The 288,358-nt window shown below is 44.0% G+C and overlaps 2 protein-coding genes across 2 annotated transcripts; both read left to right on the top strand.

Annotated features, from left to right (window-relative positions):
- The first annotated feature begins 61,747 nt into the window (after window positions 1–61,747).
- LAMA4 (laminin subunit alpha 4) lies at window positions 61,748–217,879 on the top strand. Its single transcript, XM_066607137.1, has 40 exons — window positions 61,748–62,341; window positions 91,742–91,843; window positions 104,619–104,746; window positions 106,120–106,200; window positions 112,954–113,168; window positions 118,879–118,979; window positions 122,234–122,414; window positions 126,021–126,113; window positions 127,760–127,911; window positions 128,696–128,806; window positions 130,136–130,247; window positions 133,412–133,579; window positions 134,100–134,296; window positions 135,987–136,103; window positions 138,426–138,574; window positions 155,930–156,071; window positions 156,398–156,494; window positions 156,878–156,982; window positions 159,281–159,466; window positions 160,983–161,122; window positions 161,840–161,995; window positions 162,460–162,605; window positions 164,675–164,837; window positions 165,134–165,267; window positions 169,076–169,247; window positions 169,330–169,461; window positions 169,782–169,921; window positions 170,967–171,102; window positions 173,477–173,614; window positions 191,663–191,796; window positions 201,386–201,544; window positions 210,529–210,682; window positions 212,094–212,287; window positions 212,589–212,778; window positions 213,269–213,424; window positions 214,782–214,941; window positions 216,331–216,461; window positions 216,567–216,660; window positions 217,480–217,599; window positions 217,701–217,879. Exons 1-40 carry the CDS (start codon window positions 62,138–62,140, stop codon window positions 217,844–217,846), a joined length of 5,736 nt encoding a protein of 1,911 aa, XP_066463234.1. The 5' UTR covers window positions 61,748–62,137; the 3' UTR covers window positions 217,847–217,879.
- Window positions 217,880–228,458: 10,579 nt separating this feature from the next.
- TUBE1 (tubulin epsilon 1) lies at window positions 228,459–255,458 on the top strand. The gene is made up of 12 exons (XM_066607124.1): window positions 228,459–228,540; window positions 231,959–232,032; window positions 235,571–235,623; window positions 237,588–237,645; window positions 239,406–239,521; window positions 245,221–245,342; window positions 247,431–247,618; window positions 250,499–250,668; window positions 251,616–251,756; window positions 252,236–252,376; window positions 254,745–254,919; window positions 255,057–255,458. Exons 1-12 carry the CDS (start codon window positions 228,516–228,518, stop codon window positions 255,213–255,215), a joined length of 1,422 nt encoding a protein of 473 aa, XP_066463221.1. The 5' UTR covers window positions 228,459–228,515; the 3' UTR covers window positions 255,216–255,458.
- The last annotated feature ends 32,900 nt before the right edge of the window (window positions 255,459–288,358 follow it).

The raw sequence follows: 288,358 nt of genomic DNA, 5'->3' as shown, positions 1-288,358 counted from the left end.
TTAGCAGTGTTGCATTTTTTTTTTTTTTTTAAATCGGCTGTGCAGAGCATTGCGCCCTGCAGTAATACTACAGGGACAGAATTGTGTAGGCAGGGCCAGAAGACATATATTATTGATTGAATATACGCAGTGGGCCTTTTCTTTAAAAAAAAGGGAAACATTCTATTTGGGCTGCCTCTGACAGTCCTCAGCGTTCTGGGTACGTGTGTGGTGGGTGGAGAACGTAAAGAAATCATACGCAGCCAGCTACGTTTAACAGCAGGCTTGCGCCAATTTATTTCCTGCCTGGGAAAAATCACCACTCTGCTGTAGTTAATAACTCTGCAACCCTGCAGTTCTGTGACACATTTGCAGGGCCAGAAGACATATTTATTATTGATTGAATATACGCAGTGGGCCTTTTCTTTAAAAAAAAAGGGAAACATTCTATTTGGCCTGCCTCTGACAGTCCTCAGCGTTCTGGGTACGTGTGTGGTGGGTGGAGAACGTAAAGAAATCATACGCAGCCAGCTACGTTTAACAGCAGGCTTGCGCCAATTTCTTTCCTGCCTGGGAAAAATCACCGCTCTGCTGTAGTTAATAACTCTGCAACCCTGCAGTTCTGTGACACATTTGCAGGGCCAGAAGACATATATTATTGATTGAATATAGTCAGTGGGCCTTTTCTTTAAAAAAAAAGGGAAACATTCTATTTGGCCTGCCTCTGACAGTCCTCAGCGTTCTGGGTACGTGTGTGGTGGGTGGAGAACGTAAAGAAATCATACGCAGCCAGCTACGTTTAACAGCAGGCTTGCGCCAATTTCTTTCCTGCCTGGGAAAAATCACCGCTCTGCTGTAGTTAATAACTCTGCAACCCTGCAGTTCTGTGACACATTTGCAGGGCCAGAAGACATATTTATTATTGATTGAATATACGCAGTGGGCCTTTTCTTTAAAAAAAAAGGGAAACATTCTATTTGGCCTGCCTCTGACAGTCCTCAGCGTTCTGGGTACGTGTGTGGTGGGTGGAGAACGTAAATAAATCATACGCAGCCAGCTACGTTTAACAGCAGGCTTGCGCCAATTTATTTCCTGCCTGGGAAATCAAATCACTGGTAATACAGCATGCTGAGGGGTAGGGGTAGGCCTAGAGGACGTGGACGCGGCCGAGGACGCGGAGGGCCAAGTGAGGGTGTGGGCACAGGCCGAACTCCTGATCCAGGTGTATCGCAGCCGACTGCTGCGCGATTACGAGAGAGGCACGTTTCTGGCGTCCCCACATTCATCGCACAATTAATGGGTCCACGCGGGAGACCTTTATTAGAAAATGAGCAGTGTGAGCAGGTCCTGTCGTGGATGGCAGAAAGTGCTTCGAGCAACCTATCGTCCACCCACAGTTCTGCGCCGTCCACTGCTGCAAATCCGAATCCTCTGTCTGCTGCTCCTCCTTCCTCCCAGCCTCCTCACTCCACTACAATGACACATGCTCAGGAGCGGGAACACTCCCAGGAACTGTTCTCGGGCCCCTGCTTAGATTGGGCAGCAGTGGTTCCTCTCCCACCAGAGGAGTTTATCGTCACTGATGCCCAACCATTGGAAAGTTGACGGGGTCCGGGGGATGAGGCTGGGGACTTCCGGCAACTGTCTCAAGACCTTTCAGTGGGTGAGGAGGACGATGACGATGAGACACAGTTGTCTATCGGTGAGGTAGTAGTAAGGGCAGTAAGTCCGAGGGAGGAGCGCACAGAGGATTCGGAGGAAGAGCAGCAGGACGATGAGGTGACTGACCCCACCTGGTTTGCAACGCCTACTCAGGACAGGTCTTCAGAGGGGGAGGCAAGGGCAGCAGCAGGGCAGGTTGCAAGAGGCAGTGCGGTGGCCAGGGGTAGAGGCAGGGCCAGACCGAATAATCCACCAAGTGTTTCCCAAAGCGCACCCTCGCGCCATGCCACCCTGCAGAGGCCAAGGTGCTCTAAGGTCTGGCAGTTTTTCACAGAGACGCCTGACGACCGACGAACAGTGGTGTGCAACCTTTGTCGCGCCAAGATCAGCCGGGGAGCCACCACCAACAGCCTCACCACCACCAGCATGCGCAGACAAATGATGGCCAAGCACCCCACAGGGTGGGACGAAGGCCGTTCACCGCCTCCGGTTTGCACCGCTGCCTCTCCCCCTGTGCCCCAACCTACCACTGAGATCCAACCCCGCTCTGAGGACACAGGCACTACCGTCTCCTGGCCTGCACCCACACCCTCACCTCCGCTGTCCTCGGCCCAATCCAGCAATGTCTCGCACCGCACCGTCCAGCCGTCGCTAGCGCAAGTGTTTGAGCGCAAGCGCAAGTACCCCGCCACGCACCCGCACGCTCAAGCGTTAACCGTCCACATAGCCAAATTTATCAGCCTTGAGGTGCTGCCGTATAGGGTTCTGGAAACAGAGTCATTCAAAAGTATGATGGCGGCGGCGGCCCCGCGCTACTCAGTTCCCAGTCGCCACTACTTTTCCCGATGTGCCGTCCCAGCCCTGCACGACATCTCCCTGACGGCACATTGGGTGAATTTAGTGGAGGCTGGGACAGAGTCAGAGCCTGGGACCGCTCACGTCCTACCCACCCCCAGAATTGCGGGCCCCAGCTCGGTGGTGGTATCTGCGGCGGTGTATGCTTCCTCCACTAAACCACCCTCCTCCTCCTCCTCCAACGCAACCTCTGTCTCGCAATCAAGATGTGTCAGCAGCAGCGCGTCGCCAGCAGTCGGTGTCGCGCGTCGTGGCAGCACAGCGGTGGGCAAGCGTCAGCAGGCCGTGCTGAAACTACTCAGCTTAGGAGATAAGAGGCACACGGCCCATGAACTGCTGCAGGGTCTGACAGAGCAGACCGACCGCTGGCTTGCGCCGCTGAGCCTCCAACCGGGCATGGTCGTGTGTGACAACGGCCGTAACCTGGTGGCGGCTCTGCAGCTCGGCAGCCTCACGCACGTGCCATGCCTGGCCCATGTCTTTAATTTGGTGGTTCAGCGCTTTCTGAAAAGCTACCCACGCTTGTCAGACCTGCTCAGAAAGGTGCGCCGGCTCTGCGCACATTTCCGCAAGTCCCACACGGACGCTGCCACCCTGCGGACCCTGCAACATCGGTTTAATCTGCCAGTGCACCGACTGCTGTGCGACGTGCCCACACGGTGGAACTCTACGCTCCACATGTTGGCCAGGCTCTATGAGCAGCATAGAGCTATAGTGGAATACCAACTCCAACATGGGCGGCGCCGTGGGAGTCAGCCTTCTCAATTATTTTCAGAAGAGTGGGCCTGGTTGGCAGACATCTGCCAGGTCCTTCGAAACTTTGAGCAGTCTACCCAGGTGGTGAGCGGCGATGCTGCAATCATTAGCGTCACCATTCCTCTGCTATGCATCTTGAGAAGTTCCCTGTAAAGCATAAAGGCAGACGCTTTGCGCTCGGAAACAGAGCCGGGGGAAGACAGTATGTCGCTGGATAGTCAGAGCACCCTCCTGTCTATATCTCAGCGCGTTCAGGAGGAGGAGGAGGAGCATGAGGAGGATGAGGAGGAGGGGGAAGAGACAGCTTGGCCCACTGCTGACGGTACCCATGCTGCTTGCCTGTCATCCTTTCAGCGTGTATGGCCAGAGGAGGAGGAGGAGGAGGAGGAGGAGGATCCTGAAAGTGATCTTCCTAGTGAAGACAGCCATGTGTTGGGTACAGGTACCCTGGCACACATGGCTGACTTCATGTTAGGATGCCTTTCTCGTGACCCTCGCGTTGCACGCATTCTGGCCACTAGGGATTACTGGGTGTACACACTGCTCGACCCACGGTATAAGGAGAACCTTTCCACTCTCATTCCCGAAGAGGAAAGGGGTTCGAGAGTGTTGCTATACCACAGGACCCTGGCGGACAAGCTGATGGTAAAATTCCCATCCGACAGCGCTAGTGGCAGAAGGCGCACTTCCGAGGGCCAGGTAGCAGGGGAGGTGCGGAGATCGAGCAGCATGTACAGCACAGGCAATACAACAGTCTTTAAGGCCCTGGACAGCTTTATGGCTCCCCAGCAAGACTGTGTCACCGCTCCCCAGTCAAGGCTGAGTCGGCGGGAGCACTGTAAAAGGATGGTGAGGGAGTACGTAGCCGATCGCACGACCGTCCTCCCTGACGCCTCTGCCACCTACAACTACTGGGTGTCGAAGCTGGACACGTGGCCTGAACTCGCGCTGTATGCCCTGGAGGTGCTTGCTTGTCCTGCGGCTAGCGTCCTGTCAGAGAGGGTGTTTAGTGCGGCTGGGGGAATCATCACAGATAAGCGTACCCGCCTGTCAACCGACAGTGCCGACAGGCTTACTCTCATCAAGATGAACAAAGCCTGGATTTCCCCAGACTTCTCTTCTCCACCAGCGGACAGCAGCGATACCTAAGCAATACGTAGGCTGCACCCGCGGATAGAAGCATCGTTCTCTCTCACCATCCAAAACGGGGACATTTCTGCTTCATCAATCTGTGTATAATATTCCTCCTCCTCCTCCTCCTGCTCCTCCTCCTGAAACCTCACGTAATTACGCCGAACGGGCAATTTTTCTTAGGGCCACAAGGCTCACTCATATAATTTTTCTTAAAAATTTTTATACGTTTCAATGCTCTTAAAAGCGTTGAAACTTTAACTTGAACCAATTTTTCGTTAAACTGGGCTGCCTCCAGGCCTAGTTACCACTTAAGCCACATTAACCAAAGCGATTAATGGGTTTCACCTGCCCTCTTGGTTGGCCATGGCCAATTTTTCTGATGTACATTAGTACTGTTGATACAGCAATTTTTGTGGGCCCTCGCCTACAGTGTAATCAAATGAATTTTTAGCCCACCTGCATTACAGCTGACGTTACATCCGCTGTGTTGGGCAATGCAATGGGATATTTTTATGTACCGCCGGTGGCTTCCTGGCACCCACCCATGCTGTGGGTCCACAGAGAATTATAAATGCATCTGTTTCCACTTCTAAAGTACCCCAGTCAGACTGGGGCATGCAGTGTGGGCCGAAGCCCACCTGCATTAAGCACAACATTACTACCTCAGCTGTGTTGGGCAATGCAATGGGATATTTTTATGTACCGCCGGTGGCTTCCTGGCACCCACCCATGCTGTGGGTCCACAGAGAATTATAAATGCATCTGTTTCCACTTCTAAAGAACCCCAGTCAGACTGGGGCATGCAGTGTGGGCCGAAGCCCTCCTGCATTAAGCACAACATTACTATATCAGCTGTGTTGGGTAATGCAATGGGATATTTTTATGTACCGCCGGTGGGTTCCAGGGAGCCACCCATGCTGTTGGTCCACAGGGACTTCACAATAGGGAGTTGTACCTGCCTGTGTCTATGAATTAAAAACCGCGGTCTGACTGGGGCATGCAGACACCTTGACAGAATGAATAGTGTGTGGCACATAGGTTCCCCATTGCTATGCCCACGTGTGCAGCTCCTGATGGCGGTGGCACAGGATTATATTTCTCATTGCTTCTGTACAGCATTGTGGGCTATCGCCCCGCCCCTTTTAAAGAGGGTCGCTGCCTAGCCGTGCCAACCCTCTGCAGTGTGTGCCTGCGGTTCCTCGTCATGGCAGACGCACTTATAAATAGACATGAGGGTGGTGTGGCATGAGGGCAGCTGAAGGCTGCGCAGGGACACTTTTGTGTGCGCTGTGGACACTGGGTCGTGCGGGGGGTTGGGCAGCATGTAACCCAGGAGAAGTGGCAGCGGAGTGTCATGCAGGCAGTGATTGTGCTTTGTTGGAGGTAGTGTGGTGCTTAGCTAAGGTATGCATTGCTAATGAGGGCTTTTCAGAAGTAAAAGTTTTTGGGAGGGGGGGGGCCCACTCTTGCCGCTATTGTGGCTTAATGGTGGGACCTGTGAACTTGAGATGCAGCCCAACATGTAGCCCCTCGCCTGCCCTATCCGTTGCTGTGTCGTTCCCATCACTTTCTTGAATTGCCCAGATTTTCACACATGAAAACCTTAGCGAGCATCGGCGAAATACAAAAATGCTCGGGTCGCCCATTGACTTCAATGGGGTTCGTTACTCGAAACAAACCCTCGAGCATCGCGATAATTTCGTCCCGAGTAACGAGCACCCGAGCATTTTGGTGCTCGCTCATCTCTAATTGCGACCCTTTGCCGAGACCACATGTGAGAGAGGCCTTAGACATTTTATAAATCATACTCAGAATGAACTTTTTCGTTCTCATATGAGAAATAAATGAATATATAACATTTACTAGTATAAAGTCTAATATAAGTCACTGATTCTGTGTGACATATGTGTTCTATAAAAGGACAGTAAGGTATTTGCCATTCAGAGAAATTCCATCATTTCATTTTATCCAGAAATAAGAACAGTTATGAATTCTTGCTTCTTATCATTTATACTGTATATTTGATTTAAATCATTTCATTTCAGTGTAATATGAAGATAAATCATGAATCTTCAGGATGGAATATTATTATCTGCAATATCACATCATCACACTGTGGATATGGCCACAGTGGATTTCCAGCATACTTCCACTGCACTTAGCCTGCAGTAAATACCCCCTGTGTAAAGGTACTCTGATGCTAACTTCACACAGGTAAATGTAATGGGGCCGTGAATCTCGCCCCCATATCGTGCTCCCCACCATGTGAACTCTCCGCAGATGCAAGGCATTTTTATGTCAAAGCAGCCTCACACCATGTCGGGGATGGTTTTCAATGGGAGATTTTGCATCACGTGCACCTAGCTCGTGGAGAAATGCTGCCGCCGCCACCTTTGAGAGCAGTGAGGACAGTGATGCGAGAGCATGCAGAAAGATAGAACTTGCCGCAATTTGTTTCCCGCATAGCATTGCGGTGCCATGCAGGGAAACATCACTCATGTATATGACCCCATTCAAAAGAATATATTTGTACTAGATTTGTGCATATCACAACGCACAAATCTCACACGATTTTCTTGCCCCCGTGGAGGCAGCCTAATAGCCCTGCCTTTTAGCAGATGAAGCAGTAGAGTTGTCTATCAAATAAGATTGGATCTGCTATATTATATTATGATGATCTGCTGATATCACTTATGTAGTATTCTGTTATCTTTAGTCTCTCATCTGTTTAGAGAATATGAAATATTATGAATTAAAAGGTATCAAAATAGCAACAGTAACAAAATATATTTGATTCAATGGAAATTCAAAATGGACGCTCTTACCTTTTCCATGATAAAGCCGTCCTCCCGTAGATTCCAGAAGAACTAGAAAGAGAACATATATTTTATAATCCAAGATTTTATTTACTTGAACTTTGATTTTGTTCTGTATTCAGACATGTGCAGATGAATAATATTTTAATGTTCATATTTTATTTTCTGTAAAAGGAAATTATGTTTTTAGACTGCTCACATTAGATATGTTGTAAAGATTTGTATGTTAGTAAATACGAATGTACAAGCTGATATACTGCATAAACTAAACAATTCTATTATTATCTATGGGTGATGAAATTGAAGTAGTATGTAATCTATGTGACCATAGCTATAGTGAAGACAGAGACTTATTTATTAGTTCTGCAGAAATCTTAACGGCCTTCATTCTTTTATCAGTATTCAGGTGTAGCAGTTATTGCCCATTCACACCTGCATTTACGGATTCAGTCACACTTTAGTTTCTCTATTCAGGTTGAAGAGTACAAAAATGGAATTCAAACAGAAATAAACAGAAGAAAACTGAATTGTGACTAATGCCCAAACGCAGGTGTGGTTAGGCCCTTACATAGAGTTAGGCCTCTGGTGCTTGGGCTTTTGAAAACTTTTACTAGTGCTGTATGTGATTAGTATGTAGGGAGCATTCTACAGATGTGCTGTGTGATATGATTACCTTATAGTATCAATTTGTAATTCAGATCATCATTATTGATGTTATGATTATGATTAGAGATGAGCGAACACCAAAATGTTCGGGTGTTCGTTATTCGTAACGAACTTCCCGTGATGCTCGAGGGTTCGTTTCGAACAACGAACCCCATTGAAGTCAATGGGCGACCAGAACATTTTTGTATTTCGCCGATGCTCGCTAAGGTTTTCATGTGTGAAAATCTGGGCAATTCAGGAAAGTGATGGGAATGACACAGTGACGGATAGGGCAGGCGAGGGGCTACATGTTGGGCTGCATCTCAAGTTCACAGGTCCCACTATTAAGCCACAATACCGGCAAGAGTGGCCCCCCCCCCCCTCCCAACAACTTTTACTTCTGAAAAGCCCTCATTAGCATGGCATACCTTTGCTAAGCACCACACTACCTCCAACAAAGCACAATCACTGCCTGCATGACACTCCACTGACACTTCTCCTGGGTTACATGCTGACCAACCGCCCCCCCTCCCCCCCACAGCGCACACCAAAGTGTCCCTGGGCAGCCTTCAGCTGCCCTCATGCCACACCACGCTCATGTCTATTTAGAAGTGCGTCTGCCATGACGAGGGACCGCAGGCACACACTGCAGAGGTTGGCACGGCTAGGCAGCGACCCTCTTTAAAAGTGGCGGAGCGATAGCCCACAATGCTGTACAGAAGCAATGAGAAATAGAATCCTGTGCCACCGCCATCAGGAGCTGCACACGTGGGCATAGCAATGGGGAACCTATGTGCCACACACTATTCATTCTGACAAGGTGTCTGCATGCCCCAGTCAGACCGGGCTTTTTAATTCATAGACACAGGCAGGTACAACTCCCTATTGTGAAGTCCCTGTCGACCCACAGCATGGGTGGCTCCCTGGAACCCACCGGCGGTACACAGAAATATCCCATTGCATTGCCCAACACAGCTGAGGTAGTAATGTCGTGCTTAATGCAGGTGGGCTTCGGCCCACACTGCATGCCCCAGTCTGACTGGGGTTCTTTATAAGTGTACAGATGTAGTAAAAACTCCGTGTGCACCTACAGCATGGGTGGGTGCCAGGAAGCCACCGGCGGTACATAGAAATATCCCATTGCATTGCCCAACACAGCTGAGGTAGTAATGTTGTGCTTAACCCTTTCCAATCCAATTTGTATATGGTTTTCCTAGGGGGCTTACTCTTTTTCTGCCGTTATACAACGGCGCTATATGCTGGCTAAAGCCAGTACTGCATGAGCTGACACGTAGGATAGGCTCCGACACCAGAGAGGCTGGCAATATACAGTAAGAGAACCCCGACGGACGTCTACCAACAACGGAGCTGTACAGCCTTAAACCCTAATGTCTTCACAGGTCACACAGTGGACTGGAAAGGGTTAATGCAGGTGGGTTTCGGCCCACACTGCATGCCCCAGTCAGACTGGGTTTCTTTATAAGTGGAAACAGATGCATTTATAATTCCCTGTGGACCCACTGCCTGGGTGGGTGCCAGGAAGCCACCGGCGGTACATAGAAATATCCCATTGCATTGCCCAACACAGCTGAGGTAGTAATGTCGTGCGTAATACAGGTGGGCTTCGGCCCACACTGCATGCCCCAGTCAGACTGGGGTTCTTTAGAAGTGTACAGATGTATTAAAAACTCCGTGTGCACCTACAGCATGGGTGGCTCCCTGGAACCCACCGGCGGTACATAAAAATATCCCATTGCATTGCCCAACACAGCTGAGGTTACGTCAGCTGTAATGCAGGTGGGCTAAAAATTAATTTGATTACACTGTAGGCGAGGGCCCACAAAAATTGCTGTATCAACAGTACTAATGTACATCCCAAAAATTGGCCATGGCCAGTCAAGAGGGCAGGTGAAACCCATTAATCGCTTTGGTTAATGTGGCTTAAGTGGTAACTAGGCCTGGAGGCAGCCCAGTGTAACGAAAAATTGGTTCAAGTTAAAGTTCCAACGCTTTTAAGCGCATTGAAACTTATAAAAATTGTTCTGAAAAATTATTTGAGTGAGCCTTGTGGCCCTAAGAAAAATTGCCCGTTCAGCGTGATTACGTGAGGTTTCAGGAGGAGGAGCAGGAGGAGGAGGAGGAGGAATATTAGACACAGATTGATGAAGCAGAAATGTCCCCGTTTTGGATGGTGAGAGAGAACGTAGCTTCCATCCGCGGGTGCAGCCTACGTATTGCTTACGTATCGCTGCTGTCCGCTGGTGGAGAACAGAAGTCTGGGGAAATCCAGCCTTTGTTCATCTTGATGAGTGTTAGCCTGTCGGCACTGTCGGTTGACAAGCGGCTACGCTTATCTGTGATGATTCCCCCAGCCGCACTAAACACCCTCTCCGACAAGACGCTAGCCGCAGGACAAGCAAGCACCTCCAGGGCATACAGCGCTAGTTCAGGCCACGTGTCCAGCTTCGACACCCAGTAGTTGTAGGGGGCAGAGGCGTCACCAAGGATGGTCGTGCGATCCGCTACGTACTCCCTCACCATCCTTTTACAGTGCTCCCGCCGACTCAGCCGTGACTGGGGAGCGGTGACACAGTCTTGGTGGGGAGCCATAAAGCTGGCCAGGCCCTTAAAGACTGTTGCACTGCCTGGGATGTACATGCTGCTCGATCTCCGCACCTCCCCTGCTACCTTGCCCTCGGTACTGCGCCTTCTGCCACTAGCGCTGTCGGATGGGAATTTTACCATCAGCTTGTCCGCAAGGGTCCTGTGGTATAGCAACACTCTCGAACCCCTTTCCTCTTCGGGAATCAGAGTGGGCAGGTTCTCCTTATACCGTGGATCGAGCAGTGTGTACACCCAGTAATCCGTCGTGGCCAGAATGCGTGCAACGCGAGGGTCACGAGAAAGGCATCCTAACATGAAGTCAGCCATGTGTGCCAGGGTACCAGTACGCAACACATGGCTGTCCTCACTAGGAAGATCACTCTCAGGATCCTCCTCCTCCTCCTCCTCCTCCTCCTCAGGCCATACACGCTGAAAGGATGACAGGCAATCAGACGCTGTACCGTCAGCAGCGGCCCAAGCTGTCTCTTCCCCCTCCTCCTCATCCTCCTCATGCTCCTCCTCCTCCTCCTGTACGCGCTGAGAAATAGACAGGAGGGTGCCCTGACTATCCAGCGGCATACTGTCTTCCCCCGCCCCCGTTTCCGAGCGCAAAGCAGCTGCCTTTATGGTTTGCAGGGAATTTCTCAAGATGCATAGCAGAGGAATGGTGACGCTAAAGATTGTAGCATCGCCGCTCACCACCTGGGTAGACTCCTCAAAATTACCAAGGACATGGCAGATGTCTGCCAACCAGGCCCACTCTTCTGAAAGGAATTGAGGAGGCTGACTCCCACTGCGCCGCCCATGTTGGAGTTGGTATTCGACTATAGCTCTCCGTTGTTCATAGAGCCTGGCCAACATGTGGAGCGTAGAGTTCCACCGTGTGGGCACGTCGCACAGCAGTCGGTGCACTGGCAGCTTAAAGTGATGTTGCAGGGTGCGCAGGGTGGCAGCGTCCGTGTGGGACTTGCGGAAATGTGCGCAGAGCCGGCGCGCCTTTACGAGCAGGTCTGACAAGCGTGGGTAGCTTTTCAGAAAGCGCTGAACCACCAAATTAAAGACGTGGGCCAGGCATGGCACGTGCGTGAGGCTGCCGAGCTGCAGAGCCGCCACCAGGTTACGGCCGTTGTCACACACGACCATGCCCGGTTGGAGGCTCAGCGGCGCAAGCCAGCGGTCGGTCTGCTGTGTCAGACCCTGCAGCAGTTCGTGGGCCGTGTGCCTCTTATCGCCTAAGCTGAGTAGTTTCAGCACGGCCTGCTGACGCTTGCCCACCGCTGTGCTGCCACACCGCGCGACACCGACTGCTGGCGACATGCTGCTGCTAACACATCTTGATTGCGAGACAGAGGAGGAGGAGGAGGAGGAGGGTGCTTTAGTGGAGGAAGCATACACCTCCGCAGATACCAGCACCGAGCTGGGGCCCGCAATTCTGGGGGTGGGTAGGACGTGAGCGGTCCCAGGCTCTGACTCTGTCCCAGCCTCCACTAAATTCACCCAATGTGCCGTCAGGGAGATGTAGTGGCCCTGCCCGCCTGTGCTTGTCCACGTGTCCGTAGTTAAGTGGACCGTGGCAGTAACCGCGTTGGTGAGGGCGCGTACAATGTTGCGGGAGACGTGGTCGTGCAGGGCTGGGACGGCACATCGGGAAAAGTAGTGGCGACTGGGAACTGAGTAGCGCGGGGCCGCCGCCTCCATGATACTTTTGAAGGACTCCGTTTCCACAACCCTATACGGCAGCATCTCAAGGCTGATGAATTTTGCGATGCGGACGGTTAACGTTTAAGGAAACGTTTCCCAATTAAGGAAAGCAAATGGCGAAGCCAGCAGTAAAGCGTAGCTGGGTGCGTATGATTTAGCACTGTTCTTCACGCAGCTCACACGTCTCCACCGCCCGTAAGGACGGACAGAGGCTGGACAAATAGATTTGTTTTCAGTTTTTTCCCACCAAAAGGCAGCACTGCGTATATTCAATGACAATGAACATGAGAAGTTTAATAACTGTGCTGTGTCCCTGCTAATGTGTCACTGAACGTGAGGGTAGCAGAGTTATTATAACTCTGGCAGAGCAGGTATTTTTTTTCCCAATTAAGGAAAGCAAATGGCGAAGCCAGCAGTAAAGCGTAGCTGGGTGCGTATGATTTAGCAATGTATTTCACGCAGCTCACACGTGTCCACAGGCGTTAGGACGGACAGAGGCTGGACAAATAGATTTGTTTTCAGTTTTTTCCCACCAAAAGGCAGCACTGCGTATATTCAATGAACATGAGAAGTTTAATAACTGTGCTGTGTCCCTGCTAATATGTCACTGAACGTGAGGGTAGCAGAGTTATTATAACTCTGGCAGAGCAGGTATTTTTTTTCCCAATTAAGGAAAGCAAATGGCGAAGCCAGCAGTAAAGCGTAGCTGGGTGCGTATGATTTAGCACTGTTCTTCACGCAGCTCACACGTCTCCACCGCCCGTAAGGACGGACAGAGGCTGGACAAATAGATTTGTTTTCAGTTTTTTCCCACCAAAAGGCAGCACTGCGTATATTCAATGAACATGAGAAGTTTAATAACTGTGCTGTGTCCCTGCTAATGTGTCACTGAACGTGAGGGTAGCAGAGTTATTATAACTCTGGCAGAGCAGGTATTTTTTTTCCCAATTAAGGAAAGCAAATGGCGAAGCCAGCAGTAAAGCGTAGCTGGGTGCGTATGATTTAGCAATGTATTTCACGCAGCTCACACGTGTCCACAGGCGTTAGGACGGACAGAGGCTGGACAAATAGATTTGTTTTCAGTTTTTTACCACCAAAAGGCAGCACTGCGTATATTCAATGAACATGAGAAGTTTAATAACTGTGCTGTGTCCCTGCTAATGTGTCACAGAACGTGAGGGTAGCAGAGTTATTATAACTCTGGCAGAGCAGGTATTTTTTTTCCCAATTAAGGAAAGCAAATGGCGAAGCCAGCAGTAAAGCGTAGCTGGGTGCGTATGATTTAGCAATGTTTTTCACGCAGCTCACACGTGTCCACAGCCCTTAGGACGGACAGAGGCTGGACAAATAGATTTGTTTTCAGTTTTTTCCCACCAAAAGGCAGCACTGCGTATATTCTATGAATAATAACTGTGTTGTGGCCCTGCCTATACAATTCTTTCCCTGCAGTATCAATGGAGGGTGGAATGCTCTGCAGAGGCGATTTTGAGAAGCCCAAAAAAAATGCAGCACAGCCAACAGCAGCCTGGACAGTACTGCACACGGATAAATATGGCCCTAGAAAGGACCGTTGAGGTTCTTGAAGGCTACACTCACTCCTAACACTCTCCCTGCCTATGCAGCACTTCTGTCCCTAATGCCAGGTGCAACGGTCTGCAGAGGCGATTTTGAGAAAAAAAAAAATCCCACTGCTAACAGCAGCCAACACACAGCTATCAGTGGCCCTAATAAGGACCTTTGGGGGGTCTTGAAGCCTACACTAACTACCAATTCTTTCCCTACAGCAGCTCCGGTATAAACAGCACTGTCCCTCATCTAACTCACACCGCATCTGAGGCGAGCCGCGGGAGGGGCCGACTTTTATATTAGGCGAACACCTGATCTCGCCAGCCACTCACAGCAGGGGGGTGGTATAGGGCTTAAACGTTGCAGGGGGAAGTTGTAATGCCTTCCCTGTCTTTCAATTGGCCAGAAAAGCGCGCTAACGTCTCAGGGAAGGAAGTGAAAGTAACCAGAACACCGCATGGTGTTCGTTACGAATAACGAACATCCCGAACACCCTAATATTCGCACGAATATCAAGCTCGGACGAACGCGTTCGCTCATCTCTAATTATGATACAATTACCCATTAGTTTCTAGACATTTATACATACATAATCATAATATACATACTATGTTTAAATATATCTCACCATCCCCAACAAAAACTACTCAAACACATACAAAAACATTAAAGACTAAATCTTCTCCACCTACTTATCTCTCCCCTTCACCTTCTCTAAATCTCTACAACTTTTGTACTATACCTCAATGCAACAAGCACTCAATATTAACTATTCATTATACATATCAGACCATCATGCCCAAATTTCCTCAAAAATAGTCAAACAGACTCTTTTTTGATGTGTCCCCCTTTCCAAGGATATAACCTCTCTTATCTTTGCAACAAAGTGTCCTTCTGTTGGGGAAGGGGGAAAACAGGGCAATAATCAGCTTCTGCGCCTGATATAGAGTTCTCTGAATTCCCAAAAGAGTGTGCTTATCAAGCCAACAATAATATCCAATATAGAAATTCTGGGATTAAGACCAATATCAACAAGATATATTTTTTTGATTATCTCTAGTTGCTGTTGGCTTTTTAGTTTTTTATGACCCTCGGTTAACCTTAAAGCGAGCTCCTTAAATGTTTTTTGGTTTTGCACTGCTTCTTTCAGTTGTGTGATATCCATGCCAGTATCAGCTTTGACAGTTTCAACTTATCATGTTCCTTGGCAGCCAGGTCTTCTTTTGCCACTGATCTGTCCGAGCATTATAGGTTTTTCTAGCAACTCTGCTCGCATTACATAGCCAAAATACGTAGTACTCTAGTACCCCGTTCTAATATTCACATAATTTTACACACTCCCAAACCATATGCATATTACATTTTTGGACAGTCTGAGTTTGATCTAATACCCATATTTAAAAAACTTCAATGGAGTACACTAAACTCTATGCGCTAAATAGAATTATGATACCCGTTGAGTTTCAAATAGGAATATCATTGGAATCATAGGCAACATTGCAGCCCATTTGTCATTGCTAATTTGGCTTAAATCTATTTCCAATTTTTCTTTTACCTTTATTAGGAATTGTTGTAAGTAATAGGAAAGCATCTGTCTATATAAATAAGATGTTACACTTTTCGTAGACCCAGAGCACCCAACAAAATTCACCAAAGGGTGTAGGACTGTATAAACACATAGACACCACGCCTGAACAACAAATGCAGCAGTAGTTGAAGGAACTGAAAGAAGCAACCATGAAGAACATCATAAAGCTATCTAAATTTTTCAAAGCTACAAGAAAAGCCCCCAGAATGTACCTGTTCCAAAAACATTACCCCTCTTTTCTCCCACGGTGAAAACCGCTTGAACCTAAAAAAAAACTCTTGACAATTTAGGGTTTCTTCAGAGTAGAGTGTTTACAGTAAATTCATCTAGTTGTAAAATCCGCTTAAATTCATTCCATAGTTTAATCATTAAATGGATTGTCAAATATACCGTATATACCGGCGTATAAGACGACTTTTGAACCCCGAAAAATCTGCTCTGAAGTCGGGGGTCGTCTTATGCGCCGGTAATACAAAAAAAAAAAGTGTAAAAAAAAAAAAATCATTACTCACCTCCCCCGGCGTTCTGTCGCGCTCCGGCAGGATGTCGCTTACTCCTCGTCCCCGACACAGCATTGCTTTCTGAATGCGGGGCTTGAAATCCCCGCCTCCAGAAAGCTAATACACACGCCGTCAGCCAGTTACAGCCATTCAATGACATAATTGAATGGCTGTGATTGGCTGAAGGCGCACGTGTGTTAGCAATCACACCCATTCAATGATGTCATTGAATAGTGTGATTGGCTGAAGCCACGTGTGTTTTAGCCAATCACAGCCATTCAATGATGTCATTGAATGGCTGTAACTGGCTGACGGCGTGTGTATTAGCTTTCTGGAGGCGGGGATTTCAAGCCCCGCATTCAGAAAGCAATGCTGTGTCGGGGACGAGGAGTGAGCGACATCCTGCCGGAGCGCGACAGAACGCCGGGGGAGGTGAGTACTGATTTTTTTTTTCTCCACTGTATTACCGGCGTATAAGGGGAAAGTTGGGGGGTCGTCTTATACGCCCCGTCGCCTTATACGCCGGTATATACGGTAATCCCTTTTTCCTCCTTCATTCTTCTCTCATATATCAATCCTGGGGGGGCTAGAACTTTTCATTTTAAGAACTAATCTGCCAATTAACTCCACCCCATTTCTTCCTCTCAACCCCTCTTTATCTGCTGCAATTGAGAATCGAAAAAATGTATCCAAACATTTGGAACTGCCAACCCTCCAGATCATTTATTCGTTTGAAGGCTCTCCAATTTAATTCCACCAGATTTCTTATTCCACAATAAGGTCTTAAATATCGTATGAACTAAAAAAGTATCATGATGAAATCAAAACCAGAGGATTTTTAAGTATATAAAGCTATGGCATCAAAACTATTTAAATTAGATTTACTGCCAATTTAATAAGATTTACTGCCCCTTGCCAATAATCAACAAGGCAAGGCGATTCCAGACCTTAACCTTATCTTCCAACTTTTGGATCAATGGAAGCAAATTGGCAGAAATAAAGTCTCAGGGTTTAGTAGATACCACAACTCCCAAATATTTGAATTCCTTCACTATTTGTAATTGCGTATGTTCCAATAAAATGTGGCCCCAACATATGCAAACACATATATGAAGACCTTTGAAGATACTATTGTTTATGTTTCCCCATATTGGTGGGAGATCAGGGTATCCCAGCTTGTCTTCTGCATCAAGCTGCTCCCCGCTCGGAGTTATACAGCCGAGTACTCCGAGCGGAGGATGCAGAAGATAAGTGAGGTGTCTCCGCTTGTCCTCTGCATCCAGCTGTCCTCTGCTCGGAGTTATACAGCCGGGCGCTCCAAGTGGGGTATGGAAAATAGAGCTGGACCGCTCTGTTCTTCAAACCCATCCTGTCATCAGGGAGCAGGATACAGCTGAAACAATAGTATCAGCTGTATCCTGCTGTGAATCCCTGATAAGGCTCATCGTCGTCTTTCAGCATACTGAAAGACAACGATGAGCGACGGCTTAACGAAAACTGCACGATGTCAGTGCAATTACACACAACCAATATCGCTCAAAAGACGACTTTTGAGCAATAATCGTTGTGTCTAAATGGGCCTTTACATGGTCCTCGCGACCCTCAGGATGTGCTCTGTGATAAAAAGAGGTGGAAGCTACAATAAAGAAAGTTATACGTATTTTATGTATACTGCAGTGTGAAATAAAGAGATAAAAGACAGTGACCGTATAGGTGGTGTAGGACAGCAGTGCAGAAGCCATCATTGTTGACACGTCATACACTTTGGTGTCTTCAGGCTAGAACTCCTTGTCTAATTCCCACATGGTTGGCTACTGAACACAGGCATAGTTTCTTGAGATATTTAAACAGAGAGAAATATATAGTAGGGATTTATCAAATATTTTTGGCATACAAAAGGTAAAACTTTTGGAACAAGCTGTGCAAAACATTTTCAGCTTTTTGACATTTATGCCACTCAATGTCACTTTTTAGAGTAAAGGAGTATGGCCACTCCAGCCCAACAAATATACGCATTGTTTACACCAGAAACTAGCTTAACCCATTAGAGACAACAATATGCCTTTTTACTGACCTCAGTAATGGGCTTTAAACCTGCACATATTTTTTTAAGGCAGTGCCTTGGCTGACTTCTGTCAGCCAGGCTTCTGCTCTAACAACCAGTGGTTGTTTAACCTTTTACATTTAATCCTGGTAGTTTAACCCGTTATATTCCACAATCAATAGCAATTGCAGCATGTAAGCAAGTGACAGGCGTTAGGGTCTCTTTCTCTCACTGATTACAACTCTGCAATGCGATCACAAAGTACCAAGAGTACCCATAGTAGCCAGAAGGCTAACAAAGGGCTTCGTGTCTGCCATGTAAGACCTCCTGCACACAGGCCAGAATTCCACCTCCAGATTCTGCAGCAAATCCAGTCCATAGCATGCTATGATAAAATGCAATTTCCTGCCCACAAGCAGAAATCCATTGCGATTTTCCACTCTCAGGGGAGAAATCGCAGCATGCGATTTTGTGCGCGCTACGCACAGCCAGCTTCCATTGAAGTCAATGGAAGCCATCAGTGCCGCAACCATTCTGCAATCATCATTGCAGAATGGCTGCAGGAGCCGTGTCACCGCCATAGCAACGACACAGCGTCCTCTCAACTGCGCTTCGGGCTGGCATATTCTCAGCAGAGGAGGCAGCGTCATGGCCATAGCGACAACGTGATGTCCTCTGTACTGGGCATGTGCTGGCCGCCACATTTGCAGCAGAGGAGAAGACCAGCGGAGCAGTAAGCTGGGGTCACCGGCCAGGCAATGGGTTGAACTCCGCTGTGGGAATCCCGCATACGGGGTCCCACCCACCCATGCAGGCAGCCTAACTTAGCGTATTATGCTCTACTTCCTGTAGTGTCAAATACTCTGCTGTCATATGATTAGTAGAATGGACTATATAAGTAATGCAGTGTACTAATTTTGCTACCAAAGAAAAGCAAAACACATCTTCAAGTCCGTTTCAGGGACTAAAAAGTAACATTAAAAAATTCAAAGAAGTAAAGCAAAAAAAAACACTGTTTAAAAAAAATGCATTTTTCCACGAAAAAAAAAAAAAAACACATTTTAAAATACCCCCATTCTTTTTTATTTGAACACATAATGGGTCTTACTGCATTTATAATGACACAGACACAGAAAATATTTTATTTATCTCGCTTGGTGAACATCATAAAAATTGTTTTAAAAAGTAATTGTGGAGGTTTTTTTTTCGCTTGCCTCCTAAAAAATATAATAAACGTCAATTGAAAAGTCACATATACCTCAAACAGGTACCAATAAAAACTACAACTCTTCCTGAAAAACAAGACCTCAGATAGTTCTGTTACAGGAAAAATAAAAAAAAGGCCATGGGTCTTGAGACTTATTCTGACATGCATATATCGACTGGGTTTTCACGCCAACTTGATATTTTTTCAATGCCTCCTGAAAGGGCTGTCCTGATTGGCTAAGCGCTCAGCCAATTACAGACAGCCAATTAGCTATTCATTAATGAATAGCAGGTATGAAGGCAACTCACAGCTGTCACAGCTGTGGCAGAAGTCCTCGGTATACTCCCTATGCTTTCAATGGGGCTAGCGCTGCTCCCGCTGGCCCCATTGGCAACACTGAACGATATCGCAGATTTTTTTCTCTGCGATGCGCAACTCTGCTGAAACATCACAAATGAGTATGAAACCATTGAAAATCATTGGTTTCATAATCATTGCTGTCGCATCACAGGGAAAAGAAAAAAAAACGCAGGTGGGTGTCCAACCTAAGGCACTAAATAGGCTGATCTCTAAGGGGATAAATTATATCAGAAATTATTCCAGCTCATGGCAAACACAAATTTCTATATAGGCGCATGGAAGTGCCGAGATGCGCCTAATATATGAAGGGATAAATAGGAAGAGTACAAGACATAGGGGCACACTTATCTGAGACCAGCGTTTTATATACCATTCTTAGATAAATAACACTGCAGTAAAAGGTTCCCCATTATTACATTTGGTGCATCTTAGGGCGGCTATGCACCACTTCCTGAAATCTATAGCAGGGAAAACTTGCTATAGATTTCCGCTACAATTTACATCCATTTCTGGAGTAAATTATAGTGAATTTGACGGAGCGGGTGGCTTGGCTTCCCTTCACTAAGCCCCACTCACTTTATACAAAATGGTGAGGGTGATGCAAAAATTTGGGCCATTTTAACACCAGAATTCTTTTATAAACTTTTGTGAATTCCCTCCTGTGTGTTGTAGTGTTACTGAGCAGATCCTTGTCTGCTATACAGATTGTTACGCAACAAAAATACGATCACTTGGACTCCATGTTGAGATTCCATTTATTTGCTGGTAATCTTGTTGATAATGAATAGTCTCTAAATTTCAGTTCTACAGATAACAAACAGCATGAATGGTGGTACTACTCTAAATCCAACTGTTATACAATCTGCCTCTGTGAACCATACAATCTATAGTTCGTTATCATTTTTATCAATTTTTGCCTGTAAATCACATTGTAGACATCCACAATTCAAAGTGCCCATCTGGAAGCATTGGCATCCGCAACTGAATTTAAGCAAGCAGATTTGATTTGCGGACCGTTTGGTGCAGAAAAAAAATTGCAGCATGCTCCATTTCAGTGCAGATTCCGTGCAGACGGGCTCACAGAAATCAATAGGTGTGGACGATCCACAGTGCAGTGCATACAAATCTGACCCCGTCCACAAAGCTGGCCATGCCTTAGAACACTACTTTACCCTGAACACCGTTCAAAAACCAATTTCGGAAGCTTGATAACAGGTGTGACCGTTACAATGGGTAAGGATTTGTTTCCAGGTAGCCAAATAAACCCATAATGACCAGGTGATAGAAATGCAATGAAATCGGTGCCTCACCGCCTTGTTGCCAAGGACAAGTGGTGCAAGAAAATACTCCCAGAAGCATAACCCAGCAAGCAAAAATGAAATAAACGCAACAACGTTTGCAATTGTTGCAGCGTGACCTCATGAACAGATTAAAAACCAACAATTAGCTCAAGCAAATTGTCCAACTTATCCTGGGGAAAGACAGGCAACAATCAATACCGTATTGATCTCATTACCAAGGAAAGACACAGGGTCCACCGTCTTCACCGTGAACAATGGTACACCAAAACAGGACATGATAAAACAAAAAAGAACCCAAAAGACACTGACAAACAGGGGGAGACACTGGGACAATGGAAAGAAAATTGCCCAGGTAGTGTATTACGGAACTAACACCAGTCTCAGAACACAGAGACCACTTCAAAAAGGAACTAAAAATGTCAAAATAATGGCATGATTGCAGTGCATCCTACCGTTGCTGAATAATAAGAAACAATTTCCATGACACTCAAAGTCAGATGATCAAAAATCAACAGCTGTAGATGGCATCAGCTCATCAGAAAACCAAAAAGAAGAAAATGTCACAGACTAATTGAAACCAGCATAGATATTCTTTATTACAGTCATAAATATTGTTTTATTTAGTTTTTTTAAAAACTGATACTGCTTTAACCCCTTTCCCCTGCAGCATGCTTTGGCTAGGTGACCAAGTCCAATTTTTCAAACATACCGTATCTTCCGGCGCCTAAGACGTCCTTTTAACCCCAAAAAAGCTGCTCTGTAGTCGGGGGTCGTCTTATACGCCGGGTATACAGGTCCAGAAAAAAAAAATGAATACTCACCTCCCGGGGTGCTGCTGCAGGTAGTCTTTCCCCCGTGCACGCCGACAGAGCATTGCTTTCTGCAAGTGGGGCTTGAATGCCCCGCCTCCAGAAAGCTAATGTTCTGATTGGCTAACTTAGTCTGGCGTTAGCCAATCACAGCCATTCATGACGTCATTGAATGGCTGTGATTGGCTAACGCCAGACTAAGTTAGGCAATCAGATCATTAGCTTTCTGGAGGCGGGGCATTCAAGCCCCACTTGCAGAAAGCAATGCTCTGCCAGTGTGCACGGGGGAGCGAGAGCCTGCAGCAGCGCCGCCAGTGAGCATTTTCTTTTTCACACTGTATTCCCGGCATATAAGACGAAAGGTCAGGGGGTCTTCTTATATGCCCTGTCGTCTTATATGACGGAAAATACGGTAAATAGAAAGGTGAAAAAACAAAAATAGCGGTGGAGCTAACTGAATGGGCGAGTGATTTTGAAAAATTATGGGTAGAGGAACATGCAGAAGATGTGATTCTTCACTCTTGTTAAGATGGTGGGTCATAGAAAAGACCTAGTTGTTCGGGTGCAGTCAACCCAATGCTAGTCACACTGGCAGGTACAATATAAGCAGTAAGCTCGGCTTCTCTGTTTTATTTTAAACCAGCATAAGAAGAAGCGTTTCAGGGCAGCACCCCTTCCTCAGTTATAGCTGAGGATACACCTTATGTTGGCTGTTATTATCATTCATCATTAATTTCATGTTTCAAAACTTCCTTGCAGAGATAAATAAGGAATGCCTGGACATTGATAGTATATGGGAGGTTCTGAAGTGGTTAAAAACAACACAAGTATGCCCCTCTCAGAGATCGAAAGCAATCACAATGAAGATAGATATAAATGCACCAAATGAGTTAAGCAGCATATGTAGGTAAAAGTCAATTGAGAAGCTGAACTTGGAACACTTGAGTTCAATGAAACAATGTCCACCCCTCCCGCTGTTCTGATGTGCGTGGCTGTTTTGATAGAACGATGCCTACTTCTTACCTGGTTTGAATATCAGCAGAGCCAAGCAACTGGCATTCAGAGGCACTATTACACTTACACATGCTTACACATTTGCAGAAGGGACAAAACCGGCGCATACACTTAATCTAGAGACAAGGGGATAGGGCTTGTATACACACCCAAATTTGTTTACCTCCATGTGCAGTCCATGTTTGCAATGTGCTACACAAGGACAAGAACAATATGTGGCACAGTGTGTTAAAGCAGCAGCTCTCATGCAGCGTCCTGTAGGGTGACCCTGGACGCATGGCATACGCTGAGGAGCTGGGAGGGCAAGATGTTGGCTTGTCACTGCGGCACTAACGATGCTCCCTCTCAGAGGCACGCAGCCAAGGCCAGGATAGCGCTGGGCCTCTTCCGGACACGCCCGGCATGGGGATGCCCAATAAACAGGAGAACAGGTGATGAGGTTGTCATGGGTAACGCCCCCGTTCTGGCACCCACTGGCATGAACTTTGGCGGAGAAATAATTGAGCCACAGATAGTAGTACAGTACCTCAGGTCCCTGGGAATAGTCAGGGCCTGGAATAACTTTACTGGGTAACAACTCCAACAATACAAGGCACAAATAGACAATATTCCAAGTGCAGGTAGAATTATAAATAAATATATATATATATATATAGACAGACTTGAAGATAAGTACCTCCACACAGCGATCTTAGACTTCAGGATGCCTGTGCGTGTGACAATTGTTGACGCGTACCTCCACTCAGCAGTCCCAGACTTCAAGACGTTCGGGCATGAACAATTGAAAACAGAAAGAGTAACTCTGCACTGGGCCTTATGTTAGAAGAATTAGGACTGGCTCACACTTTCTCTCTCTCTCTGGGGCTCACTTATTAATCATAGAAGCAGGCACTGCGGGAAATCTCTCCTCCTTTTCCATCTTCAACACATGAGAGCTGAAGGTGCCCCCATGTGCCTCTGTGCTTTCTCTCTCAGACCACAATGGAAGAACCCAAACTCCTTTCTCGCTCTCAAGCACTCACATTTATACTTTCTCTCCTACTACGTGACACGATAGAAATTGATACATTCACAGACAGTCAGCTCACACTTTGCAGACATTAACATCTCATTTGCTGCAGCTGTGCATACCAGAGCATCTACATAAGACATTACATGTATGACATTAAGGAAGGGGGCAGAAAAGCATGTACTGAGCCACTACACTCACTCAAGACCTAAATGTTGCAGGTTCAGCCTCTCAAGGTCAGTAGAATGAGTACCCAGCTTGCTGGGTGGAAAAGAATGATTGGGCAAAAACAGTCTGCCAAGAAAATATCATGATGTGAGGTCACCCGAGGATGCCTGTGTGCAATCAATTTCACATATGGACAGCACATGTGATTGTCCCATTATGCAACACTGACAGAGCTCAGTAACCAAGTTGGCTGCAAATGTCTATAACATCCCATAAACAGGCTGCTGCTACATCACAGGGGAGATGTTGATTGGCACAGCAGGGAGCTGGGAAAGGTATGTATATCATGCTTGCTAATTTGCGGCATGTGGAGCATGGTTAAAAAATATATCTAGGACACCTCCTTTAGGCCCCCTGTCCACAGACGTTGCGGAATATCGCCAGCGATATTCCGCTGTGGGGGAGAAGGGGGGCCACTGTTAGTTCCCTGTGGTGAGCCTATCGGCTCATCGCGGAGAATCGCGGCATGCGGAGAATCGCGGCATGCCGCGATTTAGATTCCACAAGCGGAGAATCGCTATGGTTCTCCGTTCGTGGACGCCGCGGCTGCACTTTTGATAGCAATGCTATGAAAAGCGTTCATTGCGTTATCCGCTGCCGGATTATCGCAGCTGGTAACGCAATGAACAATCGCCCATGGACAGGCAGCCTTAAGGCTTATTCTCATCTTACCTCAATGTATGCCGTAACATTATGTCTATCACTATCCTGAAAGCAAAGGAACAGAGATCCCTACGACTACTATTCTGTGTAATGACCCACATTTTTGTTGAACTTGAAGAAACCACATGTTATATTAGTTGTGTTGAGCTATTTAAATTGTTTTTGTTTGATGTTTTTACAATTGGCAAATAAACCTAATTTGCAATGGTGAGAGGGGAATAATTTGGATTGCAACTGCAAATAAAATGTCACTCTTGTAACCTTATTAACCAGTTGTAGACTTAATGGTATCTTTCATTTACACATTATAACTTTGTGCACACTTCTATTTAGCATTTGTGAGGGACACTGGGATACTCAAAAGGCCTTTTTGATGTGCGAATCAGTAAAAATGATGAACAGTTTGCATACTGATGAGGTATAATGCATTCACACACGCATCTAACTCATAACACTCCAGCTTTAATCCACATACATGAAATACCCTATACTATAACTATATATATATATATATATATATATATATATATATATATATATATATATATATATATATATATATATATATATACAGATACACACACGCACTAAGTGTCTTATGTCTGGCACTGCCATTAGGAATGGAGTGATAAAAAGGAAATTGACTAGATCCGTTCAAGTTCCAGTACAAAAATTCAGATTCAACATTCTGGCCGCTTTTGTTCAATATGGCCAAGCCTCAAAGGCAACACAAGTTCGCCAATAAGTCAAGTTATGGGGGAACTCCATGTTTCCCTATATATGTAACCATCACAAGAATTCAGACCATGCAGGAATTCCAGCAATTATCACATGACTTTTCTCAGGGCGACATTAAGAACGTTTGTGAGTCACAATAATAGTGCAGTTTTGTCCCAACTTGTGGGCAACTCTATGTAACTGCAGAGCCGTAGCCTATTGCTGTAAAAATATTATTAAGAAGCTTAAGAACCAGATGTAGAAAGGCTCCAAAATTTAAAGTTGGCGATAAAATCCCATAAAAATATATTTATATAGGGTACAAAGTAAAATCTGCAGAACCTCCATTCTAGTGTCAAGCAATTAGACAAGGATAGCGATGTGTCTGACTGTAGGCTTAATTTAGCAATATTCTAGAATTTCAGGGATTTCTTTGTTGAATATGTCTAAATGATCTGGAAAATGTAGCTAAGGGTAATTCCCAGGCCAGTTTTGAAGAGAAGGCACATTGTCCTTGCAATCCCAAGGCATTATGTCAGTTGAAAAGTATTCACAGTTCAATTAAAACAGCAGATGTAGTTGAGGCATTACTAAATATCCTTAAACCTTTTCTTCACAGTACATTCCAGCCAGTCTCTGATAGTACCACTAGGCTGCACATAACTACACTCCTACAGCATGGGCCAGTACATACATGATTACCTAGATTTCATAGTGGACATGTTCCAGCTGTGGATACTGCCCTAACTCTGAATGACATGGGAAGATTTTTCTAGGAAGCAAAAGAATGTTCCAAATTATTTTTTTCCACTTGAAAATGTTTGGAGACAAGTGTGCTATTTACTGCTCACAAATGCCGTCAATGACATGAGATACAGTTTATAAAAGCAAATAAGTTCTGGTCTGTAGAAGTTTATATACACCATTATAGCACTGAAGTACTACTTGCCTTCTCCAGCTGGTTTTCATTATGGTTTTGGAATGCTATAATAATACAACATTTCCTGTATCAAACACCTACATACATTTAGTGCACTTTTAAATCAGTCTCCTGTAATTACATTTATACAATTCATTCTTTACTAGAAAAGTCTAGGCTTCCCTCAACCACTCAATGCATTGCATACTTCAGGTATATACCAATTAGTACATTTAAAAACATTGTCTCAAAATACAAGACACAATCATATGCTCTACTATGGGAGTCATACAAGGACTTCCTTCTTAGCCAGAAACAAGAGAGCCCTGAGAAACAGCAGCTGCTACAATGTTAGATTCAGTCCTGATGCGTATTACATGGTTGCTCTTTCATTTCAATAGTGCTATGTAATAGTGCATTTCCCCAACAGTGGCCGCTGCCAGGAAAATGTATGGTAGGGGACATCCTTTCTGGCAATTACCAGGGGTAAAGCACTTCCTTCTCCCCTGTCCTCCTGCACATACAGGACCTTTGACACATCCAATACACCTTTGGAATCGTGTCACCCCCAGGCATCCTGCTGTCCTATCCAGCCGAACTGACGAAGGGGTTCATCCCTGAAACACGTATTCTATTGCTGGTTTTTAATTTGTGAAAAAATAAAAAAGAAGTGCCTTCACCATCACACATTGGACCTTGATCTACATCTTCTAGTAGCTTATAGGGTTGCGCCTCCATACCAGTTTTTTTCACTTCCTTTTCGCTAAACTCACGCCCACACTGGTGGAGCGTCATCTGGTTGGCAGCACCTCCACCATTCGAAATACTCCATCATTGGAAACACTTTATACTCCATAAATATTCCACCACCCTCACTGGGTCTTGCTCCACCCTCCTTTTTCATTTCTTTTACTCATATCTTCTACTAGGGTAAATGACCACAGACCTAACAGAGACTGACAACAACTAGGACACTCACCAAGTATCCCTGCATGCATAAGCAGATGGAATTGCTATAATAGCTATTGGCTTCATATATTGGCCAAGATACTTAAGCCTGCAAGCCACTTCAAGGCTCCTCGTTGTCTTGCGGGTTCCTACACTACCAAGACAACTAAAGCCAGACTTGCACACATATGATACAACAAGACATCAATCACACCGAACTTGTAAGTAACATGTTAGCAGCGAATCCACAACTCGGCAGCCGAGTGTCGCTCAAAATTCATTTGCTACATTTTGATCTGGATTTTTTGGGTGATTTGAGGGATGAAGATGGGGAAAGATTCCACCAGGATATTGTCACGATGGAAATAAGATATGAAGGCCACGTCAACCGCAACATGATGGCAACTACTGCTCGTTTCTGCAGCGGTCAACAACAGACACTCACAAGCACAAAAACGAGTGCCTAAAGCACTTTTGAACACTGTATGTACATTGCGAAAAGACTCAAATGAAATTTTTATTTACACATTTGCTAATGTGAACAAGTTTTTGTAATCTCTCAGATCTGAAGTACAATATAGTTATGTACAGTGGCTGTATAATGAACATAAAATCAGTTTCTTGTGTCTGTAAGAATAGCCAATGATATGTGTATAACTTCTGAACCAGATGTCCTAGGCAAAATCCCACTACAGATTTGGACTCTGCACACTTGTTTTAGTATAGGATGCATGAAATACCCCAAGTAGCAGACAATTTTTTTCTATTCCTGTGATCCAGTGTAATCAATGGGGTCCCAGCCTGTAGGAACCCACACAATCTTATATTTATCACCTAGCCTATAGATATGTTTATAAATGTTTATTGTGGTTGAACCACTTTAAAGTATTCACAGTGTTTTGTACTGACAAGAGCAGACTACAGGGATGTCAGCTGAGGACACAACTATTTGTTTGTATAGCTGCATTCACATAGGTCAGTACACATGTCGGTTCCACCCGAGTGCTACATACAAGGATAAGAGTAATATAACAGCCATGTCCTCAGTGGCCTCAGCCACTCAGACTTCCCGTAGGAGACCAGATTTTTAAAACATACTATGAGAAATCTTAAACACATTCAAAATGTCATTAGTATTAAAATAGAATTTCTCATATAAATCCCAAAAAGTTTCAGGATTAGTTCACCATGCAAGTGATAACGTGTAAGGGCGCCCACCCACTGGCGATTTGCGTTTCTCTGCGTTTTGCGTTTTTTCTCAAGTGCAATTAGAATTGAATGTACTCCCACCCACTGGCGTTTTGCGTTGCGTTGCGTGGCGTTTTTTAACATAGGAACTGTCAGTTGCATATGTGTCCTTACTTTTCTCCTAATGCACCCATGAAAGCCAATGGAAATTAATGGAAACGCGGCGAAAACGCGGCGAAAACGCGGCAAAAAACGCCGCGAAAAACGCGGGAGAAACGCGGGAAAAACGCCGCGAAAAAGCGGCGTTTTTCACGCACGGAAATCGCAAACGCCAGTGGATGGGCGCCCTAAGGCCAAAGAACATGTTAACCAATGCAGGAATTATCTTCAGTAAACTAACCTTATAGCTGGTTGATTAGATGATTTCTTGTTGGATTATAACTAGAGATGAGCGAGCACCAAAATGCTCGGGTGCTTGTTACTCGAGACGAAATTTTCGCGATGCTCGAGGGTTCGTTTCGAGTAACGAACCCTATTGAAGTCAATGGGCGACTCGAGCATTTTTGTATATCACCGATGCTCGCTAAGGTTTTCATTTGTGAAAATCTGGGCAATTCAAGAAAATGATGGGAACGACACAGCAACGGATAGGGCAGGCGAGGGGCTACATGTTGGGCTGCATCTCAAGTTCCCAGGTCCCACTATTAAGCCACAATAGCGGCAAGAGTGCCCCCCCACTTCCAATAATTTTTACTTCTGAAAAACCCTCATTAGCAATGCATACCTTAGCTAAGCACCACACTACCTCCAACAAAGCACAATCACTTCCTGCATGACACTCCACTGCCACTTCTCCTGGGCTACATGCTGCCCAACCCCCCCCCCCCCCCCCGCACAACCCAGTGTCCACAGCGCACACCAAAGTGTCCCTGCGCAGCCTTCAGCTGCCCTCATGCCACACGCTGGCCTCATAGCCACACCACCCTCATGTCTATTTATAAGTGCGTCTGCCATGAGGAGGAACCGGAGGCACACACTGCAGAGGGTTGGCAGGGCCAGGCAGCGACCCTCTTTAAAAGGGGCGGGGCGATAGCCCACAATGCTGTACAGAAGCAATGAGAAATCCAATCCTGTGCCACCTCCATCAGGAGCTGCAAACGTGGGCATAGCAATGGGGAACCCATGTGCCACACACTATTCATTCTGTCAAGGTGTCTGCATGCCCCAGTCAGACCTGGGTTTTTTATAAATAGTCACAGGCAGGTACAACTCCGCAATGGGAATTCTGTGTGCACCCACAGCATGGGTAGCTCCCTGGAACCCACCGGCTGTACATAAATGTATCCCATTGCAGTGCCCAGCATAGCTGAGGTAACATCAGGTTTAATGCAGGTGGTCTTCGGCCCATACTGCATGCCCCAGTCAGACTGGGGTTCTTTAGAAGTGGACACATGGAGTTACAACTCCGTGTGGACCGACAGCATGGGTGGGTCCCAGGAAGCCACCGGCGGTACATAAATATATCCCATTGCATTGCCCATCACAGCTGAGGTAACGTCCGATTAAATGCAGGTGGTCTTCGGCCCACACTGCATGCCCCAGTCTGACCGGGGTTTTTAATACATAGACACTGGCAGGTACAAATCCCTAATGTGAATTCCCTCTGGACCCACAGCATGGGTGGCTCCCTGGAACCCACCGGCGGTACATAAATATATCCCATTGCAGTGCCCATCACAGCTGAGGTAACGTCAGGTTTAATGCAGGTGGTCTTCGGCCCACACTGCATGCCCCAGTCAGACTGGGGTTCTTTAGAAGTGGACACATGGAGTTACAACTCCGTGTGGACCGACAGCATGGGTGGCTCCCTGGAACCCACCGGCGGTACATAAATATATCCCATTGCAGTGCCCAGCACAGCTGAGGTAACGTCAGCTTTAATGCAGGTGGGCTAAAAATTACTAGGATTACAATGTAGGCGAGGGCCCAAAAAAATTGGTGTACCAACAGTACAAATGTACTTCAGAAAAATTGCCCATGCCCAACCAAGAGGGCAGGTGAAACCCATTAATCGCTTTGGTTAATGTGGCTTAATTTGTAACTAGGCCTGTAGGCAGCCCAGTTAAAATAAAAATTGGTTGAGGTGCAAGTTTCAACGCTTTATTGAATTGAGAATTGAAACGTATAAACATTGTTTACAAAAGTTATATGACTGAGCCTTGTGCGCCCAAGAAAAATTGCCCGTTTGGCGTGATTACGTGAGGTTTCAGGAGGAGGAGCAGGAGGAGGAGGATGAATATAATACACAGATTGATGAAGCTAAAAGGTCCCCGTTTTTTATGGTGATAGAGAACGATGCTTCCATCCGCGGGTGCAGCCTATGTATTGTTTAGGTATCGCTGCTGTCCGCTGGTGGAGAAGAGAAGTCTAGGGAAATCCAGGCTTTGTTCATCTTTATGATTGTAAGCCTGTCGGCACTGTCGGTTGACAGGCAGGTACGCTTATCCGTGATGATTCCCCCAGCCGCACTAAACACCCTCTCTGAAAAGACGCTAGCCGCAGGACAAGCAAGCACCTCCAGGGCATACAGTGCGAGTTCAGGCCACGTGTCCAGCTTCGACACCCAGTAGTTGTAGGGGGCAGAGGCGTCACAGAGGACGGTCGTGCGATTGGCTACGTACTCCCTCACCATCCTTTTACAGTGCTCCCGTCGACTCAGCCTTGACTGCGGAGCGGTGACACAGTCTTGCTGGGGAGCCAGAAAGCTGGCAAAGGCCTTGGATAGTGTTCCCCTGCCTGTGCTGTACATGCTGCCTGATCTCCGCGCCTCCCCTGCTACCTGGCCCTTGGAACTGTGCCTTCTGCCACTATCGCTGTCAGATGGGAATTTTACCATCGCTGCCCATTCTGGGCAGGGGCCCGAGAACAGTTCCTGGGAGTCTGCCTGCTCCTCAGAATGTGTCATTGTAATGGAGTGAGGAGGCTGGGAGGAAGGAGGAGCAGCAGCCAGAGGATTCAGAGTTGCAGCAGTGGATGGCGTAGAACTCTGGGTGGTCGATAGATTGCTGGATGCACTTTCTAACATCCACGACAGGACCTGCTCACACTGCTCATTTTCTAATAAAGGTCTACCGCATGGACCCATTAATTGTGAGATGAATCTGGGGATGCCAGAAACGTGCCTCTCTTCTAATCCCGCAGCAGTTGGCTGCGATACACCTGGATCAGGAGCTCGGCCTGTGCCCACACCCTGACTTGGGCCTCCGCGTCCTCGGCCGCGTCCACGTCCTCTAGGCCTACCCCTACCCCTCAGCATGGTGTATTACCAGTAGTGCAGAAACAGAATGCTGTAATTAAATGTGCCGCTTATTGGCCTGTGGTTGGAGGCTGACTTCGCTTACGGAACGCACAGCAGAGCCAGGAAAGAATTTTGCGCAAGCCTGTAGTGAGACCTAGGTGCGTATGACTGAGCTAGTGGAATTCACAGCGCAGAAGCAGTCAAGTGTCCAAAGGCCACTAGTAGGCCTTAAGTATTTTGCTTCTATTTTTTTAAAGGCTGAGCTGATACAGCAGACAGATGCTGTAGGCAGCGTATATATGTATACTGTTTCCCTCTGGACGGGATGATGGCAGTGATGTAACGGGCAACGCAGAGCCAGGAAACAATTTTGCGCAAGCCTGCTGTAACACTTAGCTGCGTAATAATTAGGACTACTACCCCCAGCAGAGACGCAGTACACTCAAGACGGTCACAGGCAGCCCAAAGATAGTATTTTTCCCAAATTTGTTTGAAAAAGCCCACTGCCTATATAGACAGTATATCTCTTTCACCTTCCCCACTGTCCGTGCCTCACCAGTACTGGCACTATACTATGTACAATGACTGCAGACTGAGGACGCAATGCTCTGCACGCCCGATATACAAAAATAAATAAATTGTGCAACACTGCTAAAAGCAGCCTCAACAGTACTGCACATGGTCAGATGTGGCCCTAAGAAGGACCGTTGGGGTTCTTCAAGCCTAAAATAACTCCTAACGCTCTCCCTATAGCAGCAGCAGCATCAGCAGCACTGTCCCTGATCTCTGTCAGAATGCATCTGTGGCGAGCTGCGGGCGGGGCAGATTTAAATACTCGGGTGACACCTGATCTCCCCAGCCACTCACTGCAGGGGGGTGGTATAGGGCTGGAACGTCACAGGAGGAAGTTGTAATGCCTTCCATGTCTTTCTATTGGCCAGAAAAGCGCACAAATGTCTCAGAGATGAAAGTGAAAGTAACTCGAACATCGCGTGGAGCTCGTCTCGAGTAACGAGCATCTCGAACACCCTAATACTCGAACGAGTATCAAGCTTGGACGAGTACGTTCGCTCATCTCTAATTATAACACTTCTCCAAATTCTTGAAACTACACCAAGTACATTTTTTATGTTATAGGAACACCCCTATTATTTAGTTTTAAACTCACGCTCACAACCTGAAGGTTGCAAGTTCAGTCCCCGCAAAGTTCAGGTAGCCGGCTCAAGGTTGACTCAACCTTCCATCCTTCCGAGGTCGGTAAAATGAGTACCCAGTTTGCTGGGGGGTAATAAATAAATTACCTGAAAGCTCTGCGGAATAAGTTGGCGAAATACAAATAACAAGTCCGTTCCCCTTCCCTTCTTTTGAACTATATCTCATTTCTCTTCTGTTCATATCATATTCTGCAAACTCCAATTGTATTAGGTTGGAGAAACCATTTTATTATAGACCAAGTTTCAGACTGTCACAGTCTTCTGTCAGTTAACAAGCTATCTGATAATCTGGAAAAACATGAAAAATAATCTTAGAATGTCCCCATTTTATGATCTTGCACTTTCTAATAAGGCAGTAACAATGGCCTATAACTTACTAATGTAATACTAAATGCTGAGGACATGAATATTGACAACTTTTTAATGTCCCTTTTCCCAGCAAGTACTATCTTGTTCTTGTCTGTAGAAAATGGTATTCAGATGTGGCTATGACCTTGACCTTTGATGTAGTAAATGATTTTTTATTTCACATCATGTCTCGGCACCCACATTTACTGCATGTCTACAGTATAACATATCATGTATGTTTGTAATCAAGAGAAATTCCCCACCTACCCATGTCTTCTGGAATTAAATTTAGCGTTACACATAATGATGGAATCCAAAACTTCCTGAGAAATCCTAGAAACCTGAATTTATAATATTCCTCCTAGACATTTCACTGAGACCTCACACATACTATGACTATGACCTCATTTACTGAAGGAGGGTGGGCTGTTTTTAAACTTTTAGTTGTTTTTTTTTCCTTTTGCGTGAGGAGAGGAGGGGTCACCATAAAATATTGTTTCAGGTTTCTATCAACGTCTACATATCATCCTAAAGATAAAGTGATGCTTAACAAAATGCCTGCAGCCTGATTGAAAGGTATTGTTACGTCTGACCCTTTCTCTAAATAATGACTGACTCCTGGATTCTAACACAAGAGGACAATCAGACTGGAGAACTTACCAACAGAAGGTGGTGACCAGATGAAGTAATTCTGACAGAGTGTACAGTAGGGTCACAACATGGGGGAAGAGGGATCTGACCCGATTTTGTCCCTCACTGATCCTGCCTAAAGCGGGGCTACAACCCTGAAAAGGGCTACCCCACTTATAGTACATCATTAGATTCCCTAGATGACCTTCGATAGTGACTGGACAATAAAGACATAGGATAAAAAAAAGTGGATGGGACTAATATGGGGGCGACAAGAAACAGAGGAAGTAGAGGATGCGTGAGAGAACAACAAAAACTGGACACAAAGATGGCAAACACAGAGGTACTGAACTGAAGGTCCAACAGGTGCACACTATAGATAGCCACAGCAATGCAGGACAACTAAACCAAAAACAAACAGGATACAGAGATTATAGAGACTGCCAAATAGATGTGCGGATACAATGCTCTTAGGCCTAATGCCCACGGCTGGGTCGGATTCTGACAGCGAAATCTTGCAGCGGAATCAGACCCGGCACCTCCTAGAGACCCATACTCACCTGTCCGGATCTGCCGCGAGAGCCTCAGCTTGTGACCCGGCGTGCATGCGCAGATGCATCACATGACATGGACATTGCTGCGGAATTCGGGGAGGGCGTCTGGCCGCAAATTCCACTGCGAAAATCCATTGTGGCCATTAGGCCTTATGGGAAATTTGGTATGAAAATGACAGATAGTATAATGCCTTTGCAGCGCAAATCTTTTGGAAGGCAGGTTCTCTATGCAGCGGAGTAAATTTAACTGCCTCCCTAAAAAAATTTCTCCACTGTTTGCATGCATATATTTTTGTATGTAATTTCCCAACACAGCATTGTGTGACATTTTGGGGAAAACAAAGACTAGCAGAAAGTGAAGTGTAATATTCAAGATGGTATACTGTAGCAGGGAAAGCTGGAGAGTTCTTCTACTAGAAAGGTCCAATGAGACTTTGAATCAATCTAAAAACAAGACTTTTTTTGTCAAATTAAGTCAAATAAATCTTGAGAGGCAAAAGGTGTTTCCTTGATTGGGTCATATAAGCCTTATCTCAAAAGACACACATTTAATATTTTTTTTCTTGGTCTAAGTAATACAAAAAGAAAATCACAAATAGAAAGACTTCTACGAAGCTAGAACTGAAGATTAGAGAATAACATTATGTTGTACAGGAACTTGCCAACCAGATATGAATAGTAAACTGAAGCTAGGAACATGGAAGTGTATATATCAGCAATAATTTCCAATACATGGGTCTGGGCAGTCTGGACATCAGCCACAGGAATGTGATAGAAAAGGCTCTAAGGTGGCAATTCTGGCAAGTGCGTAATTGAATGCTGAATATCAAAGCTGTGAACCAGATGATAGATGGAGCAGTGTGCAAATATCCAGGATTTTCAGTGAGCTGCCAACACATTCCATGGAGGTTGAAAATCATGGGTAGACTTAACCCTTTCCCAACCGAATAACATACATATATGTTAGGCCTCGTGCCCACGGCCGTGACGGACTCCGCCAGCGGAATATCGCAGCGGAGGCTGCCACGGCGCCCCCCGAAACCCCCATACTCACCACTCCGGATCCGCTGTAAGCATCCTTCCTAGCGGGCCGGCGAGCTTGCGCAGTACAGCGAGTGACGCGCCGGCAGTGCTGGATGACGTGGCCGGCGGTGGACGCGAACGCGTTCTCACGAGATACTTGCGCTGTGCTACAGCTGAATTATAGCGTGCCAGATTTTATTGACTACAATGGAAGCCGACCGCTCATATTCCCACAGCAAATAGAGCATGCCGCATTTTCCTTCATGCAGCGGAATTTCACAGCGTGAACATTGAGCTATTAGGTTCAATAGAACCTAATAGCTTCGGGACAACGCAGCGGGTTTCCACTGCATAAAACGCGGCAGAAATCCAGCCGTGGGCATTAGCCCTTAATTGGGTGCAGAACATATGGAGTCCACTCAATATCTAGCATGTGTTACCTATTTCCAACAGCTGGCAGTGACCAGTAGTGGCTGCAATCAGAATTAACTCTGATTGTAAACTTAGTTAGACGCCGTGGTCAAAACTGACTGCAGCATCTAAGCATCTAAGCAGCTAGCTGGAGGAAGGAGACTCCCTCCAATACTCTATCCTCCCACCCTTCCTCCTGATAATTTGTTGACATGGCAGTCCAGAGCAAAATGTTTTGCAGTATATAGTACAACCAAGTAATTGCAAACTCAAGTGACCTTTTAGAGACCGAGTGCCCAAACTGCAACCCAAAACCCACTTAAATCTCGCACAGTGCCAACACATCAGAGGGTGGGGCTTATCATGAAGTATGATTTTTCCTCTATTGTTATAAAAAGGACAGGGCTGTTTCAAAATAGACAGGGTGCAGATTTCGACTATTTTTTGGTTTAGAAATGCTGTGCAATTTGCCAAGGAAATTTCCGCTGAGAACATCCTGCAGCATTTCCACCACATGTAAACATACCCCAGTAGTAATAGTGACCCCCACACTGGCCTCAGCAGCAATAGTGACCAACACAGTGGCTTCAGTAGTAATAGTGCCCCCCAAAGTGGCCTTAGTAGTAATAATGACCCCTATAGTGGCCTCAGCAGTAAGCACTGTGGAACATGTTGGCACTATATAAATAAAGATTATTATTATAGTGACCCCCACAGCGGTACCAGCAGTAATATCGTCCCCCACAGTGGCCCCAGCAGTAATACTGACCCCTAAAGCAGCCCCAGCAGTAATACTGACCTCCACAGGGGCCCCAGCAGTAATACTGACCTCCACAGTGGCCCCAGCAGTAATACTGACCCCATCAGTAGTCCCAGTAGTAAGTGTCCCCCACAGTGGTTTCAGTAATAATAATATCCCTCACAGCTGCCCCAGTAGTTATAGTGACCCTCACAGCAGCCTCAGCAGTAGTAGTGACCCCCATAGCAGCATCAGCAGTAAGCACTGTGGAACATGTTGGCACTATATAAATAAAGATTATTATTATAGTGACCCCCACAGCGGTACCAGCAGTAATATCATCCCCCACAGTGGCCCCAGCAGTAATACTGACCCCTAAAGCAGCCCCAGCAGTAATACTGACCTCCACAGTGGCCCCAGCAGTAATACTGACCCCATCAGTAGTCCCAGTAGTAAGTGTCCCCCACAGTGGCCCCAGTAGTAATACTGACCACCACAGTGGCCCCAGTAGTAAAAGTGACATCCACAGATGCCTCAGTAGTTATAGTGACCTCCACAGTTGCGCCAGTAGGTATATCGACCTCCACAGCAGCCTCAGCAGTAATAGTGACCCCCACAGTAGCCCGATCACTAATAGTGACCTGCACAGTGGCCCCAGTAGTAATAGGGACCCCTCCCTCCCACAGTAGCCCCAGTAGTAACAGTGATCCCCACAGTGGTCTCAGCAGTAACAGTGATCCCCACAGTGGACTCAGCAGTAAAAGTGACCCCCACTGTGGACTCAGCAGTAATAGTGACCCCCCCAGAGTAGCCCAGCAGTAATAGTGACCCCCACAGCAGCCTCAGCAGTAAGTGCTGTGGAATATATTGGCACTATATAAATAAAGATTATTATTGTGACCCCCACAGCAGCCTCAGCAGTAATACTGACCCCCACAGTGGCCACATCAGTAATAATGACCCCCATAGCGGCCCCAGCAGTAATACTGACCCCCACAGTTGCCCCAGCAGTAATACTGCCCGCTACAGTGGTCTCAGCAGTAATACTGACCCCATCAGTAGTCCTAGTAATAGTGTCCCCCACAGTGGCCCCAGTAGTAAAAGTGACATCCACAGTTGCCTCAGTAGTTATAGCGACCTCCATAGTTGCCCCAGTAGGTATATGGACCCCCACAGCAGCAATAGTGATCCCCACAGTAGCCGGATTACTAATAGTGACCCCCACAGCAGCCCCAGTAGTAATAGTGTTCCCCACAGTGGTCTCAGCAGTAATAGTGACCCCTGCAGTGGTCACAGCAGTAATAGTGACCCCCACAGTGGTCTCAGCAGTAATAGTGAACCCCACAGTTGTCTCAGCAGTAATAGTGAACCCCACAGTTATCTCAGCAATAATAGTGAACCCCAAAGTGGTCTCAGCAGTAATAGTGAACCCCACATTAGTCCCAGAAGTAATAGTGACGCCCCCAGCTGCCCCAGTAGTAATAGTGACGCCTCCCACAGTAGCCCCAGTAGTAACAGTGACCCCCACAGTGGTCTCAGCAGTAACAGTGGTCACCACACTGGCCTCAGCAGTAATAGTGACTGCCCAGATTAGCCCCAGCAGTAATAGTGACCCCCACAGCAGCCTCAGCAGTAAGGGCTGTGGAATATGTTGGCGCTATATAAATAATATTATTATAGTGACCCCCACAGTGGCCCCAGCAGTTTTACTGACCTCCACTGTGGGCCCAGCAGTAATACTGACCCACACAGAGGCACCAGCAGTAATATAGACCCCCATAGCAGCCCCAGTAGTAATAGTGTCCCCCACAGCAGCTTCAGCAGTAATACTGACGCACACAGCATCCCCAGCAGTAATAGTGACCCACACAGTGGTCTCAGCAGTAATGGTGACCCCCACAGCAGCCCCAGCAGTAATGGTGACCCCACAGTGGCCCCAGCAGCAGTAGTGACCCCCACGGCAATCCCAGTAGTAAAAGTGACCCCCCTATATTAGTTCCAGTAGTAATAGCACCCGACTGAGACCAATATACATACCTCCTCCTCCTCATCAAAGCGCCGCTGTTCCTCTGCTTGGCACTGCTGCTAGCACTGATCACTACCATGGTGAGTGACCACAAGCACCTGTGCCAGCAGGGAGGGCTCTGTGGGCTGCCTCTGGCACGCGTGCCATATGTTCGCCACCACTGCCCTAAAGGGAATAAAATAAATTTAGAAAGCACTGTAATGAATGCTATTAAAATATTGCATTATTAAAATACTGCATTATTTATCATGTACAATAAACTTCATAACATAAAATGACACAATTGCAGAATTGCGGTTTAGGTCATTCCATCTCTCCCCCAAAAATACTGAAAAATTGTGATAAAATAAGATGTATGTGTCTCTGGCCATGGAGACTGAGAGCTATCTTTTTTTAGTAGTTTTATTTTTTTAAAACATAAAAAACTACAGAAATTTGGTATTTAGTGCACCATAAGAATTAATCATTTCGTCCCACTTAAGGGTTCTTTCACATGGGATGGAATTGGTAACGGAACTTGCTGTTGTGTAGAAAATTCTGCAACAAAATCTGCATTGTTTAATGTGCAGATTTTGATGTGGAATTGAAAAAGGCTTAATCCTGTCTGCAATTCTGCATCAAACTCTGCATTTAGACATGCAGAATTTTGTAGCAGCAAATTTCACAGCATGTTGCGGATTTATACGAGTATAGGCGCAACTACGCTGCGTGCCGCCAAGGGGAATTTCTTCCTCTTTGCTGGCTTTTCAAACTCCATGCCAGAGCACACGAATAAAAAAATGCAAGAAGATATGTGCTGCCTAATCTTTCCAGCGCATATTATTCACTACATGCAGGAAAGATAGGGCAGCTCCTATTTTTCCTCACCCGCACAATTAATGGCTGAGAATTCTGATCGTAAAAACAAAACCACTGAAATCCTTTGATATCAGTGGTTTTGTTTTGCCCCATTATGCGGCTCGTGATTATTATGACCGCATAAGGGGCAAAAAACCTTATTCTGTCTTGTGTTTAACCCCTTAATGACGCGGCCCCATTTTCTTTTTCCATTTTCGTTTTTCCTCCCCCCTTCAAAGAAATCGTAACTCCTTTATTTATTCATCGATGTCGCTGTATGAGGGCTTGTTTTTTGCGGGACGAGCTGTATTTTTCAATGGTGCTATTTAAAGTACCATATAATGTACTGAAAAACTTTGCAATAACTTTTTTATTTTTCCGTCGACGTAGTTGAGCAAGGGCTCATTTTTTGCGGGACGTCCTGTAGTTTATGATAGTACCAATTTGGTATACATACAACTTTTTGATCGCTTTTTATTGCGTTTTTTTCTGCGAGACAGGGTATTAAAAGAGTGCATTTCTGGCGTTCTTTATTTTTTTTTCGGACGACGTTCACCGTGCAGAAAAAATAATGCACTACTTTGATAGATGGGACTTTTACGGACACAGTGATACCAAATACATATTTTTATTTGATGATCTAGATTTTTTAATAATAGATATGGCAAAAGGGGGGTGATTTAAACTTTTATAACTTTTTTTTTTTTTTACAATTAAAAAAGCTTTATTGATTTTTTTTTTTTTTACTTTACTTTAAAGCCCTCCTGGGGGACTTTAACATGCGATGCTTTGATCGCTCCTGCAGTATGATGCAATGCTATAGCATTACGTCATATTGCCATTTAACTGGCAGTATATCAAGCCACCCCACGGGGATGGCTTGATAGGCAGTCTGGTAAGGCAGCCCTGGGGCCTTTCAGAAGGCCCCTAGCTGCCATGTTACCTGCATGGCTCCTCCAATCTCACCATGGGGGGGGGTGATGCGGGACCCCTGAACATCGCTCGGGGGATTTAAATGCCGCTGCCAGTATTGTGACAGCGGCATTTAAATGGTTAATAGCAGATAGCGGTTATTGCCCGCGGGTGTCAGCTGTAATAAACAGCTGACGCCCGCGTTGTATGAAGAGAGGTTGCGGGGCAACCTCTCTTCATACATACCCCGCCGCTCCATGACGTACCTATATGTCATGGAGCGGGAAGGGGTTAAAAGACCTAAAACTTGTAAACGTTTTATTTGCAAAAAACAAGCCCTCAGATTGCTATTTCCACAGAAAATTAAGAAAAGTCATGGTTCTTGGAGGGTGGAGATGAAAAATACAAAATGTAAAAATAGGAAAATCTCTGATCTTGAAAGTGTTAAACTCTATAGCCAAACGTTCTGCAATGCATTCAAGAACTGCATTCACTACTTCATTAGCTACAATGAGCCCTAGCACACGTGCTGATTCCAGCCAATCAGGAGGCTGGAATCGGCACACGTGACGGGGCGGAGCTACATGATGATGCGTAGAAGGGGGCGGAGCCAGAACGCCGCTGCTGCCGGACAGACCCGAAGGCAGAGGACCCTTCTGCGCAAGCGCGTCTAATCGGGCGATTAGACGCTGAAGTTAGACGGAGCCATGGAGACGGGGACGCCAGCGCAGGGAAGGTAAGTGAATAACTTCTGTATGGCTCATATTTAATGCACGATGTATATTACAGAAGTGCTTAACCCCACTTGCTTTCGCGAGACAACCCGTTTAAGCAATATACCTATAGTTATTTATTGCTGGGTGTCAACATATATTTAGTGTAAGGATTCTGAATGTTAGTAATGTTCTTCTTTAAGCATAGGCTTGAAACCTGAATCCTTCCTGTACCAACTGAGGTTCAGTCAAAGGATGCTTTCATACATACCAAACTATTCCACAACACAGCAGAATATTCTGCTACATGGAAAAATCTGCAGGTTTGACATGGATTTGCAAATAGCAGTTTCCATGTAAGTAAACTCCAGGGTCCCATTGCAAACCTGTAATGGGGCCACCAAGCTATGCTTTATCAGTGATGGCATTCTCTTATAGAGCAGAGCAGCTCCTGGGCCCCCTCAGCCACCAGGGCTGTGGTGTGATGTCTACCTCTGCAGGATCAATGGGTGGCTGTAGTAATATGTCTGCTTGTTACATTTGCTATAAGTGTCCACAAGGTTAAATAAAAAATCTTGGTGAGACTAGAACAGAACTGGAACAGGTAAAATTATTATTTATTAATCATCATGCCAATTTGAGGAATCTGAAAATGAATGTCCACATCCAAGAATTCCAGTTTGGAACAAGATAGACTCTACGTGAAATGTAACCCTACAATAATTATAAACATCAACATTGGAGCCAGAGAGAACATGGGCAAAGAGGACAGAATAGTGTCCAGATCAAATATCGTATCATACTGTATATCAGAGGTACTCAACTACTCTTTGTAAAGCTCCACTTACCTGGGTCTGCCTTCAAGTGAAGGTCTGGCAAATCCAGGTAATGAGCGTTAAAATAAGGCAGATAATCAAAATTACATATAAATTACAGTATGATTATGGCAATACCAAACTTGTATAGGTTTTTTTTCATACCTTTGCACTATAGAACATTTGCGACATTCTCACAGCTATAACTTTATTTTCCCATCATCTGAGCTTTTTGGAGAATGAATTGGTTTTCCTTTATACCTTAGTGGGGTACATATGGCTTTTTGAGTGCTTATGAGCCATGATACCAGTTCTACACAGTGATAGTAATTATAGTGCAGTGTGATCACAGATGACATCTTTTCTGAATGGCGATATCCGTTGGCGTTTTGCTTCTATATCAGGGCCCAGTCCGCTATCACTAGTTATGAGTCATCTCTGCACACTCTTACCATTCTGCTGCTACCCCTGATGCACACTCAGTAACTCCCCCGTAGTGAAAAGTGTTCCTCTGTGGCTCCTGTTATTTACTGCCCTTTCTGTGGCCCTTCTTAGTTATGCTGACCCCCATAGCCCCTTTAATTATAGTGATCCCCCTCCACTACTCTTCCATTATCTAGTCCTATGTAAAAACCACAATCTCCCTTCCTTCATCTCCTCCATCATACAGTCCAATTCAAGGAAAAATCACTCACTTCCCTTCCATCCCAACATACAGTCTGTCACGAGTTTAGCGTGGGACTGATGTCTTGTGCTGTAGCCATTTACAGGAAGGAAGCGTGGTCCAGGAGTAGCCGGGGTTTGGTTCACAAGATGGCGGTGCAGTACAAAGGGCTAAAGCAATAATGTAGACAGGAGGTATAGCCGAGGTCTGGTACGCGAGATGGACGATCAGTTGTAGAGGAGCAGGTATGTGGGATAATTAGAGGAGCAGGGCACAATAACACGCAAGTAATGAGGCAACAGGGCCAGGTTTACATAGAGGGCTATTGGGGAAGGAACAAGACGGGGTGAACAAGACAAGGAAAACATGGAACCAGGAACAAGGTACGGGAGACTACTTCTCCTTTTACCATTCTGTAAGCCTCTGATCTATGCGTATACTTAGTTGAATAAAGTCTTCCAAATCACCCAGGGTCTCCACTCTGGCCAGCTCATCTTCAGCCCCTTTCAAGAGACCTCTTCGGAACTGACTCAGCTGCACAGAGGGATTCCATGTAGTTTCATAAGCCCAACAACAAAATTCTGCCATATACTCAGTGACCAAACACAAACCCTGTCGGAGATTATGCAATTTTCTTTCGACTGTTGCACATCAATTGGGGTCGGCGAACACTTGATCCATAGCTGCAATGAAGGTGGGAATGTTATTGAGAAGGGTGCTGTTATTTTCTAAATAAGGTGAGGCCCAAGCAAGCGCTTCACCTTCCAGCAGGTTAATAATAAACATCACCTTTTTCCGGTCATTGGTAAATGAAAAAAGATACAGCACTGGTTCAGGAACCCTCTATATTGGCGGTAGTCCCCACCAAATCTTGATGGCTGTGTCATGCAAAAATCGACCTCTGAATGGTGGGACTCACATACTTGTCGCTGAAGCATATCTACCTCCTTTTCTAGGGTTTAGACCTTCTAATACATGGCACAAAACTCTTGTATATCTGCCACTTGTTTCTGCAACATGGTTACAATGGACTCTATTTTTGGGCTTATTATTCTTTATGTCACGAGTCTAGCGTGTGACTGAAGTCTCATGCTGTAGCCACTTAAAGGAAGGTAGTGTGGTCCAGGGGTAGCCAGGGTCTACTAGCTCAATAGGTAGGGCTGTTGCTCGGATTGCAGGAGGTTGCAAGTCCTGACACAGTCCCATGTAAACACCATACTCTCTCTCCCATCATCTCCTTTTACAGACATGTAAAAAAACTCAATGCTCCCCCTAACTTCAGCCCCTCAACATACTCCTCCAATATCCAGTCCCATTTAAAACATAACTCTCCCTGTTTTCAGAAGATCTATTATACAGCCCCACAGAAAACTTGTCCTATCCTCTCTTGCACCATATAGCCCCCCCACCCACTTTTCTTTACCATTCACCAAAAGTGTCCTCCCTTCCAACAGTCCTAGGCCCAGTGGATTATCAATAGAGGTAATTTGGCCAGACACGGGTCCCCCTGGAGCCTCGGGCTACCGCCCCTATCGCCCATGTTATAATCCGCCATTGCTGAGAACAAAGATTCCCATTTGCATTCAAGTTAGTCTTCTTGTGGTAGTTGGTAAATGAGAACTTTAAAGACTGGTACAATTCTCGGCATAATTTTGCCCTCTTTTTTTTTACGATGATTGAAAAATTAGCTTTCTGATCACTAAAGAAAGTCCAAAAACTATAGCAAACCTCCAAAAATGCATCAAAATCACAACAAAATGTGTGAATACAGCCTAAGCAACAAAGAAAGCAGATACCTTTCTACATGTGTATTGGGGTCATATAGCATGTCATTCTATAATATAATTAGGATAATTTATATTGTAGTGAAATTATATATTATGTACGTATTCTTGTAGTGTACTTTTTTAACTTTTAGTAGTTGGAATACAGTATATAAAATCTTTAATTACTAATAACGTTTGCAGTTATTAAGTGACTACTTTTGTACAAATACACCCAGTTGTAAGAAAACACAAGCCATAAATGCATTGCATTGTTAACCTTTTGCACTGCCTAAAGGGAAATGGGGTATATCGTGGGGATGAGGCACATTTCCTTTAATTGTCTTATGGCTGAAATACAAACTGATATACAGATTGAATATACTGTAACAAAGTGCTTAAAATGAAGTCATTTCTGTAGCTACGTCTGCTTTCAAACCTTTATGGTAACAGAAATAAGATGCAGATACGACTATGTAAAGTACTTTTTGAGGGTTGTGGTAGTTTTTCACAGGGCCGCTCCTTGCATCATTTATGGAAAGAACAACATGTGTTCTGGGTTAATCTTTTTGTAAAGCCCTATATTTTTATGACCTATAGTTATTTCCTTTGTATCTGAAGAATGATTTCACAAAAGCCTTTGTGTGACGCCAACTCTTAAGGCCAATTTACACACAATGCTTATCATTCAAATTTTGTTTAAATGAGTGAAAGTGATCGATAATTGATACATGTAAATGCGCGGCCATCGTGCACTATTCATTCATTTGTCGTTTATCGCTGAGTTTCAGTCTGCATAAAAATTGTCGTTAGTCCATTTGCTTTTCGCTTCGTCTAAATGGCATTTGTTTGAAAGACTGAACAACTTGAGGGGAGGGGTAATTGTTTACTGTACTAAACACAGTGACTACATGTTTACTTATGCTGACAGAAGACAATGGCTTTTCTTCACACTAATTAAAATCCTGCTGGCCAGAGTTTCCCTTGAATAAACACACGCCTACCTGAGCAAACAGCATATACTGAGTTTACATAGCTAGCTAGGGAAATGGAAGGTTTTCAAATGATTATCTGTACGTTTAAATGCTCAGTATTTCTATACAAAGTTGTTAATTTGTTCAGTTGTTCATTCATTCACATCATAATCGTTGTGTGTAAATGGAGCTTAAGGGCTCATTCACATAAGCAGTTTTGCCGTGCACTAAGTGCGCGGGTCTTGCATGCGTAATATTCCGTAACAAACTTCACTTTCAATTGTGCCTTTCACAGATAGAGCACAGCATTTGCACACAAAAAAGATTGCAGTATGCAATATCTTGGCACATATTTTACACACGCATACATGCCAAAATAGTGAATAGGGATTGTTGGCATGCAGCAAATGCGCAGCACACAGGAAAAAAAACGCTCATGTGAGAGAGAGAATTCAGCAGTCTGTCAATAAAAATGGTTCCTTTTTTATATGTTTACATTTAGGATATTGAAGTATGTAGTATGTGTCACATTCATCCTGGACTACCAACATGAACAGCGTACAGGGGGCAGCCAAGATGGACGCTGGTACAGGTGGCTAGATGCAGAACGGACAGAGAGCATCTCTGCAGGAGGGTAAAGGCCTGTATATCTCGACCGTGCAACGTAAATGCAGAATACACTAAGGGAAATCCTTTCTCTGCAAACCCCTTCCCAGGGAGGGAGCCCTGCCTAATCATCGGGCCGATCGCTTCCGACAGGTGCGGATCCACACTCGTACCTAGGCCACTACAAAGCCCTGCCAGGGAGCCCTGAACACATGGGGTGAAGTGCAGACAAACAAATGACACAAACAGGGAACAAACCAAAGTACCGGAGCCAGACACACAGCAGTTCTGAGCAGGCAGACTGCTCAGGGATCACTGGAAATTAATCGGCAACTCACAATCAGCAAGAGTTGGATCTTATAGGGAGGAGGGAAAAGCCGATTGGTTGACAGACAGGTCAATCACCAGCCACACCTCTCAGACACTAGCAGGACTAATTAACCTATACTAAAATGCACAGGAGCTGTTAACCCTTGCTAGTCTGAATAGAACCTACAGAAACTAGGTGTGCTGGCAAACAATTACCCATGTGCTAACTGAAACGTGACAGTATGCTCATCTATGTGAAATGATGATATATAGTATAGGATGTTAGTGTGATCTAGCTAACAGAACCTGATGATGTAGCAGAGCTTCTCTCCTCCCCAGCTCTGAACTCAAAGTGATCTTGAGAATAGGAGGCCAGAGGGTGGGGTGGGATGGGAGGGGAGAGCAAAGCTACATTGTGACTCATAACATCACCTCTAGCTAGATCTGGGATTGACTAGTTAGCTTTGCCTTAGCTCAGGATTGGTAGGAAGTATAAAAAGGTGGGGGATTTGTGGGGAGTAGAGATGAGCGAGCATACTCGCTAAGGGCAATTACTCGAGCGAGCATTGTCCTTAGCGAGTACATGCCCGCTCGGAAGAAAAGATTCGGGTGCCGGCGGGGGGGCAGGGAGCGGCAGGGAAGAGCGGGGAGGAACGGGGGAAGGGAGGGGGAGATCTCTCTCTCCCTCTTTCCCCCCTGCTCCCCCTGCTCACTCCCATAACTTACCGCTCACCCGAGCCGGCACCCAAATCTTTTCTTCTGAGCGGGCAGGTACTCGCTAAGGACAATGCTCGCTCGAGTAATTGCCCTTAGTGAGTATGCTCGCTCATCTCTACTGGGAGTATAAAAAGTAGAAAGAGGGCGTACAGTGAGCAGAAATCGGCAGGGGTCATTCAAGTGGGTGCACCACCTCTGGCTAGATCACGGTGGTGGCTACTCTGCCTAAAATGTAGCTTGTGCAGCAGGTGGGATTGCCAAAGGGTTTCTTGGGAAAGCAAGTAGTAGATAGTATAGATTCGTTGTGACACCAGTGCCTTTAACTGAATGCGTGGTGGTAATGAAATGAAGAGACAAGTGCATAGACGTATCAGTAAAACCAAAGGCATACAGTTTACTTAAGTTTGTAGACTGAGTACAATGTTCACACTTGTCTGGGTAACTTCCCCAGCAACCTCTTGAGCATATGCAATAACATACGTTTATCCCTTGACCCTCTCTTAACAAAGGGAATGCATTTGCCAGGCTGAGCAAAGGGATTGCTGAACTATGGGATTATTTGTGGAGGAATGAAGGGAACAGTGCAGGCTCTCCAGGCGACACACCAGTCTTGGACTGTGTAGGGACCAGTTATACTCACAGTTGCGGTGGTTGATCTCCTTCCACTGTCTTAGTCCCACTTAGGTAAATACTCACAATTTGTACCATTCATCACCTCCAAACTCAGAGTTCTTCTGTCCAATATTCTGAATACTGTCCTCTTTCTCTTTTTCTTCCCCATCTTTTCATTCTCCCACATTCACTTCAGGACACCTAAGCTAGGCTAGGCTCCAGGGCTAGACTAAGCTCTCCCCTCCCCATTCACTCTTTGTCTTTTATACCCTCCCTATTAACCAATCCTGAGCTAAGGGGAATCTCTCTAACTAATCCCAGTACTAGCTAGGGGTGACTTACAGGCGTAAGAGCAGGTTAGGGTGTATAGTGCTGGATCATTTAGTGTTAGGTGGTAGAAACATCAGACATTAACTCTTTAGTGACCTTTTAATACACACATTATTTCCACATTTACACGAGGTAGCTATAAACGTGCTGTGGGACCCCAACTCTGGGATACTACAGGCGGGGTTAGGGAGTCCAGTCCTGGAGTTCATGGGGAGAAGACAGCCAAAGATAGAGACCAGGGAGTTACAAGGTGACCATCTTCACAAAGTCTTCCAGGAGAGAGTCTAGATCAGGGGATCCTGAGATAGAGACTGGGGAGGAACACAGAGAAGATCTTACCACTCATCAGAAGTAGTCTAGCCACCTCAGAAGAGTTAGTGCGGTGTGAAGCTAGAACATCTAAGTGTGCGTACGAAGACAAGTTATGTTGGAGAATCAGCAGCAGAAAGACAGATAGTGGGAGAGAAGAGAAACAGAAGGGCAATGGTAGAAGAAGCAAGTCAGTAATTTGTTTGCCAAGCATTAGTCAAAGCCTGGGATGAGAGCTGGAAGTTTTTTACTGCAATGGGTTGCCTCAGCCCCCCTGTCAAAATGTCTCAATGCAATGTCTACTAATGTAATTCCAAGTCATCAACTACTTCAACTCAATGTGATTCAATAGTTACTGCAAGTAAATGTGAATTGTATTTATCTACTGCAAGTTTCACAGTTCGATCTCTACCTGCAATAAAACATTAAAAGTTGTTTTCACAATCTAAAGTCTGCTTCCTGGAGTGCCTCCCACCACCTATAACAGCCGCACTGAGGTCTCTGCCGACACTACAGAAGTGCAAGGACTACTGCCCCCATTTTTGTTTAGTTCTCCACTTTTTGTATTTATTATTGTTGTCTGGAATAGGTCCCTACTCATATATGGACTGGCGTCACGACAAAGTAACATCTTACCCTATCCGACTCCGTGGGTACCAGGCCATAACAGCTGTCTATATTATTTATTTTTAGAATTTTATTTTAGTTGTTTTTACCACTTTGCATGTGGCCAGCGGTTCCCCATGTTGGAGGGGAGCAGCAGAGCCACCATTGACAACTGTTTTATTCCCCGCTGCTTTACCATTGTCGTTGGTCTGACCTCGGTCTGGCTCACTGCACATGCATACTCATGGCAGAATAGTCACAGATTTCTCCTGCAATTCACCAGGTAAATTCAGTGCAGAAATTACCATGGCAGAATCCACCATGTGAACATAGCCCTATGGTGCATTCACACATAATGGATTTTGGTATGGTTCTGCTCTAAAAACTACGTCAAAATCTGCAATATTGGTGCAAATGTTGATGTGGATCCACATCAGTTTTCACCAGACATCTGGGGCCCAAGTTGTGTGAACATCCCTGGGCCTTTGGCCCCTTAATATGCCACTAGTTCTTAGGCATAGAAACCATGTACACTGTAGTTTGATCAGAAAGTACACATAATTAGTAGCAGTGTACACTGCAAGGTGAGAGTATAATTATTTGCTAATCTATATGACAAAGGCTAGGTGCACACTAGTTATAATGCAAATTCCACTAGAGAGATTTGGGTGCAACTCACATGAGACAGCACAATATACATGCACACTGGCATGTCTTATTTCTCAACTGTGAAACGGACAAGAAAAAGACTTACCATATGTTTTGTTTACGCAGACCATGGATCCATGTGAAAAAAATCCATGTGCCTAGCCTCATAGACCTGTAATAAAGCTGTGTGCTGTATGTGCTGTGATACTGTTAGATTGTCACCCATCCTGGTGTGTCAATCTGCCACCTTTCTGGTTGGGGAAACATTGAGTGGAGTTAGGTAAATTGGTAGGTGCATTTCCTGCCAAGCAGAGCTCATTGATATTCATTCAACTACCTTTCACACCTGTAACAGAGGGGCCTTTCATCGCATTTGCTTTTTTAGGGACCTTTTGTTTTAGGGCTCATGTCCACGGGCAAAATGTGATTTAAAATCCGCAGCGGATCTCCCGCGCGCGGATCCGCACCCCATAGGGATGCATTGACCACCCGCGGGTAGATAAATACCCGCGGATCGTCAATAAAAGGCATTTAAAAAAAAATGGAGCATGAAAAAATCTGGACCATGCTCCATTTTCGTGCGGGTCTCCCGCGGGGACGGCTCCCGCGGGCTTCTATTGAAGCCTATGGAAGCCGTCCGGATCCGCGGGAGACCAAAAATAGGAATTTAAAAGAATTACTCACCCGGAGCGGGCGCTGAAGGTCTTCTCTTCCTCACGGCCGCATCTCCCTTGCTTCGGCTCGGCGGATGTGCCCGGCGCATGCGCGCGGCACGTCGACGACGTGCCGGCGACGTGCCGCTGGCGTAAGGAATTCATCCGCCGGCCGAAAGAGAAGATCCGGCCGCGAGGAAGAGCAGAGCTTCGCCGCCCGCTACGGATAGGTAAATTCTTTTAAATTCTTATTTTCAGCGCTCATGTCCGCGGGGCAGGAGGGACCCGCTGCAGATTCTCCATGTAGAATCCGTAGCGGGCCCGATTTTCCCCGTGGACATGAGGCCTTAGTGATAACAAAATTAGTCATTTGCAGAAGATCCCATTAATGGGACAAACAAAAATTAGTAACGGTGATTATGGGTCATTTGAAAGTCCCAACTAAACAGCAATTATATTTTCAAAACAATAAGCTTACTACGGATGCAGTGTATTCATTTCTATCACTGTGTGACCCATGGAAGCCACAGAATCACATACCTACGAAACTAATCATCTGTCGCATATTAGGTTGGGTATCCACGAGTGGGTAAATTCATGATATGAAACATGGCGGCCATATTTCCCTATTGGAATGCCTCCTAGAGCAACATGGCCAAAGTGTTAAATTGGGTTTCCATCCGGAAGATCTGCGCAACTACTTAGCCAGCCTTCCATGATGTCATTAGAAAGACAGTGCAGGTCAGACCCAGATGGACTTTAAAAAAAGCAATCTTGTCAGACCCAGGACTTACATCTAAATGTAGGATTGTCCATCTTTCCATGTGTTCCAGGACTATTTGAAACAACTTTATAGTCTGTTATTTTCTATTATTTTATTACTTTTTATTTTTATACTGTTTTGCATGTATTTTTATGCTCCTTACCCCTTTGTAAATGTCTCCTTACTCCTTTTTAGAATAAAGATTTAAATTTTATTTATTCAGTTTCCTTGATGCTTTAAGTGATCCATAACCCCGAAATGTGTTGTGTATCGGCTGGTATAATCCGAGGTAGCTGTCCTACCTGGTCAGTGGTGACAGCAAAGTATGTTGGGGTGTGCTAGGCCATGCAGGGTGCTATTTGGTCTTCATCTTGAATAAGTGCAGGATCCAAGGAGCTGGAAATAAGCTGACCCTGCGGTCTGCCCCAGGGTGCCATATGTCACAGATCGGTGACCATCTCACTCGGAAACCCCATTACCGTGACATGAGGATTAACGTGGACAGCACATGGCTCTAAATACGCAAGTCTGCTGGAGGCCTGAACTAGACTAATCCCTAAGATCCAAGCCTATTCCGGCTTTAACAACCTCTGGAATTATGTTTGTATTGTCGCATTCAGAAACTCACAGCTTTCACGTGTTTTCCAGCAATATTGTATTGTTTAGTGGCACCATTTTGGAGTAGATATAATTTAATTTATTGACTCTTGCACATTACCAGCAGTAGGATGAGGGCAGGGGTGCAACAGCTTTCCCATAGTGATGCCTCTGCTGTGATGATAGTAGGATATTGTTTCAAGTGACTGCATACCGGAGATGGTGATCGCTGAAACATGATGAGGGCAATCAGTTTAAGAAAACCAATGAGAGTACCCATGAATGACTGACTAATACATCAGGTGGGATGTCAGTAGGGTTTTCATATAGTTATACACATCTTTTTACATGCCAAGTAATCTGGATGGCAATATCTATGTGACAGAGTTTCACATTTCACAGCACATTTTGCTTCTACAGTTTTTTGATTGCAACTCCTGATGAACCAACAGGGGAGCATGCTGGAGTGCTATACATTAATGTACAATCACTTGTGTACTAGAATAAAGTCATTGGTTTGTGAGGACGCTCTTTTTGAGGCAAGCACACTGCGGATAGGTTGAGTAGAGTAAAAATAGAGACAGAGTCAGCTAATTGTGACCTGCCTTAACCCTTTCCAATCCACTGTCTGACGTCTAGAGACATTATGATTTAAGGCTGTACAGCTCCAACGTTGGAAGACGCCCGTCGGGGGTTCTCTTACTGTATATTGCTAGCCTCTCTGCTGTCGGAGCCTATCCAACCTGTCACCTCATGCAGTACTGGCTTTAGCCAGCATATAGCGCTGTTCTATAACAACAGAAAAAGAGTAAGCCCCATAGGAAAACCAGGATACAAATTGGATTGGAAAGGGTTAAAGGGATTGTCTATACTCAATAGTAGATCGGTGTGCGACTGCTGTCTGGGGACCCCCGTTAATCAGCTGTTCACCAGATTGATGCATTTATGCACTAAACTGATTTCTACGGAAAACAGAAAGCTCCATTCCTATTGCAGTGGCCCGGCTTAATATAACAGGCAAAGTTCCCTTTCCAATCAATGGGAACTTTGTCTCTTACAGCAAGCCAGGCTACTGCATGGAATCTTACGCTCTCCTTAACTTACCTTTGCTACAACATCCTCACCAACTTAACCCTTTAATAATAGATAAATAAAACACGGACAACCAGGTTGGAATAAAAAGGCCGCGGTCTTTATTGATGGGATTTTATTAACACTTGGGGATCAAATGAAACAAAACCATTAATAATAAATACCGTCTTTAAGACGCGCTAAAACCAACCACAATCCCCAAGTCCCCTTGCCCACCCACCTAATGTGGGCTACAAATCCCCATCAATCAACCGCGACAGCCTACAGGGAGGGAGGGAAGCTGCTTTACAGCCAAAGATGCCCAGGACCTCTTTGCTGATTACTTAAATGCCCTCTGTTCACAGCCCCCTCCACTCCCGTTATCCAATCACATAGGCTTCCACCACACCACTCCTGCCCAGCAACGGGCAGAGCTTCCCGCTCTTTTAGGCCACCAATCAATGCCCGCTGCCAGCTTTACCTCAAAACAGCCTGGCAACGACACCCCGGCCAATCACAGCAGGAGACCATCACCAACTATTACCTGACAGAATGACCTGAGAGCCAAGTTCATTAATAGAGATGAGCGAACGTACTCGGATAGGCACTACTCGTCCGAGTAATGTGCCTTATCCGAGTACCGCTCTACTCGTGCTGAAAGATTCGGGGCGCTCCGCTGCTGACAGGTGAGTTGCGGCGGGGAGCGGGGCAGAGCGGGCGGGAGAGAAGGAGAGAAAGATCTCCCCTCCGTTCCTCCCCGCTCTCCCCTGCAGCTCCCCGCTCCGCAGCGCGTCCCGAATCTTTCAGCACGAGCGGGGAGGTACTCGGATAAGGCACATTACTCGGACGAGTAGTGCCTATCCGAGTACGTTCGCTCATCTCTATTCATTAACCTTTTAATCACCATAGCCGTATACATTATGATCCCACATAAACCTACTGTATAACACCAGAACGCTCCCAGATCCCATGCGGATCTCCCTCCTGAGCGTCACTCGATCCGTACAATGGGAACGGAGCTATCTGCTTAGGGCAGGAAATCAGCTTAGGGCAGGAGCACACTGGCTCACTGAACAGTTAATCATCAGGAGTTTTCCCTATTGATGGCCTAACCTAAGAAATAACAGGAATGGAAACGTGCTCAGAGACCATAGCTTGGAACATTGGTTTCTGTTTTAGTAATGAAAGTCTATAGTTCCATCTGGAAGCTGTTTTCGACAATCCATACAAACTGATTGTGGACCAAGCTTAACTTATGCATTTGTTTTTTTTTCCCATCCCTCTGTATGCTAATTCAAAATGCATACTTTCTTACTGTTTGCTGAGTGTGCCTGCACTCATGGGTGTGATTTAACCGTTTCCAATCCACTATCTGACGTCTTCCTACATTCTGATTGAAGCTTGTACAGCTCCAAGGTCAGAAGACGTCTGACAGGGTATTCTTACAGTCTATTGCCAGCAACTCCACTGTCGGAGCCTCTCTGGTGCGCACACACTGGCTTTAGCCAGCAGATGGCACCGTTGTATAACAGCGAACAGAGAAAGCCTTTTAGGAAACCCTGAATCCAAAATTGGATTGGAAAGAATTAAGACCTAAGCTCTGAGCCAGACGTCTCACTCTTGTGTTTCCCTCTCTTCTAACAGCATGAAATCGCACAGAGAAATGCAGCTGTACCCGCCTCTTCCTTGTCTACTATTACTCTTGATGAAGTTTACTCTAATACTGTACATTATTAATATTATGTGTTACCCCTTATGGATTTGTTGGGTTATGGAGGATGTTTGTGAATATTTGATATCCTTCTACATGGCTCTACCTGATCAGTGTAACAGGTGCCGATCACCGAGATTGGAGCTTTGTTTTCTGGCCTTCATACAGGTCAATTCAGAATCCAGGGGAGACAAGAAATCATACATGTTATTGTTATTTTTCATACTGTTTCATCACTGTCGGCAGCATTTTCTCCCCTTCCTATTTACATGGACTGATGTGCTGTCGGCAACGATGATTTTTTGGTGCTGTATGAAAGATGCCATTATGCCACCAACAAAGGTTTGCCATGTAAAAAGCCCTTGATAGAGAACCTACAGATAGGAAACTATAGGCTGCTGGGAAGTGAGGAGGAAGTCTCTTTTTTCTGATAACATATATTACGAAGCTTCCTTTAGGTAGACTTCACTTATGTCAAAGTCACAAAGCGCCATTTGTAATGTCTTTTTCTGTGAATACAAAAAAAAAAGAAGAGGCAATGTACTATAAAGTCTGCACCATTATAGCCTGTGTGTCTCTGACCTTAAAAAGGGGTTGTCCCACAAACTGAAGTCATCCCCAGCCACAGGATAGAGGATAACTATCTGATTGGGGTCAAACTGCTGGGATCCCCAGCAATCACAAGAACAGGGTGGTCCATAGATCCCCGAATGAATGGAAGTTTGTTCACCTAAGTGCACGACCACTCAATTCATTTGAGGGGGACTGTTTGAGATAGCCAAATTCAAGTGCTTGGCTATCTCTAGCAGTCCCATTTAAATTAATGAAGTGGTAGTGCACATGCATGACAACTGTTCCTTCAGCCCCCACATCCAATCTCTGGCCTGAAGATGCCACCTGCACCTCAGGAATATTGCTAAAATCCGTCCGTTCCTTACCATGGACACGCTAAAGACACCTCATACATTCCCGACTCAACTACTGCAACTCACTGCTCATTGGCCTTCCCCGCACCAGACTCTCCCCTCTTCATTCCATACTAAATGCGGCAGCTAGACTCATCTTTCTATCCAGATGCTTCTCAGATGCCTCTGCTGTCATGGATCTGGGGTCCAGGTACGAGAGTCCCTGAAAACAACCCACTACCCCTGTCCCTACCTACTTGCCCCCCTGGGCTAAGCCCCAGGGCGACAACTGGGCGACGGACCCTACACTTACTAAGGAAGCGGGGCACAGGCACCGATACGGACAAACACTGGAAACAAACTAAGATAGAGGAGAGTCAGACAGTCCAAGTCGGCAACAGGAGGGTATGTGGTACAAAGGGCTCAGGCAAAGCAAGGTCAGGTCCGAAGTCCGAGGGTCAAGAGCCGGAAGCGCAATCCAAATATGCGGTTGTAGCCTGGAGACAAACATACAATGGCAATGCTGGAAGGAAACAGGCACGTTTAAATGCTGTCAGAGCTTCTGCCCCAGCAGCTGATTGGGGCGGGGGCCTGCCAGCAGCCAGACCCAGACATAAGGCAGCAAGTGCAGAGACCCAGACATCCAGCAGCAAGTGCAGAACATGCTAATCAGGATGTCATGGCAATGGGAACGGCATCCGCCGCATCCCCAGCACCTCGATTACCCAGGCGCTGCCCCCTGAGCACAGGAGCATGCGCCCGGAGACAGTGTCTGGGACCCTGACGGCCAGGGGAGGTCACCAAGACCGGGGCTCCCCTGCGCTGCACCCGATCAGCTCCGGTGATAGGACCGGCACGGAGAGCCCAAGAGCCGCCGGTCCTAACATCTGCACTATGCCAGTCACTGCACTGGCTGCCCATACACTACAGAACTCAATTCAAACTCCTCACCCACATAGCTCTACATGGCGCCGCACCACCGTACTTCGCTTCACTCCTGTCCTGTCAACAGCAGAATATAGGCTGCAAGTTATATTATTCCTATGGAGCAGCAGAAACCAAGGCTCATATAACAATATTGCCACTAGAACATGTTGAGATCTAATAATAATATACAATTTTAGGGATGTCTGCAATATACAGTACAACTTCAAATGTCATATGACACAGAATCTTTGCTTTTAGTAATTGTTATATATGCAATTAACTGTTTTTAAACTTTATTTTAACAGCTACCGATTTCTAAGAAAGAGTTCACAGCTTCTATAAGTGCTGCTGGTATACAAACCTTCCTGTGCTTTAAAAGCGAACATTTAGCTCTTTAAGCGTCTGTGGAAGCACACTTTTCCAAAGTCCTTTGGAAAAAAAAGTACTATAAAGGTTACATTCCATGTACTGTATGAGCCTACAGTAAGAAGAAGTGGTCAGCCTTGGGCAATGTAGTCTGGTTCATACAGTACCAGCCTTGTTCCTGATGCCTCACAAAGCTTTTCTTTAAGGAGAAAACAGAAACAGTCTTTGTAAATAGAGGTTCACATTTCTGAAATGATGAAGTAACATTTAGGCACTGGCTTGTTTACAGGATAATACATGCCAAAAAGCACAGGCTTGGCAAAGTTAATATGTTACATTAAAGCTGTGTATCAGTTAGTAGTAATATAGCAGGCAATGTTATAATAAACATTATGTAACCAAAATCTATTTATGAATTATATCACATCGGTTACTACATGTATGTGCTGTTAACAGTGCAATATTCTCTTACCTTGATGTTTGCCAATGTTGACCTATGATAAAAGGGAGGAGCTTTAAATATACTGGTCTTGGGGAAAGAATGATCAAAGTCCACTTTTACTGCAAACTAATTATTTTAATTTGCATGTTTCACAACTTGTCAGGCCAAAAGTATACAATGTAATGGAACTCTGCATACTGTAACACATGCAGGGAACATTTGTGAGCTGAAAACATGGCTGAAAGTTATATAATAGAAGAAAACATTTTATCTTTCGCTTCTGGAACATTGCCCGATAGTGGTGAATTGGCATAGTAATCATGGTATTTTTGTTGGCACAAACTGTTTTAGTGCCTGCAAGTTATTGTATTTGTCCACATGTAATGGCAGAAGGGTAGAGTGCAGATTATTCAAAGTTCCAACATCTAAGGAATAATGTTTTGAGATAGTCCAAGGTTGACTGTACGTACTGTGATGCTGCGCAGTATGGGATGCTACATATGGCATTTTCCATTCCTTTGATTTTGAATGCCAAAAGGACACTGGCGCAGGTACAGTGGGCATAAAATGCATTGAAATGTTTGAGTATGTCCTGTTTGTATTGTTCTTCCAGTAACAAGGTTTTCTTTGCATGGCTTTGGAATGGACTATAATCTTTTTTTTTTCATTTTTCTTCATGCACCAAAGCATTCTTCAACATTATTCTACAAAATGGCAGGTCCAGTTTAAAAACGCAAAAATGTGGATTTTCATTGTTCTTTCTCCGAGTTTTTCATATGCTCTCAACTGTAATAGGAATGGCCTTTACGTAATGACAGGGCTTAGTCAGACGGGCGTTTTTTGCCGCGATTTGCGGATCGCATGACGGATGCGCATCCGCAAATCGCGTGACCGGTGCGCGCAAGTCGCCCGCAAATCGCCCGAAAATCTGCTCCTAGCCGCGTTTCATTAGAAACGGGCCGGAGCTGTCCAGCGCATTGCATTCAATGGAGACGGCAATACAGCCGTCTCCATTGAAAGCAATGCGCTGCGGGCGAGCCAGGGATGAATTGTCGGTAAGGGCTTAAATATATAAGCCCTTACCTGCAATTCATCCTAAAATGTGTTAAAATAAAAAAAAATTGCATACTCACCTTCTGCCGGCAGCTCCGAGCGACCGTCCTGCAGTGGGTGTGAAGGGGGTGTGAGTCAGACCTGCCCCCTGATTGGCTCAGCGCTGAGCCAATCAGAGGCATGCCTCACTCACACCCATTCATGAATTCATGAATGGGTGTGTGAGTGAATCCGGCCTCTGATTGGTCAGGCTGTGACCAATCAGAGGCAGATCATTCAGCAGGCGGGGATTTTAAAGCCCTGCCGGCTGAATAGTGCCGAGAAGCAGTTCAGGAGAACTGACAGCGGCCGCAGCTGGACTCCGGCTGCAGCGGAAAGGTGAGTATACAATTTTTTTTTATTTTAACACATTTTAGGATGAATTGCAGGGAAGGGTTTATATATTTAACCCCTTCCCGACAATTCACCCCGCGCATGCCGGCAGCCCATTGCTTTCAATGGAGCGGCTGTATTGCCGCTCCATTGAATTCAATGGGCAAACATCGTTCTTCTCTGCCACAGCTGTTACAGCTGTGGCAGAGAAGAATGATTTGTCTTCTATATGTTCTCAATGGGGTCGGCGCTGCTGCCGCCGGCCTCATTGAGCGCATATACAGAAGCGAACAGGAATCGCAGATCGCAGATAGGTGCGATCTGCGATTTTTTGTTCTATAATTTATCGGACGAGCGCATAAAAAGCGCTCATGTGTCCAATACCATTGCAAAGCAATGGTTTTAAAAAATCGCCGGACGCATGCGCATGCGCAAATCGCGGCAAAAAACGCCCGTCTGACTAAGCCCTAATAATGTAGCATCAATCATTATAATTTTGCAAAAAATGTTTAATCATTTCAATAACGAGTACATGAAAATAGCCATAGTGACATATATCTAATCATTATAAGATCTGCTCTACAATTTTTGCAGTCCAACCATCATTATTGAAACAATCTCATGTATTCAGTGGTCAGAATGGAAAACCCACGGCTTTATAATGAAAAGAAAAATGGGGCAGTATGGCTTTATATAATTTGCACCATATTCCTTAATGCTGTGAATGCTAAAAGCTCGTGTCCATGGGCGGGTTGGATTCCGCACGCGGGAGCCTGCAGCAGAATCTGATCCTGCCCGCTGCTGGGCACCTTGCTAACCCGTCCGGGTCTTCTTTCTTTCTTTGTTGCGGATGTGTGCGGACGGGCTGGCTGGAGTGCCGCAGTGGAGTTTTTTTTAAAACTCCTGCTTTCCCGCCGAATCTGCGGCCCATCCACAATTGAATAGCGAACAGGCTGCGGATCGGAAAGCTTCCATTGATTTCAACAGAAGCCGTCCGTGTTGGATCCGCACTGAAACGGAGCATACTGCAATTTGTTTTCTGGACCAAAAGGTTCGCAAATCAAATGCGCATGCTTTATTTCATTTGCGGACCTTCATATATCCCTGGCGACCCATGCAGATTCCACAAATCAAACTCTCCCATGGACATTGGGCCTAAATGAGTAAAAGGCAGAGTTAGGGATTAAACAGATGGGCCTGAGAACTACCATGATCACCACTACAGAGCATAGTTACGCCTGAATGAGGACAAAATCTCTTTTTTTTACCTTCCAAACTCCACACTATTCTGCGCAAGTTTGAGGGGGGGAAAATTGGGAAGATAGGCCCTACCCTATCTTTCTCGCATATAGTATTAACTATGTGAGGGAAAGATTGGGCAAGTCCTATCTTTTCTCGCCTGTACTATTAACGGGTGAGAATACTACTAGTAAGAGCAAAATCACACACATCTGTTTAAGCCCTTAGGGTATTTTCAGGAAAATATGATATTCAATGCTCACTGCTCCTTAATAATTAACCAGTAACCAGCCAGAGTCCTTGCAAAGCAAGTGCCAGCTGCGAGTTTAGCAGTAAAGGTATTCTGCAAACATGAGTTTCAGTAGTGTTCTGCTATACACTTACTAACAGAAATAAGGGTGGTTACACACCTGTGTTGGAACTTATGACCGTCGCAGATCCAGCATACAACAGCAGAAAAAAGCGCTGCATGTAGCGCTTTTTCTTCCAGCAAGAAGTCAGACAGAAAGCGGATACACCACATTTATAGTCAACGGGGTCCATTCAGCGATGTTCAGAGCTGTTCAACCAGGGGATTCCCCTTTGCTGCTCCCCAAATAGAGCAGAAAACCAGAACCGCTGATGCAGATGTGAATCCACCCTAACACCTTGTTGCTAATGAAAGTGTGATGTGCTTGTGCAGCATGCTGTGATCAAGAAACCATAGAGCTTTGAAACATGTATGCTGTGTAAATATAATGTTATGTGCATATACATTTGATCATGTTCTAATAAATATATAAATACTGGAAAAGATTCTTTTAGAAGTTGGCCAGTATTTTTCATCTCTGGTATATTCACACTGGTGTTTGCAAATTCAGCCCCCAAAAAATTGGTCCGATTTTGCTTACAATTTTTTTGCAATTTTCATGCCCTTTTGTCATTTTTTTTACAGAATTTCTATGTTTTGTGAAATAAAAAAAGCACAGAAAAAACGTATTCTTTATGCTGCGCTGCACCATCAGCCCTTAAGTCTAAATAGGGAAAAAGCTTCTAAAACCGTGGTAAATAGCAAGCTAAATTTATTGTATCAAGCTTGATAAAGACGTCAGGAGACGTTGAAACGCGTTGCTTTTAAATATTTATGTGTATTTTCTTGGGGGAACAATAAATTAAGCTTGCTATTTACCACGGTTTTAGAAGCTTTTTCCCTATTTAGACTTAAGGGCTGATGGTGCAGCGCAGCATAAAGAATACGTTTTTTCTGTGCTTTTTTTATTTCATTTTCCTCATTTTTCCCTCTGATCTATGGGGCACTTTTCTAGCTGCTGCTCTCCAGTATAACTTAGCCGAATCAACAGATTCTTTATTACAAGTTATTCTGGATTAAGCCATAGACCCTCTGGCAAAGAAACCTTGAAAGGTGAACGTGGACTTTCGGTGCTGGCGGAACACAAGAAATCTTTTTTGTTGCTCCGCCTGGCACCTGGTAAGTAGAACCCGTATAGTGGTTTATTTTTCATCATTTTCCCCTGGGCTATGGCGCTCTCCCTAATTCTTGTTTCTATGTTTTGTGAATGCATTTTTTAAGTGCATGTAAAAAAGCTAACTATTTATCTTATTTTTTAATTATGGGTGCCATGGTTACATTTAAACGGGATCGTTCTCATATCATGCAAATAAAACACTCCCATAAACTTTAATGGGTGATTTTCTTATGAAAATAGGACATGCTATGTTTTTTTACTTGGACTGTTCATCCAAGTAAAGAAGAAACCCATGTGAATATTCATATTGAATATGTTTTATTTCCATCCAATTTTGAACTGATTTTTTTTGGTTTGTATATCGGATGGAAAAGTTGCCCATGTGAATATACCCTTACAGTGCTATACCAGGTCATTCCTGCTCTAATTCACAGTTTCCTGTAAGGACAAGTGGCACAGTAGTATGCAGTGCAGAGTACGACTGGCAAGTCACCTCCATTTTTTCCAAAAAGGCTAAAATTCATATATGTCAGCTGGGGGTTTGATAGGCTGAATGCCTTTTTTTAAGTGGCGTAAATATGCCTGAATGTTTTTTGCTCCCATCCTAGGAAAATATCATTGTCTGTAAATGTAGACCAGCATCCCACTAACTCATTATCTGGATGTCAGAAACAATCTGAGCTTGTCTACCCTTCCTTACATGGTTGGAATGTGCTTCTCATGGTGTGTAAGTGTAAATGACAGCTTGACAAGCTACAGTATCTATCACTTTGTTACCAGTGCAGCAGTCAGGGATATGGATAAAAAGAACAAGACTTAATTTCTGTTCCAGTCAAATCATATCCAGTGACAGCAAGTTGTGGGCTGCCAGGCAGAGCTTCCAGAGGGAGGGTCTAACACTGAAGGTAAACTTCACTGCAGTGAGGGAAGGCAGAGAGTGAAATACAACTGTCCAGTGTGTATCCTGTACCCTGACACACAGAAGATAAGGTGGCTCAGGGGCTACTGCTGCACTGCATCCTGCTGGAAGAGCTCTCATATCTCTCTGTCCTCATACGCATTATTCCATTCTAGTCTCCAGAGGATAGAAGTCCGGCTGCTAAAAGCGAAGAATGAGAATGTTTCCTTGTGTGTGAGTGAGAACAGCCAGTGGAGATCCTTCTATGCTGCACATCTGGAAAGTACAACCAGAACACAAGTCTAAATGTTGGAAGCTGTGCAGAAGTGAAGAGGGTGTGTTATGTATCTGAACTGATCCTGCATGTTGTAGAGAGAGAAATACTTCTAAACTCAAGAAAAGAATGGCTTCCTTTTCCCAAATGTGGCACGCTTGTATGCTGATCACTGTCTTTGGATACCTGTCGAATTGCAATGCATCATTTGAGGGCAGTGCCTTTCATTTGGAGGCTGAAGGGAGTTCATCTACCAGCAACAGCAGACAGGACTCCAATATTATAGATATCCAACAATCTTACATTCCTGCCAGCCTGATACCATTGTCACAGGTAACAATCCATCATGTTTATATCCCAGTGTTGCATTATCTTCTCATAACACATTTAAATGTATCTATTGAAATTCATAAACAACCAAAAATGTATCTTTTCATTTTATTAGAGCAGAATAATGACGACAAGAAACAGAATTACATTTGGTGAATCTATGAAAATAAAATGGCTTAAATGGCACCTCCATAAAATAGTCCTATCATAAGGACTGCTTTTGGCAATGGGGGTGTGTATTCACTGACTTGTAAATATGCCAAGAGATGAAAATTCCAGGTTATCAGAGACAGGGTATACATAGTTTTAATTCCTCACTATTTCAATATATTAGTTTGCTGGGACTGAATAAGAACATTACATTCGGGGCTGTAAAACTGTACATAGTGCTGTGCTCAGGTGTTAAATTGTATTAAGTCTAGGCAATGCTCTGTGAGCTCAACAGCCTCCAGACTGTTAGATTGTTGCAAACTATCTGTGAGATTTGTGCGGCTGCTGCTGATGTATTTAGCTCACATAGAGCATTGCCTGGATACAACTGTATCGACTTCTCAGTTGAGAGCAGGATTAGTTATTTACATTCACAGGCTCCAAACTGATATATAACAGTGGTGTTACAACTCTGAACCCAGGATATAGTAGCTACATTTCTATCAGTGACTGTTTGAACTGTTTCACTGTTATCATTATAAAGCAATATATATAAAAGGTCATATTCACAAGGTGTTTTTTTGCCATGGAATACATATCAAATCCATGGAAAAGCCACGCCACATTACTTTTAATGGAAATCCACACAATACTCTATAAGGCACAGATTTTTCGCAAACATGAATTTGAAATCCACATACAGTATATATAAAAAAAACAATGGCATGGCACTTCTCAACATGGATTCCATACTGAATCAGTGTCAGGAAACTCACACATGGATTTGCCAATTGAAAAGGGCTAAATTTGCATGCAGATCCACAGTCATACATGTGTATAGTTACAGATTTCTGCTGTTAGCTTTCAGGCTTAGTTCATACAGAAAAGTCCAATGCAGATTTTGTCTGTGTGAGCATAGCCTAGCACTGCATATTATTACTATTGGTACAGGCCAAGGTAAGTTCAGACAGGAATTCCACATTATGGCATCCACCTACTTTAGGCCTCCTGCACATGGCAGAGCTGGATTCCGTATGTGGAATTCCGCAGCAGAATGCAGCCCTGGGAGCGGCGGCATCCGCGCCTACCTGCTTACTTTCGTTTTCATCTGTACAGTGGATGGTCCGCGCAGCTCGTCGTCAGACATGTGCAGTTGTTTTGTTTTTAAACTACTGCTTTGCCCGCGTCATTGCCTAGCGAGTATGCGGAATCCTCAACCTTTCCGCAATATTATTTGCGGAAGTGCTGCTGATTGGACAGCTTCCACTGACTTCAATGAAAGCCGTCCATGCAGAATCTGTGCAAAAAAGGAGCATTCTGTGATTTTTCCACAATTGGTTTCCGCAAGTGTGGAGGAAGGATTGATTTCCTATAGCATGCTAAGGGCGGTATTTGCTGCGGATCTGTGGTGCGGATGCCTGCTGTGGATTCCGCAACAAATATCCACCCGTTAGCAGGAGGCCTTAAGTGTGAAGCAGCTTTAAAGGGGTCATGTTGCCTTAAACCAACTGTGCATGCTATAAAGGGAGTGTTTGCAGGTCAGCAGAAAAGTAGTCGCCATACTGAATGCATTGTAAGGGTTATTGATTAACTTAAACAGCTAACAGTAGACATAATATCCCGCCTAAAGCAAAATAATAGAAGTAGGAGGATGTACAATAATGAACTCTGATAAACTGGTTGATTAAGTAGTAGGTTGCTTCTGGATCTAAAGGGTAAGGACATAGGTCAGAGCAGCATACAGTTGGGATTTGGCCAGGACCCACAGCAGGTCCATTTTTCATTGTCTTCTACGGTAATTTTCATGTGCAGAAAAAATGAAACTCAGTTGATGTATTGATTTTGTCAGCTGTGGATTAAGCGTAGGATTCTCTCTGCCTGCCTACATGCGTTGTGAAGGAAGCACATGTTTCAGATTATGTACATGTAATCCAAATGTACCTGATTGTTAGGCTCGCTGATACATTAGACTAGACGCTAGTGCTATCAAGGTGGTCTTTAAATTCTTCCTGACCACATGTTGTGTTTTTACTCTGATAGAACACCAGTGGGATATATTTATAAAAACTCAAGAAAAGTAAAAATCCCTGTTTATAGCTGCATAGAATTATATTCTATGTGATTCTCTAGGTCAAATGTTTCTAGTTTAGAGAAGGAAACATGATTATTTTACATTGCTGAATTATGGTTTAGGCAAAAAAAGGCCTTAGTACTTCTACAATTTATGAATCACTGAAAAGGAAAGTGAATGTATTAAATCCTAACTTTAATTGGTAAATGTGTTTCAAATTGACTAATAAATACATGTTTTATTAAGTGTTTTTAATAGAATAGATGATTGCAAGAGCCCTTGTAAGCGCATAATTATAAAGATTTTATCTAGAAAGACTTTAAACATAAGGGAGGGCAGTGATATATTCTAATTGTAAGTTGAGGTCCCCAAATACTTGGAATACCAGGGATTCTTAACACACTCCCTAAACCAATTTGTAATGGATCTTGTGTGTTTCCAATATTACTTTTCATCAATGGTCCTTATAACATTGTATTGACTTTATGACATTGATTCATGTCTAACACAAACGTACACCTGCATCTGATAAGGGTGCCATGCAAATTTGGGGATGCCGAAATTCAATAGGTAGGTCTCCTCCCCCTTACTAGGATTGCTTTCACTGTAGTCAACCAAGTCCGCTGATGTCACTGATGACAAAGCATTGCTTCAATCACCTAGAGCAGATGGTGATGGTGAGAATGCTCTGAAGATGACAAAATGTAGGTTTCATTAGAAAATTAACTAATACGGCCAACTGAACAAGATTTGTGATGCAGCTAATCTATAAACTTGACCAACATCACTTAAAGAATATTAGATTAAACACGAAGAGTAAACAATAACTACTTCACCCTTGTGGTCTCACCGAGTGCTTCTTATATATTCACTGCCCTTTTTTTCTTAATGTTAGGTTCTTCCGTTCCCACCTCTTTTTGAGGGAGGGAGAGGGACAGTTGCCAGTCAGTTCTGCCATCGTGTCTTTCATGAATGTGTTTTAAGATAGGAATGTATCTACTATTTCCCACATCACAGACATGGTTTCTGACGTGTTGGCAAAGCTAGAAAATTGTCTTGCCACATAACTAAGTGGGCATCGTATTTTGCAGATGATGAAATCTTGAATTTTCAAAGTGCCTGCAGTCTATGTAAAGCTGTACATGGTACAGCTCCCACATCTGCAAGTGTCTTGTATTTTTTCTTTACAATCAGGTAGCCTTTCTAATTTGGGGGTTCTGATTACTATAGATTAATCTGTTCCAAATGATTTTGGCTCTCCTGTAAGTGACAGATGGAAAATTTGTGATGTGGCCTAAAATATCCTGGTCAAGTATCAGAATCCTCCACCTCCTGTGCAGAATCTCCATCACTTTTTTGTGATTGGCTTAAAAAATTCCAATCAAGTCTTATCATCTGTCTAGACTCCTCATTCAATCTTGGGACTGCAAACTGGCTCTTTCTGAACTTCTTGCCACATGATAAGCACTACTCAGTATGTTTTGAGGGCAACCACAGTGCCTTTTCCTTAGTTCCGGAAACTGGATTCCAAAGTCCTGCAGGGAACTGCCTATTTTGACATAAACAAAGATTTTGCCCCTTGAATATCTCCTCCCTACCCCTTGAGTATGGGTGGCAACTATTCTAAGGAAGGAAGTAGTTCTCGACAGTCGCATTTTTAATGAACCAGAGTCTTGAAGGATGCTTAGGATTTCAGTAAAGAAATTGAGTATTCTCAAATTACGGATGTGAACTTAAGACTCAGACCATTAATGATCACAGCTGCCACTAAGCAGCTGATGATGACGAGGTCCATAGTATTAAGATGTTGGCAATTTACCCAGGCTAAAGACCAACAGACAACATCCACCTGGAACGCTTATCTGAGAATACAACTGTGTCCTCTCAAGGTATAGCTTATCATAAACCCTGCATAGGGACTCCCCATAGCTGTACCCCATTGCTAGTAGAAAACCTGGTTCGTAGAAAGAAATTGTGTTCGAGCTCAAAATGCACCTGTGGTACTGTAGAATAAACTCATTGTGTGAAGCAAATTGATACCTTTGGTATTAAGGAAGCACTGACCTGTTTGGCATCCTTTATCGAGTGGTATTGAAGGCTATAATGATTCCACATCAAGACTTGCCAGCGGTGTGCCTGGTTCACTTAAATCAACCCCTTAGTTTCCGTAAGACATTACTGGTATCCCTTACATTTGAAAGTCACCCTGAGATAGTCTTCGTATACAATCAATATACAAGGTGACATTCTTCAAGATTGTCAATTCTATATACAAGAATTCTATTCTACCTCTAAGGGCTGGATACCCCTTATACACTTTTCTGGGACTATATTGAATATAGTTTATTCTTCATATCCTCCACCAAGATGTTTCTTGAGTTAAAGGGGTTTTCCAGTCAGCGCCCATTTGTCAGGATGTACCTGGTGGGAGTGAAAGCCGCTGTTCCGACCCCTATGTAGTGACTGATGATAGTAGTTGCAGGCGCAGCTCCCATTGTTTTCAATGAGATCTGTGCCTATAATTACAAGCACTGACCACTACATAGGGGTCGGGACAGCGGCTTACGCTTTGACCCCGGGTGTATCCCGGCATTGACAGCAGGCGCTGTTTGGAAAACCCTTTAAATCTGGTACATTCTTGTTAGATTATTCAGTACTATCAAATAGCAAGTATTGTCCAGTTATCTATTTTCACACATTTCCTTATAGTCATCCCAATTCGTAATGACAATGTTGCCACCTTTACCACATGGCTTTAGCACTATACTTGCATCACATTGGAGCCTGACCCATGCTTCTTATTCCAAATGCATCAGATGGTGTTGGTTACAAGCTGGAGTCGGCTCTGACAGTTCATCAGATTCAGTACAAGATCCACGAAGTAATTAAAAATTGTACATTTTCCTGTCAGAGGTGACCTTCTACTTCTCAGTTTGGGGGTTGTTAATGATCCCTGCTCTGGTTCTCTTCATGCACTCTCCTCCCACAGTCTCTCCAAAGCAAGCAATCCCTCAAGGTCTGACTTTTGGGCTGCATTCCCATTTGGCGGATTTTGCTATATTTATGAACTGCGGCAAGAAAACCTCAAAAAGTTGTATATGTGTTTCAAAAATGGCATGCATTGTTAAAATTCACATGCATTTTTTAGAAGCAACATGGAGTTTTTAACAGTGCATGCTTTTCTATGCTGGGGGGGTGCTGCAGTTCATAAATGCAGCAAAAACGTCAAGTGTGAGCGCGCAACCTTATACTTTCTTTTCAAGGCACCTTCTTCTGTTACAGTATCTTGGAATTGTAAGGGTACTTTTGCCCAAAGCATAATCACTGCAGGCATTCCTCAACGGAAAACCTGCAGCAAGTGTTGCAATCTGCAGCATAAGTAGACAAGCTGTGGATTTAGAATCTGCAACGATTTTCAAAAACACTGCAGAAAATTTTCACACCATATAAAGATTTTTGAAATCTGTTCCACATAGGTCGTGCTGTAAATGCTGCAGTATTTCCACAACAATTCCTGCAGAAATTCCACAGCACTTCAGCCATGTGTGGAGACAGTCTAAGGCCTTATTCACATGACAGTATAAACGCAGCACTTTAGCTGCATCCAAAAATCAGGCAAACATCGTGACCATCTGAACCATTGGATTCCAATGAATTCATTCAGATAATCGTTTTTTTTTTAAAACTGCGCCGGAAAAAATAGCACATGCGATTTTTCAGCACGTATCGTCGAACATTAAAACACATATGTTCATGTGAAAGAGCTCTGAGTATGCTTTTTTACATTCGGATGTACATGCTGAAAAATCACATGAATGAGTAGCTGTGATCAAGTCCCAATCTTCAGCTGCGTATTTTCTGCTATTCACATGGGCGGCTGCAGCGCATCGGTAAAAAAATACGCTGTAACGCGGAAATCCCTCGATTGGCAGAAATGCTCAGAATGACTACTAGTGCTTACATAGCTGTCTTTTTTTCCCAGTGTTGGACGCAGCTAAACTCCCACCTCCTCCCTTTTTTTCAGCTCCCATAGGAGTCTATGGGAGCTGCCAACATAATTGAACAAAGATGCTATTTTTGCCGATCGCCTGAAAAAGGCCTTAGGCTAGCTTCACACAGGTGAGCGCGATATGGGGCCATGAATCCTGCCCCCCATATTGTGCTCCCCACCATGTGAAATCCCGTGGATTCGAGGGATTTTCATGGGAAAACAGCCTCGCATCACTTCGGGAATGCAGGGATCCTCTGCTACAGCTGTCACAGCCGCAGCAAAAGTTTGCAGAGTTCTCCCATTGCTTTCAATGGGGCCGGCACTGCTGCCTCCAACCCCATTAAAATAATTGACCTGTGAAGCAAGATCATGCAGCCAGATAGCACATGCAGCGATTAGCTTACCGCATAGCATTGCGGTACCATGCAGGAAAACATCGCTCGTGTGTATGACCCCATTCAAATGAAGGGGCTTCATATGTGTACACCTCAAAACGTACAAATCTTGCGCAATTTTATCGCCTGTGTGAAGCTGCCCTAAGGCAAATGTCACACGGGTGATCGCTATATCAGGCCGTGAAACTCAACCCGATACAGCGCTCAGGAACGTGTGATGTCTATGTAAATGCGAGGCTTTTTTTGTCGAAAACGCCTCCCATCACTTCAGGGAAGTAGTGAATCCTACCCATTGTTTTCAGTGGGAAACCTTGCCTTGCATCACACTCGCGTGCACCTTACATGCTGTGCAATGTTTTCATTGAAAACAATGGGCGAGGCATTCCGAGGGAAAGCCCAAACATGGGATATGTCGCTCATGTATATAACCCCATTCAAAAGAATAGGGTTCCTGTTTATCAAACCCTGGGGTAGTACAGGCAATTTTGCAAGTTCCAACTACTAGTTAAATCCCAACTTACCACCTTGTCCCTACCATGCACACCCCACTCTAAACTTCTTTCTGACACTATTACTACTGGGGCCACCGTGGAGTCCCCTATTACTACTGCGGCTGATATAGGGGTCACTATTACATGGCTAGAGTAGCAGGCTACTAGCAAAGGGTACTTTTAGGCCTCTCTTACATGGACGGATATTTGCTGCGGAATCCGCAGTCAGCATCCGCACCATGAATCCGCAGCAAATACCACCCCGCCTCTTACTTCCTATGGAGATCTGCTGCTTCCTACACACAGAAGAAAAATCCCAGCATGCTTCATTTTCATTTGTGCTCTTCAAAATCTGACCCACGGCCTGGCCGCAATAGAGATTGCGGACAAGTTGTGGATTCCGCATCGTCGCAGATAAAAAAAAAAAAATTAAATCTGTACTACACATGTGTGATGGCGAGCTGCTGGGTCCATCCACAGTACAGAAAAGACGGCGACAAAGCAGGTACATGCAGATGCCACTGCTGTGTGCAGGTGGCCTTACATGGGCCAATTAATCATGGGAATGATTAAACAAGCTGTTTGCTCTCAAATAACATCCATGTATACGCGCAGATAATTGTTTACATTTTTTTCACCATAGCTCGTTCAGTCTATCGTTGATTTGTCAGAGGAATCTGGAAATAGTCTGCAAACAACTGAGCAATCCCTATACATAGAATGACTGGCAAATTTTTATACTTGCATAAAATGAACAGAAAACAATAAACGTACAAGTTATTATTTAGTACAAACATGACCTATGATTGGACGATGAAGGATTATTGTTAGTGTTCGCATGATGTTCAATGACTGCTTGAACAATAATCATTCCGTGTAAAAGGGCCGGCCCTGAGTACTGTGCCTTTATCAGAATTTAAGGCAATACATTTTAAAAGAAAGAAAATTCCAATATATCGAGTACGGCATATAGTAATACACTGTCATACTATGTCCAACTGTCCCAAGTCCCGATTTTAAACCAGTGTCCCAGATCCCCCTGTTAAGCCATGCCCCAGCGTGATGATGTCACTTGAGACTCAGCACTCAGAGTCTCTGCTCCTCTGGCGGCCCTTGGTTGTTCCTTTCCCTTTCCCCAATAGCTGCCTGCAGACAACCCCTTCTCCTCTGAGTCAGTGACCCATCTAAGACAGTCATGTTATCTGCTGTTCAGCAGAGCTGGCCTGTGAGCCTTCCTCCCGCCTGGCACATAGTGTTCAGCTGTGAGCATTCCTCCCAAGCATGACTTCAGATATTATTATCTGCAGGCTGCTCAGGTGCCATACTGTTCAAATTAAAATTTGTGTTTTGGGGGCTATTTGTTGTATTTATCCAAGTGTTTGTGTAGCAATTGGTCTTCAACAGTTGAACCATATGCCCCAGTATGCCATGAATCATGTTTTGTAGTTCTACAAAAATGCTTGTGTTTCATCTGTTGATATTTTGACAGTACTACAAATTTCCCCGTCATCTACTTAAAAAATAAGAATTTTGTTTTTAATTTGGTATCCCTGCAATTGCAAAAGTCCAGGTTATTAAAATATCACAATTTTCCTCTTAAATGAGGAAAATTGTCTTCTACCTCATTGAGGTTTTTTGCCTTCTTCTGGATCAACATTGGGGTAAAAGGCTGAATTGCATGGACATATGTCTTTTTCGGCCTTACATGCTATGTTTCTATGTCAAGACAGTTGCAGACTGTCAGGGCATACTTAGAGTTGTGGTTTTATCAAAGTCTGTGGAGACCATTATGTGTGTGCTGATCCATTACAAAGGCCTCCCAATAGTCCTGGATTCTGTGGAACAGTCCCAGATTTGAGACGCTGTGCCGCAGTCCCAGGTAACATGTTCTGTCCCCCCAGATCTGGCCAGTCACCCGTCTTTATAAAAGGGAAAAAAATGACATGTTAAAAAATATTTATATTGTACTCACCATTTCTGCTGCCTCTCTGCTCTGATCGCTGTCACTCCCGATCCCACTGATCTTCACTCATCACTCTGCAGCTGGTCACATGCTGCAGCACACTGCAGACAAGCCCTAGCCTCAGCATTAGTATGACTGCAGCCAGTGATTGGCTGCAGCGGTCATGTGCCATCAAGCATGTGACTGGCTGTTGGGATTTGGAGGGATGGCAAGCGCAGAAAAGAGGCAGTGGAAAAAGTGAGATCACTGAAACTTGTGCTTTTTTCTCTGCCATGTAAATATGGCCTAAGGGGGACATTTACTATTGGGCCACTGTATTTGCATCTTCACATTCAACGACCGATAACCTTTAAATTTTCCCACCAGCTGAACTGTGTAAAGTCTAGTTTACTACGGGACAAGTCACAGTTTTCATTGGTACCAGTTTAAGCTGCATGTAACTTTTGATCACTTTTCATAGCATTTTTGGGAGGTGGATGAAAAGCAATTCTGGCATGCAGTATAATAGCTTATTCAGATAAGCATATATCGGCCGTGTTTTCACGGCCGCCCGATATACGCTGTCCCTCCCACTCACCTGCTCTCTGCTTCTCTCCTCCCCTCCGAGCGGTTTGCAATGCGAGTGGGCCAGACGGAGGCGGAAGCTAAGCTCCGCCCCATCCCGTCTCTCCCATTGCAAATGCAGGACTGGAGGAGAGAGGCAGAGAGACTGTGAGGGGGAGGGAAGGGGGGACTGCATAGATGGGAGCGTATATCGGCCGGCCCTAAAAACTCTAGCCGTTATACACTCGTGGTAATAAGCCCTAACAGACATATTTTAGAGTACAGGTCTTAGTACAGGTCATATAGTACAGGTCTTTATGAACATGGCGATACATAATGTGCGTATTTTTTCATAAAAAAGGGAATTTTATAGGGAAGAATGTTTTGTTTTTTTTAATTTATCTTTTTTTATTTACCTTTTCTTCTTGTCCTTTAAGTGGACTTGACAATGCGATCATTTGATTGCTAGCTTACTAAACTGTTGTGTCCCAGCCATTGTGTTGTGTGGCTTAGCGTAAAAAGGGTGTGGCCTGTCATTAAAATTTGCCATGCACTCTAAAATGTTTACTTCAGCAAAGCATCATTTTGACGCTCTGATAGCGGGGCTAAAAAATTGTGGCTATCAGGACAGTAAATCGGTCCCGAAATCCTTCGGCTGGCAGAACAACTTTTAATGACATTTAAATGCCTCACTAGAGGTACTTGTCTTTATTTAGCAGCGCTCGTCGCTGCTAAACTCCCTCCCTTTGCCAGCCGGCTCCCACAGACTCACACAGGAGTCTATGGGAGTCTACTGCGTTGGACCATCAAAAGATAGGACATGTCCTATCTTTTGGCACGATAGAACTATCGGCATTGAAATAACACGCCTATGTTCTATCTTTTGCATGCAATTTTTTAGCATCAAAAAATCATTTGTCTGAAGGAACCCATAAGAAACCACGTGTTCCAATAGACACGATTTTTTGACGCGTCTACAAATGACGCCCATGTGAATAAGCCCTAAGTTCGTCCCTACATCTGTCCTATTTTTCATTCCAAAGTTGGAAGGTATGCTATGTACATAGCAGTAGGAATAATTCCTGTTATTTTGCTTTTGTCTAGATGTCACCGCAGCCCTAATAAGATGATACAAATAGAAATCAGATATGAACTGAAGGGGGAGGATGTCCGAGGATTGAGATATTTCCAGAAACTAAAATAGCTGCAGCCATTTGACATGCTGTACTAACACTCGCACATACTTGTCAAGCTGAAGTTAAATGTTACCCCTGTCTGGTCTGAAGAGTGTGAAATAGCATGGAGTACATCTGGAGATATTGAACATACTGCTAATACACCATTCAGAAATGTGAGGCAGCAGTGTGAAAACCAGATCTGTTGGTCATGGTTTCAATCATTAACACACACAGGATTATTTCCCACTGATTGCTAAAGGGGTTATTCTGCATCTGTTACCTCCATGAAATGTAGCTTTTCCTATTAACCTTTTCAGCTTCAGGGAGAGTTCCAATACTTAAAATACGAAATCCTTCTTTCACTCTTGTCCACTGTATTATGTATTGAAGTAAAATACATAAATGGAAACTCAGTGAGTCATTTGTGCAAGTTTTCTAACATATAAAAAAGTTGCAAACTTTGGCGCCCACCATTTTACAACTTTTTTCCATCAGTCTCGGCACATTTCAAAAAGTGAGCAAGTCTTAGCAAGAGGATTGTGCCTTCTGATTGTCAGACCGATTTACTATCATTTATGCCAGAAGCTGAAGTAAATGATAGAGCAAATCTGTGTCATCACCCCGCTGGCATAGATTTACTTTTCTGGTTCACAGATTGCCAAAAAATTTACCAAAGTCATAGAGAGTCATGCACCTCTTAATAATTTGGGGCATTTGGACCAGTGTCTGAAATGTCGGTCTGATTAAATTCCTACTAAAGTACTGTATATTAAAATTACAGAAAGTGTATTTGCTATTGAACAGCCTAGAAAACCTGGGTAACAATCTCTAGAGGTGCTTTAATGACAGCCAAACTAGTTGTCACCCATTGTATAGCCCTAACCTGTGACAATAATAGCCAAGATTTCGGTTTGGAGAAACAATGTTATATACTAAAAATATGAAATGATATAGCCTCATCAGGTTTATTGAACAATCTAAAATTTTTAGTGAGGTTAATCGAAAGAAAGAAAATGTAGCAACAAGTGTTTTATTAATAAACAAACACATTTGGATATATGTATCAAGGCTTGTATGGCACACTGGCATACAAAAGTCACCAATTATGGCATGCGACCATAATTTGTGAATTTTTACCTATTTACACTGGCCTACCCACTTTTATAAAAGTGGGTTGGATGAGCAAAAGAGGACATGCTCACATAGCCCTTCAGATTTACTATAATTTGCAGTAGAATCTGGCATTAATTATATCTGAAAGATAGACCACCTGTCGCACAGAGGGGTCACATGTTGCAACAAGTATATTAAGAGACTTGCACATCATAACACATGTGACACAGGAACGCTTGGGCCTGCTTTGCGTAGACCGGCATATTAAAGCCCAATCTAACTAAATGTGCTTCATTGTATTCACTTGTTACATTCCCCCACTGATCCAGCATTGATGCTCCAGTGGTCTCTATACAGTCTTTATTTACATCCCAGGAGCACTGACACATATAATGGCTGCACACAAGTATTGATCTCAACAGTCATGCTAATAAGTAGGACATGTGAGCACTGGGCCAGTCATTGGCTGCAATAGACATGTGCGGGTACAGCGTGTCATTCCTCCCAGAGTGTAAAAAACTAATGTGGGGAGACTATCACCACTGGAGTGGCCAGAAGATTTAATAGGATTTTACACAAGAGTTGAGCATACTGGGCTTTTTATCTCACTTTCTATAGTTGCCTATGGAGCCTGAATGCACTTGTGTATCGGAAACATTAGCTGTCTCTTAACTTTGCACCAGCTTTAGGGCAGCAGAAGGGGGCACATGACTTTGGACCATACTTTGATGTCACAGTGATCAGACCACCAAGGTTCAGACATTTTTATTGCCACAGGTGTTTCTTGGTGCCAGAAGTATTAGTCTGAAGATAACTAACAAGGCAGACAGAAAGCAGCTTTCTGATAGTAGGTAATCCCTAGCGTACAAACAACTGAACTGTAATGAATACACTTGTATACATTACAGTTGTACCATGTATATGTAGCTGAAGGACCTTCAAGAAGCTCACGTGGTATAATCAGTTAAAGCCCTCATACAGGGAGATGCCCCCCTGCAAATTGGCTAGAGACTGAGCATATAAAAAGAGGGCTCTCTTACTACACAGAGGTGGTGACGCAGCGTACTGAGAGAAGGTAATGTAAGAGACTGGTGACTGGGAGTGCTAGTGGCGCGTTTCGGCTGATGTGCTCCATCTTTTAGTGTCAGTGAGGTTTTCATCCACTCAGCTGAAGGACACGGCTGTTTAAAGGACACAGAGAGCAAGTTCTTGGACCCATCTGAGCTAAGAGGCTGCAGTACGGTAAAAGTAATTAGCTGAGGACGTATCTGGAAAACCAGGCTTTGGTGGTGCTTGTTCATCAGTACCATCACCTATTGTCACCCCCAGTATATTGGGCTGTTTGATCCAGTTAGGAGAGTGCTTGCTCAAGCACTGTGTTAACCAGTTATTTGGTGGCTATAGACTGCTGACGAGGAATATTGCTATTTTATGGACAGAGATTGCTTCTGATTTAATTTCCTATATTGGTGACCACACTGTCTATACATAGATGGCAGTTAGAGTATTTCCTATGTGGCTCATGAGTGCTTGGCTGTTATGGCAAGCACAGGTCTGCATGGATCTCTGGGACTATGATCTTCAAGTAAGCCTATAATCTCAGCAAATATTTAGCATCAATGCAGCGGTTACGAAACTTAATTCAAAAGAGGCAACCAAAACTTTTCATGAAAATATATCCCAAGGGAGAAAATAGAGGTCAAACCCCAAAACAGAATTTTCACTTTTTGCCAGGGTTCAGACAGGAGTGGACAAATATTTCTCTTAATGTTTATGAAACCAATACAAACAATTTATGTTTGAGGTTGTTGCTAAGTTAGTTTTCTTTACACATCTCGGTTTCTCAGTCAAAATGATCTAGTTTACCATATACTGCCCAGGACAATACCAGGTCGCAAGGGCAAGCATGTTTTATTTCCTATGTTGGGTAAGAGAGTCCTTCGAATTAGTCACACTATTTTCTTTGGTGGAAACGACTAATAAATTTAGGGAGAGATCCAAACCACACATGTTTCTCATTTAAGTATATCAGTTTCTCACGGAGATATTAATGAAAATCAGCTGTCGGAGTACAAGTAATCATCATGCACCCAATTAAAGGAAAGACTGCAAGCTTAGATTTTACAACCTGACATAACCGACTTCCATGAAGAAGGGGTCTCATTACATTTGTTCTTAATTTTCAATAACATCTGTTACCAAATGGATTCTGTTTATGTTGAAATAATACAGTAGAGACAATTGACAAAATTTTGCCTGCAGATCACAGGAGGAGCGCCGCTGATTTCCAGCCGGCACCTGGGCTCGTCAATTCAAACAATGTGATGAGTCCAGGTGCCTGGCGACAATCAGTGGAGTTTCATATGCGTTTTCAAGTGAAGAAATGCTGCATGTACTGCAACTCTAACATGTCTAGTTCTCCTTATGATTGACTTTATTTTCCTCTTGTAGCTGGGTCCAAGATTCCTTACGGAAAAATAATCACTGCCTTGGCACTTGTAAATATATATTAGATGTAGTACAGCCAGAAATGTTGCCTCTAAACCACATATTTTGGATCGTGTCCTTCTCTGCTGGTTTCTGTAAAAGCACATTTTCCCTTCCATGCCTCTTTCCATGTCTGCAGACAGTGCAAACTCTTCTCTGTGTAATGTAAGAGTTGGGACATCTGCTCCGTATCAATAAGATATATCCCGGCTGCTGCGCCACCTTCTTTGTCCCCCTCAAGATGTTTCACTGAAAGCTTCAGCTGCATCTCCCTCCTCCCCCCCCCCCCTCTGTCCATCATTTATTATGTAAGATACTTATCTTCAATGGCTGAGGAGGTTCTAGAATAGAGATGAGCGAACGTACTCGGTTCGGGTGTTTTTTGGACTCGAGCACCACTTTTTCCGAGTAACTGACTACTCGGACGAAAAGATTCGGGGGGCGCCGGGGGTGCAGAGGGGGGTTGCAGAGGGGAGTGGGAGCGGGGGGAGAGAGAGACCTCCTCCCTGTTCCCCACTGCTACCCCCCACTCCACCAAGCCGCCCCCTGCCCCCCGGCGCCCCCCGGATCTTTTCGTCCGAGTAGTCAGTTACTTGGAAAAAGCGGTGCTCGAGTCCAAAAACACCCAAACCGAGTACGTTCGCTCATCTCTATTCTAGAACATTAAGGCGATAGACATATGGGTACATCTTTACACGTATTCATGGTCTGTGTGAAAAAGATCACTGCATGTCCTGTTCAGGTCCATATTCATGGATGAGAATAGCACATGCAATGTGCACTGTTCATGGAGATCCGACAGTATACGGACAGGTGTACCTTGCATCACAGCGGTCTAAATGTGCCATAAAAGAGAGTCTGCAAAGTACTGAAAGTTATTTATACTTTTTGTATCATTTTGTTGTTGAACTATACTCCTTAAGATTCCCTCTCATTAAACTTACAAAAAAGTAAAAGTAAATAGTTTCTGACCACAGGATCTAAACTCTCTCCCCCGCTCAACGGAATTCAGGGCTGCGGCGTGTATATGTCACACCCGGCCCATCTCATGGGCGTTTAAACGGGAGATGCAGCCACGTGCGGCCGAAAATCACATTGCCTGTGTGAAGGAGCCCCAATACTGAAATGGGTGGTCCATTGCTAATTAACAGATAAGTAGGCAGTTAATTTTTACAGACTCGCTTATACAAGAGCCTGCACAAAATAAGCAATAACCCTAATAAAAGATGTAATGGCTGTCATTTTCTTTTGTTATATTAATCAATTTAGAGAGAAGATACAATTGTTACTGAAAATAAAATACTTAAAAAACATAAGGGAATGGTTATATTTACTTGTTGATTTTATGGAAATGTTCTTTGAAAATAGAACTGGCTATGGGGTTTAGTTATATTAGCAGATGTGGTTATGTAGTGTATGCCATCCAGAAGTGGCTTAATCTTGATTTGGACCTCAATAACAGAGTGTGGAGCCAGGTCCCATATTGTGTACTGCTTACTGTGAGAGCTGTCTTTATAGTGAACCTACTGTATCATCAGAAAATAATATCTCATTTAAATTGAGCTTTTATACATGATTTTAAAAAATATTTAGTTCAGTCATAATAGGCTTACACTTCCTGTTTTCTGCAGCTTATTAGCTATGCTGTATAAATTAGGATAGTCATCTCATTATCATTAGAGGACAAGGCAGTTAAATGGGTTACCCAACTTCTATCTGTTTTTCTGTAGGGAGCAGACAGCTGCGTACATTTCACAGTGGCCCAGGTAGGTACTGCAGGCTGAGTCCCTTTCAGTTCAATAGGACTTAGACTGCAGTTCCAACCCAGGACACTGTGCAATGTACGGAGCAGTCTGCTTTCTGCAGCAAAACAGTTATAAGTGGGACAATCTCTTTAAGAACAGCTCTTTTGGTGTTCTAGGTGGGGCAGCATAGTAACACTATACTGTATATTATATGCAGAAATAAGACTGTAGACAGCTCCCCTGTCAATCCCTTGTCTCTAAAGAACAGGGCTGTTCTCCAGGGCTTCCGGGAGACAGTAATGTAATCTGTGACATATATTTGTCAGTTTATTCACATTTATTGTACTCCTTGTAACTTTATTGTACTCCTTGCAACCTTGTACTCTTATCCTTCAGCACTGTCTTTACAGGAAGGAAGAATGTGTCTCCAACATGGCCACCAGAGGGAAGTTTTTAAAAATAAAAAATATGTATAATATTTTTAAAAAAGCAAAACATTATTTATCATCCACATACTTAAATCTAAGAATGAAAATAAACTTATATACACAAGTCATTCCCTTTCATAGCAGCTTCGGGGAAATAGTACTTCGGTAGCGGAATGCTCATGCTACGCAATTTGCTAAGATACTAGTCCTGCCTTCCCCAAGCTGAAAGTATCTTTCAAGCACACATACTTCTAGCAATTGCTTTATAGAAATCACGAAACAGATAAGAGATGCAGTCATGGTGGACCCGTCATGAGAATTCATTGCATATCTTTACTAAACCAGTAGATAATATAGTATCCGAATCACCTTATGCTTTAAACGTACCTAAGTGAATAACTAGCCATGTTTATCAGTGTGGGAAATTTTGTAAGTAATTATTTTATGTTGCTTGTAACAGATGTTTTACAACAGATAAATGAGTCCCTGGGTTCTACAAATCCCAATGCTGTCAGCGGATATAGAAACGTTGGGGAAAATTTGCATTAATTAATTGGTATAGCAAGGCATTTTAATTTTTCCTCATGTTTCCGAGAGTGTGATAAAAATGTAGTGCGCAAATAAAGGTAAAACAGTGCAATGGTTTATAGCATGAATGTTCTTAGGGTGATGGTAGAAAGATTTAGCGCAAATTCATTCGGCTATTTCCCTGACTTCATTAATGAAGTCAGTGCAAATCAGTTTATAATTCAATTATTATATCATATCCGACAAATCAAAATGCAGCTAAGCAAATCAGTGAACTGTTTCTCCCATTATATTCTATGGCCTTGTGGATCAGTGAATTGGTCAGGCTGATTCAACACATCTGTAATTGAACACAAATATTATCACGTGAAACTAGTTCAGACTGGCTTTTAGACAAAGTGTGGCCCTGGGCTCCCAAATGCTGAAATATTGTACCAACAACACAATCACACTCACTCAATTCAAAGGGTGTTGCACGGGGAACTGCAGCACTGATCTTTAGCAATCCCAGGGGTCTTACAGTATCAGGGGCACAACCCCTCTGCATATGTGCCCCTTACATGCACACAAGAAAATATTTACATAGGTATCAAATAATACCACTATACCTATACCAGTACAAAATATTGCCACTCTACAGTGATGGAACATGACGTCTGTACTGATATTGAACAAAGCATATTATTCAAAGATCAATGTTACCAGTAGGGATATCAAATAAAGCCACACCAAGACTACTGCCATTACCACTATGTAAAGACTAAGTGATATTACTATACTATTACTCAGTGTCGGATTGGAGTACCTAGGGCCCACCAGTAGAACTGACTCTGCGGGCCCTAATGTTACATGCAAATTATGCCTATTTAAACCTAATTCAGATGCACAATATGGTAGCTTAATTATACATTAGGGTAGCAGAGTTAGGCTTACTAGATAGATATGGTATCAGAACCAAGATTACTATATAGGGACTGTACCAGAACCTAGTTTACTATATAGATACTGTGGCAGAATTAGTTCATGATCGTCTTTGCTGGGCTCAAAGGACATGTCTCACATCAATCATGGAATCAGGACTATCAGGCACTAAAACACAAAGACTCCTGTCTATCAGCTCACTTTAGCAGCTGGATTTACAGAACACAAATTCAGCTCACACAAACCAGTTTATCTGTGTTCCCTAGACAAAGCAACTAGTCTTTCCTCAACTCTTCCTTAAATATCCAACTACTGATTGATTTAATTAATTAGCCAGCAGTTGGATACTCTCCCTCTTACTCCATTAGGCTTCTTTTACGGCCGGCCGATATGCGCTGTGATCTGATGCATTGGATTCCAATGCATCAGATCACATAGGCATATTTGCGAGACGTAAAAATGCCCGGCCGGCCATTATAGCGTCGGGCGTTTTTACGTCGAGCCCAAAACATAGTTCTGGAACTGTGTTTGGGCTGGAATATGTCGGGCTGCTGCATGGGCTCCTATGGGAGCCCATGGCAGCGGCCGTAGGTGGGAGGGAGTTTATCAGCGTGGCTGCTAAACTACCTCCCTCTGTACTCCTCACCTTCCCCATGCAGGCTTACCTCTCCTCTCTGCCCTGTCTCTACAATGGGAGGGGCAAGGCGGAGCTAAATGTCGATCCACCCCACCTCCTCCCATTGATGGCTATGGAAAGGGGGAGAGACGTGGGCGGAAGTGTCGACCTTGTACCCGCCCCTTGTTCATAGCCATCAATTGGAGGAGGTGGGACTGACTGGTGCTTAGCTCCGCCCCTGCCCAGCCCCCTCCCATGGCACAGACGGAGCGGGGAGGAAGATAGGTAAGCCTGCGATGGGGAGGGAGGGGAAATGGGCGATGGCCTGGTGAGGTCGGCGCATTAGCGCCAGTCTCACCAGGTCATATGAACGGGCGCACAAACGTTTGATTTGTGCGCCTGTTCACCAGTTTTTTCACCCCCAATGTAGCGTATATCGTCCGGCCGTGAAAACGGCTGGCCGATATGCGCTCGTGTGAAAGAAGCCTATATGTGAGAAATCTAGAGGAAATATACCTTCCCTCTACCTATTTGTCATAATACAGTACCAGAATCAAACTTACTACATAGATACAGTACCAGAACCAAGTCTACTGTATAGATCTAGTATCAGAACCAAGCCTACTACATAGATATAAAAACAGAATTGTGCTTACAATATAAATATGGTACCAAAACAGAGCTTAAAGCATACATATGCTCTTGGCTCCATTCTAGGTTTCTCCCCAGAGTTCCATCAGCATTGCTGAAAACAACATCAAGATTGAACCATGGACCAGACCATAGACTTTCATTACTAAATCAGAGACCAATGCTGCAAACATGCTTCCTATAGTCTCCTGCATGAACTGTGTAGTCAACTTCATTATTCTATCCAATACAAAGATGGAACAAACAAATACCTGCTCATTAGAGATGAGCGAGTATACTCGCTAAGGCACATTACTCGAGCGAGTAGTGCCTTAGCCGAGTATCTCCCCGCTCGTCTCTAAAGATTTGGGGGCCGGCGGGGGAGAGCAGGGAGGAACGGAGGGGAGATCTCTCTCCCTCTCTTCCCCCCGCTCCCCCCTGCTCCCTGCCGCAACTCACCTGTCACCGGCGCCGGCCCCCAAATTTTTAGAGACGAGCGGGGAGATACTCGGCTAAGGCACTACTCGCTCGAGTAATGTGCCTTAGCGAATATACTCGCTCATCTCTACTGCTCATATTTACTAGTGAAGCCTATGGTTCCATCCAGGGTTCAGTCAGGATGCCATTATCAGCAATCTAGGCAGAAACCTGGATGGAGCCTGAAACATGATGTTGAGGGCAGTGAGTAGCTGAGGAGACCCTATTCAGTTGATTTTCAGGAGGCAGGGACTGCTACACCATGCAATTTCAAGTAAATAGCACCAATGAGTTTGCACAACGCTCATGGAGGAGCATGCAAATGAACAGGGTGGTCCAAAACTGAGCCCAGAGGCCCACCTGGGGGTTCATCGGCTCCCCGCAGGCCAATCCGACCATGCTATTGCTGAATAAAAATCACTAAACAAAGACCAATATTATAACCATACAGTGTCCAAATAGTAATGTTCTGCAGACTGTATGTAATTACACTACAGGTAAGTCCAATGATTCACAGCTGATATAGAGATGAGAAGGAGTATCCATCTTCTCTTTTATTGTGTTTAAACCAGCAAAGCGTTTTGAGGCAAATAAGCCATTTCTCTGGTAATATTGGGAGAATGTACAGCTGAGAGCGAGAGGCTGTACTAGACTGTAGATTATGAGGACAAATAATTTCGACACCAGCTGGAGAGGTATCAGGCGTCCAGCTATGCAGAGTCGCATGGATAGATACCTACTCAATAAAGTAGAGGTTGAATATTCTTTTTAATTTCTAAACTTGTATCTTTGGAAAGTTGTGCCAAACATCAGTTTTTAAAGGGAACCCGTCACATGCCCACAGTGCCAAAAACCAAGTTATGGTGCTGTCTGGCGACTTGACAGGTCTATGGGACAGCATGTGCATGGCACTGAGAAAATAATTAGTTTATGGTGCTGTGAGAACATGTCAGGTTCCCTTTAAGCTACTCTACCTACTCACACCCCTCTCTATACAGGCATATCCTTTGTAAGACAGCACCTTCATATTGTTATACCACATCTTTGCACCTCACAGTTTATGTTGGCCATTAAGCATCCAGGGACCATGATGGGATTACTCCATTCACTTCGCACCAGTCTTTCTCTGATTGGAATCATTCACTTTTCCCATCACTTCTATCTGTAGAGTTTGCTCTCCAGACACCTTTGCCTCCTCACTTTTGCAGCACCTTAACTCTTCCTATGCAAACTCTCCATCCTACCCCCAATTCTATGCTTGCTTCTGCCCTATTTGCCCCTTGTACTGTATCAGATGTGTCACACATTACATCCAAGTACTGGCATCATAAATACTGTTACCACTCACTTCCTCCCAACATAGTGCCATACACTCCTGGCAACCGGAGTCCAGATAGAGTGTCTCCCCAAAAATAATAGTGCCAAAAAGTTCATCATACTGTGCTCCAGACGGATATGATGCCCCACAAATCAATAGTGCCACCTTTTGTGGCCCACACAGTAATAATTAGTGGCTTGATAATGGGGTGGGTAGGGGCAGGCCTGCCGCTCATGAATAGCAAATACTACTTTCTGTAGTTCCTTTAACAGAGGAAGTTCCAGTTCCTCTGTGTGCTGCTAGTAGTAAATTGAAAGTTTCTCCCAACTACTGCACAGATACATAAGACAGACACATCACTGCAATCAGCATGCTTGATACTACAGAATTTCTTCAATCCATTACAGGCAACTAAAATAGACCTTATAAGGGCGCCCACCCACTGGCGATTTTTTTTTCTTTGCGTTTTGCGTTTTTTCTCAAGAGCAATTAGAATTGAATGTACTCCTGTCCACTGGCGGTTTTTTTTGCGTTGCGTTGCGTTTTTTAACATAGGAACTGTCAGTTGCATATGTGTCCTTATTTTTCTCCTAATGCACCCATGAAAGTCAATGGAAATTAATGGAAAAGCCGCGAAAACGCCGCGAAAACGCGGCAGAAAACGCGCGGAAAACGTGGCGTTTTTCACGCACGAAAATCGCAAACGCCAGTGGGTGGGCGCCCTAAATGTGACAAAATGGTACATAGCCATTACTTCACATGGGCCATTGTGTATAACCTGTCCAATGAAGGTTAAATGAGGTTGATAATACTGCATACAAGCAAATAAGTATTTCCCCATACCAGTCAGCAAACGAGTCCTATCTAGAGATGAGCGAACGTACTCGTCCGAGCTTGATGCTCGGGCGAATATTAGGGTGTTCGGGATGTTCGTTATTCGTAACGAACACCACACGATGTTCGGATGTTCGTCTATATGCGCTCAATGGGGCCGGCGGCAGCAGCGCCAACCCCATTGAGAACATATAGAAGACAAATCCTTCTTCTCTGCCACAGCTGTAACAGCTGTGACAGAGAAGAACGATGTTTGCCCATTGAATTCAATGGAACCGGCAATACAGCCGACTCCACTGAATGCAATGGGCTGCCGGCGATCGCGGGATGAATTGTCGGAAAGGGGTTAAATATATAAGCCCTTTCCTGCAATTCATCCAGAAATGTGTAAAAATAAAAAATATATATATACTCACCTGGTGCCGACAGACGGAGTTCAGCGCGGCAGGCTGCAGTTCTCCTGAACTGCTCTGAACAGCTGTGAGTAGTATTCAGCAGCCGGGGATTTAAAATCCCCGCCTGCTGAATAAGATGCCTCTGAATGGTCACAGCCTGACCAATCAGAGGCCAGCCCTCACTCACACCCATTCATGAATTCATCGCTCTCCTGCCCCTGAGCCAATCAGAGGCAGCCCTCACTCACCCATTCATGAATTCATGAATGGGTGTGAGTGAGGGCTGGCCTCTGATTGGTCAGGCTGTGACCATTCAGAGGCATCTTATTCAGCAGGCGGGGATTTTAAATCCCCGGCTGCTGAATACTACTAACAGCTGTTCAGAGCAGTTCAGGAGAACTGCAGCCTGCCGCGCTGAACTCCGTCTGTCGGCACCAGGTGAGTATATATATTTTTTTTATTTTTACACATTTCTGGATGAATTGCAGGAAAGGGCTTATATAGTTAACCCCTTTCCGACAATTCATCCCGCGATCGCCGGCAGCCCATTGCATTCAGTGGAGTCGGCTGTATTGACGGCTCCATTGAATTCAATGGGCTAACATCGTTCTTCTCTGCCACAGCTGTTACAGCTGTGGCAGAGGAGAACTTGCTGTGTCGTTCCCATCATTTTCTTGAATTGCCAAGATTTTCACACATGAAAACCTTAGCGAGCATCGGCGAAATACAAAAATGTTCCGGTCGCCCATTGACTTCAATGGGGTTCGTTATTCGAAACGAACACCCGAACATCGCGGGAAGTTCGTTTCGAATAACGCGAACCCGAACATTTTGGTGTTCGCTCATCTTTAGTCCTATCCTTATATATTCTTATATGTAGGAAGATTTAAAAAAAAGATGTTTTAAAAAATATGAATTTTTGCTAAAGTGTGTATATCATGTATATCTTACATCGTTGGTGTAGCTCAGTACAGTAGGTTTACATTGGATAAATGTACTGAAGGAATTCATAATATTTTCCAACTCACTAGCTTGAATTGCAAGAAATGCCAACACCCTCTTAAAATCCTTTCAGTGTCCGATTCCAGGGATGTTTTGTAACTGACTTTGAACTCGCCCACATGATCTCTTACAATAATATTTTTGGATAGAAGAAATTCTCCTTCTCAGCCTCTGCTAAATAAGTAGAAACAGAAACAAAGATTGGGTCTTTTACTTTATGACTAAATATACTGTAGAATTCACTCATTATTATATTGGTGTCCCCGTGTGCTGTGTTTTATATGGTTTGTTATGAGTAGGACAATATAAATACAGTTTATATTGATTTTCAGCACAATATAAGACCTAATGCCCATGGAAGGATTATCGCTGCGGAATTTGCGGACAGATGCCCGCCGTGAATTCCACAGCAATGCCCATCATAGATATGCCATGTTAAACGATTCTTCCCTCCCCATAAGCAGAAATCAACTGCGTGGAGAATCGCAGCATGTTCTAATTTGTACGTAAAATCACACGGACGGCTTCCATTGCAGCCATGGGAAGCTGTCCATCTCGCGATATTTCTGCTGTGAGCACAGCAGAACTATTGCGGGAAATCGCGTCACCATCCAGCGCTGGCGCGTCGTGCACTGCACTGTGCATGTCTGCCAGCTCGGAGGCCGAGACACTCACTTCGGATCCGTATGAAGTGAGTATAGGATCTCTGGGGGACGCCAAATCTGCAAGATTTCGCAGTCGGAATTTGACCTGGCCGTAGGCATGAGGCCTAACTGCTGTAGATGCAGGACAATTGAGAACAACTGTATTAAACATAGTATCCTACGCAATTAGCATTGCATCACAAGAATTTAACATTACATCATCCTAAGGCCAGCTTTACAGACCAGGTCAGATCCTGCAGAGGATTCTGGCTATGAAGTCCTGCTTACCTATGGTTTCTGTATTGTTCATCGCCGCCGCGGCTCGCTTAGCGATGATGCAGATACCCGCGCCCCATATGCAATATTAATTGACCTCAATGGAAGTTGTCCGCGTGGATTCCGCAGCAAAGTAGAGCATGCTGCCATTTTTTCGGCAAATTGTATCTGCGAGTGTGAGAGAAAAAAACAAACTACATGTTACGGTATACTACCTGTGATACGCCAGCCCAGATGCCCTAGATCTCACCCACAACCCCTGTCCCTGCCTGCTTGCCTCCACTCCTGGATAACCCCAGGCGGGCAACTGGGCGGAGGTCCCTACTCTAAATAGGGACCGAAAAAGGGACGCTGGCATACCTGGATGGAAGGGTAGAATACCGACAGGAAAGGCAGATGTAAATAACCAACACGAACAATACTAAGCAGAACTGAGGCAGATAGAAAAACCTGGCGGATAATAGCAAGGGATAGCGGTTGTGCTATATCCATGACTCCCCTACTTAGAATCCTTACTGGAGTCACCCATACGATTGCCGGGTGCCCACATACTTCCTAAAGGAAAGAGAGCACACAATCTATATCCGCATCCTTGGAGAGTACAAGTCGATTAGGATTTAGCACAGGGGTGGCTATTCTTTGTGTGAAGATTTCTGTTTTGCTCGTCCTTGTAGCCTTCTCATTTTTAGAATATATGAAATAAATGTTACGTTTTAGGAGTCAGTGCGCTGAAGGCTCTGATTCCTCTGCTACAGTGAAATAGTCAATGAAAGTACATTGATTTTCATTGATCCATTCACACTTGCATATTTTCATTGCTTATAATAAGCGTGTAAAGAAGAACGCAAGCACGTAAAAAAACATGACAGCGTGAGTGGAATAAGCTGTTATGCACAGGCATACGCGATCACAAACGTGGTGATACACAGCTCTACTTGTCAGGAAAATGCTGCAATTTTTTAGGCATATGGTTGTGTGAGTTCGGCCTTAGGCCACTCTAACACAGTCGCTTTTAAAAACGCCATGATTTCACTTTCATCATTGTGATGGCTGATGAGGTGTGCTAAACATGGAAAAATAGAGCTGCTATACAGACTGTTTTAACACCTCCACCACAGTGTTGGGTAACAGCGGGGAGGGAAACTCCTTCTTCTTCCATATGCTGTGGGGTCCTCTTTTGCCCCAGTGATCTGGCTACTCTCCCATGTTCTATGGCTGCTTTTTGTCAGTCTCTCTTTCAGCTGGTGGCCCCCTTGCTGCTCCACAGTCGCTGCTGCTTGGAAATTGCCCCCACAACTTTAGTGTTTTGTCTGTGCTCTTTGCTTTCTATTGTCTGCCATTTTTCTGCTGCATCACAGTCTGGAAAGTCCTAAGACCTCCTTAATATAAGCTCCATCTCTCAGTCAATCAGCAAAGAGCTTAAAGGTCCATTTAGACACAACGATTATCGCTCAAAATTTGCTCAACAGCCATCTTTAGAGCGATAACCATTGTGTCTAAACGCGCTACCATCGTGCACTGTTCATGTACTGTTCGTTCATCGCTGATTTTTTGCAAACTAACAGTCAGCGATGACTCTCATCAGCGCTGCACAATGAGTTCTTAGCGGGATAACACTGATAGCATTCTTTCAGCTGGTATCCCGCTGGGAATTCTCAGCGGGATACCAGGTGAAAGCTCCAAGAACAAAGCAGCTGTTTGCATATACAAAGCAGCTGCTGTTCTTGGAGTTATTAGTGGTGTCCTGCTCCGCCTTCATTTAACTCTTAAGTAGCTAATTAGCTACTATTGTTTGAGCGATTTCTGAGCGATCATCTTTCAGTGTAAATGGGGCTTAAGGTTTTGACAGTACATCAGAGAGAGCCCAGTCAAATCACATGACCCTCTGGAAGGTCCTGCAGATACACATATACACTTTAGCTATTTAAAAACAGGTATAACAATAGGGTTAACCCCCTTACAATTCTTGCAATGGATGTGTGGCTTGTTGCACCATTTTGTTGAAAGTAAATCATTAATTTTTCATCTGTTGACTGATTCTTCAGCAATTTGTGAAAGCAGGATTTTGTCATACAATTACTTCACAATACCCAGTATAGCATACCAAGTCAAATGCAGTCAGGATATCATAGGTACAGTCCACTTTGTTCAGAGATGTGATGGTTCAATAGCCATAGAGGGGGATTTATGAAGCTGTCTGAGGGCGCCTTCACAATGGCGAGAAAATCGTGCAATGCGAGAATGAGTAAAAAAGCTGAATTATCAAACCAATGACTTTCAATGGTTTTCTTCACATTTGCAATGTTTTCACTCATGCAATGTTGCGAGAAGGAAAAATCACAGCATGTCCTATTTTTCTGAGTTTTACTATCTCCCATGTCTCCCTATGGAGCTTCCTTTTTATCGCATTGCAAAGCACAATGCATTTTTAACATTAGAAAGTCCTATTGATTTTCGCATTAAAAAATCACGACAAAATCGCATAAAAAATGCATGAGAAAATCGCAAGTAGCAGTGATGTTTTTGCAAGAAAAAGCAGTGCTGACACTCAAAAATTGAGGCAAAGAAAAAGTTGTAATTTTGCTGCGATTTTCTCGCAGCAATATTGCAATCTCCAGTGTGAAGGCGCCAGAAACTGCCTTTGTTGCCTACAGCAACCAATCACAGCACAGCTTTCGTTCCTCATAGTGCTTTTGAAACATGAAAGCTAATCGGATAGGTTGCTATGGGCAACAAAGGCCTTTTTTTCTTATACAGTTTTCGCAACTCTGCTTCATTATCTTCATCTTTTGCATTGTCAATTTTCATAGGAAACCATACAAAAACTAAGATGATATTGGGTTTTCTAGCAAGAGAATTATTCTGTTTTAAGGCCCATTTACATGGGACAAATGTCGGGCAAACGATGCCCGACACTCGTCCCTGCATACACTCGCTCCTGTGCTGTTGCATGGGAGCAAGTATCTCTGGCTCACTCACAGAGAGGCCAGCAGGGGGGGTGGGGCGGCTGCAGAAGATTTCTCTCCTCACTCTCCCCTGCCCCTCTCCTTTGACATAACACAGCGGCCGTTCACTACTGAACAGCTGCTATTTACACTGAACAATCAGCGATCAGCTCATCGCCCATCGTTTATGCAGCATAAATGATGGTCGATGATCGCTCAGTGTAAATAGCAGTCTTCAGTATTGAACGGCCACTATGTTAAGTCAATAGAAAGGGGTGGGGGAGCGAGGAGAGAAATCTCCTCCAGCCGCCCCCGCTGTGAGCCAGCAATACTAACTCCTGTGCAGCAGCACGAGAGCAAGAATGTGGGGGAATAAGTGTCAGGCATCGTTTCCCTGACATTCGTCCCGTCTAAATGGTCCTTTATACATTACTCATTATTAAATGTTAATTAGGATATCCCTTGAAGGACAATTACTTCAGAGGCGTAGCTGAGGGAAGGAGTGGCCAGCAGGGCATGTGCTCCAGGTGTAGTCAGGGCTGAGGAGAGCATGAGCCTACAAGTTTTATACATTAAATCAGTCATTTGTATAGCTGCAGCATCCACATATATCTTAAACCAGGAACAGATAGATGATGATAGCAGCCCTGCAGTATTCCCTGTATTATCAATGCAGTTTTTGTTCATGAATTGTTATTTTTTTAAATATGTTATCGGCAGTCAATTTGCTTATGATGCAATTAACCTCTTACTGGCCTGCCTATTTTGCACTTTAAGGGCTTAGTCACACGGGCGCACTTCAGGAAGAAGACGGCCGCACTTCAGTCGGTCACATGTTCTTTCTTCCGGTGCTGCAGAGAGACGTCTGTCCTGAAGTGCGGCCGTCTTCTTCCTGCAGTAACACGGGCGCCGATGTGCTCGTGTGATTAAGCCCTCATGACAAGGCAATCTTTTTTCCATGTTTACATCATTTTCCAAGAACCATAACCTTTTTATTTTTTTGTTCATATAACCTATGAGGCTTGTTTTTTCTTTTGCTGCTTATAAGCTCTGACAGCATTTTTTAAAAAGAGTCTAGCGTAAGAATGGAAAAAAGCTAAATTGTTTTCACAAAATAGCCATGTGCCAAAATGTACAACTTTTTTTACACCAAATATAGTCTCAGAAACAATGAGATTTCCCGTGTCTTCATTCTTACCCAGATGTCCTAATGTTGTGATTTGGTGCAGGGGACAATGATGTGAATACAAAACCAACCCCACATCTTTGATCCCTATAGCTCGGCGTGATAGGCGTTGTTTAGATAATGAATAACTTAGTCATCTCTTCCTCACGTATTGCTAATGTTCTTATTTATGACACTTCACATTCAAAGTTATGTCCACACGGCGGAATTACCCGTGAGAAAATGTAACATCAACTTCACCTCTAAAAGCCAAGTGAAAATCTGTGTCTTTTTACTGTGGATCCACATGCGGAATTTGCACTGTCACTTCTTGATGTGTAAATGAATAGAAAGGTAATATTCTTGTATCAGATTTCTACATGCGAATTTTGTCAATTAACAGGGCAAAAATATGTGGATTTTGAAATGGCTTTTAGAGGGGTAATTCATGTGGAATTTTTCCACAGTAAATTCCGCTGTCTGAATATCTATACATGTATTTGTAATATCATCCAATAGCTCCTGCAACTGTGTTCCTGATGCCATCCCATACCTCCATCCTTCCTTTACCTTAAATCCATAAATTGTGCCTCACAGTCAACGTACTGTCAATAGCTCTCTTCCCACCTCTGACTTGGAAGATAGATAGATAGATAGATAGATAGATAGATAGATAGATAGGATAGATATGAGATAGATAGATATTAGATAGATAGATAGATAGATAGATAGATAGATAGATAGGAGATAGATAGATATATGTAAGATAGATAGATATGAGATAGATAGATAGATAGATAGATAGATATAGATAAATAGATATGAGATAGATAGATATGAGATAGATAGATAGATATGAGACAGATAGATACATAAATAGATAGATAGATTAGATAGATAGATATGAGACAGATAGATAAATAGATAGATATGAGACAGATAGATAGATACATAGATAGATAATAGATAGATAGATATTAGATAGATAGATTTGACAAATTTTACTTAGCCATTACATTCTGGTTGTTGTTTTGCAGTCAAGTAAACGTTTGATAAAGTCATATATCAATGAAAACCTCTTTTTTTGCTTTTTGTAGAGATGTCAACCCGGATTTTTCTACTCAGTTTCTGGAGAATGTCTGCCATGTACATGCAATGGAAACTCAGCCAAATGCCTGGATGGCTCAGGGTCTTGTTTGGTAAGATTATTTTCACTATGATTTGCTGTTTGCTACAACAGGGCAAACATCTGTGTTTATGAATTTAAAGCTGGAAATTCAAGAGAATTCTAGCCGCTAAGTATTTGATGTCTATACATATGGTGACCAGAAATCCCATTGTGTAAGTTTCTCTCATACTCTTTTTTGTCTTTTGTTGGCATTTTACAATTACAAGCCCTGAATCTTCTTTGAAGAATTATATTTTTCTACAGTCTCTATACTAAAGCAAGTCAATAATTTTAAAGGGGTTGTCCCATTTAAACAACCTCTGTTTATATTAGGGCATCAGGTCATCATAGAGTGGGATTCCCTGCTTAGGATTCCCCCTCTATGATCCATTTGTGAACTAGCGTAAAGAAGCACAAAGAAGATTTTCTGGGTTATCCATCTAAATAGATGCCAGTTCCATTTCAGCATGCATTGGCAGGAAGTGTATAGCTGGTCACATCTTTCCTTGGCAAAATCAGCCTACCTGTTTATCAGGGGTTTTGGGGGTTGGAAAGCTGGCAATCAGCTAATTGCTGCATCAGCTCTCATATTAAATCAACTGTTAGCAACTAACTGTCAGGCAAGCTACAGAACAATGCATGTCAGTATGTGGGCAAACAATTGAGAGGTTATACTCAGAATTGTTATAGCCTTAGGCCTCATGTACAGTACAGTTAACAATTCTTTCAAATCAGAGTTGCAGACTGCTCTTGCAGCAACAACAATTGAAGGAGACAGGGTTTTCCTTAAAAAGAATGTGTCACCAGAAAATGACCTATTGTATAAAACAGGTTTTTATATTAAATATATTTTTAAGTATGTTTAGTGACTTTTTTTCTAATTTTCAATATCATGATCTATATTAAAAAAAAAATCTATCATCCTGCAGTTCTCACACTGGCCACTAAGGCCAACAATAGTCTGCCATATATATATGATTCTTTCCCTTTAAGGCCATATTCATACAGGGAATTTTCATACAGAAATCTGTAACATTTAGGTGACCTTCATTCGTGGTGCATTCGCCGCGCGCTTTCTGCAGTGGAAAGCCCACAGTAGAGATGCATCAAATCCACACGTAAACTGTCTAGATTTGGTCACATTTTTATTGGGAATCTGCTTCAGGGTTTAACCCTTACATTTCAAGGGCTGAATTCTGCAGCATCAATAGACATGAATCCACACCATTTTTCTAAGCACTGTGGATTCATTCAGTAAATCAGGGTTTCCTAGGGGGCTTTCTCTTTCTGCCATTTATACAATGACTCCATCTGCTGGCTAGAGTCAGTTATGTGGTATGTGACATGTTTGAAAGGCCCCCGACAACAGAGCGGCCAGTAATCTACAGTAAGAATACCCTGCCGGACGTCTTCTGACATCAGAGGGGTACAGCCTTCAATCAGAATGTCTTGGATTAGAAAGGATTAATGCTGGTGAATTTCTGCAGTGATTCTGCCCATCAGAAATTTAGCAGCATGTCTATCATGTGTGAAGACCACATTATAGTTCAAGCAAAGTGGATGAGATTTTTACAAACTGTCATACACAGGCTGCAGGCGAAAAACACTCGAAATCTGTGCAAAACTTGACATGCGATGCAGATTTTAAATATGCGATGTGAATTTATGCTGCAGATTTCTCCCTTTGCATTGATATGTAGCACATCCACAGCTTTTGCGCACCAAAATTATTTTAAGTTTCATTGTGGATTTTGTATGGATTTTCTGGTGCAGAAAATCCACAGTGGACCCAGAGCATACCAACATACCATACACGAGTTTACTCACTAGAAACATTTATCACCTATCTACAAGACAGGTGATGAATATATGATCGCTGGGGTCTCAGACTGCTGGGACACTCAGAGATCACAAGAATGTCAATTCCCAAGTCCCCCATGTGAATGAAGCAGAGTAGCGCATGCATGACAACCATTCCATTAACTATTTATGGGACATTACCAAGAGTAGTTCTGAGTTGTCTCCATCGGTCCCATAGAAGTGAATGGATTAGTGATCATGTGGAAAATAATTTGTTCCTTTTGGTTGTATTTATCACAACTAACTGTGCTCTTTAACCTAGATGTATACACACACATATAACCAGTTAGTTTGAACGTGTCACTAAAATATTATCAGGTTTTTGACCTATAAATTGAAAAATCCTTGACAACTAGAGTTGCATGAACCAAACAAGTAGAACCTTGTTTTGGGTCGAACTGTGCTAATTCTACACATCTACTGGATTGGTTCACTCAACACTAGTCCTGAACACTGGTGTATAACACTGTCTAAGAGCCATAAAAGCCTCTCAGAGTGTTAAATTGGGCTTTTATGACTCTTAGACATGAATTCCCTGGTAATCTATACAATATGTTATCTTGTTCATTATGCATTACGTTCTTCAAGCTAACAGACTTGCCTATGTTTTACAAAAATTAATCAGTAAATCGACAAGTAATTAGAGATGAGCGAGCATACTCATTAAGGGACAATACTCGAGCGAGTATCATCCTTTTCGAGTCTCTGCCTGCTCATCAGAAAAGATTCGGGGGGGGGGTGGCGGGGGAGAGCGAGGGGAAACGAGGGGGAGATCTCTCTCTCCCCTTCCCGCTCCCCCCTGCTCACTCCCGCAACCCACCTCTCACGCCCGCTGGCACACGAATCTTTTCTGATGAGCAGGCAGGTACTCGAAAATGACGATATTCGCTCGAGTATTGTCCCTCAACGAGTATGCTCGCTCATCTCTACTAGTAATGTGCACTTTTACCAGGTTAATTTCCTTGTAATTGTGGATTATATTCAGTAGCACTGTCTTGGGAACATCATTCTTCCATGGATAGATATTATACTATATCATCCATATATGAATGTGTTAGGAAACATAAGGACCACCTGGAAATCATCAGCTAAAACCACAGAATATAATGTACAAACTGAACTCTTGTCCAGTCAGGTTCACATAAAGGACTCTGACAGGTTTTCTGTAGTAAATATTCAAGTCCTACAACTTTCTAAACCATCTTGTTGCCACATAAATGAGATCATTTTGTCACCATAGATGAAAAAAGGCTTTCATGTCTTGGATTTCCGTTCTCAGACTGATCATGGATCATTATCACATGTAGAATAGTTAAGACAAGTGTTTGCCATGACTGTACTTCCTCTCAATGTTAGGTTACCATGTATTCCTGATTAAATCATTTTTGGAAGGAAGACAGGAAAAAAGAAGAGTATAACTGAGTAATTGTTTTGTGCTGTGCAGTGGGATATTCAGTGTTCTTGTCCGTAAGCGGTCAGTCATTGGTATACCACCGGAAGCTTGAAAAGTCTCATTTCACAAAACGAGAAAGGAAAAAATACTTTTACTTTTAAAGAAAAAATGCCAACAAAATTATCCAAACCCGAACGATCTTTATGCACTTTTATGGCTCAGGCAGGGGTGTACATGCCATACAGGCAGCCCATGAGGCCAAAGGAGATAGGAGGCCCAGCCAATAAAAAAGCAGAATCCCTTACTGGAGCAAGGATTTCATCTCCACAAGCCTTATGACATTAGGAAACAAGGTTGTGAAGAAATAACACAAGCATCATTAAAAGGGGAAGAGGGGCAAAGAAGTATCAAGTCCTCATACCCCATGTGATTGGAGTGTAATAGTTATAACAGAAGAACTATATATCCCATTTTCATTTTTGTTCTGGAGCCCCCTCACCTTCGGCCTCTCACTTGTCTGGGCCAAGCTGTTCCTTTCCTACCAAATGGCAAACAGAAATCTATCAGTTTCACTCCAGTAACATTACAATTAACAATTCTGCCCAAGCAATAGGATGACTTGTATTTTTTCGCATTTTTCATAACCATAACTCAGCATACAGGGCTAGATAGCTGCACATGCCATAAGTCTGTATCGCACAACTGCGTTTTTGGGGTCCTTTTGGTGGAATAATTGTTTTCAAATGGCATCTATTTACACGCTATGACAACTTGGGGCTCAGACCCACTGATTGCCATCTTATCTTCACAAGATAGCAGCACATTAGGAAATCCCATCTGAAACATTGACTTTTTCTAAAAAACTGGATTCGCCAGACTTTATTACTTTTCTTCAGCAAAATAGGCAGTAGTCACACTCTTTTCACAGGTTTCAAAGTGCACATGTAAAATAATACCTGGCCGTCCAGCCACTTACTAACACAAGATTTTAAATCCTAACTAACTGTAGGCATAACGCCTTAGCTTTACCTTATCAATGTTCATAGTCCATACCATACATGGTATCAGTTTAGGGGGTTTCCTTCCATGTCAGACTTGGCTCACAGTGTTCCTTTCTGTCAGATAGCAATGAGGACCAGCAATTGACTCCAAGGGACTAGAGATGAGCGAGCACCAAAATGCTCGGGTGCTTGTTACTCGAGTCGAACTTTCAGTGATGCTCGAGAGTTCGTTTCGAGTAACGAACCCCATTGAAGTCAATGGGTGACTCGAGCATTTTTGTATATCGCCGATGCTCGCTAAGGTTTTCATTTGTGAAAATCTGCAAAACACAAGAAAGTGATGGAAACGACACAGAAACGAATAGGGCAGGCGAGGAGCTACATTTTGGGCTGCATCTCAAGTTCCCAGGTCCCACTATTAAGCCACAATAGCGGCAAGAGTGAGACCCCCCCCCCCACTGTCAGCGTAAAGATCGTTCTCCTCTGCCACAGCTGTAACAGCTGTGGCAGAGAAGAACGATGTTAGCCCATTGAATTCAATGGAGCCAGCAATACAGCCGGCTCTATTGAAAGCAATGGGTTGCCGGCGTACGCGGGATGAATTGTCAGGAAGGGGTTAAATATATAAGCCCTTCCCTACAATTCATCCAGAAATGTGTAAAAATAAAAAATATATATATACTTACCTGGTCCCGGCAGAACGATGTTAGCCCATTGAATTCAATGGAGCCGGCAATACAGCCGACTCCATCGAAAGCAATGGGCTGCCGGCGATCGCGGGATGAATTGTCGGGAAGGGGTTAAATATATAAGCCCTTCCCTGCAATTCATCCAGAAATGTGTAAAAATAAAAAATATATATATACTCACCTGGTCCCGGCAGACGGAGTTCAGCGCGGCAGGCTGCAGTTCTCCTGAACTGCTCTGAACAGCTGTGAGTAGTATTCAGCAGTCGGGGATTTTAAATCCCCGCCTGCTGAATGAGATGCCTCTGATTGGTCACAGCCTGACCAATCAGAGGCATCCCTCACTCACACCCATTCATGAATTCATGAATGGGTGAGTGAGGGCTGCCTCTGATTGGCTCAGCGCAGGGACAGCTGAGAGCTGCCCCCGCTTCTGGCCACTCACATGACTGAACTTCTACAATGTTCACATAATCATTTACATTTTTTCGTAATTTTTTTCGTTCAGTCTGCAAGGTAGTTCATATTTGGTCTGCAGGGTAGTCTGGAAATGACTGGCAATGGTTTGCAAACAACCGAATGATCGCCTTTTACATGCAACAATGAGCAAATGAGTGATGATTTTTATGTATGCAAACAATGAGTGATGAACAATAAACTAATTATTGTTGACCATTGGCCATGCTTACACTGAACAATTATCCCGCACTTTTGCAAGATTCAACGATTTTTTGCACAATAATTGTTCTGTGTAAAAGGACCCGCAGATTCTGCATTTATTCAATGACTACCCAGTAAAAGCCAAATCAAAGGAAAGGTTTACTTACAATTGCTTAATACACAGAGGTCAAGTTTTTCCATTGATATTTATGTAAATAAATGCCATCTTTACAGAGGCAAGAGCGAGTTGTGCTTGAGAATTTTGGCGCAACTCAAATCATACAGCACATAGACACCCCGCCCGCGAGCTGTGCAATGTCCAGGACACAGCACAGGAAAATAGGACATGCTGCAATTTTTCAAACTTGCACTATTGGTGTAAATTAACCCATTGAAAATAATAGATTATTTTAACACATGAGTTCTGTGTGTATCGCAATCACATAGATCTCACACGTTATTATCGTTCGTGAAAATATCGCCTTGTATCAGTGTCCTGATGTCTGGATGTTTCCTCCCTCATTCTCAAAGAGGTTTTTCAGCAGCTGTTGTATGTATTGTACAGTATATGTCACAGCAGCTATAGCATGGACCTTGTAATACACAGCTCTGCAGCTTCAGACCCCCTCCACCTTATGTCAGTCAGTCAGTGATTAACATGAAGCACTCTATATGTATGTATGTGTGTGTGTGTGTGTGTGTGTGTGTATATATATATATATATATATATATATGTGTGTGTGTGTGTGTGTGTGTGTATATATATATATATATATATATGTGTGTGTGTGTGTATATATATATATATATGTGTGTGTGTGTGTGTGTATATATATATACATATATATATGTGTGTGTGTGTGTGTGTATATATATATATATATATATATATATATATATATGTGTGTGTGTGTGTGTGTGTGTGTGTGTGTATATGAAGCTTAGAGACTGCTCGGAGAGGGATACAAAATAGCACAGTACTTTCCGAGCATTGTTGCTACTTCATTGTAGCGATCGACAGGGTTAGAGTGACCAAGCCTCAGCAGATCATACATCGGAGAGAAGTGATGATGTCAACGTCTATCACTAAAATGACACTGAGTGTGCCCAGGCGTGTGGATCATGTAGGCCATGACTGAAACTGTGATGTCAGCCTGATCCCAATTCGACACAGGCGACAAGCCATTACACTTAGGGCTTTGACTGACAATCATGTTATGTAATACGCTTTCTGCTGCACATTTTTTTTACACATTGAACGACTCTATTTACCACCGCTCATTCACATGGGCGAGGGAATCACTCCGCCCTGATTTAAAAGACTAATTTGCCTAACGAGGTTCCAGTGATCACTACATTTAGCGCATACCCGCATGGGAAGTGTGTGTGTTTGCGCACCTCCCGTTGGCCTATATGGAGGTCTTTGGTGCGCAAAACACAGAAAGTTAAGCCAGGTCCTATTTTTTTTTTTTGCACCTGGGCGCAAAAAACAGTAAGTGCAAATGAAGCTATTGAAATCAATGGGTTCTATTCTCTGCGTTATACATGCCGCACATAAGCACTGCGTTTCATTTTCGTCTGTCGAAGCTCTGAGGCTGATTTGACACACAGCGATTTTATTAAAAGCACCACTTTTTTCATGGCAGTTTTCATAGCTCTTTTACTGAGGCCAGATGTTTCATTAAAGTCTATGAGTAAATCTGAAATGCACTCCAAACAATACTTGTTTTGGTTGATTTTTACGTTTTTTGGGTCAGCATCATTTTTTCAGAATACAGTATGCCTTGGGTATGGCATTTTTTCGGCCTTTCTCCAATAGGCTTCTTTTATAGGACTTTGTAAAAACACAATAAAATGCTTGAAATTCATGAGTTTTTTACAAGTAAAAAAATACCAATGCTGAAAAACTGTTTGTGAAGGAAGGGTATATTCATGCTATATAAATTGGGACCTCCCTGTTCAGTTATCACTTTTCCACCAGTTGTTTAAAAGCATTAACATTGTTATCCTATGCATTGCATATATAGATTACTGCGGAGAACATCCGACCCCTATGTTGGTTTTCTGAGCAAAAAAAAATCAATTTCCACATAATGGTCTAAAAATAAACAACTTTGTTGATGTTCTGCGGTTATATACAGTTTTTCACACCATGCTAGGAAATGGGGAGTTCTTTCTGTTGAATGACTATGAAGTGGTACACCCTGTGCAATAGTAAAGGTGGTTTCACACATGAAATTTTTTTAAGAAAAACGGTTGTTTTGGGGTGATAATTTTCCTGATGTTTTTTCATACATTCTTTTTTAAATATCTCTTTGGCGAATGTTCGCTGTAAAGACAGTAAAGAAATGTGAAAAGCAAATGCACTGCAAACTGTGTTTGTTTTTTTTTTGCTGTTTCCTTTTCTCACATTTAGGGCTTATTCACATGGGCATATATCGAGCGTGTTTTCACGCCCGGCCGATATAAGCTGCCCCTCTGATGCATTGGCTTACAATGCATCAGTGCACAGGGGCGTATTTCTGCACCATGAAAGCGACCAACCAATGCGCTTCTACGCCGGCGGCAGCTGCATAGATTTCTATGGGAGGTGGGAGGGAGTTTAGCAGTGTGACTGCTAACCTCCCTCCCCCTTCTCCTCTCCGCCCCCTGCTGCTGTTTGCTATTGGAGGGGTGGGGTGGAGCTAAGCTACCCCCTTCCCATTGCTGGCTGCAGACAAGGGGCAGGGAAGGGGGCAGGATCTTAGCTCCGCACCCGTCTTGCTCCTTCGCATTGCAAACGACGTGAGGGGTGGAGGGAAGGGGGAATATCTCCCCAGGCCCCACGGCATTGTGGCCTCAGCATATATGCGCCAGGCTCTCTGTCCAAGCATTTTTACAGCGCCGGCAGGCGCACGTAAAATGCCTATAGCTGGGTAAATAGCCCTGTAGTATGTTTTGGGGTCCATTACATCTTTTTCAAACTGCAGCAACCCTTTACTAATGAAAATGCTTGTAAAAAACACAAACATGAAGTTCATGGTGTTTTTTACAAGAGAGAAAAAAAATCACAAAATTGCGTGTGAAGGAAACCTCACAGTTGGAGACATTAGTGTTCTTTCATATCTGTCCTCTTGATTAAGTATGTTCAGATATTTCTGTCATGAGATAACACACTTTTTCCAAAAAACTGGTTTTGTGATATTCTGTCACAAAATGTCTATCCTATGTATATTTATTATGGGCACCCAGTGGTTGTCATGTGAATTGCAGAATTCAATGGATTTGTTAGTATATTGTAATATTGAATAAGGGTTCTTTTACACAGGCCAAATCTGCTGCAAAGGTGAACATTTCCATTAAACAATAGCTTTTTAATCTATAGTAAGTAGATAAATACTAATTTATATGGGGCACAAAGTACTGAACTAAGGGTTTTGCAGTTTTGAATTAAGCAATTACTTCTATGGTATAAATTATTTGCAAAAACTGTTTTTAATAACGTTTGTACCCAATACATCTGTTTTTTCATATGAGTTCAATCAATTTAAACTTTCTTCTGTGGAAGTGGTATTTAGTATTGAAATGAATAAAAGGAACAGAAAATATGTCATACAGACAAACTTTAATGTCATGTAGGTTTGTAAGGATGCTCTATAGCTATTGAAGTTTTTAAAGCCAAAGCGGTAAGTGGTTCAAAAAAGAGAAGAGGAATCCTTCCTATACACTTACCCTTCCTTTACAATCCACTCCTTACACACGATCGTATTGCTTGAAATATTGCATTAAAGTGACATGTTTAAAAGCACCTTAGAACAAATGCAACTCCTATTACTCTAGTAAATGATTAACATACAGTTGCAATGGAAAGTATGTGAACTCTTTGCAATAACCTGGATTCATGCACCGATTACTGATAAAATGTGGTCTGATTGTTATCGAAGTCTTAATTAAAGACAAATATAATCTAACAAAAATGATAACAAATAATAATTGTACCGTTCCTGTCTTTTATTGAGTACACTACATAAACATCCAAAGTGGATCTCTTCAGATTGAGGTCCTGGACTGCTGTTTTTACATTATCGTGTAAAATATTTTGATACAGGTTAGAATTCATTCTTCCTTCAATAATTTCAAGGCGTCCAGACCCTGACATAGCAAAGCAGCCCCAGCCCATGATGTTCCATCCACTTTGCTTCACCGTTGGGATGAGGTTTTGTTGTTGGTATATTTTTTTTTTTAAATCCAAAATTATTTAGAAAAATGTTTCACATAAACAATTATACAACAGGACATCTTTTGATGACACATTTCCTTTAATAGGACACTCACTCCTAGCAACAGTTCTGAGTTTTCTCCATTTCTAAATAATTTGTAATATGAAAAAAAGGGTTTAATACGGTGTTAGCTAGTAGACTAAAGTGCGATTGTTCTCAGTAAGAGAAACCAAGTAATCTTGTAGATATGATACCTTTTAATGGCTAACAAAAATATATGATGTTACAGCAAGCTTTCAGGATATCGACCCTTCATCAGGCTGAATGAGCTAAGTCATTAGCCTGACGAAGGGTTGAAATCCCAAAAGCTTGCTGTAACATTTTTGTTAGACATTAAAAGGTATCTTACGTGGTTTCTCTTACTAAGAACAATCACACTTTAAATAATTTGTCTAACAGTGGACTAATATACACCTGAATAGCAATGCTTTTATAACCTTCTACAAATTCAATCATGTCTATAACATACCTTCTGATGTTTTCTGGAAGTTATTTTCATTGAGATATGGTTCACACTGACTTATTTTTTTTTTAGAACAGACTTGTGAGAAACCAGGCTTTATATACCTTTGTTTAATGGACAAAGCACTTGTTAAAGCCATACTTTAAATCTCATCTCCTTAACATAAACAACTTTTGTCAATTAGCTTTTGAAGACGTTCTCTCCTAACATGTCTATTTAAGTATAAGCATTCTGTAACTCTGTGATTTCCTGTTCTTCTGTTATTTTTTGAGAAAAATATGAATAAACTAATAACTGGGCACTACCATTTCCCTTGTCAAAGGAGTATGTCCCTATGCAGTCGGATATTGTCAACACTGACTGGACTGTGGCAGACTGTGTAGGGACACACACCGCCAACTAGCAACACCCAGTTATTAATTTAATTAAAAATTTCCAGAAGTAATAAGTGAGGTGTCGCAGAAGGTGGTGTCATGGTGCAAGTTCAAGATATGATGCTGATGAAGGAGTTACAAAAATGAGTGATATATACAAACACAAGAATGAAAGAAAGTAAGTCAAGGTCCCATAACAGAAAAGCAAAGTAACTTTTAAGATAGAATTTAGTACCACTAACAACGGCTACCTAGACCTTAATTTGGTTAACACTTTAAGCAATAATAAAAACAACTATTAAAAGGCAACCATTGATACATTAACAGTTAGTCAATTGCATGGTGCTTTACTTGACGGGCTGCATTCTTTACTATTATCAGTACGTTGAAAACACATTGTCAAAATTCCAGTAATATACTTGCTGTAATTCTCTTACCAATCCTAACCAATAGTACAGTTATTTCCTGACGTGTTGCTCTAATGGTGTGCACACCTACAATGAGGATGAGGTCGGCCTCACTTATGCAAGTTATTTGGGAGTACCGACTTAATGAACTTGGGCTAATCCAAAGTCAAGAGCATTCCTCCACTGCAAGTTCTTGGGGTCCTGATGAAAGCATTGACACTTTTTCAAAGATGAATTTTGTTGTTTGGGATTCCTCTCCTCTAGCCGATTCCCTCTGGCTCTGGTTCCTCCTGCAGCCACTCTCTGTAGTGCAGTTCAATCCCTGGGGCTTCAGCTGTACATCCTCCTGGTCAGCGGCTGTTCTTTTACATCTCTGCACCCAGCAGCAAGTTGTTCTGGCACACACACAGGCTATGGTGCCCGTTCTTAGCAATACAGCCCTTCCAACTGTCCTTTCACAGTCACTGTACACTGCCGATCCTTCACCCTGATACCCCAGCAGCACCTCTTGGTCCTCTACAGTTCCTGCACTCACCTCCCTGTGGCGCATATCTATTTATATAGTCCCAGAATCTTCAGGACCTTTTTTTTCTGGGGATGAGGTCTGATTCCTTATCATCCCCTATGGTAGGGGTACAGTCTTTGGGTAGTGACACTCTAAGACGAATCACTGAGGCAGGAGGATCAATAAAGAAAATATATTCACTGGAATGATCCCTTAAAATTTAACTTTTATTTAATGAATTAAAATATGGTGCCCCATACACATAACGAGAAAGACAAGACAACATAAAGAAGGATATGGATTGCTGGTTATGTGCCTCTATGGATGTGCAGGCAACTTGATTTATCAATCAACCAGATCCAAATATCACTAAGAAAATACTGGCAGTTTAGAGAAGCCAGCTTCCAAACTTCTAAGGGTTAGGAAAAGTCCATTTACAAGTTTCGTATTTATAGAGATACAGGTTTACTAGCGAAATACTGGCAGTTTAGAAATGCCAGCTTATAGACTACTAAGGGTAAAACGAGTCTGTTAGTAAGTTTCGTATTCTAGAGATTCTGGTTCAAATTCACACTCTAGTTGTGTCACTTCCGCATCACAAGAGGGGAGGAGCCTCCTTGCAGTGCTTTCCAGCGCTTCTATATTGTATCCTTCCCTGCTGCTGACCTGGCAGGGAGCGCAGAACTATACACCAGTGCTTTGTTCGCCTCTAAATCCTCTCTACACCTCCAGCCCTGTTGGATTGGGAAAAGGACACAAAGCTAAGACCTAGCGGTTGTCCTGCTTAGCAGTGCAAGGGGCAGCAAGGAGACAGTGCTTCCCCCTTACAGAGGAATGGCACAATGTGGAATTATCATGCTCCAGAATTGTTAGTTCAATTACTTACTAAAGCATATGTGTCAGGACAGCTGACAGGTTCTCTTTAACATAAAGATTCACTTACTTTCTTTCCCTGCATTGTGGATATTTATTCAATGAGCTCAATAAAAAATAAGAACAATACAGCTGTTTTTGTGTTATTAGCTTAGTTAGATTGTATGTCCATAATTATGACATAGTTAACAAACAGACCACATATTGGTAACTAGGTAATTCCAACAGGCTAACATTTCTTGCAACTGTATTGCATAATGAAGACTATAAAAGAGCAGCTCTTATTGCTCATTCATCATGTTACCGCTTTACATTTTTCGTATAGGACTGTGAAAGAAATACAACCGGGAAGCATTGTGAAAGATGTCCAACAGGATACATGGCTGACGTGGTCGAAGGCGTTTTAAGATCTTGCCTTCAGTGCCCCTGTCCACTACATTTTAGCTCCAACAAGTAGGTGATTTCATAACATACTTTACAACAGTTATTTTTTATGTAAGCAATAAAAAGCTAACTGTCAATGTTTCTTTCAAGAGATAAACATCTATCAAATATATAGTGAATTGTGCCTTTCAGTAGCGAGAAAGATTATTGACCAAAAAAAAAAGCAGAATTATGGTCAAATTGCCCACAAATGGACACCTCAGATGTATTTTTATGGCACGCTTAAAACTGTGGATGCTGGGATTTAATTGATTGTTCGTGGTATCACATTCCAGAGAACTGGTGCAGCATGAGAAAACAATTGGAGACAAGAATGGAAGCTTTGGATTATGCATAAAGGTAGTTTTAGATTGTTAGCAGAATGGAGAGCACTAGTAGGGTAGCAGACCAAGATGAGGAAGGAGAGATGGACATGCGAACACACCATAGGGAATGCATTGGTTCTAATAGACGCATGCTTTTGTGTGCGCGTATGCACGCACAAAAACACACTCGTGTGAAGCCACCCTTTCCTTTATTTATAAGGAAATATATTGCCTTGAGTTTCATTCTTTGTCTCTATTGGCATTTGATTTGATTATTTTGCTGCTGCACTGTATTTGTGTAGGTTTTGTATTCTGTAACTTAAAATTAAGAAAAACAGATTTGCAAAAAAAAACTCATAGCAAATGTCGTTGTGGTCACAGGGGAAGGAATAATATTAATATATTTTGTGATTCATCTTTAATGAAATCTTTGTTAGTCTTTGATGTTTTCGTGGCTATAAAGAGTTATTGAGTATTCTCAAAAATGTTAAGATGTTTCCACTGTCAGGAGCTTGAGAGTTTATTTTTCCTCTAGGGGCAGAATTGGAGTGACAAAACACATGATCTCATAACAGCTCTGATGGGAACAGCAACCTTCCTGTATCGTTCCCATGAACTGGATTCTTATTAGCTTGTACTAGGATGAAGCAGATGTAGCAATGTCTATTCATTACAGCAGATGTCCCATCTATGCGCAAGTTCAACTATGAAATAGTTCTCAAAGTAGCGATGGCTGACTAGTAAAACAGTGAACATTTATAGTAGCTCCAGCCCTTACTCATCTTCGTACGAGGATAATTCCCTTGTGGCTGACAAATGAGCACAGGATGAATTATCTAATGTGTAGATATTAAAATGGCAGGAAATACAAACAGTTCAACAATGGGAAAAAAAGAAAATAGGAGGATATCCAGGTTCTTAAATAGTGTGGGATCCTTCCTTGTAAGTTGTTCAGTATGTGACATCATGTAACCTTTAGTTGTTTTGTTTTATCATAATTATTTAAACACATGAAATGTATCTAGAAACTACAATGTAACTATTGTGTTGTGTTCTTCTGCCTCTGTCATTATACAGCTTTGCTCTGACTTGTTCAATGAAGAAAAGTTCAGTACGCTGCATTTGTAAGGAAAATTTTGCTGGACCCAAATGTGAAAGGTAAGTCCTAAACATAGCTTTTCTATATGTTCATCTCTGAGCTAAATGTATCACTGAGATCTAGAAATAAAGGTAAGAGCAATGTAAAAACTAGAGATGAGCGAGCGTACTCGGAAAAGCACTACTCGCTCGAGTAATTTGCTTTATCCGAGTATCGCTGTGCTCGTCCCTGAAGATTCGGGTGCCGCTGCGGCTGACAGGTGAGTCACAGCGGGGAGCAGGGGAGAGCGGGCGGGAGAGAAGGAGAGAAAGATCTTACCTCCGTTCCTCCCCGCTCTCCCCTGCAGCTCCCCGCTCCGTGCCGGCACCCGAATCTTCAGGGACGAGCACAGCGATACTCGGATAAAGCAAATTACTCGAGCGAGTAGTGCTTTTCCGAGTACGCTCGCTCATCTCTAATCTTAAATAATTGTCACCTATATCTGGGCTGAAACAATCCCTTTATATCTTTTCTCCACTATAACTGAGATCTGCGCTCCTTCGAATGTACAACTGCAGAATTAACATTGTGGAAATATAAGGGTGAACTTCAAGTAAATGAAAACTGGTGACCAGCTTGCTGTGGTTTTACTCATATAACTGGTCAACTGTGTGTGAATGACATGAAATGGACTTCAAAGTGAATATCCACCCTTGAATTCCATTTTTTTATTTTCTTTATCCTAACAGGTTTGAAATTCTGTACTGATTTTTCTAGCTTCATAGAGTTTTGAGCTCGGCTTCTTGGGCATTTATAATATAACATTCCGGGTACTTGCAGCTACCACCATAGAGAGCTTAGAACTCAGTGATTTGCAGTAAGCTCCTAAGCTCCCACTACTCTCCCTAGTCAAACACAGCATCTTTTAGATATATATTCATGCAGGAGATTCGGTTCTCTGTATCAGAACAACAAAGTGCAACCACTGACAAGTTATAGGGGGAGATTAATTTGCACAAAATGTAGGACTTAAAAGTAATTATAAAAGTTGGAAATTCCAAGTGAACACATTTTAGGTGCATTAGTAAAGGTACTGTCATTATGTCGAATTTCCATAGTCAATAACTTGAGTTTACATAGTGTACTCCCCACTGCAGTTTGACCACAGCTGGGGGAGCTATTTGCCCCAGAAAATCTTACACCAGCTGTATGCAGCAAATATATTTATGAAACATATTAATCATATGCAGGAAGGCGTCAAAGAAATAATTCAGCTGCACAAAAATCTACTGTTTGACTTGGACCAAATTAATGGAAAGTCCCTTCCTTTTTGAAACTCACTGAATATACTAGAATTGTGTCAGAATCCAGATGTCTATAATCGCACATAAATAGATGGAAGAAGGAAATTCCACAGAGACTACATTCAAGCTGTTTCCATAGCAGTAAATATTGCATGTTGAGAATATATCAAATAATCATATTGCAAAAATATATCTTTTTGAATAGAAAAGACTGTAAAGACCTAATGTCTGACAATGATATTCTGCTTCCAGATTGTGAATGATGAAAATCAGTGGATCAGAGATTACTAAAGAGAACTGCCTAGTCTATACTATTGTCCTTCACACAGCCATAGAGTCTAGAAATACAATCCCTTCTGGCAATCAGCTGAACACCACATATCCTGAATGCTGAAACCACAGATATTTGCAGGGGTGCAGCAAAAAACTCATCAGCCCTGGTGCAAAAGTTCAGTTTGGGTTTATTCCCCAACTACCCCCTACCCACCCCCAACTTTGTCTGACGGTTGTGATTTTTCCAAAGGCATAAAAGGTTAGGGACACAAGCCTAAAGACATATGTCTGTTTGTCCATTCTCCTAGTTCAAGTCCCTGCACAAATTTACAATAAGAGTAAAAGAAATAAAAAAGTTTTAAAAAATGTGCAGGAAAAAAAAAAATCACTACACAAAAACACTATTACCCCCATACTATATAATGGTATGTATTAGCTCTACACAGGCGCTCTGTAGACCATATAAGTGATCACAGAACCATTATATCACAGGTGACAGACTCTCTGACTAGAGTTGTTCACTTTCTCTTATCTTCTCAATCCAGCTCACACCACCAGGATGACTTCTGCTGATCTCCACTTGTCTCTGTAGATCTCCACACAGTCATCTTTGGCTCATTGCTTTTCCAGCCACCTTTCTGTTTTCCACACCTTTTTACAATCTCCCCTTCTATAGTTCCCCAGATAGAATTTAGGAGCCACACAGTAAGTGGTACTTTTAGTACTGTAAAAGTGTCTTTATTCATACATCCACACAATAATGCCTCCTTATGCTCTCATCAGTAATAAATACCCCCTTCTGGCCTCCACCAGTAATAGATGCCTCACCAATATTAGATGTCCCTTTCTGCCCCCCATCAATAATAGATGCCCCCTTCTGCCCATCATCAGTAATAACCCTTTCTTATGTTGTAAAATAAAAATGCAATACTCACCTCTCTCTCTTCCTTTGCTAATCTGCTTCAAACTCAGTCCATCCTCCATTCCTGGTAGCGGGGTGTACATGCTAACACACAGACCACTACGGCCAATTCCTGTTTCAAAAGCTGAGGCCAGAGATTGGTCAAAATAGTTACATGCTGATCGCTGTACCTGGAAAGAGAAAGGAACAGAACAGATCAGTGGGGAAAATGAGAGAGCTGAGTATAACATTTTTTTATTTTTAAACTTTTATTCTCATGGTGCTTCCCTCATCCCTCCAATTAGTCACATTTACTGTAGAGCCGGGGGTCCAGTTGCAGCTGCAACCCTTGTGACCTCTACAACTATGCCACTGAATATTTGCTGAATGCCTAGGGAAAGCTGTGGGTAGTAACTAGTGTGGGTAGTACCTAGAAATAACAAGACTCCATAGCAAAAGTTTGAAAAGGCTTCTATGGTACCACAAGTAAAGACAGCAGTAGATGATCAGTTATTTTACCAATATAGCTGGTCACTAAAGCCTTCTTAACCTTTTTCACTTGAATGTAGTTACATGTCCATAAGATTCTTCCTCAGTACCATCATTTATTCAATTCTGCATCATTGCTTTATTTTACTTGAGCTAAACCATATATGAACTACAGTGTAAACCATCATTTTGTGCCCCTATGACGAACTCAAAACCTCTATCACATCACAAAACTGGTTTTGCCTTATTAACTTTTATCAGCAAAGGAAACCATGCATGTGCCTACTATCATAGTGTGATTGGAATTTGTGTTGCAAGTGATAAGAAGGTCCAAGTGCCTTCTAGTAAAAAGAATGCTGCACTATACATTGAATAGATCTATCACTAATGCATTGTTATTTCTGTCTGTAGAGCAGACAGCTGTGTGGTGTCATGTGAAGCGCAGGCCTTTATCTGCCCACTTACACACTGATCCCACTTTATTGGGACACAGCATATGGTCCTTTTCACATCTCTAAAACTATTGTAGAGATATTTATTTAGTATCTAAACCTTTGGTGTGATCTTTTGTTTAATTACAGGCACGCAATATTCCAGACTACTCTTCTAAGCCAAGTAGTGTAACCTGACCTACATCTCCAACTTAATGTAACTCTTCTCAGCCCATTGTTGATCCAAGACTATTTCTTTCACTGTGAAGACTGTTTTTGTCCCTAAACAACATGTATTCACAGACTGAGTTCAGAACTTAAATAGTTGATAAAAGAACCAAATAAAAGTCCATTAAACCTGCAATGTACTTTCTATACAAAAAAACTAAATCGTATACTTAAAAGGGGTATTCTGGAGATTTAGGCCGTATTTACTTGAGGCGAGTGCAATATAGCTCTGAGAAAATTGATCCCATATCGTATTCAGAAATTTGTTATTTTCAGGTTTCTACGATGTATTTCCACATTAAAAATGCGCAAGTCACTTTACAGTACTATGTGTTTTTCACGCACATTGAAAAGAAAATCACATTTCAAAACTGAAATGGGGGAAAAAAAAGCAGTGTGCTTGCATGCAAATTGCATGGCATGCGTGTGCAATACAATTTCTTCATATTCCCATTGGAAAGAATGAATGATTCTTGCAACAGAATTGCCCAAAAATAGGATATGATTCACTTTTTTGTGAACTTCGATCAAGAATAAGCAAGATATTAATCATATAAATTAACCCATTGAACATGATGGGTTATTTTCACTTACGAGTTCTGTGTGTCTTGCCCAGAACTCATATGTGAATTTCGCCCATGTAAATACAGCTTAAATGTTTCTTCAAGTTTTCACCCATCCACTAGATAAGTGAAAACTGATAGACCTGTAGAGGTCCGACCACTGGAACCCTCGCTGATCCCTAGAACAGGCGTCTGGTTGGTCCCCAATGGAATGGTGCACCACCGTTCCATTCATTTCAATGACAGCATCGAAGACTGCCGAGGTCAAGTGAGAGTGCCTGAACTTGGCTTGGATTGTCTTATGTGTATGACCAGTTTCAAATTTTCCCTTCATCATACTATATATTTAATTAGTAACTTCAAACATGAAAAGTTGTATTTGTATAATAGATATTATTCTCCCATATAAAACCATTATGATGGTAACAAAAATCTTATTGATTCAGTTTTTATGTAGTTTTACATGGAAAATTATAGGCTATGCAGTATGCAGCAATGACCAAGAACAGATTTAGATTGGCCTAGAACAAATTGATCTTCACAGATGCAAAGATTGTTGCTCTCAGTGTCATCATTGTGTCTCTGGTGGCCTTTGGATATTATAAGCGGATGTAAGATTTGCTGCATTTGTAGGTTTTAATAGAATCTTTTGTGAAGCTCATTTCTTCTCATCTGAGAACACAAAAGCTTGCATTTCTATTGCCTGCAGCACAACATGAACTATTACAGTTGCATGAAAATTTCTCTAAAACTTTCCCCTTCCTGTTTGTTTTTCCAAAAATTGGACTCCTGAATCAGCCCATCTTGGGGCAGATTTCTAATGTAATAGAGTAATTATATTGCACTGGCATTTGTTACATTTGCTACATGTATGAAGACTTCTTGACGCTATTACTGACATCTATGTCTGGGTTCGTAAGGCTATCACTACACGCTGACATTGATTATGTGATACAAGGATCACAATTAGAGATGAGCGAGCATACTCGTTAAGTGAAAATACTCGAGCGAGTATCATCCTTTTTGAGTACCTGCCTGCTCGTCAGAAAAGATTCGGGTGCCGGTGGGGGTGAGCGGTGGGTTGCGGGAGTAAGCAGGTGGGAGCAGGGGGAGAGAGAGATCTCCCCCCCCCCCCCCCCCCCCGTTTCCCCTCGCTCTCCCCCGCCGGCACGCGAATCTTTTCTGATGAGCAGGCAGGTATTCGAAAGGGACGATACTCGCTCGAGTATTGTCCCTTAACGAGTATACTCGCTCATCTCTAATCACTATATTTCATTGGACATCACATCTAATGATTGTCAATGTGGTCATGTTGCATTATGGAACATAATGCAACTACATCATGACTGCCCTCAAAAATTCAAACCTGCTGGTTTTTTGGTTGCCAGTTCCATATGATTTTGCCATCACGGACCACAATGTACGTTGTGAGCAGCTGTGACTTTCTTTCAACCAGTCTGCAATTTTTCTTTTTTTTAATTAAACAGCCAAATCAAAAATCTAAAGTAGTAATGTAGCAGCAAGTTGCAGACAAATCGCACACATTTTTTGATTGTACAACTTGATGTTATGTGACCAAGGTTTTCGGGCAACCCTAGCTTTAAAGGTGGGAAATTGATTTATCAAAAGTTTTCTCTACTACTTAGATTAACATTAAGCTGGAAACGCATGCAGTTTGGGGTAGTTTCTGATGTTTTTTTTTAGATAAAGACAGAATTATAAGACCCTTTTCAAATAGTGAAAAATTGATAGCGAATTTGATGCTGAGGGCTCAGTCAAACGGGCACATCGGCGCCCGTTTTACTGCAGGAAGGAGACGGCTGTAGCTCAAGACGGACGTCTCTCTGCAGCGCCCGGAGAAAGAACATGTGACCGGCTTCATTGCCGGTCATGTGTTCTATCTTCAGCGCTGCAGAGAGATGTCCGTCTTGAGGTACGGCCGTCTTCCTCCTGCAGTGAGGGCTCAGTCACACGGGCGCATTGGCACCTGTGTACGGGTGCCAATGCACCCGTGTGACTGAGCCCTGAGTCTGTGTTGAATCTGTGTCAAATCCATGTCCCATTGGTTTTAATGGGAATCTGTGGCATAGTATATACTGTGAAATCCGCGTGACATGTCACTTCTTGACTTGGATTCTGCACCGTCTCTGCATCAGAATTCCTAACCTGGATTTGCCTGTTGAAAAGGACTAAATCTATGTGCAGATCCGTGGCCATATATTTGCATAGTCACAGCAAAAAGTTACATCGGCTTCTGTAGTGTGAACATATACCAAGTCCTGCCTTTAAATTCTCTATGCCTTTTCAATCCACTTAAATCCAGTTTAAAGCATATTCAGCAACTAGCCTTATAAACTTCAGACAATTGGCTTTGTTTGCAAAAGGTCCTGAATGTAGGCTCCTTATATGTCCTTAAGATTATTTGCAAAGCCTTTGCAAATATCTTTAGTTACTTGCTATTTATAGGTTAGCACCCTTTAAAAACATATACCTAACTGTATAATATAAATACTGTTAACAAGACCTTTTCAAATGCCTTACCAAAATGCTAAATTGATCTTTGTGTTACATTTTACAATGTGATTTACAAGGTGACTTCATCTGAAGAGCACAGTTTGTTATGGATACTTGATTTGTATTTAAGGTGTGCCCCAGGCTATTATGGCAACCCTCTGCAGAGAGGCGGCACATGTAAAAAATGCGACTGCAGTGGAAACTCCGATCCTAACTTGATTTTTGAAGATTGCAATGAAGTAACGGGACAATGCAACAGTTGCTTGCACAACACCACTGGATTTCACTGTGAGCGATGCGCACCAGGATATTATGGAGATGCCAGAATAGCCAAGGACTGCACAGGTATTGATAGAGGCTGTTTTTAAAAGTACTTATTGAGTTTTCTGAGTAGGCATCTCATTATGTTAAAAGGACACTAAGTTTATTGACAACTTATGTTCATATTATAGCCTATGTTTGTCTCATCAATCTTGTAATATATTTTCATTAAAATACTTTTTTTGTTTCACCTCTGCAAAGCAAGGCTAAAGTTCAGCACCTCTGCAGTCCACTGCCTGTCATTAGGTTTTCAGCTTCTCTAGGACTTTTGGACATCTTCTTAGCTGTAAGGGAGGAACTGTCGTCACAAGTTCAGCTGCATGCACTCACACAGCTCTCAAATCTACATGCTATTTTTTGGATAGGAGGTCTTCACACCTACAGGCGAGCAGCAGCCACTTCATTTGGAATAAAAACAAGTGCACAGCAGGAGTGGGGAGGTTGTCTACTGAACTAGGCACATAATGTACTAGATAACGATGCTGTGTGATAGGTTAGGTAAATCAAACATCAGGAGAGGCAGAGATTGTGTGCACACTAAATGCAGATCTGAGACTAGTGTATATGCAGGGGAGCTGAGCCTGTAAAGATGGCCTTTCCCCATTCAAAAGTCTTAGTTGCTAAAGAAGCTGAATGCCTAACAACAAGCAGTGGATTGCAGAGGAGCTGCACTTCCAACTTAATTTACAAAAACAAATAAATTAAAGAGAGTATATTATAAAACATAGATGCATAGGCTGCTAGATGAGCATAAGTTGTCTGCAAAGTTAGCGCCTACTTTACTATTTGTTTGTACATTTACATTATAGAAAAAGTCCATCATCTAAAAAAAACTGAAGCTATGAGGGGAAAAAAGGCCTGAGAAAATATTGAAAGATGTTTATCTCTAAGATAGCCATGTATAATTTTAAATTATGTTGTAGGCCGTTATAAGAGGGACCAGTGGAGTCCCCAGCAATTTCTGCTGCCCTGTCTTAACATGTACTATAACTTACTAGAGATACCTCCATCAATATTATTGAGTTTTGTTCTCTGCAGTTGTCCTTTTTACATTGGAAATGACAACAAAACAGCTCTGTTATATACCTTATATCCATTCTAGTGAGGCCTTCATGCTTTATTGGACCTGCAACCCAGGTAGCCATTTGTTAGCAGGCAGCCTCTTTCTCTCTCACTTCTGGTTATCAAGAGCCAGGAAAAAGAGGAAATGACACCAATGTTTTCAAGAGTAGGATTCCCAGCGTTTATAGAGACTGTTATGATCGTGTGGACAAACTAAGCGAGGGGCCCACACGATCGAGACCAAAGGGGACTGGGTACGCACGCACACAGGTAGCACACTGTATTCACGGGGGTTTCAGGAAACTGACCCTGTGCTACTGGGAGCTTGACCTGGCCCTACCTAAGCGGGGACATTGCCCCAATAAGGGCAGCCCAGCGGTCTTCGGATCTGGGTCCTAGCTGATCCTAGGAGCCACACAACAGAACAGGACACATTCACATGCCACATCACAGGGACTGAACAACAGGACACACAGAGCCAGAAAACAGAGCATACAGCAGCCAAAATGAAACCACTAGTAACAGATAAGCTGAATATAAATACCAGGTATTAGCTGACATTTTGTACAAAACATGAAAGCTAGCAGACCACTTCACGGCTCCTGGTTATACTGCTAGTCCCTACACTAACCAGAAGTCCAGCAGAACTGGACAGAGTTCATACAGAACGCTGCAACAGGACAGGACACAGATAATAGGTCACACAGCAAGCTAACACAAAACTGACAGTTATGAGCGATATGGACATATTTTCTCATAGACCTAAGAATACAGAAGGCCCAATCCCAATGTGCCTGTTTGGCAAAATGTTTATAAGGCAAGTAACTTTGCACTATATCATGACTAAAGGCTTTTGAAGTCTAACATGCAGTTTAATGGAGTTATTTTCCAAACTATGGATATTCATGGTTGATAATCATGTGTTCAGTGCTTCATAACAGAATATTAGCCCTAGATCCTCTTTTAGTAAACCCATACATATATCAGAGAACATTGCATAAAGAATGTATCAAATATAGAGATGAGCGAGCACCAAAATGCTCGGGTGCTCGTTACTCGAGACGAACTTTTCGCGATGCTTGAGGGTTCGTTTCGAGTAACGAACCCCATTGAAGTCAATGGGCGACCCGAGCATTTTTGTATATCGCCGATGCTCACTAAGGTTTTCATTTGTGAAAATCTGCAAAACCCAAGAAAGTGCTGGAAACGACACAGAAATGGATAGGGCAGGCGTGGGGCTACATGTTGGGCTGCATTTCAGGTTCCCAGGTCCCATTATTAAGCCACAATAGCGGCAAGAGTGACCCCCCCCCCCCAACAATTTTTACTTCTGAAAAACCCTCATTAGCAAGGCATACCTTAGCTAAGCACCACACTACCTCCAACAAAGCACAATCACTGCCTGCATGACACTCCGCTGCCACTTCTCCTGGGTTACATGCTGCCCAACCCCCCTCGCACGACCCAGTGTCCACAGCGCACACCAAAGTGTCCCAGCGCAGCCTTCAGCTGCCCTCATGCCACACGCTGGCCTCATAGCCACACCACCCTCATGTCTATTTAGAAGTGCGTCTGCCATGAGGAGGAACCGGAGGCACACATTGCAGAGGGTTGGCAGGGCAAGGCAGCGACCCTCTTTAAAAGGTGCAGGGCGATAGCCCACAATGCTGTACAGAAGCAATGAGAAATCCAATCCTGTGCCACCTCCATCAAGAGCTGCACACGTGGGCAGAGCAATGGGGAACCCATGTGCCACACACTATTCATTCTGTCAAGGGGTCTGCATGCCCCAGTCAGACCACGGTTTTTTATAAATAGTCACAGGCAGGTACAACTCCGCAATGGGAATTCCGTGTGCACCCACAGCATGGGTGGCTCCCTGGAACCCACCGGCGGTACATAAACAAATCCGCTTGCAGTGCCCTGGACAGCAGAGCTAACGTCAGATTAAATGCAGGTGGGCTTCGGCCCACACTGCATGCCCCAGTCAGACTGGGGTTCTTGATAAGTAGACACATGCAGTTACAACTCCGTGTGGACCGACAGCATGGGTGGGTCCCAGGAAGCCACCGGCGGTACATAAATATATCCCATTGCATTGCCCATCACAGCTGAGGTAACGTCCGATTAAATGCAGGTGGTCTTCGGCGCACACTGCATGCCCCAGTCTGACCGGGGGTTTTAATACATAGACACTGGCAGGTACAAATCCCTAATGTGAAGTCCCTGTGGACCCACAGCATGGGTGGCTCCCTGGAACCCATCAGCGGTACATGAACGTATCCCATTGCAGTGCCCTGCTCAGCAGAGCTAATGTCACATGCAATACAGGTGTGCTTCGGCCCACAGTGCATGCCCCAGTCAGAGTGGTAATATGTACCTTAACAGTATCCGCGTTGGTGGGAATGTGGTGGCGACTGCGGACCTAGTAGCGTGGTTTTATTTAGTTGGTTTTCGGAATGTGGCCAGGATTAAGTGGGCCGTGGCGGGGGGGTGGTGGGTGGGCTCTTGTTGTGTCGGTAAGGGTGAAATTCTTGGACTGCCACCAGATGGACCAATGCAAAGGTATTTGGCAAGAATGTTTTCATTGTTGGAGGAGGAGGGGGATGTTTTTGAGTCCTCTCCACATGTCCGTGGTTATATGCACCTTAACAGTAACCGCGTTGGTGGGAAATGGCCTCGCCACCATCATGTCTTTGGGAAGCCTCCATTTCCACACCCCAGTGACATAGCATTAGCAGCGGTATAGGCAGAGCCCAGAATTAGTTACATTTCAGCGGTAGCATTAGGGACAGGCCCCAGTAACATATCACTAGCAGCATTATAGGGGGAGCACAGTATTAGTTCCATTTCAGTAGTAGTAGCAGTCCAGACAGGCCCCAGTAACAATTCCGAAGCAGCAGTATAGGGGAGCACAGTCTTAGTTCCATTTCAGTAGTAGTAGCAGTCAAGACAGGCCCCAGTAACAATTCCGAAGCAGCAGTATAGGGCGCTATGGCGCTATGACGGCGGTGATGTAACGGGCACAGCAGAGCCAGGAAACAATTTTGCGCACGCCTGTAGTGAGACGTAGGTGCGTAGGACTGAGCTAGTGGAATTCACAGCGCAGAAGCAATCAAGTAGCCAAAGGGCAGTGGTAGGCCTTAAGTATTTTGCTTCAATTTTTTTAAATGGTGAGCTGAAACACCAGACAGATACTGTATGCAGCGTATATATTGTATACTGTTTCCCTCTGGCGCTATGACGGCGGTGATGTAACGGGCACAGCAGAGCCAGGAAATAATTTTGCGCACGCCTGCAGTGAGACGTAGGTGCGTAGGACTGAGCTATTGGAATTCACAGTGCAGAAGCAGTCAAGTGGCCAAAGGGCAGTGGTACGCCTTAAGTATTTTGCTTCAATTTTTTTTAAATGGTGAGCTGAAACACCAGACAGATACTGTATGCAGCGTATCTATTGTATACTGTTTCCCTCTGGTGCTATGACGGCGGTGATGTAATGGGCACAGCAGAGCCAGGAAACAATTTTACGCAAGCCTGCTGTAACGCTTAGCTGCGTATTAATTAGGACTACTACCCCCAGCAGACACGCAGTACACTGAAGATGGTCACAGGCAGCCCAAAGATAGTATTTTTCCCCAATTTTTTTGAAAAAGCCCACTGCCTATATAGACAGTATATCTCTTTCACCTTTCCCTGCCTCACCAGTACTGCCCCTATACTCTGTACAATGACTGCAGACTGAGGACGCAATGGTCTGCACGCCCGATATACAAAAAAAAAAATTGTGCAACACTGCTAAAAGCAGCCTCAACAGTACTGCACACGGTCAGATGTGGCCCTAAGAAGGACCGTTGGGGTTCTTGAAGACGAATATAACACCTAACACTCTTCCTATAGCAGCTACAGCAAGACAGCACTTTCCCTGATCTCTGTCACCATGCATCTGTGGCGAGCCGCGGGAGGGGCAGATTTAAATACTCGGGTGTCATCTGATCTCACCAGCCACTCACTGCAGGGGGGTGGTATAGGGCTGGAACGTCACAGGAGGAAGTTGTAATGCCTTCCATGTCTTTCTATTGGCCAGAAAAGCGCGCAAATGTCTCAGAGATGAAAGTGAAAGTAACTCGAACATCGCGTGGTACTCGTCTCGAGTAACGAGTATCTCGAACACCCTAATACTCGAACGAGCATCAAGCTAGGACGAGTACGCTCGCTCATCTCTAATCAAATACAATAATTTTCTTTACTTGCAAGAAAAGTTCAAATCACAGCAAAAGAGTGTTAGCCAAAAAAAAAAAACTCTGTATGGGGAAGGGGGGTTCTGAAGTGACATTTTTAGTTCATTTCAATTGATAGTCTGCTTACTTTATATTATCACTTTTATGAGCAGGAAAAAATCCCCTGACAACTGCTTTAAACAGAATGAACGTTTATCTTTATCTTCTGACATGTAACTAAGAACTCTCAAGAAATAGCATCAGTGCAGGTTTATGAGCTAAGCCTCCCAATGATCACTAGAGGGGACCATGACTCTTATGGCTTAAAAGATGAATAAAGGTAGACATAAATAATGGGCCCATTTATAATAATAAAAGTCTAGAGTATATTAACATTTGAGTACATGATGTACTACAGACAAAATTATATTCATCAATCTATCTTGCCATTTCAGAATGCAAGTGTTCTAAGTGCGGTACCGAATTCTGCAATGACTTAACAGGGAAATGTCACTGCAAACCAGGTGTCACTGGAATTGACTGTGATCATTGTCAAGTGAGTACTGATTTACATTTTTCCTGGAGCAACCAAATATTAACCACTTCCCATCTCATGGCATAAATAAGGGAATCTGAAGTGTAAAATGCTGTACATATAGGACATGTAAATGGCACTTGTACACCTGGGCATCTCCTAATGGAATTCACCACAATCAAATCGATTAGATCTTGTTCCCACAAATGTGGAAAAGTTCAGTTCTAGGAGGGTTGATGGGCTGCTTTGGCCACCAGAGGCCTGATGCTTTCATCCAGTGGCCTCATGTGGCGCAGAGTGTTAAGGCAACAGTATGCAATCCTAAGTTCTCACTCACGACCTGAAGGTTGCGAGTTTAATGGTTCAGGTAGCTGGCTCAAGGTTGATTCAGCCTTCCGAGGTCAGTAAAATGAGTACCCAGCTTGCTGGGGTTTAATAGATAAATTACCTGAAAGCGCTGCGGAATATGTTGGCGCTATAAAAAATAACAAATTCCCCCTTCTCCTACACTGCAGTGCAAAAGTATTGCAGTGTATTTTCTGAGTGATCATAGGATCGCAGGTCGAAATGAAAGCAGTCAAAAAAACCATTTGACCACTTTTCCATTTCTTTCTTTTTGAAAAACAAAATTAATATAAACGTATGTTTGCTATCTCTGCATCTATAATGACTAGTACACTACATTGAAGACAGTATTTGCCCCAAACAGCAAACACTATAAAAAAAAAAATCAGAGCCAAAATGCTTTTCTGTTCATTTTGCCTCCCAAAAACGCAATAAAAGTTATTAAAAACATCTTATATATCCCAAAATGGATTGAATAAAAACTACAGCTTGCCACACAAAAAACAAGCTCTAACAGAGCTCTGTCTATGGAAAAATAAAAAGTTATTGGTCTTTGAATGAAGGGATGCAAAAAAAAAATTTAAATGAACAGGGGTTTTATTGTACAGAAGCGGAAAAAATTTAAAAAGTGTGTATATATATATATATATATATATATATATATATATATATATATATATATATATAGTTTTAGTATCTTCATAACTGTACTGACCCAGAGAAAAATTTTATCATTTCATTTCAGAATTGATCTCCCCAAAAAACTAATACTGAATAAGCCCTCATACAACAACTATGTCAATGGAAAAATTGAAAAGTTACAACTTTTGAAAAAGTGGAAATGAAAGTCCCCAAAAATCATTGCACCCTTAACTACCAAACTAGGCCTTAACCCTTTGCAATCCAATTTTGGATTCAGGGTTTCCTAGGGGTGTTTCTCTTTCTGTCACTATACACAGACGGCATCTGCTGGCTACAGCCAGTACTGCAGTATGTGACATGCCAGAGAGGCGCCCAACAACAGAGCGGCCAGTAATATACAGAAAGAATACCCTCTCGGATGTCTTCCAACATCAGAGCTGTACAGCCTTCAATCAGAATGTCTTCAGATGTCAGACAGTGGATTGGAAAGGGTTAAAGTTTTAAACATTTCATATTTAATAAAATCCCCTAAATGACACATATAAAAGTATATCATTACTAAAGGGTTTTGAAGTCTTACATGCAGTTTAATGGAGGTGTCTTCTTAACTATTCATAGTTGATAATCATACGGTCAGTGCTTTTAGTAATACAATATTATTCCTAGATCCGATTTTAGTAAACCAACACATATTTCAGAGAATATTGCACAAAGAATGTATCTAAAACAACCCTTTTTTATTCGGCGCTTGGTTCTGGACTTTAATCCCAGCCAATCGTAAAAAGATATCACAAGAAAAGTGTGAAATAAAAAATAAAAACATGCTGTGAATGTTCCCCAGAGGTCTTGTATGACATCATGGGGGCCATAGATGTTTAAGAAATAGTTACAAAAATAAGTTTCAAAAATGACTAAATAAAATAAAAATATATAATCTCAGATTATAGGGCCATATGTGCCCTGTAATCTGAGATTATATAGATTGTATGTCAAAACATCCAAAACAAAATGAGGAACTCTTCCTATACTTGATTTTAGTGTAAGCATACTAATTTTAAAAATAAACAACTATCAATTAAAAAAATATATTTGTTAGCTTTTTACCCCTAATAAAACTAAAAAAAGATGGACAATAATTCAGTGAAAAAGGATCTAAAAAAGTAACCCTATATGTCATGGAAAAAAAAAGATAATTTTGATAGCTGTTGAAAAAAAAACGTGTGCAGTAAAACCACTACATGGGTAATAATAACCCTAAAAAGTGTCTGATCCTTTTGAACCAGAACATCCTGGTTCTATAGGGGTTAAATAAGCACATTTATGAACAGGAAAAAATCCCCATCTTTATCTTCTGACATGTAACTGGGAAATCTCAGGAAATAGCATCAGTGCAGGTTTATGAGCTAAGCCTCCCAATGATTACTAGAAGGGACCATGACTTATGGCTCAGTGACAAGTTAGAAGATGGATAAAGTAGATAAAGGCAGACATAATGTACTGAATTGTTATACTATTGCTACAGTATACTGGACAATTTCATACAGAAAGCTAGCTCAAATCCACAGACAATCCAAGGAATAACTATATCTAATGAATTATTGTGCAGAGCATTCAAATAAATACAACAGATTCCCTCTCCCTGCGGTCACCTGAAGCCATATAGGGGCAGGAAGATGATCACAGATCTTCCTGCTCTCCCTGCATGTTGCCAGCATATTGCATTGGGCCCATCCTCTGCTCTTTACACAGGCCGAAGTGAGGGCTACAAGTGCAGCTCCCACTTCAAGCAGTTCTAGCTTAGGCTTGATGGTGTCTGGAGCCACAATCTTATTTTGATAGTATAATATGAAAATAAGGTTGTGGCTTCTGCAAATAAATGTTATTTGTATGATGAAAAGTTATAACATTTTCTGTATATTTACAATATCTGTAATCGGTGCAGTTGTCCAATGACCAGGACAGATATTTATATACTAAAGGTAACTAAAAAAGGTTCATATTGAATGAAGCAAAGATTTTGGAACATTGAGGAATTGATACAGAAAGTATATTTAAAAATTGCATTACTTTTGATTATACAAAGAATAACATATTTTCAGAAACTGTAATACACCTTTAAGATAAAGTTTCCTTCGTTCTTGATACAGTATTTACTATGTACTTCCTTTCACATGAATGGCATAAGGTAATATATGTTAATAGCAGTGGATTGTGTGTTTCCTTGCCTAATTTGCACTATGTGCCACTAAGTCATTGCACTGTAATCATGTTACTCTGTTATTTCCTAGATTGGGTACTATGGCTATGAGAGTTGTTCGGGATGTCAGAAGTGTGAGTGCAGTCCCGCCTCCTTGGATAACAACTGTGACCCTGTAACTCAACAGTGTAGATGTAGACTCGGCACAGGCGGTCTCAAATGTGAAAGATGCAAGTCTGGATACTGGAATTATGGGCCATTTGGCTGTCAGAGTAAGTGCTTTCAAAATATTGTGTGCATACAGTTATGTCTGTAATAAAAATCTGAATTGGTCTTGTAAATAGATCTCATCCCAAATATTACATGAATAGGTATCTATATACTTGTTTCAGAGCCAATTTTAACAAGCAATACAATCAAAGCAAAAACAAATCCCATTCAGATTTAAAGGGTAATTTTTTGTATTTATTTCTTTGTTGAACAAGAGAGCAAACAATTTGTGATATATATACATTTAACCCCTTAATGACAGAACTTTTTTGCTTTTTTCTATTTTGTTTTTTCCTCCCGCTTTTAAAAAATCGTAACTCCTTTATTTATCCATCGACATCCATGCTGCATAAAAGATGAAGATCATCGCTCATCATGCAGTTTAAACAGCTGTGTTGTCTCCATGGAGTGGGCAGGGAAGCGAGAGGAGTGAAATTTCTTGCACTGCCCCGCCCGCACCCCTGCTGCCCGCTCCATGAGCTAGCCAGTACTACTAGCTCCCGTGCAGGAGCATGGGACCGAGGAGACACAGGGACGAGTGTCGGGCATCGTTTGCCCAACACTCGTCCAGTGTAAATGGGCCTTATAAGGGTTAAAACCTGGAGAAGAACAAGCAAACTCTAATACAAAAGTGAGGTTGTGAAAGATAGGTTCATGCCACGGATCATACACCATGACAAGACAGGGCACAGCAACAGGATACATGGAGGTTATACTGCTTCAGAAAGATTTCAAAGCAGACTGGGGATTCAAGATAGGCTATTCTAGCTCTTTTCAAAAAGCACTTAGAAACTAGCAACATTGAGGACCATAAACGGATTGGTTGGGCAAGGAATCATAGTGCAGCAAATGAAAGATACATCATGCTAAGAAGATGTCGAAAAGTGCCATCAGCTCAGAACCAGTGGGACCCAAGGTCAACATCTACTGTTAGAAGAAATCTGGACAGAATTAGTCTTCATTGAAGAATGGCGGCTAAGAAGCCATACCTTCAACATAGAAATAAGGCCAAGTGACTGAACTATGCACGAAAACATAGGAACTGAGGTGCAAAAACGTTGTAGCAGGTACTCTGGACTAATGAGTTAAAAGTATAAATATTTGGCTGTAACCGAAGGCAGTTCTTCATCAAAGGGCTGGAGAGCGGTATAATAATAAGTGTCTGCAGCCAACAGTAAAACATGGTGGAGTTTGGGGCCGTGTTTTAGTAAATGGAGTTAGGGATTTTGTCAAGATTAATCGTGACTTCGGTGCTGAGAAATACAGGCAGATACTTATCAATCATGAAATAGCATCAGGGAGGCATCTGATTAACTCCAAATTTATTCTGCAGCAGCACAATAACCCCAAATATACACCCAATGTCATTAAGAACTATCTTCAGCATAAAGAAGAACAAGGAATCCTGGAAGTGATGATTTGGCCCCACAGAGCCCTGATCTCAACATCATCCAGTCTGTCTGGGATTACAAGAAGAGACAGAAGGATTTGAGCAAGCTACATCCACAGAAGATCTGTGGTTAGTTCTCCAAGATGTCTGGACAACCTCCCTGCTGAGTACCTTCAAAAACTCTGCGTAATCGTAGAAGAATTGATGCTGTTTTGAAGGCAAAAGGTGGTCACACCAAATAACAATTTGATGCAGATTCCTCTTTTTGCTCATTCACTTTGCATTTTTTTAATTGACAAATAAATAAACTATTAACACTTCTATTTTTGAAGGAATTATTACTTTGCAGCATTTTTTCCACACCTGCCTAAAACTTTTGCACAGTACTGTGTGGGTGTAGATGAATGGTCATTCAAATTTATAGGACAAGGCTGCAATATTCTGATTGGCCACTGTAAAAAGTATGCCATTCTGAGTATGAGTGAATGGCTTCCAAGACCGATATAAACACTGAAGAGGCCACAGAGATTTCCATTATGACATGTCCCCTACAAACAGATGATCAGTGGGTGCTGACAGCTGAACCCCCAACAATCAGATATAGATGGCCTATCTTGAGGAAAGGCCATCAATTTTTAAAATTTAGATTACCTTGTTAATTCATGGGATCACCACCTCTTGGATAAGATGGTTGACACATGTGGAATTTCATCCCACACATCAATTTTAGTTCAAACTGGCCTTAGCCAGTTCTTTTTTACTTTCATGAAGAAACATAAATCACATTACACTAATACAACATAAAATCAAATCATAGGCTATCTGACTACTCACTATCAGGCTCTAGGACTACTACCCAGAACCTCACAACAAAGATTGTCCATAACATCACTCGTGACTCCCAGGCTGGTAATGACTATGTTCCCCAGACTGCAAGCACCATGTAAACATTCTACACCTTATTTTAGGAGATCGCCTAGCTGGCTTCCAATAAGGATAATTAGACAGGCAGAGACACAGACCATTTGGGTGGATAGTGTGGAAATCCACCTCTCGTTCTCTATCCACTTCAGCAACCAGGACCTATTACCGGGTTTTAGACCCAACCAATTTCAGAGAAATGCTTCTCTCCTTGGTTGCCTGAAAGGTAAATTAAGAGCTGCCATATTACAAGACAATAAACAATAGATCCCAGGAACCTCTCTACAGAGTGCTTGCAGTTAGTTCCTCACAAGCAGACCCATAGTCTCATGACACTTTTACGCGAGACGACTGTCCCAGCGATAATCTCTCCTGTGCGGGCAGGCTGGAGATCTTTTCTGGCCACCTGATTCCATTCACAGTAAACAGACCTTTGTTCAGCTATGATCGACGTTTACATAGGCAGATCATCATTTGATTTTTAAGCCTGCACGATCCAAACATCAAATTCATTATTGTTTGTTCTTCAGATCATGGAGCCATTTACACTGAACGATTATCATTCAGATTCCCATGATCCAGCAAGAATCTGAATAATCATTCAATGTAAAAAGGCCCTAAAAAGGAGTTGTTAAGGCAGAAGTATAGGGGCTGCTGTGGTTGCACCTTGGCCCTACTGCATTTACCCTTTCTAATAAAATTTTGGATTCAGGGTTTCCTAAAAGGCTTTCTCTTTTTGCTGCTATACAATGGTGCCATCTCTTGGCTGAAGCCAGTGTGTGTGCACTAGAGAGGCTTCGACAGCGGAGTGGCTGGCAATAGATGGTAAAAATACTCTGTCGAACATCTTCTGACATTAGAGCTGTACAAGCTTCAATCAGAATGTAGGAAGACGTCAGACAGTGGGTTGGAAAGGGTTAATATTAGTAACAATAATGTTAAATTCTTACATGAGTAGCAAAATGCATCAACTATTTAAATCTGGATGAAGACATGTTAAAATAAAGTGCCGTTCAGTAAGTTCAAGTCATAAAGGTTGGAAAAGTTTTAACATACTCTATATAATAAATGGCAGGAGAAAACTCCTTTGCATTGTCTTGTGACAGCCCATATCCGGTGCTGATTTACAGTGTACCATGCAAGCATTTTAATGTAATACTGAAGTCAATATATGAAATGTTTCTGTACTAGACATATGTTGTACATTATTTATAATCCTAAAAATGTGTACTCTTTCCTCTGAAATGATCATGTGCTTATTGTGGGTACAAGTAACACTTTTTTCCTGGATATGTAGAATGCAACTGTGGCGGCGGACCATGTAACAACAAAACCGGAGAGTGTCTGTTAGAAGACCCTGATTCCCCAAGTGGATCCGATTGTTCATTCAGTAAGTCTTCAACTGAATACCAATAAGATAGAAGTATTTTAACAAAAAGGGATCTGTCATCATTATCACAGTAGTGAAGAATTCTTTTTACTCATGGGGATAATTATTTAGACCTCATAGTTGAAATTACAGTCAACAGTCTGAATTATCTGAGATTTGAAAAATAGTAGAAAAAAGAAGGGGATGGAGCAACACCCAGAAGGCAAAGTCCGAGATCTTCGTAGAGAATTTTTTCTTTTCAGGGAAGGAGATGGGGACTATAATAGAGTTTTTGACAGATACAGTCAATCTAAAACATTACAGCCTTTGAAGGAGGACGTAAATACTAGCCAGCATGAGTTAAAAAGTGAGTGTAGGCGCTTCCTAAAGAGCAGGACAATGAGCTCTCCCTCTCATGAATTGGGTTTTAAATGGGTGAAACAGGTGGTAGAGGGAGACACTCACTTTCCCACCTGTTTCTGCAATGTAAAACCCCGGTCAAGAGAGGAGAGCCCATTGCTCCTCTCTTCCTAAAACGCACATTAGAGCGCTAGATGTGTATTTCCAGCAAAATACTTACGAAGCCCTGAAACGCATTTATATATGATGGTTTTGAAATAAAAAAGATGACTTGAGCTAAAAGTCACCCAACGTCTCCTGCTTCTCTTTAGGAAGGTTGCACATACACCCATTTTTTAACTGATTTATCTGAAAAGAGGAAGAACTATGCAGTTATACACCTCCCAATGGAAACTGTAAAAGCAAAATTCCAACATTTTAATCTTTGCTGACATGGAGCATATTGAATAAAAGACAGTTAAAGTGCAGTTTATATATCAACTATGTAAAAAATGCAACATATATTTAATTATATAAATGATGTTTATTAATTATTTATTTGGATCATTGTAGTCCAAATGTCCCAAATTAAAGGGAAAGAGGTTTTCTTTCATTATATCTAAAACTTTATCTTCATTTGCATTGTAGTTGATTTTATTGCTCCCTGTAAGCAACTATTTCAGGCTGAAGAACTGCTTAAGGCTGCCTGTCCATGAGCGTTGCGGTAGCCGCCGCCCAGGAGCAGGAGTCGGCAGACAGATCTCCATTGTCAGCCTATCTGACAGATGGCTGACCGTGGAGAATCATGGCAAATCGCAATGATTCTCCGCTCGTGGACAGGGGGGAAGCGCTCTCCATAGCAACGCTATGGAGACCTTTCCTTGCATTCCCCGCAGCTGGATTATCGCCGGGGGTAATGCAATGAAAACCCGCCCGTGGACAGGCAGACTAATATTGCTTTTTAATGGGATTACTGAAAAGAAGTCCAGAAAATAGTCTTCCCCCATGACTACTGCTTTATGTAATCTAATACATTTACATGTAAAGTAATAAATGATCGCATAGTCTGCTAGAAAGTGAACCACTGTTTTGCACAATTCTTCGCTTTAAGTGGTCTTGAAGGAGGAATCTTTCTCTAAGATGTCTCTATACCATAATAGCTTACATGGGCCAAGTTTGTCCAATTGGGACAACCCTTTTAAGGTTTTAAACAAGTTAAATGTACTTGTAAAAGTACCAGAAATCAAGGTGGAATATGTGAAATTTTATAATACAGGAAATCTAGTCAGATGCAGTATACATTGTAAACTGTTCTCCTGCTTTTCTAGATTGTGATAAATGTATCTGGGACCTGATCGATGACCTCCGGCTCAGCACCTTGCTTGTTAATAAAACTAAGTCAACAATATTGAGTATATCGACTGGAGTTGCAGTTAACAGAGTTCTTGGCAACATTAATTCCTCTGTCCTCCTTCTTCAGGTATAGAATTTTTTTTCCTTTTGAAACAGAATTCTAGTACTATACCAGGTCAAAGTTTTATACTAAAATGTGCTTACAGCTATATGTGAATGCAGTGGAGGTCACTTGCATATTTTCAAAAAGTGAACAGGCCGAGGGTGCACAATTAAAGTGACCCTCCAGTCCTGGAGAAACAAAGATGGCCGCACTGCTACTCTGACTACCAGATACACGCTGTACATTGGTATGCATCAGTAGTTCCATAACATGGAACACTGCATGGTGCTGTGACTGGCCAGTGCTGCTCACCTGGTCAATCAAAGCAAGTGTAGTCCTTATACTATTAATGCATACTAATGCACAGTGTTCATCAGGCAGCCAGATGTTGGTGTGGTCATCTTTGTTTCTGGACCGGAGGGTTGCTTTAAGAAAAAGGTACATAAACTAGTAACAAGTATTGGTAATGTGAGTGTTACAGTTAGCAACCCATCTACATTTAACTACTTGAGGGTCATCTTACACGAGCTGAGAAACAAGTCATTGTAACTTGTAATCATTGTGATTGGGCAATAAAACATTCAGTTGAACATTTATGCCTGATAATCAGCCCATGTAAAAGGTGCTTTGTCCGTCTTTGAAAATCCCATTGAGGAATTGTAACTGAATAGATTGGATCCCCTTTTTAAGACCTTCATCTATTTGCCATAGTAGACACCGTTCTAACATAAAGAGATTGTCCGAAGTGACTTAATATATGTGCTGTTATACTACTACTTCTGATTATTCTTTTGTTTATTATATAAAGGAGAAACTAGTACAGAAGAAAAACCAATCGTTCTATGAAGATCTTCAGATTGACAATGTTGAAACTGAAGGAGATATTCTTCAGGGAGAAGTCAATAAGCTTGCAGAGAAGGTTAGTTCACAGTGTGTTTGTTGAGGATGCAAGTTTAGCATTATGAAAGCATTTGTTGCAATGTTATACTGTTAGACCAGTGACCACCAGTGTATTCCATTCACATTTATGCATTGGGAGTATGAAGGAGTGTCCCAGCCTGACCATAGATATCTTGACTTGAATTCCAAGCATAATCTATGATATTCAGCGTTCCGGTCAGGAGAACTATAGTCAATGCAAGAACACATGTCCATATTATGGAAGCTTAACCCTTTCCAATCCACTGTCTGACGTCTAAAGACATTATGATTTAAGACTGTACAGCTCTTATGTTGGAAGACGTCCGTTGAGGTTCTCTTACTGTATATTGACAGCCTCTTTTGTGTCGGAGCCTATCCAACGTGTCACCTCATCCAGTACTGGCTTTAGCCAGCATATAGCGCCGTTGTATAATGGCAGAAAAAGAGTAAGCGCCCTAGGTAAACCAGGATACAAATTGGATTGGAAAGGGTTAAATGCAACCAGAATACATTGGTGTTCTCTGGCCTTAGCAGCAGATTGAGAAAGACAATTTTATGTCCTTGACACTTGCTGTAATATGCTTATTTCTCCTAAAATAGAATTCAGAAATGGCCAGTTGTACAAATGTTCCTTTTTGGTCAATACTGAAGTCCTCACAATTTAACTTATCACTAAGGGGCATGGAAATTGAGGGTGAAGCATTAGCACTTCTAACTTACATAAGATTGTTAAAATAGACATCGTCTGCTTGCAGCAAACTGTGTATTATGTCCGGTAGATGAGATCCTATGTGGCTTGCCACTTCTAGCAATAAATACAAAAGAATATCCAGATATAGGAAAAAGGATCAGCATCTAGCTAAGTATGGCAGCAATAAACTTTAATTACTAGTTATTTTATTCCTTCATGTTCTTCTACAATTGCAAATCATTTGTGATACATTTTATATGCTGAATTGTATCTTGCTGCAATACGATATACACAATGGCCAATTCAGCACTTGGTCTGGTGACAACAAATCTAATCTGAACATACAGTTTTCCGGACTTTGATGATGGAAAGGATTCGTTTTCCTGCCTTGTTTCGATAAACCTGACCAGAATGGTGCAGTTCCACTACAATCCATCATTCTCATTTATGCAATATCGTTATATAAATATTATTAGGAAAATGACATATTTCTGTTGTTCTTGGATTGAATCCATAGAAACTTGGTTCCATATATGAGCAGATAACAGTCAGCTGTGCATGGAATGTGCTGCAAAGCAGTTCACATCCACATGGAATATAACACTGAGAACTTTTGTTGGCATTGGCTATTTGTAGGGAAATCTAGCAGAGATAAAAGGCCAGAGAATACACAGGGAAACCATGGAAACGCTGGACCGTGCAAAGAAGACTGCAGAAGAAATTAGTGATATAGAAGATGGCGTCCAAGGTAAACAACAAATTACTATTAGCTCGGTTAAAATTTTTCCTGTTACATATTTATTATTAAAATGAACAGGAGATGGTCTTTTTTTTAAAATATACTATACTAGCTGATATACCCGGCTTCGCCCGAGTTAATTTGGTACTGGTGTTTATCTGGTGTTCACACGGAAATCTTATGAAGTCGTGGTTACTTTAGAGATGCTGAGGAAAAAGATATGTTCACCATTTTGCATAGTTCTCTGTGTTACCCAGAAACACCACGTGGAGGTAACCATGCAACGTTTCCTTTATATAAAATGACATCAGGAAGTGAGAGAAATAGATTCCATACGTAAAATGTGGACGCTAATTCTTTTGCGCTTAGAATTGAACAATCGAGGTGGGACCCATTAGCTTTTCCTATTTATGACATAATCAATGCTCGTGCCAAATTTCATGTTTCTATGACACCGGAAAGTGAGAAAATTACATTCCGTACGTAAAATTTGGACGCTAATTATTTTGCGCTAGAATTGAATATTCGAGTTGGGACCCATTAACTTTTCCTATTTATGACATAATCAATGCTCGTGCCAAATTTCACGTTTCTATGGCACCGGAAAGTGAAGAAATTACATTCCGTACGTAAAATTTGGACGCTAATTCTTTTGCGCATAGAATTGAATAATCGGGTTGGGACCCATTAGCTTTTCCTATTTATGACATAATCAATGCCCGTGCCAAATTTAAAGTTTCTATGTGAGAAAATTACATTTCGTACGTAAAATTTGGACGCTAATTCTTTTGCGCATAGAATTGAATAATGGAGTTGGGACCCATTAGCTTTTTCTATTTATGACATAATCAATGCTCGTGCCAAATTTCACGTTTCTATGACACCAGAAAGTGAGAAAAATACATTCCATACGTAAAATTTGGACGCTAATTCTTTTGCGCATAGAATTGAATAATCGAGTTGGGACCCGTTAGTTTTTCCTATTTATGACATATTCAATGCCCGTGCCAAATTTTAAGTTTCCATGTGAGAAAATTACATTCCGTACGTAAAATTTGGACGCTAATTCTTTTGCGCATAGAATTGAATAATCGAGTTGGGAGTTAGCTTTTCCTTTTTATGACATAATCAATGCTCTTGCCAAATTTCACGTTTCTATGACACCGGAAAGTGAAAGAATTAGATTCCGTACGTAAAATTTGGATGCTAATTCGTTTGCGCATAGAATTGAATAATCGAGTTGGGACCCATTAACTTTTCCTATTTATGACATATCCAATGCCCGTGCCAAGTTTTAAGTTTCTATGACATTGGGAAGTGAGAGATTTAGATTATGTACGTTAAATTTCGACGCCAATTCTTTTGCGCTAGAATTGAATAATCGAGTTGGGACCCAATTACTTTTCCTATTTTGGAGATAATCTATGCTCGTGCCAAAATTCATGTTTCTATGATATCGGGAAGTTGGAGAACTTTTGGTGAGTCAGTCAGTCAGTGAGTCAGTCAGTGAGTCAGTCAGTCAGTGAGTCAGTCAGTCAGTCAGTGAGTCAGTGAGGGCTTTCAGCTTTATATATATAGATTAATTCTCCTACTCAAACAGTCCAAATTCAGAACAATCTGTGTTTTCAGAGATACATATCCACCCAACATTTATGCCTTAAGTGGAGCAAATGGCTGGAGTTACCGTCCCCAGTGAGCCCGGAATTTGTGGCACCATAAGGGTCCTCACGTGCCAAATCAACTGCATCAGTGATAGGAAGATCTTCACATTCCTGCACGCTGAGGCTTGTGCTTCCACGACTGATGGTTAAAACCCCCTAGTTCAGACCCGCTTGTTTGCAAACAGGGGAACAGAGTGCAACACTGCAACTTCAAATTCACAGGAGGCACTTTATTTATATACTCAGAAGAGGCAATAAAAGATAAACATAAAACAAACCTAGAATGTGGCACATCAAACACCTCACTTGGCCCAGGGGTTTGCTTGTCAGCTTCTTCTGGGGCAACTTGGAGCATTAGTGGAAGCTAAAGTACCCCATTAATAGTGCTGAGTGTCTGCCATTAACAGCGCTAAATAATTATATTAAAAAACTGTAACTTTATTCATAAATCTCCTTTTCTGTGTTTCTTCTTCTTATTGCTATGTAAGGAGTGGAGGACACATCATGGGATAAGAGATTGATGTTCTTATTTTGTGCCATGCTATGACATATTTACTTTTGCGTATTTCTTTCTGTTACAGAAGTTCGGTAAAATTCTTTAGAAAAGACTGATGTAGCTAATTTTAACAAACACTCTTAACACATTAGGATAACGTTCTGAGCCACTGTTTATTTGCCCTTTCAGTTGCTTTACAATTGCTTTTGCTGTGTTAAGATAAGAAAACAGTAGTTTTTCTTAATGGCTTAAAATAAGATAACTTGTTGTAGAAAGGCGCATGTTTTGTCAACCATGCCCTTTCCAATATGTTACTGGGGAATAACAGTGGGGAATCAGACAGTTGCCAGCCTCAACTAGTGTGAGAACGCAAACAGGATATTCAAATAATAATGTATCAATTTGTACGTGGCAAATCAACCTGGAGGGAGAGTCAATGTTCATCAGCCCGGAGGCAGAGAGTAGACTTCACCAACATCATTCCATGGTGGTCTCCCTCTGACGTTGTCTGCAGTGAACTTATCAACCATGGGTGAAACTACATGATAGTCCTTCTAAATTATCCAATTAAACATTTTATAGCCATTCTGTCAAGTGTTGCAAGGCAAAATTTTCATCTTAACCGTGAGAGAGACACAATATGGAGGGGGCAATATTGTAAGTGGGTTGGTGGCGTTGTGGGCCATTGCTGATTATTAATCCCAGTCCAGCCCTAAAGACACATAAGAAGACATCAGTATTATAAATGGCAAATTTTGCATTGGGGACCAAATGCTTCAAGTTGTTACTAAAGCAGAGCTAGGACAAGGAAGGAATAGGCAGGAGAGGCAACTGTCTGAAAGGAGTGAGGAGCTATTAAACAATTCTGGGCCTCAAATAGCTGAAATGTTGGGGTTTCCACATCACATTACCTAATGTCAGGATTAGACGACACACAATTTGCAAGTAGTCTGCAGCCCTGGAGACAATGATTTTGTTGCTTTTAACATTCCTAATGAATGACATTTTTTTCACAGAAACACTTGTAAAACTACAGCATTATGAATCCTTACAAGGAGAGGTCAGCCCAACTGATCGTGTTAAGACCATGAAGGAAGCAGAACAAATGCTCAAGGACCTTGCAGTGCTCAACTTCAGTTTGCAAAGCAAGCTAGTTTTGGATGAGAGACAAAATGCATATCACTGTGAGTTTTTTTTAAATATTTTATGTTAGAGAGGTTTTCCATGACTTAGGAATTGATGACTATCGTCATGACAGGTCGTCAATAATTGATCAGCAGGGGTCCATGCCAGATGCAGTGTTATACATTCAATAGCGACTGTGCCTGGTATAGCAGCTTAATTCCATACACTGAGCTGCCTTCAGACCATATGATCAATGAATGTGACATCACATGTCTGGGAAGAAACTGTGACACTCATGTGAGCGCTGCAGCATCTTCAGGTCTCAAGTTCAGATCTGATATTAATGACCTATCCTGAAGATAGGTCATCAGTATTTTAGTCCCTGAAATCCATATAGTCTGTTCCAAGATTCAGTAATATACTTAAATAACCAGCTGATCATGTCTCTCTGTGTTAATTACTTATCCAAACAGTATCAGATATGCCATGTTACAGACCCATAGATGCTATTGCACATTCCTTGTAATATTTAGATTTCCATGTATGTGTTACTTAGATTGTAATCTGCTGATTTGATAGTGTTACTGGAGGTCCAGGAGGATTGGCTACAGATACAGAACAGCACTGTATCGTTGTTCCCTAATGTGCTGGAGCCTATTGCTGAACATAATACAAAACTTGCTGACCTTGAAGAGGCCTTAAAGGAAGCTCATGAGCACATAATGAGCACAAGAGATAAAAACGAGGAAAACAGCGGCAAACTACAGATGCATGATGTAAGATCTCTTCTATTTCCTTTAGGAAATATAAACTGATTACATGGTGAAAAAATAACTAATGTTGAAAAATATAGCTGATAATGTCAGAACAGTATTGGTTTTCAGTTACAATAATAGGAGAGCTGTGCATTCTGCAGAATAGAGATCTCCAGTCTGTAGCTATGGTGAAACAACAACTCCCAACATACTCATAGCCTGGGATTGTCCAGCCTGACAGTTGTAGCTTCACCATAGCTGGAGAGTTGTGGGTTGAAAACCATTGATATAGAGAATGTGAAGGGTTTTCCAATTTATAGACTTAGCTGCTTAAATATCGTCTGGCTGTTTTTCCACTAGGGAGCAGCCACCCTGGATCGCAGGATCTTTACTTTAAGTCACATCCCATCCAATAGACATACCTTTTTTGCAGCTTTTGTAGATGATGTAAGCTACATCCACATATTATGGAATTTCTGCAGCAGAAAATACAATGGATTTTGCTGTGGATCCATGCAGATTTTGGTGTAAATTCACTGGGGATTTGCTGTCTGCCAATATTTTAGTAAAAACAAACATTTACAGGATTTGCCTGCTTTTTGCCACCCCTTCTTATATTGTATACACATTCATAAAAGATGCCTTCCCTCCCTAAAACCCTCTTTATTAATTGAGAGTTGCATCTAACTGGGGTTTTTGCAATGTCAGCTTGCAGAGCACTGATTTTAAGAACTATTTCTTCCATGGAGAAAACTCCACAAATATAACTGCAATAGCCAAGTTTGTTGGTAACATAGAATCTGGTTTCACTTTTTTCAGATTTTTGCTCATTTCTACAGTTACAGCAGGTTTCATATGGCATCACAGAGTTTTCTATAGTTGATTTCTGTATTAGAGATGAGCGAGTATACTCGCTAAGGTACATTACTCGAGCGAGTAGTGCCTTAGCCGAGTATCTCCCCGCTCGTCTCTAAAGATTCGGGGGCCGGCGCGGGTGACAGGTGAGGAGCGGGGGGGAGAGAGGGAGAGATCTCTCCTCTGTTCCCCCCCGCTCTCCCCCGCCACTCCCCGCCTACCGCCGGCCCCCGAATCTTTGGAGACGAGCGGGGAGATACTCGGCTAAGGCACTACTCGCTCGAGTAATGTGCCTTAGAAGTATACTCGCTCATCTCTATTCTGTATGTACGTAGCTCTTCTCCATAGACAGTACATTATATGATGGGTCCCGTATCACTCCTTAATACAGAGCCATAACTCATTTTGTGTGCATGAAGCCCTATTAATAAAGTGCCAGCAATGCTGTATAGTAAATAGATAAGAGCTGGCAAATATACATAGCAAGAAAATACATGCAAAAAGCAAGAGAGCTGTGCCTAAAAGAGCTTACAATCTAACATGGTGGAAATGAATAAATACAATATTGGAGCGTTTCAGTATATTTAAAATTAAGTACATTAGTTAGCTACCATAGATGACTGAGGGCCACATTTTCTGTGCTAAGTTATTTCTACATTAAATGTTTCATTATTTCAGTAACTACATTTACATGATTGCCTCGCTAGTACAGTACTTTGCATTTACTGTATATTGTGGTCGCTGAAAACTACTTTATGTCAATCCTTGCTATTTGTACTTGTATTAAAAATAAATCAGCAGTAGTGTGTGTTCTAATATATTTTATACTTTTACTGAAAGTTTCCATTATTTTTAGTCCCAGATAGCTATTGTGAATAAAGCCGCAGCATCTGCCAGTAACACAATAACTGAGGCCAGGAATACATTGAATGATACTCACGAGATCATTGCCGATATAACCGATTTGATCAAGGTATAGTAATTTCACTGACATGAATGAAAATGCTATCTGTAAGGAGGAGGAAAGCTGTATTACTAATGTCAGTAATTAGGCTATAAATGGAAAGCTCTACCTGCAATAAGAGGCGGAAATGATGATAATGCTATTTTAATGCCATGATATTATGTGTGAAAATGCACAAGTTCTGAAATGACATCCAGCCCTTACTTTGCAAATTCTATACATATAATTGCATTTTATACCTGCTCTGTACTGTTTTATCTACTTTATTCTGTTTTCCCGCACTTTTCAAAGAGAAAATATTACATACAGTATGTGTGTGAGAAATATAACGTCAATTCTTATATTCTCATTATCTGTTAATATGTATCTAATATATGTATGCCTTAGTGTGTCCTGTGTTAGTTTGTAACTGAAATACTGCCACCAAGTGGTTAGATGACCACAGGACGCACAGGAGGCATTTATATATATGGATCAATAGAGGGGGGCTTGACATCTCATTACTTATACTGTAGAGCGCACCGTACCCTGCACTCACCAGCTGGGGGTTAAGAGAGAGTGATGCTGCGCCACCCACTCATCAGTATAGCGGAGAGCTGCTCCTGCTACACTCACAGTCAGCGCCCACACCGACATGTGGTACTGGAATGTACAGTGTGATGTAGGTGGTACTAATCGGGGTGGGGGGGGGGGGCCTTCTCATCCAAACTCACTTTACTGTGTCCTATGCCCGGCACTCAGCAGTGTAGTGGAGAGCGGCTCTTGATACACTAACCTGTATGTTTGGCTCAGCTACTTCTGCTTCACCAACCTGTGGCCGGCCACTCTTTCTGCATTCCGCGCCCACATTGAAGCGCTGTACAGGGATGTACAATGTAATCTGGGCTGTACCAAGCCAGTGGAAAGGTGGTGCTCTTGAGCTCTGTGCCCAGTGGTTCTTGCTGCATTCAGTGCCCACATTGAAGCGCTGTACAGGAATGTACAATGTAATCTGATAGGTACCAAGCCAGGGGGGGACGGTGCTCAGGTATCAACCATCAATGCAACATATCACTGTTCGTTATTGACAAAGCTGAGGCAGAATATTAAAGAAAACCTTTGAGGAAAGCTCTCCCAAGGTGTCATCCTGTTGAATGACAATGTCCCATCACACACTGCAGGTGCCAGTATTGCAAAAATGATCTCCTTAGGATTTCAACTGATGCCCCATCCACCCTATTCGCCCGACCTGGCTCCATCTGACTACTATCTGTTCTCTAATCTCAAAAAACACCTAAAGGGACAACGGTTTGGGAGTGTTTTGGAGGCAACTAATGCTGCAAATGAGTGGTTTGACCAGCAGTTGGAAGAATTCTATTTGCAGGGACTTAAAAAGCTGCAGGAGAGATGTCACAAGTGCATTGACATTGTGGGGGAATATGTAGAATAATGGGGCAGTTTCAGCTTCCTAGCTCAATTTTTTGGGGGTAAGGCTCAATACTTACTGTCTAGTAAAAAGAGCTTGGGACCACTTTTGTACAAGGTCATGTGATGGGTTGCAGAGGAAGACAGAAATAAGAAAGGGGAGGAGTCAGACTAGATGACAGAAGTGATTTATCTGTTTAACAACCATTGCTCTAAAGAGCATGTTGGACCTGTTCTCTATATGCACTAACAAAAAAAAAGCCTGAGGAGGCTTAGGAAAAATTCTGCAAGTATCTATGAAAGTAGGCTAGTGGGTCAGCACACAAAGAGACCTGCACATTGGGGTGCCTTGGGTATTTTGTGTATTCAGAATAGCTAATGCCTTTGTATTACAACTATTATTCCTAATTACATTGAATAATTTTCGTGAGCATCAATATTTATATATACAGATTGCAGTCTTTGTCCTGGGACAAGAACTCTGCCCTTAAGTGGATGCATTTTCTATAACAGTCACCGCCCTGGGACGGGCCATCTACTAGTATATAACTATTCTATATATTAGGATGCCCTTACTGACTTTCATATGTTTTTTGATCTTCCTTTTCTAACAAGTGGTTTCACCGTAGTAGTATTTCATCATCGTTCTCTATTCTTGCTATAATAGAAATCAGAACTCTTTGCATTGAAAGTCTAGATCGAGCTTACATAAGTGGTCAAACTGGAATTAAAGTGGTCATCCCACTTTCAGTTGGAAGCCGAGGGAGTGAGTTCATTTGTGAATCGAGAACTGAGGGAAACATGCATTCAGTTTTGTCTGGAGATTAACTTACATTTTTCATCATCCTTACAATTTATATGAGAACTGATTGCCATTCTTATTTCTCAAATGTTTGTTCTCACTTTATATCACTTTTTTTTACATAGAATGTGACTGGCCATCATGCTGAAATGGATGGGGCTCTTACTAATCTTGAAGAACGAATAGGTAACCTGACTGGTGATGCTGGAGATCTAGTGCAGATAACTGTAAACCATACCAGACAACTCCAAAGACAAGCAGAAGACCTGGCCAGGTAAGTGATCTTAAAACAAGTCCATAAATACCTGTGAGTCGCTAAGTTGCAAAAAAAAAATCCAAAGAAGCCACAATGCTTTACTAGCTCTGCAGTCCCTTTCTTATAGAGATTGTGAGGGTCAAGCACTACTGATCACTAAATTATAGGATATGTCAAACCAGATGTTCTCGGAAAACCCAGGTTGTCCCATCATTAAATATCATATTCATTGTACTGGTCACAAAAAATGAATAATGGTTGGCATTTGCATGCTGTTAAAAAAAATGATAGGGTGAAGAGTCATGTCATTTTCTTAGATATTATGGCACCACCTGGTGTTCACAGTGTATTATTGTGCTCATCCTCCTAATGAGCTGATGGTGCTGGAGGCCACACATGCTCGCTCACGCTTCACACATCCAGATTGCTACATAGTTACTATCTACTCACTGCAAATCAGCCAAAAAAGGAAAAGAGGAGACTAGTCTGCTCAGAGACGCCCCCAGCAGCACAGTTTAGCTGCAGCATCAGTGAGGACAAATGGAAGCAAAGAATGATGAAAAAGGTATCTTTATATGCTAGAAACACTGGAAATTACTATAAAATAGCTATTGACTGCATTTCAGGACTTTTACATGAAAATGATTCATGGAATGACCGACTCTCTTTAGGGATTGTTTACAGTCATGCTGCTCTAAAGGGGAAGAACTCTAATTATAGTAGTATTTATTGGGATTTCAATTTAAAGTGGTATTCTGGGCAGATAAAACTGGATGCATATATCATATCTCCCTTGGCCTGAAGTCTTGTAGTTTCTAATTTTCTACAGTCCGTCATCCCAGCCTCCATGCAGAGTAGGAGTGCTTCCCCTTCCTTCTGGGACGCTACGAGTGCTCAGGTCAGAAGGAGTTAGTCCAGTGGCTAGTGGTAACCAGACTACAAAACCACACATAATAAATATTGTATACAAAAAATATATTTTAGACTCATAGTCGGGTTTTGTAAATATTTATAATTCTCAATTGATATATTTGTTTATAGAATTTTATAATTACATTTTTTTAGGATTATGCTTTCTATACATAATTATGGTTTTAATCAGTTTTTTTTTAATTTATAGCAATATATATATATATATATATATATATATGTTTTCCCTAAATTATATTAGCTTTATATCTATGAAAGGATGGATGCATGTAATGGTTATACTGTGTATAAATGGCTTAGTGTTGTGTTATGGTGGGATGCATGTGCCTGTCAAGCTAGTTCCCTCTGAGAGTATGCGATGTGGCGTGGCGTGCACCTGTCCTTCCAGGGGGTGTTACATAGTGTTGATGCAACACAGGGGAGTGGTCTCACCAGTCAGCTGCATTGCAGGTTGGAGCGCTGATGTAGTTCAGGTGGGGGCTCTGGACATCACTTCCAGTGGAAGTACAGGATGCCACAATGTAGAACATTAACCTTTTCTGCAAATGTATACTATAAATAACTTTTCATCTGTATGATTATATATGTTCCTGCTGAAGAGGGCACCTGTGCAGACCCCCGAAACATGTTGTACAGTGTACAGTTTTCTGGAGTAAACACCTTTCTGTGACATTGGGGTTTTTCTGCAATCACTATTGGTTCACTTGGGTTCTGGGGGGTTAGCCTTTTTTGTACATTGGGCTGCCCCTCACAGCTGTATTTCCTTTTTCACCAGCTGCTGGACCAACTTCTTCTGACCTGAGTATCCCTTGTCTATATATTCTTTTACTTTCAATGTGTCCCCCTTGGAGTAAGGCTGTGTGAGGAGGCTGCTCACCCTTTGAAGATTGAAGTCCTTAGGAGCCGGTTTTGTCTATTTGGCCATATATGGTCTATAGAGGTCATCTTGGATTATGGGTGACACCATCTAATGCCACCAGTCTGGTGGGTCTGATACCTATTTACTACTCAATTTTGTCCATATCACTGGCACCATAAGGGTTTGATTGGTTGTATTTGTGTTCTTTCTCCTGGATCTGTTTGGTGTCTTTGGATTAGAACCTAGAGAACCTCCAAAATGGAATACACTTCTTTTGACATTCCAGGATTTATGAACAGACTGATAGATCAACTTACTCAGCTTCCTATGTATCAGAACAAAAAGTGGGCAGATGTGAAATTTTCTATGGCTTGGCTATTTGGCTGTGAAGTTATGGAAGATATGAGAAATCTACAGCTGAACTGAACATATTGGAAAAATATTCTAAAGATTTTATAAGGCATGAATTGGATTGGGTATTTTTAGAATGTTACATATTTTTAGAAATATCACCAAGTCATTTAAGACTCTTTTTATGAACAATATCAATTTCTCTAGAGACTGGGATAATTTAATGGATAGTTTCTCTCTGGAAATGATCAAGATGTTTAGTATAAAACTCAGAACATTGAGCCAGTCCTTAGCTAATAATATCTACTCATGTATTAGAGGGGGTTTGGTATTCCATACTGATAGTGAATTTCCAAGTGATCCTTCTCTCAAAATGTCCTTGAGGTTGCGTAGATGGAATAGAAAGAAGTATGAGTAGTTAGAAAGCACTCCAAATTGAGGAGAGATATATGGGACTTTCAGACAGGTGGAATAAGATTGTGGGAGCATAAGAAACATATTCCCCGACAAATTTTATTAATTGGGTACAAGCATTATATTATTCCCCAGTAGCCCAGATACGGACGAACAACCATGTATCTGAGCAGATTTTCCTTGCTAGGGGAACGCACCAGATATTGGCGAGATATTACTGGCAAAATATTCTTGAACTTATGGAAACAAATTTGGGAACCCCGAGTATCCTACACCCTAAAATTTGCCTATCTGGCCTTGTGGAGGCCCAGTTGATGAAGAAATGCGCACACTGTATAAATTATTGTTCTATGCAAAAAAAGTAATATTGCTTAACTGGAAGCATCCTAAAAAAAACACTACAGCTGCCTGGCTGTGTGAGATAAATAGTGTTACTCCTCTGTATAAACTGACATACATGGCTAGAGGTTATCCTGCCAAATTTCATAAGATATGTGACCAGTGGATTGAACACCCTAACACTGTATCAAATATGTCTGACTGATTCCTCTAGGTAAAGTTTAGGTTCTTTCCTTTTCTTCTTGACTTTTTAAGACTTGCATAAAGATTGAATGTCCACTGAACTGGAAATCATGTTGTGGGTAAAGTAAGAGTTCTAGTATGTTTGTATTTTCATATTTTTTTTCGTATTTATATTTTCATTTTTAATACAAATAAGAGGGTATCATAAACTTTAAGGGATTGATGAAAATATGAGGACCCAACGCTGTGAAATATTACTGTTGAATCTCCCTTTATGCTCTTTTTGTATTGTAATGTATAAAATGCCCAATAAGCGTTCCTTTAAAACAAAAAAAAAAAGAACCATATTCCCCCTGAGTAAAGAACAATGAAAAATATATTCCAAGTCTATAAAAATAAGAATAACACATTTTTTTACAATACTGTATCTCTTGAGTATATTCAGGTTCATGTAAAAGAAAAAAAATAGGAGAGTTGCCTCCAATGCATAAGATCTTGGAACTTAGATTGGCAGCTCTAAAAGATACCTATAGGAATGTGATAATGATATCATCCATCTTCTCAGATAGTATCACAGGATCCTTCTGTGTAGATTTTCTAATGTAGAAGTGGATTACATTATTGGGAGTATATCCTCTGACCTGGGTATTGAAATAACTAAGAAAGGGATCTCTTCTTGCCAGGATTCTTCAAAAATACCATGGAGATTCTGAGCATTTGGAGTATGCCCAGGCCTTCATGGACCCATGTAACAATGTTGGTATGGTAGATGAAGATTGTCATTTAGAGTTTTCAGTCCATAGCCTTTCCTCTGATGGGCATTTTTATCTTTTCCCAACAAACTTTCGGGAAAACCACAATCGGAATGACTTTCCCTGAATTACTAGATCTCAAAGGACTCGGGTCATTCTTCCAACCATTAAATAACCCAACTTTTCAGGCACCCGTTTATCACCCAAAAAAAGAGGATGCAAAGGAGGCAAATCTGAAAACAAATTGCAAAAAGCTCAAGATATTAAAAAAAACTGAGTACTTGACAAATAATGACTATTATCTGCAGTCTTTCTTGTTTCTTTTCTTTTTATAAAAGTCTCTGGCGTTTAGCAATGTTATGTATAAACACTGCACATACGCAATGCAATTGCATATGTGCAGCGTTTATTTCATACCCATAGAGAACAATAGGGCTCTATTACACATAATAAATGGTAAAATAGAACAGCTGTGTTCTTTTTTACATGAGTATTATATTCATATATGTATTAAAATCAATGTATACTTCATTGACTCCTTTCATTATGTATTACATGTGTGTAATACACTGTTAAATTACACATGTGGGAGCATATCCTAAGTAGGTATGATCACCTTGGAACATTTACTGAGGTAGACCAGACTTAGATCGGCTGTTCAATAGAAACAGCAACTGTTTGTATTCTTGTCCTGAAATAGCTGAGGGTATAAATATATTTTTTTAAATAAGTGTAACTACAAAATATGTTTATCATAATGAGTTGGATGTAACTATATTTTTTGTAAGACAACCCCTTTAAGTAATCTAATGTAATCTGCCGAGTAGAGTTTTCAAGTTTGCATTGTCCTCTTTGGAAGTTCTCTGACCTGGATCCATTCTTATAAACCAGTGAATCTTTCTAAAAGAAAATGTTGTTACAAAGTAGACAAGCCCTTTAATCTTAAATAGAGATTAGCGAACACCAAAATGCTCGGGTGTTCGTTATTCGAAACGAACTTCCCGCGATGTTCGAGGGTTCGTTTCGAATAACGAACCCCATTGAAGTCAATGGGCGACCGGAGCATTTTTGTATTTCGCCGATGCTCGCTAAGGTTTTCATGTGTGAAAATCTGGGCAATTCAAGAAAGTGATGGGAACGACACAGCAACGGATAGGGCAGGTGAGGGGCTACATGTTGGGATGCATCTCAAGTTCACAGGTCCCACTATTAAGCCACAATACCGGCAAGAGTGGGCCCCCCCCCCCTCCCAACAACTTTTACTTCTGAAAAGCCCTCATTAGCATGGCATACCTTTGCTAAGCACCACACTACCTCCAACAAAGCACAATCACTGCCTGCATGACACTCCACTGACACTTCTCCTGGGTTACATGCTGCCAACCGCACCCCCTCCCCCCCACAGCGCACACCAAACTGTCCCTGCGCAGCCTTCAGCTGTCCTCATGCCACACCACACTCATGTCTATTTAGAAGTGCGTCTGCCATGACGAGGGACCGCAGGCACACACTGCAGAGGTTGGCACGGCTAGGCAGCGACCCTCTATAAAAGTGGCGGGGCGATAGCCCACAATGCTGTACAGAAGCAATGAGAAATAGAATCCTGTGCCACCGCCATCAGGAGCTGCACACGTGGGCATAGCAATGGAGAACCTATGTGCCACACACTATTCATTCTGTCAAGGTGTCTGCATGCCCCAGTCAGACCGCGGTTTTTAATTCATAGACACAGGCAGGTACAACTCCCTATTGTGAAGTCCCTGTGGACCCACAGCATGGGTGGCTCCCTGGAACCCACCGGCGGTACACAAAAATATCCCATTGCAGTGCCCAACACAGCTGAGGTAGTAATGTCGTGCTTAATGCAGGTGGGCTTCGGCCCACACTGCATGCCCCAGTCAGACTGGGGTTCTTTACAAGTAGACACATGTAGGTTACACTCCGTGTGCACCTACAGCATGGGTGGCTCCCTGGAACCCACCGGCGGTACACAAAAATATCCCATTGCATTGCCCAACACAGCTGAGGTAGTAATGTTGTGCGTAATACAGGTGGGCTTCGGCCCACACTGCATGCCCCAGTCAGACTGGGGTTCTTTACAAGTGGAAACACATGCATTTATAATTCCCTGTGGACCCACAGCATGGGTGGGTGCCAGGAAGCCACCGGCGGTACATAGAAATATCCCATTGCATTGCCCAACACAGCTGAGGTAGTAATGTCGTGCGTAATACAGGTGGGCTTCGGCCCACACTGCATGCCCCAGTCAGACTGGGGTTCTTTACAGGTGGAAACACATGCTTTTATAATTCCCTGTGGACCCACAGCATGGGTGGGTGCCAGGAAGCCACCGGCGGTACATAGAAATATCCCATTGCATTGCCCAACACAGCTGAGGTAGTAATGTCGTGCGTAATACAGGTGGGCTTCGGCCCACACTGCATGCCCCAGTCAGACTGGGGTTCTTTACAAGTGGACACATGTAGGTTACACTCCGTGTGCACCTACAGCATGGGTGGCTCCCTGGAACCCACCGGCGGTACACAAAAATATCCCATTGCATTGCCCAACACAGCTGAGGTAGTAATGTTGTGCGTAATACAGGTGGGCTTCGGCCCACACTGCATGCCCCAGTCAGACTGGGGTTCTTTACAAGTGGAAACACATGCATTTATAATTCCCTGTGGACCCACAGCATGGGTGGGTGCCAGGAAGCCACCGGCGGTACATAGAAATATCCCATTGCATTGCCCAACACAGCTGAGGTAGTAATGTCGTGCGTAATACAGGTGGGCTTCGGCCCACACTGCATGCCCCAGTCAGACTGGGGTTCTTTACAAGTGGACACATGTAGGTTACACTCCGTGTGCACCTACAGCATGGGTGGCTCCCTGGAACCCACCGGCGGTACACAAAAATATCCCATTGCATTGCCCAACACAGCTGAGGTAGTAATGTTGTGCGTAATACAGGTGGGCTTCGGCCCACACTGCATGCCCCAGTCAGACTGGGGTTCTTTACAAGTGGAAACACATGCATTTATAATTCCCTGTGGACCCACAGCATGGGTGGGTGCCAGGAAGCCACCGGCGGTACATAGAAATATCCCATTGCATTGCCCAACACAGCTGAGGTAGTAATGTCGTGCGTAATACAGGTGGGCTTCGGCCCACACTGCATGCCCCAGTCAGACTGGGGTTCTTTACAAGTGGACACATGTAGGTTACACTCCGTGTGCACCTACAGCATGGGTGGCTCCCTGGAACCCACCGGCGGTACACAAAAATATCCCATTGCATTGCCCAACACAGCTGAGGTAGTAATGTTGTGCGTAATACAGGTGGGCTTCGGCCCACACTGCATGCCCCAGTCAGACTGGGGTTCTTTACAAGTGGAAACACATGCATTTATAATTCCCTGTGGACCCACAGCATGGGTGGGTGCCAGGAAGCCACCGGCGGTACATAGAAATATCCCATTGCATTGCCCAACACAGCTGAGGTAGTAATGTCGTGCGTAATACAGGTGGGCTTCGGCCCACACTGCATGCCCCAGTCAGACTGGGGTTCTTTACAAGTGGACACATGTAGGTTACACTCCGTGTGCACCTACAGCATGGGTGGCTCCCTGGAACCCACCGGCGGTACACAAAAATATCCCATTGCATTGCCCAACACAGCTGAGGTAGTAATGTTGTGCGTAATACAGGTGGGCTTCGGCCCACACTGCATGCCCCAGTCAGACTGGGGTTCTTTACAAGTGGAAACACATGCATTTATAATTCCCTGTGGACCCACAGCATGGGTGGGTGCCAGGAAGCCACCGGCGGTACATAGAAATATCCCATTGCATTGCCCAACACAGCTGAGGTAGTAATGTCGTGCGTAATACAGGTGGGCTTCGGCCCACACTGCATGCCCCAGTCAGACTGGGGTTCTTTACAAGTGGACACATGTAGGTTACACTCCGTGTGCACCTACAGCATGGGTGGCTCCCTGGAACCCACCGGCGGTACACAAAAATATCCCATTGCATTGCCCAACACAGCTGAGGTAGTAATGTTGTGCGTAATACAGGTGGGCTTCGGCCCACACTGCATGCCCCAGTCAGACTGGGGTTCTTTACAAGTGGAAACACATGCATTTATAATTCCCTGTGGACCCACAGCATGGGTGGGTGCCAGGAAGCCACCGGCGGTACATAGAAATATCCCATTGCATTGCCCAACACAGCTGAGGTAACGTCAGCTGTAATGCAGGTGGGCTAAAAATTAATTTGATTACACTGTAGGCGAGGGCCCACAAAAATTGCTGTATCAACAGTACTAATGTACATCCAAAAAATTGGCCATGGCCAGCCAAGAGGGCAGGTGAAACCCATTAATCGCTTTGGTTAATGTGGCTTAAGTGGTAACTAGGCCTGGAGGCAGCCCAGTGTAACGAAAAATTGGTTCAAGTTAAAGTTCCAACGTTTTTAAGCGCATTGAAACTTTTAAAAATTGTTCTAAAAAATTATTTGAGTGAGCCTTGTGGCCCTAAGAAAAATTGCCCGTTCAGCGTGATTACGTGAGGTTTCAGGAGGAGGAGGAGGAGGAATATTAGACACAGATTGATGAAGCAGAAATGTCCCCGTTTTGGATGGTGAGAGAGAACGTAGCTTCCATCCGCGGGTGCAGCCTACGTATTGCTTACGTATCGCTGCTGTCCGCTGGTGGAGAAGAGAAGTCTGGTGAAATCCAGGCTTTGTTCATCTTGATGAGTGTTAGCCTGTCGGCACTGTCGGTTGACAGGCGGGTACGCTTATCTGTGATGATTCCCCCAGCCGCACTAAACACCCTCTCCGACAAGACGCTAGCCGCAGGACAAGCAAGCACCTCCAGGGCATACAGCGCTAGTTCAGGCCACGTGTCCAGCTTCGACACCCAGTAGTTGTAGGTGGCAGAGGCGTCACGGAGGACGGTCGTGCGATCGGCTACGTACTCCCTCACCATCCTTTTACAGTGCTCCCGCCGACTCAGCCTTGACTGGGGAGCGGTGACACAGTCTTGGTGGGGAGCCATAAAGCTGTCCAGGCCCTTAAAGACTGTTGCACTGCCTGGGATGTACATGCTGCTCGATCTCCGCACCTCCCCTGCTACCTTGCCCTCGGTACTGCGCCTTCTGCCACTAGCGCTGTCGGCTGGGAATTTTACCATCAGCTTGTCCGCAAGGGTCCTGTGGTATAGCAACACTCTCGAACCCCTTTCCTCTTCGGGAATGAGAGTGGGCAGGTTCTCCTTATAGCGTGGGTCGAGCAGTGTGTACACCCAGTAATCCGTTGTGGCCAGAATGCGTGCAACGCGAGGGTCACGAGAAAGGCATCCTAACATGAAGTCAGCCATGTGTGCCAGGGTACCTGTACGCAACACATGGCTGTCTTCACTAGGAAGATCACTTTCAGGATCCTCCTCCTCCTCCTCCTCCTCCTCCTCCTCAGGCCATACACGCTGAAAGGATGACAGGCAATCAGCCGGTGTACCGTCAGCAGCGGGCCAAGCTGTCTCTTCCCCCTCCTCCTCATCCTCCTCATGCTCCTCCTCCTCCTCCTGTACGCGCTGAGAAATAGACAGGAGGGTGCCCTGACTATCCAGCGGCATACTGTCTTCCACCGCCCCTGTTTCCGAGCGCAAAGCAGCTGCCTTTATGGTTTGCAGGGAATTTCTCAAGATGCATAGCAGAGGAATGGTGACGCTAATGATTGCAGCATCGCCGCTCACCACCTGGGTAGACTCCTCAAAATTACCAAGGACATGGCAGATGTCTGCCAACCAGGCCCACTCTTCTGAGAAGAATTGAGGAGGCTGACTCCCACTGCGCCGCCCATGTTGGAGTTGGAATTCGACTATAGCTCTACGCTGTTCATAGAGCCTGGCCAACATGTGGAGCGTAGAGTTCCACCGTGTGGGCACGTCGCACAGCAGTCGGTGCACTGGCAGCTTAAAGCGATGTTGCAGGGTGCGCAGGGTGGCAGCGTCCGTGTGGGACTTGCGGAAATGTGCGCAGAGCCGGCGCGCCTTTACGAGCAGGTCTGACAAGCGTGGGTAGCTTTTCAGAAAGCGCTGAACCACCAAATTAAAGACGTGGGCCAGGCATGGCACGTGCGTGAGGCTGCCGAGCTGCAGAGCCGCCACCAGGTTACGGCCGTTGTCACACACGACCATGCCCGGTTGGAGGCTCAGCGGCGCAAGCCAGCGGTCGGTCTGCTGTGTCAGACCCTGCAGCAGTTCGTGGGCCGTGTGCCTCTTATCTCCTAAGCTGAGTAGTTTCAGCACGGCCTGCTGACGCTTGCCCACCGCTGTGCTGCCACACCGCGCGACACCGACTGCTGGCGACGTGCTGCTGCTAACACATCTTGATTGCGAGACAGAGGTTGCGGAGGAGGAGGAGGAGGAGTGTGCTTTAGTGGAGGAAGCATACACCTCCGCAGATACCACCACCGAGCTGGGGCCCGCAATTCTGGGGGTGGGTAGGACGTGAGCGGTCCCAGGCTCTGACTCTGTCCCAGCCTCCACTAAATTCACCCAATGGGCCGTCAGGGAGATGTAGTGGCCCTGCCCGCCTGTGCTTGTCCACGTGTCCGTTGTTAAGTGGACCGTGGCAGTAACCGCGTTGGTGAGGGCGCGTACAATGTTGCGGGAGACGTGGTCATGCAGGGCTGGGACGGCACATCGGGAAAAGTAGTGGCGACTGGGAACTGAGTAGCGCGGGGCCGCCGCCTCCATGATACTTTTGAAGGACTCCGTTTCCACAACCCTATACGGCAGCATCTCAAGGCTGATGAATTTTGCTATGCGGACGGTTAACGTTTGAGCGTGCGGGTGCGTGGCGGCGTACTTGCGCTTGCGCTCCAACAGTTGCGCAAGCGACGGCTGGACGGTGCGCTGAACTACACTGGTGGATGGGGCCGAGGACAGCGGAGGTGGGGGTGTGGGTGCAGGCCATGAGGCGGTAGTGCCCGTGTCCTGAGAGGGGGGTTGCATCTCAGTGGCAGGTTTGGGCACAGGGGGAGAGGCAGGGGTGCAAACCGGAGGCGGTGAACGGCCTTCGTCCCACCTTGTGGGGTGCTTGGCCATCATATGTCTGCGCATGCTGGTGGTGATGAGGCTGTTGGTGTTGGCTCCCCGGCTGAGCTTTGCGCGACAAAGGTTGCACACCACTGTTCGTCGGTCGTCAGGCGTCTCTGTGAAAAACTGCCAGACCTTAGAGCACCTCGGCCTCTGCAGGGTGGCATGGCGCGAGGGTGCGCTTTGGGAAACAGTTGGTGGATTATTCGGTCTGGCCCTGCCTCTACCCCTGGTCACCGCACTGCCTCTTGCAACCTGCCCTGCTGCTGCCCCTGCCTCCCCCTCTGAAGACCTGTCCTGAGTACGCATTGCAAACCAGGTGGGGTCAGTCACCTCATCGTCCTGCTGCTCTTCCTCAGAATCCTCTGTGCGCTCCTCCCTCGCACTTACTGCCCTCACTACTACCTGACTGCAAGACAACTGTGTCTCATCGTCATCGTCCTCCTCACCCACAGAAAGTTCTTGAGACAGTTGGCGGAATTCCCCAGCCTCATCCCCCGGACCCCGGGAACTTTCCAATGGTTGGGCATCAGTGACGATAAACTCCTCTGGTGGGAGAGGAACCACTGCTGCCCAATCTGAGCAGGGGCCAGAGAACAGTTCCTGGGAGTCTTCACGCAGCTGAGCAGGTGTCATTGGAGTGGAGTGAGGAGGCTGGGAGGAAGGAGGAGCAGCAGACAGAGGATTCTGATTTGCAGCAGTGGACGGCGCAGAACTGCGGGTGGACGATAGGTTGCTCGAAGCACTTTCTGCCATCCAGGACAGGACCTGCTCACACTGCTGATTTTCTAATAACCGTCTCCCGCGTGGACCCATTAATTGGGCGATGAATGTGGGGACGCCAGAAACGTGCCTCTCTCCTAATCGCGCAGCAGTCGGCTGCGACACACCTGGATCAGGAGCTCGGCCTGTGCCCACACCCTGACTTGGCCCTCCGCGTCCTCGGCCGCGTCCACGTCCTCTAGGCCTACCCCTACCCCTCAGCATGCTGTATTACCAGTGATTTGATTTCACAGGCAGGAAATAAATTGGCGCAAGACTGCAGGCCAAATATAATTTTTTCCCTTTTTTCAAAACGAAAGGCCCCACTGCCTCTAGTGAATGAATTATCTAAGTTTAATAACTGTGCTGTGTCCCTGCTAATGTGTCACAGAACTTGAGGGTAGCAGAGTTATTAACTCTGGCAGAGCAGGTATTTTTTTCCCAATTAAGGAAAGCAAATGGCGAAGCCAGCAGTAAAGCGTAGCTGGGTGCGTCTGATTTTTTAACGTTGTACACGCAGCTCACACGTGTCCACAGCCCTTAGGACGGACAGAGGCAGGACAAATAGATTTGTTTTCCCTTGTTTTTACACCAAAAGGACCCACTGCGTATATTCAATGAACATGAGAAGTTTAATAACTGTGTTGTGGCCCTGCTAATGTGTCACAGAACTTGAGGGTAGCAGAGTTATTAACTCTGGCAGAGCAGGTATTTTTTTCCCAATTAAGGAAAGCAAATGGCGAAGCCAGCAGTAAAGCGTAGCTGGGTGCGTCTGATTTTTTAACGTTGTACACGCAGCTCACACGTGTCCACAGCCCTTAGGACGGACAGAGGCAGGACAAATAGATTTGTTTTCCCTTGTTTTTACACCAAAAGGACCCACTGCGTATATTCAATGAACATGAGAAGTTTAATAACTGTGTTGTGGCCCTGCTAATGTGTCACAGAACTTGAGGGTAGCAGAGTTATTAACTCTGGCAGAGCAGGTATTTTTTTCCCAATTAAGGAAAGCAAATGGCGAAGCCAGCAGTAAAGCGTAGCTGGGTGCGTCTGATTTTTTAACGTTGTACACGCAGCTCACACGTGTCCACAGCCCTTAGGACGGACAGAGGCAGGACAAATAGATTTGTTTTCCCTTGTTTTTACACCAAAAGGACCCACTGCGTATATTCAATGAACATGAGAAGTTTAATAACTGTGTTGTGGCCCTGCTAATGTGTCACAGAACTTGAGGGTAGCAGAGTTATTAACTCTGGCAGAGCAGGTATTTTTTTCCCAATTAAGGAAAGCAAATGGCGAAGCCAGCAGTAAAGCGTAGCTGGGTGCGTCTGATTTTTTAACGTTGTACACGCAGCTCACACGTGTCCACAGCCCTTAGGACGGACAGAGGCAGGACAAATAGATTTGTTTTCCCTTGTTTTTACACCAAAAGGACCCACTGCGTATATTCAATGAACATGAGAAGTTTAATAACTGTGTTGTGGCCCTGCTAATGTGTCACAGAACTTGAGGGTAGCAGAGTTATTAACTCTGGCAGAGCAGGTATTTTTTTCCCAATTAAGGAAAGCAAATGGCGAAGCCAGCAGTAAAGCGTAGCTGGGTGCGTCTGATTTTTTAACGTTGTACACGCAGCTCACACGTGTCCACAGCCCTTAGGACGGACAGAGGCAGGACAAATAGATTTGTTTTCCCTTGTTTTTACACCAAAAGGACCCACTGCGTATATTCAATGAACATGAGAAGTTTAATAACTGTGTTGTGGCCCTGCTAATGTGTCACAGAACTTGAGGGTAGCAGAGTTATTAACTCTGGCAGAGCAGGTATTTTTTTCCCAATTAAGGAAAGCAAATGGCGAAGCCAGCAGTAAAGCGTAGCTGGGTGCGTCTGATTTTTTAACGTTGTACACGCAGCTCACACGTGTCCACAGCCCTTAGGACGGACAGAGGCAGGACAAATAGATTTGTTTTCCCTTGTTTTTACACCAAAAGGACCCACTGCGTATATTCAATGAACATGAGAAGTTTAATAACTGTGTTGTGGCCCTGCTAATGTGTCACAGAACTTGAGGGTAGCAGAGTTATTAACTCTGGCAGAGCAGGTATTTTTTTCCCAATTAAGGAAAGCAAATGGCGAAGCCAGCAGTAAAGCGTAGCTGGGTGCGTCTGATTTTTTAACGTTGTACACGCAGCTCACACGTGTCCACAGCCCTTAGGACGGACAGAGGCAGGACAAATAGATTTGTTTTCCCTTGTTTTTACACCAAAAGGACCCACTGCGTATATTCAATGAACATGAGAAGTTTAATAACTGTGTTGTGGCCCTGCTAATGTGTCACAGAACTTGAGGGTAGCAGAGTTATTAACTCTGGCAGAGCAGGTATTTTTTTCCCAATTAAGGAAAGCAAATGGCGAAGCCAGCAGTAAAGCGTAGCTGGGTGCATCTGATTTTTTAACGTTGTACACGCAGCTCACACGTGTCCACAGCCCTTAGGACGGACAGAGTCAGGACAAATAGATTTGTTTTCCCTTTTTTTACACCAAAAGGACCCACTGCGTATATTCAATGAACATGAGAAGTTTAATAACTGTGTTGTGGCCCTGCTAATGTGTCACAGAACTTGAGGGTAGCAGAGTTATTAACTCTGGCAGAGCAGGTATTTTTTTCCCAATTAAGGAAAGCAAATGGCGAAGCCAGCAGTAAAGCGTAGCTGGGTGCGTCTGATTTTTTAACGTTGTACACGCAGCTCACACGTGTCCACAGCCCTTAGGACGGACAGAGGCAGGACAAATAGATTTGTTTTCCCTTGTTTTTACACCAAAAGGACCCACTGCGTATATTCAATGAACATGAGAAGTTTAATAACTGTGTTGTGGCCCTGCTAATGTGTCACAGAACTTGAGGGTAGCAGAGTTATTAACTCTGGCAGAGCAGGTATTTTTTTCCCAATTAAGGAAAGCAAATGGCGAAGCCAGCAGTAAAGCGTAGCTGGGTGCGTCTGATTTTTTAACGTTGTACACGCAGCTCACACGTGTCCACAGCCCTTAGGACGGACAGAGGCAGGACAAATAGATTTGTTTTCCCTTGTTTTTACACCAAAAGGACCCACTGCGTATATTCAATGAACATGAGAAGTTTAATAACTGTGTTGTGGCCCTGCTAATGTGTCACAGAACTTGAGGGTAGCAGAGTTATTAACTCTGGCAGAGCAGGTATTTTTTTCCCAATTAAGGAAAGCAAATGGCGAAGCCAGCAGTAAAGCGTAGCTGGGTGCGTCTGATTTTTTAACGTTGTACACGCAGCTCACACGTGTCCACAGCCCTTAGGACGGACAGAGGCAGGACAAATAGATTTGTTTTCCCTTGTTTTTACACCAAAAGGACCCACTGCGTATATTCAATGAACATGAGAAGTTTAATAACTGTGTTGTGGCCCTGCTAATGTGTCACAGAACTTGAGGGTAGCAGAGTTATTAACTCTGGCAGAGCAGGTATTTTTTTCCCAATTAAGGAAAGCAAATGGCGAAGCCAGCAGTAAAGCGTAGCTGGGTGCGTCTGATTTTTTAACGTTGTACACGCAGCTCACACGTGTCCACAGCCCTTAGGACGGACAGAGGCAGGACAAATAGATTTGTTTTCCCTTGTTTTTACACCAAAAGGACCCACTGCGTATATTCAATGAACATGAGAAGTTTAATAACTGTGCTGTGGCCCTGCTAATGTGTCACAGAACTTGAGGGTAGCAGAGTTATTAACTCTGGCAGAGCAGGTATTTTTTTCCCAATTAAGGAAAGCAAATGGCGAAGCCAGCAGTAAACCGTAGCTGGGTGCGTCTGATTTTTTAACGTTGTACACGCAGCTCACACGTGTCCACAGCCCTTAGGACGGACAGAGGCAGGACAAATAGATTTGTTTTCACTTGTTTTTACACCAAAAGGACCCACTGCGTATATTCAATGAATAATAACTGTGTTGTGGCCCTGCCTACACAATTCTTTCCCTGTAGTATCAATGGAGGGTGCAATGCTCTGCAGAGGCGATTTTGAGAAAAAAAAAATATGCAGCACAGCTAACAGCAGCCAGCACAGTACTGCACACAGTTAAATATGGCCCTAGAAAGGACCGTTGAGGTTCTTGAAGGCTACACTCACTCCTAACACTCTCCCTGCCTATCCAACACTTCTGTCCCTAATGCCGGGTGCTACGCTCTGCAGAGGCGATTTTGAGAAAAGAAAAAAAAAAGTCACTGCTAACAGCAGCCAACACACAGCTATCAGTGGCCCTAATAAGGACCTTTGGGGTTCTTGAAGCCTACACTAACTGCGATTTCTCTCCCTACAGCAGCTCCGGTACCAGCAGCACTGTCCCTCATCTAACTCACAAGGCATCTGAGGCGAGCCGCGGGAGGGGCCGACTTTTATATTCGGGTGACATCTGATCTTCCCAGCCACTCACAGCAGGGGGGTGGTATAGGGCTTGAACGTCGCAGGGGGAAGTTGTAATGCCTTCCCTGTCTTTCAATTGGCCAGAAAAGCGCGCTAACGTCTCAGAGAGGAAAGTGAAAGTAACCAGAACACCGCATGGTGTTCGTTACGAATAACGAACATCCCGAACACCCTAATATTCGCACGAATATCAAGCTCGGACGAATACGTTCGCTCATCTCTAATCTTAAACAAACATATTTAATATATTGTGACTATAGCGAAAAAAATATCTACCTAAACCAATACCCATCTACACTAGCCGGCTTATCATAAACATATGATCTACACTGTGTACAAACAATATGAAGAACACCCACCAACAAATTAGCACAGTGTAACAGTTTATAAGAGTAGCAAAACATCTTTATTGGAATATGTATATACATGACACATATACATTATATATAAACCTCAGGTGTCACCTGTTATCATTATGTTATGCCATTTTAATGAATTCTATATGCATATTCCAGTATGTATGTTTTTTTAAATTCTTATACACAATGTTGTTCTGTGCTAATTTATTGGTTGGTGCTCAAAATATCTCCCCAATTGTAGTAAGGCCAAATAAGCATGATCAAATGTTAATTGATAATAGCAGGAGGCACCATGTGTGTATTAAATTGCTGTGCAGATATACAGATGTATCCGCAGGTAGATCAATAGAAGGAACGATAGATAGATCCTTACTTGTCTATTATAATCCTTAGATTAGATAGAGAGATAAATAGATATGAGATAGATAGATAGATAGATAGATAGATAGATAGATATTAGATAGAGAGATAGATAGATATGAGATAGATAGATAGATAGATATTAGATAGAGAGATATGGGACAGATAGATAGATAGATATGAGATAGAGAGATATGGGATAGATAGATAGATAGATAGATAGATAGATAGATAGATAGATAGATATGAGATGGATAGATAGATAGATATGAGATGGATAGATAGATAGATAGATATGAGATGGATAGATAGATAGATATGAGATAGATATGAGATACAGTAGATAGATAGATAGATATTAGATAGATAGATAGATAGATAGATAGATAGATATTAGATAGATAAATAAATAGATATGAGATGGATAAATAGATAGATAGATAGATATGAGATAGATACATATGGGATAGATCCTTACTTGTCTATTATAATCCTTTCACTGTATATTCCCACAACTGCAGAGATTTAAAGAATGTTGATACAAATGGACTGGTACAGAAAGCAATTGATGCTTCCAACATCTATGAGAGGATTTTAACTTTGGTTGAGGATGCCAACGAGACATCTGTTTTGTCACTGAGCACTGCTGAAAGACTTATTGATGTAAGTAGTAATAGTATTACTTATTCCCTGTTGCGATGAACACCTGTTCTCAATCGCTACATGGTTGTGAGAGTGTGGATCTGTGGTGTTACTGCTGGTATGGGTAATAATTTTTCACAGTAGTCATACTTTAATTAATATGCTTACGCTGTTTCTAAAGCACTATTCACGCCTGCCAATTAGAGTGAAATAGCTAGTTTCTGATTTGTTTCTCTGCAGTACATTTCAATTATTGTCCAAATCCTTTATATGCCGTGTTATAGTTTACATTGATTTACCTTGTGAGATTTACCAGGTTTGTCATTAGTTTCTTATTTTATTTCCAGGCTGTAAACGTTATTAATAACCAGATTGCTTATCAAAAACTGGAAAGTGACAGACTCTACATTGAGGCTACAGACTTGCGTGAACCCTCAGACTTAGGCAAGTATGGGTTATGCGTTATCATTGTACACCATGTTGAAAAACAAAAGCCCAGAAACCCCTTTAAGGTATTTTTTCCTATAGAAAAGACTATGGAAAAAGCATGAAGAGCCTGAAGAGAAAAGGTTAACACATGCTGAGTTCTGAAAAAAAAGAGCGAAAATTGCATAAACATTAAACAAACAATTGCAACAAAAAAGCCACATAAAATTCTGTTGCTAGTGTGTTTCATAAGTCCTTATTGACTGACAGTAAAAAATCTGTTTGCAGCTTTTTTTGTACGAACAAGTTTTATAAAACTAACAGTAAATAAGGAAAACTCAAAGATGGGTAATTTTCTGTAGTTCTAAAGTTTTATTGTTTTCTATATTTTAATGTTTTAGGTGTGGAAGACATAAAACAGCGTGTCAATACCGCAGCATCAAGAAGGGCAGCCTTGAACTATAGACTGGCAAATGTTCTTGCTCAGCTTCAAGCCGATGAGAATGGTAAACACACAGTTCTCTCACCTAGACAATGCAATTTACACAATTTCATAAAGAATAACAAGAAATGTTATACAGTGAGCAATTTATCAGAGAGCTGATTTTAATATCATCTTATTGTCTTACCCTTCCCCCTTATTAAAAGAGAAGTCCACCTTACCGACCATTTATTGCCGCAAGACATGTAAATTAAAAAATAAAAAAGCAACTTCGCATCTAGTCTTGTTTCAAAATATCTTGCCATTTGCTGCTTTGCAAACCTTTATGTCTATATTGAAACTTCAAACATGGACATGAAGGTTGGCATCTGCAGTGGCTAATATCCAACATGTATTTTGAATCAGCTTCATTAAAAGAACAGGTATGAAATTCAGCATCTGGATTCTCATTAAAAGTAATGGGCTGAGGATTTGTATTGGATTTGACGCAGAATCCATGTGGAATTCATATCAAATCCATGTAAAAACATCCATGTGAACATAACGTAATAGTTAAACAATGCAAACCTAGACTAAATGTGCTCGATTTACCACAATGGCTCATGCTAGATGATAGCTTCCCGAACTTTATACTATCTGTTAATTGGTTTCGTTTACACCGGATTTTACAGTAAAATTGCGATGCATTTTTTGGCACACGATGTCTAAAACACAAGTATTTAGTAGAAAGATCCAGCAGTGTAGTTCATCCATTAAAACTATTAATTAAGACATAGTTAAAAATCATACAAGCGCGTCTTGACAGCACAAACGGGGAACGCTTTTCAGATTACTTCATCATAATGCCATGATGAAGGAATATACCAAATGAATATAATACAGTGCTAGATCTTTTTATGGAACATTTTTGTATGATCTGAGCAACTCGGGGATCTTTTAGTGCACTGGCTATCCAAGCATATCTAGGTGAGTTGACTTTTCCAGTTATCTATAGATCATAAATGTGGTACAGAGCATGTAAGACAGTTTTTTGGTGCAATTTGCACAACAGAATTGGCACTTTTTCAGTAGTAACTCTGCCTTAATGTAACCTGCTAAAACAGATGCAAACTGTATATGCCTCCATGAATTATGGAAATAAGAAAAAGCAACACTTAGTTGTGTGTGTGCCCTATTATGACCTTTTCATGCACAATTTGTTAATTAGTGACCAAGCTTTTTTGTTTTTTTCTATTTTCATTTTTTCCTCCCCCCTTTTAAAAAATCGTAATTCCTTTATTTATCCATTGATCTAACTGTATGAGGGCTTGTCTTTGCGTATCTAGTCGTATTTTTCAATTATACTATTTAATGTACCGTATAATGTACTGAAAAACTTTTTAAAACTTCTAAGTGGAGAGAAATGGGAAAAAACGACATTCCGCCATCTTTCGGTGTGTTTTATTTTTACGGCGCACAAACTGCAATAAAAATAAAATAACTTTATTCTACGGGTCAGTACGATTAGTACAATACCAAACTTATATGGGTTTTTTTTGCTTTACTATTTTTTTTTTTTAAAGATATTTAATTTTTTTAAATTATTTTTTGTCTCCATCTTCTGCGCCCAATAACCTTTTTTATTTTCCCAATGACATAGTTGTGTCAAGGCTCATTTTGTGCGGTACGTCCTGTAGTTTCGGTTGGTACCATTTTTGTATACATGCGACTTTATGATCACTTTTTATTGCATTTTTTTTTTGGAGGCAGGGTGACCAAAAAAGCGCATTTCTGGGGTAAATAATTACTTTGATGGATCAGACTTTTACGGATGCAGTGATAACAAATATATTTACATATTGTAAATAAGGCAAAAGGGTTTTGTTTTTGAGCTTTTATTACTTTTTTTTTTTTTAAATTGTAAGACTTTATTTTATACTTATTTTTACATTTTCTTTTGGTCCTCCTAGAGGACCACAACATGTAATGCTTTGATCGCTCCTGTAGTATGATGTAATGCCATAGAATCTGACAGGCAGTCTATCAGGCCACCCCATGGGGATGGCTTGATAGGCATACTGCCAAGACAGCCCTAGGGCCTTTCAGAAGGTGCCCAGCTGCCATGACACCTACACGGCTCCCTGCGATCTCATTGTTCGGGGGGTTTTGTAAGAAAGAGCTGACACCCGTGGTTCTCACCCTTTTGCTACTGCTAGATGTTTTTCTATTTGGAGTGCATGATGTGTTTTATTTTATATATTCATTAGACAGTAAGGATTAAGAGGCATATACTTTTGGTGATGTAGTACATATTGATATATTATTATGCATTATATTTTATCAATTGAGATCATTTAGATTTGTTTATATGTCCTTCTAACAGATGACACTGGAAAACGGCTAGAAAAGTCAAAACTATTAGCAGACAAAGCACTAAATGTCACTGCCATGGTATCTGACGTGACTGACCCAATGGAAAAAAATGCAAATATGTGGGCAGAAAACCTAAGTAATTCTGATTTTGATGCCTCTGATTACAATTCTGTTGTAAACTCAGCTGGAGAAACAGGTACAAAATTACCCTACTTAGCTTTGTATATACACTAATTGCATTCATATCAGTACAATCTTCTGATTTATTTTGACCCACATTTATTATTCATTACAATATCTGTCACCACTCTAAAGAGGGAAATAAAGGGAAAGCAGCCGATCCAAGGATTCCTCCTAATTCACACTGCAGAATCGTGTCCATGCAGTTACTAGCTTATAAACCAGCTGATGGTCAACTCTCCACACGATGTACATTTCCAACTGGCATGAAATTCTAAATGAAAGGATCACACACAGTGCAGTACATTCCAAACTTGCTTTCGCATAAATTTATTAATCATACCCACAAGCGTGAATTAAAAGGCGATTCATAAAAATGCTGATGAGCTTCATCTGGGGCATTTAAGTGTATTTGCATTAGTGATTTACGTTGACACAATTTATTTTTCAGTTTACACCTAATTTTGGCGAAAATTGATCAAGTTAAAAAGCCACATCTAACTGAACCAATAATTGTGAAGAAATTTGCACAAAAATTTTCAAACATGTTTTTTTCATGCCAAAAACAAAAACAGGCAAGAAGAAGGTGTGATGAAGCTGGGTGTATTCACAGGAGATGTAAAAACACACCAGCAAAAAATCTGCCTCAAGATTTACTTATCTTAGGGCTTCTTCAGATGGGCACGATTTAGGCCCGCTATGCGGCCGTGAAAATCATGTCTGCATAATGGGATGAAACAAAACTATTGATTCCAGTAGTTTTGCTTTCATTAGCGCTATTCTTGCCCGTTAATAGTATGGGTGAGAAAAGATAGGACTTGCCCTATCTTTCTCCCACGTAGTATGCTGCCCGGCTCCTGAACGGATCTGCAACAAAACCTTCAGATGTGAAACCAGACTAACTTTTCAGTTAGTACAGTAATTAAGTTTTATTTACATATAACCAGAAAACCATTTTAAATCCTCTGCTGCCGCGATTGCATACAAATAGATTAATTAATACATATTTTTAAAAATCATGTTTATTTCACTTCTGTATGCTTTTTTGTTTAATTCTAAACATTCTAGACACATTGGAGCATATTTATTAGGTCTTCTATGCCAGATATGTGGTATACAACAGTTGCAAATTATGACGTCATAATTTGCGACTTCTGGTGTCTTAATGCTGGCTTCCAACACTTTTCTAAAAGTGGGTGTGGCTAGGCAAAAGGGGGGCATGGCTTTGTGGAACCTTCAGATTTATTATAATTTACACCAGATGCTGGCAGAAATTATAGCTGAAACCTATTCCAGCTCTTAGCTGTCGCAGAATTCAGTCTGGAGCACAGAGATGCCGCCAGATGCAACTTGTTTGCTAGCACCTCTTACTACATTTATCGCACTTATGCCAACACAGAGTTTACTTAAACTGGTATACAAGAAGCTGGTAAATATGCCTCATTGAAGATAGATTATTCATGACCTAGTATATACTGTCGTTCCGGTGAAGTTGGTATACCTTGTGTGAATGTCCTGGTATTTTATTTCAGTTAAGAACTTGACAGAAGTAATGCCACTGCTCCTGAATAAGCTACGCACTGTAGAACACAAATTCCCCTCAAACAACATCTCATCTAGTATTAATCGTATCCGTGAGCTGATTGCACAGACGAGAAGCATAGCCAGTAAGGTAGGATGATCGATACCTTCACAACAATTGCACTGATCGCCACTGACGCACCAATGGATTATGACTGCTCATGTCACATGGTTTCCTTACTTCTATGTATTTGAAGTCTTTGGAGAGATAAGTACAGTACAGTGTGATACTGTGGTGATACTGTTCTTATGATCTGGTCTTAGCGGTGTAGGACCTGGGAGACTGCAAAGGGTGCATCACTGTCCCAATAAGAAGGGGGCCCTGTAGCTGCTGTATGTCAGTACAGCTGATAAGCAGCACCAGCAGCACTCAACAAGCTGCAGAGAAAGGAGACTGTCATGGAACTGCCTGGTAGCTGTGTGATGTTTTTGCTGCTGGGCACCCCCCAGCTTCTCTTACTCTGACTCGGTGCCCCCCTGATGCAGGACATTGCTTCCAGGCAGTGTCTGCCCCAACAGACATTCCCGATGAATTAGAAAATCCCCTGATGTTGATCATCCCTACAGTGGCGCCATCCCTGTTGTGTACCTCTACAGTGAAGGACATTAGAAGTGGATATTTATTGTAGCCATTCCAAACACTATACCCTTCATTAAAATAATGACACTTATAATTATGTATTTAGTAGATCTGCAGCAAGATGTCCATCACATTGCTTGTATTTGTGCCGAGCCCATGCCCTACTTAATATGATGTTCTTGTTACAGCGCCTTATTGCCCCTGTGTGTTCTGTCTTTCCCTTTCAAGGTTCAAGTGTCAATGAAGTTTGAAGGTAAATCAGCAGTTAATGTGCACCTGAAAACAAACTTAGCCGACCTGAAGGCTTATTCCTCTATCAGTATGTACATAAATCCAGAGGCTCGTCAACAAGACAGATTTATTATGTATCTGGGCAACAAAAATGTAAGTAATCATTGTAAAACTAAATATTGCAAACACGTAAGATGCATTAGATTGTTTTTCCGCTATCGGCTATTGAACTTGCAGATTGCCTATCCACAGCATTTTCTCTCCAGTTTTCTCATGACGGTACCTCTATCTTGTATTGTGCAGATTAAATATGGATATTGATGTGAATATGGATTTGGTTCCAGAAAATGTTCCTTTAACAGCACAGCTGAAAGGCAAGGGCAGAATCATTGCCATTGGGACACTGGTACTGCCAATCCTTACTGCCAGCCTGTCAATTCAATAGCTGATAACACAGTACAGGAGTTTAATATTAGAAAGTGCAAAATAAATTCTGAGGGCCCCAATAAATGGTTTATTATGAGGCCCAATCATTTTGCTTGCCTATGTAGCGATATAGATGTGAATTATTAATAAGGCTTTGCATTACTTTAACTTATCTATTTACATTTTTATAGGGCAAATCAGACTACATGGGTCTAGCAATTAAGAGGAATAGTCTTGTATATGTGTACAACCTGGGAAAAGGAGATGTTGAGATTCCATTGGACTCCAGGCCTGTTAGTACGTGGCCATCATACTTCAGTCTTGTGAAAATAGAAAGGTAACGTGCATGAACTGAGAAATTAGTACAACACTGGGCAAGCATGCGATAAATGGTAAAATACATATTTTTCACATGTAAGCCAGTTGCACTCTATATTGGCCTTACCCTCTCACTCAATAATGGTTATCTCTCTCAAAATCAAGAGGATTGTTATAGGTCCAGATGTAAAATGCACTACTGGCACTACTGTCGACCCAGGAGTATGGAGTAGATATTGTCTGAAAGTAGTGTATTTAGAAAGGAATGCCCATGTTAATGTTAAAGCACTCCAGCTTATGTATCCTGAGTCATAGAGCGCCAGAGGAACTGGAATTGCAATAGTGACCTGCCAATAGACACCAACATGAATAGCATGAAAATAAAATAGTCTTCATATGTGTATAGGAACCTTTAACGTGTGCCCACTAGTATCTAGCCATTATCCAGATTGCTTTTACTTGCAATTGAAACTATCTAAGAGCTTGTACAAATGAGTGTTTGGGGTCTCCAGTTTACAAATGCCCCCTCTGCTGAACTGATCCGTCTTCCGATGGAAAAGAATGGCTGGGCTTCTAGGTTTTTACAGAATGAAATAGCGCAGCATACTGTACTATTTTGTCATGTTTTTAAATGGAATTCAGCAATGGAATCTCTGAGGCTAAAATCTACTCAAAGGGTAGTCACAAAAACGTTAAAATTCCCCTATTTCCTTGCTATTGATAGCAATCTATGTTTGCCCAACTGAAAACTGACTATAGATCAAGGCTGTTCAACCTGCATCCTACCATGCCATTCTATATGGCCCCCAACCATCAGGTAATAAACATGCTCATTTGTGTCCTAATGGTTCAGAAAGACATAGCTATCAGAATGCATTTGCATCTTTTTCATGCAGTGCTGTATTCTCTCATCCCAGCACTGATCATAGATATTGGTCCAGGTCTTGAAAGATACATGTTAGTACCGGCCTAGGGGCTGCTCATATCATCTTCATTGTTAGGGAAAAGGTGAATGGAGGCAGGGACATGTAAGTACTGATGATGCACAGTGTGGCAGGCACTATGATGAGGGGGTAACTGTGTCGCAGAAGCCTGAAAAATGGCATAGGAACCTCACATTTTGACTGAAGCGGAATCCCAACTATTTGATGTTTATGGCAATTACTATCACAATGCCAGTAATGTCTCAAATGGAAATAGCCCTATAAGTTTTACTGCAGTCCTTGGGAGTGCAACAACCTGACATTGTGGCTCTCAGAACTGAAAAGTTGTGCATCCCTTTTAGAGACAGGCTATAGCCTATTGCAGGCAGATTGGAAAGCGGCAGGGAAATTGCATTTCCACTCGCCTTTTTGTCACTCTGTGTGACTTGCATGTGATGATGTCACTGTTATGTTATCAGTCACCAGGGCTCTGAGCTCCGCTCCTGATAACATGAGGGTGACATCATCACAGGTCCTTCATCCCTGTGCACAGAATGAGGGATTTTATGTAATCAGTCACCGAGCCTCCACATGGATGCTGTCTGGCTCTGCTGGTTTAGTACCTATGATGATGTCACTATCATGGAATCAGGGGCAGAATTCAGAGCCCCAGTGACTCATCACATGATGGTAACATCATCACAGGTCCTTAGAGGGCCGTCCACCAGACCTCGAAGGTCAAAATAAACAGGGATTTGAATGAATACAATATAAGGGCTTCTACCCACTGGCATTTTTTTTAATGCTGCAATATCGCTACATTTTTTTCCAATGGGACTTTCTAATGTTAAAATCGCAAGTTTGTGCATTTGCTATTTTTGTGAGATGCGATTTTAAGATTAATAGTCCCATTGAAAAAAATGCAGCGATATCACAACATCAAAAAAAACGCTAGTGGGTAAAAGCCCTAAGTTATATTGAATCTTTATATATATATATATATAATCTTTTCCTAATATAGATTGAATATATCTGATACACAGATTTAATTCTTAATATAATATATTAAGACAATAGATACTAAACTCAGTACAAAGAGCTCTATCTGTTAAATTGAAGAAACTATTATTATCCTGTGATCTGATATGTACTAATTCCCTCGTAGATTGGGAAGACATGGCAAAGTACTTTTAACTATACCTAGTGAGAGCAGTACAGCGGAAGAGAAGTTCATTAAGAAGGGTGAGGCTTCTGGAAGTGATTCTTTGCTTGATCTAGAGCCTCAAAACACAGTCTTCTTTGTTGGTGGAGTGCCTGAAGGCTTTAAGGTATGAACTGTGTATATAGTAACGATAAATCATTTGTCTGTTCATTTACACAAAAGCTGCCAGAATAAAATGAATACTATTAAACAGATGTATTGCTTTGGCTTTTCTTGGGAAAAGTATTGTGATTTTTTTATACTTTGATCTAAGAATTCATATGATGCTTAGGATGCCATTATGGTTTTGAAGGGTTATGGCAAACGTTGTCCCTTTTTATTGAATTTATGACAGCTTATTTGTTCTATGGTTCTCATATGTATTTGTAAGTAATTTCCATCTGCTATCTCTTATTTTTTTAGCTCCCAGATAGTCTGAACCTACCCAGCTTTGTGGGTTGTCTGGAGCTCGCATCTGTGAATGATGATGTTGTCAGTTTATACAATTTCCGGAACAAATATAACATAAATACAGTCACTTCACCACCTTGTAGGAGGTAAGACAGAGCTGTTTGGACTAACTTCATTTTAAGGCTTTTCTTCACTTTAAACTTTTATTTTGCATATAGAAATCGCAATGTACAAATATGTATTTGATTTCTAGTTATTTTATCATAGTGAAACAGCCTAATAAATAGTAAACCTCTTAAGGCCTCGGTCAGACAAGTGGGGTTTTTTTTCTTGCATGTGCCGAAATCACATGGCCAGGCAATTTTTTCATGCGCATGAAATTCGCCCATTCACTGGAGCAGCTGCACTTGAAGAAGTGCAGCTACTCCAGAGGAGAAAGTGAAGAAGCCCGCTGGGCCTAGGTATTTTCCCATAGTAGGAAAAGAGAGAGCAGAGCTATGGGGGATTTCCCCAAAGCAGGGAGAGACGGAGTGGGGCTATGGGTTAATCCCATATTGCTCTGCTCTTTCTCCCTGCTATGGGGAAATCCCCCATAGGTCTGCTCTCTCCCTGCAATGGGGAAATCCATAGTCTCGTTCTCTCTCTCCCTGCTATGGGAACCCCGAGGGATATACCCATAGCGCAGACAGAGTGGGTGGGGCTATAGGGTTTCTCACAGATATTTCCCATAGTAAAACATAAAGGGAGCAGGGCTAGAGGGGTGGATCCCTCTAGCCCCGCCCCTCCTCCCAAGCTTTTAGGGGAAGCCCTCGGGGAAAGCCCTGTAATCCCACCCTCCTCTCTTTCCCCGCTATAGGGAAATCCCTTAGGTAGGGAGTCCCTTACTGCCTCCACTGCTGGGTAATTGCCCAGCAGGGTGGCAGGAGGAATACCCTGCAGCTTACAGCAGGGCATTTAAAAGGTGCTACCCAGAAGCACATTTTAAATGTCCCATTATAAATTCCTGTTAGTCCCAGCAGGGATTTACGGAACCCTTGGGGAGTCCCCTCATTCCCGCAGGTACTAACAGGAGTTTAATGTAAAATGTGCTTCTGGGCAGCATCTTTTAAATGCCCTGCTGAAAGCTGTGGGGAATCTATTCCAAGTACCGGAGTTTCCATTAACTCTTGCTTCCATAGGAGTCAATGGAAAGTCCTGCACAGCGCGTACCAAAGATAGCCAATGTTCCCTCTTGCGTGCCATTTTACGCTACTACATTCTCTCATGTAAGTGTTTCTATAGGAACTCATTGGTTCTTTTGGACGAGCTCTTTTTGCAAACCCCAAAACAATGCTCGTCTGACTAAGCCTTAAGTGTGTGGACCTTTTCTTCTTTTTTTTCCTTTTTGGCTTTTCTTACCCAATGTAAGCAACTCTTATTTATCCATCAATGTGAATGTCTGAGGGCTTTTTTTGCGAGACAAGTTGCATTTTTCCATGGTACTATTTAGCTTACCCTATGATGTACTGGAAAACCTAACTCTAAGTGGAGTAAAACACGCAATTCTGCCATCTTGGGGGGTGAAGGCTTGCATAGGCACTGCAGCAAAAATGCCATGATAACTTTATTCTATGGGTCAGTAGGATTACTATGATACCAAATTTATAGTTTGTTGTTTTTTTTTTCTTGCTTAATTGTTCATTTTCTGCCACCATCTTCTAATACCCATAACCTTTTTATTTTTCAGTTGACTTAGTTTTCTAGAGCTGACTTTTTTGTGGGATGTCCTTTAGTTTCTTTTGGTAGCATTTTGCAGCATATTTTTTCTTAGAGACGGGGGGGGGGGGGGGCAAAAAAACCCCCACAATTCTTACGTTGTGTATTTTTTTTTTTTTACAACGTTCACCATATGGGATAAATAATGTGTTACTTTGATAGATCAGACTTTTATGAATGCCATGATACTAAGTATGTTTTTGGATTTTTTTATTTTGAATTTTTGTTACTATGAATATGGGAAAAGGATTTTGTTTTAAACTTTTATTACCTTTTATTTTTTTAATAAAACTTTTTAAACTGACTTCTGTATATACTTTTAAAATTCCCAAGGGACTTGAACTTGTGATGGATTTATTGTTTCTGCAGTATCATGTAATACCATAGTATTACATGATATTGCAATCTACTAGACAGTCTAACACGCCACGCCACAGGCATGGCTTGATAAGCAATCTGCAGTGGCAGCCCTGGGAGCTTTCAGAAGGCCCCTGGCTACCGTGCCAACCGAGCAGCACCCCACGATCTCATTGCAGGGGGCTGTTTGATACCTCTGAACTTCGATCGGAGCATTTAAATGCTGCTGATAGAATTGACGGCAGCATTTAAAGGGTTAACAGCCGTAATTAGCGTGAGCGCTGATCACGGCTGTTGCCGGCAAATGTCATCTGTGAGAAACAGCCTACACCCACATTGTGTGCTGTGGTAATGGCTTCCGATCCACCACCATACAAACCCCAAACCTCTATGACGTAGCTATACTCTTCTAGTTGAAATTTCATTAGGATATGCCACCACATCGTAATTGGTCACGGTCCAACAGCTAGGAGCTGTACAATCCTCAGGATGAAAGTGTCATAGTGCTCGTTAAGGGATTGTACCAAAATCTACTGTTATTCCCTATCCACAGGATAGGGGATAACTTTATGATTGGTCGGTGGTCGACTGCTGGGACCCCCACAAATCCCAAGAATGGGAGTCCCAATAGTTCAGACATGAAGGTAGCCGAGGATGAGCATGTGCACCACTGCTCTATGCATTTCCTTGACAGTGCTGGAAATTGCCAAGTATAAGCATTCATCAATCTTTGGCACTGTCGTTAAAATGAATGGAGCTATGGCCTGCGTGCGCATCCTCTGTTCCATTTATGGAGGTACCATTAAGACCCCTGTACTTGGGATCGGTGAGGGCTCTAGCAGTCAGACGCACACCAATCATAAGGTTATCAGTCACCTATCATGCGGATAGGGGATAACTTTAGCTTTTGATACAACCCCTTTAGGCTCTGTGGATCTTTGCAGGCTTCGCTTAAATTACGCTGTGTTGCGTTGTCTGCACAGCAGGTATCTGGGAATCTTACTGTACAGAAGAGATGATGAGAAGAGATTTATTTTCAGGATACGCAAAGGACCCAGGGGTCAGACCCGCACAGATCATTATGTTATAGAATTACCCCTAAGGAAGTGAATTTTTCATATAAGGCATATTCATTTTTACATTTTGAGCATGCTCAGAGTGCACAACACATGCTTTGACTATTCATCAATGCCAGGAGCACCTTTTGAGCAGGTTCTCTAGCTGTTCATTATTACTTGAGCACACCCATGGAGCATACTCTGGGTTTGCTGACTGTGCTTCAACCAAAAGCAGAGTTGAAAGCAGAGCAACAAGGTGGCGCTCCCAGAGCAAAAACTCTTATACAGGTTATCCTGGATGGACAGTTGTGCAGCATAAAAATGGATGTAGAAACTGCCAGTTATCAGAGTGATGATTATTTATGGTGTGATCTGGCTGGTCTGTACGGAGCAGGCTACAATAGAAGGGGTTGAAGGAGATCCTCTCTCTACAGGCTGTTCATGATTGCATCAGCTGGGCCATGAGCGCTCTGCACCCCAGCAGGTCACATGATTCACTCTATGATGTCACAGATTACTCTGGGAGTAATCCAATAATATGAAAATGAATATGCCTTTAGCAAATCCAGCTGTATCTGATTGGTTGCCGTGAACATCTACTCCACCTTTTGCTATACTAGTTTAAACAGTCTTTATAGTGCACATCTATTACTAACCACACTAGTTTAATTAGTTCTAGGAATAGTTCAGGCTGATGTAGACATCCAGTATCATGTAATCTATAATTTTATATTTGTTATAATATACACTATCTTAATAACAATTCACGTGTTCTTCTTTTTAGAAATAGGTTTGCTTTCACCCAGAGTCGTGCAGCCAGTTACTTCTTTGATGGTTCTGGTTACGCCGTTATACGTAATATTGAAAAGAGAGGACGTTTTACTCAAGTCACTCGTTTTGATATTGAAGTTCGAACATCTGTAGATAATGCTCTTATTTTCTTAATGGTTAATGAAGTAAGTGCATATTTGTTTATTACTATTCAGTATATCACATAAGAGTGTACCTGCATACTAAATGTTGGTTACTATCTTTTAGACCAAGTTCTTTAGTCTGGAAATCCAAGATGGCTACTTGAGGCTGTTGTATGACTTTGGATTCAGTAATGGTCCAGTTCTTCTAGATGACTCAATGAAAAAAGCACAGATCAACGATGCAAGATATCATGAGGTATGACATGTCATAGCTCTACAGCTCTTTAAGTGACTGTCTAGGGTTAGAAACTAAACAAAGGTTTGCTTTTTGACCAGAAATGTCTGTCCATGGTCTATGTCTGGTATTGCTATTCAGCTCTATTCACTTGAAATACTCCGCAATACCAGACATGGCCTATTGACTGGGGGAAAAAAAACTTTCTTGAAGAACTGTGAATATAAGAATTCTGTCAAGTAGATTAGAGCAAAAGTATCATAAAATAGTCTATTTTTTTAAAGAGTGATAAACACAGCCCAGTCATTTGAATAATCTATAGTACCAATCTCATTTTCCAGATTTCTGTAATTTATCACAATTCCAAGAAGATGATCTTGGTGGTTGACAGAAAACATGTGAAGAGTGTTGACAACGATAAAACCTCAATTCCTTTTACGGACATATTTATAGGAGGAGCTCCCTCACACATTCTACAGAGGTACGTTCTCAAAAATGTTAAACCACTGATTATCACAAATCAAACACATCACATGTCGAAGTTACTAACTTTACAGAAATTAAATCTATCTAGATTAATGTTAAAAGGGGTTTCTGTGACTAAAATAGTTTGCCTGTGCTCGAGATGGGTTATAGTTATCAGATCAGTGGGGACCCTCAACTCAAAACCCCAGCTGATCAGCCGCCTGTATAGACCGTGATGCTCAGGTGAGTGCCATGGCCTCTTTTCAGGCCAGTGATGTCACATTTGTTGGGCACATGGTCTGAGAACAGTTCAGTCCCATTCAAGTGAATGGTATTGAGCTGCTATACTTGGCACAGCCACTATACAATGTACGGTGCAGTGCCAGGTATGAATTAAAAAGGCTGTGGTGCTCACCCACAGCAAATGGGATCTTAAGTGATAGACTTCCACCAATCTAATATTGATGACATGTCCTGGGAATGTTATTGTTGTTGTTAGCTGTTTAGTTGTTCACAACTCTTGTTGACCCTAAGAGCTCCCTCCCTGTTTTTTGGTTTTGCACTGCTTCTTTCAGTTGTGTGATATCCATGCCAGTATTATCTCTGACAGTATCAGCTATCGTGTCCTTTGGCGGTCGGGTCTTCTTTTGCCACTGATCTGTCCAAGCAATATAGATTTTTCTAACTACTCTGCTTGCATGACAGTGCCAAAATATGTAGTTAGATCATCAATATCTTTGTCTTGCAAAACCCCTTTAAATCTTAATGTAGAAAAAAAGAAAATACGGTACCCTGGAAACTCGTTAAATGCATAACTACACAACACATTTATATGCATTTGCCCAGATGTACAGTATGTATAATTATAATTTGTGTTAGTTGTAAAGTTTAGTCATTTTAGTATTACTAAAATGAATTCAGTGGTAGACAAGATGCATAATACGGCAGAGTTTACAGATACTTGAATTATTCAATTTATATGAATACTCACTGATAATACTGCATATAAAATGTAATATATAGTGTGTTCCAGTTTAAATTTATGTTTCTATATTCTATAGTATGCGGACACACCTGGCTGCAGACATAGCCTTCCGAGGATGCATGAAAGGTTTCCAATTCCAGAAGAAAGATTTCAATCTGTTAGAAGAACAAGACACTATTGGTATCAGCTATGGATGTCCTGAAGAGTCATTAGTAAGTTACAAGATACAGTTTTATAGTATTATATGTGTTAGGAGAATTTATGTGTTTACCAGGAAGAAGACAATCTCAGATCTCGTGTAGAAGTCTAGGGCCCCAAGGAGAAATACAAATCACACAAGCCTGTTGCAGTATCCAATGATTTCTAATTTATTCAAAGGTGTATGTGGTTTATATACCTTAAATGACATCACAGAAAAAGTACATACCTCCAAGATTAGTAAGAATACATGATAGGCTACTACTAAAATGTTTAACATAAGTTACACCTTTTAACATACAATGAAACCGTTATGAATTCAGTGAGAAGGTATGCAGGGGAAGGGGGGGTCTGGGAGACTCTTATCTTCTGTCTGTCTTATCCCATACCATTCACTGGTATATAGAAAATGTTTCATTTAACCCCTTCACTACTTATACTAGCAGGATGCTATGTTTCTAGTCTACGATCTAATAACAAAACAATAAACTGATACATTGATGTACAATTTTCTTAACAATATGCTATATAGCAAAATATTGTTTTTTTTCGCCCAAATGGTTCATAATTTATTATATGTTTACATTATTATTATTCTTATTAAGCAATGATTTTTTCATTAGAGCTTTTATGCAATGCCATTATCTTCCAAAGTGCTATGCCATGTGATACGATATAAAACAGGTTAAAAGAACCCTGATAAAACAAACTTGTAATCGAAAGAAATTGAGACTAGAGACAGGATGCAGGCGGGTTTGTGGTTTATATAGCATGAATTCATGAATGGGTGAATGCTGTCTTTGATTGGCTGAGCGCAGGGACCAATCAGAGGCAGCTCTCAGCTGTCATTCAATAGCTGAGAGCTGCCTCTGATTAGTCACAGTGATCAGCCAATGAGAGGCAGCCCTTTCATTTTAAATCCCCGCCTACTGAAAAATCCTCAAAGTAGTGCAGGAGAAGATCTGGCTGGATGCAGCTGAGCCCCGGCAGCTGCAGAGAGGTGACTATACATTTTTTTAACACATTTTTGGATTGATTTTCAGGGAAGGGCTTATTTTTTAAGCCCTTCCTCGAAAAATCACTGCAGCGCTTGCCAGCAGCCCATTGGTTTTAATGGAGCCGGCTGTATTGCCAGCTCTATTAAATTCAATGGGAGAACATTGCTCTCCTCTGCCACAGCTGTGGCAGAGGATCGCGATCTTCACTATATGTTCTCAATGAGGTCGGTGCTGCTGCCACTGGCCCCACTGAGCGCAAGGTGAATCCCCTGGATGCCACAGCATCCAGGGGTTTCACATACACAGGACACCGGTTTGATGCAGAGCAGTTACATGCATTCTGCGAATTGTTGTGTTCTATATTTTTCACCGCATGCGTTTGTGCGCATGTAAAATTCTCACATGTGCCCATTCCCATTGAAAAGCATTGGTTCTATTTAGATGCGGTCAGCAAACGCAACTGACAGACGTGCGTACAAATGCCCGTGTGACTGAGCCCTTTAGGGGATATTACCTATTGGTACTTTTTGCCTTTGGGAATTAGAATTGTGCCCCAACATTGTCTGATATCCTTATAAAATAGAAAAACAGGGGCATGAGGGCAGGCATCCTCGGATGGCAAGACAGCACCCCAAATCTGGGACAGTCCCTTCAAATCCAGTACATCTGGGATCCCTGGTGTGAGGGAGACAGCATACAATAGCCAGTGAAGTGACTAGTAAAGAGAGAATGGAAGAGTGACAAGGAGCAGTTAAGCAAACAGTTTAAGGACTAGTGATGAGTGAGTATACTCGCTAAGGGCAAGTGCTCGAGCGAGCATTGCCCTTAGCGCGTACCTGCCTGCTCGAGACAGAAGGTTCGGGTGCCGGCTGCAGGCAGGTAGCTGCGGGGGAGAGCGGGGAGGAACGGAGGGGAGATCTCTCTCTCCCTCTCTCCCCCCTGCTGCCTGCCGCTACTCACCGCTCCCCCGCGCCGACACCCGAACCTTCTGTCTCAAGCGGGCAGGTACGCGCTAAGGGCAATGCTCGCTCGAGCAATTGCCCTTAGCGAGTATACTCGCCCATCTCTATTAAGGACTCTTCCTTCCACAAGAAGTTATGAGTTATCACTCAGATGTTCTATCACTTCCTGAATGATGGAGATCAAACTATCAGATATTCACTAATTCTCAAAATGAAGAAGATTAACTAGCACTGCAGCTCTTCTCAGTTTTCCCCTATATGGCACCACTACCATCTATCTGCTGGAATTATATATTTTTAATTAGTTTTTTTTTTTAAGTCAGTGTAATTTATTCTATTTAAGGGGCAATTAAAATATGTTAAGCAAAGGGGATCTATACACATTTTAATAAATACCTGTAAATCAATATTTCTGTATTTAATCCTAGATGTCCCGCAGTGCTTATTTTAATGGGCAAAGCTATGTTGCATCAAGTCAAAAACTAGCACCATTTGATGCTTTTGAAGGAGGTTTTAGCTTTAAAACACTTCAGCCAAGTGGACTGTTGCTTTATCATTCTGATGGGGTGAGTAGAAATCTATTGTATTGATAGTAAGCATGTTTCTGTATACAGTGATAGGGATTCTTGAGCTCAAATATATGTTCTGTAACATTGTTGTCAATACGGAATGTTCTATAATTCAGTGCATCTCTGCTGTATTTTTATAATACTTTTTGGGATAAAGTCAGGGGGGCTGGCTGCATATCTCTGCAGTAGCAGATCTATCTCTAATCTCAATGTGTCAAGCGGGCAGTCCCCACAGATCACAGTGATATCAGGTTTGATTGACAGTCCACCCGCTGATAGTGAGGGGTGAGGACCAGAGGCGTAACGTGAAGCTTCTGGGCCCCAATGCAAAATCTGTATGAGTGCCCCACAAACAATTGTTAATTCATAGTACTGGGCTCCCTATATGAAGAAGAGGGGCCTTATGTGCTCCCTAATGCTCCTGCGCCCTGGTGCAGCTGCATCCTCTGCATCCCCTATAGTTACGCCCCTATTGAGGACCATCCACTTGACACGCTGACCTAAAAAGGGACCATCAGGGTGAACAGAGGTGAGTATAAAAAAATGGAGATAGAGTCAGCAGGGCCACAGCTGTAGAGCTATTCAGCCAGCCATGCTGATTTTATCCCATGCCAGGTCCTCTTTAAACAATCTAAAGTTTACTAATAGAGAAGTGAACTTGCACAAAATCAATAACACCACTGCATATACAACGCAATACTTAAAACTTGATATAGTGATGATATAGGGAGGGAAGATTATATAGTAAAAAGTCTGTAAAATGAATAAAGCATCTGAGCAAAACAAGAGGGTGGCTCAATATTACTGGCACATAATCAACAGTAACTTTATACAGACAAAAATGACAGATAACTAGAGATGAGCGAACGTGTTCTTCCGAGCTTGATATTCTTGCGAATATTAGGGTGTTCGGGATGTTCGTTATTCGTAACGAACACCATGCGGTGTTCTGGTTACTTTCACTTCCTTCCCTGAGACGTTAGCGCGCTTTTCTGGCCAATTGAAAGACAGGGAAGGCATTACAACTTCCCCCTGTGACATTCAAGCCCTATACCACCCCCCTGCTGTGAGTGGCTGGGAAGATCAGGTGTCACCCGAACATAAAAGTCGGCCCCTCCCGCGGTTCGCCTCAGATGCCGTGTGAGTTAGATGAGGGACAGTGCTGTTTGTACCGGAGCTGCTGTAGGGAAAGAATTGGTAGTTAGTGTAGGCTTCAAGACCCCCCAAAGGTCCTTATTAGGGCCACTGATAGCTGTGTGTTGGCTGCTGTTAGCAGTGGCAATTTTTTTTTTCTCAAAATCGGCTCTGCAGAGCGTTGCACCTGGCATTAGGGACAGAGTGCTGCATAGGCAGGGAGAGTGTTAGGAGTGAGTGTAGCCTTCAAGAACCTCAACGGTCCTTTCTAGGGCCATATTTAACCGTGTGCAGTACTGTCCAGGCTGCTGTTAGCTGTGCTGCATTTTTTTTGCTTCTCAAAATCGCCTCTGCAGAGCATTGCACCCTCCATTGATACTGCAGGGAAAGAATTGTATAGGCAGGGCCACAACATAGTTATTATTCATTGAATATACGCAGTGCTGCCTTTTGCTTGTAAAACAAGTGAAAATAATTCTATTTGTCCTGCCTCTGTCCGTCCTAAGGGCGGTGGACACGTGTCGGCTGCGTGTGCAACCTGTAAAAATCAGACGCACCCAGCTACGTTTTACTCCTGGCTTCGCCATTTGCTTTCCTTAATTGGGAAAAAAAATACCTGCTCTGCCACAGTTAATAACTCTGCTACCCTCACGTTCTGTGACACATTAGCAGGAAAACAGCACAGTTATTAAACTTCTCATGTTCATAGAATGTACGCAGTGTTGCCTTTTGGTGCAAAAAAACGGAAAATAATTCTATTTGTCCTGCCTCTGTCCGTCCTAAGGGCGGTGGACACGTGTCGGCTGCGTGTGCAACCTGTAAAAATCAGACGCACCCAGCTACGTTTTACTCCTGGCTTCGCCATTTGCTTTCCTTAATTGGGAAAAAAAATACCTGCTCTGCCACAGTTAATAACTCTGCTACCCTCACGTTCTGTGACACATTAGCAGGAAAACAGCACAGTTATTAAACTTCTCATGTTCATAGAATATACGCAGTGCTGCCTTTTGGTGCAAAAAAACGGAAAATAATTCTATTTGTCCTGCCTCTGTCCGTCCTAAGGGCGGTGGACACGTGTCGGCTGCGTGTGCAACCTGTAAAAATCAGACGCACCCAGCTACGTTTTACTCCTGGCTTCGCCATTTGCTTTCCTTAATTGGGAAAAAAAATACCTGCTCTGCCACAGTTAATAACTCTGCTACCCTCACGTTCTGTGACACATTAGCAGGAAAACAGCACAGTTATTAAACTTCTCATGTTCATAGAATATACGCAGTGCTGCCTTTTGGTGCAAAAAAACGGAAAATAATTCTATTTGTCCTGCCTCTGTCGGTCCTAAGGGCGGTGGACACGTGTCGGCTGCGTGTGCAACCTGTAAAAATCAGACGCTCCCAGCTACGTTTTACTCCTGGCTTCGCCATTTGCTTTCCTTAATTGGGAAAAAAAATACCTGCTCTGCCACAGTTAATAACTCTGCTACCCTCACGTTCTGTGACACATTAGCAGGAAAACAGCACAGTTATTAAACTTAGATTATACATTCACTAGAGGCAGTGGGGCCTTTCGTTTTCAAAAAAGGGAAAAAATTATATTTGGCCTGCAGTCTTGCGCCAATTTATTAGCTGCCTGTGAAATCAAATCACTGGTAATACAGCATGCTGAGGGGTAGGGGTAGGCCTAGAGGACGTGGACGCGGCCGAGGACGCGGAGGGCCAAGTCAGGGTGTGGGCACAGGCCGAGCTCCTGATCCAGGTGTGTCGCAGCCGACTGCTGCGCGATTAGGAGAGAGGCACGTTTCTGGTGTCCCCACATTCATCGCCCAATTAATGGGTCCACGCGGGAGACGGTTATTAGAAAATGAGCAGTGTGAGCAGGTCCTGTCCTGGATGGCAGAAAGTGCTTCGAGCAACCTATCGTCTACCCGCAGTTCTGCGCCGTCCACTGCTGCAAATCCGAATCCTCTGTCTGCTGCTCCTCCTTCCTCCCAGCCTCCTCACTCCACTACAATGACACCTGCTCAGGAGCGGGAACACTCCCAGGAACTGTTCTCGGGCCCCTGCTTAGATTGGGCAGCAGCGGTTCCTCTCCCACCAGAGGAGTTTATCGTCACTGATGCCCAACCATTCGAAAGTTCCCGGGGTCCGGGGGAAGAGGCTGGGGACTTCCGCCAACTGTCTCAACAACTTTCTGTGGGTGAGGAGGACGATGACGATCAGACACAGTTGTCTTGCAGTGAGGTAGTAGTAAGGGCAGTAAGTCCGAGGGAGCAGCGCACAGAGGATTCGGAGGAAGAGCAGCAGGACGATGAGGTGACTGACCCCACCTGGTGTGCAACGCTTGCTCAGGAGGACAGGTCTTCAGAGGGGGAGTCAAGGGCATCAGCAGGGCAGGTTTCAAGAGGCAGTGCGGTGGCCAGGGGTAGAGGCAGGGCCAGACCGAATAATCCACCAAGTGTTTCCCAAAGCGCCCCCTCGCGCCATGCCACCCTGCAGAGGCCGAGGTGCTCTAAGGTCTGGCAGTTTTTCACAGAGACGCCTGACGACCGACGAACAGTGGTGTGCAACCTTTGTCGCGCAAAGCTCAGCCGGGGAGCCAACACCAACAGCCTCACCACCACCACCATGCGCAGACATATGATGGCCAAGCACCCCGCAAGGTGGGACGAAGGCCGTTCAGCGCCTCCGGTTTGCACCCCTGCCTCTTCCCCTGTGCCCCAACCTGCCACTGAGATGCAACCCCCCTCTCAGGACACAGGCACTACCGTCTCCTGGCCTGCACCCACACCCTCACCTCCGCTGTCCTCGGCCCCATCCAGCAGTGTAGTTCAGCGCACCGTCCAGCCGTCGCTTGCGCAACTGTTGGAGCGCAAGCGCAAGTACGCCGCCACGCACCCGCACGCTCAAACGTTAACCGTCCGCATAGCAAAATTCATCAGCCTTGAGATGCTGCCGTATAGGGTTGTGGAAACGGAGTCCTTCAAAAGTATCATGGAGGGGGCGGCCCCGCGCTACTCAGTTCCCAGTCGCCACTACTTTTCCCGATGTGCCGTCCCAGCCCTGCACGACCACGTCTCCCGCAACATTGTACGCGCCCTCACCAACGCGGTTACTGCCACGGTCCACTTAACTACGGACACGTGGACAAGCACAGGCGGGCAGGGCCACTACATCTCCCTGACGGCACATTGGGTGAATTTAGTGGAGGCTGGGACAGAGTCAGAGCCTGGGACCGCTCATGTCCTACCCACCCTCAGAATTGCGGGCCCCAGCTCGGTGGTGGTATCTGCGGAGGTGTATGCTTCCTCCACTAAAGCACCCTCCTCCTCCTCCTCCTCCTCTGTCTCGCAATCAAGATGTGTTAGCAGCAGCATGTCGCCAGCAGTCGGTGTCGCGCGGTGTGGCAGCACAGCGGTGGGCAAGCGTCAGCAGGCCGTGCTGAAACTACTCAGCTTAGGCGATAAGAGGCACACGGCCCACGAACTGCTGCAGGGTCTGACACAGCAGACCGACCGCTGGCTTGCGCCGCTGAGCCTCCAACCGGGCATGGTCGTGTGTGACAACGGCCGTAACCTGGTGGCGGCTCTGCAGCTCGGCAGCCTCACGCACGTGCCATGCCTGGCCCACGTCTTTAATTTGGTGGTTCAGCGCTTTCTGAAAAGCTACCCACGCTTGTCAGACCTGCTCGTAAAGGCGCGCCGGCTCTGCGCACATTTTCGCAAGTCCCACACGGACGCTGCCACCCTGCGCACCCTGCAACATCACTTTAAGCTGCCAGTGCACCGACTGCTGTGCGACGTGCCCACACGGTGGAACTCTACGCTCCACATGTTGGCCAGGCTCTATGAACAACGTAGAGCTATAGTCGAATACCAACTCCAACATGGGCAGCGCAGTGGGAGTCAGCCTCCTCAATTCCTTTCAGAAGAGTGGGCCTGGTTGGCAGACATCTGCCATGTCCTTGGTAATTTTGAGGAGTCTACCCAGGTGGTGAGCGGCGATGCTACAATCATTTTCGTCACCATTCCTCTGCTATGCATCTTGAGAAATTCCCTGCAAACCATAAAGGCAGCTGCTTTGCGCTCGGAAACGGGGGCGGGGGAAGACAGTATGCCGCTGGATAGTCAGGGCACCCTCCTGTCTATTTCTCAGCGCGTACAGGAGGAGGAGGAGGAGCATGAGGAGGATGAGGATGAGGGGGAAGAGACAGCTTGGGCCGCTGCTGACGGTACACCGGCTGATTGCCTGTCATCCTTTCAGCGTGTATGGCCTGAGGAGGAGGAGGAGGAGGAGGAGGATCCTGAAAGTGATCTTCCTAGTGAAGACAGCCATGTGTTGCGTACAGGTACCCTGGCACACATGGCTGACTTCATGTTAGGATGCCTTTCTCGTGACCCTCGCGTTGCACGCATTCTGGCCACGACGGATTACTGGGTGTACACACTGCTCGATCCACGGTATAAGGAGAACCTGCCCACTCTGATTCCCGAAGAGGAAAGGGGTTCGAGAGTGTTGCTATACCACAGGACCCTTGCGGACAAGCTGATGGTAAAATTCCCAGCCGACAGCGCTAGTGGCAGAAGGCGCAGTACCGAGGGCAAGGTAGCAGGGGATGTGCGTAGATGGAGCAGCATGTACATCCCAGGCAGTGCAACAGTCTTTAAGGGCCTGGCCAGCTTTATGGCTCCCCACCAAGACTGTGTCACCGCTCCCCAGTCACGGCTGAGTCGGCGGGAGCACTGTAAAAGGATGGTGAGGGAGTACGTAGCGGATCGCACGACCATCCTTGGTGACGCCTCTGCCCCCTACAACTACTGGGTGTCGAAGCTGGACACGTGGCCTGAACTAGCGCTGTATGCCCTGGAGGTGCTTGCTTGTCCTGCGGCTAGCGTCTTGTCGGAGAGGGTGTTTAGTGCGGCTGGGGGAATCATCACAGATAAGCGTAGCCGCTTGTCAATCGACAGTGCCGACAGGCTAACACTCATCAAGATGAACAAAGGCTGGATTTCGCCAGACTTCTGTTCACCACCAGCGGACAGCAGCGATACGTAAGCAATACGTAGGCTGCACCCGCGGATGGAAGCTACGTTCTCTCTCACCATCCAAAACGGGGACATTTCTGCTTCATCAATCTGTGTCTAATATTCCTCCTCCTCCTCCTGCTCCTCCTCCTGAAACCTCACGTAATCACGCTGAACGGGCAATTTTTCTTAGGGCCACAAGGCTCACTCAAATAATTTTTCTGAACAATTTTTATAAGTTTCAATGCGCTTAAAAGCGTTGGAACTTTAACTTGAACCAATTTTTCGTTACACTGGGCTGCCTCCAGGCCTAGTTACCACTTAAGCCACATTAACCAAAGCGATTAATGGGTTTCACCTGCCCTCTTGGCTGGCCATGGCCAATTTTTGGGATGTACATTAGTACTGTTGATACAGCAATTTTTGTGGGCCCTCGCCTACAGTGTAATCAAATTAATTTTTAGCCCACCTGCATTACAGCTGACGTTACCTCAGCTGTGTTGGGCAATGCAATGGGATATTTTTATGTACCGCCGGTGGGTTCCAGGGAGCCACCCATGCTGTAGGTGCACACGGAGTTTTTAATACATCTGTACACTTCTAAAGAACCCCAGTCTGACTGGGGCATGCAGTGTGGGCCGAAGCCCACCTGTATTACGCACGACATTACTACCTCAGCTGTGTTGGGCAATGCAATGGGATATTTCTATGTACCGCCGGTGGCTTCCTGGCACCTACCCAGGCAGTGGGTCCACAGGGAGTTTAACCTACATGTGTCCACTTGTAAAGAACCCCGGTCAGACTGGGGCATGCAGTGTGGGCCGAAGCCCACCTGTATTACGCACGACATTACTACCTCAGCTGTGTTGGGCAATGCAATGGGATATTTCTATGTACCGCCGGTGGCTTCCTGGCACCCACCCATGCTGTGGGTCGACAGGGACGTCACAATAGGGAGTTGTACCTGCCTGTGTCTATGAATTAAAAAGCCCGGTCTAACTGGGGCATGCAGACACCTTGACAGAATGAATAGTGTGTGGCACATAGGTTCCCCATTGCTATGCCTACGTGTGCAGCTCCTGATGGCGGTGGCACAGGATTCTATTTCTCATTGCTTCTGTACAGCATTGTGGGCTATCGCCCCGCCCCTTTTAAAGAGGGCCGCTGCCTAGCCATGCCAACCCTCTGCAGTGTGTGCCTGCGGTTCCTCCTCATGGCAGACGCACTTCTAAATAGACATGAGTGTGGCGTGGCATGAGGGCAGCTGAAGGCTGCGCAGGGACACTTTGGTGTGCGCTGTGGGGGGGAGGGGGGGGGCGGTTGGTCAGCATGTAACCCAGGAGAAGTGGCAGCGGAGTGTCATGCAGGCAGTGATTGTGCTTTGTTGTAGCTAGTGTGGTGCTTAGCAAAGGTATGCCATGCTAATGAGGGCTTTTCAGAAGTAAAAGTTGTTGGGAGGGGGGGGGGGCCCACTCTTGCCGGTATTGTGGCTTAATAGTGGGACCTGTGAACTTGAGATGCAGCCCAACATGTAGCCCCTCGCCTGCCCTATCCGTTTCTGTGTCATTCCCATCACTTTCTTGAATTGCCCAGATTTTCACACATGAAAACCTTAGCGAGCATCGGCGAAATACAAAAATGCTCTGGTCGCCCATTGACTTCAATGGGGTTCATTGTTCGAAACGAACCCTCGAACATCGCGGGAAGTTCGTTCCGAATAACGAACACCCGAACATTTTGGTGTTCGCTCATCTCTACAGATAACGAAATATATGCATTTGGCATATAAAACATTAAATGTAATACATCTCTAAAAACACATATAGTGACAATAACCATGCTGACGTCACAGAATAGTAAAAGACCTATGGACTATACAATCAGAAAACTGTGATTAGAGAGAGGTAATGCAAAGATGATACATTATAAGGAACTTGTCTGGGTGGTGTCTGTGTTGATATAACCATTATTTATGTGAAAGGATAGAATTTACTAAGGTAAGCAAATAAGATATTGCTACATTGTTCATGTGATCGCTACAGCCAGTCAACAGTCTTGCCAGTTATGTGCCACGCACGCAAGCATCACCACCGAGGCCATTGATTGACTGCAGCAGTCATTTGAACATATGAAATAATTCCATTATATACTGCACAAATACATAAATACTAGAGATGAGCGAGCACCAAAATGCTCGGGTGCTCGTTACTCGAGTCGAACTTCCCACGATGCTCGACGGTTCGTTTCGAGTAACGAACCCCATTGAAGTCAATGGGCGACTCGAGCATTTTTGTATATCGCCGATGCTCCGCTAAGGTTTTCATTTGTGAAAATATGGGAAATTCAAGAAAGTGATGGGAACGACACAGAAACGGATAGGGCAGGCGAGGGGCTACATGTTGGGCTGAATATCAAGTTCCCAGGTCCCACTATTAAGCCACAATAGCTGCAAGAGTGCCCCCCCCCAACAATTTTTACTTCTGAAAAACCCTCATTAGCAAGGCATACCTTAGCTAAGCACCACACTACCTCCAACAAAGCACAATCACTGCCTGCATGACACTCCGCTGCCACTTCTCCTGGGTTACATGCTGCCCAACCCCCCTGCACGACCCAGTGTCCACAGCGCACACCAAAGTGTCCCTGCGCAGCCTTCAGCTGCCCTCATGCCACACGCTGGCCTCATAGCCACACCACCCTCATGTCTATTTATAAGTGCGTCTGCCATGAGGAGGAACCGGAGGCACACACTGCAGAGGGTTGGCAGGGCCAGGCAGCGACCTTTTTTAAAAGGGGCGGGGCGATAGACCACAATGCTGTACAGAAGCAATGAGAACTCCAATCCTGTGCCATCTCCATCAGGAGCTGCAAACGTGGGCATAGCAATGGGGAATCCATGTGCCACACAGTATTCATTCTGTTAAGGTGTCGCATAGCTCAATCCACACTGCAAGGGGAAAGCCGTCAGCGCTCTGCCCCCTACCCAAGTCAGTCAGTGCCTTTGTGCCAGACAGGTCAAACACTGCAATGGGAACTAAGTTTGCACCAACAGCATAGGGGGGTTCTAGGAAACCCAAGACATGAACAAAAAATCGATCTGAGCGGCCAAACATGGCAGACTTACACCGCGCCCACGGCATAGGCCTCGGCCCACAGATTCAGCAATCCTAGGCAGGAAGCGGGCTTTCACTGCACCCAGGACATAGGCCTGTGCACAAACCCTCAGCAATCGGGGGCCTACAGCGGACTCCAATGCTAGCGTAGTTGTGCACGTCTCATTAGCGCTGTATTGCTCCTGTAGTTTGTCCCAATGCAGTGCCCCGGATAGTAGAGCTAACGTCAGATTAAATACAGGTGGGCTTCGGCCCACACTGCATGCCCCAGTCAGACTGGGGTTCTTTATAAGTAGACACAGGCAGGTACAACTCCGTGTGGACCGACAGCATGGGTGGGTCTCAGGAAGCCACTGGCATTACATAAATAAATCCCATTGCATTGCCCAGCACAGCTCAGGTAATGTCAGATTAAATGCAGGTGGGCTTCGGCCCACACTGCATGCCCCAGTCTGACCGGGGTTTTTAATACATAGACACAGGCAGGTACAAATCCCTAATGTGAAGTCCGTGTGGACCCAAAGCATGGGTGGCTCCCTGGAACCCACCTGTGGTACATAAACAAATCCCATTGCAGTGCCCTGGACAGCAGAGCTAACATCAGATTAAATACAGGTGGGTTTCGGCCCACACTGCATGCCCCAGTCAGACTGGGGTTCTTTATAAGTAGACACAGGCAGGTACAACTACGTGTGGACTGACAGCATGGGTGGGTCCCAGGAAGCCACCGGCGTTACATAAATAAATCCCATTGCATTGCCCAGCACGGCGGAGGTAACGTCAGATTAAACGCAGGTGGGCTTCGGCCCACACTGCATGCCCCAGTCAGACTGGGATTTTTTTATAAGTAGACACAGACAGGTACAACTCCCTAATGTGAAGTCCGTGTGGACCCAAAGCATGGGTGACTCCCTGGAACCCACCGGCGGTACATAAACAAATCCCATTGCAGTGCCCAGCACAGCTGAGGTAACGTCAGATTAAATGCAGGTGGGCTTCGGCCCACACTGCATGCCCCAGTCTGATTGGGGTTTTTAATACATAGACACTGGCAGGTACAAATCCGTAATGTGAAGTCCCTGTGGACCCACAGCATGGGTGGCTCCCTGGAACCCATCGGCGGTACATAAATGTATCCCATTGCAGTGCCCTGCTCAGCAGAGCTAATGTCAGAAACAATACAGGTGGGCTTCAGCCCACAGTGCATGCACCAGTCAGACTGGTAATATGTACCTTAACAGTAACCGCGTTGGTGGGAATGTGGTCGCGACTGCGGACCTAGTAGCGCGGTTTTATTTAGTTGGTTTTCGGAATGTGGCCATGATTAAGTGGGCCGTGGCGGGGGGATGGTGGGGGGGCTCTCTTGTTGTGTCCTTAAAGGTGAAATTCTTGGACTGCCACCAGACGGACGAATGCAAAGGTATTTGCCAAGAATATTTTCATTGTTGGAGGAGGAGGGGGATGTTTTTGAGGCACTACGTGTCCTCTCCACGTGTCCGTGGTTATATGCACCTTAACAGTAACCGCGTTGGTGGGAAATGGCCTCACCGCCATCATGTCTTTGGGAAGCCTCCGTTTCCACACTCCAGTGACATAGCATTAGCAGCGGTATAGGCAGAGCCCAGAATTAGTAACATTTCAGCGGTAGCATTAGGGACAGGCCCCAGTAACATATCACTAGCAGCATTATAGGGGGAGCACAGTATTAGTTCCATTTCAGTAGTAGTAGCAGTCTGGACAGGCCCCAGTAACATATCACTAGTAGCAGTATAGGGGGAGCACAGTTTTATTTCCATTTCAGTAGTAGTAGCAGTCAAGACAGGCCCCAGTAACAATTCCAAAGCAGCAGTATAGGGGGAGCACAGTATTAGTTCCATTTCAGTAGTAGTAGCAGTCAAGACAGGCCCCAGTAACATATCACTAGCAGCAGTATAGGGGGAGTACAGTATTAGTTCCATTTCAGTACTAGTAGTAGTCTGGACAGGCCCCAGTAACATATCACTAGCAGCAGTATAGGGGGAGCACACTATTAGTTCCATTTCAGTAGTAGCAGCAGTCTGGACAGGCCCCAGTAATATATCACTAGCAGCAGTATAGGCGGAGCACAGTATTAGTTCCATTTCAGTAATGGTAGCAGTCAAGACAGGCCCCAGTAACAATTCCGAAGCAGCAGTATAGGGGGAGCACAGTCTTAGTTCCATTTCAGTAGTAGTAGCAGTCTAGACAGGCCACAGTAACATTCCCGTTGCAGCAGTTTAGGGAGATAACAGTCTCTTTCACATTTCAGTAGTTGTAGTATAGACAAGGCCCCAGTTACATTTATGTAGCAAAAGTGTAGGCCAACCCCACACACCTTGCTGTACCATGAGTGTAGGCGAAGCCCATAAAAATTACTAGGATTACACTGTAGGCGAGGGCCCCACAAAATTGGTGTACCAACAGTACTAATGTACCTCAGAAAAATTGCCCATGCCCAACCAAGAGGGCAGGTGAAACCCATTAATCGCTTTGGTTAATGTGGCTTAATTTGTAACTAGGCCTGGAGGCAGCCCAGTTAAAATAAAAATTGGTTCAGGTGCAAGTTTCAATGCTTTAATGAGAATTGAAACGTAAAAACATTGTTTGCAAAAGTAATATGACTGAGCCTTGTGGGCCTAAGAAAAATTGCCCGTTCGGCGTGATTACGTGAGGTTTCAGGAGGAGGAGCAGGAGGAGGAGGATGAATATAATACACAGATTGATGAAGCTAAAAGGTCCCCGTTTGTTATGGTGATAGAGAACGATGCTTCCATCTGCGGGTGCAGCCTACGTATTGTTTAGGTACCGCTGCTGTCCGCTGGTGGAGAAGAGAAGTCTGGGGAAATCCAGGCTTTGTTCATCTTTATGAGTGTAAGCCTGTCGGCACTGTCAGATGACAGGCGGGTACGCTTATCCGTGCTGATTCCCCCAGCCGCACTAAACACCCTCTGACAAGACGCTAGCCGCAGGGCAAGCAAGCACCTCCAGGGCATACAGCGCGAGTTCAGGCCACGTGTCCAGCTTCGACACCCAGTAGTTGTACGGAGCAGAGGCGTCACGGAGGGTGGTCGTGCGATCGGCTACGCACTCCCTCACCATCCTTTTACAGTGCTCCTGCCGACTCAGCCGTGACTGGGGAGCAGTGACACAGTCTTGCTGGGGAGCCATAAAGCTGGCAAAGGCCTTGGAGATTGTTCCCCTGCCTGCGCTGTACATGCTGCCTGATCTCAGCGCCTCCCCTGCTACCTGGCCCTCGGAACTGCGCCTTCTGCCACTAGCGCTGTCGGATGTGAATTTTACCATCAGTTTGTCCGCCAGGGTCCTGTGGTATAGCATCACTCTCGAACCCCTTTCCTCTTCGGGTATGAGAGTGGAAAGGTTCTCCTTATACGGTGGGTCGAGCAGTGTGTACACCCAGTAATCCGTAGTGGCCAGAATGTGTGTAACGCGAGGGTCACGAGAAAGGCATCCTAACATGAAGTCAGCCATGTGTACCAGGGTACCTGTACGCAACACATGGCTGTCCTCACTAGGAAGATCACTTTCAGGGTCCTCCTCCTCCTCCTCAGGCCATACACGCTGAAAGGATGACAGGCAAGCAGCATGGGTACCCTCAAGCTGTCTCTTCCCCCTCCTCCTCATGCTCCTCCCCCTCCAAAACGCGCTGAGATATAGACATGAGGGTGCTCTGACTACCCAGCGACATACTGTCTTCCCCCGCCTCCGTTTCCAAGCGCAAAGCATCTGCCTTTATGCTTTGCAGGGAACTTCTCAAGAGGCATAGTAGAGGAATGGTGACGCTAATGATTGCAGCATCGCCGCTCACCATCTGGGTAGACTCCTCAAAGTTTCCAAGGACCTGGCAGATGTCTGCCAACCAGGCCCACTCTTCTGTAAAGAATTGAGGAGGCTGACTCCCACTACGCCGCCCATGTTGGAGTTCCACTATAGCTCTACGCTGCTCATAGAGCCTGGCCAACATGTGGAGCGTAGAGTTCCACCGTGTGGGCATGTCGCACAGCAATCGGTGCACTGGCAGATTAAACCAATGTTGCAGGGTCCGCAGGGTGGCAGCGTCCGTGTTGGACTTGCGGAAATGTGCGCTGACCCGGCGCACCTTTCCGAGCAGGTCTGACAAGCGTGGGTAGCTTTTCAGAAACCGCTGAACCACCAAATTAAAGATGTGCGCCAGGCATGGCACGTGCGTGAGGCTGCCAACCTGCAGAGCCGCCACCAGGTTACGGCCGTTGTCACACACGACCATGCCAGGTTGGAGGCTCAGCGGCGAAAGCCAGCGGTCGGTCTGCTCTGTCAGACCCTGCAGCAGTTCGTGGGCCGTGTGCCTCTTCTCTCCTAAGCTGAGTAGTTTCAGCACGGCCTGCTGACGCTTGCCCACCGCTGTGCTGCCATGCCTCGCGACACCGACTGCTGGCGACGTGCTGCTGCTGACACATCTTGATTGTGAGACACAGGTTGCGTAGGAGGAGGAGGAGGAGGGTGGTTTAGTGGAGGAAGCATACACCGCCGCAGATACCAGCACCGAGCTGGGGCCCGCAATTCTGGGGGTGGGTAGGACGTGAGCAGTCCCAGGCTCTGACTCAGTCCCAGCCTCCACTAAATTCACCCAATGTGCCGTCAGGGAGATATAGTGGCCCTGCCCGCCTGTGCTTGTCCACGTGTCCGTTGTTAAGTGGACCTTGCCAGTAACCGCGTTGGTGAGGGCGCGTACAATGTTGCGGGAGACGTGGTCGTGCAGGGCAGGGCCGGCACATCGGGAAAAGTAATGGCGACTGGGAACCGAGTAGCGCGGGGCTGCCGCCGCCATCATGTTTTTGAAAGCCTCCGTTTCCACAAGCCTATACGGCAGCATCTCCAGGCTGATCAATTTGGCTATGTGCACGTTTAACGCTTGAGCGCGCGGGTGCGTGGCGGCGTACTTGTGCTTGCGCTCAAACAGTTGCGCTAGCGACGGCTGGACGCTGCGCTGAGAGACATTGCTGGATGGGGCCGAGGACAGCGGAGGTGAGCTTGTGGGTGAAGGCTGGGAGACGGTCGTGCCTGTGTCCTGAGAGGGGGGTTGGATCTCAGTGGCAGGTTGGGGCACAGGGGGAGAGGCAGTGGTGCAAACCGGAGGCGGTGAACGGCCTTCGTCCCACCTTGTGGGGTGCTTGGCCATCATATGCCTGCGCATGCTGGTGGTGGTGAGGCTGGTGGTGGTGGCTCCCCGGCTGATCTTGGCGCAACAAACCTTGCACACCACAGTTCGTCGGTCGTCTGCACTCTCAGTGAAAAACTGCCACACCTTTGAGCACCTCGGCCTCTGCAGGGTGGCATGGCGCGAGGGGGCGCTTTGGGAAACAGTTGGTGGATTATTCGGTCTGGCCCTGCCTCTACCCCTGGCCACCGCACTGCCTCTTCCAACCTGCCCTGCTGCTGCACTTGCCTCTCCCTCTGAAGACCTGTCCTCAGTAGGCTTAGCAAACCAGGTGGGGTCAGTCACCTCATCGTCCAGCTTCTCTTCCTCCGAATCCTCTGTGCGCTCCTCCCTTGGATTTACTGAAATTACTACTACCTCACTGATAGACAACTGTGTCTCATCGTCATCGTCCTCCTCACCCACTGAAAGCTCTTGAGACAGTTGCCGGAAGTCCCCAGCCTCATCCCCCGGACCCCGGGAACTTTCCAAAGGTTGGGCATCGGTCACGACAAACTCCTCCGGTGGGAGAGGAACCATTGCTGCCCATTCTGGGCAGGGGCCGAGAACAGTTCCTGGGAGTCTGCCTGCTCCTCAGAATGTGTCATTTTCATGGAGTGAGGAGGCTGGGAGGAAGGAGGAGCAGCAGCCAGAGGATTCAGAGTTGCAGCTGTGGACGGCGTAGAAGACTGGGTGGTCGATAGATTGCTGGATGCACTTTCTGCCATCCACGACAGGACCTGCTCACACTGCTCAGTTTCTAATAAAGGTCTACCGCGTGGACCCATTAATTGTGAGATGAATCTGGGGACCTCAGAAACTTGCCTCTCTCCTAATCCCGCAGCAGTCGGCTGCGATACACCTGGACCAGGAGCTCGGCCTGTGCCCACACCCTGACTTGGGCCTCCGCGTCCTCAGCCGCGTCCACGTCCTCTAGGCCTACCCCTACCCCTCAGCATGGTGTATTACGAGTAGAGTAGAAACAGAATGCTGTAATTAAATGTGCCGCTTATTGGCCTGTGGTTGGAGGCTGACTTCGCTTACGGAGCGCACAGCAGAGCCAGGAAACAATTATGCGCAAGCCTGTAGTGAGACCTAGGTGTGTATGACTGAGGTACTGGAATTCACAGCGCAGAACCAGTCAAGTGTGCAAAGGCCAGTGGTAGGCCTTAAGTGTTTTGCTTCAATTTTTTAAAATGGTGAGGTGAAAAACCAGACAGACACCGTATGCAGCATATATATTGTATACTCTTTCCCTCTGGCGGGATGACGGCGATCATGTAACAGACACAGCAGAGCCAGGAAACAATTATGCGCAAGCCTGCTGTAATGCTTAGCTGGGTATTAATTAGCAACTACTACCCCCAGCAGACACGCAGTAAACTGAAGACGGTCACAGGCAGCCCAAATATAGTATTTTTTCCCAATTTTGGGGAAAAAGCCCACTGCCTATATAGCCTGTATATGGATTTCCCTGTTGGAGGATGACTCTGGTTATTGAAAGCACAGTGCAGCCAGAACAAAATTATGCGCAAGGCTGGGTATTAAATAGCGACTACTACCCCCAGCAGACACACAGTAAACTGAAGATGGTCACAGGCAGCCCAAATATAGTATTTTTTCCCAATTTTGGGGAAAAAGCCCACTGCCTATATAGCCTGTATATGGATTTCCCTGTTGGAGGATGACTGTGGTTATTGAAAGCACAGTGCAGCCAGAACAAAATTATGCGCAAGGCTAGGTATTAATTAGCGACTACTACCCCCAGCAGACACGCAGTAAACTGAAGACGGTCACAGGCAGCCCAAATATAGTATTTTTTCCCAATTTTTTTTGAAAAAGCCCACTGCCTATATAGCCAGTATACCTCTCTCCCTGCCTCACCAGTACTGCCCCTATACTGAGTAAAATGACTGCAGACTGAGGACGCTATGGTCTGCACGCCCGATATACAAAAAAAAAAATTTGCAAAACTGCTAAAAGCAGCCTCAACAGTACTGCACACGGTCAGATGTGGCCCTAAGAAGGACCGTTGGGGTTCTTGAAGACGAAGAATAACAGCCTAACACTCTCCCTATAGCAGCTACAGCAAGACGGCACTTTCCCTAATGTCTCTCAGCGTGCATCTGTGGCGAGCCGCGGGCGGGCCCAGTTTATATACTCGGGTGGCACCTGATCTCCCCAGCCACTCACTGCAGGGGGGTGGGATAGGGCTGGAACTTCACAGGAGGAAGTTGTAATGCCTTCCCTGTATACTATTGGCCAGAAAACGGTGCAAAATTTTCTGGGAAGAAAATGAAAGTGACTCGAACACCTCGTGGTGCTTGTCTCGAGTAACGAGCATCTCAAGTACCCTAATACTCGAACGAGTATCAAGCTCGGACGAGTACGCTCGCTCATCTCTAATAAATACTACTGTCATATTGTACATAACAATAATGCAACTGAGTACTGTGCAAATAAATTATGCTCCCAAATACTATACACATAAATATGACTATACTGTACAGATAAATTAGACTATATTGTACATTTAAGGCCCTGTTCATTTGTTGTGGCTTTCAATTGTAATACACCCTCCTCCCATTTTTAACAACTTAAGGTCCAGGGTCTTTTGGTCCAAAAGGACTGGACACTTTTTAAAGATTTTACCCATGTGATGTGGTTTTGTGCTCTATTTTTTTTATTTTTTTTTAGTTTTATTGGGGGTAAAAAGCTAAGAAAAAGATTTTAAATTTATAGTTGTTTTTTTTAATTAGTATAGTTACGCTCAAATAAAGTATGGGAATGGGTTCCTCATTTTGTTTCGGATGCTTTGATATATACTGTAATATGTATAGTTTTAGATTACAGGACGCAGGGTTTTGGTTGGCGTCAGCTTTGGGTCATTTTCTTTTTCATATTTATTTTTTTATTTTGTTGTGTAATTTTTTTAAACTGATTTTTGTAACAATTTTTTTTACCATCTATGACCCTCATGATGTCATCTAAGAATTTAGGGGATCATTCATATTGTATTTCTTTTATAATATTTCATACTATTGCACTGTAGCTGGGGCATCCATAGAAGCAGCAGTTACAGGGAAAAACATTCACCTATAGGGACAATAGTCCCTAACAGAGCTGATCAGGGTTTACTAGGACCCTGCAGCTCTGCTGTAACAGTGGGCACCCAGCGGTCACGTGATCACCAGGTCATATAGTGGACGCAATACTTCCACTTTCACTCTTTAGTGCATACCGCTCATTGAGTGCTATGCAGACTGGAAAGGAGAAGGCAGAAACGGGCTTCTCCCTTCTCCTCTAGATCCTCAGCTGTGTCTGACAGCTGAAAACCTGACCTGCTCCTGCTTGATTGAAAGAGAAGAGGCTTTAATCTTGCACTGTACTTCTGCTATCATTCAGGATTAAAACCCAGGACCAAGCATTGTATATTTATGGCGTTTGGTCCTTAAAAGGTTAATACAGTTTTAACATATGTTACTCCAATCTGCAGTCTTCCAACTGTGTTCCTGATGTTTTTGCGATGTGCTAACATAAACATTTGTTTTTATTTGATTTATTTTTAGACTGATGTTTTTTCAGTTTCAATGGATAAAGGTGCTGTAGTCTTATCTGTAAAAGACATAAAGGTGCAGTCGAAGAACAAATTATATAATGATGGGCATAATCACTTCATTGTTGCTTCAGTGTCACCAACAAGGTATAGTATGTGTTTGTCACATTCACACTTTTCCCAGCATTTGTCATGATTGCAGCAGCAAGGGACTAATCAATTTTCACTTCTTCTCATATTCCAATATTCCAACTGATCATAAATTGCACCCCAACACAGTCTATATAACCCTAGACATATGCTGCCAGAAGTTTGGGTAAATGGGCTAGAAGTCCAACATATACTCACTTGGTGCTCTCCAGCAGTCAAAGAGTTGACACTATTGAGGCTATAGGTTTAGAATAACATTGACAAGCTTATCAAAGTCTAAGGCCACCTCACACAGGCGTTTGCAGTAAACTCAGCGTTCTTCAACGCTGTGTTTACTGCAATTTCAGCAGCATTGGCACGCGTTATGCCAGCGCTTTGGCTGCGTTTTTAGCACAGCTGGAAAAAAAAAGAAGTACTCACCTAGTAGGCGCCGTCCGGCGTCCCTGCAGGCTTCCAGGCACTTGTCTGTGCCTGCAGAGCATCTCATGCTGCTAACGAGGTTTGAAGACCATGCCTCCAGCAAAAGATTGCTCTGACTGGCTGAGCTGCGGGCCATTCATTCATTGAATGGCTGCGATTGGTGCATCCATAGCTGGCTGTGTTTGGCGCTGGATTAGCGAATCAGAGCAATCTCTTGCTGGAGGCAGGATCTTCAAACCCCGTCACTCGCAAAAGATCCTCTGACAAGTGCCCGGAGCTTCAGAAAGCAGCGCCAGGGACCCGGACGGCGTCAGCATCGGTGAGTATGAGTTTTTTACTTTTTTGGGCACTGTGTTTAGTGCTGCCCAAAACGCGGCACCAAGTTGTGCCGTGCTTTCAGCAGTACTTCTAATGCTGCCCACTCATTTCAATGGGCAACGCAGGGCTGAAAACGGCCAAAGATAGGACATGCATCGTTGTTGAAGACGCTGCGTTTTGACGTTTGTGTGAACAGCCCCATTGAAATGAATGGGAACCTTGTACAGCGTTTAGCGCAGCGCTTAAAACGCAGCACTAAACGCTGTAAAAAAAAACATCTGTGTGAGGGGGGCTTAAGCTTTAATTCAAAAAGATGCAGTATTTATAAAAAGTTAAGTGAGAAAATAAAATTCACAAATACAAATAAAAGCAAATCGTTATAAAAAAAAGAGGGAAGAAACACATGTAGTAGATCTTTAGTTCTTCTATTTCTTAGAGAGTAAGTGAACAAGGGAACACATTTCAGACTTCAGCCATCTCCAAATGTGAACAGCCTTCTACTGTCCAAAACCTTTTATATTTCCAGTTCATGTCTCAGGTTTTAGAACAGCCGATTAGTTCATTTAAAAAAATCCTTTGTTTAGGAATGGACAGTGAGTCAACAAGAGGGCAAATACAATGCATATTCAACAGTTCATCTTCCTGTAACTCCACTCCCTGTAAGGGAATGGGGGATATTCAATTTGGATGGACAGATGTTCATCTGCCTTTCCATTTGAAACTTGTCCAAACCACTTAGGTGACAAACATGATAAATCTTTCCAATGGATGATAGTCGCCTTCCCACAAACTCTTTATTGTAATAAAGGTTCACCCTTTGGATGACAGATGCATACAGTGATGTTACCTTTTCATCACAGTGTTTATCAGTGATTTTGCAGCTTTTGCCTTTACTTTATAATTAATATTATATTCATAGTATGTTTACTTGTGCATTCCCTTCAATGACAGTCAATAGTTTTGAATAGTTCCAATTAGCAGTGCATCTTTAACTTCAACCAACTTTATAGGGATAAGTTATTATGATATGGTTTAGACACAGGGAGAGAGAACCCCCAGGGCCTTTACTTGCACACCACCTATCTAAAGTGTGCCAAGTATATTCACTTTCTACTCTATCCTGTTGATTGGCCGAATATTATCTCCTATTATTTCTATAATATGAGCCTGATACCTTCATGGGACAACCACTTTAACCATAACCCCTTGAGCCTAAAGGGCGTAAATGTACACCTTCTGGGTGGGAATTTAAATGCCCGGATCGGAGTTCAGGAGCCCGGACACCTTGATGCCAGGAAAAGATTTTGACTGGCCATACATGGAATATTACTAGAGCGAGTATCGTCCTTTTCGAGTACCTGCCTGCACGTCAGAAAAGATTCGGGGGAGAGCGGGGAGGAACCGGGGGGAGATCTCTCTACCCCCCCCTCCCGCTCCCCACTGCTCACCCCCGCCGGCACCCGAATCTTTTCTGACGAGCGGGCAGGTACTTGAAAAGGATGTTACTCGCTCGAGTATCTGCCCTTAACGAGTATGCTCGCTCATCTCTAAATATTACATGTAGTAGTGTTAGTGGTTCTCTGCCTCGGGTCATGAAGGGGTGTATCTGCCTCCCTCCTAATACTTCTATAATATGGACATGATAGTCTCAAGGGACGACCACTTGAACTTTAACTTCTTACTCCTACAGAGCGTAAATGTATGTCCTCTGGCTGGACATTTAAATGCCACGATCAGAGGCCCCCTCCCCATTGTGATGACATTGCGAGGTGTCAGTGTGTTGTTATGGCAGCCAGCCCCCAGGGCTGCCATTAATGATTGCCTATCAAGACATGCCTGTTGCACGTCTTCATAGACTGCGTCTCAAAATAAAGTATAATGCGATATTCACACTTTTATAATTAAAAAAATCAAAACAAACCAAAAAATATTTGGTATTGCCGCATTCATAAAAGTTTGATTTAGCAAAATAAAGCATTATAATATTCCCGTTTTACCGAACGGTGACGTCAGAAAGAAAAAAAATACAAAACGCCAGTATTACACTTTTTTGGTCACTCTGTCTCCAAGAAAAAATGTAATAAAAAGCAAGTCATAAGCACTGCAAAATGCTACCAATAGAAACCACAAATCATTACGCAAAAAAGAAAAAAACAGCCCCCACATAGATCCCTCAACAGAAAGATAAAGCTATGGTGGTCTGAAGATGGCAACAGAAAACTATTTTGTAAAGATATTTTATTTTTCAAAAGTAGTACAGCAAAACAAAAACTTATATAAACTTCAATGGAAGCCGTCCACGCGGAATCCATGGAAAAATGGAGCATGCTGAGATTTTTCCTGTGGAGCAACATAGTAACATAGTATGTAAGGCCGAATGAAGACAATGTCCATCTAGTCCAGCCTGTCTATCCTACTATGTTGATCCAGAGGAAGGCAAAAAACCCCAAGGCCAGAAGCCAATTAGCCCTTTTGGGGGAAAAATTCCTTCCCGACTCCCTACTGGCAATCAGACTGTTCCCTGGATCAACCCCTAATAGTTCCTACCTGCCTATATACCAGGATTTACACTTAACCTAATATTTATATCCTGTAATATTCTTCTTCTCCAGAAAGACATCAAGTCCCCTTTTAAACTCCTCTATGGATTTTGCCATCACCACTTCCTCCGGTAGAGAGTTCCACAGTCTAACTGCTCTTACAGTAAAGAATCCCCTTCTATGTTGGTGATGAAACTTACTTTCCTCTAATCGTAGCGGATGTCCTCTTGTTACCGTCATGGTCCTGGGTGTAAACAGATCGCGGGAGAGATCCATGTGTTGTCCCCTCATGTACTTATACATGGTTATTTGGTCGCCTCTTAACCTTCTTTTTTCTAGAGTAAATAGTCCCAGTTTGGATAGCCTCTCTGGGTATTCCAGTCCCGTCATTCCATGTATTAGTTTAGTTGCCCTTCTTTGAACCCCTTCAAGCACTGTGACATCTTTCCTGAGCACCGGTGTCCAGAATTGTACGCAGTATTCCATGTGAGGCCTGACAAGTGCCTTATATAATGGAAGGATAACGTTTTCGTCCTTCGCCCCTATACCTCTTTTAATGCACCCCAAGACTTTATTTGCCTTTTTGCAGCAGCTGACTGGCATTGGTTACTCCAGTTTAGTCTATTATCCACTAATACCCCCAGATCCTTTTCCATATCACTTTTCCCTAGTGGCACCCCATTAAGTGAATATTTGTGACATCCGTTTCTCCTGCCCATGTGCATAGTCTTACATTTTTCAACATTGAACTTCATTTGCCATTTTCCTGCCCAAGCCCCCAGCTTATCCAGGTCCGTTTGTAGCCGCACGTTGTCCTCCGTTGCATTAATTATATTGTATAATTTTGTGTCATCTGCAAATATTGATATTTTGCTGTGCAGCCCCTCTATCAGGTCATTGATAAATATGTTGAACAGAGTGGGGCCTAGTACTAAACCCTGTGGCACCCCGCTAGCGACTGTGGACCAATCAGAGTATGAGCCATTTATTACCACCCTCTGCTTTCTATCATTAAGCCAATTTTTTACCCACTTACACACGTTTTCGCCCAGTCCGAGCTGCCTCATTTTGTATATTAGCCTATTATGTGGCACGGTGTCAAAGGCTTTAGAGAAGTCCAGATATACAAGATCAATAGATTCTCCCTGGTCAAGCTTAGAGCTTACTTCATCATAGAAACTGATCAGATTTGTTTGACATGAGCGACCCTTCATGAATCCATGCTGGTGAGGGGTTATTCCCTTAATCTCCTTGAGGTACTCATCGATGGCGTCTCTCAGAATCCCCTTGAAAATTTTTCCTGTTACTGAAGTGAGACTTACTGGCCTGTAGTTACCAGGCTCACTTTTGCTCCCTTTTTTGTAAATTGGAACCACGTTGGCAATGCGCCAGTCCAATGGTACTACTCCGGTCTTGATAGTGTCTAGAAATATTAGGTATAGCGTCCTAGCTATCTCGTCACTTAGTTCTTTTAGTATCCTTGGGTGTAATCCATCTGGACCCGGCGATTTATCAATTTTAGCAAGAATCGATAACGCAGCAAATATCTGCCTGTGGGCAGGAGCCCTTACTGGCTGACGGAAATAGAAAGAAAACAAAGATGTTAAACAGAAAGAATTCAAGATTTGTTAAGAGCTCTTCCATGTGCATGGTGTAATAAAAAGAAAAAAACATGAGCTTAGAGAGTAAATCTGTAATTAGTTCAAAAAGTATCATAACTGTAATGAAATGTACACACTGCGTTTTTTGTTGTATATTTGATGCAGAATCTGTGCCAATTCCACATCAAATTCACAGAGAAATATGCACCTTTAGTGACTTTTTATTCAGGATGCGATATTGCGCAACAGCATTGCGGAATATGCCCTCCTGCCGAATATTCAGAACCAAAATTTGCACTGCTAATGTGCGGATTTTGTTATGGAATTGAAAATAGCAGAATCCTGCCGGCAATTCCACATCAAAATCTGCAGTTAGCAGTGCGGAATATTGTGCAACGCTGTTGCGGAATATTCCTTCCCAAGTGAAAGCTCCCTTAGGGTGCCTACCAACTACCGTTCTTTTTCACTGCTAAATTCGCAGCGTTTTTTTCCCCTTGTGTCTATGGGGCTTGTTAATGTTAAAAATACAACGCAGCAAAACCACAGTTTGGCGGTAAATTGCGTTTTTGCCGTATTGCATTTTTAACATTAACAAGCCCCACAGACACCAGGGGAAAAAAACGCTGCAAATTTTGCAGTAAAAAAGAACGGTAGTGGGTAGGTACCCTTAAAGGGGTTTTCTCACAACTTAAAATTGACTCACAACCGCTCTGTTCTTCCTGGTTGATGCTGACCAGGACCTGTGACTCCTCACCCCCCTTTTTTTTCCTCCCTCACTCTACTAATTCTCCTTAGAATCCTGTCTCTGGTTAGAAATATGGAATACAATAATATGCTTATGGTAATGTTACAAGACCAAGGAAAAAAATGTTAAAAATCTTGTATATGTAACAATGATATAATGTATTATGTATTTCAATAAAAAATATATTGGGAAAAAATGTATTTAGTTAGGTTAATACCACTTAAAGGGGTTGTCCCGCACCGAAACGTTTTTTTTTTTTTTTCAATAGCCCCCCCCCCGTTCGGCACGAGACAAACCCGATGCAGGCATAAAAAAAACAAACCGTCCAGTACTTACCCGAATCCCCGCGCTCTGGCGACTTCTTACTTACCTTGTGAAGATGGCCGCCGGGATCTTCACCCTCGGTGGACCGCAGGTCTTCTGTGCGGTCCATTGCCGATTCCAGCCTCCTGATTGGCTGGAATCGGCACACGTGACGGGGCGGAGCTACGAGGAGCCGCTCTCCGGCACGAGCGGCCCCATTCAGAAGGGAGAAGACCGGACTGCGCAAGCGCGTCTAATCGGGCGATTAGACGCTGAAGATTAGACGGCACCATGGAGACGGCGACGCTAGCAACGGAACAGGTAAGTGAATAACTTCTGTATGGCTCATAATTAATGCACAATGTACATTACAAAGTGCACTAATATGGCCATACAGAAGTGTATACCCCCACTTTGTTTCGCGGGACAACCCCTTTAAGTGGGTAAGAAAGGGAGACTAGAGTTAGAGTAATTTATATTATAAGGTGCATGGCAGAATCAGTTTGTTCAGACTGATGCACAGATAGTTCCCTTGCGACATCAACTCTGTCTCCTTCTCCATTCGCTGCAGGTTGGTGTACCTCTTCATGGGATTGATTAATCACTCTATAAATGAAATGGTATATTTTCTATTAGTTATTAGACCGTGTAGGTGGATTGATAAATAAATCTGTTGCTGTTTCATTACATACAAAACTATTTTCACACTTTTTGCAGCTATTAAAGTAAATTATAGTGAGTTACTGGGGTTAAAGCTAATTCTGATATTTGCTTATATCATCTGCCTGTTTTTGGACCACTTTGCCGCCTGGCTCCCCCATTTCCTATCCTGCGAAATCCCAACCCTCATCTTAGGCGATTTTACATGCCCACTAATGACCCCAACTCCCCATCTGCCTCTCAGCTTCTTTCGCTCACCTCCTCCCTTGGTCTCTCTCAACTCTCAGCCTCTCCCACTCACAGGGATGGCAACACTCTGGATCTGGTCTTCCTCCGTCTCTGCTCTGCTTCCAACTTCACTAACTCCCCTCTCCCGCTCTCAGATCATAACATCCTCTCTTTCTCTGTCACGCTCCCTAACATCTCTCCACACCCACCTACCTACCGTACCTATAGGAACTTTGAGGCCATACACACCCAAGATTTTGCTGAGTCCCTACAGTCCTCTCTGTCCCCTATCTCTCTCCTCTCCTGCCCCAACCTGGCTGCCGATCGCTACAACACCGCTCTCAAACATGCCCTGGATGAAGCAGCTCCCCCCAGGATCCAAGCCATCCAATGTAGACTGCGGCAACCCTGGCTCACGCCTCAAACGCGCTTTATCCGGCGGTGCTCTAGAAGTGCTGAACGGCTGTGGAGGAAGTCGCAAACATCCACAGACTTTCTCCACTACAAATTCATGCTCAGAACCTACAACCTCGCCCTCCATCATGCCAAACAAGTCTATTTCACCTCTCTCGTCTCCTCATTATCCCACAACCCTAAACGGCTCTTTGATACTTTTCACTCCCTTCTCGGCCCTAAACCGCAGCCCCCGGTGACGGATCTCAGTGCTGTAGAGCTGGCTACCTATTTCAAAAAAAAAATGGATGACATCCGTCAGGAAATAACTTCCCAACCCCAGACTAGCCCTGACCCTAGTCTTGTCAGCACTGCATCTAGCTCCTGCTCAATGTCTGTACTCAGACCAGCGACAGAGGAAGAAGTCTCCAAACTGCTCTTCTCTGCTCGCCCCACCACCTGCGCTAGCGACCCTCTCCCCTCACACCTCCTCCGATCCCTCTCCCCAGTGGTCATCTCCCATCTCACCACTATATTCAACCTCTCTCTGACCTCTGGCATCTTTCCCTCTTCTTTCAAACACGCCATCATATCCCCACTGCTAAAGAAGCCGACTCTTGACGCGACTGACGTTGCCAATTACCGACCCATCTCAAACCTCCCCTTTATCTCCAAACTACTTGAACGGCTGGTTTACTCCCGCCTTGTAAGCTATCTATCAGAGAACTCTCTCCTCAACCCCCTACAGTCTGGCTTCCGACCCCAACACTCGACAGAAACTGCCCTTACAAGGGTATCAAACGACCTACTGACAGCCAAATCGAGGGGCGACTATTCCCTACTGATCCTCCTCGACCTCTCTGCAGCATTTGACACTGTCGACCATAAACTCCTCCTCAGTATGCTTCGCTCCATCGGCCTAAAGGACACCGCTCTCTCCTGGTTCTCCTCCTACCTATCTGACCGCTACTTCAGTGTCTCCTTTGCTGGCTCTACCTCCCCTCCTCTTCCCCTTGCTGTTGGGGTCCCCCAAGGCTCAGTCCTCGGCCCCCTCCTTTTCTCTATTTACACAGCCCCTGTTGGACAAACCATCAGGAGCTTTGGCCTCCAATACCACCTCTATGCTGATGACACCCAGCTATATACCTCTTCCCGTGACATCTCTGCACCTTTCCTCCAAAACATCACCAACTGTCTGTCTGCTGTCTCCAACACTATGTCCTCTCTCTACCTAAAACTAAACCTCTCTAAAACTGACTTACTGGTATTTCCACCCTCCACACACCGACCTCATCCTGACATCTCCATCTCAGTGTGTGGCACCACCATAACTCCCAAACAGCATGCCCGCTGCCTTGGGGTCATATTCGACTCCGATCTCTCATTTACCCCATACATCCAATCTCTCGCCCGAACATGTCAGCTGCACCTCAAGAATATCGCAAGAATCCGCTCTTTTCTCACCATAGACACGCTGAAAACACTTGTTGTTGCCCTCATCCACTCACGACTCGATTATTGCAACTCATTGCTGATCGGCCTCCCCTGCACCAGACTCTACCCTCTCCAATCCATCCTGAATGCCGCAGCCCGGCTCATATTCCTGTCCAGCCGCTACTCGGACGCCTCTGCCCTGTGCCAGTCACTGCACTGGCTGCCTGTTAAATACAGAATTCAATTTAAACTTACTACCCTAATCCACAAAGCCCTCCACAGTGCAGCGCCCCCCTATATTGCCTCCCTCATCACAATCCATCACCCAGCCCGGGCTGTCCGCTCGGCAAACGAAACTAGACTGCACACCCCTCTAATTCGAACTTCTCACTCCCGCCTCCAAGATTTCTCCAGAGCAGCACCAGCCCTCTGGAACGCATTACCAAAGGATACCCGGGCAATCCAGGACTCGAAAAACTTCAGGCGTGCTCTAAAAACGCACCTTTTCAGGGAGGCATACCGCATACCCTAAACCGACTCCTCTGTATGCCACCTGATAACATGCTCCCTGACCTATTGACTGCAATCCCTGCTAGCTGGCATAAACTGCCCCTGCAGTCATACCGATTCTGCCGTCACACGGCCAAACATCTGACCATTGTTTGTGTATAGAATCCCTCACTCTCCACCCCGCCATACCGTGCACATCTCCAGCCCTTTACCTTTTGTATCCCCCCATTACTTGTAGTATGTAAGCTCGTTGGAGCAGGACCCTTCCCTATTGTTTCCACCAACTGATTACGATTGTAACCGTGGTTCTGTAATTTTTTGTACTTTTGTCTTTCTGTATTCCCCCTGTCTATGTAAGCGCTGCGGAATATGTTGGCGCTATACAAATAAAGATTATTATTATTATTTATTAACATATGTATTTATTCCTGTAGCTATCATCTACTGGTAGATGAAACAGACATCAGTTTCCAGGACCGGGCTAAAGAAGATCTAAACCTTCCAGTTGCAAGAAAGTTCTACTTCGGGGGCTCTCCGAATGGTGTCTCACAAGCTAATTTTTCAGGGTGCATTAGTAATGCTTACTTCTCCAGGTATGTGATTTACTGCTTAAAACTGGTTGGCATTTCTACAAAAATGTTTATAACATTTTCTAACGTCAGAGATGGGGCTCAAATTCTTAACAACAGGTCCCTTACCTGGCCAAAGTTATGCTCACAGCATGCCACTCTCAATGTAATTTATCCCTACTTCAATATCAAGTAAAACACCCAAAATACTCAAAATAAACTAGATATTAAATCTGACAGCACATCATTAGAGATGAGCGAGCACCAAAATGCTCGGGTGCTCGTTACTCGGGACGAAATTATCGCGATGCTCGAGGGTTCGTTTCGAGTAACGAACCCCATTGAAGTCAATGGGCGACCCGAGCATTTTTGTATATCGCCGATGCTCGCTAAGGTTTCCATTTGTGAAAATCGGGGCAATTCAAGAAAGTGATGGGAACAACACAGCAACGGATAGGGCAGGCGAGGGGCTACATGTTGGGCTGCATCTCAAGTTCCCAGGTCCCACTATTAAGCCACAATAGCGGCAAGAGTGGGCCCCCCCCCCAACAACTTTTACTTCTGAAAAGCCCCCATTAGCAATGCATACCTTAGCTAAGCACCACACTACCTCCAACAAAGCACAATCACTGCCTGCATGACACTCCCCTGCCACTTCTCCTGAGTTACATGCTGCCCAACCCCCCCCCCGCACGACGCAGTGTCCACAGCGCACACCAAAGTGCCCCGCGCAGCCTTCAGCTGCACTCATGCCACACCACCCTAATGTCTATTTATAAGTGCGTCTGCTAGAGGAACCGCAGGCACACACTGCAGAGGGTTGGCACGGCTAGGCAGCGACCCTCTTTAAAAGGGGCGGGGTGATAGCCCACAATGCTGTACAGAAGCAATGAGAAATATAATCCTGTGCCACCGCCATCAGGAGCTGCACACGTGGGCATAGCAATGGGGAACCTATGTGCCACACACTATTCATTCTGTCAAGGTGTCTGCATGCCCCAGTCAGACCGCGTTTTTTTATAAATAGTCACAGGCAGGTACAACTCCGCAATGGGAATTCCGTGTGCACCCACAGCATGGGTGGCTCCCTGGAACCCACCGGCTGTACATTAATGTATCCCATTGCAGTGCCCATCACAGCTGAGGTAACGTCCGATTAAATGCAGGTGGGCTTCGGCCCACACTGCATGCCCCAGTCAGACTGGGGTTCTTTAGAAGTGGACACATGTAGTTACAACTCCGTGTGGACCGACAGCATGGGTGGGTGCCAGGAAGCCACCGGCGGTACATAAATATATCCCATTGCATTGCCCATCACAGCTGAGGTAATGTCATGTTTAATGCAAGTGGGCTTCGGCCCACACTGCATGCCCCAGTCAGACTGGGGCTCTTTAGAAGTGGACACATGTAGTTACAACTCCGTGTGGACCCACGGCATGGGTGGCTCCCTGGAACCCACCGGCGGTACATAAATATATCCCATTGCAGTGCCCAACACAGCTGATGTAACGTCAGCTGTAATGCAGGTGGGCAAAAAATTAATTAGATTACACTGTAGGCGAGGGCCCCAAAAAATTGGTGTACCAACAGTAATAATGTACCTCAGAAAAATTGCCCATGCCCAACCAAGAGGGCAGGTGAAACCCATTGATCGCTTTGGTTAATGTGGCTTAATTGGTAACTAGGCCTGGAGGCAGCCCAGTTAAAATAAAAATTGGTTCAGGTGCAAGTTTCAACGCTTTAATGAGAATTGAAACGTATAAAAATTGTTTAGAAAAATTATATGACTGAGCCTTGTGGGCCTAAGAAAAATTGCCCGTTCGGCGTGATTATGTGAGGTTTCAGGAGGAGGAGCAGGAGGAGGAGGAGGAATATTATACACAGATTGATGAAGCAAAAATGTCCCCGTTTTTGATAGTGATAGAGAACGATGCTTCCATCCGCCGGTGCAGCCTACGTATTGCTTAGGTATCGCTGCTGTCCGCTGGTGAAGAAGAGAAGTCTGGGGAAATCCAGGCTTTGTTCATCTTGATGAGTGTAAGCCTGTCGGCACTGTCGGTTGACAGGCGGGTATGCTTATCCGTGATGATTCCCCCAGCCGCACTAAACACCCTCTCTGACAAGATGCTAGCCGCAGGACAAGCAAGCACCTCCAGGGCATACAGCGCGAGTTCAGGCCACGTGTCCAGCTTCAACACCCAGTAGTTGTAGGGGGCAGAGGCGTCACCGAGGACGGTCGTGCGATCGGCTATGTACTCCCTCACCATCCTTTTACAGTGCTCCCGCCAACTCAGCCTTGACTGGGGAGCGGTGACACAGTCTTGTTGGGGAGCCATAAAGCTGGCAAAGGCCTTGGAGAATGTTCCCCTGCCTGCGCTGTACATGCTGCCTGATCTCTGCGCCTCCCCTGCTACCTGGCCCTCGGAACTGCGCCTTCTGCCACTAGCACTGTCGGATGGGAAGTTTACCATCAGTTTGTCCGCCAGTGCCCTGTGGTATAGCATCATTCTGGAACCCCTTTCCTCTTCGGAAATGAGAGTGGAAAGGTTCTCCTTATACCGTGGGTCGAGCAGTGTGTACACCCAGTAATCCGTAGTGGCCAGAATGCGTGTAACGCGAGGGTCACGAGAAAGGCATCCTAACATAAAGTCAGCCATGTGTGCCAGGGTACCTGTACGCAACACATGGCTGTCCTCACTAGGAAGATCACTTTCAGGATCCTCCTCCTCCTCCTCCTCCTCCTCAGGCTATACAAGCTGAAAGGATAACAGGCAAGCAGCATGTGTACCCTCAGCAGTGGGCCAAGCTGTCTCTTCCCCCTCCTCCTCATGCTCCTCCCCCTCCTCCTCCTCCTCAATGCGCTGAGATATAGACATGAGGGTGCTCTGACTATCCAGCGACATACTGTCTTCCCACGCCTCTGTTTCCGAGTGCAAAGCGTCTGCCTTTATGCTTTGCAGGGAACTTCTCAAGAGGCATAGCAGAGGAATGGTGACGCTAATGATTGCAGTATCGCCGCTCACCATCTGGGTAGACTCCTCAAAGTTTCCAAGGACCTGGCAGATGTCTGCCAACCAGGCCCACTCTTCTGTAAAGAGGCTGACTCCCACTACGCCGCCCATGTTGCAGTTGGTATTCCACTATAGCTCTACGCTGCTCATAGAGCCTGGCCAACATGTGGAGCGTAGAGTTCCACCGTGTGGGCACGTCGCACAGCAGTCGGCGCACTGGCAGATTAAACCGATGTTGCAGGGTCCGCAGGGTGGCAGCGTCCGTCTTGGAGTTGCGGAAATGTGCGCTGACCCGGCGCACCTTTCCGAGCAGGTATGACAAGTGTGGGTAGCTTTTCAGAAAGCACTGAACCACCAAATTAAAGACATGGGCCAGGCATGGCACGTGCATGAGGCTGCCGAGCTGCAGAGCCGCCACCAGGTTACGGCCGTTGTCACACACGACCATGCCCGGTTGGAGGCTCAGCGGCGCAAGCCAGCGGTCGGTCTGCTCTGTCAGACCCTGCAGCAGTTCGTGGGCCGTGTGCCTCTTCTCTCCTATGCTGAGTAGCTTCAGCACGGCCTGCTGATGCTTGCCCACCGCTGTGCTGCCATGCCGCGCGACACCGACTGCTGGCGACGTGCTGCTGCTGACACATCTTGATTGCGAGACAGAGGTTGCGTTGGAGGAGGAGGAGGGTGGTTTAGTGGAGGAAGCATACACCGCCGCAGATACCAGCACCGAGCTGGGGCCCGCAATTCTGGGGGTGGGTAGAACGTGAGCGGTCCCAGGCTCTGACTCGGTCCAAGCCTCCACTAAATTCACCCAATGTGCCGTCAGGGAGATATAGTGGCCCTGCCCGCCTGTGCTTGTCCACGTGTCCGTTGTTAAGTGGACCTTGGCAGTAACCGCGTTGGTGAGGGCGCGTACAATGTTGCGGGAGACGTGGTCGTGCAGGGCTGGGACGGCACATCGGGAAAAGTAGTGGCAACTGGGAACCGAGTAGCGTGGGGCCGCCACCGCCATCATGCTTTTGAAAGCCTCCGTTTCCACAAGCCTATACGGCAGCATCTCCAGGCTGATCAATTTGGCAATGTGCACATTTAACGCTTGAGCGTGCGGGTGCGTGGCGGCGTTCTTGCGCTTGCGCTCAAACAGTGGCGCTAGCGACGTTTGGACGCTGCGCTGAGAGACATTGCTGGATGGGGCCGAGGACAGCGGAGGTGAGGGTGTGGGTGCAGGCCAGGAGACGGTAGTGCCTGTGTCCTCAGAGGGGGGTTGGATCTCAGTGGCAGGTTGGGGCACAGGGGGAGAGGCAGTGGTGCAAACCGGAGGCGGTGAACGGCCTTCGTCCCACCTTGTGGGGTGCTTGGCCATCATATGCCTGCGCATGCTGGTGGTGGTGGCTCCCCAGCTGATCTTGGCGCGACAAAGGTTGCACACCACTGTTCGTCGGTCGTCAGGCGTCTCTGTGAAAAACTGCCACACCGTAGAGCACCTTGACCTCTGCAGGGTGGCATGGCGCGAGGGGGCGCTTTGGGAAACAGTTGGTGGATTATTCGGTCTGGCCCTGCCTCTACCCCTGGCCACCGCACTGGCTCGGCCTGTGCCCACACCCTGACTTGGGCCTCCGCGTCCTCGCCCGCGTCCACGTCCTCTAGGCCTACTCCTACCCCTCAGCATGGTGTATTACCAGTAGTGCAGAAACAGAACGCTGTAATTAAATGTGCCGCTTATTGGCCTGTGGTTGGAGGCTGGCTTCGCTTACCGAACGCACAGCAGAGCCAGGAAATAATTTTGCGCAAGCCTGCTGTAACACTTAGCTGGCTGCGTATGAATTAGGAGGACAACTACACCCAGCACAGACCCAGTACACTGAGGACAGTCACAGGCAGCCCAAATAGATTTTTTTTCCCAAATGTTTTTGGAAAGGCCCACTGCCTATATTCAATAAATATATGTCTTCTGACCCTGCCTCACCACCACTACGGCCGATATACAAAAAAAAAAATGTGCAACACTGCAAAAAGCAGCCTCCACACTACTGCACACGGTTAGATGTGGCCCTAAGAAGGACCGTTTGGGTTCTTGAAGCCTAAAATACTCCTAACACTCTCCCTATAGCAGCTCCGGCACTAACAGCACTTTCCCTCCTCTATGTCAGAATAAATCTGTGCCGAGCCGCGGGAGGGGCCGATTTTTATACTCGGGTGACACCTGATCTCCCCAGCCACTCACTGCAGGGGGCTGGTATAGGGCTTGAACGTCGCAGGGGGAAGTTGTAATGCCTTCCCTGTCTTTCAATTGGCCAGAAAAGCGCGCTAACGTCTCAGAGATGAAAGTGAAAGTAACTCGAACATCGCGTGGTACTCGTCACGAGTAACGAACATCTCAAACACGCTAATACTCGAACGAGTATCAAGCTCGGACGAGTACGTTCGCTCATCTCTACACATCATTTTTTTTTCTTTTATACTGGCCAATGTCTAGTACATTTTTCAGACTGCCCATTGGGTTGTTTCACATCTGTGACAGGGATTTCACTTTACAGCTCCATTCAGGGAGCAAAAAATGGGAATGCCACGGCCAAACAGTTCTGACTCTAGTCTGAACCTAATTGCACCAGGCAGACCCCATTGGCTATCGCTTTCGACCCAGCTTTTGGACAGAAGAAAAAAAACGGAAGAAAAATGTTGCACATGTAATACACAACGCAAACGCATTCCTGTGAATAAGCCCCAAACCTCCTTAATATAGCAGCTATTACATCAAAAGTGCAAGGGCGGAGGAAAGCACATCATCAAATATGATCTGATTTAAATGGCGTAGTAGTACAAGTACAAGAGAAGCCCACCTTGATTCAATCAATATTGCAAAAGGAATACAAGTAATCCTGCTGGAGGAGGATACAATCACATTTGCCACAATAACAAAGAACATGTAGAGAGAATATATCTCAAGTCAGGTGCAGTCAGGAGGAAGAGAGACGAATCTGGTGAGCCACAGGGACAGGCTGACAATCCTATGCAGCGCCCATTAGTGAGGTGCCTCTTGTCAGTCAGGAAGACCTGCGATGCCTTATCATAGAGATCAGAGCTGGTATGCTGTAAGTCCCTCAGAGGTGTAAAAAAAGATCAAAATAATGTACAAAAAATAAAAATGTAAAAAAAAAATCTTTTTAGGGGCTTCTCATATTAGCATAAAAAAATTTTAAAAACAAAAAAATCCCACATATTTGGTATCGTACTGTCCGCAATGACACATACAGTAAGTTGAACATGCTTTTGATCCTGCACGGCAAAAAGCGTGGAAAAAAACGCTAAAAAATTGAGGCAAAATTCTAATTTTTAGCATTTTGCCTCCCAAAAAACGCAATAAAAATGATCAAAAAAGCTGTCTGTTAACCAAAATGGTACCAATAAAAACTATAGCTTATCTCGCCAAAAAAAAAACCCTCATAGAGCTCCGTCCATGGAAAAGTAAAAAAGTTATAGGACTTTGAATGCAGCATTTTAGAAAAAAAAAAAAGATTTCCAAAAAAAGGGGTTTTATTGCAGAAAAGTGGGAAAACCTTAAATAAGGATAAGAATTTTGGTTTCATTGTAATCATACCAACCCGCAGAAAAAAATTGATTGTGTCATTTATGCTGCATAATTAATGCTTAAAAAAAGAAAAATGTAAGGCAGAATTAATGAGTTTTCTCTCCGTTATCATAAAATAAATAATAAACGTTTTACAATGTAGTCAATGTACACAAAAATGGCACAGATAAAAAATTACAGTTCGCCACGCAAAAAACAAGCCCGTAGGCCTCATGTCCACGGGCAAAAGAAGAATTAAAATCCGCAGCGGATTTTAACTCTTCTCCCGCACGCGGATCCGCACCCCATAGGGATGCATTGACCACCCGCGGGTAGATAAATACCCGCGGATGGTCAATAAAAGGGATTTTAAAAAAAATGGAGCATGAAAAAATCTGGACCATGCTCCATTTTCGTGCGGGTCTCCCGCGGGGACAGCTCCCGCAGGCTTCTATTGAAGCCTATGGAAGCCGTCCAGATCCGCGGGAGACCTAAAATAGGAATTTAAAAGAATTAACTCACCCGCAGCGGACCGGGAAGGTCTTCTCTTCCTCACGGCCGGATCTTTCTTGCTTTGGCTCGGTGGATGTGCCCGGCGCATGCGCGCGGCACGCCGACGACGTGCCGGCGATGTGCCGCCGGCGTGACGAGTTCATCCACCGGCCGAAAAAGAAGATCCGGCCATGAGGAAGAGAAGACCTTCCCGGTCCGCTCCGGGTGAGTTAATTCTTTTAAATTCCTATTTTAAGCGCTCATGTCCGCGGGGCAGGAGGGACCCGCTGCAGATTCTCCATGGAGAATCTGTAGCGGGCCTGATTTTCTCCGTGGACATGAGGCCTTAGGGTGGCTTCACACGAGCATGTTTTTGTGTGTACATAAGTGCGCACTCATGTACGTGCAAAAACACGCGTGAATGCAGGTCCGTGCATTGTTTGCAATGGAGCCACTGCTGCTGCTGGTGGCTCCATTGAAAACAACGGTCTGCCGGCACCCCTCATTGTTTTTCAGGGAAGGGCTTTACATTGAAGGCCTTCCCTGAAAATCAAAATTTTTGTGTAAAAAAATAAATAAAAAATAAACAAAAGATCAGCACCACAGAGCAGGGGACAGCAGGAGAAGACATGGCTGAGCCCCGGCAGCTCAAGGGAGGTGAGGCAACCGCGGCTCCATTGAAAACAATGCATGCATTCACTATGGTGCACGCATGTCCTATCTGTGCAGGCACACGCCTGTAAAGCACTGACATGTGCACACACCATAGGGAATGCATTGGGCTAATAGACGTGTGCACACACAAAATACATGCTCGTCTGAAGCCAACCTTATACGGCCGTGTCAATGGAAAAATAAAAAAGCTAAATAAATCCCCATTAAATAAAGGCTTTTGAAGAATAGAGATTGAAATCCGCCCAAAATAGCCCATATCCTTAAGGGGTAAATAGCTGGACATTTCACACACGATGAGAAAACTTCCCCATGGTGCAATTGGGTTTTTCCATTTAACCCCATTTAGAAAAGTTTTAAATGTTTTTAGTGTATTATATGCCAAATTAAATGGTACCTTTAGAAAATACTCATCCTACCAAAAAGAAGCCGTTATATGGCTAAGTCGACGGAAAACTAAAAAAAGTCTAAGACTCTTGGTATACAGGGATAAAAAAAAGAAAAAGAAAAACGGAAAAATCTCTGGTCTTGAAAGGGTTGAAAACTACACTACCCTAGACCAGCATGAATGTACCTACTGTATTAACATCTTCACTGCTCAGACGACACAATTACGTTTTGGACTGTCATTCAGCTGGCATTCTGTTGGCTAAGATGTTGCAAGTTATGGGGGTATTCTGATGGCATTATGTCAACATATTTTTTCTGCATAGTATAGCAGCATTACTTATTTCTGCATTATGGCAGTACTATGTATATGTTATTAGTATTGACATTAGTTTTGTTTACAGTATGGCAGCATTATATGGTAACATTGTTTCTTCAATTTATAATCAGGTTACAAAAATAATAACTTGCTCATTACCATTACTTACCCTTCCATTGTGCCCACATTCCTGTGCCACTGACCTGGTCCCCTCTACTCTAAGCCCCGCTAAAACTAAAAGTGATAACATCTCATGTGAGTACTATAGCAAATTACTGGCTTCATGGGTCAGATGCCATTCATGCACACATGACCACTGAGGTCAGCGACTGGCTACAGCTATCATGTCAGCAATGAGTGTGACATCTTCGCTTTCTGGATCAGCAGGGTGGCACTGGAGTCAGAAGCACAGTGAAGGGTAAGTAATGGCTATTTTCATTTTTTATGGCAATCCCTACACTGGTACGATTTTAAACGTAATACTTAAACTTTACGTATCCCATTATCTCATTCAGTAGTGTAATTTGTGTGGTCATAATATTTAATTGTGCTTGCTGTTCCATAGAATTGATAGAGATGTGGAAGTTGAGGACTTTCAGAAATATACAGAAAAGGTTCAGGTGTCTTTGTATGGATGTCCTGTTGAGGCACCCCCAATTGCCCTGACCCATAAGCGTGGCAAAAACTCTTCAAAAGCCAAAGGAAAACAAAAGCATAGAGTAAGTAATACAAACTACTGTATATGGAATAATGTACCTTCTTACAAAAGAAGAGAAAACAGTTGCCAGGTTACTGCAGTGCGTCACTTGAGTACTAAATATCAACTATGATTGCAACAACCTTTCAAACCACTGATCATTCATCAGCAGTGGTGGCATCACAAGAAATAATGAACTCAATATCAGGCCAGGTATCTCATTAAACAGTTTTTTCATGATTACCTGAAAAGCAATCCAAGGGCAACTTATTTGGTGAGGTGAGTAAAGGCCCTTTTTATCACTCAAAATTCGGTCAATAGCCATCTTTTGAGCGATAATTGTTGTGTATAAATGTGTGCCCATCGCGCACTTACCGTGCACTTTTCCTCCATCGTTGAGTTCAGCTCAACTTAAAATCCATTGTCGCTGATAAGAGGGACCGCACGCTGAGTTCTCCATGGGCAGTGCTGATAACATTCTTTCAGCTGCTGTCCCGCTGGAGAACAATAGCAATGTATTTAGTAGCTAATGCAAAATGATTGCTCAAAACTGTCAGTTTCTGACGAATTTAGAGCGATCATCTGTGTGTGTAAATGGGGCTTAAGTCCTTCTAGTCAACACTGTTAAGAGGATGGGGATATCCCTTAGGTTTTCTAGGCTTAAAAATTGCCAATGTTGTATAAATTAAAAAAGGTGTGTTAGTCAGACAGATGTGGATCTATCTTCCCACACACCAGTTTGACCAGGCTATCTGAGGAGACAACAATTAATTGGGGAACCACAGTTTTCAGCCTTGATCCTTCTGAGCGGGATCTGGTCTTCGCTGCAGGGTCTTTACTCGTAGAAATAATCCTGATAGTGTAGCTGCACCTGAGTGTTTCTAGAATACATATCTAGAAAACTAGCAATGATCAGGGCTGGCAGCACAGTAGCAACAATGAAATCTAGGCAGAAGGTCATGGCAGGTAACCTGCAATAATAAAGTTCAGTATACAGAGCTAAGGTCAGGGAACACAAAAGAAATAATGGTCAAAAATACAGGCAAACTTTGAAACCAAAATAGTCACAATGGCTATGGGAAACCAATTGCTTAAGCATCCTCCATATGGGGAGGATGCCTGATATAGCTAAACCTGGATGGGGTTTGGTGGAGGACACATATGGGGTGTGCATGGCCCTTTATGGGAAGCCGCAGGAGCATGCACGTGCCGTATGGGCAGATAGGAGTGACCAAGCAGTAGAATAGGAATGCTGTGCAGCATCTCGAAAATGGCAGCGCCCAACCATGGCCCCAGTAACAGGTGAGCCAGGGGAGCAGTGGCGACGTGCCGTGACAAAGTGCATGAGCTTTCAGTAATGTTAGACTACTCTAAAGTAATTACTTATTTTTACACATGTTAACTTTCTACCATTTTCCTTTATATGAACACAGATTGGAAAACATAAAGCAGATCCTTCCCACAGCACTGTTGTTACTAAGAACATCAAAACCGAGGAACAACCAGATGTTTCCTCTCAGTGTTCGTCAGGCAGCAGGCCAAAAGTGGTCAGAAATGCTTATCTGTATGGCGGAACTGCTAACAGTCGCCACGAATTCAAAGACATTCCTAAACAATTCAATCAAAAGTAAGTTGTTGACCCACTGTACACCATGGAAACCACACTTGTGTCAGGCAGATAGAATGGGTTATCAATGACTTCAGCTAACTATCACAACAGTAGAATTTAATTCAGGATCATACTGGAACGTGTTCAATGGGGTTTTTTTTAAGTATGTAATTTTAGCCATATAATGTATATTGTATACACTACATTCAATTAGATATGCTGGGGTGATAGTCTATGTACATTACAATTATACGCATATACTATATATTGTAATAAAAGATAATGGCAATCAGTGCATTCTTATTTGCGTATCTTACAGGTCTGAGTTATCTTTCCGCTTTCGAACGCATTCATCCCATGGAATGATCTTCTATGCGTCCGATGAAGATGAAATCAACTTTATTACTGTTTTCCTTGCTGAAGGCCAACTACATTTTAAGTTCAATGTCGGTGAACAAAAACTGACAATTAAGAGCCATGAGGTGTACAACGATGGCTCGTGGCACACGGTAAGTCATAATCACTTGTTAAGATAATTTTTTTTAATTAGTCCAGTAGTATTATGATAGTATTACATGAGGAACCAGAGCTACTTACTCATGGAAATGACCCCATTGATCCTGGGGACAATAACAAACATGCAGGGATTTTCTGCTAATTGGTAAGCGCCACGACAGTGAAAAACTTGCAATAGCCATTTACGAACATTCCTAACACTGTGTTGATCACGAATCCGGGAATTACAGAATTTGCATGATGGTGACAAAAACCCCTTTAAATGTATGGCTGAAGGGAGGCATAATGACTATGCTTTGCTAGAATTCTCTCATGTTTGCCCTGGGCACAGCAGATTCCTTGTCTTTCTACAGTTTCTGTCTGAACAAAATTATGATTATGGAATTCCTGTCAAACTGTGCTGTTTGTCTGATTTATTAATCTAATAATACTGGATGTTAATCATCTTGCTAATAAACTCTCTTGTACTATGTTTTTGAGTAGATAATATGTGTCCGTGATATGAATAAAGGTAGACTTATAATCGATGGTCTACGAGTGCTTGAAGATATAGTTCCTGCTAGTCAAGCTGTTTGGAATATTACAGCACCTCTATACATAGGAGGTGTAGCTCCTGCGAAAGCTATGAAGAATGTACAGGTACGCTCAAATATACATCCAGTTAAAAAACTTGCATGGGGTCCTTTAAATTAGAGACCTTTGGGTTCTTCTGGCTTGCTGTATTTAGATTGTATCACTCATAAAGGGGTTTTTGAGATCTTAATAACTGATGACTTATCCAAAGGAAAGATCATCAATAGCTTATCGTGGGGGGCTGGCACCAGGAACCCTGGTCGATGAGGTGTTTACCAAACCTGCAGTCACCCTGTATGGAGCAGAAAGCAATTAGCATCATATATTGTGCAGTGGCCCAATGTGGCATTGGAAGTGAATGGGAGCTCTGCCCTTAAAACCACACAAGGCCACAATGTACAGCTCTATCTGTTTCCTGCTCCATATATGGCGACAACTGGTCCAGCAAACAGCTGATCAGCCAGGGCCCTGGGTGCTGCACCCAAGCTGATCAACTATTGATTACCTATTCTGCGGATAGGTCATCAATTATTAAGAGCTGGAAAACCCTTTAATGCCTGATCAAAACTTTCATTATCCGCCTACTCATAAGTGTAGTGAGTGTGTTCCTTATGCTAGATCATTGGAAGATATCTAGTAAAAAGAGTTTTTATCTACACATAATGTAGGATTATGTGTTCATGCCATAACTCAGTGGATATATCTAGAACACGTTTTTCCCAATTCTGGTCCTCACTACCCCTCAAAAGGTCATATTTTCAGGATATCTTTTAGAGAGAACACTTGTTTCTCAGACACCAACAATAATGATATCACCTGTGTAGTACTAAGGAAATCCCAAAAACACTAAGCAGTCATGAGGACCAGAGTTTGGGAGACAATGATCTATATTGTCAGGAATAGGAGGTAGGTTGACTCTGAAAACTAAATATGATGGACACTTGGGTAAATAAAATTTTACGGGGTGGGAGAATTTTCTGTTTTCTTCACAACACTGTAATCCATAGATAGCATAAATCGATGATATTTTTTTTGCAGTAATACAATACAGTAAGGGCTTAGTCACATGGGCGCATCGGCACCCTACACGGGCGCCGATGCACCCGTGTGACTGTGCTCTTACTGCAGGAAGAAGATGGCTGTACTTCAGGACGGACGACTCCCCGCAGTGCAGAAGAAAGAACACATGACCAGCAATGAAGCCGATCACGTTTTTTCCTCCGGCGCTGCAGAGAGACGTCCGTCCTGAAGTGCGGCCGTCTCCTTTCTGCAGTAACACGGGCGCCAATGCGACCATGTGACTAAGCCCTGAAGCAAAAAAAAAAGTAGTTTTAAACTAAAAAGACATGATGTTGATTTAAAGCAAAGTGTAGATTTATATTGTAAAGCTGTATATAACTACATAAGTTTCATTTTCCTGTAGATCAATTCAGTATACAGTTTCAATGGCTGCCTTGGAGACCTGCAGCTCAATGGGCGCTCTGCAAGTACTCCATCCCAGACATTTAGTGTGACACCCTGTTTTGAAGGCCTCATGGAATCCGGAACCTATATTTCTTCAGAAGGAGGATACGTCATTCTAGGTAATGACCTAATGAATTGAAACACTGTGCATTACAGCAGTTAGGCCATGTATGGTCTGTCTTGGCAAATGCATTTCTTTAACATGAACTCGTGAGTCAATACAACATAGCACATATCAGACTGTAATGACAACTGATGCCACCAAGGGCAGTATGAACACTAGTACTGCTTTAAGTGGACAGTAAAAATAAGTAACCCTCTGGTAACAGATCATGTAGAGAAAATAGAAGTTCTTTACCATCAAGAATCAATGGAAAATACACATTCTTCTGATTCACTCATCTACATTTATGGTTCAAAATATTTTTATTGTACAGCTACAGTTACAAGAAAAGGACATGAACTTATTTCAGTTAACATGTCATACAATGTTAGTCCTATACAACATTACTTGACATGATCCGAAGGTTGGTAGCTACTGTTTTTCAAATCTTCTAAGTATTAAACTCCCAATCCTGTCATAAACTTTGTGAACCAGGACGGTGAACAAAATAAAACCAACGTATATAAGTTACAAAAAAGGAAAGGTTAAGAAGGGACTACAAGAAGGATTAGAAAGGAGGTAGAAATAGATACAAAGTCAAGAATTGGACGTCGGAAGGATCTCAAATGCTCGAAGAAATATTGTTAGTATCATGAGTAATGACATGGATAGTTGTTTTTGGGGGAATAACACCAGTAAGGAACCAAGTTTGCAAACTAGGGGATGAGCTGTACATAAATCCATGTGTGGTAGAAACTGGAGGATCTGCTGTCATCACTGGCACTCAGTTCCTCCATGTGCATTAAGTTATCCAAGGCCTCCAGCCACATTAGCCTAGTGAGAGGCAAAGGTGATTTCCATAGGACGGGAATGATCTGGCACATGGCCAGAACGAAAAACCTGTTGACATCTCTTTTGGTTTTATCTAAAGGCCCTGGAATCATGAACAGGAGGGCTACCTCTGGGGAAAGGGATACTGTCCCCCTCATAGGGAGTTATAGAGGGAGATTACTTTCTGTCACAGGGCAAAGACGGAGGGACGCGACCACCAAATATGTAGAAAACTGCCTGTTTCCAGTGATCACCTCCAGCAGTTATCCGAGATTTGGGGATACATCTTGCAGGGTTGGGCAGGCACTCTGTACCATCTAGTCAAGAGCTTGTAGTTAATCTTTTGAAATTTACTTGAGATTGAATGTTTGTGTGATAGAAGGAAAGATTTAGTCCAAGCCTCCTCTGTGAAGGAGTGCTCCATCTCACTCTCCCCACTCATCTACATTTATAAATACAGGTGAGGAATAAGTAGTTCAGTATTTCTATATGATTCTCAAAAATGTGCAGATGGTCACCAATGGGTGACTACTTACATATTCTGACTTACGGCAATATATTTTCTTCTTCGCAGCGGAATCCTTCGACACTGGAGTGAAATTTGAGTTTGTAGTCGAAGTTCGGCCAAGAAGCAAGTCTGGTATTTTATTCCACATTCAAAATATGCTTGAAGAATACCTAAATCTGCACATGAAGGATGGACAGGTAATAATATTTTTATATGGATGGATTATCAGGTGGTAACTTGCTTGGTAAGATCATATTATTTCAGTCCAATTAACATATTTTAATATTTATATTTCAATATAGGTTGTAATAAAAGTGAAGTTTGGCAATAAAGAGTTCTCTACACATGTTGTTCCAAAGCAAAGTCTCTGTGATGGACAATGGCATAGAATTGCAGGTTTGTAATCATAGTTTTAGTACGAGCTATCAAAATTACCATCATCATTCAGGCGTGTATTATCAATATCTCCATATGTTCTCCTACACAAGTTAGGCCAAAATAATTTTACTGAACTGACAACGAAATTAATAAATTATATCATGAATGTGGTCAGAGGCATACAAATGCAATAGCAGAAAATCTCCATAGAAAGAATCATCTATCCTGGCTGTTATTTTATTGACCCCCCCCCCCCCTCCCTCTTCCCCACCCTCCCAGGTTACTGGATAAAGAGGCCTGATTTAGCACTTGTTGCCCCATACCCTACTGCAGTATGAGTATCAGCCTAGTTTATCCTTCCCATGTTGGCCAACATTTTAATGCCGGTAGATAGAGGAATAAATTGCTGATAAGAAAAAGTTGATTTGTGTAGAGCCAACCTGAGCTGAGGCCTCAAACAGCTACCTTTATTAAATGCTCACAAATGAGTGCATGGTATGTGTGAGCCGGGGGTGCATAAAGTAGAAGAGCACACTAGGTTAAAACTTTCTTATTTAATCCCAATCTCATTATCTAATGTGTCTTTCATTCAGATTGCCTGTTTTTAGTAAAACAACTGTTATAATTCATAATAATCTAGTCTATAGTCTATGTGACTGGGCTTCAGAAAGGCTTCAGGCGAAGCCGAAACGTTGCCAGTCTCTTTTTAATATGGAGGAATAAAAAGTTTTCTACTTATTGCAATACATCAGATGCTGCCTGGCTTCACTTTATATAATAATTCATAATAATAACTATTAATTTATAAGGGTTGCTAATCTCTTTGTATTCTTGCAGTTATAAGGGATGCAAATGTGGTGCAACTGGATGTGGATTCAGAGATAAACCATGTTGTCGGACCTCTAAATAGGAAGCTAGTTAACCTTAAAGAACCTATTTTTGTTGGAGGCGTGCCAGGTATAAATTTTTATAGTATGATTGTTCACTTAAATGTGCTCTATTTTATGTTTATCATGAACATTTCCTGATATTTTTCCTCTTTTTTTATCCATTCTTAGATCCTGTCCTTGCGCCAAGATTGACCACAAGAAATTCTTTCACGGGCTGCATTCGCAACTTTGTGATAGACAAGCGGCCAGTGAGCTTCAGTAAAGCATCTTTTGTCAATGGGGCAGTCAGCATCAATTCGTGTCCTGTATTCTAAGTCACTATGTACAATAAATGCTTTTATGCCTAACATTGCTTGTTTTACTACAAGATTTCATTTTTAGAAAGGTACAACAGGAGTTAGAATACCACAAGCTGCAAAGTATAACACTTTAATTCTGTCACTAGCATGGCATCTAATAGATAAATGTAATATATCTTATGAGTTTAGCATAGAGCAGAATTCACATATATGTTATGAGAGAGAAACAGGTATTTATCAAAAATAAGTCGAAGTGTTAGTCTTCTTAAAACTTCAAACATCATTTTAGTTCAGTGGTTCCCTCCCTCAAAATTACCAATTTCTTATAATTAAAACAGACTAAAACACATAGCTATTATGTATTATTGTGTCAGCATAATTTTATAGTAAGAAAAATACCAAATTTTAGACTAGAAAGTCTTTTAATTCAGTTTAAATGGCACTAACTAAGGCTGAAGTGCACCCCTCTGCAATCCACTGCTTGTTGTTAGGCATTCAGTTTCTCTATCAACTAGGATATTCTATCAACTCTCACTCTCTCCCCCCTGCTCACTCCCGTAACTCACTGCTCTTCCCCCCCCCCCCCCCCCCGGCATTCGAATCTGTTGAGACGAGCGGGCAGGTACTCGCATAAGGCACTACTCGCTCAAGTAGTTTGCCTTAGCGAGTACGCTTGCTCATCTCTAATTCATATGGAATTGATCTTTATTAGCTGCTTTATTACGTCTTGTGTGCTTGCCTGGCCAGAGCATATATAGAGATCTCTATATTTAGTTATATAGATAACTGCACATACTTGGTTTGGTAAATATAAGATCAGGAGAGGCAGAGATTGGGTACACACTGACTGCAGATCTGAGAGCTGTGTGAATGTCGGGCAGCTGAGCCTGTGAAGACAGACCCTTCCCCGCAGCTAAGATGATATTTAAAAGTCCTATATATATGTAGTAGCTAGAGAAGCTGAATACCACCATTATACATTCAATTTTCTGTTTCATCATGGGAGCGAAAAAACAGAATCCCAAATCTATTCAATGACAGACAAGCGACAACAGATGGATCCAGTTGACTATAATGAGGTCCCTGTGCAATTCTGTCTTGCCTTCAGGCATTTTTCTGGAACAAGTGGTTCAGCTGGTTTAACCAGGGATTTTATGCCAGATCTGCACTGGAGGCACAGAATGGAGCCTCCAACACAGATGTGAACCTAGCCTAAGCTTCTGAAATGTATGCTTTTCCGTACTCAACTGGGTATATTGATTCATCATGGCAAAATGAGCAAAAGGGACTTTAGTGGCAGTTAAGCAATACCATTCTGGGTATTTCTCTAGCTTCCTAAAATCAATAAAATAGTAAATCCGTTCTTTACATTCGTCAGAATTAGGGCACAGACTAAAATTGCTCTCTGGACAATCCCACATTTTTGAAGTTATCACTTTAAAATTATTTTAAAAGGGGTTCTGTGGTTCAGAAAGCCCATCTTCATATACCCTATTATAGGCATTCTTTCTTCTTTAACTATTGGCCAAATAGTCTCTCACTCTGGAAGATCTGTTCTGTTCTTTATTACATACATCTCTCGAATAGGTTTTCTCATTGCTTAACTCTTTCCAATCCAATTGGTATGCTAGTTTTCCTAGGGGGCTTAGTCTTTTTCTGGCATTATACAACGGCGCTATATGCTGGCTAAAGCCAGTACTGCATGAGGTGACACGTTGGATAGGCTCCGACAGCAGAGAGGCTGGCAATATACAGTAAGAGAACCCTGACTGACATCTTCCAACATCGGAGCTGTACAGCCTTAAATCATAATGTCTTGAGATGTCAGACAGTGGATTGGAAAGGGTTAAAATTGCTCCACAGTCACTCTGGTTGCTGCTGACCAGGACACATAACTCCTGCCGCCAATCACTGGCTATAGAAGGTCACTGCTGTTGCCAGTAATTGGCTGCAGCAGTCATAGGTTCTGGTCAGCAGACACTAAGGGCGCCCACCCACTGGCGATTTTTTTTTACCTGCGAAATTTGCAGCATTTTTTTCTCTGCAGTGGTCTATGGGACTTGTAATGTTAAAATCGCGATCGCGCAAAATCGCAATTTACCGCGAAATCGCGATTTTGCGCGATCGCGATTTTAACATTACAAGTCCCATAGAACCCTGCAGAGAAAAAAATGCTGCGAATTTCGCAGGGAAAAAAATCGCCAGTGGGTGGGCGCCCTAAGAAGTACAAAGTGGCTGTGGAGGAATTTTAGGTAAAACAGAGGTCTATTTGAACAGCAATGAATGGAGCATCAGTGTTCATACTCATCCACTGCTTTCTTCATTTCAGTGGAACTGCTGGAAATAGCCATGTTTAAATTATTGGCCATCTCCAGCAGTCCCATTGAAATTAAGAAGCAGTGTGCGCTGCTGCTCCATTCATTTTCAGTGTCACACAGGAGAATGAGGGACCTCCGATCTGGTGATCGGTGTAGGTCACAGTAGTTGGACCACGACCAATAAGGTAGTTATCTCCTGTAGTATCGATAGGGGATAACTTTATATTACCGAATACCCCTTTGATTTCCACTGTGGCGGGGCTACATGGAACACTTACTACTAGGCTTTCTCACAGATAACAAAAATCAAACGGACAGCACTTTGGGATGTCAGAGTATCAAGAAAAAAGTAGAAAGTACTCACCTAGTATAAGTAGCTGAGCCCAAGAGAAAGGCTAACTACTTCAACTGCAGTTCTTGTATGTCATAGTGTAAACCACTGTTTATGGCCAAGGAGCACATCCACAGAAGGAGGAGAGCATCTGGGAGGAGCCAATTTAAAAATAAAGTGGAATACAAAGTGTAAAAAACCCGCGCTCATAAGCAAGTCATGTAATTGAAATAAAGTACACTTACTTTCAGGGGTTTCATTGACATCAAGGCCCCCTTGAATGAGAATCAAGCTGTAGTTGGATAAACCAAGGACATTTATTGCAGTGAACAACAGTGCCAACAAGACCATACAGAATGATGGAAGGGTGCGACATGTTTCGGGGTGTGTAACCCCTTTCTCAAACCTAAGAAAACCTGGGTCTTTATAATCAGAGGATAAGGATACAACAGTACTGTCCTTATCATCTGCCTTCTTATTATATTATATTAACTTTAGAGTTGAGCGAGCACGCTCGTTTAAGGCTGATGCTCGATCGAGCATCAGTCTTGTCAAGTAACTGATTACTCGACCAAGCACTATGCAGAGGAGCAGCGGGGTCGAGTAATCAGTTACTCGACAAGACCGATGCTCAATCGAGCATCAGCCTTAAATGAACATGTTCGCTCATCTCCAATTAACTTCCTTTCATTTATACATAACTTTCTCTAGGCTCTTTGGCCTTCTGATCATATTAATTGTCCTTAAGTTCCCATTAAAAAAAAAAAAATTTAATCTTGTTTTATGTAGTTATATTGTTCGGTTCATTGTATTCTTTTTAATAAACCTATTTGCTGGTTCGCTCCCTTCCCCTGGAGGTGTTGCACGCACCTTTTCCTGCGAGCGTGCACATTTGTGACATCACTATATGGTGCGCACTACCGTTTTCGAGGGATGAAGCGCAGAAGCTGCTGCTCTTTGGAATGCAGCACCCAATATTCAGGCTCCAGGCGCACCTTTTTTGACGAGTGGAATCTGGTCTTTGTATATAAAAAAAACTACAATCAGATATGTGTCCTTAGTCTTGAGAAAGGGGTTATCCACCCCAAAATGCATTGCACCTTTGCATCATCCTGTATGGTCTTGTTGGCACCTGTTGTTCATGGCAATAAATTTCTTTGGTTCTAACTTAGCAGGGTCTTGATGTCCATAAGACCCCCCTCAAAGTAAGTGTACTTAATTTCAATTACACCACTTGCTTATGAGCGTGCTTTTTTTACTTGGTATTCCTCCTCACAGATAACAGCTGACTGCTAAGGGTTCCAATCCCTTAAGGATATTTTTACACATAGCGGAAATGCTGCGGAATTTCAACAGCATTTGCGCATCGAAAACATAGTCAAAATTTGCACTGTTGGTGTGGATTTTCATTAGAAATCAGCTGCATTTTGGCAGCTGATTTCAGAAGGTACATCGCTCGCCATCGAAGTGTTTGATCTGTCAGCAGTCCCCGGCACCCAGCAGCCTATAAAGAGCGCAGCGCTGCTGGTCAGGTGATGCCACTGACCAACATGGCTGCGCTTACTAAGTGCCGGGGAGTGCTGACAGCAGGAAGACTTCGGAGGTGAGAGGAGCGACGTACCTTCTAAAATCAGCTGCAGATTTTGACTGTGCTTTGGAAACACAGGGAAATGCTGGGGAATGTGGTGCAGAACTTCCTGCAGCATTTCCACAATGTCTAAACTTACCCTTAAAGAGAGTTTAATTAATTGTATTTTACAGATAATAATATTACTCCTAATATGCAATACAATTCTTCGTATAAAGCTGTGTGTCCTTATCTTACTATTTGTATCATCCATAGTCCATATATTCTATAAGGAAAATGTCATATATGTTATAAATTGTTTAGTTTCATTCCATACAATAGAAGCATTTCTAAGGTAACACCATATATGATCAGTGTCAAGACAAGAGTTGATAGATTTTATTTAGCAAAAAAAAGATCTGGAACCAAGTAGGGTATAAAATAAAGCGTTATCTTTGTTCAGTTCAAGTTTATGTAATGCAAACACAGATTATAGCCATTGTGCCTTTCCCTAATCAAATAGGTATTCCCATCTTAGACATTTATAGCATATCCAGGTTCAGTCTGGGTTCCTCTTGCTGACGTCCGGAGCTCCAGCATGTGCTTGCTGCAGTCTTCAGCTGCTCACAGAAGAGCACTTCCTGGTTACGGGATTCATAAATTCCGCCTCCAGGAAGTGATGGTACTGACTGGTTCTCAATCGTCGCATTGTGGAGGTGGGATTTATAAATTGGCTGAGCCACGGCATTGATTGATGAATTCATAAATCTCGCCTCCACAACGCTATAGCTGTGATTAGTTCATCGTGAATTGCTTGGCTGAACAGCGCTCAAGAACCAATCACAGCCATCGCATCGGTTCATCAAGCGCTGCATTAATTGGCTGAGCAGCGCTCAAGAACTATTCAGAGCTATCGCTTTCTGAGGCAGGATTTATGAATCCCTTAACCAGGAAGCAATCTTCTGTGGGAGGCCAAGGACTGCAGCATGCTTGCCAGAGCTCCGGAGATCAGCGAGAGGGACCCAGACCAAGCCTGCTAGATGTAATGCAGCTAGGACTTATTTTGTGGGCAGGGCTTATATTTCAAGCATCCCCGAAAAATCGGGGTAGGTCTTATTTTCAGGGAAACAGTAGTTATTAAGTGTTACAGAAAAAAAAATTCTCAATACACTGACAGCACAGATTTTGAAAACTGGGAATAATAAAGTAAATCAGAAATTTACAGGAAATTTCAGCAGCCATAATCTTTGAACAGCTGGACAACTCATTTAATGTGCCTTCTAAAAGTATATTCGCACATAGCACTTGATACTTTTCACATTACAACCTGGAATTAAATTGGATTTTTTTTTGGGGGGAGGGGGAGGGGTTGTAAGTTGTACTACTTGTTCTAAACAACAGGCTAACCACATTGAAGGTACAAAATATTTTTTATTGTAAAACAAACAATAATTAAGATGAAAACTGAGAACTTTAACCCCCCCCCCAACAGTCAAATTGATAAAATTGGAAAAAGAAAAAAAAATTTTTTTAATTGCAAATTTTGAATAAGCATAACTAATTTAGGCCTTAAAAGCCAGTAAATAGTGTCCCCTTTTGTTTTATTTTTCTCTAATGTAACTGTAGGATACCTTGCATATTGCAGGACGTGCTCTAGTTTTTATTGGAAGGAACCAATTTCGGGTACATATAACACTTTGAATTACTTTTTTCTTACTGCTGGTGGCAATGGAAAAAATCTTTTTCAGCGTTGTTTATTGCAATTTATTTTTATGTCATTCACAATGTTGTATAAATATTATATTACCTTTATTCTATATAGCAGCACGACTATGACACCACCAAATTTATAGAGGTTTTATTATGTTTTACTACTTTTGCACAATGTAAACCTTTTTTTCTTTTACAAAAATACTTTTCGTGTGGCACCGCATTTCAGGAGCAGAACATTTTTTTCAGTTGACAGAGCTATGTCAGGCCTGGTACCATTTTGTGGTATATATAATTATTTTTTATTCCTGCTTATGGCCCGCCACAACCCAGGTCATTTGCTAAAAATACCTCCTCGCTGCTTCTTCGAGGACAGACTTTCTGTTTCAGCGACTGCAGATTGACTGCATACAGCTACCAAAGTTAGGTGGTTTGGAGTTTACGCTGGTTTGCAAAATTTAAAAAATAATTAAATTCTAATGACAAAACTATTAGAGATGAGCGAACATACTCGGTAAGGGCGATTTCGCAATCGAGCACCGCGATTTTCGAGTACTTCACTACTCGGGTGAAAAGTACTTGGGTGCGCTGTGGGTGAGCGGGGGGTTGCAGCGGGGAGTGGGGGGGAGAGGGAGAGAGAGAGGGCTCCCCCCTGTTCCCCGCTGCTACCCCCCACTCCCCTCTGCAACCCCCCGCCCCACAGCGCACCCGAGTACTTTTCACCCGAGTAGTGAAGTACTCGAAAATCGCGGTGCTCGATTGCGAAATCGCCCTTACCGAGTACGTTCGCTCATCTCTAAAAACTATGACTAAGAAATTTTTGTATATGATTTCCCAGAAGTCATAGCAAATAATAGAGGTACACATTTTTATTAGCCTTCTACTCAGTCAGACATTGTTTGGTAGGGTCCCTTGTAACAGGCCTGTACTTTCTTCAGTCCCAGCATCAAGACCTCACGTGAGTGCTTTTTATTAGGAGCTAACTGTCACTTACAAATGTGTATTTTCCTCGATTCCAGATCCAGACTCAAAAAGAGGGGTTGTATAGTTTTGCTTTCAGCTAACTGGGTTGTCTTCTAAAGGACATATCGAAAAAAAGTTTGGAATCAAGATTTGATGGACCATACCAGATCCAGTTGATGACTGCCACTTCAGTCAAATTGGAAGGAAAAGACAACTGTATACTTGCTAGCCACTGTAATGGAGTCTCGAACCAGAAAAGAAATCTTGGCACTGTTAAGTGCTGTAGTACACACACAGACTCAATAATGTGTTAAAAGATGATTGGGACAATAAGTTTGCTAAAAAGTCATGAAGTACTGTTCAAAGTTGGGCCACAACGTATGATGTCTTCAACTTTGGACAGTTGTCTGGTGTCCTAGATCACACGGTAGTAGACATGCCAACTTTGTGTTACTGCATGAGGATTACTGCATAAATGGTAAGCTCTGAACACATGCTCTTCAAGAAAGCTGTGGATAATTGGCCAAAGCCAAATGGTAAGCTTCAGGTAGTGTCTATGGGCATGGCTAACAGGATGGTGTATTTAATCACACATACTTTGAATGAGAGATTAGTTAGTGGAAGCTACGAACTGTCTAGATCAGTGGTTCTCAACTTGGGCATTATTGCCCTCTGGGGGGGCATTTTTACTTCTGAAACTGGTGGTGGAACGAAAAGAGGCAGCAGGGGGGAGTTGGAAGATAAAGGGTGTGATACGGGGGGCATTCTGTTTGCTTTGTTGATTTTTTTTCATCTAGTAACTACACTTTTCTAATAATTAATAGTGATACCTCAGTTTTCGTCAATAATTCATCTGAAAACAATCATTGAAATCCGAAACCGATGAAGGCTGAGGCAATTATTTCCATATGAATCACTTACATGTAATGGCAGTTGTGTTCAGCTTGTGCACCTCTATCATATAATGTCAGACTTTTATAACGCTACAGATCAATCACACTTCATAACACTGCATAACCTACAGCACAACCTAACCCACTGTATTCCATAATGCTGCCGATTGGCTGGACCAGCTTCAGACTTTCACTTGTGTGGGTCTCTTGGAGTTGTAGTCTTAGGGGACGCCAAGTGTCTTTTTAGAACACTGATTTAAACTACAACTCACAGAGACCCACACAATTGAACATTCCAGCCAATCAGCGGCATTAGGGAATACAGCGGGTTAAGTTGTTCTTTAGGTTATCCAGTGTGATTGAATTGTAGCGAAGTCGTGGAGTAATAAAAGTCATGCATCATTATATGCTAGAGCAACATAAGCATTCTTGAAGCATACTTTATAAAAATGGCTGAGAAGAAGAAATGCCGTCAATATTCAAATGAATACTTGAAATACGGATTCATCCCTTCTCCTGCAAATGAACAGCTTCCCTTGTGCCTCGTTTTTGAAAAAATCATTTTCGAATGCAGCTATGAAGCCCTCAAAACTGAGTGATCACCTTGCAAAAATGCATTCAAAGTGGGTAAGCCTATTTCATTTTTCCAAGGTATAAAGTCAAAGTTTGAGAACCGTAGCACTGTAGGCAAGCTATTTGGAAAATCTGCTCTGAATGCTGACAAAGGCCTCCTTGCTTCCTATAAAGTCTCTTTATTAATAGCACAATCTGGCAAATCACATACTATTCAGGAAACACTTGTGTTGCCCGTCAGTACGATGCTGGGGCCTGATGCGTGTGCCATGGTGAAATTGATGCCTTTGAGTAATTACACCGTTTCAAGAAGAGTTGACGAGATGACTGCTGATGTAGAAGAAACGCTTTTGGATGTGCTAAAGAACACAGACTGTAATTCAAATTGACGAGTCAATGGTTAGAGAATGAAACATTGCTGCTAGCTTACATCCATAACAAGATAAAAGCACACTCTTTGAACGAACGTCTTTTCCGCAAGTTCTGTCAAGACCATGATGAAGAATTCGAATGTCTACTCCTAAACACCGAAGTGAGGTGGCTGTCAAGAGGAAAGTGCTTACGATGCTTCTATGAACTTTTTGACACAGTAGTCGAATTTCTTTGGCCGATTGACCCAAGCCTTTGTCATGCAATCGAACTATGACGTCTTGATCTTGCCTATCTTGCAGAAATATTTGAAAAACTCAATGAGGTCGACACAAAGCTAGGAGACAAAATGAATTTCATTAAGGCTAAAGGTATAATCTCTTCCTTCATTGCCAAAATGGCCCTTCATACCAATAATCTGAGTTGACACAAGCTCTTTCCGCGTCTTCAAGAAATTGCACACAAAGACGGAGACAAAGTTCAAGATGCAGACTTAAGACGTTTTTTGCTCACACCTCAAACAAGCCAAAGAAGACATACAAACTAGGTTTTGTGATCTATGTACCCTTGAAATACCAACATGGATACTCAATCAATTTTCAGCAGACGCAGAAGAATTTCATCCCAGATTACAAGAGCAGTTGATCAACTTGAAACATGATAGTGAAGCCCAAGCACTTTTCCAACAATGTGGCTATGAATGTTTTTGGGTGAAAGTGAAGAATTCCTTTCCTATCCTGTGGCAGGAAGTTAGGCCTCCCTCACACAGGGCGTTTTGTACAGTGTTTAACGCTGCAATTTCAGCCCAGCGCTAAACGCTGTACAACACTCCCATTCATTTCAATGGGGCTGCTCACACAGGGCTGAAAACGCAGCGCCTCCCAACGCTGCGCTTTGACAGCGATGCATGTTCTATTTTGGGGCGTTTTCAGCCCTGCGTCGCCCATTGAAATGAATGGGCAGCGGTTTCAGCACTGCTGAAAACGCGGCAACACTTGGTGCCACGTTTTTGGCAGCGTTAACCGCTCGCCGATTTTCGGGGTGAGGGCTTGTAATAGAAGCCCTACCCCAAAAATCAGTCCTAGCTAGCTAGAGAAAAAAGAAAGTAATACTCACCTAGCCGCTGCAGTCCGGGTCGCGGCCGCTTGTCTCTGCCGCTGATCCGGGCTTCCCCGGCACTCCCAAGTCTATTGCCGTAGGCTAGGTTTGAGAACCCCGCCTCCAACAATAGAGTGCTGTGATTGGTTGTCGGCGCGCTCGATGCCCAATCACAGCCCTGCATTGACTGTTTCAGCCAATCAGCGCCGGCAAGCTAGGGTTATTTTTGGACTCTCCAATCTACACGCTATTGTGAGTCTGAGGAAACGAATGGGAAGATAGCATTAACATGCAAGAATCCTAATAGTGGAAAAGAAACCATTGAAATGCATAACAGGACTAAACCATCTGTTTAAGCCCTAAATCACCGGGGTCTGCCCAGCACCATCAGTGTGTGTTGTACAATCCAGCACTACTGCATAATGGAAAGCCTGATGCAGAACCTTCAAAGAAAAAGAGGCGTTCCCAGAAATCATGATGTGCCGTGATGGGAAGAGGCGCTTTTACCCCACTGGCAGACCATGTTATATCCAAGTGTGCACAGAGCCCCGGCTGCCTGCTTGCACAGCCCTGCCGCCCGCACACAGCTCCTGTATACTGCTCCGCCGCCCGCACTACATGCACGGCTGCTCCGTGTACACAGCGCCCTCACGTTTGGGCTGCATGCACGTTGCACACTCGGCTCTTCAGCCTGCATATTACATGCAGCGCACTACATATACTGCTCCTACTCAGCACAGTCTGCGGGCTGTTACACCTCCCACAACCTCCCCTCCCACCCATGTGACTGATCACGTGTGATGACCCCGCAGGTCCTGTAGTGTGTAGTGGCCGCCGGTAATAGTGTCACTGCGGGAGTGACATGACACAGTCCATAGTGGTGCACGGTGAGTCCTGCAGGGAGCTACATAGATCCTTCTGCTCTCCGGAGTTCTATCTCTAGAATTGACTTATTTATGTCCGTTATTAACCATGTAAAGGCCGGGCTGTGTGTCTGGTTGGGTGTGAGTGCAGCGGGCCGGGAGGTCCATACATTTGGTGCTGTTTATAGTTTGCCTGTAAACGTACACTGCGCAGGTCTATCGGAACTGTCTAAGAGCACAACGGTCCTTGTTGCCCATAGCAACAAGTCGAAGCTCTACTTACATAAGCGGTTCCGATCAAATGAAAGCTGCTCTGTGATTGGTTGCTATGGGCAACAAGGACCGTTGGTGGCTTAATGACCAACTCATTTTTCAGTTTTCTTCATGTCGCATTCCATGAGCCATAACTTTGTAACTTTTCCACCAACACAGCCATAGGAGGGCTTGTTTTTTGTGGGAGAAGTTGTATTTTTGAGTACCTATAATGTATTGTAGAACTTTTATTAATTGGGGTAACAAAAATAAACCGTCTTTTTTTTTGGGGGGGGGGGGGGGTCATTTTTACAGCATTCCCTGTGCAAAATAAATAACGTGCACCTTTTTCTCTGGGTCAGCACAATTCTGCTACCTAGTTTCTAAAGGTTTTTTTTTTTTCTCCTTTTCTCTTTAAAGATTTGCTCTTGTGTCGCCGCATTCCAAGAGCCATAGCATTTTTATTTTTCTATTGCTGGAGCTCTATTTGGGCTTGTTTTTTGCAGAATGAGCCCTAGTCCTTGTTTATCCAATTTTTTGGGAACATATAACATTTTGATGGCTTTTTATTGCAGTTTTTTTCTAGAGGCAAGACTAACAAAATCTGCAATTCTGACATGTTATTTATTTTTAACGGTGTTCACCGTGCAGTATAACTAGTATGGTACATTAAGGGTGCATTCACACGACCGTATATCGGCTGGGTTTTAATGCCGGCCGATATACGTCGTCTCTCTCTGCAGGGGGAGGATGGAAGAGCCAGGAGCAGTGCTCTGAGCTCCCGCCCCCTCTCTGCTCCTCTCCACCCCTCTGCACTATTTGCGTGTTTACATCCTGCAGATGCCGGATTTGTATGAAGGGAGATCGCGGGGCGACCTGCCTTCATACATCCCTGGTGTCTGTCGTCTGTTTGTTACAGCCAACACCCAGTGGCAACAGCTGAGATGATCGACACGGCTCATTGGAGCTGTTAACTTGTCAATTCTGACAGCAGCATTTAAATCCCCCGAACATCGCAGGGAGCCATGTGGGTATCATGGTAAACTGGGAGCTTCTGAAAGGCCCCAGGGTTGTCATGGCAGAATGCCTATCAAGCCATCTTTGTGGAGTGGCTTGATAGATTGACCACCTGTCAGATCACAGTATGATGTAATGCTATGGCATTACATCATACTGCAGGAGCGATCAAAGCATCGCAAGTTGTTGTCTCTTGTGGGGACTTAACAAAAAGTAAAAATAAGAACAGCAAAGTTTTACTAATTATTAAAAAAGAAGTAATAAGAGTTCAAAATAACCCCTTTTGCCATATTTGTAATAAAAGAACCAAAATACATATTTGGTATAGCTGAATCCATAGAAGTCCAGTCTATTAAAGTAACACATTATTTACCCCGCACGATGAACGTCGTAAAAAAATAAATAAAGAATGCAAAAAATGCGCTTTTTTGGTCACCCTGTCTCCAAGAAAAAAATGCAATTAAAAGCAATCAAAAAGTCATATGTATTCAACAATGGTACCAACACAAACTACAGAACGTCCCGCAAAAAATGAACCCTCGCCCAACTGTCAACGGAAAAACAAAAAACCTATTGTGCGCAGAGAATGGTGGCAGAAAATAAGTTAAAAAAAATACAAGTAGTACTGCAAAAAAAATTTGCACACTGTGATTGCATGGTCCCAATGGGTTGCTATTGCATGTGGAGGCTTGACTATATAGCCTGCGGGTCTGCCAGCAATAGTCGCCTATGAGGCTCAGTCTCTGGCTGACCTCATAGGCTTTCTAATGCACTACTGTATCTTTGTATACTAGTGTATTAGAGGAATCAAAAAGTATGCAGATATTCAAGTCCCCTAGTGGGACAAAAATAAAAAGTTAAAAGATTAAAATAATAATAATAAACCTTTTCCCCTTACTATTTAAATAAGGCGTTGCACGGATCAACAAATGATACTATTAACCCCTTAGTGACCACGCTTTTTTCTGTTTTTTCATTTTAGTTTTTTCTTCCCCCTTTTAAAAAATCATAACTCCTTTATTTATCCATCGACATCGCTGTATGAGGGCTTGTTTTTTGCAGGACGAGTTGTATTTTTCAATGGTACTATTTAATGTACCATATACAAAGCAATGAGATTCCTCTCAAATATCTGGCCCATGAAACTGATAGTCTATTCATTTAGACCAGAGATTCACCATATGTATAAGGGTGCATTCAGACGACCGTATATCGGCTGGGGTTTCACGCCCAGCCGATGTACGGCATCCCTCTCTGCAGGGGGATGCAGCTGGAAGAGCCGGAAGCAGTGCACTGAGCTCCCGCCTCCTCTCCACCCCCTCTCCGCACCTCAACACTATTTGCAATGAGAGTGGGCGGAGCTACATCTGGGAACTTAGCTCCACCCCCTCCCATTGCAAATAGTGGCGAGGGGTGGAGAGCAGGCGGGAGCTCAGTGCACCGCTCCCAGCTCTTCCAGCTTCCTCCCCCTGCAGAGAGGGACGCCGTATATCGGTTGGGCGTGAAAACCCAGCCGATATACAGTCGTCTGAGTGCACCCTAAAACAGAGCCTGCAACCAGCAACAGCTATTTAGAGAAATCCCTCAACTACCACATTGAGACTATTAACACATTAGTGACCAGCCTCTTATGTCCTGCAGCTGTTTCTTACAGCCGACACTAGGCGGCAACAGCTCCGATAAGTTGCGCGGCTCATTGGAGCTGTTCATCCTTTAAATGACCCGAACTCACTTAATGACATGGCTAGACAGTCTTCATGGGACACTGCAGCGCCCTACTAACAGATTTCTATGTGGATATGTTACAGTTTACTGTACTGTAAAATGTTCTCTGTCTGACTTAACCTCTTGACAACCACCCTGTTAGGGAATGAGACGGTAATATCAGGGGGTCCCAAATTCTGATGCAAATTTTGACAAAGATTTCACCTTTAAAGAGGTAGAATCCATGCTAGAAATCTTCAGCACGAAATCGACATGCTGCAGATTTAGAAAACCGCATATCAGTTCTGCGCAGATTGTTCCCGCACTGTGTGTGATTTGTTACAATCTCATCCGCATGGCTTGTTCTGTAAATGCTGCAAAATTGACAACATTTACGCTACATGTGAACTTGCCTTACTGCTCTGTAGTTCATGCTATTTTACCATTTACCATATTATTGTGCTTGCAGTTGGACAGTGTGGAAATCAAATTGGCTGCAGATTCTGGGACCTTGCATTGCGAGAACATGCAGCTGTTAACAAGGTAAAAATCTAGTACACATATGTGATAGCCACCAGCAGAAATAGAAAATAATACAGTTGCAATCAAAATTATTCAACTTCCCCATTGCAAATTATGTTTATTTGCCAAATTTAGAAATTTTAGCAGATGGAATTTATATAGAGAGAAACCAGTTGTTATATTAGTTTTGTTGATCTGTTTAAAGGGGTGTTCTGGGCAAAAGCTATTCATGACCTATCCCCAGGGTAGGTCATCAGTAGTTAATCACTGCAGCCATCCCCACTGTTCTGGAAATTTAATAGCTGGCTTCAGCTCCCATTGATTTAAATTGGAGTGAGCCCACTAGGGTACTTCCTCTCCCATTCCTTATGACTGACAGCGGGCTGAGCAATCAGCTCATTGCCAGAGATCCCAAGTGGCGGGTCACCAGCAATTAACTATTGATGGTCTATCCAGAGGATAGGTCAGGAATAGCTTTTGCATGGAAAGCCCCTTTAAATTGTTCTTGTTTTATTGGCTTTTGCAAATAACTGAAAAATTGTGATTTTGCAAATAAACCTAATTTTCAATCGGGGCTGAATAATTTTGATTGCACTTATATATTTCAGGACTCCAGCTGGCAACTAGTCATTGGTGAAATGAAAAAATATAATTTAGCTTATAAATTTTTAGACTTGGAAGCCTAAATGATACTTCTAGTCCGCAGTCCTACTGCATAGACATAGGTTTAAAGCATAATGGGGCAGATTTAGTAATGTGTTTTGTGCAATTGATGCCAAATTTATCAAAGTAGCTCATGTTAGTTGATAAATTTGGTGCATGTTGAGACTTTTTTGTCCAACTTTATACAACCTATTGGTTGGCTTAAGCTCCCTGTACACGGCGTAAATTCCGCTGCGGGATTTCCCGCATAATTTCCACCCATGCACGCTGCCATAGCATTGGATTAGGTTATGCAATCCTATGTAGACAGCTGCAATTTGACCGCGTGAAAAGTCGCGCGGTAAACAAATCATGGCATGTCCTATTTCTGTGCGAGCCTCGTAGAGGCCCGGATAGAAACGTCACCTCTGGCGCGTCGGCTCTGCTCTGCACACGTGCCGGCTGGGTGGTAGGCAGGACATAGCGGATCAGGGAGATGACGGGAGGAGGTGAGCTGCGGGGGTCACTGCAGGGGCACGGCTCGCATCCCGCTGTGAGAATTCTCGCAGCTGGATCCGACCCGGCCATCTGTATGAGGTCTTCGTTTGTTTTTGAAAAAAAATGTATTCTGTTTAGCCCATGCTCCTTCATCACAAGCCTTTTCATGCTAAGCCACACCCCTTTCCCCCCTTTTTCTAAAATTAATGTGACATATGCCAAAAATTTGCCATATTTTGACGCACTTTGCAACAAAGTCTAGGTGCAATCACATTGCTTTGCCTTGTAATGTAGCAAAAACTCAACAGGATGCCACAACCATATATCAGAAATGAAGGCAGTGGTCAGCAGAATGATATGTCCATCGTCGTAGCAGGACCGGGCACTGAGACTAATGTCATAACACATAGATCAGTGTATCTAATGTCCTGCAGTAGCGGCTCCACAATCCACAGCTGGCAGCATTTTGCGGCGTGTGCAGACAGATTTGGATACTTCAATATAGATGTGGAGGATTTCTCAAAGTTTGGCTAAGGCAGGTTATCCACAGGAAAGGGGATAACTTTTGTGATTGATGTGGAGACCCCACTGCTCCTGAGAACAGGGGTCTCATGTCCCCTTCTCTTGTCACTGCAGGGATGTTTCTCCCACCTGCAGTGACTTCACATTGAATGGAGTGATGGTTGAGCATGTGTGGCCATTGCTCCATTCATTTCAGTGGGGCTGACAGAAATTGCTGAGTACTTGTACCTTTCTCCAGTAGTCCCATTAAAAGTGAATGGCGCAGCACTATGCATGTGTGACTTCGACTTCATGTAACCCGTTAAGGACCAAGCGCTGTAAATTTAAGGTGCTTGGTCCTGGGCTTTAATCCGGGCCGATAGTAAAAATATGGCGCAGGATTAAAGCCTCTGCTTCTGTTAGTGACAGCTGAGAACCTGAAGGAGAAGGGAGAAATGGTTTTTAACCCCTTCTGCCTTCTCCTTTTCCTAGTACATAGTGCTCAACAAGCACTTCCACTATGCGAGACTACAGTGGATGTTTTCCCCTGTAACAGGGGCTCCTATGGATGCCCCAGCTACAGTGGAAAAATGTCAGATTAAAAAAGAAAAAAAAACGTAAATGTCCCCTAGAGGTCTATATGTCGTCATGGGGGACATAGATGGTAAAAAAAATAATTACATCAATAAGTAAAACAAAATTACAGACTAAAATAAAAATATATACATAAAAAAGAAAATAAGCCAACACCAACCAAACCGTTGTCATATGCCCCCTGTAATCCAAAACCATGCATATTATATATCAAAATATCCGAAACACAATGAGAAACCCATTCCTATACTTTATTTTAGCGTATATATACTAATTAAAAAAATAACTGTAAATGTTCAAAAAGAACTAAAAAATGGGAAAAAGATATTTAAAAAATAGCCTTATATGTCACAGGAAAAAAACACACAGCAAAAATAATGTTGGTAGCTGAAGGAAAAAAAAACAGGGCGGTTAAACCACCACATGGGTAAAATCCCTAAAAAGTGTCTGGTCCTTAAATTACAAAACAGCCTGGTCCTTAAAGGGGTTGTCTCGCGAAAGCAAGTGGGGTTATACACTTCTGTATGGCCATATTAATGCACTTTGTAATATACACCGTGCATTAAATATGAGCCATACAGAAGTTATTCACTTACCTTCCCTGCGCTGGCGTCCCCGTCTCCATGGCTCCGTCTAACTTCAGCGTCTAATCGCCCGATTAGACGCGCTTGCGCAGAAGGGTCTTCTGCTTTCGGCTTGGTCCGGCAGCAGCGGCGTTCTGGCTCCGCCCCCTTGTACGCATCATTGTGTAGCTCCGCCCCATGTGCCGATTCCAGCCTCCTGATTGTATATTATATAGGCTATACATGGAGTTTGCAGTTTTGTTCACACTTTCTTTTTTTCTTCACATTCTGCAGATGTGTCGGTATATTTATATATGTTGTTTGTTTTTTACAATAGGAGGTGATGGCCATCATTTATCACTATATGCCTATACAGTGGCATACATTGGAGGCTTTGGGCAGGGGTATACATTGGGGGAATACTCTCAGATATATATTTCCGACAGAAGCAGAAGTCGAGTTACGCACAGAGCTTCAGGCATGGAGAAAAAACAGAACTGTAGATTAGAAGCATATTTCATGCAGTCTCATCCATTAGACAATAGAACAAAGCTCAGTGATCATAGTTGTTCAGTTATTAAATAACAAAGCAGCCAGTCCAACAGAGAAGAAAATAACAGCTAAGCAATGCCCTCTGGCGGTGGGGACTTGTTTAATATATATATGAAAATACGTGTAGCTGTGCTGTATACTTGTTTGTAGATGTCTACATATGCTCCAGGCCAGAATATATTGAACTCAAAATGAATGTTTCCTTCCAGAAAGGAATATATGATGAAGCACTCTGCAGCTTTTTCAGAAATACTAATTCAAGGTATGTTTTAAAAATGTGTATAAAAAATGACAGTAGTAGCATAGAAGCACTAAATTGAGGTTTAAAAAAATGTTTAAAGGGGTTGTGCAATGAAAAAGATGTATAGTTGAAGCCAACCCATAATTATAAACATTTTTGCCTTTACACTTATTAAAACATTTTATTTGTCCCCAAATATTCAGGGACTAGAATAATGCCACCTGCTGTTTCTGTTTGTGTCCTCCTCAGTAATTGTTCCAAAGTGGTCGCACATACCTAGTCTTATAGACTAAGCACAGATTCTCATTAAAAGTCATTTTAGGCCTCTCTCACACAGACCTTTGCAGGAACGCAGCATTTACTGCAGTTTCAGCCCGGTTTCAGCAGCACTGGCATGTGTTATGCCAGTGTTTTGGCTGCGTTTTTAGCACAGCCAAAAAAATCAATACTCACCTAGCCGACGCTGTCTGGTCCATAACACTGCTTTCTGGAGCTTCCGGCATTTGTCAAACCGACAGAGGATCTTTTGCTAGTGACGGGGATTGAAATCCCCCACTTCCAGCAAAAGATTGCTCTGATTGGCTGAGTGACAGCCGGCTCAGCCAATCACAGCCAGCACTGGATGAGCCAATCATAGCCAGCGCTGGATGCACCAATCACAGCCGTTCAATGTCACTCAGCCAATCAGAGCAATCATTTCCTGGAGGTGGGGGATTTCAATGCCTGTCACTAGCCAAAGATCCTCTGTTGGCTTGACAAGTGGCTGGGAGCCTGCATGGACACCCTGGAGAGTCCCAGACGGCGCCAACTAGGTGAGTATTCCTCTTTTTTAAGGTAGTGCAGATAGCGCTGCCAAAACGTGGTACCAGGTTGTGCCACGTTTCAGTGGGCAACGCTTAGCTGAAAATGGCCAAAGATAGAACATGCATTGCTGTTGAAGACTCTGCCTTTTGACGCTTCTGTTAGCAGCACTATTGAAATGAATGGAAGCGTTGTAGAATTGCAGCGCTGAAAAGGCAGCACTAAACGCTGTACAAAAACGTCTGCGTGAGGGTGGGGCCTTAGAATGCAGAAACCAGATTTGATGCGGATTCTGTGTCAAATCTGCAACAAAAATGTGCTGTGTGAACATACCCTGAAAGTACAAATACACATACAGGCAATTGTACACAGGGGCTGACTCGCTACAAGGGCTTGTTACAAACGGCAGTAGAAATCCCATTTCATCATTATCTTTTGCTTTCTAATGGTGCATTTACACGTGACCAGCTGCTGGTCAGACGACGGCATCACTCAAGGTGCTGCTGGAATGCGGGCGGAGCGGGCCGGGGAGCGGTTTCCCCCCACCTGCCTCTATTCACAGTAAGCAGACAGTCATTCAGAAGTGAAGACTGCTGTTTACACTGAACAACATATCGGTCCATTTTCTGCATGCATTTACACCAGAAGATTACTGTTCAAATTCCCGCGGTTGCGCAGGGATCTGAACAATAATCATCCTGTGAAAATGACCGTAATTTGTTTGGGCATTTGGTATGCAACTACTGGTATGGCTGACCCATTGGAGGGGATCCGCTGACCTAGGACATCTTTAAAGTACTGTACATTTTTCACTCTCCTTTTAGGGTGTGTTTACATGTAGCAGATTTCATCCTGCTTTTCCGCAGTGGTAAAAGTCACACCAAAATCCGCACCATCTGTATTTTGAGACAAATCCGCAGACGATTTCACTACGTCACTGGAAGGGTTAAATGTGCTTCGGATTTGCATCAAGATCTGCACCAAATGGTGCTGATTTTGCTGTGGATTAATCTGCGGTGTTGTGAGCGCTCCCTTAAATTCCAAGTTATTCTGTTGAGATCCTGGCCTCATACTTCAAACTTTAAGATGTTTATTGCTGATCTCAGCAATCCCTGTTAATAGAAAAGCATGATATTATGCATGGAAAACGTTTTGTAAGTTGGAAAGTTGCTTTTGTCTTTCAGAGCCGACGCTGGTGGAGCAGATGTTCAGAGAGGAAGGATTTGCTCACTTAAAGCACGTGTAAGACAAATGATGCTGATTACATCCCGGACTGTTATTCCTAGAACTATCTTACACATACTTGTAATTATAATGTAGCCACTTTGTAGCTGTTTAAACATAAAGCACAATCGGATATTACAAAGCTGACCGCTTCCTACACCTTTTTTCTCAACTGAGTGATTTTTACTTATTACCTTAAAGTGGCATTCTGAGCTTAGAAAAATACAGAAAAGTGCATAAATCTGCCTGCATGCCTACTGGATGATGCCACAATAGCTCAGAAGGAATTCTACTTAGTTTTCATTATTTTGCCCATCTCTGTGCTGCACCTCTTGTTTTGCTAGTGCCTTGGCTTGGCTCGTTGTAGGTAGTCCTATGTACAACATTTATTGTGTTTGCGCTTAAAGATGCTGCACGATACGGGACTATTTTGTGTCATAATGCCTTGCACTAAATGTAACACACTTATTTGACACTTTTTACACCAGTTTTTTTCTGTTCATGACAAAAATTAGGGATAATGGGGAATGGAGTGAGATTGGGTAACGTGGGTTCACAAGACCCATCAGATAGCAGAGATTTCAATTGTATCACGAGGAGCCAGAGATGCGCTAATTTCCTAAGAAACATTCCTCTTAATAAATTGGGAATATCTTTCTCCAGCACACTGTTTATTAAGACTGGTGTAATAAATGTCTCACTGTATTCACACACAACACAGATCTACTATTGACACATTGCTCTGCCGTCCTCGCTACTCACTGGACATGGTACTGTCTGCTGCTCATCATGTGAAACATGATCCTTTCTGATGAATGGAAGGGGAGGATCAGCCAGGGAGCAGTAGAGATAAAGTGATGTTCTGTCCTATGAAAGTAATAGACCTCACACAAGCCAGACATGAACACCAGGAGTGTGGCCATGTGACTGCATATGAAACTGGCTTACAGAAGCATTCCAGCTACAGACATTACATTTCACATCATATGGCTTGTAAACTATTTACACCCAATTTTTAAATATCGTATAACCCCTTTAAAGTAGATTGGTCATGTATTATGTTAAAGGGGTATTCCAGGGAAATACGTCAGGATAGGTCATCAGTAGTTGATCGGCCGGAATCTGTCACTCGGGACCCCGGCCGATCAGCTGGGTGGGCGCATGCTGTCAGTACCGCTATAACACAGACGTCGGAGCGCCAACCTCCGTATGGTGACCGTCACTTGTAACTGCATGCACAGTTCTCATTGATTTCAATGAGAGCTGTGCCTGCAGTTACAAGCGTTGGCTACTATGTGGAGGTTGGTGCGAAGACTTCTGTGTTATAGCAGCACTGACAACATGCGCCCACGCAGCTGATGGCTTTTGAGCAAATTTTGAACGATTATCATGTCTATATGGGCCTTTATATTGAACTGCAACCTTAAGGCCCTGTTCACATATGCGTTCGTGTGTTCCCTCATGGAACAGAAGAAGACAAATAAAATCAATGCCGCATCTGTCAGAGTGATGGAACCTGGAAGTGCCTGACGGAATCTATTGACTACTGTGGTTTTCATATGGGGGTTCTGTCATTTTATCAGAAAAAAATAGAGCAGCTTACTGTGCTATTTTTCTTTCTCTGAATTTATGATGAAACCCCTGTATGGGATAAGCTGATGGAAATCTGAACAGAGCCCTACTCTAGGCGACAAATTTGTATGCCTATCATATACAATTATTCTTGTTGTTCTATTCTCTTTACATATTGTTTAAAACTTCTCTGCTTTTTTCCTAAGGCTGTCCTAATAGATATGGAAGAAGGGGTGGTTAATGAAATATTACAAGGGCCGCTTCGAGACTTGTTTGATAGTGCACAGTTCATTACTGATGTATCGGGATCAGGAAATAATTGGTATGTATATCTTTTTTTTAATAAATTGTTGTTTGGACAAACAGGTAAATTGAGAGTTCTCAGTCACTGGAAAAATACAGGATTTGAAACATGCGTTTTATTATAATAGGTTTAAAGTGCCAATATTGCAAAGAAAAGCACTATTCTTGGATGAAAAAGTATGTAAGGGGGGTAACTTGCTCTATTAATGTCCTACACAACCCTGCTTGATAAATAGGGCAATCGCCCTGACGAGCAGCCCTATAAGAAACCTCACCCTTATCGGGCAGGCGAACCTTCATTCCCAACAACTGCCCATGTAAACTTCCACTGATCAACATACAAATACTTGTTTGTCATTTGTTTGCATCTCTTATGCAGAAACTTAAAATCATTACTTGTCGGCAGCACGTTGAACTGTGTTTAATAGGCATATGCTGGCGACAGTAATGAAAGTGTATGTACCTGAATGATTGCACTAATGATTTGTTCGGTCACTACGTTTTATGTAAGTCGAGCTAAACAAGCAGCAATCCACTTGTTATATCATTAATTGGCTCTCATTTTGGGCAGAAAATCTACTACATAAGTTGACCTTTATTCTGGTTGAAACCTATGCGGTTAGATCTTATGGCAGATGGCAGAAAGGACCTAAACCTTTCTGGACCAAATGGAAATAGCAGAAAGCAGCTACTGTATGTATAAGAAGGAGAATGCAACACGAAGTAACAATGGACAAACAGCTTTTTATTTGCATATTAACTGTAAAGTGTTTCACTTTAAGGGTATATTTACACGGAATGGAAATGCTGTGGAATGTCTGTAGCAGAAATTCTGCTGCAGCATTTCTGCACCAGTGGTGTGGATTTTGACTTTGAATCAGCTGCAAACCTGCAGTTGATTTAAGGAGATCCAGTGCTAACCTCGGAAATCTTTGGCTGTCAGCACACTTCTTCACCTGGTACCAGATGGCCTCTAGTAAGCACAGCGCTGATGGTCAGTGGATGCGGAAGTGCTATTACATGACCAGCAGTGATGCACTCAGTACAGGCCATCAGGTGAATGAGTATGCTGACAGCCGAAGACTTCGGAGGTGAGCGCTGTATCTTCTAAAATCATCTGTAGGTATGCAGCTGATTTCAAGTCAAAATCCGCACTAATGCTGCAGAATTTCTACTGTGGCCTTTCCACAGCATTTACGCCGTGTGTAAACATACCCTGAAAAGAGATTTTTCACTCCACCCCACCTTTACAGCCACATCCCATGGAGGTTGTTCTCTGCCTTCTATAGGGACAAGATCACAGAGAAGTTGTTGAAATAATAGCTTTCCCCAGAGCCTCTCCAGTGTTTTTCTGAACATACAGAGGGAAGATCTCAGAGAGGGCTGTTGTATGCACACTTACCAAAATGGACTATGATGGTGGATCAGTCTGTCTCCCTCCCTGCCAGAACTCCCCTGAACAGGAGGATTCACAAACTCCTCCAACTTGGAATCTAGGAGTAGTGTATGGAGGAAGGCAGAGAATGCTTCTCCTGGGTTCTGTGGGTTCTGCTGTTGCGCAAGTTCTGACCACCTAAGCGATTGCTTGGTCGTTCGATCTCCTAGAAGAGTTACATGGCTTCCTGGGATTTTAATATCATTTTGCCTGGGTTGACTACTGCTCTGTTTGAATCCTTATCTGTTTGTGATAGTAAACATTTTATCATGGAAAGCAGCCTTTTTAGTAGCAATGGCTCGCAGAGTGGTAGAAATTCAAGCCATTTCTATAAAAGATCCCTTTAGGAAGATTCTTTAGGATAAAATAAAAATGAAGCTTGATCCAGCCTTTTTCCTCAAGGTAATTTCAGAGTTCCATCCCAACCAAGAAATCATTCTTCCATCTTTTTGCAACAAAAAGCAAAAATCAGGAAGAGGAAAGATTTCATATGTTAGATGTTATGAGAACAGTTCTACATTACTTAACAGTAACAAAACCTTGGAGAATAGGCAATAGTTTATTTATTCAGTGCGGAGGGAAAAATAAGGGGAAGAAAGACAAAATACTTTCATTAGGCTTGATGTCCGTGCAAATAGACACCTGTCCTTTGGATGTAAAGTGTCACGAGCTATCGTCACTCCATAGTCTACGTATTTGTTAAAGGAGATGTCCCGCGCCGTAACGGGTTTTTTTTTTTTTAAACCCCCCCCCCCGTTCGGCGCGAGACAACCCCGATGCAGGGGTTAAAAAAACCACCCGCACAGCGCTTACCTGAATCCCGGCGGTCCGGTGACTTCAATACTTACCGCTGAAGATGGCCGCCGGGATCTTCTACCTTCGTGGACCGCAGCTCTTCTGTGCGGTCCACTGCCGATTCCAGCCTCCTGATTGGCTGGAATCGGCACGTGACGGGGCGGAGCTACACGGAGCCGCTCTCTGGCACGAGCGGCTCCATAGAAGACTGCTGAAGACCCGGACTGCGCAAGCGCGGCTAATTTGGCCATCGGAGGCCAAAAATTAGTCGGCTCCATGGGAACGAGGACGCTAGCAACGGAGCAGGTAAGTAAAAAACTTTTTATAACTTCTGTATGGCTCATAATTAATGCACAATGTATATTACAAAGTGCATTATTATGGCCATACAGAAGTGTATAGACCCACTTGCTGCCTCGGGACAACCCCTTTAAATCTCCATTGGGTGCTGTCATGAAGGAGGGTGGAGTGAAAAAGGGAGTTGTCCTTACCAGTAATTCGGTTTTCACAAGCCTTTCATGACACCACCCCTGTTTTCCCCTCCCTCTTTTTTTTTCTGTACATCTTGAAGTTTTATTTTCTTCTAGTGTCATTTTGAAGCACTGATGAGAGGCTCTGGGGGAAGGGATTATTTAACATCCCTGTGCTCCGGTCACATAAAAGGCGGGGAACAACCTCCATTGGGTGCTGTTGTGAAGGACTCGTGTAAACTGAATTAACAGTAAAGGTAATTCCCTTTTTCAAAGTTATATATAAAATGAGCAAGGGCAAGAAAGGGTTAAAAACAAAAGCACATCCATCCTCTCCATCAGTCTTGTTTGCATTTTACTGCAGCCAAGATGTCCCCATATATGCATGTTATTGTTGCAGCCAATCAGTTGTCTCGGCAGTCTTAACCAGTGTATCTCTGAGGCAAATGATTGGCTGCATCAGTATATGGAATGTCACCACTGCACTCAGTGTAAACACAGACCATAGCTTTGATTATACCTTAGTGTTTTTAACCAATTTTTGCCCTCTGCCCATTTTTATACAACTTGGAAAACCCTTTAAAATACCATTCTGGTGAAATTTTTATTTTCCTTTGTTATGTAACTAGATCCCCCATATATAAGTCAGCTAGTATTATTTTGGTTAGTTTTTCCTTTCCAGCCCTTCTCAGGTAATTCAATTCTGATCACCAGAAGGGAAAGGGACTTGTTATTTGTATAGCTCCAACTTATTCCACAGCGCTTTCAGGTACTCATTTTACCGACCTCGGAAGGATGGAAATCTGAGTCTACTTTGAGCCGTCTACCATGTGGGAATTGAACCTGCAACCTTCAGGTCATGCGTGAGAGCTTAGGACTGCATTCTGCTGCCTTAATACTCTGCATCACATGAGGCACTTGAAATTTACTCGTCTCTGTGTTGACCAGGAGTCATTTTGTCAGTCAGTGTAATTCATGTCTGATATTATAAGGACTCTACCACACAAGCTCTTTATGGGGGGATAGATAGAAACTCCTATCACAATTACTGCTGAATAGAGTATCATGTAACACGTTATAATAAAGAAGATCATAAGTCATTCTCCAGACTGTATACTTATGAGCTATAGCTTATTTAAGTGACTATAGAATACAGAGTGTCCTCTCAGCAGTGATGCTGTGCTGTTGTATCTTGGGGGTTTAAGCAGAGCAGGGAGAAATCTCAGCATCAAGATGGTGCCTGATAAGCATCAGACAGAAGTGTATACTGCATTGAAGTCATTGCAGTGTACATGGGAGACGTTAAGTGTGTGACAGACAATTGGTTAAGGGAGGGTTGGGATGAAAAAATGTGTTTTCGGAAGAGTGGCCGTTAAAAACTTCAAATTTATAAGTTGCAATTTTCAAAATTTTCAGGTCTATCCTGTTTTTGTGGATGTTTTCCATTCCACTCTTGGTAAAACTCCTCAACCTTGCTTTTTAAGCTGATGGGATTCTGTTGACACTGATGTGTAGCATCTGAAAGTCCGTTGAGGTCCCTTTGACATGCTCTTCTTCCTCCCTTTTAATTATGAAATTTAAATATTTTTTGTGGTTCTTAAACACTATTCTTAAAGGGGTTGTCCACTTTCTGCTAATTTAACAAACACGAAAGAACAAATTCATATTGATAAGTTCTCATTTGTAGAGTGCTGCTCCCTCTTTGAGTAGCAGCTAACTCATTACAGGCACAGAGCTCCCGCCCATAACATGGCCACTGTGGGAGGGGCATGTGATCAGCCGTCTCCATTGCATGTGCTGCTTTCCAATGTAGTGCACTAATGCTGGTAAAACCAATTTAAGCCTACTTAATATAAACTTAGTCCTGCATGTCAGTTAAAATTAGAACGTGACCAACCGCATATAAAGAGATTGTCCCACTTCTTTCCTGATGACAGGTCAACTATCTTCAGTCATCAATAACGGATGGGTATGATATATGAAATAAATGAACTGGTCAAATTTTAAGATTCAACATCTTAAGAAAAACCTTTGAAAGTACCCCTGTCTTTTTATTTTTTTTCTGTTAAATGCTATCATTCTGGCTGCCTAGGTACCACTAGCTGGATCATACAGAAAAAAAGATTTCTGCAACTCCTATTTTATTCAATGACTGTCTTCAATAAACTCCCAAGTCCCCCCTAATGGGGGCTGCAGGCAGCAAGATGTTATGTGAAGGGAAGAAGATTTGGTCTCTGTTACAGAAAAAGGGAGCTCTTACCGCTGTAATGGTTTAGAAGTCTCTATCTGACTTTGGTACTACCAGTCAAGCCTTGTAAGAAAAATAACGATGATGGGGAAGATTCACTAATCAAAATGTGTCAGAATTCTGGTCCACATTCTGGCACCACATTTATTAATTGTTTGCCATTTTTTGGGCTATGTTGGATAATTGGTGTGACATGGAGATGAGGTGGTGGTGTTGTGGAAGGGGGTGTGTTTTAAATGTGCCACTTTGCACCAAGGTTTCGGAGGACAAGAAATTGGCCAATTGGTCTAGTAAACCATCCAAAAGATGACAAAGTTAGACAAAAGTGTTTAAAGATGGGCCATATTTATAGCTTGATCCACTAAGATCTTCATCTAGTGTAGTTCTAAGCTTCATACATTTAAGACTGTATTGATATATCTGTCTAACTATGTTCTGCCTGTTTTGCTGGATTTTCTGTACAGTTCATTACATTGTTACAGCAGCAGCAAAGTGGATGGCTTTCCTATTTAAAGCAATGGGAGATTTCTGGATGTGGATGGGGATTTTGAGTCCAATCTGTGGAATATACCATGTGAACAGAGCCTGACATTTCTAATTTGACTAATCTTAAAGAATGTTTTAGCAAATTGTACAACCTAATAATGATACTGCCGGGTCTGTTTCAAGATGAAACATGCAAAGTTCATGAGAACTTCAGCCAGAATATAAGACCTCCATTGTGTGAAAAGTGTTTTGCGTATTTTTTACATGTTTGTATATTTATTTAGGGCAGTTGGCCACAAACTGTATGGTGGCCAATATCGAGAGCAAATTGTGGAGAAGTTGAGGAGAACAGCAGAACAGTGTGATTGTCTGCAATGTTTCTTTGTGATTCATTCGATGGGAGGAGGTGAGAACAGGTCGCTGTTATGTCTACCTGAATGAGTTGTAACTTTTTAGCACAAAAGGTCCCCTAGATATATGAGCCTTACCTGCAGGCTGTCATTGTGGGGAACAACATCACAGTGGTTGTGGCTTACTAGCAACTTCTCAGTAACTAATGACAAGCACACACTTATTTTGTTAATGCTATGTGCTGTGTAGTTTGCAGATGCTGAGAAGCTTCTATTTCAGCTACAACCATTATGGTGGTGTCTCATCCTAATATAGTAGGTAATAGAAATAATTACATTTAACATAAACACTTGTGTTCTATGGCAGACATTTGTTTCTAAAAGCACGGCCATATTGGTTGTTGCTTTCATTTAGAGCTATTTAAAATGTAACAGAAGTGTTACATCTTTTACTTGTTACTGGTATATGCCCCTTCTTATAAACTTCACCTTCAGTTATAAAAAAAAAAAAAAAAAAATCACAGAAATCAGTGTCCTGATTTTTTTTTAAATAACGCAGTATTTATTTCATATTGTAAATGTCATAATTGGGTTTTTTAGACACCCCATCTCCTAAAAGGAGAAGAAAATATGAATAAAAAGTGACCAAAAGTCATATGTATCCAAAAATTGTACCAATAAAAGTACAGATCACCACACAAAAAAAGTTCTACTTTGTTAAATAAATTTTTTTTAACTAATAAAACTTAAAAAAAAAAACACTGTAAAAATTTGCTATTAACATTTTTGCTACATTGTTAATGCTGTAAACCCAAAAAACAATGGCGCAATTTTATATTTCACCCCAGTGCAAATTTTTAAAAAGCTTTTCAGTGCATGATAAAGTACATTAAATAGAACTTTTTATCATAACTTCTTTTTTCAGTGATAAAGCTACTTGAAAGCTTGTTTTTTGTGGGGTGAGTTCTAGTTTTCAATGGTACCATTTATTTTTTTAAGTTTTCCAGTACATTATATTGTAAGTGAGGGGAAATTAAGGGGAAAAAAAACTGTTTCAGCTTTTTTGATGGAGTCGTTTTAAGATGATTATGGCAAGGTAAAAACAACATATACTGTACTTTGTACAAAAAATCTATCTTTTTTTCATTTTTTTTTTTTTTAATCGCTTTATGTCACCATCTTTTGACCCCCCATTACTTTTATTTGGGGGAAGTGGCTCAAAAAGAACAACAACGGCTTTGCATATTTGCATTTCTGATGGCATTTCCTTTGCAGGATTAATAATGCTATAGTGTAATTAATTGGATTTTTACTAGCAACTTTGTATGCGGTCATTTTATTAAGCCACAGGCATAGTTTAATAGACAGGAATACATGGCAGCCCTGGGGACCTATAGAAGGCCCCAGGCTGCCACAACAAGTGAATAGGTGCCTGCAATCTTATTGTGGGTGTGCTGTTCGGGTGACAGAGGGAGCACACACACTTTGCCGAGCCTTTTAAAAGCATCTAAAGGATTAACTGCCACGATTGTGGTTATCTTCGAAACCCGAAAGTTGCGGCTGGGTGTTAGCTGTCAAAGACAGCCGATATGCACCATATGTAGAGTGGCCATACATGTGCAGTGGATGTTGGGAACAGGTTAATAAAACAGACATGTTAAGGCCCATTTAGACACAACGATTATCACTCAAAATTCGCTCAAAAGCCATCTTTTGAGCAATAATTGCTGTGTCTAAATGCGCGGCCATCAAGAACTTTTCGAGCACTATTAATTTATCGCTGACTTCAAGCCAGCTTCAAAATCATTGTGTGGTCTTATCAGACTGCATGCTGAGTTCTCTGCGGGATAGCACTGATATTATTCTTCCAGCTGCTATTCCACTTGAGAACAATGGAGCTGAATGGAGATAACAGACCCCCAGCAGTTATCTGCATTCAGCGAAAGGCTTCATTTGCACGCTAATAAGCTAGAAGTAGCTACTTAGTAGTTTGTGCAAAATGATCTCTCAAAACTGCCGTCCAAGTTATCTTTTGAACGAATTTTGAGCCATCATCTTTCTGTGTAATCTTTCCTTAATGGATAGTTACAGGTCCTCAGCATTTATTGCCTATTAATTCCATGTTAATTAATTTTTGCCCTCAGGCACAGGTTCAGGCTTGGGTACTTTTGTCTTGAATGTACTAGAGGATGAATTCCCCGAGGTATACAGATTTGTCACATCTGTCTATCCATCAGCTGAGGATGACGTTATCACATCTCCGTACAACAGTGTTTTAGCAATGAGAGAACTTACAGAACATGCGGACTGTGTGCTGCCCGTAGAAAATCAAGTAAGAGGTTTACTTTATTTTAACGTTATATTTTACAGTCTAGTTTCTTGTCTGTGTTTGATTAACCTGATGTTCACTACGCGAACATAAAATGTTTCAAAAGTGGTGGTTGTGAATTTCTAAATCTGCTTTTGGAGCAGATATCTAATATAACAAAGCCTACAGGTCTCTGTCAGTCTGTCTCTCTCTGTCTCTTTGGTTGTCTGTCTGTGTCTCTCTCTCTCTTTCTGTCTCGGTATTGCTCTGTCGCTTTCTCTATGTCTTTCTATCGCTTTCTCTGTGTGTGTCTGTCTGTCTTTCTTTCTATCGTTTTCTCTCTGTCTGTCTTTCTATCGCTCTCTCTGTCTGTCTTTTTATCTCTTTCTCTATTGCTGTCTGTCTTTCTATCGCTTTTGGTCTATTGGTTTTTATCGCTTTTTCTATTGCTATCTCTGTCTATCGCTCTCTGTCTCTCTACGCTTTCTTTTTCTGTGTTTCTCTCTGTTTCTCTATCGCTATCTCTGTCTCTCTATCGTTCTTTGTATCTGTCTCTCTATTGCTCTCTCTTTATCACTTTCTGTCTGTCTCTATTGCTCTGTCTCATTATCTATCTCTGTCTCTATCGCTTTCTTTCTGTCTCTCCATCGTCTCTCTCTATTGCTGTCTTTATAGCCCTCTTTCTCTCACGGTCTCTCTATTGCTCTCTATCTCTGTCTCACTATCGTTCTCTCTATCGCTTTCTCTCTGTTTCTCTGTCTCGCTATCACTCTTTCTCTTACTGTCTCTCTCTCTATCGCTCTCTCACTCTGTCTCTATTGCTCCCTCTCTATCGCTTTTGGGGTATTAGTGTATCTTGACGCCACCAGAAGTAAAGGTGGAGCCAAGATACAAGGAGTTTGACAGGGGGTTGACGCCCCTTGTTACTGATTGGATGCCCTTTTTTGTTCCGTTTTCGGCCGCACAGGTCCTGTAGCCACCGCCGGAGTATATGATGCCAGCCCTGCTGTGCCTCTTCCTGCAGTCTTCCACCTCCTACTGTGATAATCCCCTCCGCAATTATGCCGCATCTGCTGTGCTTCTGGCTGGCGGCAGTGTCCCAGCTGCATGCACCCCGCAGCTGTGATTGCTGCCGGCCTTGCTTAGTCTCTCTCCACGGCCAGTTTCGCAGCTTAGCAGCATGCCACTGGTTCGGCGGCTCCTCCCACAGCTGTCCTGACCTTGGCGGTGTTAACAGTGCTGCTGCTGTGCACATCGACTGTCACAGCGAGGGAGCTAGCAGCCGACAACGGAGGAGTGAAGTGTCAGTGCAGCTATGCGGCCTGGCCTGGTGAGTCCATTCAGCGGAGATCACTGCAGATGGGCTCTTTCATGCCGGGCCATCGGTCACCGCTCCCTCGCACAGCAGCGCTGCAGAGTGCAGACCGACTATTCTCACCTTCCTCCACGCCCTGGTCCGCTGCCCAGCACCGCTCTTAAGTCACGGTGGCTACAGGACTTGTGAGGGCGAGGACTTGGAATGCAGGACAGCCAATCAGTAACAGGGGGCGTCAACCCCCTGTTAAACTCCTTGTATCTTGGCTCCACCTGTAATTATGATGATGTCAAGATACACAAATACCTGCTCTTGGTTGGGTAGTGTATGGGGCAGCTTAGCAATGTATGCTGTGTTGCTTAGCAACGCTTCACTCATTCCAGCGCACTCCTGAAGCACAGCAGTGCCGCCCATAGACTTAACATTGTAACTTTTAACCCGCCTGACAGGTCCCCGAATTATTAAACTCATATTTGATGATTTTACGGCATCGGTGAGCATGTGTGTCATCTAATGACACCAACATCATACACCAAAGTTACAGCAAAGGGGTCAAAGTGTGGTGCAAGAAAAAGCATGTAGGCTTACTTATATTAGATGTCTGAAGGTGTAAAAAGCTTTGCTTTCTATTGAATATGGCATTGTAGTGTCTCCAAAAACATTTAGATTTTCTGATGCCGTTTACATTGTATTATATAGAAAACATATGTAAATATAGAGACTTGGCACAGAGATGGGTGCAGTAATCTAACATAAAATCACTGGGGTTTGACTATGGGAGCAACATACACAGAATTTACTAATATGGATAAGTGGTTGGCCGCTGGCAGAACGCCTCCATTCCTGCAATGGTTTACTATGATGTAATGTCTTGTTTCCTATTGCTGTGAAAGAGCAGCTCTGTAGCACAATCTGCTTCTCTTCCAAGTGAAATAATGTGAAAATTAAGTAAAAAGGCTTATCCATGTATTTAAAGGGTTTTTCAGTCTTTCATGTTAGCAGAGAGGCAATTAAAGGGGTTGTCAAGTTGTAGACTATTTATGACCTATGCTCTTCATAGGCCATAAATGGTAAATCAGCACTTGGGATCCCGGGCAATAATCTGTTTGATGGTGTACTTGTGCACTGAGCTGATTTCTGCCGGAAGCAGACAGCTCTGTTCTCACTGCAGTGGTGATGCTTGGTATTGCAGGCAAAGTTCCTATTGAAGTGAATGGCCTTAATATCCAGCAGGGACATTGCAATGGGAACAGAGCTATCTGCTTCCTGCAGAAATCAAAGAATTGCACAAGCAGACTATCCTGATGAACAGCTAATCTGTGCAGATTCCAGGTGGTGAACCCCCATCTATCTCAAATTGATAACCTACCCTGATGATGACAACTAGACAATCCCTTTAAGGGTAAACTGTGACCTTATTTACTTAATTTACACTGTGCTTGCAGCTAACTCCTGGTCGCCTGACCTAGAACCCCCTTATCCTACTTATTGAATGTATCTGAAAAACATAGTGTAAGATATAGTAGGTATGTGTATGTCCATTTCATCTGTATTCTTCATACTTGAAATATTATTTTTTCCTCATTTAGTCATTGGTTGACATTGTGAATAAAATTAATCAGATGACAAATTCTGGAAGGCTTGGAGCTGTGAAGCCAAATAGTCTTGTTACTTCTAACATAGGAGGAGTTAAAGAAAGTGAGAAACCATTTGATGCCATGAACAACATAGTGGCTAACCTACTCCTCAATCTGACCAGGTGATATGCTTCTTAAAGCTTATGTTGTATCCAAAAATGTCCTAGAGTTACACATTTTAGAAAATCCTTTTTCATTAAGCATTAGGGCTCAGTCACATGGGCGCATCCAGGCGCCAATGCGCCCGTCTTCCTGCACGAAGTAGACGGACGCACTGCAGGTGCGGACGACTCTCCGCAGTGCCGGAAGAAAGAACACATGACCGGCAATGGAGCCGTCCGTACCTGCAGTGCGGCCGTTTTATCCTGCAGGAAGACGGGTGCCTGTGTGACTGAGCCCTCGATTGTTTTTATAACATGTATCTTTTGAATGCAATCCTGCTTGTTCTACGACGTAGCACAGCGAGGTTTACAGATGTTCTACAGTGTTATTGCTATATGTCAAAATTATAATGCAGAAATAAAATTAAGGAAGTCGCACATTTTTATTGGATTTATTTGTATAGTTTATGACCATTTTTGTGTCCCCCAGTTTTTCTTCTACACTTTTTTTTGTTCAATTGGGGGTCTTGAATTTGATAGCCACAGAGACTTCTCATATATTAGGTGACACTAGAGCAGATTCCAGTCGCTTGTGAGGAAATTTTGGTACCGATATTTTATGTTTTGGAATAGAATGATGGGATTATACATAGAAAAAATGTGCTGGTTATCTATGAAGATAAGTGTGACGGGTGGGCCATGGAAGAGTAATGATTGAAGACTGCTTCTGCCAACAGCCGATCATTGGGGGTTCCAAGCATCGGACCCCTCCAGATCTGATACTGAGGACCTATCTTGAGGATAGATTATCAGTAATATAGTCCTAGAAAACCTCATTAATATTGATGCAGTGGAGCTAAAAAAAAATGGTTTTTTTTTTAAAATATTAAGCTCCTCCTTCTGCAATGTTACTCTGTGCATATCTTTACTTTTGTATGCAAAAAGCAAATTGTCTTTTCATCACTCAGCTCTGCAAGGTTTGAAGGGCCACTTAATATGGATCTGAATGAAATCACAATGAACTTGGTTCCATTTCCACATCTCCATTACCTGACCTCCAGCTTGACACCTCTCTATACATTAGCGGATGTTAATGTGCCAACAAGAAGGTAAGATCAATGGTCAGCTGGATATAGAACACACCTATTGTGCTAATTCTTTAGAGGTGATCATCATATATGCGGGGTGAGAAGTCATCTTGTTCAGTTGTACTTTTGTTAGTTTGTGGGGAGACAACATTTATGCAAAGAGGGTGAAGGGGAGGAAGTGCTCCGAGGAGTCTGTTGAAGAGTATTCTAGCTGTCTTGAGTGAGTTTACTGCTTATGGCTCTGGGATTGTCAATCAACATTGACCACATGGTCTAGCCCTAGTTCTCCAGATCATGCAGCAAGGGACGGCTTATTCCATATGTACTTTCTCATCTAGGTGAATTGAACCTGAATATTTCAAGTTTTTTTTTTTTCCATCAGGTTTCCATAGAAGTCTGTAATGTGACTATTTGGATATTCTTAAAGAGGTATTCTGGGCTTTTTAAAATACAATAAACACATTAAATATCAGTGTTATTTTTACAACCAATATATATAGGTTGGATCAGATGTTTTCAGATGCCTTTAACAAAGATCATCAGTTAATCCGAGCAGACCCTAAACACAGTCTGTACCTGGCATGTGCTCTGATGGTGAGAGGCAATGTCCATATATCAGACCTCCGCAGAAATATTGAACGGTTAGTATAAAAATGAAACTGTCTATTAAGTATCATTCGTATTGTGAAGAGTGTTGTATACTGTTAATCAGAATGTAATTCGGATTATATTTACTGCATGCTTTCTGTAATATAGCTTTACTCCTTTATGGAAATGAGATAATGAGTTTACACGCAATCAGTTTTACTGCATTATTTGTTTATTTTGGTGCAGATTTTTGGTGCAGAATCCTTAGGCTGGGGTCACACGGGGCGGAATCCCACAGGAAATCTCGCGGTTTGGCCGCAGTGAAAAACTGCAAAATTTACACCAGGAAAGCAGTGCTTCAAAACCCGCGGCACTTAGCTGCGGGTTTTGGAGCGGCTTGGCTGTATGCTCTTCCGTTGAAGCCGGCGCTCCCATAGAGGAGAGCGCAGCTGCAAGCGGGAAAAAAAAAATCAAAATTGACATGCTGCGGCCGGGAAATCAGCGCTGATTTTGCCAATTTTTGAAAAAATCTTGTCCACATGGCTGGCTGATCCCGGAATTTGCTGCAGCGAAATTCCGGACGGAATTTCGACGGCAAATCCGCCCTGTGTGAATCCAGCCTTACAGAAAATGTTCAACAAAGGGGCGACACAGGAACATGGCTGCATCTGATCTGATGGACTTGAATAATCACTTGAATAAAGGCTACATATGTTGCACAACCTTGTCAATAGATTATTGTAGTTTGATTGATGCTTCATGAAGTTAACAAATAATTGATCCATGTATTTCCAACAAAGAGGTCTCGCACAGACAACTCCATTAACTTAAGAGCCTGTAGGTCTGGCTCCAAAGACCCCCAGCAAAGAGCAGCCAGGGGGTAATACAGCCACCATATCTCTGCAGGAGAAATGCATATTACTTAGTACCCAAGCAGTTGCGCGGCTGCACATGTAATACATGGACAGATTCAGTCAAGCAGAGTGAGAGGAGTTGTTGGGCATTGGCTCTTCACGCTGGCTTGTAGAAGGAACCCATCCTATAATGTCCGTGTGCACTAACATGCACAGAGGTTCTCCCAATAGGACTACTGCTTTAATCCTTTCTTCATCACTTCAGGTTTCTCTGCAGCTTTTATTAGGGCTAGCCATGTGAGCAATGGGCCATTCACTTGGGATGATTATCAAATTTGAGCAATAATCGTGCAGTGGAAATGCAAAAAAAAAATCACTCACCATTCGTTCACAATTTGTTATCGCTGACTATCAGTCAACATAAAAGCTATCGCTGTATTGTTGGCTTCTAGTTGCGTGTAAACGCTCACCGCTAAGCACTTCATATAGAATATGAAGCACTGAGAGAGAAGCCCGCGATCCAGTGGTGAATTCTGTCAGTGTAAACTCTGCACAAGCGCTGATGACCTTAGCGGTGACAACGGCGCTCTTGCAGTCGTTTGCCCGCCTGTCTTCCTGTGTAAAAGGGGCATTACATTAGGATGGGTTCACATGCAATGATTTGGAGTACAATCCAATTACTTTTGACTGCATCTAATGATAATTGATGCTGCTAATTGACCTTAAGTTAATCCTCAATTAGCAATGATAACATCATATTATTAAAAATCAATCTGATAGGTTTCAAATGAAAGGTATACTGTAAATCACATTATGCTGATTGTAGCGTGTAAGCAAGAGTCTCCCAGCTATCGCCGTAGGGATGACTAGGTTCCATTGTAATCGAGATCCTCCTACTACCATGGTATTACATCATACCATAATCTGACAGGCAATCTGCAATGGCAGACTTGGGGGCTTTCAGAAGGCCCCCGGCTGCCATGACAACAGCACAGCACCCCGCGATCTCATCTGAGATTTCAATGCCACTGTCAGAACTGAGTGGCATTTAAAAGCCAGGAGTGCCGATCAGAGCTGTTGCAGGCAGGTGTCGGCTGGAAGAAACAGCCGGCACCCACATTGTATGGCGCGGGATCGACCCACGATTCCCCTCCATACAAACCTCAAAGCTTGATGATGCAATGTCCTGGAGCATTAAGTGCTTATCATGATTGCCCAGGGAAAACATGGTTGCTTCCCCCACCCCCCGCTTCCTCAGAAACCGCACTTGAACTGTCCATGCCTATGTTAATAATTACAGTTAGAGCTCCCTTGAAGTCAGTCGGCTGAGTTGTAACACCTCTCACAACCTGTGGACAGGTGTGGTGCTGTTCTCAGAAGAAAGCAGCCATGTTTTTCTATTTCTATTTAATTATATCTGTAACTTGTTAACCGGACAGCAACGTCTGTGAGCTCGAGCTCTGGTTAATATCAGTGACAGTCTGCTTGTGTCCTGTCATCAGCACTAATTTGGAATTCTTCTACACTAGAAATTTGAGTTCAATAAGTGTGAAATGTTTTATTTTAGGCTGAAACCTTCGCTGCAGTTTGTCTCCTGGAACCAGGAAGGATGGAAGACAAGTCTGTGTTCTGTCCCTCCTGTTGGTCATACCCATTCCCTCTTGGCATTAGCGAACAACACCTGTGTGAAACCCACATTTCTAGACCTCAGAGACCGGTTTATTAAACTGTACAGAAAGAAGGTGAGTATTATCAGTGGTGGCCGTCATTACAGCTATTTATCTTCGGGATAGAATAGCTTAATATTTTATGCAGAATAGTATAAATGTTATTTCTCGAGCCTTGTGATACATCTTATTATACCTTTCCATCATTCTAGGCTCATCTGCACCATTACCTACAAGTGGATGGCATGGAACAAAGCTGTTTTATGGATGCTTTCTCATCTCTATCCAACCTAATTGATGAGTACAACCAACTTGATGCTTCTAAAGGAGTAGCTATGTCTGACCCTCCTAGAATTAGCATAGCTGTTTAGACGTAACATACAGTATATTGTTCTTTATGTCAAGTATGAATATGTTTTATGTAAGAGGGATTCATGTGCGTTGAGTATACCATCATTTTTAAAATGCTGCTTTTCTCTTTTTCCTTTGATATTTTATATCAAGAACTGGCTTCTTTTTAAAATTTATCTTTTGAAAAATGCATATTTTTAAATATTATGTAAATTATTTTTCTGTAATTTAAAAATTTATAATTAAAGAGAAATTGTTTTGTATTTTTATATTATTTGATTATGAAATGTTTCGATTTTTTACACACTTGTGAAACAGTTTTTCAACATTGAGGGTTATGCTCATCGTAGCAAATTGTCCACAGTTGTTCCGATGGGGGTCCCATGGCTGCGATGCCTACCAATCCTAAGATTTCAGCGCTGGCTCATCCCAAAGCCTGGGCAAAGTAGACCCTGCATGAGTGCCTCTACTTCATTTACTTTGGTGGGACTGCCGTAGATGGTCGACTTAAAGTGCTTCAGTTCACTGAAGTGAAAGAGGAGGCGCACGTGTGGCCTCCTTGCCTGGCAATTCACAAATTTGCTAGTGTTAAAATCTCAGGATCAGTGAGGGTCCCAACAGTCAGACTCCCACGAATCGTCAGGTTATACCCTGTCCTGTGGATGGGGGATTACTTGCTGCGATGGGAATAACCCTTTAATTAGAACCTATCAAATAGCATGCAAGTATGCCCTCTAGTTAAAACAAAAAAAGTTTAGTACCGTGTTAGCTAGTAGAGCAAAGTGTGATTGTTCTCAGTGAGAGAAACCAAGTAATCTTGTAGATATGATACCTTTTAGTGGCTAACAAAAATACATGATGTTACAGCAAGCTTTCGAACCTCTTAGGGGTCTTCCTCAGAAGGTTTGAAAGCTCGCTATAACATCATGTATTTTTGTTAGCCATTAAAAGGTATGATATCTACCAAATTACTTGGTTTCTCTTACTGAGAACAATCACACTATGCCCTCTAGCGTACGTTTTATAGAACAGAAAATACCAGAGCTGACAACTCGGCACTTCATTTCTCAGGAACCTAAAGGACTGCTACATTATTCAACTCACTTTTGTGCCTAGAAAATTTATGCTAACATGCCACTCCCTGTCTGTTGTAGTTGAGTTGCAGAGAAGTCTTCTTAGAGTCAACACAATGCTGGCCATCATACGAGGACATCCCTTTGGGTAGGTTTTGTTTCTCATGTAGAGAAAAGTGACATGTTTACCACCTTCCAGAAGCACATAGATATTCAAGAAATTAATGTAGAACTAGCTGACATGCCCCGCTCGCCCAAGTTAATTTGGTACAGTTGTTTACCTGTTTTTCGACCAGAAAATTTTATGAAATCTTGGTTACTTCAGAGGAAACAAGGAATAAAATATGTATACACATAGAGGTGCATTAGATTCTCCTCAGACTGCGTGTACCAATGTCCCTCTGCAGAATGTGTCCTCACTTTTTACCCTTAATCCTTTCCAATCCACAGTCTGGCATTATGATTAAGGCTGTACAGCTCCGATGTTGGAAGATGTCCGTCGGGGTTCTCTTACTGTATATTGCCAGCCTCTTTGCTGTCAGAGCCTATCCAACGCGTCACCTCATGCAGTACTGGCTTTAGCCAGCATATAGCGCTGTTGTATAACGGCAGAAAAAGAGTAAGCAAAACCAGGATACAAATTGGATTGGAAAGGGTTAAAAGTAACATCCCTTTTTATTAAAATTTACCCCCAGACTGGAGGTTGCAGCCCCTCCTTAGCCTTAAATGCATGCTTCATTCCTGTAATCGCTCCTTATGTACTTTACAGCCTTTTAGTATATGCACAGAGAGGTGAGGTAGATTCTCCTCAGGATATGCACATAGAGGTGAGGTAGATTCTCCTTAGTATACAAAGTGTTTCCCTAGGCTTTATGGTTTCTGAGAAAAGAACTTTCTCATTGCGGATTTTCGCACAGTTTTCACGCTTAGAATTTAATATTGAAGTTGCGACCCCTTTTACTTTTCCTATTTAGAATGGTTGTGCCAAATTTCACGTTTGTGCAGTACAGATGTGTTGTATTAGGTACATTACATAGGGGGTCACATGCTTTTCCACTTAGAATTGAATAATCAAGTTGCAACCGTTTACTTTTCCTATTTACAACCTAAAGAATGGTTGTGCCAAATTTCAAGTTTGCACGACACTGAGAAGTTAGAGAATTAGATTATGTACATTACATAGGGGTGCACTTACCTTTGCACTTAAGTGCAATTAAATAATCAGGTTGTGAGCCCTGTAAGCAAATAGGGAGGAGGGGGTTGCAGCTGCAGTAATTGTAGTATCATGCTCTGAGAGAGAAGGGGTAACAGTGGGGAGAGGACCATCTGATTAGAGAATATAGCACTGCTCTTGTATAACACCAGGAAGAGCCTGTCAAAAGAGAGAGAGACTGTTTTTGAGTCTTTGAAGAGAGATTCCAGTCTTGGCAAGTGAAGTGGAGTTACAGTATCACGATGTGTCAGGAAAGGCAGTTGTACTGGGCAGAGAACATACCAGCTCTAGCACTTGTTGAGGGTAACACAAATCGGTGCCTTACTGATCTACAAGTGACTCCTGCAGTTTAAAAATGCACCATGTGACATTGAGTCCTGCAGATACTAGCAATTAGTCATTAAGCACCAGGTAACATGGGTAAGGCCTCCCTCACACAGGGCGTTTGCAGAAATGCAGCGTTTTTCAACGCTGCGTTACTGCAGATTCCGCCGCATTTCAGCACCGCTGGCATACTTTATGCCAGCGTTTTGGCTGCCTTTTCAGCTCGGCTGAAAACGCAGCCAAGAATGCTGATAAGAAAAAAAAAAAGCAATACTCACCTAGCCGCTGCAGTCCGGGTCGCAGCCGCTGGTCTGTGCCGCTGATCCGGGCTTCCTCGGCACTCCCAAGTCTATTGCCGGAGGCCAGGTTTGAGAACCCTGTCTCTGGCAATAGAGTGCTGTGATTGGTTGTGCTTGCTCGATGCCCAATCGCAGCCCTTCATTGACTGTCTCAGCCAATCAGAGCTTGCCGGCGCTGATTAGCTGAGACAGTCAATGAAGGGCTGTGATTGGTTGTCGGCACACTCGATGCCCAATCACAGCACTCTATTGCCGGAGGCGGGGTTCTTAAACCTGGCCTACGGCAATAGACTTGTGAATGCAGGGCAAGCCCGGATCAGCGGCAGAAACCAGCGGCCGCGACCCGGACTGCAGCGGCTAGGTGAGTATTGCTTTCTTTTTTTTGTCTAACTGGGACTGATTTTCGGGGTAGGGCTTCTATTGCAAGCACTCACCCCGAAAATCGGCGAGCGGTTAACGCTGCCAAAAACGCGGCACCAAGCGTTGCCGCGTTTTCAGCAGTGCTGAAACCGCTGCCCATTCATTTCAATGGGCGACGCAGGGCTGAAAACGCCCCAAAATAGAACTTGCATCGCTGTCAAAGCGCAGCGTTGCAAGGCTGTGCTTTTTCAGCCCTGTGTGAGCAGCTCCATTGAAATGAATGGGAGTGTTGTACAGCGTTTAGCGCTGGGCTGAAAAGGCAGCGCTAAACGCTGTATAAAACGCCCTGTGTGAGGGAGGCCTAAGGGTTTACTGCTATAACATGCGGTGGTGTTTCTGAATTCAGATGATAAACAATTGGAATGCAAACTATTTCAGATTTCAATAGAAAGCAAATCTTAATTTACCGTGTTGCATTTTAGGCGGTACAATAAGATGATCTACAGTTCCACATATTGGGATATAATTCACACAATGGCATTTGCTGCACAAAAATATGCAGCATTTTACAGTACCAGATATGTGGATCACGTTTCAAGAAACCTCATCCGCATGCTGGGGAAAATAATGTAAAGTGTAAATTGACCTGTGATGCAGATTTTAAATCCTCAGCACATCAATTTATACTGCAGATTTCACCTGGTCAAATCAGGAAGTCACATTTTCAGCATTTCTGCACCATTTGGAGTAGATTCTCTGCGGGAGAATCTGCAACACATCCACAACATGAACGCATACCCTAAAGGCATTTTATACTTTTATAAATAGAAGTCCTATACTTGTCAATTACTGCATGTTGAAATATGATTTCTGACTGCATATTGGGGTCCAGAAATAGAGTACATATTGCAGCGTTTAATACGGACAAGAGATCTCCATGTATATATGCATAGTAGGGGGAATCTAATGGTCAACAAGCTCTACACATGTGGAAAGAGAGGTCCACTCACACTAGTAGCCTCTGAGAGTGGAACCACTTTTAGGGCCTCAGGTGGGAAGACTGTTCATCTAATCATTTGCATACAGTGTTTCCCCAAAAATAGGTCCTTCCCCCGATAGTAAGACCTATCGGGATTTGGGGGAAGACTTGAAATATAAGGCCTCCCCCGAAACTAGGACCTAACTAAAGTGCCTCTCCCCCCACCAAAAAAAAAAATCAATACTCACCTGGTCGGCGGCGTCCCGATGGTCTCCAGCGGCGCTGCGGTAACCTGCATCCTCCTTGTCTCACAGCTGAGCTTCTGCCTCCAGCAAAGCGAGTGCTGTGATTGGCTAATCGAGTGCCAGCAGCCAATCACAGCCGACGCTTCAGTGAATGACATCACTAAATGGCTGTGATTGACTCATCGAGTGCCGGTTGTGACTGGCTGCTGGCGCTCCATTAGCCAATCACAGCACTTGCTTTGCTGGAGGCGGGGTATTCAAAGCCCCGTCTCCAGCAGAAGCTCAGCTGTGAGAGGAGGAGGACACAGGTTACTAGGTTACTGCAGCACCGCCGCAGAAGACCATCAGGACGCCGCAAACCAGGTGAGTATAGGGCCCCCCACCCGATAATAAGACACTGTGCCCTTTTGGGGGCAAAAATTAATATAAGACAGTGTCTTATTTTTAGGGAAACAGTATCTGTTTGAGATGTAACTGCGTGTGTGCAAAAAAAATTCCTTGACTCAAAAAACTATATACATTTGGTATTCTTGTAAATCTAGTGACAGAATAAAGTTAAGGGTGCCTACCCACTTGCGTTTTTTTTTCCTGCGATGCTAAAATGCGTTTTTTCTCAAGAGCAATTAGTATAGAATGTGTTCTTGTCCATCTGGGTTTTTTTTTTCCGTTTCATGGGGTTTTTTCACATAGGAACTGTCAGTTGCATATGTCTCCTTATTTTTCTCTTAATGCACCCATGATTGTCAATGGAGGGCTGCAAAAATGCAACGCCTCATGTTGTGCTCCGAAATTAACGCGCTAAAAAAGCCGCGAAAATGGCGTGGAAAATGCGCAAAAAACGCCGCGTTTTTCACGCGCGAAAATCGGCAACGCAAGTGGGTAGGCACCCTAACATGGCATTTATGCTGCAAAGTGTTTACTGTAAAAACAAGACCACTCCCCAAAAAAAAGGCGAAATTCTGTTTTTTTTCCCATTTTCGCCCACTTTGAAATTTTTCAGTACAATATATAGTACATTAAATGAAACCATTGGAAAATACAACTTGTCCTGCAAAAACAAGTCCTCAGATGGCTATGTTGACAGACAAATAAGTTACGCTTTAGAAAATGGGAAGGAAAAAACAAAAATTAAAAACAAGAAATGGCCCTTTATACATGATCACTATCGTCCATATGTGTCACCTCTAGGCTCTGCAAGAATGCAGACAAGGAGGTGATGTCTATAAGATGCACAGCCATGTAGTGTATGCAGTAACTATGTTGACTCAGCACCTCCCTCTGGTGTCTGCTTATTAAACTGCATTTGAAGGGATAATCCAATTGCATATTATGTGATATCTGCTATTATGTGATATCCATGGATGTCTGCACCCACCAGGTAAGTCCCAGCGGCCCCTTTAGCATTTTCCTCGCAATAATGCTGGTGAATGCAACTGCACTTCCTTTACAGCAAGGTGTGGGGATTGTAAGGGGTCCCAACAGAGGTGTAACTTGAAGCTCCTGAGCCCCAATGCAAAACCTGTAACAGGGCCCCCAACTATAATGCTTTATTCATAGTACTGGGCTCCCTATGGAGAAAAGAGGCCTTATGGGCCCCCTAAGGCTCTTGGGCCCGGGTGCAACCGCATCCCCTGCATCCTCTATAGTTACGCCTCTGGGTCCCAACAGCGGACCCCTCACTAATCAGACAATTATGGGATATTTAATTAATATACCATCCGTGTGAAACTGCCGCCAATTCTGTTACATGGTACTGTTAATGTGGGCACTCCGTGGCTGACACTGTGCACCACTAACACACTGTGGCTGATACTCTTTATTGGGTCATCATCAGACACTGGTTATGGGGTTGCTCTTTCGCAGGGACGTTCTTAGTCCAACACTGTTTGTGGGGGCGCGCTGACTGGCTGTCTACATTATAGAGGGAACCGGACAATGTTTAAAGGGGCACTCTATCTGATACTGTTTATAGGGGCACTCTCTATCTGGCACTATTTTAGGGGAAACTATATAATTAAAGCTATTTCTAGGAGGGCTCTCTATTTGGAAGCGTTTACGTGGACACTCGGTATCTGATACTATTTATGGGGCACTCTATATAGCACTATGGTGACACATGCTATCTCGCACTCTTTATGAGGGCACTATGTGGCACTATGAGGGCAATCCATATGATACTCTTTTTGGGAGCATTCTCCATCTGATATTCTTTGTAGGGACATTCAATATGTGATACCATTTATGGGAGCATTCTCTAACTGATGCTATTTATGGGAGCATTCTCTAACTGATGCTATTTATGGGAGCATTCTTTATCCGATACTATTTATGGGGGCATTCTCTAACTGATGCTATTTATGGGAGCATTCTTTATCCGATACTATTTATGGGAGCATTCTTTATCCGATACTATTTATGGGGGCATTCTCTAACTGATGCTATTTATGGGAGCATTCTCTAACTGATGCTATTTATGGGAGCATTCTCTAACTGATGCTATTTATGGGAGCATTCTTTATCCGATACTATTTATGGGAGCATTCTTTATCCGATACTATTTATGGGGGCATTCTCTAACTGATGCTATTTATGGGAGCATTCTCTAACTGATGCTATTTATGGGAGCATTCTTTATCCGATACTATTTATGGGGGCATTCTCTAACTGATGCTATTTATGGGAGCATTCTCTAACTGATGCTATTTATGGGAGCATTCTCTAACTGATACTATTTATGGGGGCATTCTTTATCCGATACTATTTATGGGGGCATTCTTTATCCGATACTCTTTATGGGGGCATTCTCTATCCGATACTATTTATGGGGGCATTCTTTATCCGATACTCTTTATGGGGGCAGTCTCTATCCGATACTCTTTATGGGGGCAGTCTCTAACTGATGCTATTTATGGGAGCATTCTCTAACTGATGCTATTTATGGGAGCATTCTCTATTTGATGCTCTGTATGGGGGCACTCTCAATCTAATACTCTTTATGGGAGCATTCTTCATGAGTTTTATTACATTCATTAGGGTAAATTTACATGACTAATTCCGCTTGTAAGGGTGACAACCCACTAGCGTTTTTTTTTCTGCTGCGAATTTGGTCCTATTTTTTCTTCCGATTGTCAATGGGACTTCCTAATGTTAAAAGCGCAACGCAACTTTGTGTTTTTAACATTAGAAAGTCCCATTGACAATTGGAAGAAAAAATAGGAGCAAATTCGCAGCAGAAAAAAAAACGCTAGTGGGTAGTCACCCTAAACCTGCAGCATTCTGCTTGTGCTGTGGATCAGTATGTGGATTTAGCTCTTTCAATTAGCAAAATTTGCATGCTGAATGTCCAACGTATTTCTGCATTGATCCGCATGAAGGAGTAACATACTGGTTCTCGGATACACGTTGGAAAATTCACGTGCCAATTTTGGCAATTGGTGGCCAAATCTGCTTGTGGATCCACGGCAAAAACTGTAGAAAAATAGCTGGGAATTTCTGCTGCAGTTTTGCAGGCGAATTCCAGGCGGAATCCACTGTGTGAACATATCCTTATTGTGCCCTGATCTCCCTGTGTGTCACATCAATTACTGTCCCCTTATCTCCCTGTGTGTCACATTCATTACTTTCCCCTCAGCTCTCCATGCGCCACCTTTTGACGTCATTGAATGGCTGTGATTAGTTGACCCAATTAATGTACCACGTTCATTACTAGGGTCGCCACTCTGCCATTAGATGACCGGCCTGGCCAGTAATTATATCTAGAGGCCGGTGCAGGGAATCATTTGTTACTGGCAATTTTAATTATGAAAAAATCTGATGTTACGGCAGGGTGGCGACTCTCCCCATCCGCCTGCAGAGCGATCCCGCAGGGTGCGATCACAGGGGCATCGTGTTTATATGCCTTTTGTGGTGCATGTTTGGGGCATATTCCAACACCATCAAATTAAAACACAAGAAGGCCGAATCGATGTCACCTTTTTTCACACTGTCTCCTGGCAACCTGCGTAAAAACAGAGAATTTGCATGTAATATCCATTGTAACTGTGTTTTTTTACACTTTCATCGACTTTCATGGGCTCTTTTGGTCTGTGAATATGGCTCAAAACAGAATTAAACTGCAGTTTTTCGCAGAAATAAAAAACATGTCTAAATACACCAATGCAAAGTAATGGTATTGTATACTGTCCGTATTACATCCGTAAAGTAATAATGAACGTAATACGGACAGAAGATTCGCCTGGGTGAATGAGGCCTCACTGTCAGGACAGTCTGTATCCCGACCAGCACGCTCTCTCTGTTATGGTGCATTCACTCGGGCGAGAAAATCATGTAAGATGTTTGCATTACAAGAAGCACAAAACTCGAAAATCCAGCCCATTATTTGTAACGGGTGATTTTTCTCTTGCAGTGATGCTGTGAGACAGAAAAATCACAGCAGAGTCTATACGAGAATAGAATATGCAGATGCGAGGTCTCCCGTGTGCCCATATGCAGTCCCAGAATGTCCGTGTGCTGTGTGATGCGAGTCACGCCTGAGAATGTCAGCTGCAACTCATTGTCACGCATGTGAATGAACCCTAAAATATCAGATCACACACACCCTTCATCACATTGTTAGTGCACGACAACCATCTGGCACACAAGCCGATTGGTGGGGGAGTGAATGCTTTAGGGTGCTTTCACACTGGCGATGAGATCACATGATTTCCTAGCGCTGCGAGTCTGCGAGAAATCGCAAAATTATGAAGCCAATGGCTTACAATAGCTCCATTCACATGTGCAATGTTTTAACGCTTACGATGCAACATGAAAACAATGTCCCTTCTTTTTGCGATCTTGACCAATGTTTCCAATGGGGCTGGTGGCAGCAGTGCCAACCCCATTGAGATCAATGGAACGCGATCGCTGAAGAAATCCCCTGCTGCAGCTGTCACAGCTGCAGTAGCGGATCCTGATGTTCTCCCATTGTTCTCAATGTGGCCGGCAGCAGCAGAAATCAATGGGAGATTATCGCAATCCTCTGCCACTGTTATGACAGCAGTGGCAGGGGACTCCCCGCAGTGAGTATTTTCAGAGGGGAGGGGAGGGGGAGGGGGAGGGAGTTGGGCTTGAAATATAAACCCTACCCCGAAAATAATCCCTAACTATAGAAAAGAAATAACACATCACCTTAGAAGCGTTGTCATCTCCGGAGCGTCTTCTAGCAGGTCCCCGTTATTCTTCTTCAGCTTCTCTTCTGGCCGGAGATTGAAAAATCCCCGCCTCCTGAAAGCGCTGCCTCTGATTGCTCACAGCACTCAGCCAATTAGAGGCAGCAATTTCAGAAGGCGGGGATTTTTCAATCCCCTGCCAGAATAGAAGCTGAAGAAGAGTGCTGGGGAACAGCTAGAACAGGCGTCCCCAACCACCGGTCTGCGGATCGGGGTTTTTTTTGCCAGTCCATTCAATGGCACCACCGTTGGCCACTCACTATGTTAGTAGTGAATACCGGCAGGGGCCGCGGCTTTCCTGCCAATATTCACTAAGCAGCGCTACTAGCGGCGCTGATCCTGGCGCACATTGTGACGTCAGTGTGCAGCCGGGATCCTCCTTCCCCCTCCCGTGATGTTTCCTACTTGGTTCTGTGAGAGCAGGGGGAGGAGGCTTCCGGCAGCACAATAACCTCACAGTGTGCACCAGGATTAGCGCCGCTAGCAGTGCCGAGTAGAGGAGTAGCAGCGCTGGCACGAGGAGGAAGGGGTAAATATATATAGGTCTCGGGGGGGTGGGGGGCACTATTACTACTGGGGCTGATATAGGGTATACTATTAGTAATAGTGTCCCCTATATCGGCCTCAGTAGTAATAGCATTAAGACTGAAGCCACTGAAACCCCACCCCCATATGATCAAAGCCCCGTCCCTGCTGGGCCATGAAAAAATGGTCTTTCTTGAAGCAGGTCCCTGGTGGGAAAAAAGTTGGGGACCACTGTGCTAAAAGACACGCCGGAGATGACAGCGCTTCTAAGCTGATGTTTTGGGTTTTTTTAGTTTTTTTTTTTAGGGTTAGGGATTATTTTCAGGGTAGGGCTTATATTTCATTATATTTCCCCCAGAAATCCTCGCCGCGGTGAGTCCCCAGCCACTGCTGGCACCACAGTGGCAGAGGATCGTGATCATCTCCCATTGACTTCAATGTGGCCGGCGCTGCTGCTGACGGCCCCATTGAGAACAATGGGAGAAGATCACTATCTCCTGCTGTGGTTGTAACAGCCACAGCAAGAGATTCCTTCAGCCCTGCTGGGATAGAAAAACTGTTTCTTTGCAAAAACGCCTCGCATCCAGGGTTTTCAGAAGGTTTGGGAGAGCAATATCGGGGTGTGAATCACATCCCGGTATCGCTCTTGCCTGTGTGCAGGAGCCCTTACAAAAAGTTAGCGTGCTGTCCTGACAGTGGGTGATAAACATCACCCAGGAAGTGTGGGGGCAATATTAGTATTGGGGCCACTGCAGGAGGCACTATTGGTATTGGGCCATTCCATGGGGCACTATTAGTATTGGGGCCACTGCAGGAGGCACTATTAGTATTGGGGCCTCTGCAGGGGGCACTAATATTAGTGGGGCCACTGCAGGGGGAATAGCCATTCTACACAAGAATTTGCTGAATTTTGGGTCTATACAGAGCGGCCATTCCCCCTGGAGATAACAGATTGTGGTGTTCTGTCTCTTTTATTCCTGACACAGAAACAGAAGGAGGAAACATGTCAAATGAAGCAACATATTTCTCAATTTTTATGTAGGTATCAGTTCATGATTCAGAAAGTCAAGTAAACAATTGCTGTGAGCAGACAGAAATTGATACTGAAGTGTATGCCAATTATAATAAACCAGTCAGACTTAGGGCTTATTCAGATGACGGTATATCGGCTGCGTATTCATGCCGACCGATATACGGCATCCCTCTCTGCAGGGGGAGCAGGCTGGAAGAGCCAGGAGCAGTGCTCTGAGCTCCCGCCGCCTCTCTGCCTCCTCCCCACCCCCCCTGCACTATTTTCAATGAGGAGAGGCGGGATGGGGGCAGAGCTAATTCCCGTAACTTAGCCCCGCCCATCCCACCTCCTCTCCTTGCAAATAGTGCAGAGGCGGAGAGGAGGCGGGAGCTCAGAGCACTGCTCCCTGCTCTTCCAGCCTCCTCCCCCTGCAGAGAGAGACTCCGTATATCGGCCAGGCGTGAATACCCGGACGATATACAGTCGTCTGAATGCTCCCTAAGGGCTCATTCCCACGCAGTGAATAGAACCCATTATTCTGCGATCGCAGGAAAAGTATGTGGCATGTCATATCTTGGTGCGTATTAAATATCATAGGAGGCCATTGAAATCACTGCAGGAAACCTGCATATTCGCTCCATATTTGCTCAGCATTTTAATCGAACCACCTGCATTTTATTTTGTGCGCACAAATTCGCAGTGAATTTGCACACTAAATTACACACGGGAGCGTACAAAAAATGCAGATATAATCAATTTTTGGTTGCGCAAATATGCTGCATATTTGCGCAACCAAAATGTGTTTACACCTGTGTAAACGAGCACTGAGGACATATGCACAACATGGACGAATAGAAAGTTGTACCTGAGATTCCCCGATGCAACTCGAAAAAGCGGTGAGAAAAGATAAGTAGCACATTTTTTGTATAAGTTTAGGCTAGATTCACACGAACGTATATCGGCTCGGTTTTCCCACCGAGCTGATATACGTCGTCCTCATCTGCGGGGGGGGGGGGGGGGGGGGAGGGGGAGGAGGATGGAAGAGCCAGGAGCAGTGCTCTGAGCTCCCGCCCCCTCTTTGTCTCCTCTCCGGGGGGGAGCTCAGAGCACTGCTCCTGGCTCTTCCAGCCTCCCCCCTGCAGAGAGAGACGACGTATATCGGCTGGGCGTGAAAACCGAGCCGATATACGTTCGTCTGAATCCACCCATAGCCTGAACTAAGATTTGTAACTTTTGGTCTTTTTGCACCCCACTCCACACTTGTAGAGAAGTAGGTGGGGGGCAGCCTTTATATTTAGTAGAATTTACATCAGAGAACTGCCTAATGGCTGGTAAAGATTTCTTCCTCTGGCATGAGCCGCCCAAGACACATAGTAAATGGCATACACCTCTTAACCCCTTAATGCCACAACTCGTAAAGTTACATTACTGTCTACAGTTACTGGTCAGCCCCATTGTGCTTGAACATAGAAGAAACCTGTGTTCTCTCTCAGTCCAGCATGGAGAGAGTCCTGGAGGCGGTTGGGGAAGAGTTGTGAGGATCCCCAACCCTCATTCTATCCTATGAATTACACCTGCTGGTCTGGCTGACCAGGTGTGAAGAGCAGACTCTTTATATAGGAGTACTAGTGAGTGATGGCTGTAATACCGGAGCAGACGAGAGGGGTAAGACCAGGGCAGAGCCTGCTGATGGGGCTGTGCTACAAGTATGACCCTGCTAGCATGGAGGAGTACTAGTGAATGATGTCTGTAAGAAAAGACATAGACTGCTGATGGGTCTGTGCTGCTAGTATGACCCTGCTAGCATGGAGGAGTGAGTACTAGTTAGTGATGGCTGTAAGACCGGAGCAGACAAGAGGGGTAAGAACAGTGCAGGCTGCTGATTGGTCTGTGCTGCTAGCATGATCCTGCTAGCACGTAGGAGTACTAGTGAGTGATGGCTGTAAGACTGGAGAAGACAAAAGGGGTAAGACCAGTGCATGATGAGTCTGTGCTGCTAGTATGACCCTACTAAAATGGAGGAGTAATAGTGAGTGATGCCTGTAAGACTTGAGCAGACGAGGGGTAAGAACAGGGCAGAGACTGCTGATGGGGCTGTGCTGCTAGTATGACCCTGCTAGCATAGAGGAGTACTAGTGAGTGATGGCTGTAAGACTGGAGCAGACTAGAGAGGTAAGACCAGTGAATAGACTGCTGATGGGTCTGTGCTGCTAGTATGACCCTGCTGTCATGGAGGAGTACTAGTGAGTGATGGCTGTAAAACTGGAGCAGACGAGGGGTAAGAACAGGGCAGACTGCTGTTGGGTCTGTGCTGCTAGTATGACCCTGTGATCATGGAGGGGGTTTTTTGGGTTGCTTATGTTGCTGTGAGAAATTTCCCCTCCATACAGCGGGATAATATACTGTAACATACAGAGAGGAGCCTCTGTTGGGCTGTATAACCCCTTAGGAGATGGGAACACTGGAAATGCTGTGTATTCCGCATTGCAGAGTTTGTTGGGAAGTTAGTACTTCATGCGAATCCGTGCAGTATTGCATTGGAGTTCTATATACAGATTTTGCCCACTGACTAGGCTAAATCTGCATGCAGATCCCCTGCAAAAACAGTGGCAGAATAGCCATGGACTTCTGCTGGGGTTTTACGGGTGGATTTCATTTGCAAAATTCTGCAATGGAATCCACCATCCGTTTTCTCATGTCACTGATTGCTGCATATTTTAAACTCACTTCCCTCATCCACAAAGCTCTCCACAGTACCTTGCTGCCCTATACTGCTTCCCTCATCTCAATTCACCACCCAGCCCGCGCCCTCCGCTCCACTAACAAAATCAGACTAAGTGCCCCTTTAATTCGAACCTCTCATTCCCGCCTCCAAGACTTCTCCAGAGCAGCATCTGTCCTTTGGAATGCGCTAGCAAAAGCTATCCGGGTAATCACTGACACACTAAACTTCAGGCATGCTCTAAAAATGCACCTCTTCAGGGAGGCATACCACATCTCCTAAACCAGGGGTCCCCAACTCCAGTCCTCAGGGACCACCAACAAGTCATGTTTTCAGGATATCCTATAGTAAGAACACCTGTGGCAATGTCTGAGGCACTGACCATAATTACACCACCTGTGCAGTACTAAGGAAATCCTGAAAACATGACCTGTTGGCGGTCCCTGAGGACTGGAGTTGGGGAACACTGTCCTAAATCAAACCCTTCTGTACTCTACCTGATAACATGCTCCCTGTCCTATTGACTGCAATTTCTGCTAACCGTAATCAACCGGCACCTGCAGTCATACCGATTCAGCCACTATACGGCTTGACAATTGTCTGTGTGTATAGCATCCCTCACTCTCCACCTCGCCTTACCGTGCACATCTCCAGCCCTTTACCTTCTCTATCACCCCATTATTTGTAGTATGTAAGCTCATTGGAGCAGGACCCTCACCCCTACTGTTTCCATCAATTGATTACTTCATGTACCATGGTCTTGTTTTTATTTCCCCTGTCTTGTTAGCGCTGCGGAATATGTTGGAGCTATATAAATAAAGATTATTATTATTTTGGTGATTTGAAAGCAATTGCAAGGGTGGAATCTATTGTAGAGGTCTACAAAAATCTGCAACAAAATTCACAGCAAATCAGTCAAATGTGAAAACACCCTTAGTGGTACATTCACACATAGCCGAATTAGTGCAGACTTTCCACAGCAGAAAATCTGTATCAAATTCTGCATCATTGACACAGGTTTTGATGCAGATCTACAGCAGACCTAACCCCTTCAATTTAGCCCAGGCAATTAACTGGTCAGCAGGGATCCCAAGTAGCACATCCCCGCCAATAAAGTATTTATGACGTATCCTAAGGAAGAGACCGTAAATCGTAAAAATTCCAGACTGTTTCCAAAAACTAATATTCCCCTCTCTGCTTCTCATGGCCAAGAGGCAAAAACATGGAATTCTTGGAATATCATTAAAAAAAAAAACAGAACTGAGCGCTTTTTGTTTTTGTAGATCTTATTGAAATGAATGGGGGCTACGCAAATGGTGTAGCCCAGCACACTTCACTGTTATCAAAATTCTATGAGTTACGGAAACTGCATGGTGTACTGTGCTGTGCAGTTCTTGTCACTTTCATTCATTTCAATAAGAGCTACAGAAGCAGTGCTGCACTAAACTATCTGCAAGCTCTGGATGGGTGGCCGGTAGCAATTCCAGTGGTTTCCCCCTTTAAGTACTTGCCTAGCAATGAATGCCAATATGCCTTCTCACCATCATTCATCTTGCTCTTGGGCCTGCCAGAGTATGTATCCCCAGCTCAGAGCCTAGAGGGCCCACAGGTAAGGGCCAAGTCACAGGCTGCTACTGAAAGTATGTTTACCCCATGTGCAGGTGGATTAAAAAACCCGCACACATTGCAGTAAACAATAGGACTTTAATTGTCAGCTAAATTGGTGTTGGCTACAAACTTGGGAACGTTTTAAATACTTTGGCAAGCTGGCTTTACTATTCATAAACGTTCTGCCTGCCAGCCATTATATGTACAAATATTCTCTTAAACTATGGGGTGGCCTCTGTGTTAGGTGGAGCCGGGAGATGTCTCTCCTGGGTGGAGCACTGCGGCTTCTGTCTTGGCTGGAGCAGGGTGGCTGCTGTCTTAGTTGGAACCTCTGGCTTGGGTGGTGCAGGGCGGCTTCAGTCTTTGGTGGAGCCTCTAGCTTGGGTGAAACAGGGTGGCTTCTATCTTGGGTGGAGCCTCTGGCTTGGGTGGAGCAGGGTGGCTTCTGTCCCGCGTCGGGCCTCTCGGCCGGTCTGTCCCGCGTCGGGCCTCTCGGCCGGTCTGTCCCGCGTCGGGCCTCTCGGCCGGTCTGTCCCGCGTCGGGCCTCTCGGCCGGTCTGTCCCGCGTCGGGCCTCTCGGCCGGTCTGTCCCGCGTCGGGCCTCTCGGCCGGTCTGTCCCGCGTCGGGCCTCTCGGCCGGTCTGTCCCGCGTCGGGCCTCTCGGCCGGTCTGTCCCGCGTCGGGCCTCTCGGCCGGTCTGTCCCGCGTCGGGCCTCTCGGCCGGTCTGTCCCGCGTCGGGCCTCTCGGCCGGTCTGTCCCGCGTCGGGCCTCTCGGCCGGTCTGTCCCGCGTCGGGCCTCTCGGCCGGTCTGTCCCGCGTCGGGCCTCTCGGCCGGTCTGTCCCGCGTCGGGCCTCTCGGCCGGTCTGTCCCGCGTCGGGCCTCTCGGCCGGTCTGTCCCGCGTCGGGCCTCTCGGCCGGTCTGTCCCGCGTCGGGCCTCTCGGCCGGTCTGTCCCGCGTCGGGCCTCTCGGCCGGTCTGTCCCGCGTCGGGCCTCTCGGCCGGTCTGTCCCGCGTCGGGCCTCTCGGCCGGTCTGTCCCGCGTCGGGCCTCTCGGCCGGTCTGTCCCGCGTCGGGCCTCTCGGCCGGTCTGTCCCGCGTCGGGCCTCTCGGCCGGTCTGTCCCGCGTCGGGCCTCTCGGCCGGTCTGTCCCGCGTCGGGCCTCTCGGCCGGTCTGTCCCGCGTCGGGCCTCTCGGCCGGTCTGTCCCGCGTCGGGCCTCTCGGCCGGTCTGTCCCGCGTCGGGCCTCTCGGCCGGTCTGTCCCGCGTCGGGCCTCTCGGCCGGTCTGTCCCGCGTCGGGCCTCTCGGCCGGTCTGTCCCGCGTCGGGCCTCTCGGCCGGTCTGTCCCGCGTCGGGCCTCTCGGCCGGTCTGTCCCGCGTCGGGCCTCTCGGCCGGTCTGTCCCGCGTCGGGCCTCTCGGCCGGTCTGTCCCGCGTCGGGCCTCTCGGCCGGTCTGTCCCGCGTCGGGCCTCTCGGCCGGTCTGTCCCGCGTCGGGCCTCTCGGCCGGTCTGTCCCGCGTCGGGCCTCTCGGCCGGTCTGTCCCGCGTCGGGCCTCTCGGCCGGTCTGTCCCGCGTCGGGCCTCTCGGCCGGTCTGTCCCGCGTCGGGCCTCTCGATAAAATGGATGGTAAGTGAGTACATTGGTACCTTGGTTTATGAGTAGTGTAAAATTCTCCCCATTGAAATCTACTGGAATGCATTAAGAGCATTTCATTTTAGTAGGCTAAATAGATTTTACTTACTAGTGTTTTGGGTTAAGAGCTTCGTCGCGGAACATATTACACTCTTAACCCAAGGCACCACTGTATAGTAATTGTTTTTTTAACAAATGAACAGTTGTTAGTGTATTAACAATGCCTCTTCTGTTTCCTTGCAAATCCTTACGCTTCACGATATTCTTAGTATACCCATAAATATCTCCTCCCAGTCCTCCACCATCACCAGACAATATCCAGTATACCGTACTGTCTAGACAGTGAGGTAAAGGCATGCTTCTCCAACTCATTTGGGTTAGTGTTCTAGTGCGGCTCTTCTATCAGATTTTAACCTCCTAATGCTGTATGACGTAAGTTTTTGTTATGGCAGCATAGTATTTCACACACCAGGGCGTAAAGTTGCATCACATGGCTGGTGCATTATCAGAAGCGAGCCTATGCTATCTTGCACCCTGAGCCAGCTGTTACCGATAGCCAGCCTCCCGCTAGAACACCCGAAATCAAAGAACATTGATCTCCGCTTTTAACCCCCTACATGCAGCTATCTATGTAGCTTGCGGCATGTAAATGGTTTGCAGAGGGAGGGTGCACCCTCGGTGACGTCATCTGACCCTGGCGATGTAATCGCAGAGGGCTGATGGGTTGCGATGGCAACAAGATGCCAGATGCTGTTGTTCCAGCTTGCCTTTGCTTATGATTGCTATTACAAGTGATAAGGCATTGGAGGACAAATATCCTGCAATGCCTTATCATACCGATCATAGCTGCTGTGGTTCAAGTCTGCTACAGGGATAAAAAAAAGACAAGAATAGTGTAAAAAAAAAAAACATTAAAAAAATTCCACATTTCGTATCGTCAAATCCCAAATTGTACAATAATTTAAACACAGTATTTATCTTGCATGTGATATAAAAAGCCATATGTATCCCAAAATGGTAGCAATAAAAACTATAGTTTGTCATGCAAAAAATAAGTTATAGGACTTTGAATGCAGTGATGCAAAAAAAAAAAATTGTGTGTGTGTATATATATATATATATATATATATATATATATATATATATATATATATATATATATATATATATATTCTCAAAGCAAGGGTTGTCATTGTGGGGGGGAAAAAAAAGAATTTTGGCATCGTTGACTCACAGAAAGAAATGTATCATTTATGCTGCTTGATTAACGCTATAAAAAAACTATTGCAGAATTGATGGAGGGATTCCCTTAACAGCTTAAGGCCCATTTACATGGATGTCATATTTCTGTATTAATGAGTTTTCTGGTTAGGTGACGTTTTTCATGCTTCCTCTTTCTGCCCTGCGGATAGGTGATAACTGATAGATTTGTGAGGGTCCAACTGTCGGCATCCCCACCTATTGCCAGAATGCTAGTCCTGTAGTCTGCAGAATGAATTGAGCGATGGCCGCACATGCAAGCTGCTGCTCTATTTATTGCAGTAGGACTGCTAAAGGGGGCCATTTGAAGTTCTTTGAGCCACCACTTTGTTTATTTGGGAACCCTCAGGACCACTATTCTGGTGATCAATGGGGGGGGTCCCAGCAGTAGGACCCCCGCTGATCTATCAGTTTTCAAAACATTTTACCAAATCAGAAAACCCCTTTTAACTCTATTCGTTCCCATCCCAGTGGCTGTGTGTATACATATATTATTGTTTCTATATATAATAGTCACACAAATGTAGAATAATCATCCGAATCCTGCTGCAGCATTTGGTTGGGTTCAAATAGCGCAAAATGATTTTCGGTTTGGACTTTCTGTAAGGCGAATGAGCAGCATTTACAATATAAGCCAAGGGGATGAGAACAAAATCACATAGTGCAGACAATCTCCCCGAGGGATATGCTGTGGACTTTATATCCGCAGCAGGTTAACTATGTGCTGCAGATTTCACCTTTTTGAATCCAAAGAGTGAAATCTGCGGCAAGTCATCAAAATCCACACCATTAGGGCGCGGTCACACGAGCGTAGGCGTATTTACGTTCGCACGTGCGCAGCGTTTAATCGCCGGAAAGAACGTTTTTCGGCAATCATGACCAGAGCTAGAAAGCGTATTATCGTTTGTTCCTACTTTGCAAACTATCTTTTCGGCCATCGAATATGCGTTGGTGCGTATTTCGGTCGCGTATGTTCCGTCTTTTTTTTCGGGTTGCCGTTTTTACGCGCCGTAAAATCGCCCGTGCGAACGAATACATTGGAAACCAACGCCTCAGATGGTCACGTTTATAGGATTGGGCGCAAAAAAGGGTCCGTTTATGCACTCGTGTGAACGCACCCTTAAACTGTCAATTAGATGACTGATGATCTTTGTGTGTTTTTTTGGTTGCTTACGACTCCAGGCGACCCCCTCACTAGCGCTCCTTGAGGCTGCTGCTGCTGCTGGCGCTGGCTTTCCTGCTGACAGCTGCAGATCTCTGGTCCTATCAGGTAATAATCCAGTCCTTAATGTCTGTTCCTTGCCTCTTCTTTCTTCTTCATCTGCCACTGTCACCATTTCTCCTCTTCTGGCTTCTTCAGCTGTTCCTGGCAGAGTCCAATCCAGTTGGGTTAACTTCTTGTCAGCAGCAGCAACAGTTCTCATCTGGCTTCAAGATGGCGTCTGACTGACCAACTGCCACTTTTCCCCGTTAAGCTCCGCCCGCTTAAGGCTCCGCCCACTTGACTGCACTGCAGAGGAAAACTGCTAAGTCTTGTCTTACAAGAACTAAATTACAGGGCCCAAATTGCTCCTTTATAATAATAAATATACGTATATAGGAATGTAAATGATGATCCAAGGACTTTAAGTAGGTTGGCCGCACACAGCGCATGTTTCATATATATAATCAATAATGATCGTTATCACTGGTCTAACTTGTACAACGCTTGTATGTTATACAAACACATGCTTTATATCTGGGTTTTCAGATCTTTTTTTCCTTGCATTTCATACCCCACAAACTCCACGCAGTGAGATCCCAGCTTTGGGGCTCATTCACACGGGCGGATGCTATTTTGGTCTGTGTGTAATTGGTACATCTGAAGGCCCAGCTGATGTCACTTCTTCTTCACACTGTCTTCTGGTGTAAATGCAGTGAATACGCATGAAACAGCTGAAGTGTCGTTTTTTTACACTTCTATAGATTGGAATGTGCAATTTTGGTCTGTATATACGAACCGAAATAAGAAATGCCGCACTTCTCATTTTTCACTTGTGTGTGTAAAAAAAAAAAAAAACTGCTTGTCTGAATAAAGCAATGCAAACCAATGGTGTTGTCTGTGTTATTTCCGTGAAACAGTCGGACAGTAAATGTGCTCGTGTGAATGAGGTTTTAAGCCGGGTTAACACATTCTGCTTAAAAAGAAAAACTTATTAGACATGCATTTCTTTGTGGTCTTCAATGGGTAGTTAATGACTGCGTGATTTGGTAAATAAACTACTGTAATATAGCATGGGGGGAGGGGAACCCCCAACAGGGAGAGACATCTCTGATAGGAGGTGCTCATATTGATAAGGTAGGTGCTCCTCATCACCACCTACTAATTGGCAGACTGCTGGAGACGACACAGTACATCGCGCCTTGCAAGAGCTGGAGCCCTGGCGGTGTTGCAGCTCCAGGCTGTGATCCCCTGGGAGGCCTCCTTGGAGGGGCACTAATCATAGCGCGTTTTACAGGCGGGCCCTGAGGCCTGCTGCAATAGCTCAGTGCCTCTTGTCCGCGGTTGCCGCATACTACATAGGACACTCCCAGAACTCAGGTCGCTGGTCCCTTGACCTGCACACATGTGGAGGGGACTTGAGACTACGAGGGAGCATTTTTCAGCCCTGGGCCTACAGCCATATATGAAGAGTTGCTGCTTCTGATAAATGGGACACCATATTATATACAAGGCCTACTGACAGCAGCGTCATTACAGAAAGCAGAGACTTTGTTTGCACGTTGCAGTCAAATAACAGCTGGACTTGTTGATATTTCTTATTCACCTTGCTCACAGGGTTGAACCAGGCAATGCCTACTGCATATCTCACATATTAGATATGTTAACCACAACTTTTGCAATCTGGAACTTGTAGTGCCCTTAAAGCGCTAAAAACGTCAGATGCTTTCTGATATCTCCAATACAAAAAAAACGAGGTTAAAACTATTCTAGCAATATCCCCATCACTTTATTCAATATCTATAGACTTGTACGCTGATCTCCTTATAGTCTGCTCTAACCTAGCCATTATGCGCAGAAGAATTTGTAGCAGAAAAACTGCAGGAATTTGGCGGCATGGATATTCCTAACCCCACACCACGCTCCACACGAACGATCCCAACCTGAAGCTTTCGTGGAACAATAGCTCAAATCCATTTTAGGGGAAGATATCTTTTCATCCTCCTTTGTGGTGGAGAGGGCCCATCGTGTCCCTGCAATACACCTATGCCGCGGGTCCCTTCATGACCATTACTAGCCAGACTCCTGAACTGTGGAGACCGTGATACTGCTATGCGCCAGATGTGACTGAAAGGCTCTACTGAATACAACTTTTCAGCAGACCTACAGAAGCAAAGAGCCACTTTTGTAGAAGGCCTGAAGCTTGGGGTCTTAGGGTGTGGGATGAATGCCTAAAGTCAGGACCTCAGGGTATAGGACAAAGGCATGAAGCTGGGGCTGGAGGTGGTAGGGCAGAAGTCCCTGGGTCTGGGCCTGTACTATATGGTCTAATTTTCTGGGCAATTCATGTGCTATTTATCCGTCCAATATTTGCTTATTTTTGCTTTATGGTATCTGGGCTCTGTTTGCATTTAGGCCGTAGCGGAATCTGTCTCTGACCCCGGCTGGCGACCCTGCGTATCTGTCTTCTTTCTTCATTATATATACTGCGGATGGTCCGGACGGCGAGCTGTTGGACATGCGCAGTACGTATTTTTATTGAATGTTTATTTTTCCTGTGCCTTTGCTAGGTGATGACGTGGGTACTCGCAACCTATCTGCAATGTCAATTGTGGAAGGGCTGCAGGTCGGACGGCTTCGATTGACTTCAATAGAAGCTGTCCATGCGAAATCCGCACTAAAATAGAACATACTGTGACTTTTCCTCCGCGAATGGAAATCGCAATTGATTTCCGCTTATGCTGGAAGAAGCACTTTTCTATAGCATGTTATGAATGGTATTTGCTGCGGATCCGTGGTGCCATGTATTCTGCAACGCAAATCCATTTGTGTGCAGGCGGCCTTAGAGCTAAAGCCAACGGACGGCTTTTACTCCATGTCATTTCCATCTTTTTCTTCATGTCATTTCAATCCGAATCCATACATTTATCATCACCGTACACTATTTTGTCTAATTCCGTCACAACTTTCTATCTACCCAACCCTTTATTTTATTTATTGCCTTTTTCATTGTTGTATGGCATTGCATGTTATTTCACGTGTTTACTCCAAATGATTACAATCCTATTCACTGATTCTGGTTATGTACCTTTGTTCTCTTCTACTTCCCTTCCTTTTTCCCTCTGGCCTTTATTTTCAACACGTATGTATAGTCTGACATTTATGGTAATTGATGAAGTGGCTTCCTTGCCTTTTAAACGTGTTTTATTGAAATAAAGGCTGTCTTCAGCTATTTGCTATAAAGACGTTTCGTTGGAGGTCTGGGCCGTGTACGAGGCCTTTTATCTGGTATTTCACATTGTTTATCACACCCCCTCTGGCTCAGGTGTCTACCTGGTTGGCAGCACCTCTTTTTCATCCTTAACTACCTCTCTAGCCACAGGCACCTACCTGAGTTTGCTCCACCTCCTTTCTACTTACATTGTATTGAAGACCATTGCTTCTGCTGGGCTTTGACTAACTTATATTATAGTTTTCTGTTTGTAAGAATGTAGACCCATAGGCGCACGCAGCTCTGACCGTCAGGAGCCAGGACTAGATGAAGATTGCTCTTAATGTGAACCTGAACGCAACAGCTAATTGTAAAAAAAAATAAGCCCCCAAGAATGCTCCCAGTTGCGTCCCACTTCTATGATGTTGTCTTTACCTTGATAGAACCTTTTGTGGAAAAGAGGCTTTCTTCATACTTTAAATAACAAGACAATGTAGCCTACCTACAGTATATCCAAAAGGACCCTTTATTCTATAGCAATGGTCCTTCTGTGTAAAACACTGAGCTCCGACTCTATGGAGGCATTCTAATTAATAGATCAGACAATTATTTACCATAGAATAGAGCTGAACAGCAATTGATAAACAGTTGACTTGTAATTTTATTAACTCGGTAGATAGGTATTTCTTATATATCAACGTGAGATAAGCAGGGTAATGTTTGTTTTTTTTGTGAAGAGACCACAGGAGAGGGCACCACTAGGGTGTAGGGAGTCTTATATATGCCATGCAATGATGTCTGGGAAAAAGGCATGCAAATGAGAGATGGAATAATCCTCCACAGCACCTCCTATTGGAATGGTTGCCACACCTTGTCAGTATGCAACCTGGCCTTGCAAGATGATTAGGCCTAGTGAGGCCTGTTAAAAGGTTGTAGTTTGACTTCTATACTACTTCACTAGAGATGAGCGAGCACCAAAATGCTCGGGTGCTCGTTACTCGGGACGAAATTATCGCGATGCTCGAGGGTTCGTTTCGAGTAACGAACCCCATTGAAGTCAATGGGCGACCGGAGCATTTTTGTATTTCGCCGATGCTCGCTAAGGTTTTCATGTGTGAAAATCTGGGCAATTCAAGAAAGTGATGGGAACGACACAGAAACGGATAGGGCAGGCGAGGGGCTACATGTTGGGCTGCATCTCAAGTTCACAGGTCCCACTATTAAGCCACAATACCGACAAGAGTGGGCCCCCCCCCTCCCAACAACTTTTACTTCTGAAAAGCCCTCATTAGCAACGCACACCTTAGCTAAGCACCACACTACCTCCAACAAAGCACAATCACTGCCTGCATGACACTCCGCTGCCACTTCTCCTGGGTTACATGCTGCCCAACCCCCCCCCCCCCCCCCCCCGCACGACCCAGTGTCCACAGCGCACACCAAACTGTCCCTGCCCAGCCTTCAGCTGCCCTCATGCCACACCACCCTCATGTCTATGTATAAGTGCGTCTGCCACAGGAAAAGCAGGCACACACTGCAGAGGGTTGGCATGGCTAGGCAGCGACCCCCCCCCATAAAAGGGGCGGGCTGATAGTCCACAATGCTGTACAGAAGCAATGAGAAATCCAATCCTGTGCCACCTCCATCTGGAGCTGCACACGTGGGCATAGCAATGGGGAACCTATGTGCCACACACTATTCATTCTGTCAAGGTGTCTGCATGCCCCCGTCAGACCGCGTTTTTTTATAAATAGTCACAGGCAGGTACAACTCCGCAATAGGAATTCCGTGTGCACCCACAGCATGGGTGGCTCCCTGGAACCCACCGGCGGTACATAGAAATATCCCATTGCATTGCCCAACACAGCTGAGGTAGTAATGTCGTGCTTAATGCAGGTGGGCTTCGGCCCACACTGCATGCCCCAGTCAGACTGGGGTTCTTTTCAAGTGTACAGATGTAGTAAAAACTCTGTGTGCACCTACAGCATGGGTGGGTGCCAGGAAGCCACCGGCGGTACATAGAAATATCCCATTGCATTGCCCAACACAGCTGAGGTAGTAATGTCGTGCTTAATGCAGGTGGGCTTCGGCCCACACTGCATGCCCCAGTCTGACTGGGGTTCTTTTCAAGTGTACAGATGTAGTAAAAACTCCGTGTGCACCTACAGCATGGGTGGCTCCCTGGAACCCACCGGTGGTACATAGAATTATCCCATTGCATTGCCCAACACAGCTGAGGTAGTAATGTCGCGCTTAATGCAGGTGGGCTTCGGCCCACACTGCATGCCCCAGTCTGACTGGGGTTCTTTACAAGTGGAAACAGATGCATTTATAATTCCCTGTGGACCCACAGCAGGGGTGGGTGCCAGGAAGCCACCGGCGGTACATAGAAATATCCCATTGCATTGCCCAACACAGCTGAGGTAGTAATGTCGTGCTTAATGCAGGTGGGCTTCGGCCCACACTGCATGCCCCAGTCTGACTGGGGTTCTTTTCAAGTGTACAGATGTAGTAAAAACTCCGTGTGCACCTACAGCATGGGTGGCTCCCTGGAACCCACCGGCGGTACACAGAAATATCCCATTGCATTGCTCAACACAGCTGAGGTAGTAATGTCGTGCTTAATGCAGGTGGGCTTCGGCCCACACTGCATGCCCCAGTCAGACTGGGGTTCTTTACAAGTGGAAACAGATGCATTTATAATTCCCTGTGGACCCACAGCAGGGGTGGGTGCCAGGAAGCCACCGGCGGTACATAGAAATATCCCATTGCATTGCCCAACACAGCTGAGGTAGTAATGTCGTGCTTAATGCAGGTGGGCTTCGGCCCACACTGCATGCCCCAGTCTGACTGGGGTTCTTTTCAAGTGTACATATGTAGTAAAAACTCCGTGTGCACCTACAGCATGGGTGGCTCCCTGGAACCCACCGGTGGTACATAGAATTATCCCATTGCATTGCCCAACACAGCTGAGGTAGTAATGTCGTGCTTAATGCAGGTGGGCTTCGGCCCACACTGCATGCCCCAGTCTGACTGGGGTTCTTTTCAAGTGTACAGATGTAGTAAAAACTCCGTGTGCACCTACAGCATGGGTGGGTGCCAGGAAGCCACCGGCGGTACATAGAAATATCCCATTGCATTGCCCAACACAGCTGAGGTAGTAATGTCGTGCTTAATGCAGCTGGGCTAAAAATTTATTTGATTACACTGTAGGCGAGGGCCCACAAAAATTGCTGTATCAACAGTACTAATGTACCTGAAAAAAATTGGCCATGGCCAACCAAGAGGGCAGGTGAAACCCATTAATCGCTTTGGTTAATGTGGCTTAAGTGTAACTAGGCCTGGAGGCAGCCCAGTTTAACGAAAAATTGGTTCAAGTTAAAGTTTCAACGCTTTTAGGAGCATTGAAACATATAAAAATTGTTTAGAAAAATTATATGAGTGAGCCTTGTGGCCCTAAGAAAAATTGCCCGTTCAGCGTGATTACGTGAGGTTTCAGGAGGAGGAGCAGGAGGAGGAGGAGGAATATTAGACACAGATTGATGAAGCAGAAATGTCCCCGTTTTGGATGGTGAGAGAGAACGTAGCTTCCATCCGCGGGTGCAGCCTACGTATTGCTTACGTATCGCTGCTGTCCGCTGGTGGAGAAGAGAAGTCTGGGGAAATCCAGGCTTTGTTCATCTTGATGAGTGTTAGCCTCTCGGCACTGTCGGTTGACAGGCGGGTACGCTTATCTGTGATGATTCCCCCAGCCGCACTAAACACCCTCTCCGACAAGACGCTAGCCGCAGGACAAGCAAGCACCTCCAGGGCATACAGTGCTAGTTCAGGCCACGTGTCCAGCTTTGACACCCAGTAGTTGTAGGGGGCAGAGGAGTCACCGAGGATGGTCGTGCGATCGGCTACGTACTCCCTCACCATCCTTTTACAGTGCTCCCGCCGACTCAGCCTTGACTGGGGAGCGGTGACACAGTCTTGCTGGGGAGCCATAAAGCTGGCCAGGCCCTTAAAGACTGTTGCACTGTCTGAGCTGTACATGCTGCTCGATCTACGCACCTCCCCTGCTACATGGCCCTCGGAACTGCGCCTTCTGCCACTAGCGCTGTCGGATGGGAATTTTACCATCAGCTTGTCCGCCAGGGTCCTGTGGTATAGCAACACTCTCAAACCCCTTTCCTCTTTGGGAATGAGACTGGGAAGGTTCTCCTTATAGCGTGGGTCGAGCAGTGTGTACACACAGTAATCCGTAGTGGCCAGAATGCGTTGAATGCGAGGGTCACGAGAAAGGCATCCTAACATGAAGTCAGCCATGTGTGCCAGGGTACCTGTATGCAACACATGGCTGTCCGCACTAGGAAGATCACTTTCAGGATCCTCCTCCTCCTCCTCCTCCTCCTCCTCAGGCCATACACGCTGAAATGATGACAGGCAAGCAGCATGGGTACCGTCAGCAGTGGGCCAAGCTGTCTCTTCCCCCTCCTCCTCATCCTCCTCATCCTCCTCCTCCTCCTGAACGCGCTGAGATATAGACAGGAGGGTGCTCTGACTATCCAGCGACATACTGTCTTCCCCCGGCTCTGTTTCCGAGCGCAAAGCGGCTGCCTTTATGGTTTGCAGGGAACTTCTCAAGATGCATAGCAGAGGAATGGTGACGCTAATGATTGCAGCATCGCCGCTCACCACCTGGGTAGACTGATCAAAGTTTCGAAGGACCTGGCAGATGTCTGCCAACCAGGCCCACTCTTCTGAAAAGAATTGAGGAGGCTGACTCCCACTGCGCCGCCCATGTTGGAGTTGGTATTCCACTATAGCTCTACGCTGCTCATAGAGCCTAGCCAACATGTGGAGCGTAGAGTTCCACCGTGTGGGCACGTCGCACAGCAGTCGGTGCACTGGCAGATTAAAGCGATGTTGCAGGGTGCGCAGGGTGGCAGCGTCCGTGTTGGACTTGCGGAAATGTGCGCAGAGCCGGCGCACCTTTACGAGCAGGTCTGACAAGCGTGGGTAGCTTTTCAGAAAGCGCTGAACCACCAAATTAAAGACGTGGGCCAGGCATGGCACGTGCGTGAGGCTGCCGAGCTGCAGAGCCGCCACCAGGTTACGGCCGTTGTCACACACGACCATGCCCGGTTGGAGGCTCAGCGGCGCAAGCCAACGGTCCGTCTGCTCTGTCAGACCCTGCAGCAATTCGTGGGCCGTGTGCCTCCTATCTCCTAAGCTGAGTAGTTTCAGCACTGCCTGCTGACGCTTGCCCACCGCTGTGCTGCCACGCCGCGCGACACCGACTGCTGGCGACGTCCTGCTGCTGCTGACACATCTAGATTGCGAGACAGAGGTTGAGGAGGAGGAGGAGGAGGGTGCTTTAGTGGAAGAAGCATACACCGCCGCAGATACCACCACCGAGCTGGGGCCCGCAATTCTGGGGGTGGGTAGGACGTGAGCGGTCCCAGGCTCTGACTCTGTCCCAGCCTCCACTAAATTCACCCAATGTGCCGTCAGGGAGATGTAGTGGCCCTGGCCGCCTGTGCTTGTCCACGTGTCCGTAGTTAAGTGGACCTTGCCACTAACCGCATTGGTGAGGGCGCGTACAATGTTGCGGGAGACGTGGTCGTGCAGGGCTGGGACGGCACATCGGGAAAAGTAGTGGCGACTGGGAACTGAGTAGCGCGGGGCCGCCGCCGCCATCATTGCTTTGAAGGCCTCCGTTTCCACAACCCTATACGGCAGCATCTCAAGGCTGATAAATTTGGCTATGTGGACGGTTAACAATTGAGCGTGCGGGTGCGTGGTGGCGTACTTGCGCTTGCGCTCCAACACTTGCGCTAGCGACGGCTGGACTGTGCGGTGCGAGACATTGGTGGATGGGGCCGAGGACAGCGGAGGTGAGGGTGTGGGTGCAGGCCATGAGACGGTTGTGCCTGTGTCCTGAGAGGGAGGTTGGATCTCAGTGGCAGGTTGGGGCACAGGGGGAGAGGCAGCGGTGCAAACCGGAGGCGGTGAACGGCCTTCGTCCCACCTTGTGGGGTGCTTGGCCATCATATGTCTGCGCATGCTGGTGGTGGTGGCTCCCCGGCTGATCTTGGCGCGACAAAGGTTGCACACCACTGTTCGTCGGTCGTCAGGCGTCTCTGTGAAAAACTGCCAGACCTTAGAGCACCTCGGCTTCTGCAGGGTGGCATGGCGCGAGGGTGTGCTTTGGGAAACACTTGGTGGATTATTCGGTCTGGCCCTGCCTCTACCCCTGGCCACCGCACTGCCTCTTGCAACCTGCCCTGCTGATGCCCTTGCCTCCCCCTCTGAAGACCTGTCCTGAGTAGGCGTTGCACACCAGGTGGGGTCAGTCACCTCATCATCCTGCTGCTCTTCCTCCGAATCCTCTGTGCGCTGCTCCCTTGGACTTACTGCCCTTACTACTACCTCACTGCAAGACAACTGTGTCTCATCGTCATCGTCCTCCTCACCCACAGAAATTTCTTGAGACAGTTGGCGGAAGTCCCCAGCCTCTTCCCCCGGACCCCGGGAACTTTCGAATGGTTGGGCATCAGTGACGATAAACTCCTCTGGTGGGAGAGGAACCACTGCTGCCCAATCTAAGCAGGGGCCCGAGAACAGTCCCTGGGAGTGTTCCGGCTCCTGAGCATGTGTCATTGTAGTGGAGTGAGGAGGCTGGGAGGAAGGAGGAGCAGCAGACAGAGGATTCGGATTTGCAGCACTGGACGGCGCAGAACTGTGGGTGGATGATAGCTTGCTCGAAGCACTTTCTGCCATTCAGGACAGGACCTGCTCACACTGCTCATTTTCTAATAAAGGTCTCCCGCGTGGACCCATTAATTGGGCGATGAATGTGGGGACGCCAGAAACGTGCCTCTCTCCTAATCGCGCAGCAGTCGGCTGCGACACACCTGGATCAGGAGCTCGGCCTGTGCCCACACCCTCACTTGGCCCTCCGCGTCCTCGGCCACGTCCACGTCCTCTAGGCTTACCCCTACCCCTCAGCATGCTGTATTACCAGTGATTTGATTTCCCAGGCAGGAAATAAATTGGCGCAAGCCTGCAGGCCAAATATAATGTTTTCGCTTTTTTGCAAAGGGAAGACCCCACTGCGTATATTCAATGAACAAGAAGTTTAATATCTGTGGTGTGGCCCTCAAAAAGTGTCACACAAGTATAGTGTAGCAGAGTTATTAACTCTAGCAGAGCAGGTATTTGCCAGTCAGGAAAGACAATGGCGCTAGGCTGCAGTAAAGCGTAGCTGGTTGCGTCTGATTTTTGTACGTTGTACACGCAGCACACACGTACACGGAGACCTTAGGACTGACACAGGCATGCCAAATATAATTTCTTTTCCTTTTTGGCAAAGGGAAGGACCCACTGCGTATATTCAATGAACAATAACTTTTAGAACTGTAGTGTGGCCCTGAAAAAGTGACACACAACTTTAGTGTAGCAGAGTTATTAACTCTAGCAGAGCAGGTATTTGCCAGTCAGGAAAGACAATGGCGCTAGGCTGCAGTAAAGCGTAGCTGGTTGCGTCTGATTTTTGTACGTTGTACACGCAGCACACACGTACACGGAGACCTTAGGACTGACACAGGCAGGCCAAATATAATTTTTTTCCTTTTTAGCAAAGGGAAGACCCCACTGCGTGTATTCAATGAATAATAAATGTCTTCTGGCCCTGCCTACACAATTCTATCCCTGTAGTATTAATGCCGGGTGCAATGCTCTGCACAGCCGGTTTTGAGAAAAAAAAAAAAAAAATGCAACACTGCTAACAGCAGCCTGGACAGTACTGCACACGGATAGAAGTGGCCCTAGAAAGGACCGTTGGGGTTCTTGAAGCCTACACTAACTCCTAACACTCTCCCTGCCTAACCCCCACTTCTGTCCCTATTGCAGGGCGCAATGCTCTGCAGATCCAATTTTGGACAAAAAAAAATAAAAATAATGTGCTAACACAGTACTGCACACTAGTAGATGTGGCCCTGAGAAGGGCCGTTGGGGTTCTTGAAGCCTACACTGACTCCTAACGCTCTCCCTACAGCAGCACCAGCAGCAGCACTTTCCCTCAGCTAAGTCACAAGGCATGTGTGGCGAGCCGCGGGAGGGGCCGATTTTTATACTCGGGTGACATCTGATCACCCCAGCCACTCACAGCAGGGGGGTGGTATAGGGCTTGAACGTCACAGGGGGAAGTTGTAATGCCTTCCCTGTCTTTCAATTGGCCAGAAAAGCGCGCTAACGTCTCAGAGAGGAAACTGAAAGTAACCAGAACACCGCGTGGTGCTCGTTACGAGTAACGAGCATCCCGAACACCCTAATATTCGCACGAATATCAAGCTCGGACAAGTACGTTCGCTCATCTCTATACTTCACTCATTTACATAATATCAATAAGAGTTAAAGCGACCCCTCCTGCCTGAACAAACAAAGATGGTGGCACCAGCTTCTCTGATTACCTGCTTTACACTGTGCATTGTTATGCATCATTAGTCTAAAGGCCCTTTTAGAATACTAATGCATGCTATACACAGTGTGCATTGGGTAGTCAAAGAAGTGGTGCGGCCAACTTTGTTTGTCCAGGCCCCGAGGGTCGCCTTAGCTTCTGACAGCAGCATTTAAATGTCCAACTTTTTTTAACAATAGTACATCAAAAAATATATAACGTTGGTGTAGTCAGAATCATACTGACCAATAGAAGTAAGTTATCATGAAATTTTTGCTGCAGTGTGTATGCTGTAAAAACATCTTCCCACCCCACACCAAAAATGGCGGAATAGTGGGGGTTTTTTTTCACTTCACTCTACGTTGAAATTTTTCAAAGACTTTCAGTATATCATATGGTACATTCGATAGTAGCATTGGAAAATATAATTCTCCCCACAAAAAAAAAACAAGTCCTCAAACAGCTATGTCAATGGAAAAATAAAAGGGTCAAGATTTTTTAAAAGTGGGGAGGAGAAACCAAAAATTAAAAAAAGAAAAAATGGCCTTAAGGGGTTAATGCCCCACAGACTTTGAATGCTATAGTTGTTCTATCCTGTGGCTGCGGATAGGGGGGAAAATGAAAGTCCCCCAGATGGGCCATGTTTCAGACCACAAAGCCTATAGATCTATAATATGGACTCCGTGGGACTCCATTTACTGCCATACATGCAGCATTGTCATATGAATGAACCCGTACTTTAACTTTTTTTAAATTCCTTATTAAAATCCTTCACTCCAGATGACGGTTTTGGAAATATTGGAGCCATAATCATTATCAACATTATAAAATCAACACTGTGACGAAGGGTGCATTCACACGAACGTATATCGGCTCGGTTTTCACGCCGAGCCGATATTCGTCGTCCTCATCTGCAGGGGGGGAGGATGGAAGAGCCAGGAGCAGTGCTCTGAGCTCCCGCCCCCTCTCTGCCTCCTCTCCGGCTTCCCGGTTTCCAGGGAAAGGAAATACTTAACCACTTACCCAGTCTAGCAGTATTGGATCTGCCACCAGTTCAAGGGGTATGGTCTTTCCGTCGCCTGTAATGTCATCACAGGAGACTAGCTGTTGGGCTTATTCCAATATCTAAAGGCCCTTTTACACTGAATGATTATTATTAAGATTCTTGTTGGATGGTGGAAATCTGAGCGATATTCGTTCAGTGTAAATTCAACCTGTGTAATGGCCCATTTACACCAGCAGATGATTGCTCAAAGATCGCTCAAAAGAGTTTGAGTGACAGCTTTGAGCGATCATTTTGCATAAAGTATTAAGTAGCTACTCAGCTACTTAAATACCAATTATGTATGCAAATGAAGCCTTCACTGAATGCAGTTAATAGCCTGCCCCCAGAGTGGCCCCAGTAGTAATAGTGTCCCCCATATTGGCCTCAGTAGTGATCGGCTTCCAGTTCCCAGGGGCTTGATCAGGTGCGGTGTGGCTGGTCAGGTGAGGCCACTACAGGCCGCTAGAAACCAGAAGCCAGAGGAGTTAAGAGGGGAGGGGGGAGCTCCGCATAGTATGAAATCAACTGCAGAAACATGGCTCGTTTTCAGTCAAAATCCGCACCAATGGTACAGATTTTGACAATTTTTCGAAGTGGAAATTCTGCATAATTTGCCAAGGAAATTTCCGCTGCAGACATTCCTTAGCATTTCCGCCACATGTAACTATACCCTATATCAGCTTGAGGTACGCTGCCATGTGCACAGTGGCCTAAGTAGTAATAGTGATCCCTATAGTGGCCCCAGTAGTAATAGTGACCCCCACAGTGGCTTCAGTAGTAAAAGTGTCCCCTATTTCTAC

This window comes from Eleutherodactylus coqui, chromosome 1 (genome assembly GCF_035609145.1).
Source record: "Eleutherodactylus coqui strain aEleCoq1 chromosome 1, aEleCoq1.hap1, whole genome shotgun sequence".
Taxonomy (NCBI): Eukaryota; Metazoa; Chordata; class Amphibia; order Anura; family Eleutherodactylidae; genus Eleutherodactylus; species Eleutherodactylus coqui.
The sequence above is the reverse complement of the archived record's forward strand: the minus strand, read 5'-3'. Positions and strand labels throughout refer to the sequence as shown.

Excerpts from the sequence above, each read along its gene's own strand:
- LAMA4 (XM_066607137.1), top strand. The coding sequence starts at position 62,138 with ATGGCTTCCTTTTCCCAAATGTGGCACGCTTGTATGCTGATCACTGTC. Across the intron at positions 133,580-134,099 it reads GAGACAAAATGCATATCACT|TGTTACTGGAGGTCCAGGAG; the intron begins GTGAGTTTTTTT and ends CTGATTTGATAG. Across the intron at positions 162,606-164,674 it reads AGTCTTGTGAAAATAGAAAG|ATTGGGAAGACATGGCAAAG; the intron begins GTAACGTGCATG and ends ATTCCCTCGTAG.
- TUBE1 (XM_066607124.1), top strand. The coding sequence starts at position 228,516 with ATGACACAGTCCATAGTGGTGCACG. Across the intron at positions 239,522-245,220 it reads TCGGGATCAGGAAATAATTG|GGCAGTTGGCCACAAACTGT; the intron begins GTATGTATATCT and ends ATATTTATTTAG. Across the intron at positions 245,343-247,430 it reads GATTCATTCGATGGGAGGAG|GCACAGGTTCAGGCTTGGGT; the intron begins GTGAGAACAGGT and ends TTTTGCCCTCAG.